We start from the raw sequence: 288,358 nt of genomic DNA on the forward strand, positions 1-288,358 counted from the left end.
CGCACTGACACGTGGTAGGCGTGAGGTTGCCTATGTTTGGTTACTCGTTGCTGATTGCTCGTGTTTTAAACACTTGTAAATATTATTGTTAGCCCAAATTTAATTTTAAAAATAACTTTGTATTCATGACGCATATATACATACAAAAAAAAAAGAGTTAAGCACAGCCTAATATATTCCACACGGTGGCAAATAATCGGCATGCATATCGCAGGAATGTCTTTTAATTCCATTGGTCGGAATTTGGGGTATAATCCCACTGTTGTAAGCCATTTAGTCGAGAAACATGCTCAGACCGGTGATGTACAGGACAGTCCCAGATCCGGAAGTCCTCCTGTGACGAAACATCGCGAAGACAGGAACCTGCTTCGTCTCATACGCAGAGAACCCTTTTAACAAGTACTCAGCTGGGTTGCACAATCGTGGTTTCAGCACCAGAACCGTCAGGAACTGGCTGAATGCAGCAGGACTGAGGGCTAGACGAGTCATGAAGCGTCCCTTGTTGTCACAACAAAGCGGCTCGTTAAGTATGGTGTGTTTGTGCGATAGAACTGGAATATGAGAACTTGGAGACTGATGGACGAACGAGAGATTGGAGGCACCGGAACACGGCCTACACCCCAGGAACATTCACCCGACTGTTGAATACGGCGGGGGCACGGTATTGGTTTGGGGGTTTATCTTTCATGATTGCCGGTCGGGTTTGGTCACCATAAGGGGCAACGTAACAGGGAATCAGTACATCCGGGACGTTTTGAGGCCAGTCGTCGTTCCTCATTTTGACACCCACCCTCTTGCTACTCGACTTCAGTACACGGATGACAATGCCAGGCCTCATCGTTCACATGCAGTCGTGGATTATATGAGGGACAATGCAATAACGACTCTGACCTGGCAAGCAATGAGCCCAGATTTGAACCCCCTTGATCATGTTTGGGATACTCTGGGGCGGCGCATACAGGCACGAGATTTACGCCAATAGGATGCAGCATTGCATCAAGAGTGGTTGTTGTTGACTCATCCACAGATCCAACGTCTGACTGGAGGCATGTGACGTAGGGTGGAATGCGTCATCCGGGCACGTGGCGGTTATACCTGCTACTGAGTGAGTGAGTGAGTTAATGCTTTACGTCACATCGGCAATATTTCAGCCATATCGTGACGAGAAGTTAAACCGTTTAACACATATTTGGAAACTAAATAAAACCTGTCATCGATGGACAGTAAAATTACTAGAATATCACAGATTTGTATTTTAAAACTAGTATACAACCATAAAAAGATATCCTATATAAAAATAGGCTAAAGATCGTCAGCAGTTGAAGGCAGATCACCATGTAAGGGTCCATGGGGACTTACAGTACTTTTGCTACCTGCATGGACCCCAGCCGGATTTACATCATCCCCTCAGCTGTTGGCGATTATTGACAAATTTAGCCTAAGTTAAACGAACATATATACTACGAATAAAAACGTGGCACACATAAATATACTTTGAAAGACGTGGTCTCACATACCCTCTCAGGGGGACAATAATTTTCACTACTTTAACCCCCTTCAGCTACTGAACTGTTTTACGTGTCATGTTTCATGTTCAGTAGAGACTTTAAGGAACATTTTCACATGAAACATCAAACCTAAACTCGTTTACTTAATCCTGCAGCTCCATACGTTTTTGAGGTATTGTCTAAGATCAAAAACAGTACCTGTGTTTCCATGATGTTTTGGTCAGTAAATTTCAATCACAACTCACCAATATCTTTTTTGTTTGTTGTCAAAGTTTTGTTCTATCCGATGCCATTGGTATCATCTAGCTACTGTGGTCAGTCATTCCATGCCATGAATTTTGCCATTTGCCATGATTCAGAATGGGGGTGTGCTGAACATTTTTCTTTGTATATATATATATATATATATATGAACTTGTTCTCGTCGCTTTATGACTGACTTAAGCCGTCCATCTAAGCCAGGAAAGGCCCATTAAACTGGTATTTTAAATAACAACGGAGACTGAAGGAAAGGATAACCTGGGAAAATAATCAGCTGATGATTCATGCTTCCTGTCTGCACCAAGACATCCTCTTAGCTGCTAAAAAGGTAAACATGGGCTTAATTATAATGAGCAATCTTACTCTATTCTTTGTTTTTTGGGGGGACATATCATCCAAGAACATAACGTTGATCAATATTTGGAAGAACAGTTGAGGAAAGTGTCATGTGTAACTTTATGGTAACTTCTTCAATTAAAATACGAATCACGCAATATTAGCAATATTAGAGTTGCGGCACCATTATCAACTAAATCCAGCATAACGAGTATCTATATATTAGGGACGCATCAATCACTACACAACGAAATTATGATATTTACTGTCGACATTGAAATGACGCTGTTGTTGTGCAGTTAATTTCTTTAATTAACGCCAATAAATCTTCTGAATGTACACATGTGCTTCATAAATGGTGAGTGGTGGGGGTTTCCGCATATGAATAACAACTGAACTCATTGAGGCCAGGAACACCAAAGCTGTACCAATTGATTAGCTCCATGTCATGTTTAGGAAATCTATATCGGTAATAATTATATCACACATATACTAATCAAATTCTGTTAAGTACTAGTATCGTACGCCTCCTTTGATATTCTCTATATCATATATCCGAAAAATGACAAATGTTGCGATAGTGTCAATTACGAGCATGAAGATTCTTTTAGAATGTGCTGTGGCTCTCGTACATATAGGGCGATTTTACGACGCAGAATAAACTAAGGGGGTTTGTCGCGTAACACAATAATCATCGATTCAGAAGCTTACGAACGTGCACGTCAGTGTAGCGACTGTTTTGTTGTCTTATGGAAACGGTGTATATCGTGAAAACTTCACATAAATTTAAAAACACGTGTAGTGCTGTTTAAGTGTTATCATGGCACGGTACAAATAATAGACTTTGTCAATTTGTCCAAACATTTCCACACTGATTTTGAGTTATAAAAGTGTTTAACAAGTGGAAAGAAACTCATTTGCGTAAGTAAACCATCGGGAACATGAAGCAAACAAGGATTTGATAAGTTTCATGACAATGCAATTAAATGGTTATGGCGTTCTACTTTTCATGTAGGAAATCTTTCAAACAAACCATTCTGAAACAGAATTGGCTTGAATCCCTTACTGAAAGCAAAATGTTCAGTATGTGACAAGGGTGTTGACAATAACGGGTACGGTGACCTTACTGAGACTAAATATCGTTGGTTGTTTGTGGGAGTATATCACACACTTAGTAACCCACGAACTAATTAAATCTGTATGACAGTTGAGTACTAGTGCTTCACTGACTGTTGATGTATTTCCCCTTCTTTGTTGTTCCATGCTAAAGACAACTTTTGTTCAAAAACAATGTTTTATACATTTGTGATCTCAGCTCAGTCTGAGACAAGCTGTGTGTTTGTGTAAATCAGAACCGCATGTTTTGTTGAAATAGCAATTGACACTAACATTTCATCTAAGGCTGAAAAACCAGATCCTTACAAAATATAAAACCATGAGCTTGAACATATTTTATCCATAAAACAAAACACACTTGAAAGTGGGACTGGTTTTGTTGAAACGTTGATACGTTTTTCACTGAATATGTTGTCTTCAACGCATCACAAACCTAACAATCCCAACTCTACATGCCTCGTGGACAAATGGAAAACACCACTGAACACGAGACTACTCTACGTCCGAGCGAGGAATGAATAGGGCAGGCCAAAGGTTTCAGCACCTCCAGTTCGAAGGCTTCTGGCTCCTGATTAGAATGACAATAATTTATTATTCGAAACTGGGAATTCCTCGTACATGTGAAAGTGATAACAGATTAAACACACACAGCGTTAGAAATAAATAACATAAAACGACAGCCATCAGGGTAAAAAGTATCAACAATCATATAAAAGAGGACCTCTGGTTGGGATAAATCCTGGCAAAAGGGATCGTCGACCAGATTTTTGTTTGCCGGGTGTTAAACACCGAACGCAGTTCTATTCCAGCTATATGACGGCGGTCTGTAAATAATCAAGTCTGAACCAGACAATCCATTGATTGATATCATGAGCATCGATCCATGCAATTGGGATACGATAACATGCATCAACCAAGTCAGCGAGCCTGATTCCCCGATCCCATGAGTCGCCTCTTACGACAGTGCCTTTCGTGTTCACCATAACATGTTTAATATACTGATCTTTTGCTTCCGAAACAGCAAGATAATCTGCTAAATTCATAACTTGAGTGACATGTGCACTTGGTTGTGTAATTGGTAAGCCAAACGAATTCATGCGATATCCATCAATGAGAACAGAATGAGTCTGAATAGGAACAATAATCGAAATTATAATTGAATTTAAAGTCCGACAACCGTGAACAGTGTGTTCCCGATAATAATAACCTTGATTATGGGTAACGTGAAACAACGGTAATTCTGCATAGAGACGCTCTCTTTACTCCCGAAACTAGAAGCAAAGACGGACTCAATCGTTGATTAACTAATTGTTCACTTCCCAAATTCATGTCATCAATTTCTTGTCGAATAGTAGTTATGAATGTGAATGTACAGTATTTTCAAAGCAATAAAAATAAATCTCTCTACGTCTTGTATTTGTTCGATGACTTGTTTAATATCGTCACGGTTTGTTTCACTAGCCGTGAGAGGAGACGAAAGGCGTTCATAAATGACGACATGTGACAAACTTGCACCGAAAAGCACGAGCAGTGTGTGTGGCATGCAACGACAATTTTTTAACATACTGCACCAGTCGTTCTACATCTTCCACTGTAACACGAACCAAAATGCGAACGACTACTTGAACCAATAAATGGAAAAATTGCTCGTTTCGTGAGAGAATTCTGGTGGAAAATGTTAATACGGGGAATTAACATTATGCCTTTATCAACATAAAACTCTCGTTCGGCCTGCTTCATATAATCATATATCGCCGGTATAACAAAGCAATGTGTGGGTTTCACAAGAATCCTTATATTTGGACCTGTTGCCCATTCCAGATAAATCAGGCAATATATATTGAAATATATGAACCAATTTGTTCTGCGAAATGTCAATACGCGACATATGTACAAATATTTACTCCCCATCAAAGTCATAATTCCGTATGCACAGAAGGACCTTGATTCTCGATATTAACAAGCGCCATCAGCAAAAATAGAACAAATACTGGTTGAGGACGACTCCTGGATTCTAGAATTCAAAGAAATACTTTCATAAACATAAATATTAACTTAAAATCAATAGTATTTATCATCAATGTTTCGTAGAAAAGGTGTGCAGGCATTGTGAAACCTAGTAACTGTCGACGTCTTTTCCTGCAAGTAGTAACCGACTGTATCTTTAAAGTATGATAACAATGGTGACAAGTAGGTAATGGTAATCTCACACTAGTAAACGTGCGAGTAAGGTACTTCAAATTATAGTAAAAAGTCTGTATCAACATGTAGCATCACAACATGTAGCATCACAACATTTTCCTTATGAATCATAATGTCTCCGCAACATAATACTGAAACTTTCAGATCTCATCACTGTATTTTGAATACTCCTCATTTTATGGCATTTCACTATATCTGTAAATGTTTCCAATGACCTTGCAACCCTGAGTCATAATATCACGTATCTCGTTATTCGTTTGTTTTCTTATATATACACGCAAAGCGAACATGCATTGTAATAGCCCGCGAAATATTTTCAACGTCCCCGAGGGGCTGTGCAGCCTGTAACTTCCCGTAGAAGTAGTAGTAGAATGAATATACGAAATCTGACACAAACATTAGCAGAGTGTAGTCAGTAACCTATTAATATGAACTGAATTTTTCAATAAAAACCAAAACATGACTTGAAGTAATCTGAGTAACCTGAATATACATATACACATATACATGAAACAAAAAAAAATAACAAAAGGGGACCTTTCAAAATGAACTCACTTCAAATTTGAAGGCAACGTAAGTTTATCCCTTACAAACAGTGTAGTGTTATTTGGAGAATTGACAGTAGTAATTACATTATGCACGAATGAATGTGTATGATTGCAGCGAAGACAAGACATGTAATTATATTGTCTAAGATGTCAATTCTAAGTCACTCATGTTGATCAGGTTATGCGTTTTCTGAGAGCGACTAGATTGTTTGATTGTATCCCTTCTGGTGTGTCCTCGTGGTCTTCTCAATTGAACACTGCCGGTGAAAGATAAGATAAGAAAGTCACGAAATGGCCCGTGTTATAGCTCTGCGGTCTTTTGTCTGATGTTCGTAGAGATGATACCTTTTAGAAAACTGAAGTGTAAGTTTCCGTATGCACCTTGTAAGAGACGACTAAAGTGAACGTAGGGTGATTACAGTGTATTATCTGTGTGATTGTGCGTGATTATTGGTCCATTGTATGGTGCTAAGTTTAGATAAACCTTGAACTGACTTTTGTGAGTTGTCAGTGACTTCACTGCCATTATTCAGTTTAGTCGTCCAGTTCGTGCTTGGTCCTATTCTACCATCATGTTTCTTGAGAGTGAAGCGCTTGGCAGATGTAGCATTTCGATCAGCAGCCTCTCTCCTCCTCAGACATGTCCGCCAGACAACGGGCTCTGTCGCTAGCAATTTCTCTACTGGAGTTGCGTGTTTTGTGGGGTGAGACAGCAACCCTGATATAACTGATCTTGTTGAAAAAAATAATTGGGTGCTGTCTCCACGCACACTCCTCAAGGAGCAAGCCGCCTCGAAGACGTGAAACATTCGTAATATCTACGCATATAGATTGGATTGTCTTGGATATTAAAAAAGGATTATGCGTGAGAAGTTCTCCTATTTTAGACCCGATAACTATACTCCTCACAAAAGTTAAGCAACAAGTATTATTTTCCGTGCAACATTCTCATCAGTGTTGAATGCCATCCAATTCAGGCAGGAGAATTACCTACGAATACTCGACTTAAAGCCTTTTCCATGTAGATTTTCCTGATAACACTGATATCATCGCCTGAACACAACCACCCTCAAAACACACATGCAAAATGCATGACATGCATGTTTTACACACTTCATCCATGCACCCTGATTGCTTAAAAACTGCCAGCAAGGGCAATTTGTCGACATTAACACTTTAGACATGGCTAGGCGTCACTTAACGCCAACTGAGGTTGCTCAGATTGTTGGAATGGTACAGGGGGGTCTCACCCAAACTGCTGTTGCAAATCATTTTAATGTTCACCGCAGTGTCATCTCAAGAGCGATAACTCGATACCATCAAACTGGACTGATGACAGAGAGACCACGCACAGGTCGTTCGTGAGGACCGGTATTTAGCCACCCTAGCCCGGAGAAACAGGTTTACTACGGCCAGATCTCTCCAGAATGACCTTTAGAGAGTTGCAGGAAACAAAGTCTCAACACAGACAGTAAGAAACAGACTTAACGCTCAGGATCTGAGGTCCAGACGACCAGTACGACGTATCCCACTGTCTGCACACCATCGACAACAGAGACTTGCTTGGGCCAATCAACGCCGTAACTGGAGGGTCAATCGCTAGTGTAACGTACTCTTCACAGTCGAGTCAAGATTCTGCCTTGGTTTCAACGAGGGTAGGGCACGTGTGTGGAAACCGTAATGAACGATACGCAAACTGTACAATTCCTGAACACAACCAGTACGGAGGTGAAAGAACTGATCTTGTGGTCATCAGACGTGGTACCATGACTGGAGTACGGTACAGGGACGAGATTGTCACACCTGTGATCATTCCCCTGGCACAACAAGCAGGTCCTAACTTCATCTTTATGGATGATAATGCTCGTCCACATCGAGCAAGAGTTGTCACTGATCTTCTTCAGACCAACAACATCACGCATATAGACTGGCCTGCAAGGTCTCCGGATCTTAATCCCATTGAACATGCATGGGACATTCTTGGAAGGCGTGTGTATGGTCTGCATGTTCGTCCTCAGAATCTGGATCAACTTGAACAGGCCTTAAGGAGAGAATGGCTGAACATTCCACAACAGACACTTGATAGGCTTATCTGGTCAATGCCAAGATGTGTAGAAGCGTGCATTCAAGCCAATGGTGGACATACACGTTACTGAACATTGGATCATTGTTTCAAAAAGACTTAAACTCAAATTTAAAGATTTTCATCTTTCACTGCAGCGCAGTTTGCACGACTGTTTTCATGATACTGTTTTTGATCATTTGTAAACCTGTTAGGCATAAACGCTTTTCAGTTCCCTTTGAGGACAATGAGTGTTTGTGCTCTTTCTTTGTATTGCTTTAGACAGTTTTTAGGTATTGGAATATATGAACATGGACTGACACATAATAGATTTGTTGCTTAACTTTTTGTGAGGAGTATATTAAGCTTGCACAAGCTTTATGCTGCTATGAAACGGAAGCATTTTCAGGCAGTGTCTAAAACTCAACAGAGCAAACTGAGAGCACAAAGAACCAGCATATTTAAAAAAAACCAACAACTGTAGAACCATTGGAAAAAAAAAATGGAGGCCCAAACATTTTAGTTGAAGCAGGGAGACGTACTTTTGCATGATAAATTACAAAACAGAACCAGTCAACCAGAAGCCTTTACCGCTATGACACCGATTTCCCAGAGACTTAGTGGTGTTATATGGGAAAATATCAGCTTGTAAATCATCTTTTCTGCGACATGTCAAACACCATTTGAAAGGTGTATAAGGTTTATGAATATGAAAGTTCTGTTTATCACATTTTATAATTGAAGCATTTATAACTTTATCAAATTCGTTTTTAATAAATAATATTCAAGCTAACCTGCATAACGTCCATAAAGCACCAGGGAAGCGAAGATAATGACGATTTTCGGCAATTTTAAGATTTCATATTTGAGCTATCCAATGTTTTTTTTCTTTTATATATTCATTGTTAAAGTGATAGGAAGATGATGGTATTTTTTTTTCACATTTTCCCCGACAATGATGGCTTTCCGCTCGGTGGCATGAGGAAATAGCTCAGTTTTCGAAGATTTGTTTAAATAACACATGTGAAGATTAGTTTGATGTTTGGTATCGTTAGAAAGCACTGATCATCAATTATATTGCTGTAAACTCGCTTAGAGTATTGTCGTAGTTGTAACGTGCGACTTTATAAGATATAAATTGGATTCTAATGACGTAATCTAATATAAACTTTCGTGACTGGTCAAAATCAAGCACCCGAGGCAGCCAATAAATTACAGCAATGGGTACTGTCCTCGTGTATGGTATATTTCAGATGAAGACAAAAGTCTTTGGTTATTTTGAGCGTTTTGATCGACCTTAAAATATGGAACTTTGTAGACATATCGTACAAGGTTACGACCTGTGACAGATTTCTCATGCATATTCGAGGCGACAAAATTTATAGCCAAGATGTCATTTGACTTACATTACACGATCGCACTAAAAGATGAACATAGTAACTCAGATGTAAGTTTGACAATTTTTAGATATATGTTTCTTGATTATATTCATCACTATATTTAATTTATTTACGTTTTGCTTAAAGCGTCATTATAGTGCTCTCTGATATATTCGATATGGACCCGTTGTGTCCCAGATTATATTTTTTCAATAACATTGAAATAGTTCATAATTTTTAATCTATTGATACAAAATGATAAATTGGTAGGAAATACGTATTTTCCGACTTTGTGAAAAGTGATAGATTTAATGAATGAATGATATGACCTTTAGGTTCATGAAACTATATTATTAATTATTTTGACCTGTGGTGTTGAAAGAGTTAACGAGGGGAGTACTTTGAAGCTTGACCCTGTTCACAACCAATCTCAGTGTTTTGATAAATTCACCACATTTACGGATTAAAATATACTGCAGGACGCAACAGCCTTCTTAAATATATAACTATCACTGAGAGACCAAATTTGTCGGCCTCGGGTCTACGGGCTGATGTCTATTTTGAACACAGTTTTCATGACATGATCGATGATCAGCCTTTGAACGATTTTAGGTCATTTCTAATGGAAACAGAACTTGTAAAGGCCATGATGTAGGTATCTGGATTAAAGGAACCGTGTACGTGGAACCAGTGCTAACAACTACCAGAATCGATTCCTCCACCGACACAAGGAACACAAGGAAGCAACCCACAGCAAACCAGTAATGGGGTCCTCGAGATACATGCAACCCTGGGTACCCATGGGGCTGTAAGATAATGTGAATTCCTGTGTAACATTGTCAGCTGTGTTCGCAGTGGTGTGTTGGGCAAAAGGAACACCGTTCACGCAACCAGTGACCAACCAAAACAAGAATACCTTCCTCCACCGACACAGGGGCGCAACCCACGGCAAACGGGATGCCCAATTTAGGGGCCTTTTACGACCAGCAATGGGGTGCTGGGAACACATTCTACCCCGGGTCCCCACAGGGTTCAGGTATGGAACGTCGCTATATAAGTGCAATATTCTTAGATGAGGCGTTAAACCCCATATCACCTCACCTCTTCACAAACAATTAAGGTAGAATTATGTTCCCAAAATAAACTTTGAAACTTGTACACACACTATGCAAGTTTTAAGTAAAATAGCAAGGGCCATAACTCTGTAACAATATAATTGACAAGATCGGTTGGTCAGACTCGTTGACTTGGTTGATGCATGTCAACGATCCCAAATGCGTTAATCGGTTCTCATGATAGTCACTTACTAGATAGTCTGGTTCAAACTCGATTAATTACAGACCGCCCTCATAAAGCTGAAATATATTTCTAAGTGCGGCGTAAAACAACAAACCAAACCAAAGTCATCTGTTACATTGTCTTCTTGGCATTCATATCTAAATGATTTTCACCAGGTACAAGAAGCATACGGTTCTCAGGAACAGAGTTTATCTTGGCTTTCTGCGAACACAAAAAACACAGTTCAGCATCAGTTCTGACAATCATCAACGACAACGACGATCTGATAACAGTTAACATATCTACACCAAGATCTCCGGATGTCATACCGCTCACAACTAAAGTTGTCAAGGACTTCCTAACTTTTGCTCTTCCAGAGGAAGCTATTCAGCTCTTTACATCTAAACACAGCCTTGGCATACATGTAACCAGTGACCAGGAGATCTATGTGCAAGGATTCAACACAGCCTCTAATTCTATCGGCGCGTTTCTAGCTCTACTGGTGTCGCAGCTTGGTACAGAATACACAGTTGGCACTCTCTGTGAATCAAATGTTTGCCTATTAATGATTGTCGCCACGGAAGATGATACAGATGTAACTGTCAACTTCCAGATTGCACAAGGCAAGGTAAACTTTAACAATGTCAACTACCAGTCAGAAGACACATTACAAATCACCCTTCAAACATATGATATTCTGCAGCTACAATGCTCAGTAGATCTGTTACAGACAGACAGGGCGGACCGCTGACAGGCCAAGAACAGGCAGACCCAGGGTGACCACGCCTCATGATGACCGGTACTTGCGTACTTTGCACCTCCGAAATCGCTTTCTGACAGTGACGTCATCGGCGACAAATGCCTTTGGTCACAGGGTTGACGACAGACAGTGACCAGGAGAATCAGGGCTCATAGGATCACGGCTTTAAGACCATACAGAGGACAGCTATTGAAAGCGCAACATCGTTGTCTGCGATTGAGATGGGCCCGGACTGTACGACGTTAGCAACGACGTGACTGGCAGAGGGTTGTCTTCACTGACGAAAGTCGATTCTGTATGTTTAGGGCTGATGGAAGACAACGTGTTTACCGCCGAAGGGGTGAACGAACGGCAGCGTGTTGCGTGCAGGAGGTCGTACCATATGGTAGAGGGAGTGTCATGTGGGGAGGTATCTGTGGGCAGGAGAGGACACCGCTGGTCATCGTTGACGGAAACTTGACAGCTCAGCGTTACATGGATAACATTCTTCGTCCAGTTGTCCTACCATTTCTCCAACAGCTGTCACGTGGTGTCATTTATCAGCATGACAACGCTAGAGCTCATACTGCCAGAATTGTCACTAACTTCCTCGCAGCCAACAACGTCAACGCCCTGCCGTGGCCTGCACGCTCACCCAACATGTCCCCCATAGAACACCTCTGGGACTTGATGGATCGTCGTGTTCGATAACGACCACACTCTCCAGCCATCCGGCAAGAACTGATCTTGGCCCTCCAAGAGGAATGGCGTCAAATCCCACGTGACCTCATCAGACGACACCCGCCGCGATATTGCTGGAATATTGCTAAAAAGGGGCGTAAAACCATACTCACTCACTCACTCACTCACTCATCAGACGACTGACTTTTTCTGTGCGTCGAAGAGTTTTTGCCTGTATTGAGGCATTTGGTGGTCACACACGCTACGAATGAATTGTTATTGGACGTGAGCGATTGTTTATGTACTCTGCCTATTGTCCATGATTCTGAAAGCTCGAGTTTTGTACCACACCCAACTTTGGGGGGCTCTGACGTCATTTTCGGTCGCGGTATGATTGTCATTTTCAGTGTTGATTATGTTGATATATTGATCTTCTAAATACACTTTACTTCATGCATGTATGTTTTGTTGTTTTTGAGCAAGAGTGGTTTCAAACTCTGGTAAAGTCTCTTTTGGACGTCAGTTTATATTACTCATCATAAGAACTATCTGTGACTTTGTTATATTCGGATATGGATGATAAAGATACCCGGCAAGTATAAAAACGTGATATTGGATGTATATTTCATATTCCATATAAATAATCAACAGATTGATTGTCGAAAGTTGGCACACATCATTGTCATTGACCCAGGTTCCACTTGGCACATATAGAACAGTAGATGTTCAAGGTGAAGGTTCTCAACATCGTGTACAGCCACCATTCGAGTTCAAGAGTGATTGTCATCGTCATCCAATCGAAACATCTCCATCACAGTTGTTGCCACATACTGTGACGTTGACAACATTGACGTCGCAGGTCCGTCAAAATGACACCTCGAACTGGTCGTCTAGGGCCTAAACGGTTCCGAAACGTAGGGCTGATATCCTACGCAATCCTGGAATTGCCAAGGGGTTGTGGGGTAGCCGCGTGGCTAAAGCGTTCGCTCGTCACACTGAAGGTCCGGGTTCGATTCCCTACGTGGGTACAAAGCCCGTTTCTGGAGTCCTCCACCGTGATGTTGCTTGAATATTGCTACAAGCGGCGAAAAACCATAATCACTCACTAACTCATAGGTTTTGCCGAAGTTGTAGAGAAGACCGTTGTTCTTTTAGGAAAATGACGTAGTCGGCTGAAACTGTCCTGTACTCTAGTAGTGATATGTAGTCGACCAGATCTTGGAAGGTCACGTGTTGTCCCGTGTGTCTGATAACGAATCCACTGTCTTGTGATGGTGTTTGGTGCAACGTGGAAAACCCTTGCTACAGCTGAATAGGATTCTCCTGCAGTCAGCCGATGGCGTTGTTGCGTTGGGCTTCAGTCAGTCGTAGCGTATATTCGCTGTGCACGTGCTGTAAAACTGTGATGGCATGCAAATAAAAACGAACGTTTTTATACCAACATGTCATGTTGGTGTGTTTCGGTGTTTCACGTGGTTTTGTTTTCGATTCATTATTGGTATTAGTTTTGTGCGGATGTCGGCAACACTAAGTAAACTTTTTTACGATTTTACTTCTTTTGTGTGTCTTTTTCCAGTATATTACATTTATACACTATTTAGCTTTTTCACTGAAAGTCAAGCGAGCTTTTGTCGTGGTCTGCCCGTCATGCATCTGTCCTTAGCCGCAACCCCTCTGAAATAGTTTCCAGCCTCAGGGTAAACGATGAAATATTTGACTGTCAGTGCTGAGAGGAAATCTTGTTAAGCGGCTGCCTTCATGACATGTAAATCGTGACGGCGTATCCATCAAGTGAGCTGCAGTGCCATAGCACTACTTCTCATGATAAGAAGTGATTTCTTCTACGGATATAATGATGCACCACATCTTATTCACAACACCACTTATGAAAAGCCGACTATGCTTGTCGTAAGAGGAGACCAATGAGATCGGGTGGTCACTTACTTGGTTGATGCATGTCATCGTATCCCAATTGCGTGGATCGATGTTCATGATGTCAATCAAAGGATTGCCTGGTCCCGACTCGAATATTTACAGACCGCCGTCGTATAGCTGGGATATTGCTGAGTGCGGCGTTAAACAACATCCAACCATTTGCTCATCATTGTTAAGTAACTGAATGAATGTTGGATAAAGACCCAGATCATATGTGTTCTGTCCTGGCATCTATTATGGACCGAAAGGGCGATCTAACAAAATATATTTTATGAGTTACTGAAATGTAGTTTCAGGTCTCAACACATGCTTAATTCTACTCGGTTTGCAAGTTTTCTCTCCGAAACGATAAATGAATGAGTGAGTGAGTCAAATTTTAACGTCGCATCGGCATATTTTTTCAGCCACCTTAGCGTTTGGTTTCGTTTGTTGTTTAACGCCGCACTTAGCAATATTCCAGCTATATGACGGCGGTCTGTAAATAATCGAGTCTGGACCAGACAATCCAGTGATTAATATCATGAGCATCAATCCACGCAATTGGGACCGATGACATGTATCAACCAAGTCAGCGAGCCTGACCACTCAGCCACATAGCGACGAAATGATAAATTAATATAGCATGCATCTCATGCGGACTTTGTGCAGGAAGTATAGTAAAATTTTCGAATTGTCCATATGAGACACTCATGCATCATTGCACATTATTGTCTTCCAATAAGTGTATATAACTGTCAACATTATTAGCTAAAGGTCAGTATAATCAACACAAACTACTCTGTTATCGCATGGTAACTTGTTTCCTTGATACTGGTCTATCAAAGTCGGTTTGTTGTTTAACGCCGAACTCAGCATTATTCCAGCTATATGACGGCGGTAGGTAAATAATCGAGTCTGGACCAGACAATCCAGTGATTAATATCATGAGCACCGATCCACGCAATTGGGATCGATGACATGCATCAACCAAGTCAGCGAGCCTGACCATCCGATCCCGATAGTCTCCTTTTACGACAAGCATAGTCACCTTTTACGGCATGCATGGGTTGCTGAAGACCTATTCTAAAGTGGAGCACTGCAATAGTTTAAACGTCCCTTTTTAAAGTGTCTAGACATTTCCCAACATGACAAGGATTGTGAACTGTAAATGAATACTACTGGTAAATGAACTAAAGAAAACCTATTCTGTATTTTCTTAACTGGTATGTTCAAGGATACATAGTGCCACCCCCCTTTGGAATTCTGGGATAACATAGGTCCCAAGACTTGGTTGATTACGTGGCATCGAACCCATCGGCGTGGATCGTTGCTCCTTATATCAATCGCTTGATTGTCTCTTGCATCTCAAGTGTGTTTGAAACAATAAAACAAACATATATTACGCCTCAGTAGTACAGATTGATTCATAAGGATATGGTAAACATAATATAAACATACATGTACGTTTTGATTGTTTAATGTTTAACGCCGCACTCAGACATATTCCAGCAATATGACGGCGGTCTGTACATTAATCGAGTCTTGACTAGACAATCCAGTGATTGACATGAGCATCGGTCTACGGAAATTGGATACGATGACATGCATCAACCAAGTCAGCGACCCCGACCCCGTTAGTCGCCTCGTACGACAAGCAAAGTTTGCTGAATACCAATTCTAACCCGGATCTTCAAAGGTCAAACGAATATGTGGCAATGGTATCGCCTATATGCGTAAAAGATTTAAAATTGTAACCTATACGGAAATGTACGGGTAAAATGTATGTAATATGTGATTTAAAGTGACATAGAGTGAAACCCCATGCATTGTGGTTACCACCCAGAGAGGGAAATCCGTTAAAGGTCATTTTTGCTCAATGTTATTTTTTTATGTATAACATAAACATGCAGTATTCAGTCAGTGGTGTATGATTTCAGAGTCCGTGGGAGAAACATGTGGCTGACGGGGCTGAGGGGTTCACCATCTGCAACAGCACATACTGGAGGTTGTATCTGCTTCAGCGTGGATTCTCAGTCCGTGTACTGTTTGATCGTGTGCATTGGTTCGTCAACCAGTGTTGTGTGCCCATTTTGTTGTGAAGGGACCTTGATTGATGTACTATACCCTGGATCAAAATGGCTTGGAACTGTTCCACTACAGAATATTCTTCCCGTTTGTAGTTTGTATTCGAATATAATAAGCAAAAAATACATAAGGTTCATATATGTCCCAGTTACTATTTTACGACGCTTCAGCAATTTGTCAGCAACATACATAAAGCAATCAGAAATAAACAGGCTGGGAACAGGTCATCAATACGTGGCTCTTATTAAGTCAGTCATGTTTTGTTTGTTTGTTTGTTTGTTTGTTTTGTTAAAGACATCTTGTTTCTATCTTCAATGATCAATAAAGACAAATCTTCAAATAAATCTTCTGTATTTCTTCAACTCATCAATCAAATCTACATTTCACATGTCAGCCATTTTTCCATCCAACACATGTGACTGCTGAGGACCTATTCTACCACGGATCTTCACGGGTCGTCAGCCATGTAAATAGCATTACCTTGTTATGATAAAACATCAAGTGATCAGTTCCATCTCGTAGTTCGTACAAACATTAACCTCATGATAATTCCTGGTCATAATACAAGCATGTCCCGAGCTGCATATGCTTGCCCTACGAGGCGACCTTGACGTATTGGATCAGGTGTTCAGACTACTGAACCTGTTAGATTTGCGTGTCACCAAGCCCAATACGTTTCTCGTTATATCAACCACTGGTTTGTTTGACTCGATTGTTTACAGGAAGCCGTCATTAAGCTGGACGTTGTCATGACATCAGAAATGGTGAAACCCTTCAAGCCCAGGTTGGGAACAGTAACACATTCCCATATGTATACAAATTGGACAACTATTATCTGAGCAAAGCGGTAGTAAAATCCTGGCATGTGTTACTTTACATCAGTGAAGGAAATGATGGTAACAGAAATGAGTGAGTGAGTGAGTTGGGTTTAACGCCGCTTTATTCCAGTTATATCACAGCGTGTCAGCTTAATGAAGGGGGAAAGCCCGAAGTGATGCAGGTCCCAGACGTTTACCATTTCGGTGAAACCAACGAGCACGGGTATGGTGCTGACAAACCTAGAAACATAATTGGGGCGAACCGGGATTCGAACACACAATCATAGGTTTCTGGCGTGCCCAAGGGACGCAACTCTGCACAGCGATTCGCGGCGCCTTAGATTACTGGGCCAGCCGTGCCCCCGTAACAGAAATGAAGCTGATCTGATAATTGGTTTGATACAACAAAAGACATTGCCTCAATGGTTGTAACTTTCATTGGAATTATAAACGAAGATGTACACACTTGACGGGTTCCCTGAATTGACCAGTACAATACATGCTTTCTATTGATTTCAGTGACCCATTCATTTAATGTTCACCCGCTATATATTTTGCATCTGTTTCGGCTAATTATCGTGATTGTTTATTTTCTGTCGTTGACGTTTTATATTATCAAATACCAAAAGCAATGAGAAAAAACCGGGGTTTTAAACAGGTCATCAATACGTTGCTGACAATCATCATTTCCATCAAGGAAATGCGACAGATAACAACCCAATTTGAAGCCCAATATAGGGGCATATTTGACCCCAAAACAAACAAAAGCAGAAATTTAAATAGGAGAAACGGACTCAATGAATTGCAAGGACTGCTACAGCAGTACGCCGATTTTATTGCGGAAATGAAGACACGATTTGAAGCAGTCTTCCTGTGCGATCTAGGACATACCTAACTTTTCAATAATGTTTGTTGTTTGATTTTTAAGGTCGCACTCCAATATGCCAATAGTCGAGTTACAATCTAGTGATTTACATCATGAGCATCGATCCACGCAATTGGAATACGATGATGTGCATCTACCAGGTCGGCGAGCCTGACCACCAGAACCCGTTAGTCACCTCTTACGACAAGCATAGTCGCTTCTTAACGCAAGCATGGGTTGCTAAAGACCTATTTTACCCCGGATCTTTAGGGGTCTCTCTCGTATGTACGTTTAAATTGTTGTAGTCACACTATGCTGAAATACCGCCGAGGTGACTATAAATCTTAACTCACTCACTCTACAACAACTCCTCATTAGCCGAACCACAAAAGGCTGTGACTTGACATTAAAGAATGATCATGACTGTTTTTGAAAGTGAGCTTTCTACATTCAGAAATTATATGCCCTGACTTGCGGCAATATCTACAATTATGCTCTGACGAAAATGCAGAAGAGTCTTTAGAACCAACTGGAGTTGAACTTGACTTTTTGTCAACAAACTCAGAACTTGACTTTATAGAACTAGATCTAGGGGGGGATGAACTATCCTTTCCTCATTTGTAATCCTGCAAACTCTTGCCTGTAAACCCTGATGGCTGAAAACTATCCCTGTGAGTTAAAAAAAATAATTAGCACCTTTGGTAACTGATCCACTTTCTGCTCATCAAGATATGTTACGAATGTCGGTTGACACGCAGGCGACTGAGCTTGTCGTAAGAGGCGACTAACGGAATCGAGTGGTCAGACTCGCTGACTTGGTTGATGCTTGTCATCGATTCCAATTGCGCGGATCGATGTTCATGATATTAATCACTGGATTGTCTGGTCCAGACTCGACTATTTACAGACCGACTACGTAAAACCAGTAAAACCTACTGCCTCAAACATCACAATCACCTTTGACCTCGTGTGAGGTACACCGCCTGTAAAACTAGAGTTTCCTTCACCCTTGCAAACTCAACAAAAGTAGCACAGTCTATTTTTCTGGCATACCTATACTATTGCCTGTAAGTTTCAATTCATAGGCTTTGTCGAAAGAGTCGACTAACGGGATCGCGTGATGTGGCTCGCTGACTTGGTTGATGCATATCAATGTATCCAAATTGCGTGGATCGATGCTCCTGATGTCAATAACTGGATTGTCTAGTCCAGACTGGATTATTTACAGACCGCCGTCATATAGCTGGAATATTGCTGAGTGCGGCGTTACACAACAAACAAACCAAACCAAAACATAACAATCTGGTAATCAGAACTCTTAATAATAGGTAAGGCAGAATAGACTTCCTTAATTTTCCCCCTAAACCGCTTTGCAACAACATGGTCCACTGACGTTGCAGCCATTTTAAACTGTTATTCACCTTTTTTTTAAAATGGAGGCAAAGCTTCTCGACATCACGTTCAGAGAAGGGCTGAACAAGACTAATCTTCTTGGAAAGATCAAACAATTTATCATATAATGGGTAGGTTTCTGGGCAGAATAAAGCCAAAAACGATATCCGTTGGGGTCATAAGCGGATACAGATGCAAATATCAAAGGTATAAGTAGGACTACGTTCACTGTTTATAAACAAACATGGCGTCGCCCTCGTCATTCGGCGATCGAGTCAGAGTTAACCATCGGGAATCTGGATAAACTACAGGGATAATTGCTATCATTATCAAAAGAATAGCCTAATATACTAAAAATCAGTGACTAACGGCTAAGGCATTTTATAAGTTTTGGCAACTTTGGAGATATAAATTTCGAAACAATTTTGCGAGGGCACGAGGCCTAGCCAAGCGTGATCAGTAGCCATATCTGTGCTTGTAGACCTCTGCGGCTTGAAACCTTCTCCACAAATTAAAATAGTTGGATTTGGCCGAAATATGTTTGAATTGTTACCTTGTTTCGTTTTGTCGCTGTGTGTACATCTGACTACACTTCTTAACGTTATGACAGGACAGACCGACTGTCAACAACGTCTGACCGTGGCCGTGACGTCTCATAGACTGGGGTAAGAGTAGCTTCCCTTTGATAAAGGGCAGTAGCTCTAGCGGACAGACTGATGGATTGGCAATCCGCGAAATGAAATTAAAAACAATTGTTTTTTTGCGTATATGTTGCTTCGCCACTGTATAAGAAACAGATTTCAGTTGGAACTATATTGGCTACTGTCACTGTCCGACTGACACATCACTTACCCTGTGACGTAATAAATATAAATGCGCGCATTCCAGGAAAACTCGCAATGTTTCGGTAATGTTTGTGAGAGAGGGAAAGCGATTTTGAAACACAGAATTAAAGAATGACATTATATGATAAAGAGGTTATCACGCTTGTGTGTTTGGGGATGGTAAATATCCTGTATAAGGAATAAACACTATGTATTTAGATCGCCAAGGCTCGTTAAATACAATGTTTATTCCTAATGCAGGATATTTACCATCCCCAAACACATTCGCGTGATAACCTCTGTTCATCACATGTTGATATACGGTGAGAGAGACCATGTTGTAATTTAAGTTATTTTATACTTATTTCTTTATCAGCTTCCAATCTCAATTTTATTTTCAGCTTCAATTCACGAGTTTTGGTCTTATTTCTCAGCTTCAATTTCTTTAAGCCGAAATCCTCTCTTCTTCTTTCACTGCTTCAAGTTCATTAAGCTGAAACTTTAATTTTCTATTTTTTTCGGAGTCAAATATCTTTTTCCATTTTCAATTTTTCTCTTTCAAATTCTAATTTCTTCAAAGCCCGAACATCCGGTTTTTTTTGCAACCAAAGCCACAGCATCATCATCCAAAATTTCTTTCTCAACCAGGTAAGTTATCAAAATCAGCCTTTAGCATATCTGATTTGATGTCAAGTTTGTAATATTTGGCCAATTCGACCAGTTCAGACTTTTTGAGCATACAGACTTGTTTGAAGTTTGGCTGACAAATTCATCTACACTAAACACCATAAGAATTGCTGGCTTCATACACAAGGAGAAAATGAAATATTTATCCAATAGTGTTGAGAAATGATTTGTGATATAATAAATTTCTCTCCCAGACGAGCCCTCAGTTTCTGTTACGTGTCGATTCCCAAATTGAAACAATATGTTAACCCAGAAATCTGCACGTAAAATAACGTAGTATGAAACCAACAAACAACCAATAAATTGCGTACAATTAACAATTGTATGACAAAAGTAACTTGGTTTACAATTCAACACAAATTCCTGCACAGCAATTACAGCGGCAGTATACAATAGAGTGGTAGTAAAATATTCAATGACAGTATAAGATATGGCAGTGGTCAGTATCAATTATAAAAATACAGTTATAGCAAAGGTCATTAAAATAATGTAAATTCACCAAACAGCGACAGTGGTGATGCTTCCGAGATATGCCTAGCCAGGGATTCCTGGGTGATGAGTGATCCACACATGAAAGCTGTCTTGGTGTAATGAAATGAGTGAGAGATGGCACCCTTTTGTCTCCTTACATACAGTCTTGCTAGCTACTGAAACTTTTCACGCAGTGTCCTCGCCAGTCTAACGGCACCTCTTGTCTCCTTAAATATAGTCTTGCTAGCTATGAAACTTTCAACACAGTATCCTCGCTAGTCTAGCGGCAATAGAAGATTACAGGATATTCAACATCACGGTATACCGGAAGTTTACACACCACATTACCATCTAGTCATTGTCACTTCCTCAAAACTACTTACATAAAACAGTACTACATTCCTGACAACTTATCCCTGTCCAAGAACAATGCAATGAGCGTCTATCGAATCTCAACAGAAACAATGTAACACAGTTAAACAATATAATACACTGCCATATAACAATTGTCTTGACTCAATTCTTACAGGCCCCCGGCATACGGCAGGATAATTGCAGGGTTCGGCGTTAGGCAACAAACACACACTTAAATTTTTAATGCCAATTTTGTGATGAGTGGGTGCTACATGTAGAGCAGCACCTGCACATGCACATGTAATTTCCAAATTTAAAGCATAAGTTTCGAATTTATTGTTCCATTATTTAATTCCCAATTTTGACTTTTTAATGTGAACGCTTGAATTGTGTTGCGTGTGTTTGTACTTTTCTTGTAATAAAGGAAATAGGTTTGTCGTTTGTATTAACAGGTTTAAGCACATGTGAAGGTGAGCTCGAGCATTGGCGGTATCATGTATTGTGATCAAAGCATATGTAATGAAACATATCAAACACAACAACAAATACTGTATAGCAACATGCAAAGGAGACCATCCGACATAAAGCTATTTCAAAGGAGGCACTGTCACTTAATCCCTAAACCATACAAACAGTATTGTGTTCTGGGAAAACTGACAGTATTTATTACTTCATGCACGAAAGAATATGCATAATTGCAGCGAAGACAATACGTGTCAAATTTTCTAAGATTATCAGTTCTAAGTCGCTCTTGCTGAACAGGTGATACGCATTCTGGGACGTCTCATGATAACAAGGAATATTGTAGTGCACTACAGATCAGAGAGATTACATGGTATTATTATTTGTCTCTTCAGAATAATAGTGTGCTCACATGCCAAACGACCAGATTGTTTGATAGTAGCCCTTCTTGTGTATCCTGGTGTTATTCTCGATTCAACACTAACGGTGAAAGATACACGTATGAAAGTAACGCTGGGAAATGATCCCTTTTACAAGCCCTGCCATCGTTGTGAAAAATACTTTGATGTAATGTTGAGGGAGATTGTGCATTGGATCAAACTTACGTTTAATGTTTTTGCTTTTCGACCACAAGTTTTATGATAAGGTCAGTAGCACTTGTCAATTCTGCGGAGTCATTTATTAATGTGTGTTTGGGCCGAGGCAATAAAACTGTTCCCACTGTGTTGCAAAACGAACATATTTCATGAACGTGTCTCTTTACTTTCTCTTTACGCTGCACTTGTCCACAGCATATGTTTTTAGTTTTAAGAAATCAGTAAAAAGGTTACGGTGCCACTTTATTGTTTGACTTGTGTGACAATCACTTACTTTTTGTTTGACAATTGTGGGAATTGCGGGTGCTTTCGGTCGGGCGGGTCATGCTAACCCATTTTGCGAAAACCTGGTGTCATCAGTGAATATCAGTATGAATATTCCATTTATATCATTTTCATTTTACGCCAAAAGTGCATCTTATATATTTATTGACGTTGTTGTTTTATATTTAAGCTTTCATATGCACCTTGTAGAGTTAACTGACACGAGTATGGAATGATCACATGGTTCATCGTGTCCTGAAGACTACGAAGGTGATTATTAGTACTAAATTAAGTTGCTATTATCATTGTGTAAACACTGTGTAAAATAGACTTTCAAGAATTGTAATGGGACGTCATAAACTGATCTTGAGTTAGCAGTGACGTCACTGCCATTATTCAGGTCATCCCTTCAGTAAAAGGTGACTAACGGGATCGGGTGGTCAGGCTCACTGACTTGGTTGATGCATGTCATCGATCCCAATTGCGTGGATCGATGCTCATGATATCAGTTCAATGGATTGTCTGGTCCAGAATCGATTATTTACAGACCGACGTCATATATATAGCTTGCATATTGCTGAGTGCGGCGTTAAACAACAAACCAACCATCATGTAACGCATATTTGAGAACATTTTGAACACGGCTAGCGTGTAATACTGATTTGATAGTTTTGTCATCCAAGTTGAATCCAAGTTGAATATTACTCATTCAAGTTTGCAAGTAATGTTAAATTTAATGTCTTTGGAGGCGTGTTCCATATTTCATTTCTGTTATTTTATCATTCCAAACCAAATCATGATGTAAACCTAAAGCAGAGGTATAGTATATATTTTTATTACTTGTGAACAAGTTACCTTAGCTCAAGTACGCAAATGTGTTTTGCAACTGTACATGGATATCCCTCAAGCACCTGTGTACGTGCGTATGTGTATCTGTATTTTAATTTACAGTTTGCAGGTACATGTTACTGTAATTTATTGCCCATTTCTAATATCCTTTACATAAAGGGTTTTACCACGAGTGTTATAATATGGAAAATACTGACACTGTTACTTCAGATGAAAAACCGATCTATTTTTGACTGGAACCAGGCATAGGTTTATAACAAGAAGTTTTCGTCACATTGTTACAAAAAATAGAGCGAAACACAAATGGATGACGCCACTAGAAGCATGGACATTAACAAGATAATGATAATGATTCTGATGCAATGTTTCCTGAAATGATTTTGGATATTTGTATGTGCTGATCAGGGATAACAGTTAGTATTCACTGACTAGAGTGAGTGAGGGAGTTTGGTTTTACGCCGCTCTTAGCAATATTCCAGCAATATCACGGCGGGGGACACCAGAAATGGGCTTCACATATTGTACCCATGTCGGGAATCGAACCCGGGTCTTCGGCGTGACGAGCGAACGCTTTAACCACTAGGCTACCTCACTGACTAGACGTTTCACTACTGGGCAAAACCCATGAACACATGTATGGTAGTGACAAACAAAGAACCATTATCATTGCAAATCAGAGATTCGAAGCCTTATATCTTATGACTCTACAACACCTCAGGGAAGCGACTATCCACAACGAATTGTGGCGCCTCGGCCCGGGCGACTGGCTTACTCGTGCCACAAAAAGTATGTAACAACAATTGTAGGTCTTGAAAAACAAACATACAAGTAGACTTCGTGAACAGTACCGTTTATTTCGGTGGAACAACCAACAAGGATTAACTCAACACGTCATTCGGCTACGGAACACGTTGGTTGAGTAATGTGAGTATCCTACAGATTTGCACGATCGGAACAACAGCATATAAGCCGTAGAGTTATCACAACCGGAACCAAAGATGCCAGGAGTTTGGAAGTGTCAACATTGAGGGCCACTACATGTACAGGAACATGTTTACAAGAACTGTAACGACCAGTGACGTCATCGCAAACGTCACGCGATCCGCAACACTCACACCTGTAACGGAACAACAATAGGTCATGACATAAATATAATACATAATATGAGCCGGTCCTCAGCATCCTTAATTTAATACTGAATATGACTTTGTACGTCATGTAGGCATAAACTTGCTCTAGGAATATCATGTATATTGTGTGTATAAGTCTCATATTTCTACAGAAGTTATATTAGTGATTTGGTTTGTTTCAACACATGAAATGCCGTACGAGCATGATGGCTGAACGAGGATATAATGCGGCAAAGCGTAGGGTTATAGTAGTGATGTTCACACACACTCATTTCAGTGGTCTGAGGGACAACAATACTTACACATGGCGCTGGTTGTTGTGGTGTTAGTGTCAGTCAGAAGAGCTGCCTGGGTTGTGGCAGTACACCCTGGCTCGGTAATGGTGGTGATGGCAGAGAGGCAAGTCTTAAGTGTAGTCAGTACACTGTTGGAAAAGAAATAATATAAGTACGTTGGAAACGATCATATTTTGACAACTCCTCAGGGAAGCTTATTTGTGCCGCCAAAAGTATGTGACAACAATTGTAGGTCTTGAAAAACAAACATACAAGTATTTTCAAAAGTGTGGTGAAAGAGTAACATACCATAGGCTGAGCTTCTCAGATTTGTTATCTTGGTCTCTACGCCAGTAGCCAGAGCTACTACAGTGGTGGAACCATCACAGGCCAATGCTGTCTTCCCCTTCAAGCACGCGAAGTAAGGAGTGGTGGCGTGTGGATATATCGATGCCAACTTGATAACCACTGTGCTTGGCGGAATTATCATTGTTACAATAGACGAAGGTGAACTCACTCATTTCTGTTACCTCCTTTACCACATATATCTTATCACGGATATAGAGATTACTTCACGAGTGTCTGTCAGGCACCATTTATCTTACAACGAGTTGTTTCAAAACGTATCTAACAAGCGATGTATACTTTAAAACGTTTTGAAAGCTTCACTGAGCCCTTGAATGTTGTAACCTTGATAAAAAAAACTTCCGAGCGTTAAAATCCTTCCGAGACACTTAAAATACATATACAATATTTATTTGAACATGCCGTATTTAGACAGGTTTGGATTTCATTAATATGATGTATTCACTATTTAGGAAAACATTTCTTTCGCCTCTGTTCTTGTAGCACATTGTAACAGTTGCTATTGAGATTTTTAATAAATAAGATATCTCTGCAAAAAGCATGGTCGATTGTACGATTCCGATAAAAGTATGATTATGTGTTTATGAATAGTCATCCCACTGTTTAGGAAGTTCTTGTGTACATACAGATAAAATAGCATTTACATTCCGCTCAGACATTACATAAAAACATTCATGCAGTACAACTGTTAAATTAAATCCGCAAATAATCATGCAACGATTACGTCTAAAATCTAACGTTGATACCATTTTGAAGCAAATCACATAGGGTCAGATAAAAACAAATAATTTATACAAATAAATCAAATACACACAATTTAATGTATATTTGAGCAAAGTAGACGAAGAGTTGCCGTGAACTGAACCGTTTATTTCGACGGAACAACTGACATCAGTCAGGAGCTCAACATGTAATCTAGGTAAAGAACACGAGAATTGAAGCGTGCAAGTGTCTTTGACCTAATAAAATATGATATCTGTCGAAAAACGATAGTGTTACAATAAACACCATCTTGGAGCTTTTAAAAATAAGAATGGAATTGTGACTATTGGTACTAATTTCAAGCAGTGATAAGCATTTGTTCTGTAGTCATTTGGACACTTCAATCCTTCATATACCACGCTTGTATATTTCAGAGCTAAGGATTTTCATACAAAGGATTATAATTATGATTACACACGAAGATGTTGTTTTTACAAACATTCTCTTTGATAGTAGAGCAGGAACTCGAAAGTGATTAATAATGTATCAAACGGAGCGAATTGTCTTCATTCTGTTGTCATGAGGGGAAAGTTGTTACTGCATGTAGCGAGAAAGGACTATGGGAATCAGCAGAAGTTGTGCAAGAAAAGTAACACGGTTTCCTCCTGATTCTGCAAAGACAAGAAAAGAAGTTGCAAGTATATTTGACAATACATTGTGAATGTATCCAACAAAATAATGGGCTACAATTACTGCAGCTACTTGCTGTCATAAAACGTATTGATCCCGCAAATCCCTATGCTCGTTAGTTCACAGTAACACATATTATCAGATGTTATACAATCTAAAGCTGCTTTTTAGGGTATCAGAGTCTGAAATGAAACAAAGTCACTTCTTTCACTGGTATGTATCTTGCTTTGACCGATTATTGGCCATGTGTACTGTAGTGAGGTTCACAAACCACCATTTGATAAACCGTTTCTTTCTTTAAACAGCAACGACCGAACGACAGTTATTTCTTCTTTCATTTGTTCTATCTACAATAGGTTTAAGTCTGCATTGTAGATAAAGTATATTTGCATTGGGAATATAAGAAAAGGACATATAATGCATACATTCGTTGTGCACAAAGTGTCCCGGTATAGCCAGGTGTGCAATCACACTTTACAGTGGTGCCATCTGTATTGCAGGTTCCGTGAGTGCCACACTCACTACCCCCGCTAGTACACGGTGCTGAAAAGTAGTAGATGTATGACCTCAAGTGACAATGTGACAATATGAAGACGTGTGATAGTATTCAGAAATAGCTCTAAGTTTATGGCGACTTTACGACATAATTTACAGTTTTCGACAACGGCTTTAAGAATATATTACTAAAAAATCAATTTACAGGATACTTCGCATTCTACTGATATTTAAATTATAGTAATTGGTTTTAGTTTGGTTTGTTGTTTTACGCCGCACTCAGCAATATTCTAGCTATCGGCGGTCTGTAAATAATGGAGTCTGGACCAGACAATCCAGTGATTTACATCATGAACATCGATCCACGCACTTGGGATCGATGACATACATCAACTAAGTCAGAGAGCCTGACCACCCGATCCCGTTAGTCGCCTCTTTCGACATGTATAGTCGCCTTTTACGGCAAGCATGAATTGCTGAAGACTTTATCTACCCCGGATCTTCAAGGGTTCAATATTTATTGAGGTAAGTAACGATATTAGCCAATGTTCTACATTACTCACTAATCAAATGGGTGAAATTGCGGTTGAGGAAATGTACGTCTTTATGTTATAGTAATTACGGAGTGCAGTGTTTCTGTACTATTTTGACCACATTGAATGACACTGCCTTATTCTTTGTTTAGCAATTTACATCTTATCAGTCTTAAGTACACGTATTATACTAAAACATGTTTATATTTGTGATCGTTTAGCAATGTTGTCCCTTTCTTAAACATTCTATAACAAAATGAAGATTTGTAATAAAAACGATATGCTCTAAATTTGATGCTTAAAATAATTTATCGATGGAATACCTCTGAGTATTCTGAAAAACTACGCACAGTATATCGGCTATCTGCCAGTATTTCATCTCAGTGAAGGAGGTATTCAGGATCATGTGTTACAGTGCAAAGTGCCCAGCAAGGCTGGCATTTGTACATATCTATCAAGACAATAACTTCGGAAACAAAGATGACATAAACAAGAGTCTTATTGATTATATCATGATTCCCTCCCATTTGCAGAGTAACGCCAGTGCCGGTGAAGTGCTGTTCACTAGTTACGATATATCTGATCACTTACCATTTGTAGCGAACGATATATCTGATCACTTACCATTTGTAGCGAACGATATATCTGATCACTTACCATTTGTAGCGAACAATCCTACTACTGGAGAAAAATGTGTTCCTAAATGTGTTTCTAAAATTGAGATTTCGTCATAAGATATGTGTCTTCATACACTGTTAAACAATGCATATAGTTGTTCACCAATAGATATGGAGGGTGGTATTGTATCATTTTAATTGTTTTTTTAAATGATGCTAGTAGTCAGTCAATACCAGTTTCAAGGCTTATCTAAAGCCTTACTGAAAACAGGATGGGCTACATGAAGACCATTATGACACGCGAGTTGCAATGCGGAGATGGTTAGGCGAGGATTAGCCAAGAGGACTTCTTTCGATTTGTGTACACAATTCCAGCTAATATTCTGACGTGATGCTTGTTATATCAAGAATTGAAAGAAGAAATATAGTATGTAATAAGAATTGGACCCAGAAATAAAATGTTTAAGAATGTCACTTTTGCAAATGATTTCTGTCACTGTGTCATCTGTGAATGTGGACTTTCATAGTGAGATGTTTTTTCTTATGTTGAAACGAATGTAAACATAGAGATGATACAAGACCAAGTAATGTTAGCATTATTTCTTAATGCAGATAACGATGATACTGATGAAATAACATGGCATTTTACATCAAGGTTGGTTTGTTGTTTAACAACTGAAGTAGATGATGTGTGATATTATAATGATGCTAGATAGTATTCACAAAGACAAAGATCTATAAGTGTAGCGACTTTACGTCATTATATAAAGTTTTCGACTACGGCTCTAACAATATATTACTAAAATATCCATTAACGGGATACTTCGCATAACTGTACAGATATTTATTTTATAGTACATGTGGCTCACTGTTACCGAAACCAGCAATATGAATATCGTATACATTAAATATTAAACAAAATATATCAATCTTTGAAATTGGATTTAAACTGTTCTTAGTTAAGTCTTCGTATTTTGCTTTTGCAAATTTCAATTGATGAAATATGTTCAAAAACGTCGTACCGGTTGTACACGTGGCGCCGGTGTATCCATCAGTGCAGGTGCAGGAATAGATAGTGCCGGTGTCCCGGTATAAACTCTCCCCCGTACAAATTCTCCCCCCGGAGATTTTATACCGGTACAGATTCTCCCCCGGAGAATCTGTTCTGAAATAAAATCTCCCCCGGGCGGATATGTTTCGCGCCCCCCTCAGTATAAAGTCTCCCCCTGATTATTCGGTTTGTTGCAATGTCTTTAAGTACTATATTCTTTAAAGAGTTATCTTTAATGTAAGGAGGGTTACTTTAAAAAATAGATTTTGAAATATGGTCATAATGAATTGATATTTCAGCATATTTTATTTGGTAACTGTACCTTCCATCCTAAAATAATTAAAAGACATAATCATACCAAACAAATTTGAATGAAATGACTTAATGTAACAAATACATGTACGGTTACTGTTGTAACAGAATTCAGAAATCTTATTAATCCTCGCAAACATTCGGTTTTAACACTAACTACGTAAAAACTGTCAATATATCCACGCGCGCCTCCAGCCCAGGCTGTCCGTTAATACTCTGATTTTAGATCTAAAATATATTCCTTAATACAGGCTACGTATACGATATGAAAATGGTATCAGTGTAATATCAGTTGCTAGAATATCATGGTGCAAGCAGGTTTCTGTTAAACATACAACATCATAACTATCTAATTCAGCACTGATAAAATCTACTTTGTCTTTAAGACTGCGTACGTTTAGATATATAATCTTTAAATCTGGACTATGCAAAGGTCCTGGATTCGGATGGATATCATTGCAACAGAAGAGAAAAAGTAAAACTAAGAATGATAATCGGAAATTATATAAGCAAAGTAACCCAAAATATAGAGAAATGTGTATCATCTTCCCGAAATGATTAGCATGTAGAATAGATGCAAAAACACCCACTATCAGCCTGGATTGAACAACATCAACCGGCATCGACAAAGCAAAGTGATCATGTAATTGTTACAATCGGGCTGGCGGTGAATCTGAGAAGGGATTCATACGTTATATACAACTTAAAAAAAATATGATTATGAAAAACGAAAGGAAAAGTGCCCCCCCCCCCCCCCCCCCGCTCCCCCCTCCCACACCCGAAAAGAACCCCCCCCCCCCCCCCCCGCATAATCCATAAAAATAAAAATCAACAAATAAAAACAAACAAACACACACACACACAAGTAACTAAATGTATGTTTAGATTAATATATAACCCAGAAAAAATAAAGGAGAGAAAAAAATAAATAAAAAATACAAAAACAAATAAACATTAAAACCTAGAGGAATATGAAAATGTGTAATGCTAAAGCACGAAGACACGATAAACTGTACCAACATTACAATGTTCCCCGTTATGCATGCTTTACCTGGATTACATACGGGTGATCTAAGTTAGAAATATATGACTGATATAAATTCTTTAAACACAGTAATATCGAATATGCTTGGATTATCTTTTTTTTCAAATGTGCTCCATTCAAGAAAAGTTATATAGAATTATATATTTACTCTCCCCCATGTATTTTGCTCTTTTATGTAAAAGCTTTTCACCTTACACATTTTAATTACAGATTCCTTTGTTTTGATTTTAATGCAAACAAACCAGGCTTTTGAAATGCTATACCAAAACTATGCTTAAAAGTTTACAGAGTTTGTTGTTTCTAATACAGTTTTTGTTGTCTGTATACATTTTTTAATATACCAGTTTGAGTCTAAATGTGAACACAATCGATGGTTGAAATGTAAGTCTAAGAACAAAACATGAACTAATTCTCAAGAACTCTGATGTATAAAGTTACCTTCATCTTTGATTGACTGATGTATTTTCAATTTTTATTCAGCACTGAAGAGGCCACAGGCCTATAGAACGAAGCATTAAGTTTATGAATAATCAGCATTGATTTTGACTCCATAAACTGTCATAAAGTATTCATAAAGTATCAGGGGTCATTTCAACTTGCAAAATGATTGATATACCCCTTTATAGAGCGAGGATTGGGCTGTTTTCCCACCCGATTGACTGGTATTACAACATTCACATGGTTTAGAACGGTACAATGAATGGTAAAGCATGCAAATTACACTAATACACGATATTTCATAAGAAAACATCATATCTCCGTTAAAACATAAAACCAATATTTATGAATCTACATATTGACATAAGACTTTATCACTGTATCCAATCCCAAAATTTTAGATATAAACTTTCGGACAGTTCAGTTCAAAATTCTTCAACCTTTAATACATCACAGGATTTGTAGCTAGACGACGGAAATCTACAGTCTTGACTGTGTGTTTTCTTTGATGAGAATGTTTCTCACCGACCTTAGCGTGTAGGGGTGTGATATCATGGGCAGGAAATGACAGTGTTTTGACATTAATTAACGTGTTGGACATCCCTAATTAACCTTTACTAATTCATGTTAAACCAACACAGGATGTTTTCTGGAAGTGGACAATCGTGAATGCCATAGGGCTGACACGACACGTGTTAATAACTGTCCTAGAACTTCTAAAGTTACTAAACAATCTTTATACCTAACGACTAGCATATAAACTAAACATCGTCTCTATCCGAAGCCAGCTAAACAACCAAACAATCAAATTTCAAAAACAAACCAAATTCTTAGGACTTATTTTCGATGAACATCTCACCTGGGATGCTCACATCCAAAACCTAACAACTAAATGCAGTAAAGACCTAAACACCCTAAGATGCCTAACTGGCTCTAACTTGGGAGTTTGAATACTATTCCTGTTGTTTTTTCTGAGTTAAGGGAGAAGCCCCATCTGTCAGCCCATTGTTGTATTTTATTTAGAGATTTTTGGAGTAAATTTTGGGCCATTTTAATGCTTTTAATGCTTTTAGTGCGGATCATCCGCGACTTTTGATATGTTTAGTTTAGGGGATAGGCCATCGAATAGATCGTTTATCATTATATTGAAGAGGGTGGGGCTGAGGATACTGCCACAAAACGACCGCCACAACACGACCCTCATCCAAGCACCCTACAGCCCACATGGCAACAACACTCCCCTACAAGCAAGCACAACAACAAAACACAAACACTAAGAAATCCACAGCTACACCCATCCCGCAAACACCTACACAACCCTCCACATCACATGCCTCCCCTATGGAAACTCAAACAGCTAAACCTAATCTAACCGATGACGAAGATTTCCTCCACTACTGAGGAAACAATAGACACTACTCCAACTAAAACAAACCAAACTTCCCTCTCAGCTACAAAAAGGAAGAAAAAACTAAACCGCAAAACTCCCCAACCAGCTAACACCGAAAACCTAAATAACCCAACCTTACTTCTAGTATACATGCATAGTCAAAACTCACCAAAAGCTAGCATGAAATCCTTCCACAAAGTAGCTATCAATCTAAAATTAACCCATCTTCCCTTCTTTCTCTTTAACCTCCATCTAAAAGAAGTCACCGAATAAACTAAAAACTAAAAACTAAAAACTAAAAACTAAATCACCAATCACCAATCACCCGAACCCAATAATGGAAGGACTAAATATTTTCACTAAAAACTAAAAACTAAAAACTAAATCACCAATCACCAATCACCCGAACCCAATAATGGAAGGACTAAATATTTTTCAGTGGAACGCCAACGGACTCACCTCCCACGGCCATGAACTAAAAACTAAATTTAAACTAAATAAAGGCCCTCACATTGCTTGTATCCAGGAAACCAAATTCTCAAAAAAATCCAAATTCACACTACCTAACTACAACTCCGTTAGAACTGACAGAGCTAAACCAAAAACAAGAAGAGCCGCAGGAGGACTAATCATATTTATCAGGGAAGATATAAATTACGAAGAAATAAAAATAGACACGCCAAACCTAGAAGCCAAGGGCATTAAAATCACATTATATAACCGAAAAATAAACATCATAAATATATACCACTGGGCGGAACAAAAGTCCAACCTGAGGATCTAAACAAACTACTCAAAATAAGCGATAAATCTACTATATTCCTAGGAAACTTTAACGCTCACCATCCTACATGGAGCATAGATGATAAAATAGATAATCATGGCAAATTAATTTCCGAATGGATAGAAACAAACGACCTAGTACTCCTAAATAACAACCAACCCACGAGGTACGATAAGATAAACCAAAAAATGTCGGCTATCGACCTAACCATATGCACCGCAGATCTAGCTCAAAGTACTCTATGGGAAGTTCACGACGTCCCGCTAGGTAGTGACCACTTCCCCATAAACATAACCATAGGAAATACAAACGTACCAATCCAAACAGAAAACCAAGAACCAAAATTCCATTACAATAAAGCTAACTGGGACCAATTCCAAGATATCTGCAACGAAGCTAACTTAAACGAAATAGAAAATAATGATCCAGAAACCTATTGTAGAAACCTAACAGACTATATAATAAACGCAGCCAAAACCTCCACCCCCTTCAAAACATCTAAGACAGGCTAGGCAAACCCACGGTACCATGGTGGAATGAAGAAATAGAACAGACTAGACGAAAACGTAAATCAGCCTTCAATAAAGCAAAACGCGACTACAAACATCTAAACATAGTCCACGAACTGAACCACCAGGTTAAAAAACTAGTCCAACTAACCAAGGTATAAATAACCGTACAGATGCCAGAACGGTCTGGCGCTAAATCCACGCCATTAGAGGCTTAAAACGACATAAAAAAACCTAACATTAACAACTCAACCAACCCCGCCCAAAAAGCAAATAATCTCGCCAACCACTTTTCGGCCGTTAGCAGTAACACCAACTTCAGCCAAAAATTCCAAGATAAACTTAAAACAAAAAACAAACCCACAAAAGAACCAAACAATAACAATCTAGAAATAAACCAACCCTTCACAATGGAGGAGCTCCTCTATGTAATCCAAAACAGGAAAAAGGGCACAGCCCCAGCATTAGACCTAACTTCTTACCAAATAATTAAAAATCTCCAGCTAAAACTACTCCAGGCACTACTCAAACTATACAATCTCATCTACCTAAACGGACAGGTTCCTACTCCCTGGAAACAGGCCCTAGTCATACCAATCCCTAAACCTAATAAACCAGCTAATCAAGCTAACTCATATAAACTAATATCCCTAACTTCAAACTTATGCAAAGTAATGGAATCAATGGCTAAAAATAGATTACAACATTACCTAACCCAAAATAACATCAACTATTGAACTGCATGGCAAGTATTTATAAAACGACCGGGGGAGGAAATATTCTGGGGGGAGATTTTATTTCGTAGGGTGGGGGAGAGTTTATTTCGAGAGGGGCGGAACTGTACCGGTATAAATTCGCCGAGGGGAGATTTTATTCTGGGGGCGAATATATTTCGTGACACCGGTAGTGTCACAGCTACCGTGGGACCCACATTCATTTCCACTGGCGGTGCAAACAGGTGCTGGAAAAATGGCAACAATTTCAGTTGTCCATTACACACAATTAACCAATGAACGAACCGATAGTTCAACTACCTAATCTAGACTTTTATAGCTTCTTTAATTAGAAAATATATGAATCCAGCTATAAGACGGTGGTCTGTAAATAATCGAGTATAGACCAGACAATCCAGTGATTGATATCATGAATTTCAATCCAAGTAATAATTTACGTCATTATTTTAAGTTTCTGACTACTGCTTTAGCAATATATTACTGAAATATCCATTCACAGGATACTTCGCGTTGTACAGATATTTATATTGTAGTACATCGGGCTCACTGCTATCGTTACCAGCAATAATATACAGCTGACATAGAACATCATATACACGGAACATTACACAAAATATATCGATAATTTTTATTGGATTTAAGCTGTTCTTAGTTAAGTCTTCGTATTTGCTTTTGCAAATTTCAGTTGATGAAATATGTTCAAAAACGTCGTACCGGTTGTACATGTGGCGCCGGTGTATCCACCAGTGCAGGTGCAGGAATAGGTCCTGCCGCTAGTGTCACAGCTACCGTGGGAGCCACATTCATTTCCACTGGCGGTGCAAACAGGTGCTGGAAAAATATGGAAATATATTTATTTTATAGTACATGTGGCTCACTGTTACCGAAACCAGCAATAATATACAGCTAACCAGATATGAATATCATGTACATTGATATTAAACAAAATATATCTATCATTTTAATTGGATTTAAAATGTGATCAACATTAAAAATATATATTCGTATTTGGCTTTTGCAAGTGTTCCCCATAAAAAGCACATTCGCGTTTGGTCGTTAGGCTTTGGTCAAGTTCTGTCAGACTAAAATCATAACACACTCTGATATGTATGTGTCTCGCTAACCAGTGTCCATTTACTAAAGTGATAGACATATATATGTAAGAAACTTCCCTTACTCATCTAGTGTAACCATCTAAGATTTTATACATGAATGTAGATGATTTATTATATTCCTGGAGAGTATTAAAACTCCAGTTAAGATATCATGTGAACTTCCAGTATGAACAGAATCCTCAATTTTTTTCTCTCATGCGCATCAATACATTTTAATATTTATCAGGAATATGCTTCTCTATCCAGTAAATGTACCTTAACGTCAGCACATGTGTGAAACGTTTTAACTTTGTAATAACTTCACACTTTGATAGGTTCATACCACATAACACCATCTTAGCTGCGAGTCGAGAAAGTGACACACATGCTATAACTTGGGTCAACTGACTTGTATTCGGTGAATTACATGCCACATTCAAATCCAGTTTGGATTAGAGAAAATATTAAAAAAGAAGGAACTATATAACATACACAGGTTTTAGACAGACCAGGCGACTGTGGTAGACAGTGGGTAAAATTGTTTGTAGCAATATCAGGCCATTGCACCCACGTGTGTATCATTCTGATATTTACAGAACTAGCTTATACTAGATTTGATTCTCCTGAACATACGTTCAGGTACTAATATATTTATCTGTCTCAATTTTATATGTGAGGCATGTGTGGCCGGTTCAGGTAATGCGCCACAATTAACTGTTCAGAGTTGTGTCAAGGGTTTGAATCCAGGAATTGTCCTGCTTTCATCCGTGTTTCGTCAGCACTATATTGATGGTCTTTTGGACCCACCAAAGTGGTAAACGTATGAGAGATGCATTACCCACAACACGCCTAACACGCCTTAGTTGGGTGAAATACTGTTCAGAATAGGGGGTTAAATTTTTTAAAGCCCCTTGTACAAGTACTTTAGAACATGTTCATTAAACTGATCATATATTTCTGTTTAGTGATTTGAATTATTATCATGAATCTCAAAGTATAAATATAATAAATACAATGTAGGATTCCAATTGAAACATACATACATGAAATCCTGCAATAAATGAAAGCTTTTCATCATAAATGGGAATATGACATGATGGTTCATACTGTAACCTATTTTGTGTGCAAATGTGTAATCTGTTACGTTGTTACCTGTTGTACAGTCATCCCCTGAGTATCCGTCTGTACACACACATGGTGCGGAAGTGTCAGGACAGGTACCGTGGGCGCCACAAGCGGCGTCGTCAACACAGTTGGCAGCTTTGACATCCCTGATCACAGCAAGGATCATCACGACTGAAAGTACAACATATTGCGCCGTCATAATACACTTGTATTTTCAGTAATGATACTATGACAAAACTATTAACACCACATATATCAAGTTCCGTGTTTTGATGCATCTCACAATAGATTTGGTGGATGCTACATTCTAAAGACATACTATCTGAAATAAGATGAGAATTTAGGTAAACTGTTCGAATAGTTATATGAGCCGCTTGTACTGTGAACTATTCCCTCGAATTTATAAACTCGTTTGATTAATCTCCATAGCGTACATCTGTGACCAGGAAATATTTATGGAAATATTGACAAATAAACATAGGAAGAGGGGGTCAGGTGACATTGAATGAAATATGGTAAATGTGTCATTATTCTGCGTGTACTGTTTACCAATACAATGAACTTCAAGAAAAGTGTTTCGGATTTAACATCGTGTGCAAAGAAGGCATTAATTCATGTAATGTCTGTCTCGCCGAAAGAGGGAAATTTTACACCGAATGTATTATTTAAATTTTTGAATGCCTAAATCCAACCAAGCCTGTTATGTGATCAGAAGTATGGGGATTTCAGCGAAACGATTGTCTCGAAAAGCTTTGTTTGTTTGTTGTTTGACGCCGCATTTTGCAATATTACAGCTATATGACGGCGGTCTGTGAAATAATCGAGTCTAGACCAGACAATCCAGTGATTGACATCATGAGTATCGATCCACGCAATTGGGATTGATGACATGTATCAACGAAGTCAGCGAGCCTGACCACCCGATCCCGTAAGTCGCCTTTTACGACAAGCATAGTCGCCTTATACGGCAAGTATGGGTTGCTGAAGACCTATTGTACCCCGGATCTTCACGGGTCTGTAAAACATTCTTACACCCATCAACACCCAATTGTATGGTCCATGGAGGGTGTGGCAGATACCCGTTAAAGAGGCCCTAAATGCATTAAATATCTTTGACTTTGAGTGCAGTTGACTGCAGTTCGATGTTTGGGTAAAAGTTCGTCAGCTTTCACATACAGCCTGTCAAGGGGAGAGGTCCTAAAGGCTCCACGACAGTGACTTCGGCCTTGATGGCGTATGGAGTCTTATATTTGTAAGTTGCTTTTTCAGGCTCCACCATCGATATTGGAAACATAATCCAGCTTATAGAGGTATAAATGACCATTACAAGCGATTGGGAGCGGACCGAGCCAAACCCCACTTGACGGGCCCATTTTTGAAGTTTGAAGTCAACACCTAGTTCGTACCTCTCTTTTTATCGCATGCATATTCTTACTGCAATAAGAAATTTTAGAATCATCTATGAAATGGGACCATGAAAACAAGTGATCCAAGCTTTTGTGAGACTACAAACTGTGATGTATATAAATGGGACAGATAGCATGCTGCCCTGACGGATGCCCCTGCGGATTTAAATTCTCGATTGAAATGATCAGACAGTGTAGAGCCCACCCCTACTTGAAAGTGTCTGGGAGTTCAAGACATAAAGTAAGATAATCTGGCCATCAATCCAACCTCATCTTAATGTTTTGAAAGACCGTGTTCGTATACCTTCTCTCAGTCGAAAACAAAATGACAAAGCATGTTGTCTGCTGGCAATGGATTTTTAAAATGATCTTAAGCGCACCAAAGGGTCAATGGTACTATAAGCCATTCAAAGACTTAGTTCTTATGTCTTTTTCTTGTTACTAAAGAGGTTATCTCCAGTACCAGACTAACCGAGTGGTGACCATGCGTTCCATGGTTTTACGACCACATCTAGTCATAGATAGACGGCGGTAATTGGACGGATCAGTATGCTTTTGTACAGGAATGATAATAGCATGATGCATCAAAGGAGAAACAATTCTAGTTGTCCTTATTTCAAATATATATATCAAATATATTGAGTAGCGTTTCCAAACAAGAATCGTACCAGTGTACCCGGAGCTGAGAGTGAATCTTTCTCGTTTTTTCCACCTTTCTTTAGCTTATCTATGTCAAACCATTATTTGAGGGCTTGCACAGGACTCGAATGATTTCGTATACATGTAATTGACCCGAAAATAGTAGTATGGGTTCAGGAACATTGCTGAGAGGGACAGAGTTTAGTTTTTCAGTACATAATGTACAGTTTGTAATAAAGGCCAAGATTGTACCTTGATGAAGGTGGTTCATCAGCGAGATTGATATCCAGAAGTATTGATATCAGCCATTTACAATTTAAACGCGTTTCAAAGATTTTGATTTATGAGAAAAAGATAAAGGACATAGTATGTTCCAGTGGAAGGATGCATAAAAGTATTATACGCATCATAGAAAATGCAAAAATACCAGTGTTTAAAGGTAAAATTTTCGATAACTATTCCCTTATTATTGGTATCAGTACACCCCCATAGAGGATAATGGTCATTGCAATCGTCCATGATTATAATCGAGTCTGGACCAGACAATCCTGTGATTGACATGAGCAACGATCAACGCAAATGGGATCCGATGATAGCATCAACCAAATCAGCGTTGTTCATGATGTCAATCAATTGATTGTGTGGTATAGACTCGATTTTTTACAGACCGCCGTCATACAGCTGGAATATTGCTGAGTACGGCGTTAAACAACAAACAATCAACCAAACATTCAGGAAATATTCAACAGGTTTTGAGTTCCGGTCCGGAAACGAGCACTTCCCCAATTTGTAGTTTCGGTCTAATCGTCGTGAAAACAACTAAAATTATACAAAAATTTAATAAAAAATTTCAAATCATCAAAAGGCACTCGCTCACCACTACAACTACATGTACAATGTGTCTGTTCATCTTTCCGAAATTTAAATCACAATTTGTGTCATGCTTTGAAGGTATATTATGCTATTTCTAGAATTTTCATTTCATTGTTGAAAATGTTTTAAGAACCCACTGGGCACGTAGCGATGGCAGTATATAAAACAACCGACTTTCCAACACACTAACAGACTATTTGTAGTAAATAATGTACATTTACCTGAAATATATAACGTCTCCAAACATCTATGAATCAGACTTAATTTCTAGTATTCATGATAGTCATAAAATATACTTCGATATCACGCCTCGCAACGACTAAGGTATGAATAAAACAACTGATAAATATTTTTGTTTAACATTGGAACATCGAGTGTACAAAATCGAACACAGTTCGTCATTAAACTGCCTAAAATTGCTGGGAACACTAGAATTTGTCTGATTACTGTCACTTATATTATTCATAACTCCAAATGGATATCATGTTAAGTAAATGACGTAAATGTTAGATACCAAAGCAAATAAACAACTTACCCAGAAGAAGCACCATCATGCCAAATTTAAACATAACTTGTAATGTTTGCCTGAGAACGGTTTCTTCGTCTGGACGGGGAGACACTGCGAAAGAGATCAGTGCGTCCCCCTATTTGTAACGCCCGTCTCCATAGCACCGAAATGTTGTGTCACATGGCCTGAACATAACAGTAACATGATCTCGACAATTTCAGTATTAAGCATTTGGACATGGGATGGCATTTTACTTAGCTCTAACCTTAAAATATTTACTGATATCAATTGATAGGGGAATGAGTTTGTGTTAATGCCGCGTTGGATCGTAAATCTAAATTCAACGACATTAATCATGAAGCGACATGTTCAATAGTGTTTACGAATCATGAATATGAAGAAACAATTGTTTGTGCAGGTCACATGCATGCGTCGATCAGATGACGGCATACCACCGTGGAGAATATGCAATACAACCAAGGGCAACAGTGTCAACTACGAGGGAGACAGATCATAGGGAGATATAAGACTAAGACACTAACTATGTCCACTGATAATAGTACCAGCAATGATTCCCAGCGGATCAGTATCTCTATTAGTCTTTTGAATCATAACACCAAGTCATAGACGAGTGCACATGTGTCTGTCACACCCAGATATGTTACTCGTGACAGGCAGGACTTGGCATGACGCAACTTGCTGGTACATCTACAAAGAAGCCAACAACTCCGCGTAATTGGTGCACCTGCCCTGCTTTGTTTGATGTCTGGTGAATGATTGCAATACTGTCGTGATGTTAGTGATCTTACATATCTAGTGATGTTGCCAAGATATAGCATGTTGTACTCTCCTACGTTTACAATGAAATAATGTAGTTAAATGTGTTATACAGTGTGAAAGAATAATCAAATTTGCATCGCTAATAATATATTCTTCCATCCCAATAAAAGTCCCAAATATACTCTACAGGCATCCGAATTGTGTACTTTACCCTATGATATTAATTTATCACACTTTGACTTTATACTATTTTAAAGAGTATATAGATGATTTTCACTTTCATTTGAGGGTTTGTAAAATTCTCTATACCTCGATTATGCCAAACATAAATTATCACGTTCGACATTTGTAATCTTTTGTTTCGCTTGACGTTAGGAGGTTGATGCAGATGTGAATGCTATGTTGATAGCAGCGGGCGATATGCGCTGTTGGTGTACATCATATTACAGGTCGATATATTTCACGATTGCACCTCTCATTAACCACCTATTCAACTTAAGACGCAAACAGTGAGGGTATCTACTTTAATAAAAGGGTGTCAGTTATTGGTCACTTAGTGTGATGCTAAAACAGAATCAATTAAAATGACAAATACCACGCAAATACAACGACGTTGGTCAAATAAATACCAACACAGTCGCAGATCAGGAAGGTGTTGTCACCCTAAGACCTTGGGCGATTTTCAGAGAACCAAAGGAATGTTGTTTGTTTGTTTAACGCCGCACTCGGCAATACTTCAGCTATGTGACGGCGTTATGTAAATGATCGGTTCTGGACCAGACAATCCAAGTATTGATATCATGATCATCGATCTACGCAATTCGGATTCGATGACATGCATCAACCAAGTCACCGAGTCTGACCACCCAATCCCGTTAGTCGCCTCTTGTGCTGTTACTGTGTAAAATGACACAATTTGGGAGATGTGTGGCCCGAAGTCATCCGTCATGTTAGCTGACGATCTATGCCCTCTACCACCCCTTGTCGGTCTAGAAATTCCAGATGCTGTAACGTTACGACAGTTCGAGTATTCCAACAGAAAATGACATTGACCAATTTGGGATTCACCGCACATAACGCCTGACTATCTACAATGATGAATAATGTGTTAACCTAAGTTCAACATTACAGAACAATTTCAAGATCATCCAACTTGGCAATAAATGCTTGATGAAATCACTGCAACAAAATTTGAGACATTTTCCTTCCGAATACATTTTCATTGCGAGAACAAAATCTTCATGTAACATGGAAGCCTCCTGGCCAATTGATTGTTCACGCGACAAATAAAATCCTTTGTATAAACAAAGATATGAGCGTTGTAATTGTTTTTACATGCATTTTAGGTTTGTTTGAATATTTTGTATTCAAGGTACATGGTACAAGCCACAAAGTACTTAACTTTCAAATGATCTACTGAAGCAACATCAACGTTGTCATTAACAGGAGCAATAGGTATACATAAGTTAAACAATGAATATTACACCATGTACCAAGTGGAAACTATAAGTACAATGAAATATGACCTTTCTCACAAATGCTACCAGCAAGTATAATACTGGTAAAAGAAAACAGAGAAAAAAAATACTAGTAGTTAAATTAATCCATTCCTTTACTTGGCTTAAATAACTTTTATGTCGTATATACTCAACAATTAATTTGGTGCAGTAGTATTTTCAATTATGTTTGTTCCCTCAAGTATAGGTTCATATAAAGCTATATTTAAAACGGAAAATGAATGCGATAACCTTGCATGTACACGTGGTAAGCTTGGCAAAAGGCTTCCTGTGATGGTTTCAAAGAACGTGATGCGACCCTTGTTCAAAGATTGTTTCATCAGGGTTAGAGCATGCACTGCATTACAAAATGGTCATATACGGTGTCATCTGCATGCTGTTACGCATGATGGTACTATATTATTACGTTTACCTGATGGAATCCCATTGTTACCGCAGAGGCTAAGGCTATACCTTTAGCCTTGCAACTTATTGAACTTTCGAAAGAGACCAGTTTTATCATTTTTTCTGGTAGTTAATCCTGCTTACAGGCAATCAACAACCGTAAAACAGATCATTTGAATTTGTCCGTGGCTAACAATGACATAATCTTTTGCTTGCTTCCCACTCATGTAGACATCAAAGGAAAGTCTGAAGCAGATTCTGCAGCTAAAGCTGCTCTTTGATATCGGTATCAAGGTACATTTCGATATTTTGATCTAAAACCTGTAATTTGCCAATATGTCAGAAATATGTGGCAACGATTGTGGAATAAGCAACTATTAAATAAGCTTCATGCCATACAACCCTTGATTGGATATCATGCCCTTACAGGAGTAAGTCGTCAGGATGAAGTTGTGATCCGAAGGTGTCGCATTGAACACAATCATTTTAATCATTCTTTTTCAATTGAAGAGAGAGGATTCCTCTCAATGGTTTCCTTGTCATAAGTCCTTTGACTATCCAACAACTTTTGTTGGAATGTGCGGATTGTGCACTAATTCGTCAACTTTTCTATACTGTTCACATTATTTCTAAACTTTTCAATACCGAAGAAACTTAATTTTAGCATATGTGAGGGAAATAAAACTGTATAAGATGTAGATTATATATTTTGAAAGTCAGTTTTTACCGTTTACTGTGGTAATGGATAATGGATCTTCATTATCATTTTTATATAATGTTTTTATATAAAGGCAACTCGTTTTTTTCTAGCCGCGAATAGAATATTACTGACCAGGGCTCAAAGCAACATTTACTCACTTACTGACTTATCGCTGTTTTGAATAACATTTCATTTAAATCATGGCACGTCACCTTAATATGAGAAATACGTCCGAAACAAGTCAGATCGTTGACGACCGGGAATCATTGCTGTGTTGTAACCAAAGAGCACGGGTATGGTGTTGACAAATCACAATAAGGGCAAATCTGGAATTCAAATGGACGATCTTAAGATTCTGACGCACACTTCTGCACAGCGAATTGCATAGAATAAGAACAACAAATCACAGACTACCAGCTGTACCAAATTGGAGATGGAAGGTAGGTCTTAAATATGGCAGAATTTGTATATTATGCAAGAGGCAATACGCTACATTATCGTTTTCAATGTCACTCATTAATGGCAAAAGGAAAAAAAGTCATCTGCAGCATTCCTCATGCGCCAATCAGCGAATTTGAAAAGATATGATCGTCTTACACATATATAATGTATACATGCGTTATACTGAACCTATATTGTTGTAAGTAGTTTCGTTGCATATTTTATCAGTGTGTATACAGCAATGAGTACTGAGAAAAAATCTCTTTTGTAAATCTTTTTATTTTGAACATATGTATTCACGTGCACTGTAGCAATCGCTTTAGCAGTATTGATCTGACTGACGTGTGTCGGCGATAGCTATACATAAAACGATTATCTTTATAATTATGATGACGATGATCGTGATAGTGATGACACTATCCTATAACGTTAATATGGCGTACATTATTCATGTAAACGCAATACAGCCAGTAACACAGAGTTCTCAACAGATTCATGTCAATAATTTATTCATCATAACTGTAACATACACTACTGCCTAGAAGTTCATTCCCCTTACACGCATGGGCAACGCGTTACGCAACCAGTGTGCATCGGGTTGGTCACGCGTGTGAGACCCGTGTGCAACGCGTTGCACACGGGTGTGCACCCCGTCCGCCACTCGTGTGCAACGCGTGACACACTCATTAGAGGGGGAACAAACTTTTGACCAAAGGAGGACCCGTCTTAAGCTGAACCTGGAGGTGGTAACAAGGAGAGAAAATTTTGTTATCCTGACGAAAAATGATAATACACATGTATTTCCTAATGTCTCCTTTCTTTATGTGATTTTGTGGGAATAACATGAATACTGTTGCGATTAAATAGATCTGTTTTGTTTTATACGACCATTGCTTCTAAATCCGATGGTGTTAAGAGAATACATGGTCCTGGAACATGTTATTGCAATTGAAATGCTTTTATTGTGATTTGACATTAACCGTCTGTAGTACGACTTTCAGTGATAATATGTATGAGGTTTGGCGGCGCATTGTTTTTATTGGACCCTAATTACTTTATGATGATCATGCATGACTTGGACTCTTTATCACAGCTCCATAGCCATGAGGCTGGAAAAGAGCAGCATGTAATTAATGAGGGTGGGTTATATCATTGAGGATACACTTGAGGGAGAGAATACTAATTACCGTACTACAGGAAGAGACCTGTAGACGTAAGCGCGGGGTTGTGTTTTAGCTGGCCGTTTGAGAATGGCCGCCAGGAGAAGTGAGCTTTGCCTGCATCATCTAAAATAAATAATAAGATACAGCAGTGTTATTTTCACGGTCTGTTGAATAAACTCCCAGCGCAACGGTCAATGTATCTTCTACTTGATCCTTGATACATCATTTTGTCTTTCACAATATATAGTATTTCAACGTACAAAGGACACTGATCTAAAGCAATTCCGCGGGAGTAGTTGTTACCTGTGCATTACTGTATTTTCCCAGTGAGTACCCGGATGATATAGCAGAAATCTAGACTTGTTCGCGACCTGTGCTCGCCATTCGTAAGCGCATTTTAATTGAAAGTAGAAGGACGTATGGTCACACTGATCAACAAAAATGAAATACAGTTTTTGAAATGTAGGTGTATTTGTGGGGAGCATCGGTAATGGTGATGCAGTTTTGATAAGTCACTTGCTTGGTAATTGTGCGATCTTCGTGTACACTATTTTGACTTGCAACACAGAGTAAATATTTCACTGAACATTGCTTATTTTACCGTGTGTATATGTTTACATTCAAAATGTAAACAGATTTCACTAAGGAAATGTATTAAAACGCCTAAATATTCAGTTTATTTTACAAATTAACTGAAAAATATGTCCATCTTTATTAATATGATAATGAATTCCAAATATTTGTTTATGTTTAATACCATCACCAAGTACAGTTCTGTATTGTTTGGCTTCTTTTCTTAGCATAATTAATATATTGTGATGTGTTTAAGCTCTCTTGGTCGTCTTTATCATTTTTAGTCAGTCGGTTAAATAAATGAATGGATTATTCAGTCAATTTGTAAAATGAGTGAAATATTTAGATATTTAATAAATTGCCTGAGTGAATCATATTTTACACATTGACTGTAACATATACACGCTTACAAAAGAAAATACTTGTGAAAACACCGTCTATCGCGCATCGAAAAACTTCCCAACCAAACGGAAGGGAACAAGAATGATTCTGTTCAAAGCTGCAGCTAATGAATGAAAACAAAATGCAAATATCATTATAACAACCTACCAAAGTTATAATGTATCCGGGAATATCAACATACAGGAACAATATCCATTGCGTCTGCAGCTGTACAAAAATACTTATTCGATGTAAAATGTCTATGTGAGAATCAAATACTTTAATAATAATTATTTGGAAACAATATTTGGAATATATATGAAATATATTAAAATATTTAAATATATCGTTTTTAAACGTTATTTAAATGTATCGAATAGTATAACCCGTGTTTGTTTCTTAACTGATCACTTATTTTGTTTCAATTGTTTCACATAGGTGCCAAGTTAGCTGAGAAAGCCCACGTGACAACTATTTTTATAATGTCCACGGTTCTTAAAAACATACATTGAGTTAGATAACAATGAACAACCAGTCAGTGTGTTATCGGTTACCCTTTGAACAAAGTACATTCGATGGTCCTTCAGCATCAACATTGTCGAGGTGTAATTTCATTTGTTTCTTATAATAAAGCTTGAAATTCTTTATGATCCTGGCATCTAGTGTTAATTGTTAAAGTTAATCTCTGCAGCCGGTGCGTGTCAAGACACGGGGTTGTGTACTCGGAGTACGCTGACCACTGTGTCGGATTAACGAGACTGATTAATGAGTGATTTCACTAATTCGTTGCAAATTAGGTGTGTCGGAGTCGGAGTGCGAGAATGTCGGATTAACGGTACTAAATAGCGCTGAATCAATCGGTTCCCATCATTTGTGTCGGATAAAGCCGAGTGTCGGATTAACGAGTGTCGGATTAACGAGACTTGACTGTATGTTGTTTTTACATCTGTACTTCACGCCATGATATGAGTATTCCCTAGGTTTAGTAACCCTACCTTCACATGTAAACACTTACTTTTGACATATCCACTGTGCAAGATAACAGTAATTAATCAATCAACGTATTTCCTGTTGATCCTTTGATGTCTGGGAATGATCAGTTGATTTACAAAAAAAGTAAAGCAACTGATCATACATCACTTGCTGGGCTGCGACGTGCATAACTCACATTCCACCTCACTTCAAACCTGGATTTAGATTAAATAATTACCCCAGGTACAAGAAAGACCAAATTTGAACCTTTATCGGGTAATCTGAGTGGTGCTACAACTAAGTATACATGTTATAAATTCATTAACTGAGCAGCAAGTGAATTACGACAAATACAGAAGTGTAGGGTTAAACCAGAAAATGTGGATGACAACAAGGGAGTAGTAATTGTATCATCCACGCAATCCGAAATCCGCAAATGCTTTCACTCAGGGATACTTTTTTATTATCAAACTGTAACAATCAGGGGTATTTCCAAATGACGACATCCGATGAGCTTTCGCCGTTATTTGTCTGTTTGTTTAGGCTGAAGAAATTAATTACCATGCGCCCTTTGTTGAAATCTTCATAGATCACGGGTAACCAATCAGTTTTCAAAAATGCGTAAGTTTATTTAGCTGTCCTTGCAGACTGGTAGCCCAGTCTCTTGTCACGCTCGGTTGCGTTAACGAGCAAATTGACTCACGGCAGCTAGTAAGCCCAAGCGGAAATCCAAAGGTCGTGTTACCTGAAGAATCAACCTTCATTTGCGAAATATCTACTGCTCTCAAAATCAATATTTCTCCCAATACTAAAAGTCAGAACTTTCTAACCAAGGAGTACCAGTTGAAACTGGTCGATGGCTGAACATTCCCAGGGAAGACAACCAGTGTCCACTCTGTGATTCTATCGCCGTGGGAGATGAATTGCATTATATTCCGATGTGAAGCTTTTCACCAACGGCGATATGAACTCTTAAATAAGCAATATCTTAAGTTTCCAAACATTTAAGAAAATTATGACCACTAACAGTGTAAGAAATCTTAAAGGCCTATCTAAATTCCTTAACAATGTATACAATACAATTGGTAAATTGTATTAGTATCCACGTATCCTATTTTTATTAAATTGTACATAATAAAAATTGTAGATAATTGTATGTCATGTTATTCTAAGAATAAATGAGTTTGAGTCCGACACCCGAGAAGAAGCCAGAGATTAGTGCCCCTTTTTGAATAGTTTACAATCATGTGTTTTACGGTTAGCTGTGTTGGCTTAAACGTATTTTTATTTCAAAAGAAATCTGGATCGGTAAACAAGCAAAACATGCTTATGTAATACCTCTCCAGGTAACAACTTAACAACAGCTGGATATATATAAGAGAGTGATGAACATAAACATACAAAATGCACAAATGAAAGCAAGCAAGTGGTGTCTTTGAAATAAGGTAATGCAGTTTTCCTTTACTACATGCATAAAATTAAGCTACTCAAACCTTTTGCTTTTGACAATGATGTCATGAACTGATTTAAGAATAGTCATGTTTGTAGAACTGCTTAACTCCTGCCCTGAATATAATTTTTAGACCATACCCATGTGTGTAGAAATACACAGTGTTTCTGATATTATCGTATTTTTTGACAGGTACATGTATAGAGAAAGTGAATTGCATGTTCAAGGTGATATCCACAAGTGCAGTCTGGTATGTCTGATACATGTCGTCTAAACTTATCAGCGTTTAAGTCACTGCAGCCGAGCCTAAGGCGACAGTGGACAATTTGGCATGATCTATGAAAATATTTGAAGTCAAAATTATTAATAATTGCATCAGAACGATTAATTAAGGATTTGATTTCTTTTAATGAGCGAGCATTAGTTACTTCATCGGATAGAGGGTTCCGCAGGTTGATCATATCCAGAAGAAATGATAATAAGCATAGGACTGTGTTCTACATTTGATTGTTTGTATGTTGAATCTTTTTCTAAGGTTATATTTCCTGTTATCAGAGAATTGAATATACACTTTTCAAATAATTTGGCTAAGCAACTTGTGAGTGCTACAAGTCTATAATTTGAGCATTCATGTTCATCGCTGACACTGACACCGCATCAGCCCGGCAGTGGACTTGACACAATTATTTGCGCACCGATTATATAACTCCTACAGACAGGTGGGGTGGTTGTTCAAAGCGAAACGGACGACCCCGTCTGTTATCTAATAAATGCTGTGCGGCGCCTTTGATCTTGCCTCCAACCATACACCTTATAGTAGTAAACGACGATCAGGATGGCCTGGAAATAAACACAATTCTGTCTGCCCAATGCATCCACAATTAACTAGAATGCTTCATATCTACAAATATATATAGAAAATAGATATTTGCCCACAGCAAATATTCATTTGCTTAATTGCATCAGTGTGGTTTATCAGAACATGTACAATGCTTTCTTACGCTTGGTGAGGCAGACTGAAATTGAACATTAGGATAACGTCAGCAGGGATAAAAGAGGTCATACCAAAGAACTTTATTTACTAGTGGAAAAATCAGACATTCCGATCAACCACTACAGGCCCCGGCCGGATCTCAAGGTTCTTTATTTAATCATTACCCTTTTTTACCCTAATAGTACAAGTGCTTCCCCGTGTGCGAGATAGGCTTAAGTCGGCCATACATAAATATATGTAAGTTACGTACATGGGGAGGCTAGATTATTTACAGCTTACAGCAATATAGTGCAAATATTATGTTCAATAAAAGAAAACGTTGATAGATCTATAACACACTTTTTGTACTATATTAAACCAACTGTGGACTTTTAAGACATTTTCATTATTGTAATAACATCTAGCTAACCAATCATGTCTATCTCTGAAATCCACAAGCATAGTTGCTGTCAAACCTAAAAAACATATTCAGGGAGGTCAGTTTTGACTTGCCAAGCACCTTAAGGTGAGTTTATTTTTAAACTGTCAAAAGCTATTGCTATTGTTTGATCGTCTTTGACACTGAGGTTTATCCCCACTTTGCCAGCAAACTGCAGAAGATTAACAGTGAGTGAGTGAGCATCGTTTCTATGTTTATACAAGAAAAGATGTCATGCCAAAAACGCTCACAGTAGTTAGTAAGTAAACTCACGACCTGTCATGACCTGGTTGAGTGACTTCCTCAAATGAACGTGAAAGGATTACCCACAGAGAAAGAAAGGATTAAAGTCACCCATAAATCTTATCCTAACGTAGTACTCCAACTTCTAAATGCCTCTCAAAGAAGGATTAAAATCCTAAAGATATCCTATCTACGTGGTATAGGTACTCACAACCTCTAATAATAAACTGTTACGTTTGGTATCCCCAGCAATACTCACTACGGTAATTGGGCAAATGTAAAAATCACAAACCCTAACGAGATTCTGTCTACATGGTCACACCTGGTGATTGTGAAGATCTCAAATTTTATCAACTGTCAGACAGCATGGCTGTTCATATTCATTTACAACATCCTCTTATAATTAGTATAAAAGTGTCCCACACAAAACCTTCTTTTATTTATTTTTCAAAATACAACACAGAAAGTTGGGTGTGGGGAAATGGGACATATTCCTACGTGAAATAATGAGACATTAGTAGTGGTGACGGTTATGTCATAATTGAACTGTCTAAAGCATAAATTTGGCGAACGAAAAACGTTATATTTGCAATCAAATGGAATGACTCGTGTGGGCAAATGAATATGTTCGCAATCCACAAACAATTATTTTATTAATGGCGAACATTTACCAACCCGCGACAATCGTGTCAACACGGGGGTTTCTTAGCAATAAACTCGCATCTAAATTCACTACTGTTCTACTGTCGGCTAGCCACAATGGCTAGACTGGACCCTAGTGGAATGGTTCATGCCATAAAAGTCTAGCAACCGAACACTAATTAAGATGGGCCGACCTTGTATTTACGGTCTGGTGAACACAGCTCAATGGCCGCTCATTAACTCAAATTTCACATCTCACTGTTTTGTTTTATTTCACTATTCATTTGATAAATTTGTCAACTTCAACTGGAACCCGGTCCCGTGTTACACGCGTGGCACACGCGTGTGCAACGGGTTGCACACGCGATTCACACTCGTTGGACACGGGTGTGCAACGGGTGTGAATCGCGTGTGCAACCCGTTGAGCACCCGTGTCACATGCGTGTTACACGCGTTCTCAACGCGTGTTAGGGGAATGAACTTTTAGGCAGTAGTGTACTCCTGAAACCTCGAATTTTCAGGGTTTTTCTCGTTCCTTGGATTATTTTCTCGTTCCTACGATTACTCCGCATTACTCCAATGATTACCTCGAAATTTCGACTTTTTGAAAGAAACTTGAAATAACAAGAAAAACACTCCTCCCTCTCTCCGGGGATGATGGGATAACTACTATATCTAAAGGACTAACTGAGTTCACTGTCCTTCTCTTAAAGCTATCAATGCTGCAGGCGAACTCATTCAACAGGCCCATTGCCGAAGCAATATGAAACTCGCAACAACTGTTTAACTGGGTCAACTATGTTTTGATTTGCGTTTATTCTATATGTAACAGACGCAATATTTAAACATTTACTGTAATTGCTTTGTAACAAAATATTATCAGCAAATTACTCCTGTCAGTGACATCACATCCGTTGACGTTTGCACTTACTGAAATATTGCTGTCAGATTTCACGATCTTGACTTTCGTTTCTCTTCTCGTCATATTAAACGGAAAATGACAAATGAAACATTCTTCGATTGAGAAGATCGTTAGTTTCGCCAAGGCATATATATATGACAACTTCCCGAGCCAAGAGAATTCCTTCATATTTAGTTCAATATTTTATTTAACGTTTATCAAAATATCTGTAGCACAGTTGTTATAAGTTTTATGTAATCATTTTGTACCTTTTAACAAAGGAAATATGAAAAGTCAAATCGAAATCATTATCATGTATCATGTATCCCGTCGTGTCTCGAGGCTTTTGTACTTTTGTACGCTGAGCAGAGCTGTAACATAGGCTTTGACATGTCCAATACGATGATGGACAGTCACGACACTACTTGTTTTGCGCACAGATAATAACACTTATGAAATCTAACTCCCGCAACGAATCTCCTAAAATGAGATTTATTATGTGGCTTTAAAAGTTAACTAGTGGAAATAAGCATGGTGATTGTAAAGAGCCTTGTCGTCGTGGTTGAAATAAAATGTTGCCCCTTTTTCAGTTGTGAGAAGGTACAATGGTATGTTGTGTTGGGTGTAGCTAATTTTAACTGTCTCCTTGTGGTAATTTCGACTTTTTTTCCCAGCGCATCGGTACAACAGCACGACATCTTGGGGTGACACATCAACGGTGCATGTTGGAAGGATGTCTGCTGGTACGGCTTTGAGTTGACTGCGCAACTCAAACTCAACTCGTGTATCAGAAGTCCAACAACATATTTGAAATCAATCCAAGGTCAATCCATCGTCATTGAAGGATTGAAGCTGAGTAAAGGTGCATTAGATACTTGTGGGTACCATTTTACATGAGGTCCTTTCTCCTCAACTTAGTACCTCTGTCACAGGCCAAGATGTTATGATTCGTCACATCTTATAATTACACAGTATATTTAACTTTTAACTTTTAATGAACAAATGTCATGATATGGAAAACTTTCATTGAAATATATAATGTGAACCCCAGAGAATATACAGGGTCGGCTATGTTTGTAAACGCTTGTGTTGCAGGGTCCCATTCAATAAAGCGATCGCGGTGTAACGTCAGTCGTATGTCTATGTTATAGTATGTGAAGTATGTTTAAGTCAAATACCACAACCTTTCACTCCTTTCAAAAAGTAGTATTACTCGTTTAGTGTTCTGTTTAAATTAAACTATAACGTCACTGCATCCCAGCGTGAGGCGGTTGCAATGTATGACGCGATGAAATTAATGTCGCTGCACGTAAGCACTTAAGCAAAATACATGAATGTTCACGATTTCATCTAATGGATAAACAAAATTGCTCACACACATTCCGTTATGCACCCTCTTGGATGTGTACGCTAAGTACATTAATGCTCATATTGTCCTTTTCTTGCAAATGGAATAAGGTAATGAAATGTTGAGAAACTTAGGGAGGAATATTTCATAAAAAGTAGCTCACCAGCTCGCTTATAAATGCTAGACTGCCATGACTGCTTTAGCTCGTAACTTACAAAACACTTAACAGAACCCTAAGACCCCAGGGAGTCATAAACACAATATTCGTCATGCTGAAGGCCTTGGTTTGAGTCAAAACAATGTTTACACTATGTTGTCTTTAGGAGTTAGTGTTTTGTTATATCACTATTCGAGGCATATCATGCACGCCAAGTTAATAACTTATATTTAACATATCATACAGTATGTGTAACTTTTGTTGTGACATGACAACACAACTATTTCGAATAGTAGTGTAGGTATTTGACAAGAAATGACAAATGTTCCATTTATTAAAATATTGTCCGGAAGTTATATTGCGGTAGCCCCAATACACTCGGTACCAGCTCGCTTATAAATGCTAGCCTGCCATGACCTCTTTACCTCGTAACTTACATAACACTTACCACAAACCTTAAAACACATGGAGTTATAAACACCATATGGGCGGGTGATAACCCTGTGAACAACCCGTTGATTCGCCATGCTGAAGGCCTGCTGAAGGCCTGAGTCAAAACACTGTTTATACTATCCTGTCTTTATGAGTTAGTGTTTTGTTATGTCAATATTCGAGGCATATCATGCACGCCAAGTAAATAACTTATATGAAACATATCATATAGTATGTGGAACTTTACTTGTATTTATGATATTCGGAGTAGATAGAGGACAGTATGCTCAATGTTTATCTCATCTCGTGACATGACACGAGTATGTGTAACTTTTGTTGTGACATGACAACACAACTATTTCCAATAGTAGTGTAGGTATTTGACAATAAATGACAAATGTTCTATTTATTAAAATAATAATATTGTCCGGAAGTTATACTGCGGTAGCCCCAATACACTCGGTGCATGCTCAAAGCGCTAACATTATTACCCCGGTCACTGGATCAGTGTAAGCTAGTACCTTGGTAGGTGCTAGTAAGTTAACAGTGACATTTTTATCTTATTCTAACCGCATACCTAATTTTAATGCTGGGCGAACAGGGGCACATTTCGAACAAAGTCACTTGCCAAAGGAGACACCACTGTGCTTACATGTACTTCCGTGTAGGGCAGGACCGAAGCCCAAGACACTCTGAGGAGACTCGCTGCCGAAGGCGGTCACCAATCCAACTACTCTCCGAGACCGACGTTTCTTAACTTGATCGGGTTTGTGACCACGTGTCGCCACCGTCATGAATTAATTTTCATTTCAGTGTGAAAGTAGTTCCGGTTTAAAGTGATATTTCTCTCGAGTGATATAGCATCGTATCATTCCCTTAAGTGAAACATTTTCAAATAAATATAGGACTTCATTACTAAATACGCAAGCGTCTGCTAAGTACACATATTATACCCTCTTCAACTCAATAGAATACTTGATTAATCACAAATAAATATCACATATATGGAACGGGAAAACAGATATAATAAAATGTAAATATGACGAAAGCCATTGAGGTTTTTGAGTGAGTGAGTGAGTTGGGTTTAACGCCGCTTTTAACACTATTCCAGTTATATCACGGCGTGTCAGCTTAATGTGGGAGGAAAGCCCGAAGTGATGCAGGTCTCAGGCGTTTACTACTTCGGTGAAACCCACGAGCACGGTTATGGTCCTGACAAACCTAGAAACATAATCGGGGCGAACCGGGATTCGAACCCACAATCATAGGTTTCTCGCGAGCCCAAGGGACGCAACTCTGCAGTGCGAATCGCGGCGCCTTAGACGACTGGGCCTCCCGTGCCCCCTGAGGTGTTTGAACGGTTAAAGTTATGGTTATCACTTCAAGCAATCTGAATATAGCGAGTTCAAATATCATGCTTTTGATAAGTCAATGTCTATCCCTGGATATACTTCAAAGCCGCGGGACATCAAATAAAACAATACTGTCAATTGTACACTATTTATACATTCGTAATATCACTTACCCTTAAGTCAAAGCCAGAAACAGGTATCCAATCACGCAGTATAAATGTTAATACACAGTTAACTGCAAAAAAGATACCGGACACTGATAGTGCCCATCAGGATTTCAGTTTTGTCTTAAAAAGCACTAGCTTAAAATGTATAATTCTCATGCATAATTTTTATATCTGCACTAACCTATCAGATATGAATGCATGCGACAGGATCGTTCAAAAGAAATCATAGATTTTAACTGCACTGTAACATTTATATACACAAGTAATACATTACGTTAAGCGGTTCAATACAAAATCCCTCAACATGTCTAATCGTAGTTAATGTTTTGTACATTTCCGGTTGAAAGTCGCTTGCACTTGAAAAGAAATAAGTCAGTAAAGTAAAAGACGCATTCATGTTTTTCTGTGAAAATATCCATTTTGTCCGGCTACGTACCTTATTTCAATTCATTATGTTGAGTAGGGTTGTCAATGTGTAACAGGCCCAGACAAGTCCTTTGCTCTTTGAATAAAGTCGATGATAAAGAATTACGACACCAGCAGTACTTGTGCGCAGTATAGATATGTTTTCAACCGAGAGCGAACCCCCGCTACGAATCTCCAAAGTTGTCATGTATTGTGATTTGAATTGTGATTTAAGGCACACAGCGATCACTGCTCAGAAGCAAACCATGGACACTTTTAAGTCGCAGCACGAATTGTCGCGATGTCTGCCCTTCTCATGACAGCACAGTTGTTTTTATGACAGTTAAGGGGATACTAGCGTGATATCCCGGAAGGCCAATAGGTCGCGACAGCAAGATTACGACTGATCATGAATCGTACATCATGTTTTTTAACCGGTTGTGGTACTTTCAATTGCCCTCTTTGTCCTGATAACGTAACGTTATGTTGTTGTACTTTCGCGGGTGATTTCCTTTGTAATTTCTTTGTTCCGCAGTGTTAAATGAATGCGACAAGACGAGTTTGTCGACAGCATAAACAACCTTTTGGGATTACTTGTTTTTAAGAGAATTGTAATTGCCTTTTTGCAAATTAAGTGTGAAAGTCAAAACGAAGTGAGCTTCGTTTTCTTACTCAACTTGATATATTATCAACAGCTGACGTAATGGACGTTTACCATGTGGTTCAATATTACTGGCAAAATGCATGTGACATTGAGCTTGTAAACATGTGCCAGGTAAATTTGGTTGGAAAGCGTTGGTTCAAACCACAATGTTAAATGTACTTAAGTGTAAGGTTGTAGGACACATTCACAAAACAATGGATACATTGTAATTTTTTATTGTGGGCCAGTTATTAAAACCATTATGTAGCAACAACGTAGGAAAGATACTGTTTTCCTCAAAGTATGAATACCCTGATAAAGGATGCGTGAGTGATTGCGCGAGCTTGGTTTTTAATGCCGTTATTCCAGTTACACCACGGGGTCGCAGCTTAGTGCGGGAGGAATACTTTTCGGACCTGCTTCTCGTCGGACTTACTGACAACACAATCAAGTGATATACGTTCGAATAACTGAATCAGTGAAAGGTAACCTCACTCAGCCATGCACTGCGTTTCCATGTGCAAGGTTATATCAACTCATCATTAAATATTTATTTTATTCACCCAATGCGGATGACGGATTGCAGATAGGTTGAGCAACAGTCTTGCTATTACTGTCATACAATAGTTATAATCTTTTGCATATTGCAATTAATGTAGTGTCGTAAGTAAGTAACGTAATGTAAGTGTCGTTTTTTAGGCCCGTCACGCCAACTTCTCGTTGCAACCCCGCCCGTTTGACAGTACTGGGTCAACAGTCGAGAACTTACACTTGATTTGCCGAGCATTCGGGCAACTTGGGACATTGCCTTCCACTCGTTGTCGTACTAACATTATGCTATTTTGTCCGTTCATCAAGATGGTGTCTCCGAGACATTTTTAAGCGTGTAACGTCGTCATCAACATGCTTTCGCACACAGTAAACCGTTATTCTTAAAATATATATATTATAATACGAAATAAGAATGGGCATTCACAGTGCATGTTTGGTTTTGACCTCGAATACAGAACAGGTGTATTTTTCGTATCCTAATCTGTTGCTTTAGTTTTATCGAAAATATGCCATACCACATTGCATGTCTTCATAATTTAAAACACCACATTAACATCAGGATATTTTGGATAAACTCCATGATTGATATCAATGATATACCTGTGTGCTTAAACAGATAAAAATAAACATCCCACAATAACGACACCCAATGCATGATTTACTGTCGGCCACAAGAACAGAGCTGTAAAGTCATGATATAGGATTAGGTTGTTGGGTGTTTCAAGACTAAATGTGAGATCACTATGTTAGGTGTACTGATTGTATGACAGGAAAATAATCTGTTCAATGTAAAGTGTATCTTAACGACGAAGGAGTCAGCGAATGTGATGGATTTATTACTGTGTGCATGCTGTGAACTAACAGTTAGGTGTAAATGCATTTGGGTTGGCCTTCCCTACAACATAGCAACTACACTACACTACACTGACTACGCTGTAATGTGGCGAAAATGCGCAAATACGACACTGAAGTGCTCCGTTACTGTATCTGACATTTGAGTAGAACAAAGCGTAGGAAGTCAGAACTCTCAACAAAATCTTATCTTGCGCCTTAAAGTAACACCTCGGATTTGAGAAATTATAATATGTTGAACAAATCGTTAACTTTCCTGGACAGAAATTAATGAAATAGTGAGGTGAACTATTTCTTTATGATAAGCGATAAATCACAAAAATAGGTGGTTCGGTCGCGCCTTTTATCAAAATGCTTTAGGGACGATGGGTTAGCCAATTGGTTCTAGCGTTGGCTCATCATGCCAGGTTCGAATCCCAAAATTGTTACAATGCATGAAGCTCGTTTCTGGCGTCCTCTATCGTGATATGGCGTAAATTACCGCAAAACATGGCGTCACATTCTATTCACTCACTCACTCAAAATGTTTCAACTCGAATCCGTTCATTGTAAAGTGCACTTTAGTTTTCAAATTGTATATGTCAGTCTCATTTCTTTTTTGTTTTCGGCTGTCCAGGCGTTTTTGTTTATATGTCTGTTTAACAAAGGACACCTTTTCAAACCATTTCAAACTTTCTGTGGCATTGATAGGTCTGACACTTATGGTACTCTAAAATTGATAGCGTGTAATGCTAATGATTGTCATTCTAGGTACACGTCAATTAAGTGTGATCATTTGTAAAAATTACGATTGAGAACTGTCACTTTGATGATTGTATACCATACATACACAAATATTATTATCCCATGCAATAACCAATCGTGCGTAGATATAGATAAGACAGAAGTTAAAATGTTATTTATTTCCGTGAAACAACGACACGTTTACATATGATATCTCTACACGTCATCCAGACAAAAACACGTAGGTTAAAACATGTATGCTTCCGACATTAGGGAAAGGTATACCTGTTGCGTATTGCTATTTTGGTGGGATATGTACATATACTGTAATCATCGAACGAATTATACAAAAACTGATTGCAATTCTAACAACGCCTAAAACTCGAGAATAGTTGAGTAATTAATAATCACGGCAATAGCATGTGCATAGCCACAGACCGTTCATCAGTGGACACATACGCTACGTTCCCGACATAGAGTAATCTTACTTTTCACATATTTCATTTATTTTGAATAGGGTAATGCATGTGTGTGCTTCCTTGAGACAACACCATTTTATGTTGATAATCAACGCTTAACAGAGAAATAACTTTAATATATCCATAACATCCATTTACCACATGTATAGTTTGTCAATGCATACCGACAACAGGCTGTGTTCAATTCCACCTGTAAAAATAAATTGCATTGATCTTTAAACATATTTATACATCTTATGTAGTAGATTTGATTTGTATTAGTTTATGTGCGGCACCAATGTTCATGAAAATACGTTAAGTTGAATACTACATCTCAGTGCTATCATCAGGCACTTATGAAGACAGTACTTACATGTATAGCATCACTGCTTATTGTAAAGAATTATATTCACACCATCACACAATTCGTTAGTTTCCATGCTTAATTGTAGTTGATATGGAATTATGACAATCATTACTGCTTACACGTTATGTTGGCTTCAGTGTCATTCACTGCTTGGGTTGTGTTGGTACACCGTTGTGTTGGTGACAAGAGAGAGCCAGGAATTTGGACTGTTCATTACATTGTTGAAAATCGCGAATATAATCTAACAAAATATATGCGATTGCTGATGTAGCGTAAAGCAACAATTCCTCCCGCACTCTCTCATTGTCTATCATCACGCCCTAGCTACCAAATCTGTAAAGCAATTTTTATTTTTAAAAAAACACGTACGACTTCATTATACGATTTGATCCAGCACATAACAGAGAAAAACATTTGCTGAGTTAGTGATTATGGTTCCGAGCCACTTTTAGCATATATTCCACCAATATGACGGCAGGGGACACCATAAATTAAAAGGGCTTCACACATTGTACCCGTGAGGGAAATCGAACCCGGGTCTTCCGTGTGACGAGCGAACTCTCTAACCACGAGGTAACCCAACCGCACCACACACTACATGAACCATGACATGACAGGCACTATGTTGTTTTAATATTGCAACTCACATTATAAACAAACATTACGATAGGACCCCTTAATTGTTTTGGTAATCACACTGATGGGTACCGTGCCGTCATCCTTCAAACCAAGGCGGGTTAACTCACTCACGCAAACCAAGGCGTATATATTTTGCTGCCCTCTTCTGGTTGTGGATCGCTGAAGATGAATAAACAAGGCAAAATATATTTGGATATTTCACAGTCAAGTTGGACTGGACTGGACAGGAGGTGTGTGTGTGTGTGTGTGTGTGTGTGTGTGTGCGTGCGTGCGTGCGTGCGTGTGCGTGCGTGCGTGCGTGCGTGTTTGTCTGCTCGTACAAGATGCAGGATGTGTTCTAAGTATGTTCCTTGGGGAAAACAACACTATTTTAAAACCCGGTTATTCGGACGGTGTAGTGTCAATTGCATAACTAATGCATTATTAAATGAGTGTTTGACGTATAATGCCGAATTCACGGCAGCTGAACATAGTAAACCAGTTGATCATTATAATTAGCAAGCACTCATGTCATAGGCGCGTGATGACACAATTAGCCACGTAACAGAGACTGACCACCAAATTATTATGATAATGTGTATAAATAGTGTTTACCTATATGTATGTGCTACGACGTCTTAGCTGGTACTTACAATCTAAAAGTGTTATCTTTAACTGGAATGTCGCAAGACAGTGCTATATCGTGTTTAACAAAACAACGGAGACTGAGGGAAAGGGAAAGCTGTCAATATTATCAGCTGATGATCTATCGTATCCTATTTATTTACACTTTTTGAGTGAAATTAGAATCAGAATTACTCCCCCCATGAGCTAAAGCAATGTCAATTGAGAATTACGGGAGTATATATTATGGACGCATCATTTACTAAGAGGCCATGATATGATGATTTGTAATGGCGTCGGAACCATATTATCATTCGCCGTGGAAGTAGGAAAAGTGTATGTTCAGTAACAGTGTTATTGTGTTGAACATATATATAATCTCTTGACGAAATCAATGTGTAGTTATTCTTGAATTATCCCTTAAATCTTGGGCTTAAATTAAATCTTCTGAATGTATGCATGTTCAGTGTGCTTCATAAATGGTTGGTGCACCCCTGCAACCTCCTCCTGGATCCGCATATGAACACCAACTGAACCTATGGAGGCATAGAGCTCCAGCACTAGATCAACTGGATTCACGAGCTCCAAGACACGTTGAGGAAATCGATATTGCGAAATATAGTCAAAATCATCTTAAACATCTAGTATTCTAATTCTGTCCGGGAACATGCGTTCTCTATTTCTACTATCTGAAAGAAATGCAAATATCGCTAAGTTCGTGTCAGTTACGAGTGCGAACATGTTTTGAAAATGCCCTTGGTCTGTCTTCCATACTCTGAGATTTTACGACTCATTGTAAACTAAATACATGTAGGTCGTGAAACGGCCTTAAACAGGCTGATGTCGCATGGCAGGAGTACTGGCAATAAATACTTACTTTGGATGCAAATTGTGTGAAAGACGGGCGCTCCCGGTAGGGCAGGTCATTCTCACCCTTGTCACAAGTACCTGGAGTACTAACTTATTGTCAGTGGTCCATTTGTATAATTTCCATAATTATTTGCCCTTTACGCCAAGTGAAATCTGTGTCGGCAAAAAATCTAGGGTGGTTATTCTCTTGCATTGACAATTTTTAAATTCGGTAATGGTGATGTTGTATATCGTTAAGCCTAAACACAAATATATATATATATATATATATATATATATATATATATATATATATATATATATATATATATATATATGTTGTAGTGTTTAAGTGTCTTCTTTTATGATAGAAGTTCAGCAAACAGAGTATGACATGTTAGCCTAAAGGTATCTTACCTCATGTTGCCAGATTTATGCCTGGGCGAGCAGCGTCCAGGGTAATCTGCCACTGTTAATAATATTTTCAAATAAATAATACATACATATCACACATATTTAATTATGTTTCCACCACTTCCACACAACCCTGAAGATCCGGATGAGAAGTGGTCTTCAGGAACCCATGCTTGTCATAAAAGGCGACTATGCTTGTCGTAGAAGGCGCCAAACGGGATCGGGGTTCAGGCTCGCTGACTTGTTTGATGCATGGTATCCCAATGGGGTAGATTAGTTACAGGTCGCAGCCATATAAGAACAAACACGAACGTCCACAAAATGGAATCTAAAATGACCCTTGATCCTCTGGGGTGACTGGTTTTAGATAACATGAAATTTGGACGTGGCACCCGTCACAAAGACATTCAAAGGCAAGAAAATTGTTCACCCGAAAACACAGGAACATTATGGTAAAAGTCAAAATAGGGAATTGCATCTGACATCATTCTTGCCGCTGATGCTTCAAATGTGAAAATGCCCTTCACACGTCCATTACAAAACCTTTTTAAAGCTTTACTGCAACCTTGAATGTTATAAAACAACTTCTGAACAGGAGTCGAATGATTGAACTGTCGACAGACAAAAAAAGACATCAATTCTGATATCCATAAGTTGTATTCATGTTGGAACAAAATTCGACAGGAGATTTTCTGTATCAAGAGGGGACAAAAGGTTTTTTAATTAGATGCTCAGGTCAACATGTGTTGGAGTCCGTTTTTAAATTTCAGATGTCGAGGCATCCATCCTAGTTGGAAACTGTCAAAAATTGCTTTAAAGATTCACAGGACTATTTGGAAAGACCAGAGCAATGCATGTACACTAACAAGAACAATATCCCCTTCTATGATGCGTCGGAGAAGTCCGATGAAAGTCTGATATGAAAGTGCTTGCCTTGCGTGAATTGAATAACCAAGCTGAGAGGGTGATTCACCCTTCCAACCTGAGGATGTTGCTACAGCACATAGGATACGAACAAGTTCTACCAAACGTGCGAGGCCAATTATGATCAAATTCTACCACAGAAATGGTAAATTGGTAGTTGTTCGATGAGCCCTATATAATAATGACAGTGCTTTTAATACTAACTGCACAGTTGCATCAAAAGTAAGAGTACCACCTGTAAATGATCAGTAAACAGGGTACATCTAACAGTTGAGGGTGCGGCCACGGCCACAGTCACAATTTTTGTCAATCAACCTACTCTCAAGTTGAATGTCTATTTGGGAATATTTCTGTTATTGTGAACAAACCCTGCCATCCACAGCCTTCATACATTTTGACATCAGTTTGATTCCCGAGGAGTAAGTGAAACGTGGGTAAAATCCCGTGCTGTTTCTCAATATATGCATGACAATCCAGTATCATTTACAAAGGGAGAAAATTCCTAAGCATAGGCAAAATGTTCAGTATGTGACAAGCGAGGTTAGAATAAACGCTGACCTGACTGACTGAGACTATATCGTGGGTACAATCTGTAGGAGTATATCACTCACTAACACATTCATTTGAAACGTGTTATATACATTTCTGATACGTTATCACTGTTTAGCTTGAGACAAGATGATTTAGAAAAATATGTTTGATATCTTTTACAGGTGTAACAAATGTTACTATACTTTATAATGAATGGGTTATTGGATAAAAACCAAGTTCATCATATATGATAAGCATTAATCAGGGAACTATTTTTCAACATAAATATGTTTGAACAAATGTTGCAACTGAAGCCAATATGTGTTGCTAGACTGTGACTGTGATGTGTTTGCATCATTGTTCAGCAAGATTCACAAGCAACTGTTGTTTGTATCATTTGGAAGACATCATTCTGTGTCAAAGATATTTTTCAAACTTTAGAGAATATTTTAAAACTATTATTGTTTACAGATTAAAATAAAAAAATGCATCAAAGAGGTATTTTTGATATCTTTTACAGGTGTATCAAATGCTACTATACTTTATAATGAATGGGTAATTGGATCAAAACCAAGTTCATCATATATGATTAGCATTAATCAGGGAACTATTTTTCAACATAAATGTTTCAACAAATGTTGCAACTGAAGTGTTGGTAAACCTACTTCATATCGAAAAAGACTGTGTTTGCATCATTGTTCAGAAAGATTCACAAGCAACTGTTGTTTGTATCATTTGGAAAACATCATTCTGTTTCAAAGATATTTTTCAAACTTAAGAGAATATTTTTTATACTATCATTATTAACAGATTAAAATAATAAATGCAGGGAAGAGGGTTTGGGTGATCTTGGCACTGACAGGCTGGTTGGGTTCATCATCAGCTCAGGGCCCTTGCCCCCTCTACACGCAGCCCAGGCAGCGAACTCACCCAGAACTTTCTGGAGAATGTGAAGACTCCCCTACACTGCAACCTTCTGCATTACTCATATTGTCAGAGGGGCTGTATTCTTGGAAGCAAACCCAGGTACTCTTCCAATGTCAGTCAACAATAATGTGAGGTAGCAAACCTAAGGCACCGAGAACAATGGGGAGTCGGACAAACAGGTACTTGGGATGCAAGCGTGATATTTCGAAAGCGAGATCCGCATATTTGCCATGTTTTTCCTGAATCTTGTCAATCACACTCGTGTTAAAAGGGACAGAAAATTCAATAATATAAATGATTTCATTGTATTTATCAAAAAGTACTAGAACAGGTTTGTTGGCCTGGATATGTCTGATACTGTAAACGGGCCTATTCCAAAGAATTTTGTATTGATCATTTTCCATGACGCCCTCTATATATTCAGGGTCATACCATGAATGGACCGCTGTGTCAAAACCACAAGTATGACAAAGACGAGCAAGACGGCGACAGAATTTGAAGCATGCTACAAATCAGTTAAGCCACCCAAACTAAAGATTCGCCTAGTTACAACAGGGTTTTGTTGGACCCTGTTGTAATAAGACGAATGACCGTTTGGAGATGGGATAACTATAACTAATGATTCTGTCTGTATATTTTATTGTATATCAGTGACGTCCGAAAAAGACGGAATGTCACGCGGTTAACTGTTATGGTATAATTTAGTCAGTGACACTTTTAATCCGGCGCCTTTTAACTGGAACAGGAGATAATCGTCATAGTCTTGCCACGAACAGAGCCACAACCATTGTGATGAAACCACCAGAAGTATGGCTAGTGTCACGGCTATGATAGTGTGTCGGATGGAATGTTTCCTGAAATTAATCTGCGTGTTGAACAAGGATGACAGTAAGAAGTCACAAAATACACGTTACACTATTTAGCAAAACCCATGAACCCATCTGTGGTGGTGACAAACCAAGAATGAATATGACAATCATATTCGAACCCTATACAATACGATTCTGGTACATCTTAAAGACGCCCCAAATATGTGATAATAAGCAAGAAATAATAAATAGAACAACAACATACTGGTAGACTTCGTGAACAGTACCGTTTATTTCAGTGGATCAATCAAATATCAAAACTAGAACAAAAGATGCACTTTCAGACAAACTACAGGATCTGTATGACAACATATTATTGTCAATGGATGACCCACGTCATACAAACATTTTTGTTACTTTTATCGAAAAGCCTCATTGTAAATAGATTCCTGTTGATACTCAAATCAGTCAACCCGATTCCAATAGATAATTCAACGAGAACATAGCAAAAGGCGATGGAAAAAACTAAATTCAAGTGACATAAATATTGAAAAAAACATAGTTTCACAATATGTCAAAAAGGACCTGAATATAAAGGGCTTGGAACAAAGAGGAAGTGCCAGCACGGTAGTTACAGGAACATGCTTACAAGAACTGAAACGACCGATGACGTCATCGCAAAGGTCACATGATCCGCAGCACTCCCACCAGCAACGAAAAAAGAAGAGGCCATTTCTAAAATGTAGATCTTTCGTGCACTATGTAACAAGGAATGTGTACGTCATGTTGGTATAAACTAACTCTAATGATATAATCTTTCAAGGTTGACCCGTTACTGATTTCTTCAAAAGTGATATTAGTACTTGTTGCGGTGTCACACTCCTGGCCATGCTTGGCATGCAGAACAGGCATACTAACACATGGTACTGTTATTTTGGTGTCGGTGTGAGCCACGAGGTCTGCCTGAGTGGTACCGGCACACACGTACTCGGTAGGGGTGGAGATGGCAGATGGAGACGTATCCAGGGTAGTCAGTGCACTGCCAGAAACGAAAGATATGTTGGAAACTGTCAGTATTTACTCATCAAACCACTTCAAACGTTTTGGTATGGAAATGAGCAAAACCTAGCCGAGACATCGGCCGAGCCATATGGCACTGAACAGTATGTTCAGCAAAGCGGTAGGATGACAATCATAGCCAGGTAAACAGGAATAGGAACATCTAGTGTACGTTTACTGAAGTGGCCTATTTGTAAAATCACAGTGGAACTTCTTCACTAACAACAAGGCGCAATCAAGGTACTAATATTACAGCAGTTCTACCTCTTTTTCATCACATTTGACCATTGATATCAATGCGTACAATAAGATAAGTTATGTGTTTCATGAACGTTCACTCACGTGCAAAATTTGGCGCTAGCGGAAGCGTCTGCCTTGGCTGCGTGGGTTTCATCAAAATTGTCAATGATTGATTTCATTGATGCGTTGTGGCATTATAAGCTGACACGCCATGAGCCAACTGACATAATAGGATAACAAAGAACCGTTATCGTACTGAAATTATAGCAGATAAGTTGATAACATTCAATCACAGGTATTGTCGGCTCTCCAAAAGAAGAGTTTAACCATTACTGAAAAGCACAAACATTCACTGAATGTGTTTGGGTGTATAAGTTGCTTCCCTTAGCCGTACCAGGATCCGGTGATAACTGATTGAACGATTTCATCAGGAACATAAGTTACTTTTGGATTTCCTTCTGCATTAAACTGCCACGATGTGTAGGTCTGAACCCACGTGCACACTATATACTTGATGCGTGTTCAGATATTGTATGGATTGTCTTACAATGGTCTAACTATAAAATCGCCGTTTTATAGCAAACTCAAATGTTTTTTTTCTGCTTATATACTAATCTGAAAGAGCATTTTCGGTATTTCCGTCATTGCAGTGGTACTTAGATATGTCAACCTAAAAAGTTATTTTCTGATCTGAATGGCCTTCGAGAACTTATATCTTCTAAGTTGACAGTTTTGAACATGATCAATTCATTTACAGTACAACATGGTTATGACGAGCTCCAAGGGGGTGAATTTCTTAATGTAAAGTGGACAATACCTGGACAATACCTGCAGCTTCAGAAGTCGTTGCAATGGCGCTCTTGGTCGTAGTGCCGTGACAACTGGATGACTGCGCAGTTCTCAGGCAACTCAGCTCAGTTTTATGAGCGCTATAATAATTGCGCAGAAGCTATCAGATTCATATCATCAAATGCAAACTGATATTCGTTTAATATTAGGAGTTTCAGATAAATAAATAATGCGTTCCTACATATATCAAAAGTACTGGAAACCTCTTTACTAAAACTGTCGATCAGTAGGTTCAACCCACTTCCGAGAACTTCCAAGTCAGTAGTTGTGAGAATGATCCGTGTTTTCATTATAAATGGAAATATATGCTGGGAGAATCATTTTAATGTTTTGAATTGTTGTTTTTTTGTTTTTGTTTAATGCCGCATTAAGGGCCTGTAAACAATCGAGTCTGGGCTTAAATAGAAACCAGTGGTTGATACTATGGGTAATGAACCATGGCGTCGGGGTAGATGACGTACATTGAATCAACTCAACTGCTCGGACCACACGATCTATTTGGTTGCGTTTTACCACAACTCCAGGTCACTGGGGAGACATGTAACACATAATTTCCTTATGTTGACGAACAATACAGACTAAATACTTCAAATGTATACTCCAGCTGACAAACAGCGCAAGTAACGACGCCGGTGAATGTGGAAGACATAAACTGTATGTACATTATATCATCAAGTGCATAAAATACTGTATTAAACAACTCACTATGAACACCAAAAGATTACCTACATGAACAAACGTATCTAACGATATATAGACTGGATGCAGTTGGTCGCATATTTTGGCTTACTAAAATCACGAGCACTACATTCAAATACGGATTTGGATATGTATTATACACGATGTTGGAAAATCAACCATGTTTCTGTCTTAACTTAACCAACGGGTTTTGGACTGTGACTTTCAAGAATGACACAGCAATATATTTTAAAACTCTAAACTCCCAAGCCTATTCAACTCTTGAACCAGGACTCTACTCAAAGTGCATTGGCTGTAAACCTTAAAGGATATCTCTAACTCGATCCGATATGGTTGTCATAAAATCAGAATTGAGACAGGAAGACATAACGGTGAAGACCCAGGAGAACGAATATGTATATAATGTGTTTTTATTTTGGATTGGATTATGTCGACATTTCTTGTTCGTGTGCCCCAAGTATCCAGAATTAGAAACTCGCTATCTGATGCGCATCATTTCACTAACCCATCTTTACCTTTGTAAGTCTTATGTCTTCAACGTGTTAACGTACGATTAATCATCGAATATATATATATATATATATATATATATATATATATATATCACTATGAAACTTAAAATGTCGCTCCACCTGTAATGTTTAAAAATATATATTTTCATTGATACGCCAAACATCCTGTCTCTGTATGTCTATAGGCATGTGGCCAAAGAGCTTATGAATCAACGCATTATATTACGAACAGTATACATATATTTCCACAATTTAAAACTTACGTGCATTTTTGTGCATCATTTGCATTTGGAGCATCATCGAAAGTTCTCTGGCAGATACATGTGTCATCAAAAGCTGTAAAAACTGGAATCGGGAATTATATCAACATTCATCATTTAACATGAACAGCTATATACAGCTGTATTTCTAAAATTGCTCTCGAAGGTAATATTATAATTTAGTATTTGCATTTGTTTACTTACTGCAAGAAGTTGTAGATGTTACCGACGTAGCGGCAGCTTTCTTCAGATCAGCTATGTCGGTAGTGCTGACACAGGGAGCAGTAGTCAGTTGATGGAGGCATGCGTACTGGGCCTTGTAAGCACTAGGACAAAGGAGGATGAAAACTATTATTGTAAGAGAAGAAAACATAAGACTAAGTCTGGTATCGTTACCCTCTCCTCAGACGGGCATTTGGACAGACAGGGGAGGAGGGTCTGACTCCATCTTGATGTGAAAACATGGAACTATCGGATATCATTGAATTTCCGAGACAGCTACCCCACATAGATGATTAATCTATTTGATACATGTAAGTGCAACTCTGAAAATAGTCTTGTTTTGACAAAATGCCCGGGTCCTTTTCTTATGCCGTGTGTATTCGTGAAGTAGTACCCGAAGTTAGCATGACAAATTAACACATCGTCGCAATGATCCAAATTAACACATCGTCGCCCTGACAATATAATTTTGATTGATGCCATGTTATGTCAGTGAATTCAATGGTACCATTTCAAAATGCTATCAGATACTCTTCAGACAGAACACACCCCTTGGTATTCTGCAGAACGAGGTAAAACAAGAACCATGAAGCAAATATCTCTACACTTCGCTCTTACTTCAAAAGTCATAAAGTAACTCCAAAGAAACAATACAGGTAGGTAGGTTGACACATACATGTACTGTGTCTGAAATAACATTCATGTTCCTGGAAGTACACACTACCGAAATAGATATTTTTTGACAATGTATTAAATTTAGCTAACTCACGTGCACTTGCTGGCATCAGAGGATATGTCTGCTTTAGCGGCATCAATCTCACACTGACAGGCGGTGCTTACAGCTAACATTAACACATAAAATAGTATTGAAAATGTTATGAATGAGTAATGATGATAAAAGCACAGTACGTTTAAAACATTGTTGTGTGATTGCAATGACGTCACCTTTCGTGGCTATTACTGTGGTAGGCATTCGTATTTATTTTGTTTATTTGTTTAAGTGAAAGAGTTAAGCTGGATGATGTTTGTAACATACCACAGTCTCCTAGATTTGTTATCCTAGTCTCTACGCCAGAAGCCAGAGCTAATACAGTGGTGGAACCATCACAGGCCCCTTCAAGTACGCAATGTAAACCGTGGCGCCGCTGTGGATATAACAATGTCAACTTGAAAACCACTGTATTTGATGGAACACTGAGTGTCTTTCACGGGATATATCTAAGTTGCGAGATGTGCTCTTCAACACTCTCACCCATGTCAATGACCAGAATTGTCCCTTTGTTAGAAATGTCGAAAATATGTAGAGATTACGTACAAATGACAGCGGCACCAGCAATTTGGTCGGTCTTCCAGAAGTCTTTCTGACATATGCAGGTGTCCGTAAATCCTGTCTCTATATAACACAACATAACACACATGATTTTCAAATCATATCTGACACCATCAAGCCATCAAACCCCAGTCACTTCCTCCTTTAGTATTAACACATTCTCCATATCTGCAGGTCATTAAATGCTGCCGCTATGCTGCCACAGAAACAACTCTCTACATATCGTATCGTATCGTATCGTATCGTTTCATGGTCACCATCAAGCTCCAGGGCGGTCGGGTAGCCTTGTGGTAAAAGCGTGCGATCATCACGCTGAACACCTGGGTTCGATTCCCGACATGAGTACAATGTGTAAAACCCATTTCTGGTGTCCCCCGCCGTGGTATTGCTTCAATATTGCTACAAGCGGCGTAAAACCATTCTGAATCACTCACTCACCATCAAGCTCTCAATCCTTACCCACCTCCTCCCTTCTTCGCGTTCACCTTTCATGATTGTATTAAATATCTACACATAGGATGACTTGTTTTTACACAAAATTGTCTACACCTAATATGTGCATTTATTTGAATTTCTTGTTTTGGTGTATTTTAACATGTAATTCACATACCTCCACTACAAGTATAGTCGCCATAAACAGTCTCAATGGCTTTGGCATCATCAGCTGCTAGCGGACACCCGGGGTCATCTTTCCCACACGTCTCCATGCAGGTCAGATAATCCGCAAGTGCACTGTGATGATAAAGCTTCAACGATGTCACTCTGTTATAAATATAGGTTCGTACAGGAGTTATTTCCTCAGAATGCCCGGGTAAGCGGGCATTCCAGCTTAAGTATGCCCGGGTAAGCGGGCATTTGGTGAAATTTAACGTTTTATAAACTTGCCTTTTGATATGAACACAATTGTGTTTGATGATTGGTTGAAAGTCAGAAATTTGTTTTAAACATGAAAATTCAATTACGTGAATCGGCTATGCAACCTGACATATCGTGTAAACTGGGGCAGGTGATGTGAATTTGTTCAGGTTATCATATCATGACTCCATCTGGTACAGGGATATTCACCTGGTTTGAAAAGCAGATACTTCTAATTGTTGTCCGATATATTGTTATGCGTCAAAAAATACATTTTGCCACTTTTTGTAGACCGATACAGTTACTGCACGACAATACTTTTTCTAAATAACAACTTTATTGGCCATGTAAGCGAAGAAAATACTGCCGAACAATATCTGAAGAACATATATGACAGCCTGACCACCCGATCCCGTCGGCTTCCTTCTACGACAAGCATGGGTTTAATAAACCCAGGAGATTATCAAAGGTAAATACATTTTGTGGCCTAGATATTAGTACGTTATGATATGATATTGACCTTTGAACCTCTACGCTGTCAGGGAACGCTGTCTCACAAGCAGCCAGGTCACAGACCCTGATCACCGAGTCCATTCAGTCGCCTCTAACACGCAAACTGACATTAAAATATTCCAGATGGTTAATTGCGTTCGCAAACGTATGCTAACCATGACATAATATTAGCTGTAGCAAGATCACGAGGAGTACATGGGGTTTTATGCGTTCCGAATTAGGTTTTATACCACGAGCCGGAATTTATAAAACAAGGGACGCATGAAACCCCATGTACCAATCGTGATCCTGCTGCAACGAATTTATCTTATCAACATGTTTTAATAAGACATTGTTAAAGAATTAAAAACAAAATAAAAATTGATAGAAAACAGCTGTTCGACTTAGCTGAGGTTAACTTGTGCTGTGTGACTGAATGACTTTCATTGACTCTGAAAAAGCATGCGGCTTTTTGCATCGCAGTGGGTTCTAAGGGATTTATTCTACCTCTCAGAAATCCAAAAGCAGCCTTATTTGCTCGTGGCGGGGTATAAGAGATTTATTCATCCGCTGAGGAATCCATTTACCTCCAAGGCGGGATACATAGTATGTTATCAAAATCACGTGAACAAATTAGATCTCATCATCCCACATGGAGGTAAGACAAATGCTTTTGTATATACACTGTACATGTGCATGCAATGTACCTCGTATCGTCCCTATTCCCGATATACTGCAGGGTATGCTGCAGCGACACAACTGTATGTTCCTGCATTAGCAAGGGTCTCCAATGATCTCAAACGATTCTGGTTGCGTACGCCATTCAAATTTAATATAATGAGCTCTGTCAAGATAAAACCTGGACCATTCTGTGATCATGTACAGTACACTATCTTCGTATTGTCTTCTGAACCACTGATGCTGTCTTAACCAGACTAGACGTGCCTGATGGTGACATGGAAGCAGAATTTGGCATATCGCTCAACGTTGGGTCCGGATGTAGTGCCTCTTCAACCTGTTGCGCACGACTCTGCCACTAATTGGTCTCAGTCAAGGAATTGTCCCAGCTGAAAATTTGGCAGTTCAGTAGCGATTCCGTTGAGCCACCAGGCGAATATGATCGTCTTGTTGACGTGACAAACCTGAGGCGTGGACGATCGTCACCATTCAGTGCGTCCCAGGTCAACGACAACAGTACAGGTATTTCCTACGTTTCACAAGAGAGTAAATATTGGGAATAAAATACGGATTGAGCGAACCTTCAATCTTTTTGATACATTTAAGACTATCTTCCATTTCATGTATGAATGGTTTGGTCGTGAACGCGTTACAGTTTGAACACTTGTGAGGAGTAAAATGATGCTAAAAACATTATACAATAACTACAATATTTAACGGTAGGTGTCGAAACGCTGTTTATTTCATTGTGTGACGTGAGGGGATTTGTTTCACTGATATTCTTGACTGTCTCAATTCCAATGACATTATAAAATCTGTTCAAGTCAATATGCATGTACAACATGTAATTACATGTTCTAACTGATTATAAATTTAATTAGTCACTGTAAAAGCTTAGTATTTGAAAGAAGCCATCGTAGAACAAAATTTGTAAACTGTTGTTGAAACTAATGTATTATTATCTTTACGTCTCTTAAAACATAGCAGTAGTTTAAATACAGCTAGAGTCTTGTAGAAAGGTAAAATCGCAATATGGAAATTGTGTCCCTTATCAAACAACCCAACATGAATCAGAGATTTATAATATTCTCATTTCCATAGAGATAAGTTGATGACCAGCTACAATGACTTTGTGTAGCAAGGATCCAATGAACATGCATCCGTGTCAACATTTCTGATAAACAAACATTTCCACTTAAATGCATATCTGTAGTTAATAACTTTCGCTATAATTTCTGCTTATACTACATACACATGTCGCATGTACATCTTAGCAGAATACAATTACTTCAACCTAGGCTTCATGAGATTTTGACTGATAGTAGTGTAGATATATGTTCTGTAAATACAATTAATATATAATCGGTGTGTCATTGCTTGTAACACCCGTGAAGATCCGGGTTAGAATGGGTCTTCAACAACACATCCTTGTCGTAAGAGGCGACTAATTATTTTTACGGGATCGGGTGGTCAGGCTCGCTGACTTGGTTGATGCATGTTATCGTATCCCAAATGCGTGGATCGATGTTCACGTTATCAATCACTGTATTGTCTGGTTAAGACTCGATTATTCACAGACCGTCGTCATATAGTTTGAATAGTCCGCCGTTAAACAACAAACATACTAACAAACAAAAACATTGCTGGTAAAGCTCGAATTATTCTGAAAACTGAAAAGTATATTATTCAGAAATTAAAATATTAATTTCAATTGTCTAACGTAATGTTATCAATTTAAGCAAACATACAACCTACCCAGGAGAAGAACTATCACGCCAAATTTCAACATGACTGGGGATATTTGCGTGAGCACCGTTTCTGCGTCTGTACGCAGACGCTGTGGCGAAGATCAGTGCGTCCCTCAAATGTAACACCCGTCTCCATAGCACCAAAATGTTGAGTCACATGGCCTGAACATAACAATAAGATGCTCGAGATACTCTCCAATATGAATGGTTAAATGTGGGGCCGGGGCTTGACCCTCCTTTATACATAAAACCAATTGTTCCTTGTGAGAGCATGAGAATTCTAAAATCCACTTCTTCAAGTCTTGTCTCGATATTTTCATATAACGGATAACATGACGACACCGAGTGTTTCAAAAACGAACTGTTCGCGCAAGTCAAATACTATTCTGTTTGGAAAAAAATTGAGGGATTTTGTAAATAATGTCATAGAATTTAAATAAGTAAGGGTTTTGTCGCTTTTATTTAAGGGTCTCGAGTTGCAGTCTAACGAGAATGAGAGTTATCACCGAAGTTTAACAAGATCGAGTGTTTGTCTGAGCGTCGGCGAAGATCAGTGAGCCCCTCTAAATGTAAATTCAAAATATCAACGCCAGCGAATAATCAGTCTCGATTAACTACCGATTCAGATTCTATTGGGCGTAAATGCCAAAATAGTGATGAAAATTATATGAATTGATCACTGAAAATGAGTGTTCATTTGTTGCCTATACTCCTGCCATACGACGGCGACCTGTAAACAATCGAACCTGGATCAGATAACTTGGTGATTAGGATAAGAGGCAATGATCCACCTCATCGTTTTTACGAAGCCATGCTGTCAACCAAACCATCAAACATGACCACCCAATCCATTTAAATGCCCGTGAGTGAGGATGTGTAATAACTGCCCGAAGAGGCCATAATATGTCACAGCAGTGTGCATCATGTTGACAAGCAAGTGCCATATTTAGTAAAGTCCTCTGAATGTCTGCCATAAGCATGTTGAAGCTTTGACCGGGCCTTCGATGGTGAAACATTGATTGTAAACCTTAGTTGCAAGCAAAGTAAATGGTACTCCGTAAGTTGCAATTGATGGCATATTGTGAGACACTAAGCGAAAAGCTACGAGTGGAAAATCGAAATCACCCCTCTTATCATACAGCATGCAGCAGAGATGCCATGCACAGATCCAGCTGAGAAGATGTGCTTTCACAGTTATTTCTTTGTTTTCAAATCCCTGTGGTTAGATATTCATCATTGTTACCACTTTGCAAACTGTCCCTAATGACTCGATTGATGTTTTCTCCGTTAGTACGAGTATTTGATTATTCAGTATTGTATTTAAAGACATTTTTGTTTATTATTGAGTGATATATGGAATATTTATATATTTCTACACTGTCAATTATTGTGATGAATTGTATAGATCTTGTTCATAGTGTCTGTGTTCATAGAAACATCTTTAGCAATGTATGGAACTCGTCTGTCATGTACTGTAATCAGAGAATATCTATATGTTAGTGTTAAGAAATGGTTTTCAGATCTGATTGCTCTTTAATGCCACGATAATGTAAAAATAATATTTTGCTGCAATTTTCACTCATTGAAACGCTAATTATACTCATTATACCGAATATACCTTATTTCTACGTGCCAAATTATTGTGGTTTATATTGACTGCATTGAACTTCGAAAAAGGAAGCAGTCACCACATATACCTTCTAAAAACTATAAATGACACACGACCACGAATGTAATTAGTAAAAAATAAATTTTATTCAGGGCAGTTTTCAATACATGTGCATGTTTGCTTGCTCAAAGCACCTGCCACAAACCACTTATGACTTGCTAGAACTCGGTTAACGCTAAATGCAAGCTCTATTTGAAATAATCTTTAACTGAAAAGTTTAGATTTAATTCTTGTCCAACATGGCTCATGGCGAAAGGTGTCACAAAAATAGACAATAATGTCCTACAAAGTTGTCGTTAGGTTACCGAAATTCAGATATAAGCTGCGGGAGAACTGATCACAGATCTTAACCCGCTGGATCACGACTGGGTCATTCTTAAAAAACACGATACGGAAGTGGGGCACATACAGGAGTCGCACCATGCAACAACATTTTAATAAACGTGCCTTACGCCGCACTTACAAACAATCAAGTCTGGACCAAACAAACTAGTGATTGATACTATACACAATGATCCAAGTTATAACGCCACTTAATCAACCAAAGTCACCGATATGGACCACATAGTTCTTTAAAGTAACTGCCAGTGTGAAAGGTGTGAAAACGCCATGTAAGCTCATAGTACAGAATAGCTTCGCGTGACAAGTGACGTGCTATATTTTGTAAATTATTGCCTCTGAATGTCTGCCCTAAATTATCTGGAAAGATTTAACCAGTCCTTTGATGGTGACATCTTGAAATTTTGAAATGCTTGGTTGGGCGCAAAATATCTTCCGATGAAATTTGAATGCAATTTGCATGCTCTAAAGAATCTAATAAGGAACAAGTCGATTGCTCGACACGAAGGGGGAACTTCACGATTGTAAAATCGAAATCATCCTTCTTGACATGCAGCTTGGCGCATGGGTTCGAATCTCGAATTCGCCCCGGTGGCCCAGTTCTATAAGGCGCCTCAATTCGCTGTGCAGAGTTGCGTCCTTTGGACAGGCCAGAAACCCATGATTGTGGGTTCGAATCCTGGTTCGCCCCGATTATGTTTCTAGGTTTGCTAGCACCATACCCGTGAGTGTGGGTTTCACCGAATTGGTAAACGTCTAAGACCTGCATCACTTCGGGCTTTCCTCCCACATTACGCTGACACGCCGTGATATAACTGGAATAGTGTTAAAAGCGGCGTTATAGCCAACTCACTCACTAACAAATATGGCAAACGTCTGGGTCCTTCATTCGGGTTTCCGCTCATGTCAGACTTACACGGCATCTAGTAACTGAAAAACTTAGTGAAACCCAAGAGTTTACGCGAGCCTACACATCGAATCTTGGCGTCTCGGAGACCATTAAGGCAATATTCAACTAAGCAAAACGTGTATACTTTGTAATTCTACCGGAATGCTGATTACAACTATCTATTCTTTCAGAACCACATAAGACCCGTGGAGATCCGAGGTAGAATAGGTCTTCAGCCACCCAGGCTTGCCGTAGGAGGCGACTTTGCTTGTCGTAAGAGGCGACTAAAGGGATCGGGTGGTCAGGCTCGCTGACTTAGTTTGAAATGAGATTTCAATTGCTCGGATCGATGCTCATGATATCAATCACTGGACCATATAGGTGGAATATGGCTGAGTGTGGAGTTAAACAACAAACCAACCAACCAACCAAAACCATATAAAATCGTATCACTGAATTCTTGAAAAAGGAAATGTGACTTCAATGACAAGAAACGGGAACATTGTAAGTAGACAATATTTCTTAGGATGTTTACACTGCAAGACTGCAGGACTTAGGACACAAAATAACAGTATTACCCCTCTGAATAGGTTCACTTTATTAGTGTATGCTTTTGTAAACCTAATATGAACACTCTTTGAAGAATTGTCCGAAGAGGAAATATATGAGACATTAGCATGTTCTCATATACCTACAGTACCGTCACAAGATGATATATTTAACCTTTTAAACCTTACACTGGCTGATCACATGATCATATTTCGCTTCAACTCATCATACTTCGTTCCCCGTCATTATCGATGTGAAGTTTTGTCATTTGAAGAATCCTCACAGTGGTTCATTACTTACAGAAAAAGCGACGATGGTTACGAAGTAAGTGTGGCGTAAAAGAGAGTAAGGCATTGTGATAACAGTTGTAGGTCTTGAAAAACAAACATACAAGTAGATTTCGTGAACAGTACCGTTTATTTCAGCGGAACAATCAACAAGGATTAACTCAACACGTCATTAGGGTACGGAACACGTGGGTTGAGTCATGTGAGTATCCCACATGTTTTTTACGTTTGGAACAACAGCATATAAGCCGTAGAGTTATCAAAACCGGAACCAAAGATGCTCTTTCGGACATATCAGAGTAATAATAAGTATGACCACAAAGTGTTCGTCAGTGGTTACATGAATTATGTATGGCCCACGTCATACATTGCGGTCATACAAGCATTTCGTATTTTTTCGGAAAGCCTCATTGAAAATAGCTTCATGTCGATAATCAAATAAGTCAACCCGTTTTCATTGACAATTTCACCCGAAGATAGAAAAACTAATGTTGGTAATACAAATCAAAAGTTGGTGACGACAAATAGAAAATTCCAATATGACACACATTGCCGTCATTCCACAATGTCACATCTACATGCAGAAAAGCTCAGAATAAACAGGAGTTTCAAAGTGCCAGCATTGAGGGCGGTTACAGGAACATGTTTACAAGAACTGAAACGATCAGTGACGTCGTCGCAAAGGTCACATGATCCGCAGCACTCCCACCTGTAACGAAAAAAAAATAGGACATTTCTATAATATGCATTTTTAGTGTAATATGTTTTATATGGAAGTGTAATGAATTGTTAAACGATGATTGTAACTGTATATTATCGTGTCTGTTGATATTCAGTAAAAGTTTATTTGCCTCGTAGTTTGATAATAATTAGTTCTCAGGAATGTAGAATTACTTAACGAAAGTTGTGATTAGGAGGTTATTATATTTAGATGCTGATGAGATGAGATGCTATGTAGATGCTAGTGAGATGTCTAAACTTTATAAGTGGACCGGGCACGTCCCTCTCATCTCTCACGTTATCATCTTATATTTCATCTGACATTATATCAAGACCAACTTTCGCGTGAAGACAACCTTTCACCCTGATGCTGAGTGTCATTAATGAAGTATGTAATGAGTACTGTGTACGTTATGTGCTTATAAATTAACTCCAAGGACATAAACTTGATTTGTTTCATATTAATACAAAAGTGATACTTGTGATTTTGGTATGCATCACACGAAATATCGCACGAGCAAGATGGCTGAACCCGGACATAATTCGGGTCTAGTGTAGGGTTACAGAAGTGATGTACATACTCCTAATAATGCATGGTTTTAGGAACAACACTTACATGTGGCTGCGGTTATCTTGTCGTTGGTGTCAGTCAGAAGATCTGCCTGGGTTGTTGAAGTACACCCTGCCTCGGTAGTGGTGGTGATAGCAGAGAGGCAGGTTTTCAGTGTAGTCAGGACACTTTAAGACATAAGTGTTGGAAACTATATTATTTCCCTCAATTAAAGTAATAACCACTTCAATCTTTCAGGTATGGAAATGTCAGAGTGAACGAGGAAAACTGAAACGTCGACAGAGTTGTATGGCGGTGGACAGCACGTTCAGCAAAGCAGTAAGATGACAATCACGTGCAGATTGACAGGAATAGGTATATGTTATCCATATTTACTAAAGAGATCTTTTTGTAAGGTCGCATGGTTACTCCTTGACAACGATAAGGGATAAATCCCAAAATTAATGCAGTTTCACTTGTTCATTGATATGCTATGAGATAACGTTATGTAATTGATGATGTTTCACTCACGTGCAATATGTCGCGCTAGTGGAAGCGTCTCCCTTTGCAGCGTTGACCTCACACTGGCACGTGGAAGTTAGGGCTGAAAATATATCAAGAGTATGTAAATGGCTTACTTACTATTCCAGTTTGTTACTTTGGTGTATATAAACAGGGAAACGAGCTGTCTATATTATGATTTAGACGAAACAGATACCTTGGTGCATATAAACAGGGGAACGAGCTATACATATTATGATTTAGACGGAACAGATACCTTGGTGCATGTAAACAGAGAAAGGAGCTATATATAATATGATTTAGACGGAACACATACCTTGGTGCACATAAACAAGGAAACGACACAGATTTAGACGAAACAGATACCTTTTTGCATATTAACAGCGAAACGAGCTGCATATAATATGATTTAGACGAAACAGATCCCTTTTTGCATATTAACAGGGAAACGAGCTATATATATTATGATTTAGACGAAACAGATACCTTTTTGCATATTAACAGGGAAACGAGCTATATACAATATGATTTAGACGGAACAGTTGCTTTGGTGGATACAAACAGGGAAACGAGCTATATATATTGTAATTGTGCCTGTCGGAACAGTTCGCGTTGATTAGTTTTGTTCAGAATAAAACTCTGGGGTTTTAACCGAAGTAGCCTTTGGTCTGTTTCCTGTACACTTTAAACGTACACCGCATTAACTAACTGACATAACAGAATTAAACGCACCGTAATCATCCTGCAATTACAACACAGATACATTGATAACACCTGACCATCGGTACCTCTAGCTCTCTAACAGTAGAGTCTAACCATTAAATTTGTTCTGGTTCGTTACAGTATGACTGTTGCAGTTCTTCTCGCCTCTTTCTTTGAATGACAGGTCAAGTGAACGTGGTTTGATGTTACACTCCGTTGATTGACTACTGACGTTGTGGGCGTGTCGGGTTTTATGCATAAATGAAACAATCACCTGACACATGTCACGCTACAGTTCGTATTGCTGCGGCTAGAATGTTTATCACTCTCGTCATTTCTTCCTACATTGATTTATATAATTGTATTTAATTAAATCATTCTAGATAACAGATGTTTGCGTTGTCGAATTTCATTATTAGGATCGGCTGTGTATTTCTGTCAGTTCCTTGAGGTATTCACACAGTTTGCACATCGGTTTTTTTGGTTCACACCAAGTATAAACCGACAACAATACACAGCCAATCCTTGAATATGACTATCTACAACATGGTTAGAACGAACTCCAAGAGACTCCTCAATATAAAGCAACTACCTGGACAATCGCCTGTTGGCAGTAGGGCTCTTGCTGATTCAGAAGCCGTTGCAATGGCGCTCTTGTTCGTAGTGCCGTCACAGCCGGTTGATTGAGCAGTACTCAGGCAGCTCAACTCAGCTTTGTAAGCGCTATAATAAGTACGTAGAAAAGATCAGATGAATATCATCCCAGGCCAGTACACAGATATGCATTTAGTTCTAGGATTTTCAGAGAAAGAACGATGTGTTCCTACATCAAGGATGTATTGGATGCGCGTATTACTAAAACTGTCTCAACCCGATTTCGTGAACAATAAGTGAGTTGTTTTATGTATTAGTTATATTGGTATATTCATCATACAGGAACAAAGGGGAGAGTTATTTCAATGTTTTAGATTTTTTATTTGGTTGTTTAACTCCGCAGTCAGCGGCCATTAAATACACGGGCCAAAATAAAACCAGTGGTTGAAACTATGAAGAATGTTTCATGACACTCAAACAACCAAGTCAACGGATCTGACCACAGGATTCATTTAGTTTCTCTTTAATTCTCTTGATATACATATAGTTCAACCATTTTCAACGTACGTGCATTTTTGTTCATCAGTCTCTTTTGTTGCAGCATCGAAAGTTCTCTGGCAGACACATGTGTCAAAATCTGGGAACAGCAATTCCAGAGTTATGTTATTTTTACATGAATCATTTCTCATAAACAGATGCATATTTCTAAAAATTATTTTGAATTAAACATTATTAGTAATGTCAATATTTGCAGTTTACTTACTGCAAGATGTTGTAGTTGTTACAGAGTTAGCGACAGCCGTCTTCAGGGCATCTATAGTGGTACCGCCAGCACAGGGATCCGTAGCCAGTGGATAGAGGCATGCATACTGGGCCTTGTAGGCACTAGGACAAAGAAGGAAACTGATATTGAACATACATAATAAAGTGAGACCATTATGAAGCGAATGCTTTATATTTAGTCTGATAGTATTGCACTCGCCTCTTACAGAGATGTGGACAAGACAAAATGGTGTTGCACTTAAACGCCGTCTCTTAACAATGAAAACTTTAGTTTAACTCACGTGCACTTCTTGGCATCAGTGGAGATGTCTGCTTTAGCTGCGTCAATCTCACACTGGCAGGCGGTGGTGACAGCTAAACATAAATAACAAGATGGTATCGAAAACATTATAAATATGTAACGGCAACCAGTCTCGATTATCAGCCGAAACGACTCCACCAAACGTAAAAGGCAAAAGGCAGTTACAATTAAAGAAATGGATCCCTGAAAGTCAGTGATGACACCAGGTGTTCGCGAAAAGAGTATGCATGGCATGCTCAACCGTAAGCACCGCTTCTCACAATGTTCATGAAAGTAAGTGTTTTTTGTGTCCTTACACCGCACAGATATACTTCTATCATTCGTCTGCGGCCTGTAAACAACCGGCACTCACACGTGTCACCAAAAGCTGTGAACACGGGAATCGAAAGCTTTTATTGATTCTACAAGCATCATTTAAAAAAAACCAGATGCATATTTCCAAAACTTCTCTCAAATTAAACATTTTTATAAATTAGTTATGCTAATATTTAAAGTTTACTTACAGCAAGATGTTGTAGATGTTACCGACGTAGCTGCAGCAGACCTCAGAGCGTCTATGGTAGTACCGCTTGCACAGGGTGCAGTGGTCAGTGAGTAGAGGCATGCGAACTGAGCCTTGTAGGCACTATGAAAAAGAAGGATGGAAAGTTTTTTAACTGACAGTGTCCACACAGAATACAGTAAGACCGTTAAGAAACGAAAGTTTTGTTTGACTTATTCTGGTGTTATTGTCCCCCGCTTCTTACAGACAAGGGGACAAACAGGGGAGGACGGTCTAACTACACCTGAGGAGAAAACGGAATTCTCAGACATCAGTTGATATCCCGAACACATACATGTACCCTGCACCAGCTAACAAGTGAGTAATGTATTTGATAAATGGAACTCTGCAATACTATTCTTTCCAATGTCGGCATTTCCGTTATTTTGGGATCATACATTGCACTCGCCTCTTACAGAAATGTGGACAAGAAAAAATGCTGTTGTACTTAAACGCCCTGTCTTAACAATGAAAACTTTAGTTTAACTCACTCGCACTTCTTGGTATCATCAGAGATGTCTGCTTTAGCTGCGTCAATCTCACACTGGCAGGCGGTGGTGATGGCTAACAATAGATAACAAGATGGTATTGAAAAGAAGTGTTCATAAGTAATGATAATGTAATGTCAGAACGTTATAAACAATATTTTTTTGTGTGATTGCAATGAAACCAAATTCCGTGGCTATTAATAATGCAGTAGAATATTCCCTATGTATTGTGTGCTTTTGCCCGTAACTAAGGTTTGCCTCAACAATGCGAGAGACGCGATGAGGCAATACAAAGTATACAGTTAACAGTACTATAATATACAGTTTATGAACGACAGTTTACCACAAGCTGGAGTAGTTAGTGCTTTCATCCTGTTCTCTACACCGGTAGCTAGGGTTATTACACTGGAGCTGTCATCACAGGCCATGGCTGTCTTCCCCTTTAAGCACGTGATGTAGGTCTGGGCGGCACTATGGACAACATAAAACGATGATATCACGAATGACGCTGGAAAAATATATACTACAATGTTACTAGTACGGCATTACATGGAGTTTTTTTTTATTTAGCACTCCAGTGTTTTCATTCATGAGACATGATGTGTGTGGACACAAATAGTGATTGAGTGAGTGAGTGAGTATGGCTTTACGCCGCTTTTAGCAATATTCCAGCAATATGACGCTGGGGGACACCAGAAATGGGCTTCACACATTGGTGGACGCAAATACGTTTCATAATCGAAAGAATGTATACATGATTGCATTTTTGGACCAACAACATATATATGTATATCATGCATATTTCTTCGTGTACTTAATGGCTGCACAATTTGAGATTATTTGCACTTATTTGTTTCACGATAGTACTTAATCGATAATAACATCAAAGAAAATGTTCAAAAAAACTAGTCGGGGGCGGTGCCGTGGCCAAGTGGTTAGCCAAGTTCGTCACGCCGAAGACCCGGGTCCGATTCCCCACATAGGTACGATGTGGAAGCTCATTTCTGGTGCTCCCCGTCGTGACACAGGAGGATTATTGCTAAAAGCGGCAATAAACCATACTCACACACTCACTCACTCTAACGTGTCTTTTCCTTTCACACAGATACAAACCGTACATAATACAACATGATCCTACTCGAAAGTCACCCACCATCTGGTGCTCTGATAAAAGGGATGTGGCTGATTTTGTGTGTTAAAGATAATATATGTTTTCAGACACTGCTTCAAAACAAGCAATTTCTTACAGTTTACTTTCTTTTACAGAATATCTGTTGTCATGCCATCAAGCAGTAAACGCTTTCATATATTCAAAGATATTACAGGTCCCCTAAAAACATTCATATTTCAAATGATCGATTCACTAGCTATATAGTATACTTTGTTTTACCCTTATCAAATGGCATTATGATATATTACCTGCAAACAGCTGCATCACCTGCGATCTGGTCAGTCTTCCAGAATTCTTTCTGACAAACACAGGTGTCCGTAAATGCTGGAAGTACACATGCAAAGAAATTGCAGATAGACATGAACATTAAAAGATGCAAAATGTATGTTGTACCCTTCCATGCATCTCTTGTATAATCTTTTTCTTAGATATCTATTAAATGTAGATTATATTAATGAGAACACCGTAAAGAATATATATGATACATGCATTTTGTAGAACACGTTAGATAACACCCACCAGTCTTATAGGTTATCACCTACCACACGATTTATTGTCAAATTATCTTTCCGCATATACCTTTTCCTATCACCCTATGCAACATAAAATATTCCGTTTATCATCATTTTCACAGCGCAAACTCCACTCACTTTTACATCACATCGTTCATCATGTAACTATTCATTTAGCATGTACACATAACACTCCATTAATCTTCAGTCTAATCATAATACCTCTCATACTTCACACTAGCTTGCACGTATCTAGATCTTTATTCAGCTCACGGAAGACGTTCTCATTTAAGCCTATGGTCAGGCCCTTTAGCATCCTAACATTCCTTCTATGTTACGCTGACCGCTCAACACTTTATCCACGTTGCCACTTTAACCATATCATCATTCGATTCCAAAACCGTCCAATGATTTGTGTACATAAACGTCCATCAACACATCGTCATTGCTCATTCAACCAAATATGTATAACTTATAAACTGCAATGATCACTTCATGGTAAGCAATCAAACTCATCAAACTATAACTCCTCCCGTCTGTCTGCCAGTTCCTTTGCCCAATACCTCAAATACACATCTTTGCTATCTATATGATCCATTTTTATCCGTCTACATTATACATTGTTTGGATGACAAGGCATCAGCAGTTGTCTGTGGTCTCGTCGGGGATCCCTCCTATTCCTCTGACCAATCTGTCATACACTAATTAAATCTACGCAGTTTATGTTCTACAGAAGTATCAACACATACATAATACAACATACATGCACTACAGGTATCTGCGTCATAATCCGTCCCTATGGTCCCGGCGTCAGTACCAGACAGGGGACAACCGGCGTCTCCCTTTGCAGAGGTCTCCAGACAGGTCAGGTACGTCTTCAGTGCACTGCGGAAAAGAAACATTTGATTCGCCTGAACATTGTACTTGAGCAAACCACAGATGCATATATGTATGGTTATTCTTCTCGCTATATGGATGAAATACTGAAAGTGAAATAAACAAAATATTGACTAACTCAAATGTTTCGCAAATACAAGTTCTAGTTGTCTGAAGTAGAAAGCAGTGTGCATACAACCCTTACAAGACCTCATATCACAAACTGATGGTAAAATTTATACATCTATTGGGGTCTGGTTTACTACTTTGTGAAGCTTTCCGGTGTTCAGCAAAGTTTCGTATTTCGAAGATTATCCAAGATCAGGGAGACCTTCAATAGTCGCCACAATGAAAAATTGTGAAAAAATAGATGATATGATCACCGCACGTCACATCGCCTATACAATAAGCATCTCCCAGTGAGAGTTGAAAACATTTTCCCGAACTTGAAGAAATGACTGGAAAGTCAGCTAGCCTGAACACCCGATCCGGTTAGTCGCCTCTCACGACAAACATAGTCGCCTTTTGCGGCAGGCATGGGTTGCTGAAGACCTATTCTACCCCGGACCTTCACGGTACTAGAATTAATCTCACGCTTTTGGAAAATGAAATAAATCATGTTACAAAATTGAAATCAAAGCTAGATTTTTATATAAAGCAATTGATTCTGCATGATCATGACGGGTGTTACTTTTACGAAAGTTCACTTAACGTTACGCCTGACATCCTATGCCGACACCAATACCAACCTTAAAGTAGAGCTATTTTGTCATTGATACAATTAATGTGTACAGTGAATCGTCATCACTGTAATGGTAATACACTGCTCGAAGTCTGTGGTTGAGTATGCAACATACCTTTACAGACTCACAAACTTATTGTTTCTTTTTCAATTACGACAATATAGATATTTCTTAAGTTCATTTCATCTTTTAGTTGGTACTTATGGCTTGTATTCATTGCTATATACTAGTATCACGGAAACGTTATTAAATTCAGTTAGTTGGTTGCTGTATCTGTTATAAATATGGTTGGAGACATATGAACTAAGCATGCACCTGTACATCATATTAGCTTTTCACTCATTTTACAAATGATAAGTAAAGTATGATGTGCAAATAATATGTCTTGTAAAAGGACTTACGCGCATTTCGCACCGGCCGCGGATGTGGCATATGTTGTTTTACAAGCGTCACACGTTTCTGCCGACGTTGGCGGACAGTAAACTGGAATAGAATGTTACATGAGTTTTAGGCTGATAAAATGTGTATCAAATCCCGAAATGCTCAGATCATGATTTTGTTATGAATAATGTGGACACAATTTATGGATAACAACTTCATGTAATAGCGCCGTTTCGGTACAGATCTTTATATCGTTGCTTGATTGTGTCTACATTGTCGCAATCAACTTCTTTGAAATACCCATTGAACAATGTTATAAGTAGGTAGATTGAGATGTTTATTACCGAGGCTCACTGTATTCAGAACTAACATGCTCTTGTGCAGCATCATTAAACGCATATTAAAATGAACATGATCACTGAACCGTTCACGCTTGTAGCCATTGTGGTACAACCTTAGTACTTGATATCAGTCATTGCATTTCTCTTCTTTCTTATTCAATAACCAAACATTATAACACAACAAGGTATACACTGACTTGGTTGATGCATGTCATCGATCCCAATTACGTGGATCGATGCTCATGATGTCAATCACTGGATTGTCTGTTCCAGACTCGATTATTTACAGACTGCCGTCATATATAGTTGGAATATTGCTGAGTGCGGCGTTAAACATCAAACCAATCAACCAATATGCCAAAGGCATATGTCTTGAGTACCATTATTATAAATTGTTTGTTTGTTTGTTGCATTTCAATTTGCACGGAACTCACGTGCATTAGCTTACCATGGCCGTTGCCGTGATGCGTTTTGGCAATCGGTTTTATTGTCATCTGCTTTGTTTTTTATCATCAAATTTCCGGACAAGGTAATGTTAAATTTTAGAAACTTAGATTTTACCCAGATATTTAAATGACAACTTTTCATGCAATGTTACGTAGGGTGACGTTTCTTTTGTGGTTCAATATATATATATATATATATATATATATATATATATATACACACACATATATATATATATATATATATATATATGTATATATATATTTATATATATATATATAAGTTCATCATTTACTTTAATGTGAAATATATAACGCCTCCAATTATTCATGAATCATACTTGAGTTCATGCTGATAATAACATCACATTTAAAACTTCTTCTAATTCAAGTATATTTAAAAGAAAACTGAGAGACATCGTTGTTTAGAATTGAACGGCAAATATACAGAGACGTTTTTTTAGGAAAAATATTGTCTGCAATTGCAAATAAAAAGTAGAAGTTAGAACAACATAACATACATTATTCATAATTCAAGATTCAAGATACATTTTAAGTATCTTACGTAAATGTAAGAAATCAGAGCGAATGAACAACCTACCAAGAAGAAGCATGGTCACGCCAAATTTCAACATAACTGGGGATGTTTACGTCAGCACCGTTTCTGCGTCTGGACGGAGAGACACTGCGACGGTTATTAGTGCGTCCCTCTATATGTAACGCGTGTCTCCATAGCACCGTGATGTTGTGTCACATGGCCTTGAGACAACAGTAACGTGATCAAGTTAATTCCCAATGTTAAGGTTTGATTGTGAAGGCGGGGCTTGACACTCCTTTAATCTTAAAACCAATAGTTCCTTTTGAGGGAGTGACGGAGTTGTTTTGCAACGACAGTTTGAATTAATAATAAATTCTTAAAATCTCGTATTGACAAGGTAATATAAAAAAGCACATGACGAAAGCGAGTGTTTCCAAAACGAATTGTCTGAGCATGTCACTGAGCGTCTATCAGTTGACGACATATCAATTTGGAGAACATGCCATACAACCGAGGGCAACAGTGTCAGCTAAGAGGAAGTCACATAAGAAAACATGAAATGTAGACACACAGGTTTTGCAGTGGTACAGTATCTTCAACGATAATTCCCAGTGGATTTAGTATCTCAGTTTGTTATATGAAATGCACCATCAAGTTATAAACGAGTACACGTCTGTCTATTCGCGCAAACGTCAAAATGTTTTTATCTCTTTACAGGCTTAATATGACACTACATGCAGGTACATGGATAAAGGTAGCACGCGTTCTGTTCTATCATGCAAGTGTTTCTATTATTGTCTCTTTGAAAGATCATTTTGGAGTCTTGCAAAGATGATCATGTAATTGAAATAATTAACATTCTTTTTTATCAATCTTTCAATTCTTTTAAGGTAGGGTCATATTTAAGGGCTACGTGTTTTAGTCTTCGCATTATTACGGCAAAGTTTAACATGATCGGGTATGTTTGTTTGAACACCGACGACGATTAGTGCGCCCCTCTATAAGTACATTTCAAACGTCAACGATTATCTTCCGAAACAGATTATGTTGGGTCTACCTGAATAGCGGTACAATTTAAATGACTGGTTCACTGATAGTCAGTTATGAATATTATGGTGTATACTCTACACGAAAGAAAAGTCACGAATGGAACATCGAAATCATCACTCGTGTCATACAGCTTAGTACATTTTGAATTCCCATGCCCAGATAAGACACTAGATGTGGTTTCACAGTTGTTTCTTTGATTTCCAATTATCTTGGCAAAGTTAGGTAATAGGAATTCCCATGGGTGCTATCTATGCCCTGATTTGACAAAGATACTGTCGAAACCGAAATCAAGGAACGCATTCATTTGGGTGAGCCTGAATACTTCTGAGTAGAGCTACTACCTGCCTTAACAGACGTCCCACATTCATTACAAATTGTACCAACAATTTCAAAACACACTGCTTGGAAACAAAATGATTATTGATGTGAAAATACCCTCACTTTATCAATGTATCATGATGGATAGTTGTGTAAAGATTTTAAATTGTTTTTTATGGTCTCTGATTCAAATATTCTTAGAGCCTTACTGATCAAATGCAGAGTAGACCCATTGTAGAGATAGTGCCATCGTTTACAAACAAGATATGTACTCAATGTCTCCTTCATTTAAATTTTATTTGGAGCAAAAGTGACAAAACCCTCACCTCATCTCTCTCCATTGTATGATTCCGACTACATCATAAGCATGTATTTATGAATTAGGATGAGATAATGATGACAGCAGATTATGTCTCTAGGTTTGTCAGCACCATGCCCGTGCTCATGGGTTTCACCGAGGTGGTGAGACCTGTAACGCTTCGGGCTTTCCACCCACATTAAGCTGACTCGCCATGACATAACTGGAGGCGTCAAACCAAATTCATTCACTCACTCACTCTTGGTCAAATTCCCTAAATGTTTTTGCCAATGAGAACCAATTATCTCGACCAGTGGTGCATGTGGCATTATCGATTTTTCATACCGTTAGCATGTACAATGTGGAATAAAATAATATTGAATATAATTAGAATATTTTGATTTGTGACCCAGCTACGACCAGTGTTTTCCTGCATGGTCGATATCACTTTTGAAACCAAAATGCCTAAGAAGTGAAATATCTGTGCTCTTTGAATTCCGATCCGAATTTAAACAGCCACAATTTTGTCCATTAATTAGCCTTTGCTGCAATAATCATGACATATCGTAATGCAATACGTATGTACATGTACAGTAACACATTTCTGCTATGTTATGTACATCTGCAGTTGCCAATAGTGCCATGATGAGATGTGCCCCATTATTTAGCCCTGCTAGCCAGTTGCATCTATCTGTTGGATTTATCAACAATGAGGAAAAACGCTTTCTACTGCTGTCATTTTTTTGCGTGTTCATCTTCGCCAATAAAGGCCTTTCCGATCAAACATGGTATTGCAGGCAATTTCAGGTTGGCTGATAACAAGAGTAATCGTTCCCGGCATATCATGCATTGCAATTAACCTGCGTTGCAAACGGATTGTTGCTGTACGTATTCAATGTAATCCTAAATAACGTTATAGATAATTACTGACTCTAAGGCGGATCAACCTTCAACTCTGATACTCTAGCACTGTTGACAACTAACCCTTGCACAATTAAACATGAAAATACACATTCATTATGCTGGGGAGGGACCAATTCTAAACCGAAATTCCTATGGGGTAGTTCGTCATGATGATCATGCCACCGACCGTTGCCATTATGGAATCTTTTATTGAACTTTATTGCTGCAGATAGATGAGTGATATATTAATATTTATCTAAAATACGATCATTAATAATTAATCAGAAGATAAACAGCTCCAGAAAATATGTTCGACACTGAGGCACGATTCAGTGTAAATATAAATAGTCTTAGTTTCTGGGTTTTTCATATTATATGACAGCAGTGAAAATTACAGAGGAGAAGTATATATTTTTCATTATATTTTCCAGTTTGTGCAGAGAATGCGTATGAAGAGAAATTCATCAAATGAATTGTCAGGCAACCAACACCCGAGAACCATCGATTGTATTATGTATTACGGGTTTGGCTATGACATCTCATAAATCTCAATGACAACACGAATGCCCCGTAAAACCTCCTCTGAAACATTTGTTTGCTTTTCTATTTTTTTGGAAATGGTAAATACTCTTAATCTCAGTGGATCATAAAAGTTCATGAGACAACACGCGAAAGCGAAAGGAACAGCTTTATTGATATATTGTGAACAGGTGAAGTACATGAAATCAACGTTTATTACATAGGACTACACAGTTAAATCATACATTGTCTTGATCGGGAACGTCAGTTTGTTTGATTCAAAGACATCGCGATTGATTACACACTAAATCAGCGAAAACTTCAAGGCGACGCTCTACTAGCATTTTCAAAGCCAGATTTGTGCCTATGATGTTATGATAAATAAAACGAAATATTTGAAATCTGATGGACTGAATGAACGCAACTATTTACTGTCTACAAATGATATTATGTTGAGATTTCGGATGGTTAAAGTAGGGCTTTCTATATCAACAAGCATGCACGAGTACGTGTCTGCTTGTTCTAGCCTAGACTTACATGTCGTATGCAAGTTTTATAGTGCAAGCCGTTTTAACATGAATACGACACTCAGACAGAGTATACTGGCCCAACCCGTCTTTGTTTTATCCCCTTATCCCCTGTGCGAGGGTAAAACACCAATACTATTAATAATATTTGTTTTGGTTTCACATTCTTTACAAACACCAAACATCAATAATTGTGATACCAATGGCATAACGGAATCCAACCATATGAAGAACATTCACATTACGTATCAGAATATGGCAGTCAGCTATTACAGGGGAAACGGTTTACAATATAGGGATTTCTTGACGCAACAACTGTTACAGCCCAAGAATGCCACAAAACTCAAAACATTTACCACGCCTCTAGCTTATTTTATGAAGGGCACGATGATGTGATGTTGGTAACTGTACACTTTCAGAAACGACCAGGTCCATTGCCACAAACACACCTCATATAAAATTTAATAATCTTCCTGTGAAATGCATCTTCCGAAGCAAGGGATCCGGAGTTAACTTACTATTAAAACTGGACTTTTATACACACATCAAACAAAAACGACGAGAAGCATTTCCTTCATTAAAAGAAATATCCGTTGTATGTTTCTGACTATATCATAAGCAAGTGCTCTTGAATCACTATCAAATAGTTATGATATTAGGTGCTTGCAAATAGGTGAGCGTAACCTGCCCGATCAGTGGCACCCGTCACGAATACATGCAAATGTAAGGCAATTGTTCATCTACAAGAACACGGGAAAGTTCGGTACAAGTCAAAGCAGGCCAATGCATTGGGCGGTATATCTGTCACTGATTCTCTGATACATAAATACTGATACTGCCCATGACCCCAAGTCAACGTCCCACAGGTCAATTCTTCCTGTAGATACAGCCCCCACATCACTCCCACATCACCCCACACCTTCAATATTGCATGTAGGGATTGGCTATTTGAACATAATTGAACATTATAAGCTTATGTTAAACGTCATAGCCAATATTAGCTTTGCTAATCCGATTAATATGTATAAAAGACCACGATCAGCCAGAAGTGGGTGCACAATTTGTGGTCAAGACGGTGCCTGCCTCTTACCTCCGTAATTTTGCGATGACATTTGCTTATAATGTTTGACATATTGTCCTGAACCTCTGGAGACACGGATATACATTTATGGTCACCACGTATGCCCATGAATCAATAAGAGCGATTGTGGTGTACAACGTTAAAACATTACATGTTTTGAAATAATTGAACTTGGTTGTGAATCATATATATATGCATGCATACATACTGGTTATATCTCTATGTTCTGGTGTGGGTTGGTAGCATGTTTGATATCTTTATATTATGATTACAGGACTTTGATACTGTAAGATGATTGACATTATAATATATCTAACTGATAATATAAAAAAGTCTATGAATGGTTGTTTAACTGACAGTATTCCATAAAGTGATAAATTTATTTTTGTCAAAATAAGAAAACAATTACGAAGAAATGATTTGGGTAGCTGGCTGTTTGTAATGGGTTTTTTTATCCGATTTAGTGATATACATATACACATGCACCTCACGTCCCTTTGACAAGTAATTATTAGGTGTCCGGTGACGTTAAATCAGTTTCCATACATAGGCTTCACATGCAGATGGGTTGTTTTAGCCTGATATACATGCAGTGAATTGTTGGGGAAAACCAATCTAACTTAATTAATTAGGATCTGCACAATTCAAATATGCTTCCTGAAATAATTATTAGATATATAAATATTTACTTTTTTATGAGAGAAGCATGGAATAAGATAATGTTCGTTCACACAAGCATAGCATTCAGCTTCCTTTATATTTAGTTCAATTTTTTAAGGGTTTATCAAACTATTTGTAGCACAGTGGTCATAAGTTTTATGTAATAATTTTGTACCTGTTAACAAAGGAAATATGAAACATAAAATCAAAATCATTATCATTATTATGTATCTCGCCGTGTCTCGAGGCTTTTGTCTCTTTTACGTAGCATAACGCTGAGGAGAGTTGTAACATAGGCTTAGCTATAGCCAAGTCTTATACAATGATGGACAATCACGACACTACTTGTTGTGCGCATAGATAAGAACACCACGTGTAAAATCTAAATCCCGCAACGAATCTCGTAAAGTGAGATTTATTATGTGGGGTTGTCTGGTGGAAATAGGTATTGTGAATGTAACGAGCCATTTCGTCGTGGTGTTAATAAAATGTTGCCCCTTTTTCAGTTCAGTTTTTTTCAGTAAAAAGTACGATAGTACGTAATGTTGGGTGTAGTTCATTGTAACTGTCTCATGGTCGTAATTTTGATTTTTTCCCCCATGTGAATCGGGACAACACCACGATATTTTGAGGTGACACTCCAACGGTACGTGTTGGATGGATGTCTGCTGGTATGGCTTTGAGTTCACTACGCAACTCGAACTGTCGTGTGTCAGAAGTCCAACAACATATTTGAAATCAATCCAAGGTCAATCCATCGTTTTTGAAGGAATGAAGCCGAGTCGCGAACGAAAAGGAAAATCGTCAAATATGCGGCGTAATTATATGCTATAGTAAAGGTGCATTAGATATAAACTGACGTCCATCAGAAACTTTACCAGAGTTTGAAATCACTCTTGCTCAAAAACAACAAAACATACATGCATGAAGTAAAGTGTATTGAGAAGATCAATATATCAACATAATCAACACTGAAAATGACAATCATACCGCGACCGAGAATGACATCAGAGCCCCCCAAAGTTGGGTGTGGTACAAAACTCGAGCTTTCAGAATCAGATAGGCAGAGTACATAAACAGTCGCTCACGTTCAATAACAAGTCATTAGTAGCTAGTGTGACCACCAAATGCCTCAATACAAGCAAAAACTCTTCGACGCGCAGAAAAAGTCATCTGATGAGATCACGCGGGATTTGACGCCATTCGTCTTGGAGGGCCAAGATCAACTCTTGCCGGTTGGCTGGAGAGCGGGGTCGTTGTCGAACGATCCATCAAGTCCCAGAGGCTGTCTTTGGGGGACATGTCGGGTGAGCGTGCAGGCCACGGCAGGCCGTTGACGTTGTTGGCTGTGAGGAAGTTAGTGACAATTCTGGATGTATGGGCTCTAGCGTTGTCATGCTGATAAATGACACCACGAGGTTGCTGTTAGAGAAATGGTAGGACAACTGGACGAAGGATGTTATCCATGTAAAGCTGAGCTGTAAAGTTTCCGATGACCAGCGGTGTGCTCTCCTGCCCACAGATCCCCCCACACACCATGACACTCCCTCCACCATATGGTACGACCTCCTGCACGTAACACGCCGCCGTTCGTTCACCCCTTCGGCGGTAAACACGTTGTCTGCCATCAGCCCTAAACATACAGAATCGACTTTCGTCAGTGAAGACAACCCTCTGCCAGTCACGTCGTTGCCAGCGTCGTACAGTCCAGGTCCATCTTAATCGCAGACGACGATGTTGCGCTGTCAAAGGGTGTCCTCTGTATGGTCTAACATCCCTGATTCCATGAGCCCTGGGTCTCCTGGCCACTGTCTGTCGACTAACCCTGTGATCTAAGGCATTTGTCGCCGATGACGTCACTGTCAGAAAGCGATTTCGGAGGAGCAAGGTACGCAAGTACCGGTTATCATGGGGCGTGGTCACCCTGGGTCTGCCTGTTCTTGGCCTGTCAGCGGTCCGCCCTGTCTGTCTGTAACGATGCATCAAGTTGGTAACGGCAACACGGCAACCGAAGGTTCGTGCAATATGGGCGTAGGTGGCTCCCATCTGTACCATACCCACGGCTCGTTCACGTCGTTCGACTGTGAGTCGTGGCATTTCTTTTGTGTTTTTTTTTATCACTGTGGATGTCTGACTTGCCGTTGCAATCGTTTTATACATTTACCCGCACGTGCATTTGCAGTTGTCCGTGGTGCACGTGTTTTTCACTTTTTCGCGTGTTATCTCGCAAACATGTAACAGACGATTAACATTTCCTGCATACGGTATTGTTGTATTTAGGTTATGTGTTTTAGAAAGACTTCATCGAAAAAAATATATACTTTGTCTGAAATTTATATTTTTTCAGTTTGTAAAGTTTCTTTTGGACGTCAGTTTACTTATGTACCATTTTACACCAGGTCCTTTCTCCTACCTTAACCTATTATTAGTACCTCTGTCACAGGCCAAGATGTTATAAATCGTCACACCTTATAATTACACTTCATATAACTTTTTACTTTTAATGAACAATGGAAAACGTTCATTGAAATATATATATAATGTCAACGCCAGAGAATAAAAAGGGTCGACTATCCGCCGAAACAAATGCACCGAGTGTAGTGTGTAGGGAAAACAGAGGTGGAAACTGTAGGAATGGATCACTGAAAATCAGTCATGACACCAGGTTTCTTGTGACAAGGGTGAGCATATTCTGCCCTACCGGCAGCGGCCGCTATTCACACAATTTTACAATTTGTTTTCTGCTTGTTATGGAGATCTTGCGATACGGTCACTTTGATGTGAAATGATGCATTGTCATGCTCCTCAGTGGTACAATTCTAATATAGTATCTGTAAAATTATGCAAAACTATCTGTAACACACTTAAAGCCTTCCATCAGGCCGGTATGCTCTGACTTCAATCATCGCTGCGCAGGTGGGCCATGTCACGTGTTGGTTACGGCAAGAGTCAATGAAAGAAGCGCGGCACAGTTCGCAGGATATGCCTACCCTTTTCTGGAACCACTGGTGTAATCATTGCTTTTACGGAACCATTCAACGTGTTTCACTGCCATTTTGCCTCTTACACTCAAAAGAATCTGTGTCGCAGATACTCGAGCCTGATGCACTTTTATATTACTCGCCCGTAGCAGATACGCCCGTTAAATAACTCCCAGCTGATATTACACCGTGTTTAAAGCAAAGCGCGCGCTTATGAACTGCGGGAACTAGTTTCACTGACACATATTGAAAACTCCCAACACCCCTGGTTTTTTTCGATGACATTGCATGAAGAGATGATAGGTCACTGAGAGGAGCTTATGCACGTTACGTGGCATTGTTTTGCTGGTGTATCTTGCAACAAAATTTCACAAATTTCATAGGGTATTGTGACATGTATTTAAACTTGTGGTGTCCGGTTCCATAAAGCAATCGTGGCGTGACGTCAGTCGAAAGTCCATGTGTAAGTATGTTAAGTATGTTTAAGTCAGATACAACAACCTTTCACTCCTTTCAAAAATAAGTATTACTTGTTTAGTGTTCTGTACAAATTAAACTATGACGTCACTGCATTCTTGCGTGAAGCGGTAGCAATGTATGACGTCATGAATTTAATGTCTCTGCATGTAAGCACTTAAGCAAAATACATTAATGCTTAAATTTCCCTTTCTTGCAAATGGAATAAAGTAATGAAATGTTGGGAAACTTAAGAAGGAATATTTCATGAGAAATATTTGCTCATCACTTGCTCACCAGCTCGCTTATAAATGCTAGACTGCCATGACTGCTTTAGCTCGTAACTTACAAAACACTTAACAGAAACCTAAGACCTCAGGGAGTCATGAACACAATATTCGTCATGCTGAAGGCATCGGTTTAAATCAAAACAATGATATCACTATGCTGTCTTTATGAGTTAGTGTTTTGTTATATCACTATTCGAGGCATATCATGCACGCCAAGTAAATAACTTATATTTAACATATCATACAGAACTTAAGTTGTGACATGAAAACACAAGTATTTCAAATAGTAGCGTAGGTATTTCAAAAGAAAAGACAAATGTTCTGTTAATCAAAATAATAATATTGTCCGGAAGTTATATTGCGGTAGCCCCAATACACTCGGTACCAGCTCGCATATAAATGCTGGCCTGCCATGACCGCTTTACCTCGTTACTTACAAAACAATTACTACAAACCTGAGACCACATGGAGTTATAACCTTGTGAACAAAGCGTTGATTCGTCATGTAGAAGGCCTGAGTCAAAACATTGTTTACACTATGCTGTCTTTATGAGTTAGTGTTTTGTTATGTCAATATTCGAGACATATCATGCACGCCAAGTAAATAACTTATATGAAACAAATCATATCGTATGTGGAATTTTACTTGTATTTATGATATTCGGAGTAGATAGAGGACAGATTTCTCAATGTTTATCTCATCTCGTGACATGACAACACAACTATTTCCAATAGTAGTGTAGGTATTTGACAAGAGATGACATATGTTCTATTTATTAAAATAATAATATTGACCGGAAGTTAAATTGCACTAGCCCCAATACACGCAGTGCATGCTCAAAGCGCTAACATTATTACCCTGGTCACTGGATCAGTGTAAGCTTGTACCTTGGTAGACGCTAGTAAGTTAACAGTGCCTTTTTCATCTCATTCTAACAGGATACCCAATTGTAATGATGGGTGAACAGGGGCACATTTCAAACAAAGTCATTTGCCAAAGGAGACAACACTGTGCTTACATGTACTTCAGTGTAGGGCAGGACCGAAGTCCAAGACACTCTGTGGAGACTCGCTGCCGAAGGCAGTCACCAATTCAACTACTCTCCGACACCGACGTGTCTTAACTTGATCTGGTTTGTGACAATGGGTCGCCACCGTCATGAATTAATTTTCATTTCAGTGTGAAAGTAGTTCCGGTTTAAAGTGTTATTTCTCTCGTGTGATATAGCATCGTATCATTCCCTTAAGTGAAACATTTTCAGATAAATATAGCACTTCATTACTAAATACGCAAGCGTCTGCTAAGTACACATATAATACCTTCTTCAACTCAATAGAATACTTGATTAATCACCTGTTTAATATCACATAAATGGAACGGCAAAACAGATATAATACAATGTAAATATGACGAAAACCATTGAGGTTTTAGAACGGTTGAAGTTTTCGTTGTCACTTCAGTCAATCTGAATATAGCGAGTTCAAATATCATGCTTTTGATAAGTCAATGTCTGTCCCTGGATATACTTCAAAGCCGCGGGAGATCAAATAAAACAATACTGTCAATTGTACACTATTTATACATTCGTAATATCATTTACCCTTAAGTCTAAGCCAGAAAGCACTACCTTAAAATGTATAATTCTCATGCATAATTTTAATATCTGCACTAACCTATCAGATATGAATGCATGCGACAGGATCATTCAAAAGAAATCAAAGATTTTAACTGCACTGTGACATCTATATACACAAGTAATACATTAGGTTAAGGGGTTCAATACAAAATCTCTATCAACATGTCTAATTGTGGTTAATGTTTTGTACATTTCCGGTTGAAAGTGGCTTGCAAGAAATAAGGCAGTAAGGTAAAAGGCGCATTCATGTTTTTCTGTGAAAATATCCATTTAGTCCGGATACATACCTTATTTCAATACATTAAGTTGAGCAGGGTTGTCAATGTGTAACAGGCCCAGACAAGTCCCTTGCTCTGTGAGTAAAGTCGATGATAAAGAATTACGACTCCAGCGGTACTTGTGCGCAGCATAGATATGTTTGAAACCGAGAGCGAACCCGCACTACGAATCTTCAAAATTGTCATGTGTTGTGATTTGAATTGTGATTTAAGGCACACAGCGATCACTGCTCAGAAGCAAACCATGGAAACTTTTAAGCCCCAGCACGAATTGTCGCTATGTCTGCCCTTCTCATGACAGCACATAATTAAGGGGATACTAGCGTGATATCCCGGAACGGCAATAGGTCGCGACAGCAAGATTACGACTGATCATGAATCGTACATCATGTTTTATAAACCGGTTATGGTACTTTCAATTGCCCTCTTTGTCCTGATAACGTACCGTTATGTTGTTGTGCTGTCGCGGGGGGTTTCCTTTGTAATTTCTTTGTTCTGCAGCGTTAAATGAATGCGACAAGACGAGTTTGTTGACAGTATAAACAACCTTTAGGGATTACGTTTTTTTAAGAGAATTGAAATTGCCTTTTTGCAAATTTAGTGTGAAAGTCAAAACGAAGTGAGCTTCGTTTTCTTACTCACCATGTTATATTATCAATAGCTGACGGAATGGAAGTTTACCATGTGTCTCAATATTACTGGCAAAGTACATGTAAAATTGCCCTTGTAAACATGTGCCAGGTCAATTTGTTTGGAAAGCATTGGTTCAAACCACAATGTTAAATGTACTTAAGTGTAAGCCTGTAGGACACATACACAAATCAATGGATAGATTGTAATTTTGTTATTGTGGGTCAGTTATTAAAACCATTATTTAGCAACAACGTAGGAAAAATACTGTTTTCACAAAGTACGAATATCCTGATAAAGGATGCGTGAGTGAGTGAAGATAATCGGTGACGACCAGGCCACGATGTGGTCTGGCATTGTAATCTGACATCTGTGAATCGGAGGTAAAACCTTGATTCCTCTGTAAACATGGTGTAACGCGTACAGCCCGTCCCTGGTGTTGGCTAACCCACCCCTATATTTGCCTCTTATAGTAAGCCGTCACGGTCACACTCTTCACAGGACGCCCTGCTTTAGCCGGGCTGCACAGAGCCTTTTTACGGAAGATGTTGAAATTTGCCTTCCTGTTATTGTATGGAATTTTGTTAACGAGAGCAGATTTGAATCTTTTGCATAATACAATAAATGTAAAAAGACGATATCGTCTAAGTGTCGTTGTTTAGGCCCGTCACGCCAACTTCTTAGTACTGGGTCAACAGTCGAGGAATTACACATGATTTGTCAAGTTCCGGGCAACTTAGGCCATTGACCTCCTCCCGTTATCATACCCAAATTTCGCCATTTTGTCCGTTCATCGAGATGCTATCTCCGAGACACATTTAGGGGTGTGACGTCGCCATCAACATATGCTTTCGGATATAGTCAATCGTTATTCTTAACATATATATCTTATAATACGAAATAAGAATGGGCATTCACAGTACATGTTTGGTTTGACCTCCAATACAGAACAGATGTATTTTTCGTATCGTAATCTGTTTCTTTAGTTTTATCGAGAATATACCATACCACATTGCATGTCTTCATAATTTCAAACACCACATTAACACCAAGATATTTTGGATAAACTCCATGATTGACATCAATGATATACCTGTGTTCTTAAACAGATAAATATAAACTTCTCACAATAACCTCACCCAATGGAAGATTTACTGTCGGCGAGAAGGACACAGCTGTAAAGTCATGATATAAGATTAGGTTGTTGAGTATTTCAAGAGTAAATGTGAGATCACGATGTTAGGTGTACTGATTGTATGACAGGAAAAGGATCTGTTCAGAATATTTACACGCTGTGCACGCAGACAATGTAAAGTGTATCGTAACGACGAAGGAGATAGCTCCATGAGTCAGCGAATGTGATGGATTTATTACTGTGTGCATGCTGTGAACTAACAGGTAGGTGCAAATGCAGTTGAGTTGGCCTTCCCCACAACATAGCAACTACACTACACTACACTTACAACGCTGTAACCTTACGAAACTGCGCAAATACTGAAGTGATCCATTACTGCACTTGACACATTTGAGTAGGTAAAACACAGAGAAGGAAATCACAACTCTCAACAAAATCTTATCTCGCGCCTTAAAGTAACACCTCGGATTTCAGAAATTATTATATGTTGAAAAAACCGTTAACTTTCTTAAACAGGAATTAATGAAATAAGATTCGAGTGTGTTGGTGAACTATTTCTTTAAAATAAGCGATAAATCACAACAATATAGGTAGTTCGGTCGCGCCTTTTATCAAAATTATCTATATAGCATTGGCTCTTCATGTCGGGTTCGAATCCCAAAATTGTTACAATGCATGAAGCCCATTTCTGGCGTCCTCTATAGGCGATAGGTGATAGGCGTAAATTAACGCAAAACATGGCGTCACAATCCATTCACTCACTCACTCAAAATGTTTCAACTCGAATCCGTTCATTGTAAAGTGCACTTTAATTTTCAATTGTATTTGTCAGTCTCATTTCTTTTTTGTTTTCGGCTGTCCAGGCGTTTTTATTCACATGTCTGTTTAACAAATAACACCTTTTCAAACCATTTCAAACCTTCTGTGGCATTAATAGGTCTGAAACTTATGGTACTCCAAAACTGATAGCGTGTAATGCTTATGATTGTCATTCTTGGTACACGTCAATTAAGTGTGATCATTTGTAAAAATTACGATTGAGAACTGTCACTTTTGATGATTGTATACCATACATACACAAGTATTATTATCCCATGCAATAACCAATCATGCGTAAATATAGATAAGACAGAAGTTAAAATGTCATCTATTTCCGTGAAACAACGACACGTTTACATATGATATCTCTGCACGTCATCCAGACAAATACACGTAGGTTAAAACATGAATCCTTCCGACATTAGGGAAAGGTATATCTGTTGCGTATTGTTATTTTGGTGGGATATGTACATATACTGTAATCTTCGAACCAATTATACAATAACTGATTGCAATTCTAACAACGCCTAAAACTCGACAATAGTTGAGTCATTAATAGTCACGGCAATAGCATGTGCATTGTCACAGACCGTTCATCAGTAGAAACATTTGCTATGTTCCCAACATAGAGAGTAATCTTACTTTTCACATATTTCATTTATTTGGAATTGGGTAATGCATGTGTGTGCTTTCTTGAGACAACACCATTTTATGTTGATAATCAATGCTTAACAGAGAAATAACTTTAATATATCCATAATATCCATTTACCACATGTATAGTTTGTCAATGCATACCGACAACAGGCTGTGTTCAATTCCACCTGTAAAAATAAATTGCATTGATCTTAAAACATATTTACATATCTTATTGAGTAGATTGAATTTTATTTTTTGTATTAGTCTATGTGCGACACCAATGTGCATGAAAATCCGTTAAGTTGAATACTACATCTCAGTGCTATCATCAGGCACTTATGAAGACAGTACTTACATGTATAGCATCACTGCTTATTGTAAAGAATTCACACCATCACACAATCTGTTGGTTTCTATGCTTGATTGTAGTTGATATGAAATTATGACAATCATTACTGCTTACACGTTATGTTGGCATCAGTGTCATTCACTGCCTGGGTGGTGTTGGTACACCGATGTGTTGGTGACTAGAGAGAGCCAGGAATTTGGACTGTTCATTACCCTGTTGAAAATCGCGAATGTAATCTAACAAAATATATACACGTGGTTATAATCATGTCAACGTTATAACTATAATACGTGTGTTTCGCATCGAAACGCTCCACGATTGCTGATCTGGTGAAAAGCAATAATTCCTCACGCACTCACCCATTGTCTATCATCACGCCGTAGCTACCAAATCCGTAAAGCAATTTTTAGTTTTTAAAAACCCACGTACATCTTCATTGTTACGATTTGATCCAACACATAACAGAAAAAACATTTTTAAATGCTCTTGATGAGCGTTGTTGTTATGTATTATGTAACTTGAATATTTCTGCGTGCACACACTACATTGCTGAGTTAGTGAGTATGGTTTTGTGACACTTTTAGCAATATTCCACCAATATGAGTGAGTGAGTATTGTTTTACGCCGCATTTAGCAATATTCTATCAATATCACGGCGGGGGACACCAGAAATGGGCTTCACACATTGTACCCATGTCGGGAATCGAACCCGGATCTTCGGCGTGACGAGCAAACGCTTTAACCACTAGGCTACCCGACCGCCCCCCACCAATATGACGGCAGGGGACACCATAATTAAAAGGGGTTCACACATTGTACCTGTGAGGGAAATCGACCCCGGGTCTTCGGTGTGACGAGCGAACTCTTTAACCACTAGGTTACCCAACCGCACCACACACTACATGAACCATGATACGACAAGCACTATGTTGTTTCAACATTGCAACTCACATTATAAACAAACATTACGATAGGACTCCTTTATTGTTTTGGTAATCACACTGATAGGTACCGTGCCGCCATCCTTCAAAACAAGGCGTATATATTCTGCTGTCCTCTTCTGGTCATGGATCGCTGCAAATGAATCAATAAAGCAAAATATATTTTGTTATTTCACAGTCAAGATGGACTGGACAGGAGGTTAGGTGAGGTGAAATGCGTCTTTCATGCACGTGTGTGTGTGTGCGTGTGTGTGTGTGTGTGTGTGTGTGGGGGGGGGGGGGTTCTGTGTGTGTCTGTGTGTGTGTGTGTATGTGTGTGTGTCTGTGTGTGTGTCTGCTTGTACAAGATGCAGGATGTATTCTAAGTATGTTTCTTGTGGAAAAAAACCCACTATTTTAAAACCCGGTAATTCGGACGGTGTAGTGTCATTTGCATAACTAATGCATTATTAACCTAAATGAGTGCTTGACGTATAATGCCGAATTCACGGCAGCTGTACATGTTGGAATATAGATCACGTAAACCAGCTCATCATTATTATTAGCAACCACTCATGTCATAGGCGTATGATGACACAATTAGCCACGTAACACAGACTGACCACACGATCTTCTTAGTCGGCTGCTTGATAATCAAGAGAACCTATTTTGACTATAAATCTCCACAAAGACTATTAAAATAGTTTCGTCCACATTTAGCTGGTCACGACCGTGTACGATAGATGTTGTTGTGAACATAACAAACATAAGCCAAAACCTCTGTCCTCACGATTCTTGTTTTATTATTATGACCACAATTCCATTGCGGTCATAAGTACCAAGCATAACATCAATGCCGAATCCGATATGTAGATGTGATTTTGCTTTATTTCAACTCACTCCCTCAGTGTTGAATGATACGGAGTCCCACCTTTCAGAACTTTAATTTTGTGAGAACATCAGCATTCTTCTTCTTGTGCCTATGACAAAGTAAAGGGCACTAATGAATTTCTTTGTGCAGGTGTATTGGACGATAAACCGTCATCTAGTTTCGGCCAAGGTTTCTGGCCGTCGGAACGTGCGACACAGGGTGAAAAACAATGAGTGTATGTCTCTTTTCATGTATCATATCATAACAGAGTGTGACCATTCATTTAGTATGTGTGACCTCGAATTGTCTATTGTCAATTAACCAACAGCACTATCTCAGAAAATCAACGTTCTTCGAAATGAACGGTATAATAAAAAACTAATGTATGCTCAAAATACCTGCTGCTGACATGTTATAATTTGATTACAACAAATCAGTGTAAAAAATTATCTGGAGTTGGAAACCTCTCCAACTGCTTGGTTCGTCTTGTGATTGTCTACTAAGTGTCTACTTAAGTCCATGTATTACTTGACCCTGTTTATTTCTTAACGCATACATGTATTTCAATCTAATAACACGAACCACTGATGTGTTCCGATTAACTGTCAATCATCATCATTAGGCGATTTTTGAACTGTGAACATATGTAAGCATAAGTTAACAGATGCTTACAGAAAGGTGTTGCTTGCCACGACAGCGTTAATGTGCACGTCTTCGTTTTGTTCAGAAGGATGGGTAAAACTGAATACATTATGTCATGTATATGCAGTCACAAATTTCAGGCAAACATTCAAAGAAGGAATTGATCACAACCAATTATTATGATAATGTGTATTAATAGTGTTTACCTCATTTCACGAATGTATGTATATGCTACGACGTCTTAGCTGGTACTTACGATCTAAAAGTGTCTATCTTAAACTGGAATGTCGCAAGACAGTGCGATATCGTGTTTAACAGAAAAACGGAGACCGAGGGAAAGGGAAAGCTGTCAATATTATCAGCTGATGATCCATCGTATCCTATTTATTTACACGTTTTGAGTGAAATCAGAATGAGAATTACTCCCCCAGGAGCTGAAGCAAAGTCAATTGAGAATTACGAGAGTATATATTATGGACGCATCAGTCACTAAGCGGCCATGTTATGATGATTTGTGACGGCGTCGAAACCATATTATCATTCGCCGTGGAAGTAGGAAAAGTGTATTTTCAGTAACAGTGTTATTGTGTTGAAAATATATATAATCTCTTTGACGTAATCAGTGTGTAGTTATTCTTGAATTATCCCTTGTAAAACGTCTGAATGTATACAAGTTTAGTGTGCTTCATAAAAGGTGGGTGATGGGGGTTTACCCATCCCTGCAACCTCCCCCTGGATCCGCATATGAACACCAACTGAACCTATGGAGGCATGGAGCTCTAACGCTACATACACTGGATTCACGAGCTCCAAGTCACGTTGCGGAAATCAATATTGCGAAATATAGTCATCTTAAACATCTAGTATTCGAATTCTGTCCTGGAACATACGTTCTCTTTGATATTCACGATATTTATAATATCTGAAAGAAATGCAAATATCGCTAAGTTCGTGTCAGTGACGAGTGCGAAGATTTTTTTGAAAATGCCCTTGGTCTGTCTTTCATACACTGAGATTTTACGACTCATTGTAAACTAAATACATGTAGGTCGTGATTGTAAACATGTAAACGTATTGTTTTTGGTTTGCTGCATGGTGTGAGCTCGATGTCGCGGCAATATCAGGCTATCGGGACCAGCGCCCACTACCCTATGTCCGCAAGTGTCGACTTAACACGATTGTGCAGCGATCAGGTACTGTTACTCAACTGGCTGTGAGGGGCGGAGGGGTAGCCTAGTGGTTAGAGCGTTCGCTCGTCACGCCCAAGGCCCGGGTTCGATTCCTCACATGGGTACAATGTGTGGAGCCCATTTCCGGTGTCCCCCACCGTGATAATGCTGGAATATTACTAAACGTGGCGTAAAACCATACTCACTCACTGATTGTGTGCCATCATTCCACGATGGCGTTGGAATGGTGTTGACTGTGCTGTGAAACCATAATCACTTACTCAGTTACGTATATTACAGTGCACGTCAGTTTAGTGACCGTTTCTTTTGGTTTGTTTATAAGCTGATGTCGCATGGCAGGCGTACTGCTGTGCTGCGTCAGGCAATAAATACGTATTTTTGAATGCAAATTGTGTGAATGGCGGCGCTACCGTTAGGGCAGGTTATGCTCACCCTGTTCACGATTACCTGGTGGAATCACTGATTGTCAGTTAACCATTCGTATAATTTCCATAAATATTTGCCCTTTACGCCAAGTAAGGGTGGTTATTCTGTTGCATTGACAATATATAAATTCGGTATTGGAAATGTTGCATATTGTGAAGCCTAAAGACAAAAATATATGAACACGTTGTATTATTTAAGTGTCTTCTTCAAAGAAAGAAGTTCAGCACACAGAGTATGACATGTAAGCTGTAGGAATCTTACCTTCATGGATGCCACATTCATGCCTGGACGAGCAGCGTCCAGGGTAATCTGCCACTTACATGTACTGTTATTAATATTTTCAAATAAATAATACATACATATCACACATATTTAATTATGTTTCCACCACTTCCACACAACCCAGAGGATCCGGATTAGAAGTGGTCTTCAGGAACCCATGCTTCTTGTGAGAGGCGGCAAACTGGATCGGGTGCTCAGGCTCGCTGACTTGGGGGATGCATGTCATTCCAATTGGGTATCCCAATGGGGTAGGCAAGTTACAGACCGCAGCCATATAACAACAAACAAGAACGTCCACACAATTGAGTCGGAAATGACCCTTGACCCTGTGGCATGACTGGTTTTAAATAACATGAAATTCGGGCGCGCAAAACACGGGAACATTATAGTAAAAGTCAAAATAGGGAATTGCATCTGACATCATTCTTGCCGCTGATGCTTCAAATGTAGAAAAGTCCTTCACATGTCTACCACAAAATCTTTTTAAAGCTTTACTGCAACCTTGAATGTTAAAACAACTTCTGAGCAGGTGTCGAACGATTGAACTGTCGACAGACAAAAAAGACATCAATTCTGATATCCATAAGAGACAAAAGGTTTTTAAATTAGATGCTCAGGTGCTAAATGCACGTCATCATGTGTTGGAGTCCGTTTTTACATTTCAGAAGTCCGAGCATCCGTCCCAGTTGGCAACTGTCAAAAATTGTTTTAAAGATTCGCGGGACTATTTGGAAAGACCAGAGCAATACATGTACAGTAACAAAAACAATATCCCCTTTTATGATGCGTCGGAGAAGTCCAATGAAAGTCTGATATGATAGTGCTTGCCTTGCGTGTATTGAATAACCAAGCTTCACCCTTTCCACCTGAGGATGTTGCTACAGAACATACGATACGAACAAGTTCTACCAAACGTTCGAGGCCACTTATGATCAAATTCTACCACAGGAGTGGTAAATTGGTAGTTGTTCAATGAGCCCTTTATAATAATAACAGTGCTTCTAATACTAACTGTACAGTTGCATCAAAAGTAAGAGTACCACCTGTAAATGATCAGTAAACAGGGTACATCTAATTATAACAGTTGAGGGTGCGGCCACGGCCACAGTCACAATTTTTGTCAATCAACCTACTCTCAAGTGGAATGTCTATTTTGGAATATTTCCGTTATTGTGAACAAACGTGCCATCCACAGCCTTCTAACATTTTGACATCAGTTTGATTCCTCAGGAGTTAGTGAAACGTGGGTAAAATCCCGTGCTGTTTCTCAATATGTGCATGACGATCCAGCATCATTTACAAAGGGAGAAAATTCCTTAGCACAGGCAAAATGTTCAGTATATGACAAGTGAGGTTAGAATAAACGCTGACCTGACTGACTGAGACTATATCGTGGGTACAATCTGTAGGGGTATATTACTCACTAACACACTCATTTGAAACATGTTATATACATTTCTGATACATTATCACTGTTCAGCTTGAGACAAGATGATACAAATATTTTTGATATCTTTTACAAGTGTAACACATGTTACTATACTTTATATTGAATGGGTTATTGGATCAAAACCAAGTTCATCATATAGGATTAGCATCAATCAGGGAACTATTTTTCAACATAAAGCCAATATGTGTTGCTAAACCTACTTCATATCGAAAAAGAGTGTGTTTGCATAATTGTTCAGCAAGATTCACAAGCAACTGTTGTTTGTATCATTTGGAAGACATCATTCTGTGTCAGAGATATTTATAACCTAGAGAATATTTTTATACTATTATTATTTACAGATCAAAATGCAGCAAGAGGGTTTGGATGAACCTGGCACTGGTTGGGCTCATTATCAGCCCAGGGACCTTGCCCCATCTACACGCAGCCCAGGCAGCAAACTCAACCAGAACATTTTGGAGAATGTGAAGACTCCCCAACACTGCAACCTTCTGCATTACTCATATTGTCAGAAGGGCTGTATTCTTGGAAACAAGCCCGGGTACTCTCCCAATGTCAGTCAACAATAATGTGAGGTACCAAACCTAAGACACCGAGAACAATGGGGAGTCGGACAAACAAGTACTTGGGATGCAAGCGTGACATTTCGCAAGCGAGATCCGCATATTTGCCATGTTTTTCCTGAATCTTGTCAATCACACTCGTGTCAAAAGGGACAGAAAATTCATTAATATAAATGATTTCATTGGATTTATCAAAAAGGACAAGAACAGACTTGTTGGCCTAGATATGTCTGATGCTGTAAACGGGCCTATTCCAAAGAATTTTGTATTGATCATTTTCCATGACGCCCGCTATGTATTCTGGGTCATACCACGAATGGACCTCTGTGTCAAAACCACAAGCATGGCGAAGACGGCAATAAAATGATCGATCCACACCATCATGTCGCTTAAGATACTGTGATTGTTGGGCATTCACTGACAATGTTTTGGACAGTATCATTCAATTCATTACATAATATACATTTCATATTTACATTTAATCACACATTGACGGTTTCGGGTGGGAAGTGACTTGTCTTGAATAGCGAAGAGAAAGCCTTCTGTTTCACTTTTCATTCCAACCGACCTCATCCAAGTGAAGGACTCTGTTTTTCTTAACTGACTGTATGCAGAATACTCGAAGCAGCGGTCGTTAAGAAAGTCTCATCTTTGTCGATTTGCACTGCAAAAAAAATCCATATATACAAGCTTGTATATCCTTTGGAAAGATGATATTTCCAAAGGATATACAAGATTGGAAAGATGATATATACAAAATATACAAGTTTGTATATATGACATATACAAAATATACAAATTTGTATATATGGTGTATCCAAATTTGTTTTGTTTGTATATATTGGTAAAGGGAGATAATTATTATGTATTTGTGTATAATTATGATATATGTGCAAATTGAAGTGTTTTAAGTTGAGCACTGTGTTTCTTTGTATATGTTGGTAAAGGAGGATAATTGCTATGTATTGCTCTATAAATGTTTTGTATGTGCAAAATAGTATCAGCAAGTTACAAAAAACTGATTTAGTGGCGGGTAACATTACTGGAAGGTTTAATTAGTACTCCACACTGTTAGCGGGAGTACATACTGTCCTTGCAATGATATTGACGGGTGGGCGGTTGAGGCGTCTGGTACTTTTCCTGGCGCGGTGCTTGGTATGTGAGTAGACTTTATCGTCAAATGCACAGAGGGGATTAGCTGTCGGGGGCGATTGCTTTGGCGGTAACTTCTGTATTGAAAGTGTTTGAGCTTGGATTTGTTTTACGGGGAGGCCGCGATGTGTTTTGTAACATGCTCTCGTGCACATATGCCAACAGAGTGGATTGCACAGAGGATGAAAACTATTTTATCACTACTTAAAAGTGTTGAATTTGGTTTGTTCTGAGCTGTCGGTTTCATTGTAGATATACATTGTTATAATGTGAAATCTCGGCGGAAACGCGGAAAATCGCGTTTTTTAAAACGGTGGCCTTGGGGAAAATTGTATTATGAGCAACCGGATGCGTAAATAACGTGTGTAATATATTCCCGTATTATATTTTATAATACTTGTTCTTTAAATATTGTTATCAATGCGAGAACGAAGATTACCTTGAAAAAACACAACAGCATGCATATGTTCTAGCAAAAGGAAACTTGATATATATTCATTTGGCTTAATTTCTACTTTGGAAAACTTAGTTGGCGCTCTAAAAGCTTGATGCTGTATAATTTGGCACGCGCATGGTTGGGTGCAAACCATATGTACATCAATAATAATAGTAAAAATAATAATAATAATAATACATCATGATGGCAGTTTCAATGTAAAGATTAAGTATTTTTAAAGATATGGAAAATAAATCTTGATAACTGCTTTTATCTTTGATCTTTGGGAAAATAATAATGGAATTGGTTGAGTGACTAACGTATTCTACTTTAAAAGTGACAGGAACGTGATTTACATAATTAAAATATAGAATAATATACAAATTATAAGAGAGGGTTTGTGATTTATTTTGGGATGAAGTCAGTATTTAACTTGCGCTTTCCGACATTATGCGTATTTCGCACACGGTTAAGAAAAAAAATGCAATTCATTTATTTATAAAAAGTACGAATGCATCAATCCTACATCACAGGACCATGTACATAATTTGTTGAATGTTATTTCGTGAATACACAAATTGCATAACACATTCCCTGAGGACAAACCCAAATTGCCCGTCCCTTTGTGACAGGTGTTAATTAGAGAATGTATTGCCACCATATTATGTCCCGGCACTTTTATGACATGTAATGAACCTAGTCAATCCCTGGGTCTGTAACAACAACATGGGTCTAATAAAATCAAAGTAACATAAATGTTACGTCATTCGAATTAAAAAAGAGACTGAAAAAATGTAACATGAATATAATTGCCCTTTTGAGGGTAATATAATTTTGGGAAAATATACGTTTTCTTGTATTTATGGACGACTTCACACAAGCTGAAAAATTAAACATATGTTTATATAGCTATATTTACATACATGGCATTAACATGTAATAATAATATTGATCATGTTTGTTAATTTGTACATTTCGTTGTTATTGGTATCCTGAGTATGTTGTAATAATGCATGTGTTCTGATCTTATTTGACGTAGATTACATGAACTAGTAGAGTGACTTTCTTTCATCAGCGTGGAAGGATTACCCACACATATACCCTTAATCCTTTGTCAAACAGAAAGAAGTCATATAGATATCATATCTAACTGGTACTAAAAGTTCACTATCAATCTCCTCTGATAACAAACTTACATTTAATATCCCCAAGCTACAATACCAAGCATGCTCATGGAGTAATTATGAGAAACCCGAATGATATCCTGTCTACGTGGTCACACCCGGTGATTGTTAAGACATTCAGACAATATGGCAGTCTGTATTCATTTCTTATATCCCAAAAGTCCCCACCAAGCTTCCTTTTATTAACATTGGGATGAGGGGAGATATACATATTGTATTAAATAATACATCAATACATCAAAACAGAACAAAAAAGATAGGTCAACAGTGCGGTTGATGGAAAGGGGTTTTCTAAGAAAAGTTATTTAACTCTTTAATACTTAATACGTGTCTCAAAGTATGTATTAAGTCTTACTACTAGATTTCAAAATAGCTAAATTAGGCACTGTTCAAATTGTTTCCAATAAACCACTGATTAGAAACTCACTTAACCTTTAGAATAGAATCGTTTCTAAATATATTGTAGTTGGGGCATGTGTAAAAATTAATGCAGTGTACTATTGTGACAGCCACAAGAGCATGCATGATGTATTATCTGAGATGTGTTTTTTAAGCCGATGGAAGTTTAAAGTGACAAAATCTGGTATCATGGCTTAACTGAATATAACATTGTCTAAGTTTAATAATCCTCTTTTTCCGGTGACTATTCCAATTATTAATGGTATCAGGTAGGAATGACTTGCATTCAGTTCTACAACGTATAGCCTGTGAATTGGTTAGATTTCTTTATATGTAATCACTAACAGCAAAGATGTTTTCCATCTTGTAAAAAAGGTGTAATGGCTACGTTGGTCTCACTCTACATTTTCACGTGGCTTGTACCAATTATTGGCCAACAAATAGTCCGTAATTAGTGAGTGGGCGAGGTAAAAATAAACGTCTCATCGGCATTATTTCAGCGTCCGTAATGAATTAATGTGTAGACATTCTAGGATTAATTCTTTTTCTTTGGTACAATTATCCAAAACATTGGAGCAAAATATTGGCAATATATATATGCTTGTTCATGACTTATGTAAAAGGGGTTATTTATCTGAGTGATTGAGTATGGTTCACGGCGGTGGACACCAGAAAGGTATTTAAGACAATTAATCATAGGGCTTACCTCGTTAACTCGCCAATATCATAATCTGACTGAAATATTAATACCAAAGTCCTTTCATTTTAAGATTAGGTTTTGCACTTGGGCACACTTTGACGTGATATTGAACAGTTTTCTTTTTCCCTGGATTAAGTTTAACTTGCATTCATTCATTTGGTAATTTTCTCCAAATTGGCATTAATATTTTATGCAGTAGTATTTGGAACTGTCCATTTTGGGAATAGGGTTGACCCCACCGCAAGCACAGTAAACAGAAATTCCAAGGTGAATAATATGTACTATAGTTTGTTGGCTCGACATGCAAGACTCCATAATTTTAGCTATAAATTCATAGTAATATTAAATTAAGTTTTTTTATAAAGCATTCATTGATGTATTTGACATGAGACGTAGCGACACTCCTGTATTTTATAATAATGTACAATTTCAATGCCTTAAATCTGTTGCATTAAACAAATTCTTTGATTTGATGTTGTCATATTGTGACTCAATTTGTGTCTAGTCTTCCAAATGTTCTATTGCGAATACATATAGTGTCAGCGCTCATGATCGCCATATCTATGAATGGATGAAAATATCATCATTAATAAACTTACCTGAGCTCAATATGTGTTCTGAAGACAAATCGCTGTAAAGCATCTTGCACGGCTTCGTTCGCGTTCACCCTCAAATGTACGAAAGGAAAATCTGCAACTGTGCGTGTTCAATGTTCGTTTGTATTTTTGTGACAGACGGTCGTTATTTTCATTAAGATTCCACAAATTCCTAAATCACAACTGATGTAGCTGCCTTGGTTAACTGGAGTCAGGATATAACTAATTACAAACTCTGTTCTAATTATGCTAATCGAGGAAGTGCATTATACTGGATGACAAACTTAGTAATCCTTTCACACTAATCCTTGTTTACAATGAACGCATGTCAAATGACTAAATAAACATCCTTTTTTATTTTCTTAAGTAGAAGTATCACAATGGGCGGTGAACACAACTGTTTGTAGAATGATAGTTTCAGAAAGGAATACAAATACAAATATACAGAAAGGGGTTTAAAATGGTTTCTTTCTTTGCATCCACGCATTGTTGTTGTGGATGCGGTTATTTGCTGTCGGAATTGTTTTTGCAATTCAATTAGTTAATTACATGTCACATGACAACTGCATGTCACGGGGGCCTGGACATAAATCACGTGGTGCACTATTAGGCCTATAATAACCCCCAACCTTGATTCTGCATCAATTCAAAAACTCCTGAATCCTCATCGACTCCTGAACACTTAGATTTTGACGTCGTCATCTTGATCATCAGAACCATCAAAGGCGGCAAAATACAGTAAGCAACTTTTCTCCCACTTTTCAATTCAGATGTAGACAAGTACAACACGTTTAGTAATGATTTAAAAAATTGTACGAGTTTCTTAGTGTCAATAATTAGTAGAACAGACGTAAAACAGACATACAAATGGACACGTTATAGACAACAATCCTATATATTTTAGTAACAATGATTAGTTGGAGTGACCAGTATATATTTGCAAAAAATAGATTTATAAAAGTTCAGCTGCATGTGTCAGGGACCCAATCTAGATAGCGCCAACATCTAGAACCGCTGCGCCGGAAGTAGGTAACGTTTCTAGCTCTTACGTCGAGTAAAATCAGAAATGATTCGCGTGGTACATATATGATGTACATATATGTGAACAGCCTCTCGTTATTAATGTCCTTTAATTGTAGTCATCTTACTATTTGATCGTTTGTGCCACACAAAGCTATAAGTTCCGTAATAAAAATACGGAAAAATGAACAGATTAATCTCATGGACATATATTCAAAAATGGTAGCATAACGAATGAAGTAATGTTTTAATTTCCGTTCCCATAATACTGTTTAGATGAAACACCGCTAGCAACTTGAATGGGAATAAACAGTGGTAGCTGTCACTAGCCAAAGGATACTAGACTATACAAGAACAGTTTTAGCATCTCACACCGTCCCGACAGGCGCCAACCTCTCAAATATTGCACAGCATATATTGATGGCGTAGTATGATATTAATATTACATTGTTTCTTGAATACTGTGCGAAGAATATTTTGTACGATGGCAAGATTCAAAACAAGTATCATTATCTTCTTTGCGAGGAATTTGGAGGTTGGAGTATTGAGAGAGGATAAGATCTGTGGATGAACAACATCACTTGCTTGATAATGGTGTTACAACATACACCTAAGCGTCGCTCCTAACTGTAATAAAGACTTTGTTCATCAATATATCCTATCTCTACTCAGTTTTCATCATCGCTAAAATTAGACAAAACTGTAAAAATGGTTTAACATGTGTCACAGCGCACAGGGAAATTGGGCGAGGCTCAATTCGAACGGTATTCCCATGTTATGTTATGTTTTTCTGAAAATGTACATGAAGCGGATTGTTCAAGAAGTTTATATGAAGACCACTCCGGAATACAATGATTCAAAAATGCAAACATGATATTGTAAATATATCTAGATTTTTAGACAGGATAATGCATAGATAATATTCCAACAGTCAGATTAACCAGATTAAACAGATTCCTCTACGCTGGGCAAACACTGGTCTATGTAGAATCATATCGTTATCTGGGACTACGGGTTGACGAGCATCTAGATATGTGAAACTGTGAAAGAGTTGTACAATTCTGCCAGCCATGCTTTGTCTTATTCTGTTGGGTGTATGTCTTATGATGTTTACTATGTAAAAGTTCATGGAGTACTAAAGTTGTTAAAATTTCCTGTAATCTTAATATTTATGATGTTATGAATATTATGACTGCTCCAATGTCCCGAAAGAAGAAAATTGCCCATATTAAAAACGTTCTCGTAAACAAAGATGAACTGAGCTGGAGAACAAAGCTTTGGAACGATAAACATAACGTTAAGGGCAATACATTAAGAACTTTCATGATCGTAACGTTGTTGCTCCTTATGTTTTAAATACAGGGACCACCGTCGCATTTTAGCTAGTTTTAGATCTGGATCGAAACAGGACGATTTACAACCCCCCAAACCTTTTAGAAAATAGAATTTGCCCGCACTGTTTTAAAATTGTTCATTAAAGTTTGTCGAAAATGAATTTCACTTTATTAAATGTTATGTCCTTTATGATCTTAGAAGTATTTTACTTAGATAATGGTCATCTCTTTTGAAACACGTGACGCATTCATAAAATAACTTCTTCTGTAAGGTTCACACCCAATTGTCAGACATCCCATTTGGCAGGTGACCGAATCATCAGACAGACCAGTCAAGTGTGACCAGTGTATTCGCCTGGTCTAAACTACTAATTACTGTGCTGCTCTCGACTGTGGGCAGAGTAAGCGATTCACCACTCGTTAAGTGATACAGATTAACCAGATTCCTCTACGCTGGGCAAACACTGGTCTATGTAGAATCATATCGTTATCTGGGACTACGGGTTGACGAGCATCTAGATATGTGAAACTGTGAAAGAGTTGTACAATTCTGCCAGCCATGCTTTGTCTTATTCTGTTGGGTGTATGTCTTATGATGTTTTTTATGAAACTGTATGAAAGTCTTGTTGAGCCGGTAATGATCTATGGCTCTGGTATATGAGGATAAAACGTTAATCTAATCCACAATAGAGCCGGTAAATTATTTCTTGGTGTTAGTAACGGTACCTCCATGTATAGCCACTAATGGAGACATGGGTCTCTCCTCCCCGTTTGTTACATTACATGCTAATGTTTTTAGACTACCCCAAGATTTAATAACAGTACTTGTAACGCTTTGATGAAGAAAAAGGTTACTATGTAAAAGTTCATGGAGTACTAAAGTTGTTAAAATTTCCTGTAATCTTAATATTTATGATGTTATGAATATTATGACTGCTCCAATGTCCCGAAAGAAGAAAATTGCCCATATTAAAAACGTTCTCGTAAACAAAGATGAACTGAGCTGGAGAACAAAGCTTTGGAACGATAAACATAACGTTAAGGGCAATACATTAAGAACTTTCATGATCGTAACGTTGTTGCTCCTTATGTTCTAAATACAGGGACCACCGTCGCATTTTAGCTAGTTTTAGATCTGGATCGAAACAGGACGATTTACAACCCCCCAAACCTTTGAGAAAATAGAATCTGCCCGCACTGTTTTAAAATTGTTCATAAAAGTTTGTCGAAAATGAATTTCACTTTATTAAATGTTATGTCCTTTATGATCTTAGAAGTATTTTACTTAGATAATGGTCATCTCTTTTGAAACACGTGACGCATTCATAAAATAACTTCCTCTGTAAGGTTCACACCCAATTGTCAGACATCCCATTTGGCAGGTGACCGAATCATCAGACAGACCAGTCAAGTGTGACCAGTGTATTCGCTGGTCTAAACTACTAATTACTGTGCTGCTCTCGACTGTGGGCAGAGTAAGCTATTCAAACTCGTTAAGTGATACAGATTAACCAGATTCCTCTACGCTGGGCAAACACTGGTCTATGTAGAATCATATCGTTATCTGGGACTACGGGTTGACGAGCATCTAGATATGTGAAACTGTGAAAGAGTTGTACAATTCTGCCAGCCATGCTTTGTCTTATTCTGTTGGGTGTATGTCTTATAATGTTTTTTATGAAACTGTATGAAAGTCTTGTTGAGCCGGTAATGTTCTATGGCTCTGGTATATGAGGATAAAACGTTAATCTAATCCACAATAGAGCCTGTAAATTATTTCTTGGTGTTAGTAACGGTACCTCCATGTATAGCCACTAATGGAGACATGGGTCTCTCCTCCCCGTTTGTTACATTACATGCTAATGTTTTTAGACTACCCCAAGATTTAATAACAGTACTTGTAACGCTTTGATGAAGAAAATGGTTACTATGTAAAAGTTCATGGAGTACTAAAGTTGTTAAAATTTCCTGTAATCTTAATATTTATGATGTTATGAATATTATGACTGCTCCAATGTCCCGAAAGAAGAAAATTGCCCATATTAAAAACGTTCTCGTAAACAAAGATGAACTGAGCTGGAGAACAGAGCTTTGGAACGATAAACATCAATGTTTAAAACTACTTTCTACTACTTGTTGCTGGCGTACGCATTTTATATTGATCAAACTGTTATTAAGATCTGTAAAACATAACGAAATACAAATTATTTCATAACATCATATAGTTGTCATAATGAAAATAGTATTAAAGCATTATTGTCACATGCAATAATTATACTGTTCGGTATCATTAGTAAACTTTGCAACCACATATTATGTGAAACATTCTATAAGAGGTGAGGAAATTGAATGAAGCAGTGGTAAAATCTAACCATATATACAAAATTGTATATTTTGGAAATACCAACTATACAAAATTGTATATTTTGGAAATATCAAATATACAAAATTGTATATTTTGTATATATGGGTATTTTTTCTTGTGTTGATTCGATATGGCACTTCACTTGGGTGACCCTTTGGTTCAGCCGCGGTACCTGTCAGTCGTGCTGTAGCCTGCTGGTTACTACACATCCAGGTTGAGACCTCTATATTTCGCTCATGTTAGCAACAGCAACAATGTTGCATATTGGTAGTAATAATATCATCTCCTTACTGTCAGCACCGTATATGTCAATTGACTGCGACAAGGTAAATTCTTCCAATATTGAATATTCAGTCCCATCGCACCACATAATTAAGATAGGATAACAACAGCATTTTTTATTTCCAGTGCATAACCTATTTGCGACAGCGTAATATTGTCCATGTCTTCATAAAACTTAGTCACACGGACTAATCCGACTTGTGTCAGTTGAATACGCATCTAAAGCCACCAGGCCAAAAAGAGATGACGTAGACAGTTTTGTGATGCCACAGATTGGCTCACTCTCGATGCATACGAGCAAGACGGCGACAAAAATCGAACATGGTACAAAACAGTTAAGCCACCCAAACTAAAGATTCGCCTAGTTATAACACGGTTTGGTTGGATCCTGTTGTAACAAGACGAATGGCCGTTTGGAGGCAGGATAACTATAACTAATGATTCTGTCTGTATATTTTATTGTATATCAGTGACGTCCGAAAAAGACACATTCTCACAGACGGAATGTCACGCCGTTAACTGTTATGGTATATTTTAGTCAGTGACACAGGAAAAAATTAAATTCAAGTAACATAAATATTGAAACAACCATAGTTTCACAATATGTCAAAAAGGACCTGGAACAAAGAGGTCGTTAAAGCACGGTCGATAAAGGAACATGCTTACAAGAACTGAAACGACCAATGACGTCATCGCAAAGGTTACATGATCCGCAGCACTCCCACCTGCAACGAAAAAACAAGAGGTCATTTCTAAAATGTCGATATTAAGTGTACTATGTAACAAGGACTGTGTAAGTCATGTTGGTATAAACTAACTAAAGATATAATCTTTCAAGGTTGACCCGTTTATTTCACAAGAAATGTCGTACCAGCGTGATGGCTCAATACGGCTTTAATACAACTTTTCCGGGGTCACACTCCTAGCAATGCTTGGTATGCAGAACAGTCATACTTACACGTGCCTCCTGTTATTTTGGTGTCGGTGTGGTACCGGCACACCCGTCCTCGGTAAGGGTGGACATGCCAGAGAGACAAGTCTTCAGGGTAGTCAGTACACTTTCAGAAACGAAAGATATGTTGAAAACTGTCATTATTTCCTCATCAAAACACTTCAAACGATTAGGTATGGAAATGAGCAAAACCGAAACGTGACATCGGCCCAGTCATATGGCACTGAAAAGTGTGTTCAGGAAAGCAGTAGGATGACAATCATAGCCAGGTAAACAGAAATAGGAACATCTAGTGTACAATTACCAAAGTGGTCTATTTGTAAAGTCACAGTGGAACCTCTTTACTGACAACAAGGCGTAGTCAAGTTACCAACAATACAACAGTTTTACTTGGTTTTCTTCAAAGGTGAATATTGATACATGTTTCTATGCGTACAATAAGATAAAGTTATGTGATTCATGAACATTCACTCACATGCAAAATTTGGCACTAGTGGAAGCGTCTCCCTTTGCAGCGTCGACCTCACACTGACACGTGTCAGTTAGGGCTGTAGACACACCAACAATATGGAATTAGGTACCATTTTATTTTGATCAGTAAACATATTACCCTGATTTACTATAATCAACTCGCCGCTGGCTAAGGTTGATTATGAAAGCTTGTTGCTTCAGAATAATACCTTAGGGTGTCATCAAAGTTGTCAATGATTGATTTCATTGATGCGTTTTGGCATTATAATTTGTTACGCCATGAACAAACTGACATAATAGGATAACAAAGAACCGTTATCGTACTGAAATTATGGCAATTGAATTGATAATATTCGATCACAGGTACTGCCGGCTCTCCAAAAGTAGAGTTTAACCATTACTGAATAGAGTAAACATTCACTAAAGTTGCTTCCCTTAGCCGTGCCAGGATCCGCTGATAACTGATTGGACGATTTCAACAGAAACATAAGTCACTTTTGCATTTCCTTCTGCATTAAACTGCCACGATTTTTAGGCCTGAATCCACATATATACTTGATGCGTGTTCAGATATCGTAAGGATTGTCTTACATTGGTCTAACTATAAAATCTCCGTTTTATAGCAAACTCAAATGTTTTGTCTGCTTATATGCTAATCTCCAAGAGCATTTTCTGCATTCCCGTCGTTGCAGTGGTACTTGGATTTATCATCCCAAACTGGCTCCAACAGGAGATATCGGTTGGATGAGATCAATGAAATTACATCACAATCCTTTGCAGACCATTGTGACGCCACTGGTTACCATGACGTCACAATCAAATGACATCACTAATGGCTCTGCTACTGAAGCTGTTAGCAGTACTTTTTTTACACTGAAGACACTGCTAATTACTGTCAACAAACTGAAAAAGCTGGAAGAATGATGTTGGATGATAAATAAAATCTTGTGTCTTTTGATATCAAGCCTCAGGATTTTTCCACTTTTATCAACTCGTGTTGATATATTTGATATCAAAAGACACTCGGGTGAGATTCTCTATATGTCAACGTAAAAAGTTTTTTCAGGTAAACCTGTAAAGGAGTTATTCCCTCAGAATGCCCGGGTAAGCGGGCATTCCATCTTAAGATGCCCAGGTAAGCAGGCATTCCATAACATTTAACGTTTTATAAACTTGCCTTTTGATGTGAACACACTTGTGTTTGATGATTGGTTGGAAGTAAGTAATTTGTTTTAAACATGATAATTCAATGACGTGAATCGGACCTGCAACCTCACATACCGTGTTAAGTTTTGTAACCCACTGTTTTCCCACTGAGCTACTGGGGCAGGTGATGAGAATTTTTTCAGGTTATCATTTCATGACTCCATCTGGCCCAGGCATATTCACCTGGTTTGAAAAGCAGATACTCCTAACTGTTGATATATTGTCCGATATATTGTTATGCGTCAAAAAATACATTTTGCCACTTTCTTGTAGAACGATACAGTTACTGCGCGACAATTATTTTTTCTAAATAACAGCTTTATCGGCCATGGAAGCGACCAAAATACTGCCTAACAATATCTGAAGAAGATAAATATCTACGACAGGCATGGGTTGCTGAAAACGTATTCTAACCCGGATCTTAACGGGTCTGTTTCGTTTTCAAACAATATTTTACACAAACCCAGGAGATTATCAAAGGTAAATACATTTTTGTGCCCTAGATATTAGTACGATATGATATGACATTGAACATTGAACCTCTCGGCTGTCAGGGAACGATGTCTCACAAGCAACCAGGTCACAGACCCTGATCACCGAATCCATTTAGTCGCCTCTAACACGCAAACTGACATTAAAACAAATTCCAGAAGGTTCATTAGGTTCGCAAACGTATGCTAACCATGATATAATATTAGTTGTAGCAAGATCACGAGGAGTACATGAGGTTTTATGCGTTCCGAATTAGGTTTTATACCATGAGCCGGAATTTATAAAACAAGGGACGCATGAAACCCGATGTACCCATCGTGATCCTGCTGCAACGAATTTATCTTATTGACATGTTTTAATACGACATTGTTAAAGAATTAAAAACAAAATCAAAATTGAAAGAAAACAGCTGTCCGATTTAGCTGAGGCTAAATTGTGCTGTGTCAAATGACTTTCATTGACTCGGAAAAAGCATTCGGCTTTTTGCATCGCAGTGGGTTATAAGGGACTTATTCTGCCTTTCAGAAAGGAGACAGAGCGACACGCCCTAAAAGAGACGTGGCGTAATTAACTATGTCAATAACGGGTGTGACCATCATTTATTACAGGCGAGGGAGCAGCCGTGCATTGAAAACAGCCTGGGTATGTTGTTCCAAATGTCAACAAAAGATTGGTTCAACCTGAGCTGGCGTTACCCGTTGGTTCTGATCCTCCCTTACACGTTCTTCCAACTCATCCCAGACATGTTCTGTGGGGGAGAGGAAATAACTTCCCATGGCAGTATGGTACTGTTGTGCTTATGTTACAAAACACAACTGTATGTTCCCGTATTAGCACAAGGGTCTCTCATGATCTCAAACGAATCTGATTGCGTACGCCATTCAAATTTAATATAATGAGCTCTGTCAAGATAAAACCTGAACCATTCTGTGATCATGTACAGTGCACGATCTTCGTATTGTCTTCTGAACCACCGATGCTGTCTATACCAGGCTAGACGTGCCTGATGATGACATGGAAGCAGAATTTAGCGTATCGCTCGACGTTGGGTCCGGATGTTGTGCCTCTTCAACCGGTTGCGCACGGCTCTGCCACTAATTGGTCTCAGCCCAGGAGTTGTCCCAGCTGAAAATTTGGCATTTCTGTAGCTATTCCTTTGAGCCACCAGCCGAAAATGATCGTCTTGTTGCGTGACGTCACGCGCGGACAACCGTCTCGTGGCAAGTAATAAGTGTTGCCCTGTGTTGATAAGGTCTAAAGGATGAAATCGTGTTTCGATGAACATTAAAATGTCTGGTAACGTCCGTGTGCATCATTCCTAAATAGCAGATAACGGAACAAGTACAAACAAACCTGAGGCGTGGACGATTGTCACCATTCAGTGCGTCCCAGGTCAACAACAGTACAGGTATTTCCTACGTTTCGTAAGAGAGTAAATATTGGGAATAAAATACGGATTGTACGAACCTTTGGCTCTATCGTTTGAAACATTTAAGACTATCTTCTATTTCATATATGAATGGTTTGGTCGTGAACGCGTTACAGTTTGAACACTTAGTGTGAGGAGTAAAATGATGCTAACAACATTATACAATAACTACAAACAATATTTAACGATAGGTGTCAAAACGCTGTTTATATCATTGCCTGACGTGAGGGGATTTGTGTCACTGATATTCTTGAATATCTCACTTCCAATGGCATTATAAAATCTGTTCAAGTCAATATACATGTAAAACATGTATGAACATGTATGCGTGTAATGTTGTCAGTTTTAACTGATGATAAATTTAATAAGTCACTGCAATAGCTTAGTATTTGAAAGAAGCCATCGTAGAACAATATTTGTAAACTGTTGTTGAAACTAATGTATTATAATCTTTACATCTCTTGAAATATAGCAGTAGTTTAAATACAGCTAGAGTCCTATAGATAGGTAGCATCGCAATATGGAAATTGCGTCCCTTATAAAACAACCCAACATGAATCAGAGATTTATAATATTCTTATTTCCATAGTTAAGCTTCAGTGACTTTACATCTATGTGTAGCAAGGATCCAATGAACATGCATCCGTGTCAACATATCTGATAAACAAACATTTCCACTTAAATGCATATCTGCAATTGATAACTTTCGCTATGATTTCTGCTGATACTACACACACATGTCGCATGAACATCTTAGCGGAATCTATTTACTTCAACATGGGCATCAAGAGGTTTTTGACTGATAGTAGTGTAGATATCCGTTCTGTAAACACTATTAATATAAAATATCGTCTGTCATTGCTTGTAACACCCGTGAAGATCCGGGTTAGAATAGGTCTTCAGTAACACATGCTTGTCGTAAGAGGCGACTAATTATTATTACGGGATCGGGCGGCCAGGCTCGCTGACTTGGTTGATCGTATCCAAATTGCGTGGATCGATGTTCACGTTATCAATTACTGTATTCTCTGGTTTAGACTCGATTATTCACAGACCGTCGTCATATAGTTTGAATAGACGGCGTTAAACAACAAACATACTAACAAACAAAAACATTGCTGGTAAAGCTCGAATTAATCTGAAAACTGAAACGTATATTATTCAAAAGTTAAAATCTTAATTTCAATTGTCTGACGTAATGTTATCAATTTAAGCAAACATACAAATTACCCAGGAGAAGAACTATCACGCCAAATTTCAACATGACTGGGGATGTTTGCATGAGCACCGTTTCTGCGTTCGCAGAAAATGCAGCGAACATCAGTGCGTCCCTCAAATGTAGCACCCGTCTCCATAGCACCGAAATGTTGTGTCACATGGCCTGAACATAACAATAAGATGCTCGAGATACTCTTCAATATGAATGGTTAAATGTGGGGGCGGGGCTTGACCCTCCTTTATACTTAAAACCAATTGTTCCTTGTGAGAGCGTGAGAATTCTAAAATCCACTTCTTCAAGTCTTGTCTCGACATTTTCATATAACCAATAACATGACGACACCGAGTGTTTCAAAAACGAACTGTTTGCGCAAGTCAAATGCACGCGCCGATCTGGGGATGTTTGCATGAGCACCGTTTCTGCGTTCGCAGACACTGCAGCGAACATCAGTGCGTCCCTCAAATGTAACACCCGTCTCCATAGCACCGAAATGTTGTGTCACATGGCCTGAACATAACAATAAAATGCTCGAGATACTCTTCAATATGAATGGTTAAATGTGGGGGCAGGGCTTGACCCTCCTTTATACTTAAAACCAATTGTTCCTTGTGAGAGCGTGAGAATTCTAAAATCCACTTCTTCAAGTCTTGTCTCGACATTTTCATATAACCAATAACATGACGACACCGAGTGTTTCAAAAACGAACTGTTTGCGCAAGTCAAATGCACGCGCCGATTATATGGCGGCATACCAGAACATGCCATGTAACCGAGGGAAACAATATCAATTCGGATGGAGTCAGATATTAAAGAGATATGCAATGAAGATACGCTGATGGTCAAGTAATATGACATCAATAACTATGATTTCCAGGGGGTCTGGTATCACGTACATGTATAAGGTAGCCAACAACATGATAACACCTGAACTGTTTTGTTCATGCTATCCTCGTTGAAAAAATATTGAGGGATCTTGTTAATAACGTCATAGAATTTAAATAAGTAAGATTCTAATATATGTGTTGTCATTGGTTGAATTTAGGGGTTTTGTCGCTTTTAGTTAAGGGTCTCGAGTTGCAGTCTACCGAGAATGAGAGTTGTCACCGGAGTTTAACAAGATCGAGTGTTTGTCTGAGCTTCGGCGTAGATCAGTGAGCCCCTCTACATGTAAATTCAAAATGTCTACGCCAGCGAATAATCATTCTGGATTATCTACCGATTCAGATTCCGATGGGCGTAAATGCCAAAATAGTGATGAAAATTATATGAATGAATCACTGAAAATGAGTGATGACACCAGGTGATCGCGAACCGCTCAAGAAAGACGTGCATTACGGGTGGCCCGCAACTCTCTTTTATCAAAAACGTAAGTGTTCATTTGTTGCCTATACTCCTGTCATACGGCGGCGACCTGTAAACAATCGAATCTGGATCAGACAACTTGGTGATTAGGATAAGAGGCAATGATGCACATCAACGTTATACGAAGCCATGCTGTCAACCAAACCATCAAACATGACCACCCAATCCATTTGAATGCCCGTGAATGAGGAGGTGTAATAACTGCCTGAAGAGGTCATAATATGTCACAGCATTGCGCATCATGTTGACAAGCAAGTGCCACATTGTCTGCCATAAGCATGTTGGAAGCTTGGTGGTGAAACCTTGATTGTAAAGCTTAGTACATGTTCAGATGTGTGTCTTTCCGATTAGTGAAAATGGTACTCCGTAAGCTGCTATTGATGGCATATTGTGAGACACTAAGCGAAAAGCGACGAGTGGAAAACCGAAATCACCCCTCTTATCATACAGCATGCAGCAGAGATGCCATGCACAGATCCAGCTGAGAAACAAGATGTGCTTTCACAGTTGTTACTTTGTTTTCCAATCCCTGTGGTCAGATATTCATCATTGTTACCACTTTGCAAACTGTCCCTAATGACTCGATTGATGTTGTTTTTTTCTGTTCGTACGTGTATTTGATTATTTAGCATGGTATATAAAGACATTTTTGTCTATTATTGAGTGATATGTGGAATATTTATATAGTTCTACACTGTCAATTATTGTGATGAATTGTATAGATCTTGTTCATAGTGTCTGTGTTCATAGAAACACCTTTAGCAATGTATGGAACTGGTCTGTCATGTACTGAAATCATGGAATATCTATATGTGTTAAGAAATGGTTTTCAGGTCTGACTGCTCTTTAATGCCATGATGATGTACAAATAATATTTTGTTGCAATTTTCACTCATTGAAACGCTAATTATACTCTTTATACCAAATATACCTTATTTTACGTGCCAAATTATTGTGGTTTATATTGATTGCATTGAACTGCGAAAAAGGAAGCAGTCACCATATATACCTTCTAAAAACTATAAATGACACACCACCGCGAATGTAATTAGTGAAAAATAAATTTTGGTCAGGGCAGTTTTCAATACATGTGCATGTTTGCTTGCTCAAAGCACCTGCCACAAACCACTTACGACTTGCTAGAACTCGGTTAACGCTAAATTCAAGCTCATGGGCGCATGGGTTCGAATCTCGAATTCGCCTCGGTGGCCCAGTCGTCTAAGTCGACGCTCTGCAAAGTAGCGTCCCTTGGACACGCCATAAACCTATGATTGTGGGTTCGAATCCTGGTTCGCCCCGATTATGTTTCTAGGTTTGCAAGCACCATATCCGTGCTCGTGGGTTTCACCGAAGTGGTAAAAGTCTAAGACCTGCATCACTTCGGGCTTTCCTCCAACATTAAGCTGCCACGCCGTGACATAACTGGAATAGTGTTAAAAGCAGCGTTATACCCAACTCACTCACTCACTAATAAAAATGGTAAACGTCTAGGTCCTGCATTCGGGTTTCCGCTCATGTCAAACTGACACGGCATCTATAATCTGAAAAACTGAGTGAAACGCAAGAGTTTACGCGAGCCTAGACGTAGAATGTTAGCGTCTCGGAGTCCCATTAAGGCAATATTCAACTTAGCAAAACGTGTATACTTTGTACTTCTACCGGAATGCTGTTTACAACTATCTATTCTTTCAGAACCACATAAGACCGAGGTAGAATAGGTTTTCAACAACCCAGGCTTGCCGTAGGAGGCGACTACAGGGATCGGGTGGTCAGGCTCGCTGACTTTGTTCTCATGATCTAAATTGCATGGATCGATGCTCATGATATCAATCACTTGATCATATAGGTGGAATATGGCTGAGTGTGGCGTAAAACTACCAACCAGCCAACCAAAACCATATAAAATCGTATAACTTTGAATTCTTGAATAACCAAATGTTACTTCAATGACAAGAAACGTGAACATCGTAAGTAGACATTATTTCATTGTTTATACTGCAAGATCAGTCAGGACTAAGGGCAGAAAATAACAGTATTACCCCTCTGAGTAGGTTCACTTCATTAGTATATGATTTTCTAAACCTAATATGAACGATCTTTGAAGAATTGTCCGAAGAGGAAATGAGCATGTTCTCATATACCTACAGTACCGCCCCAATGCTATTTCTGATAACGTGTTGATCTCACAAGATAATTTATTTAACCTTTCAAACCTTACACTGGCTGATCACATGATCGTAACTCATCATACCGTCATCATCGATGTGAAGTTTGGTCATTCGAAGAATCCTCACAATTACTTAAAGAAAAAGCGATGAAGATTACGAAATAAGTATGTCTTAAAGGAGAGTATGGCATTGTGATAACAACTGTAGGTCTTAAAAAACAAACATACAAGTAGATTTCGTGAACAGTACCATTTATTTTAGCGGAAAAAATCAACTAGGATTAACTCAACACGTCATATGGGTGCGGAACACGTGGGTTGAGTCATGTGAGTATCGTACATTTTTTTACGATCGGAACAACAGCCTATAAGCCGTAGAGTTATCAAAACCGGAACCAAAGATGCCCTTTCGGACATATCAGAGGATTAGTATGACCACATAGTGTTCGTCAGTGGTTACATGAATTGTGTATGGCCCACGTCATACATTGCGGTCATACAAGCATATTTTTTTTCGGAAAACCTAATTGAAAATAGTTTCATGTCGATAATCAAATAAGTCAACTCGTTTTCATTGACAGTTTAAACCGAAGATAGGAAAACTAATGATGGTAATAAAAATCGAAAGTTGGTGACGACAAATAGAAAATTCAAATAAGACACACATTGCCGTCCTTCCACAATATGTCACATCTACATGTAGAAGAGTTCAGAACAAACAGGAGTTTCAAAGTGCCAGCATTGCGGGCTGTTACAGGAACATGTTTACAAGAACTGAAACGATCAGTGACGTCGTCGCAAAGGTCGCGTGATCCGCCCCACCTGCAACGAAAAATACCAAAACGTAATTTCTTGAAAAAAAAACATATAACAACCGATGCTGAGTGTCATTAATGAAGTGTGTTACGAGGACTGTGTACGTTATGTGCTCATAAACTAACTCCAAGGACATTATCTTAATTAGTTTCATATTAATACAAAAGTGATACTTGTGATTTTGGTATGTATCACACGAAATATCCCACGAGCAAGATGGCTGAACCCGGACATAATTCGGGTCTAGTGTAGGGTTACAGAAGTGATGTACACACTCATAGAAATGCATGGGCTTAGGAACAACACTTACACTTGGCTTCGGTTATCTTGGTGTTGGTGTCAGTCAGAAGAGCTGCCTGGGTTTTGGCAGTACACCCTGCCTCGGTAGTGGTGGTGATAGCAGAGAGGCAGGTTTTCAGTGTAGTCAGGACACTTTTAGACATAAGTATTTGAAACTGTATTATTTCCCTCAATTAAGGTAATAACCACTTCAATATTTCAGGTAAGGAAATGTCAGAGTAAACGAGGAAAACTGAAACGTCGACAGTGTTGCACTAGGACAAAGAAGGAAACTGATATTGTACATACATACTAAAGTGAGACCATTATGAAATGAATGCTTTATATTTAGTCTGATAGTATTGCACTCGCCTCTTACAGAGATGTGGACAAAACAAAATGGCGTTGTACTTAAACGCCGTCTCTTAACAATGAAACCTTTAGTTTAACTCACGTGCACTTCTTGGCATTATCAGAGGTGTCTGCTTTAGCGGCGTCAAGCTCACACTGGCAGGCGGTGGTGACAGCTAAACATAAATAACAAGATGGTATTAAAACTATTATAAATGAGTAACGGCAACGCCAGAAAAGAACCAGCCTCGATTATCAGCCGAAACAAATTCCACCAAACGTAAAAGGCAAAAGGCAGTTAAAATTATAGAAATGAATCCCTGAAAGTCAGTGATGACACCAGGTGTTCGCGAAAAGAGTATGCATGGCATCCTCTACCGTAAGCACCGCTACTCACAATGTTCATGCAAGTAAGTGTTTTTTTGTGTCCTTACGCCGCACAGATATACTCCTATCATTCGTCTGCGGCCTGTAAACAATCAGCACTCATGCGAGTCGCCAAAAGCTGTGAAAACGGGAATCGAAAGCTTTTATTGATTCTACAAACATCATTTAAAAAAACCAGATGCATATTTCTAAAACTTCTCTCAAATTGAACATTATTATAAATGAGTTATGCCAATATTTCCAGTTTACTTACTGCAAGATGCTGTAGATGTTACAGAGAGAGCTGCAGCAGACCTTAGAGCGTCTATGGTAGTACCGCTTGCACAGGGTGCAGTGGTCAGTGAGTAGAGACATTCGAACTGAGCCTTGTAGGTACTATGAAAAAGAAGGATGGATATATTTTAACTTATTGTGTACGCACATAATACAATTAGACCGTTAAGGAACGAATGTTGTGTTTGACTTATTCTAGTGTTATTGTCCACCGCCTCTTACAGACAAGGGGAGAGAGGGCAGGCCGGTCTAACTGCACCCTGAGGTATCCCAACACATACCCTGCACCAGTCAACAAATGAGTAATGTATTTGATAAATGGAACTCTGCAAAACTATTCTTTCCAATGTAGGCATTTTCGTTGTTTCGGGGCCCTACAATGCAGTAGAATAGAGATTTCCTTTGATTGTGTAATGTTTTTGTCTCATATAGTTTACTACTCTTCGTGTGTATTTGTCACGTTGTATCCAAAGTGGGCGTACCAAATTGACATTGTGTCTCAATGATAATGGCAATCTGTTTAATCATTTCAGGATAAAATAGTTTATTTCATTGCTTGCCTGGATGATTTATCCACTTAATGACTATTGGTATAGATGGGCATTTATCGTAGCATATGGTCGAAGGGGGACAACTCGAGGTGCATTGCGTGAAAATCGAAAGCGGAGTTGTCCAAGGGAGACAACCCTTGATATGTTTCGTTGTAAAAGAAAAGCTGTGTTTTGCTGGATTATAAGGGAAAGGGGCTTACTCCAGGTTGACTGGAATGTTAAACAGCCTCTTTATTTTCTTCGCAGTTGTGGAAGCAGCATTTATTAACCCCTTTTCCCTCCCTCGATAAGTGATTCATATTTTGTATTGAATAAACTAACTTACTATGGCATATACTATACTGTACTGAGTTTATTTTTCAGGTTGCAAGTTTGGTCGTTGGAACTTGACGTCCTTCCACTTTGTCACAGTTACATCCTACTGTCAAAAACGGTCTGATACCCGACGGGTCGATCTTTCCATTTCAGTCTGTTATTCACGGCGGAATACTTGCAGTCTGGGTATTGCAATTTCGGTGGGCTCACGATGTTGCGTACCCTCGCGGGCCATTATGCATATTGACACCCGGTAGTCCCCTTCGCCTTACCCTTTGGGGGGAATGGTCATTATTGCTTGTATGGTTTGTCTTGAGATGTGTGCATCCTCATGAGTCTAGTACTTCCTGCTCTATTGCCTTTGGGGCGGTAGTTTGTACAAGGCTGTTAGTTATTCCGAAAAATCGTCTTCTCTGTCATTTCCTGAATGGAGTCGTGGCCAGACTAACTTTATTGATGGCATGTTGTGTCTGAGAACTCCCTGTTGTTATTACTGAATAATTGAGTGAGTGAGTTTTGGCTTTACGCCGCTTTTAGTAATATTCCAGCAATATCACGTCGGGGGACACCAGAAATGGGCTTCACACATTGTACCCATGTCGGGAATCGAACCCGGGTCTTCGACGTGACGAGCGAACGCTTTAACCACAAGGCTACCCGACCGCCCCTTTTACTGAAAAAAGAATACGTACCATATGTTTAAAGCATAAAATAACTCCCCCCCCCCCCCTCACCCCCCCTCACCCGTGAACATTCATGCTTGTCGACAGAGGCAACTAACGGGATCGTCTGGTAAGACTCGCTGACTTGGTTGCTGCATGTCATGGTATCCCATTGCGTAGATCGATGCTCATCGATTATGTACAGACTGCCTTCATCACATGCTGTGTCTGAAATTACACCCTAAAACCTCGAAGTAAACACTGCCGCAATAACAAGTTTGATTTTAATATCCGCCATGTTTTGACAATGAATGAACTTTAGCTTAACTCACGTGCACTTAGTGGCATCAGAGATGTCTGCTTTAGCGGCATTAATTTCACACTGGCAGGCGGTGGTGACAGCTGACAATAGATAACAAGATGGTTTGGATAATATCATCAATAAGTAATGACAATATAATCTCAGTACGTTTAAAACGTTGTAGGGTCATTGCAACTACATTTCATGACTATTAATATTACATTCGTATTTGGTTAATTGTAAGCGAACCTTTATGTCATTCTGCTATTGGTCAGTGCGTGTTTACATGACTAACTATTATGACTCAACGCGTAGTGAAAGAGTTAAGCTAGATGATGTTTGTAACATACTACAGTCTGTGCTTCCCAGATTTGTTATCCTAGTCTCTACGCCAGTAGCCAGAGCTGCTACAGTGGTGGAACCATCACAGGCCACATCTGTCTTCCCCTTCAAGCACGTGATGTAAGCCTTCGCGGCGCTGTGGATATAACAATGTCAACTTTACATCAACTGTAGTTGGCGGAAAAATGAACGTTACAAAAGACGAAGGTGAACAAACACCTGTCTCCCCCTTCAAGCACAGTATGTAAGCCTTGGCGGTGCTGTTAGTAAAGCAATTTTAACGTGACACCAACTATATTTGATTAGATTTTAAATGGAACAATACTTTGTCAATGTTTCTTGGTTTGGAATACATTACACTGGTGGACCTATTATTTACATTTCATTTAGTTGCTTCTGTAGATATATCTTAAAGATACTATGAAGAACGGTTATTTTAAAATGTCCCGAATTAATTACCCCAAAACTGTTCATCGAACACGGTTGGGACGCTCACCTATTGGCGAACGCCTTGCATCATCACTATTTGCTATTGATTAGTACACTTATCCGTATAATATAGTCAGAACCGTACAATGGATTCTGCTTTGAGCAGAGAATTCTGACGATCATTGAATGGGTTTTGTCGCTTTTAATTATTGGATATGTGAATTGATTACCTGCAAATAGCTGCAGCATTTGCACTTTGGTCCGTCTTCCAGAATTCTTTCTGACAATTGCAGGTTGCTGTAAATACTGCCTCTGTACAACAAAATACACACAGTAATAAACACAAATCATTATCTTACATTAAATACTGGCTTCTGATTGGTTTAGGAGCAGGCAATTATTTTCCATCTGTGAGCGGGTTCCACACTTCATGTCGGCCGCTGAGACATGACAGCTTGGGTTACATAGGCTCACACAGGGTTTATCACATGCACACCATATACCCCTCAAGATAAGTTGACATCACGTAATATACGCATGCGTTTGTATTCTATCACTGTTTTGCACATACAGAAGTATGTCAACATACCCCCACTACAACTAAAGTCGCCATAACCAGTCTCAATGGCAGCGGCATCAGCAGTTGGTAGCGGACACCCGGTGTCAGTCTTCGCAGATGTCTCAAGGCAGGTCAGATATGTCGCGAGTGCACTGTGAAAGGGAAAACAATCGGATACACACATGCAGGACACCGTCAATGACATAAGAAGCGTTGATAAGTTGTTCGAGGTGATAAACACCATCTGGCATGAAATTGAGTTTGATTTCATTCGAGGACTGCACAAGTCAATTCCACACAGGGTAGGAAAGGTTGTGGTCATGAAGTGGCGTCTACACGTTACGCAAAAGAGATTTTCAATGATATAGGGACTTTTTAAAGCTTATTTTCTAACTAGTTTTGAATCGTACGAATATCACTGGAACGCGCCTGTACCCTGTCAACGGAAAAAGTAGAGCTTAAAAAATTCGTGATGTGTACACAACATTTCACAACGACATGTTGAACACTTTATGAGTTGTGAGCTAAGGCCAGGTTTACACAGTGCCGATTATGGCTCCCGTTTGAGATCAGACAGCGCTACGACACGAAAAGTGAAAAAGTCCGATTACTATCCTCAATGATCTGGTGTGTCCTATCATTGTCTGAACGAAGTAGTATACGTGCGTAACAGAGTCTTACGGATCGGGAAAGGTCCAGAGAGGTCGGGAAACTCGGATTACAATCGTGACTGTGTCGTGACAGATTCTGCTGTATCGGATAAAAATCGTAACAATGTCCCGTGTTGTCTGGACGGTGGTATGTGGATCGGGACGCTATCGTGATGAACGGGCATTAATTGTTCATTGTCGTTTCTTGTCGATTGAGTCCAGATTGCGTCCAGATCTTGCCGAATGCCAATCGTCTCTGTCGCTTCACTGTCCGGTCACTGTCTGATCTGTGTCGGATCGCATTCGGGAGAATCGGGACGCTGTCGGGACAGATTCGGTCGTTTTTTACCACGGGGAAGATACAAATCGTATCAGATTCGGACTGCGAACGGGACAGTCCGGACGAATTCGGCCGGAACCGGCTGAATCGGGACGCTTCCTGAACAATATCTGATTGTGAATTTCCCGCCACGAATCACTGGATCCTGATCAGACATTTGACAAATTGTAATCGGGAATGACACTATCGAGGACGGCAATAATAATCCTGAATGGGTGACTGAGCCCTTAGGAAACGATCAACACTCTCATTTGACCCGGTTTCCAACCTGTTGCCCTTAAGCGGCTAAATGTAACAAAAGCAAATCGTGAATAGCCAAATCAGCCAGTTCAGTGCAACAAAGTTTTGAACGGATTATGAGTTATGCTCCGGTAACGATTCCTGACGGACGGAACGGACCGTTTCAACATCTCCCGCAAAACGCCGTGATACATGGGTCAGCAATACTCAACTTAAAGATGTGATCATTAATAACGTCGTTTAACTACCATAAAATATCTTCCTTTTAAAGATAGAAAATGAAAGTTTGTAAATTATGATGCTGTGTTTAAAAAATAAGTTGCTTATCAAACGTATCCGAGAAACATTAGAGTAATTTATAAGGTACATTGGAGTAAATTACCTACTCACAACCCAGACAACCAAAGGTGATGTAGAGGCACGACAGTTTACGACATCAATTAGATATTGACGACTTACGCGCATTTCTGTGTATCTGTGGCGCCGGAAGTATCTCTTGCAGCCACATACGTATCTTTACATGCAGTGCAGTCGGTTGCAAACGCTTTAGGGCTGTAACCTGAAGGAAACACATCAGATAATTTAATCATGAAAGGATGTCTAACAACTGTTTAAAATATGGTTAATAAACAGTTCCTACGAATGAACTCGAATCGGCATACACAGAACAGCCAACAGGAGCTATACTTTAACAGTTGTTTGCTGAAAATAGTACAATTCTCGATCGATATTTATGAATAGATTTTGTTCATTTAAAAAAAGTCTGTGTCCTTATGTTAAACTCTTCTCCTACATGTACAAGTAATATCTACTACAAACAGTGATCCACGCTTTGGGGATACTTTTTTTACTTTTATTTGTTTTTTCATGACGACATGTAGTGCTCGGTTCTGGAGCGGAACTAAAGAGCTGTTGAATACTTCTAGAATGAAACTTGTTGTACAGATCAGTCTTGGGGTAAACTGGTGCCTTTTGATCATGTTGGATTTGTGTAAATTGTATATTGTTTTTCAGTTTTCATAAAGACAGTTTGGAGTTTACTGAAAATGAGCATGGTAACACGTTGTCAGTGACTCAAACTGTTGCTTTGTGGTGGTTACCAATACAACTACAATGTGTCGGGTCAACTTTCCCTGTTTAAATCACAATTTGTGGCATGCATTGAAGGCATATTATAACAGTTGAGGTACATTTTCTATCAGTGTTCATTGTTGAAAATGTTTAAAGGTGGCAGTATATATAACAACCGACTTTCCAACATACAGACTATTTGTAGTATATAATTTAAATGTTCCTCAAATATATAACGTCTCCAAACATCTATGAATCAGACTGGATTTCTAGTATTCACGATAGAAATAAAGTATACATCAATTTCACGGCTTGCCACGATTTATAATTCAAGTATGAAAAGAAAACAACTGGGAAATAATTTTGTTAAAAATTGAACATCGAATGTACAAGATCGAACACAGCTCGTCATTAAACTGCCTATAATTGCTGGTGACACTAAAATTTGTCTGAATACTGTCACTTATATTATTCATAACTCAAATTGATAACATGTTAAGTAACTGACGTGAATGTTAGATACCAAAGCAAATAAACAACTTACCCAGAAGAAGCACGATCACGCCAAATTTAAACATGACTGTAATGTTTGCCTGAGAACAGTTTCTGCGTCTGGACGGGGATACACTGCGAATAAGATCAGGGCGTCCCCCTATTTGTAACGCCCGTCTCCATAGCACCGAAATGTTGTGTCACATGGCCTGAACATAACAGTAATATGATCTCGACAATTTCAATAAAAAACATTTGGACATGGGATGGAATTTGTGGGAGCTATAACCTCAAAATATTTGCTGATATCAATTGATTAATAGGGTAAATGATTTTGACAATGTGTTAACGCCACAATGAATCTTGAAACCAAATTCAATAACATTAATCATGAAGCAACATATAAAATAGAAGAAACTGGGTGTTTCCAAAATACATTGTTGGAGCAGGTCACATGCGTGATACGTCGATCAGATGACGGCATACCTACTTGGAGAACATGCAATACAACCAAGGGCAACAGTGTCAACTACGAGGGAGACAGATCATATGGAGATATGAGACAAAGACACGCAAGATGTCCACTGATAATAGTACCAGCAATGATTCCCAGCGGATCAGTGTCTCCATTAGTCCTTTGAATCATAACACCAAGTCATAGACGAGTGCACATGTGTCTGTCACACCCAAAAAACACCCAGATATTTGTAACTCGTTACAGGCAGGACTTGGCATGACGCAACTTGCTGGTACATCTACAAAGAAGCCAACAACTCCACGTTATTGGGTGCGCCTGCCCTGCTTTGTCTGGTATCTGGTGAATAATTGAAATATTGTCGTGATGTAAGTGATGTAACAAACCACAAAAATAAAGTATACAGTGTCAAATAAGAAACGCAACATTGCTCACAAGTAACGGGTTTTAGTCTTGAATAGTTTTATAGTTAAAACACCCATTCTGGTTTATAGTTGTGCAGGGTTTTCAATGTTGTTATTCTTCTATTTTCGATAAGATTCGAATGTGGATGGAGAATATCAGATCTTTTTCCAATGAAGTTATGACAACTTGCCTTTATTACCTTGGACTTGATGGTAAAATGCTTTTCATAATTATAAGAACTCTGCTAAAATCAGAGTCCAGTGAAAAGTAACAAAGTAAAACAATCTGAATTTATGCTGTTGATTTTTTCGGGATAATGTTATTGTATAAAGGAACTACATAAGACTGAATCCTGCTGGGGAACCGTGCAGGTAGCAGAAGTATTGTAAGTCCCCGTGGTCCTTAGTATGGTGGCCTAACTTTGGTTGCTGGCGATGTATAGGCATTTTTTTTATATTGTGTTATTAAATCATAGTTTATTCGTTTACACGCGGTCAAACTAGTTCTAAATGATCTAGTTATTTCTACTGTCCTTCGGCGACAGTTTTTATACTGTCAAAATGTATTTGTTGTTAATGGTTTGCTTTACTCTCGTCACGATATGGCTGAAATATTGCCGATGTGACGTTGAGTCTTAACTCACATACTCGCCCATAAGACTGAAATACACATAAAAGCTTTGTTGTTTTGTCTATATAATCGTTTACAGTTGAGTAGCCTTTTCCGGCGTGTGTCTGCATCTGCCTTGTGGGAACACGTTGGCCGACAGGATGGATATGGCACTGCAGTTCCGAACTAACTAGCGAAAGACTGTGGAAAGACTACAATATACTTTCTGTCCTAAACATCTGGCTGGAGACTGACTACAATACCATTTCGTAGTGCATGTACATGCGTAATTTGATGTCTGTTGTCGAAACTAAGCTACATATATTAATTACAGTTTTGCCCTTCATACCAAATCGAAAACATACCATGTGTTAATCTAAATGATACACGCTATGCCTGAAACACGACTTTCTAATATTGGTAGAATAAATTGGATAACTAAGATTGTTAGTGCCTGTACCTCGAAGGGGGTTGAAGTAGTGTAAAAAGGATTGTCCCCCGGAGATGGTACGTAAGTACACGTCATTCACAGTATATTTATTACTACCACGTTTTTAAACGCAGAATATATGTTCTTTTAATTCGGCTAAATTGACAATAATCGCCAACACCTGGCTGGGGGCCTTGCAGGAAGCTCAAGTACTGTAAGTCCCCATGGTCTCTAGTATGGTGATCTACCTTCAGCTGCTGGCTATCTGTAGCTCTATTTTATAAGGTATTGTTCTGTATAGTAATGTATTTTTATGGTTCCACGCTAGTTTTAAATCATAATCTGTGATAAGTCTAGTTATTTTACTGTCCGTTGTTGACAGGTCTTTATAGTTTCCATGTATTTACTACATATACCCTTTGTAAGTCACGATTAGCTGAAATATTGCCGATGTGACTGAATTTTTTTATGTCACTCACTCACTGAAACACGACTTTTTCAAAACTATTACACGTTTTCCTATCTTACGTTTCCAATTAAATAATTAAATAATGTAGTTAAATGTGTTATAAGTTTCAAATGTTTGAAGAGAATAATGGAATACGTATTCCTAATGGTATATTCTTACCTACCAAGAAAGCTCCCAAATATACTCTACAGGCATCCGAATCATGTACATTATCTTACATTATAAATCTGTCACACTTTGACTTAATACTGTTACAGAGAGTATATAGAAGATTTTCACTTACTCATGAGTTTTTATTGTTTTATAAATCTCTAAACTTCGATGATGCGAAACATAAATTGTACACAAGAAGAACAAGGAGACAAATACTTCTTGAATATTCAATAAGGTAGGAATCCCACGCTCATATGTTGGTTGGTTGGTTGGTTTGTTGTTTAACGCCGCACTCGGCGGTCTGTAAATAATCGAGTCTGGACTAGGCAATTCAGTGATTGATATCATGAGCATCGATCTACGCAATTGGGATCGATGACATACATCGACCAAGTCAGCGAGCCTGACCAGTCGATCCCGGTAGTCGCCTTTTACGACAAGCATGGGTTGCTGAAGAGCTATTCTAATCCCGTTATGTAAAACAACAGAACCAACATCAGCAGGAAAATGTTGAAAAATTCTTCATGAGCTTGTATGATACAAATCTAATGATACAGGTTGCTGAAGAATTTGGCTTTGGTGTTAAAGATCAGTTCAATTATAATCTAAATGTTTTGTAGATAATGATCGTGAGGAGTCAAAATAACCATCCGCCTTGTCTCAGTAGACAGGACATCCTTACCCTTTTCGTGAATAGCTGGTGTCATCATTGACTTCCAGTGATCCAGTGATTTAATGTTCGTCTCTATTTTGCCTTTTACGCCATGTGGCATTGCATAATCGAAACCGCCGTCACATAGCTGGAATATTGCTGAGTGCGGCGTCAAACAACAAACCAACAAACCAAGCATAATCGAAACCGTTTTTTTCTCTGGCGTTCACGTTCGATATTTGTAATCATTTGTTTCGCTTGACGTTAGGAAGTTGATGCAGATGTAAATGCTATGTCGATAGAAGTGGACGACACACGCTGTTGGTGTGCATCATATTACAGGTCGATACATTTCACGATTTCACCTCTGATTTACGACCTATTCAACATTTAGACGCAAGCAACGAGGGTATCTGTTGAGATACAGCGTCACTTCTTTATTCAGAGGGTGTCAATTATTGGTCACTTAGTGTGATGCTAAAACAGAATTAGGCATGCAGTAAAATTAAAATTGATATTACAATTAATATACTCTTCAAAACAAGAAACGCAAAACGGATATTTGTGGCCATAAAAGCAAAATTAGCGGACCAAGATGTGCAACATGAAGAGGTTTCATATGTTATAGTGTCAGTGACAAATTTCCCGGGTCAAAATTATCACAAGGACATGTAAGACATTAGCCGGGAAACACCTACGATTCCGAAAAACGCACCCAGTGTATTAACACATTGGCCACGTACTGCACGTGCAGCAGCACTTTGAACGGTAATAAAGAGCAGGGTTTTTGATTGCCTGGCATCTGCGTCAATCGATAAGTGACAGTTCAACAACATGCCAAGATTAACAGGCCGTCATAGGCCGCTTGCAGGCAGGGGAATCCCGATCAGCTGTAGCCAGAGTTTTCAATGTAGCGCCCAGCACCATCACAAGGCTATGGGATCGGTTTCAACAGCAACATTTGACCGGCCAAAGTCGGGACGACCAAGAGAAACCACCCCCGCCCAAGATCACTACATCCGACTGCGCCACCTACGCGAAAGGACGACCACAGCCACCTCAACCGCATCCCAAATACCAAGTGTCGCAGAATCTCAAACCAGACAAAACCGTTTAAGAGCAGCAGGTCTACGAGCAAGACGTTATGCTCGACGCGTCAAATTGAGCCGACAACATCGTCAACAACGACTGCATTGACGTCGTCAACACAGGGTATGGTCTCAGCTGCGATAGAGAGATGTCTGGTTCAGCGACGAATCAAGATTTCTCCTCCGTTGAGGGGATGGAAGAGGACGGGTCTACAGACGTCGGGAAGAACGTTAAGCCGGAAACTGCGTACAGGAAGTGGACAGGTTTCGTGGGGGTGGTTATCTCCCATCAGGGCAGGACAGGTTTGGTCCATATCCAGGGCAATCTTACGGCTCAAAGATACATCAACGAAATTCCACAACCACACGTCCTCCCAATTGCAGCCAACGTGTATTCCAGCAGGACAACGCTCGACCGCATACAGCACGGGTCACAAGAGCCTGTCTACACAACAACAACGTTGATGTTCTCCCCTGGCCCTCCAAATCCCCGGTTTTGAGCCCGACAGAGCACCTTTAGGATGAAATGTTTAGACGGCGTCAACCACAACCAAAGACGTTGCAACAGTTGGCCGCCATCGATTCCAACGGGGGACATACGCGTTATTGATGATACCTGACCTTCACTTTGGACTGTTCCTATATGCCGATAACTGAGATGACTACAATCACCAAGTGTTCTCTCCACAATATTTTGGCTTAACCTTGTACAGTTCCTCGTATGAATGTATTTTCCTACCTCACACTAATCTGGCTTTGCTTTTCTCTTTTTGAAGAGTATATTATCTGAAAATGTCGCTTGGAAAATCACAAACTTAATACCACACTTGTTGTCAATGGCGTTGGTCAAATGAATACCAACACATTCGCAGATTAGGTGTTGTCCCCCTAAGACCTTTTCCCCCTATTGAGAAAAAACAAAATGTTGTTTGTTTGTTTAACGGCGCACTCAGCAATATTTCAGCTATACAACGGCGTCTGGAAATAATCGATTCTGGACCAGACAATCCAAGTATTGATATCATGAGCATCGATCTACGCAACTGAGATGAGATGACATGCATCAACCATGTCACCGAGTCTGATCACCCGATCCTGTTAGTCGCCTTTTGTGCTGTTACTGTGTCAAATGACACCATTCGGGTGATGTCAGGCACGCAGTCGTCCGTCCTGTCAGCTGGCGATCTATGTCCTGGACGATCGCTTGCCTTTCCAGATATCCCGGATGGTGTAACGTTACGACAGTTTCGAGAATTCCAACATACTGATATCTGGGATTCACCGTGCATAACACCTAACTATATACAATACTGAATAATGTGTACACCTAAGTTGTGCCAGGTCAACATTACAGTACAATTTCAAGATCACCCAACTTGGCAATAAATCATTGATGAAATCACAACATTAATATTTGAAGCGTTTTCTTTTAGAATACATTTTCATTGCGATAACAAACCCTTCATATAACGAGGTTGCTTCCAGACCAACGACCAACTGTATATACACGCGACAAATAAAAGCCTTTATAAAACCAAAGGGATGACTGTTGTTAACTGTTTTGCATGCGTTTTTTGTGTGGTTAGGTTTTGATTTTTTTCATTTTAGGTATATAGTAAGAGCCACAAACTTCCTAACCTTCACATGATTTACTGAAGCAACAGTGTATTTGAAAGTTGAAATAGTTAATACATAAGTTGTACAATGAATATTACACCCATGTACCAAGTTGCAATATACGAACAAAAAAAGACCAGATGACATACATCGAACGCCTCTGGCTGACAGAGAACATACGAGCATAAATATAATGATGTTCCAAAATACAATAAAAGCAACCAAAAACATTTATTTTCCATAATCATCAGAAAGCATTCCTAAAAGAAGAGTCCATTGTATAATTCCGACAATAACATGACCAGATAAGTATTCATCAAGGGTGTTCTCAGACAATAGAAAACACATGTAAAAAGCACAATATACTTCTTAATTGACGATAACGTCGGTTCAAAATATCATGCTAACAATTGGGATCATAATTTTGAAACGATTGAAATTGTCTGTCACAGTAATACATTGGTGCAAGCTGTCTTAAAAACAAAATATTTATAGTCACAAGTTTAATGAAAAAAATCTGGTTTTGCAACGGTACCTGAAAAAAAATATCTGGTCTACATACAAAATATGATAATGTAATCCTCTCGGCTGAGGGGGCCTGAGTAGTGTTGGTACATATCGATCCGTTGTTGTTTAACAGTGTTATGATCTTTCGTATGACCTTATGATTGTTTACAAACCACCGTCGTACAGCAGGTCCTCGTGGAGTACTTCTGTGCGGCGTCAGGCACCATACACACTCTAAATGTAATGCAAATTGTGTGAGAGGTTGGTGCAAGCAGTATGGCTGGACATGTTTTATCTTTTTGCAACGTCAGTGTCATCGATTTCAGTAATCCATTCATATAATGACTACCACTATATGCCTTTTACGCTCTCTGACCATAAAGCGGAAGGTCGGGAGTGCGATCTCCGGCCCTGTCATATCTAAAGACGTAACAGGAACGTACTTGTTGTTACCCTGCCTGTCGCTCGGCATTAAGGGGCTAAAACGAGGATTGGTCACAGCTCAGAGTCAGTATACTGTGTCTGTGTCGGGCATTCCTATTAAATAGTAAAAATAGTTTTCAAAGACAGCATACATCATCACTCAAAGGCAAAAGAAACATCATCATGAGAGTATCCACGCATCACGCTCATGTGGGTTAAGCTATAAATAATAATGTAGCTGTCTGCCTTGGCCTGAAGAGTGAGTGAGTGAGTTGGGTTTAACCCCGCTTTTAACAGTATTCCAGTTATATCGCGGCGTGTCAGCTTAATGTGGGAGAAAGCCCGACGTGATGCAGGTCTCAGACGTTTACCACTTCGGTGAAACCCACGAACCGGGATTCGAACATAGGTTTCTGGCGTGCCCAAGGGACGCAGCGCTGCACAGCGAATTTGTAATCAACATGACAACATCATACCTTCAAATGTGACTGTTATTTTTTTTTTAAATTAGATTTGTCACATTATTAATATAATTATGTATATGAACATTTACCTTTTACATTTTGTTCAAGTGCCACACTGCTACTATAGATTGTAGATATTTTGCCGTTGCAATGCTACCAAACGTGACAACCTTTGTCAATGAGTGGACAAAAGTTCTAACACACGAACACATAATTTTTCTTGAACAAGAAGATTGTGCCCTTACATGTATGTAGAAAACGATCTTTAGGCTGTTTAGTGTCGTCGATTGCTGAAACATGTTGACATGGCTCAAGGGGTGAGCAACTTCCCTATATACATCAATGGCAAAGCTTGGAATTGCATCAGTACATGCGACCAGCAAGAATAACACTGGTGAATAACACAGAGAAAGTGATTGAGGTACATTAATCCATTCTTTTACTTTCATTACGTTCAACAATTATTTCAGTGAGGGATTTTCAATTTCGTTTGCACGGTGAAGTATGCGTTAACATAAATATATATTTAAAACGCAAATGAATGCAAAAACTGTACTGTACACGTGGTAAGCTTGGCACATTGCTTTCTACGAAGATTTCAAAGAACGTGATGCGACCCTTTCTCAACCATTGTTTCATCAAGCTTAGAGCATTCACGCCCTTGAATATATTATCAATTATATTATATTCAGATCAAAATAACATTTGAAGCAAAGAAGGTTTGGGTAAGCCTGGCACAGTTAGGCTAGTTGGGCTCACCATCACCTCATCGCAGCCCAGACAGTGAATTGAACTTCTCCCAGGAAGCGCTACCTGATCAAACCCACACAGAACATTTCGGAAAATGTGAAGACTCCCAAAGACAGCAGCCTTCTGCATTACCGCATGTTTTCCTGAATCTTGTCAATCATATTAGTGTCAAATGGGACAGAAAATGTAATGATAAAATGATTTCATTGGATTTATCAAATAGGACAATATCAGGTTTGCTGGCCTGGATACGTCTGAGGCTGTTAACGGACCTATACCAAAGTATGTTGTATTTATCATTTACCATGACGCCCTCTTCATAATCTGGGTTGTACCATGGATGGACCTCTGTGTCGAAGCCACAAGCATTGCGAAGACGGTAATAAAGAGAATCAAGCCACACCTTCATGTCGGTTAAGAGTCGTGTTTGTTCCAAAGTTAGGCATCCACTGACAGTCTCATTAAATAAATTGCATAATCTACTTTTTATATTTTCATGTTGATGCAAAATTACATATTTGCGGTTTCGGGTTGGAAGTTTTGGTTTGGTTGGGTTTGTTTGTTGTTTTACGCCACACTCAGCAATATTCCAGCTATATGACGGCGGTCTGTAAATAATCGAGTCTTGACCAGACAATCCAGTGATTAATATCATGAGCATCGATCCACGCAGTTGGGATCGATGACATGCATCAACCAAGTCAGCGAGCCTGACCAACCGATCCCGTCAGTCGCCTTTTACGACAAGCATAGTCGCCATTTACGGCAAGCATGGGTTGCTGAACACCTATTCTACCCCGGATCTTCACGGGTCTCTGGTTGTAGGTGACGGGTTATGAGCAGCAAACAGAAAGCCTTCTGTTTCACGTTTAAGGCCAGCCTACCTCATCGATATGAAGGACTCTGCAGGGTTGCTGTTCCTCTTATTTGTCTTCTTATTCTAATTATTATTAACATCATTTATCATATCAACTAATATAATGTACCATGTCCTTAAAAGATAAATGCAAGTGAATATTGTCAGCAACACTTACTTATTTTGTTGCTGGTAAACATAACATGAACTCCTACCTCTCTCCTCACAATTAGGTAAATGTGACCGAGAAACATTGATTTCGTTTGTGCGGCCTCATCTAATTTGAACAGTACCTGCAGACATGAGCAGACATTAATCATACCGGGACACGATCACACACGCTAAGATCACGGGCATCGATCCACGCAATTGGAATACGCTGACATGCATCAACCAAGTCAGCGAGTCTGACCACCCGATGCCGTTCGTCGCCTCTTCCGGCAAGTATGGGTTGCTGAAGACCTACCCCGGAGCTGCACGGGTCAGTTGCCGCTTACGATTGGTTTGTTGTTTAACGCCGCACTCAGCAATATTCCAGCTATCTGTAAATAATCGAGTCTGGACCAGACAATCCAGTGATTGATATCATGAGTATCGATCCACGCAATTGGGATCGATGACATGCATCAACCAAGTCAGCGAGCCTGACCACCCAATCCCGTTAGTCGCCTTTTACGACAAGCATAGTCACCTTTTACGGCAAGCATGGGTTGCTGAAGACCTATTCTACCCCGGAATCTTTACGGGTCTTGCCGCTTACGACCAGCAATGGATGCAGGATACGCCATGCTAATCATCAGTAGACAGAATTTCAGTTGTTGTTGGCATACGGTTAAGGTTCATGGATGGATGCCACAGAAACCACATACTTCAAGATTACAGGGTATAACGATTGTAAAATGCATGGATACGGAAAATCAATTGATGCCCATTCATTTACACTGCATGGTCTTAATCTGTTTGACACAGCCATGCACCACACTATTCAAATGTTAGACTTCTATTCTGCACGATCAATGTACAGATTGGCAGCACTCGCATTACACGTAACTGATATGATCTCGGTTACAAAATGACCCAGTCGTAACGAGATAAGTGCATTTTACACGTAATGTTACAATGCCACATTGGAGGCAGGTACTTCATGTGTATGTGTTTCTTTTTATGTCTTCTGTAGGGTATTTTTGTTATATTTTTTTGATGTATGAACAACACTGATAGTTTTCCAATACAGTTGCTTAAGATTTTGTATATAGTCACATTTGAATTCACAAAACAACATCAAGGTAAACTATAGTAAATTGGTGGACATATATGTTTCTCTTATACAATTGATCAAGATGTGAATTAGTTTCTTGAGTGGTGCTGACGGTACGATGTTATTTGCGGGTTATTAAATATATAATGACCCACTGCATTGACATTGATATTATGTATACAATAGTAACACTGTTTCAATATTATTACTGTTAGTACCTTGGTAGATCATACAAGTTTTCAAACAAGAGAAAGTAGGTGAATAAATGAATGCAAATGAAATCTTAGCCCCTTACGTCCAAGTTGGAGTCGATTGTTTTAGACATATTATGTTTGTATATTTCTTGTTTCACGTCGCACTCAACTATTTTTCAGCTATGTGATGGCTGACTTAATAATCGAGTCTGAAAATTGCAGTAAGCATTATAAGCATGGATCTACGCAATTGGGATACAATGACATGTATCAACAAAGTCAGCGAGCCTGACTCCACGATCTCGTTATTCGCCTCCTACAACCAAGGGTTGCTGAAGATCAATTCAAACCCAGATCTTGAAGGAGCGTATACATTTGCTTGCAGCCGATGTGCGGAAAACGTCACCGTCTGTGAGTGCATCAGCGGAATTATGATTGTCCCCTTTCCTTTAACGCGCTGTCTTTCACTATTTGTCCCCCCGCGATGTATTATATGCTTAATACGATAATATTTCCTCAGAAGTATGCATTTTATATAGTTCGTAATGTGACAATGGCCGAGAAAAATATATCTGTTCGTGTCTTTCTGTGTGTAATCGTGGTTACGTGTGGCTATTTAGTAAGAAGATAAAAATCAAAGAATGAAAAAAAATCAATTACTGGCTTAGTCTTGTACACAGTCATCCTAAACGGTACACGACGTTGCCTGTACACTCAGACTCCGGTATATCGATTGCAGGGTATAATTGATCTGTTGCTGCACAACGAATGTAAAGAGTTGGAGGCCAACACGGCACAGCAGCGATATTGATAAAAAGCTAAATTCGGGGGGTTGTGCTTGGAGTTTGTCTGGAGAATGTATATGTTTTAGCAACAGCTGCAAAACCAGATATTTGTTTCATCTTTTCACGATAACCACCTTGCCACCCACCCCTCTCCCCTTGAATATCAGATGGTCAATTCCTTATGGACATTATTCAGTTGACCCGTGAAGATCGGGTTAGAATAGGTCTTCAGCAACCCATGCTTGCCGTAAAAGGCGACTATGCTTGTCGTAAAAGGCAACTATGCTTGTAGTAAGAGGCGACTAACGGGATCGGGTGGTCAGGCTCGCTGACTTGGTTGATGGGCACGTCATCGATCCCAATTGCGCGGAACGATGCTCATGATGTCAATCACTGGATTCTCCGGATTAGAACAAGCAGACATGCAACGAACATGTTTTGTTTTTGTTTGTTGTTCAAGACGTAGACCTATTCTACCCCGGATCTTCACGACACGTGAGCATGCACGTCGATAGATATGTGCAGTATCTTAAACGCAACGTTTATCCCCCTTTTACTACACCGTCACGAGAGGTGCGTGAACATGCATGTCGATAGATATGTGCAGTATTTTAAACGCAACGTTTATCCCCCTTTTACTACACCGTAAACTCTCGTTATAATGACATACTCCTTTGTCAGTCAGTAGCTTTAGTTTTAGTTTTTAGTGTTCAATATTTATATAGAAAATATATATGAACAGCATATGCAGTACCTAATGTTAAGTGGCTGTCTACTTTGGCATTTCTTATTGTTGAATACATATTCAGATGAGCCACAATGCCGTGGTACTATTTATGTTATAATTTACTGGCTTTGGTTTGTTGTTTTACGCCGCACTCAGCAACATTCCAGCTATATGACGGCGGTCTGTAAATAGTCGTGTCGTGGACCAGACAATCCAGCGATTTACATCATGAACATCGATCCACGCAATTGGGATCGATGACATGCATCAACCAAGTCAGCGAGCCTGACCACCCGATCCCGTTAGTCGCCTCTTACGACAAGCATAGTCGCCTTTTACGGCAAGCATGGGTTGCTGAAGACCTATTCTACCCTGGATCTTCACGGGGCTAATTTACTGGCATATATGAGGAGCACTGAGCCGTAAAGTACAGCTTATTTGTGAGCCAACGGCACTCCTATTATACTTTCTCAACATTCTCTTTCAATTTAAAAGACAACTTCAAAACCAAATAAATAATCCATAAACATACTGTACATTTAGGAGTCACACAGTACTTATCATTCTTTCGCAAAGTGAATTCCTAAATGTGACTTGACATTATTGTTGTTGATCCGTTAGTGTTCTTTGAATAATTAAAAGTACTAACTGCGTTGACGCATGTATTTTTACATTATCTGCATACGTTAATTCTAAGATGATAGTCATCGATATAAACAATAATTACATACACAATTTTATTTTTGTTGGCAAATTCGAATGCAACAAATATATTTTGCAAATTCCTGAGGCGTGTGTCATTGTGTCGGTGAAAGAAGTGATATATCAATTTAAAGCACAGTCATATTGGGTTGAGCAAACACAGTACGACCAGTTTATAGTTTTCACAATAGCCTACGGACCCCACTTCGCATTGACGCGGCGCGTAAATTACGCATCAGAAAAAAATGTAAAAAACCACAATGCGTTACATTTCCATTATCATCAAGGAGCGCACGTCTTTGTATTTGCACACACCCAAGATGTTATCTGTAACTTAAGATGTTACTCAAAGCTATTCAGCATTGAATGCATGTCATTTCAGGACCTGCCATGTGTTGGTTCAAGTCATAATTCTCCCCGTCTATAACAAAACATGTTTGTTATTCTGATATTGTTATGGATGTCGATTGTAATTTTAACCAAGAGGCTCTGTATTTATGGAGGCGCCACGTTGTTCAATCGAGTGAGCATTTTCAGAGGCAGAAACAAGCATAGACAATTGTGCACACTTGTGAAGATCGGTAATGAGAGGAGAGGATATGTCTCGAATGACGTGCCAAGGCGAGCACATAATAGTAATTCTTAAAGGGGGTAAGGTCGATGCAGATGACGAGGCTAATGTCATAATCTTAAAAGTCTTGTTTGCAGACCTGGGTGACTCGGACTCGCTTATCATTTCAACCAGATTTATATGGTTATTACGAACAACATGTAGGGAATTTATTAAATTCATATAACATATTTGGCTGTCAATGGTTTACTATTGACACTCATACCTTATCAGTTTAGTACTTAAAACATTTAACAGATGAAATACAATGAAAAAACATTGATGGGGTCTATTGTTTCAAAAACGATGTGCTGTTTGTTTTGTTTTATGGTGCATGACAAATTTCCCCTGTAGGTGTGAGTGAGTGAGAATGGTTTTACGCCGCTTTTAGCAATATCACGGCGGGAGACACCTGAAATGAACTTCACACATTGTACCCATGTCGGGAATCGAACCCGGGTCTTCGGCCTGACGAGCGAACGCTTTACCCACTTGGCTACCCGACCGCCCCTCCCCTGTATGAGTAGCACAACAAAAAACGTTTTACAAGTTGTTCCCAAACAACACACATGTACAGGAACATATTTTCAATCATTCAATTTTTAATCTAGTCTAACATATATTATTATCTCCACCTGACGTTAGATACAGAATCCCCATTAGATACCAAGCACGAAAAACGTAGAGCTAAATGTACCAGCTTGTATGAAGACCAGCACAAAGTTATTGACTCATCAACACACATGTTCGAACCCAATAGGGTATACTGTTTCTCATTGTAGTCTTTGCTGCATGATTTATGTTCACAGTTAGACATGTAAACAATATCCATACGTCTAAATACACCAGTCCTAAAATATTCCTCCCAGTGGGTGAAGGACCCTTTGCATTAATAGCAGACTGAAATCTGACCTGTCGAACACATTTTTTTCGGTTTCAATTACAACCGTCCTCAGTCTGCCTACACAGATAGGATCATTGTCAGGGTATAGCTAAAGTATGTATTATCCCTGACAACATACTTGGTTGTAATCAGTTGGGCTTCGTCGATTTAGACATTACCCAAGCATCGAACGCAGTGCATTTGCCACATGAAACGTTAACTAAATGCTTCCTTTACACACTCAGGCTGTATTTAGTAAATGCTGTCAGATTGTTCATGGTATGGTAACCAACTATCAAACATACCTATTTACTAGACCGCCTAAGTGGTGTAGGGGATACTCTCCGAGCGTCTGCGACATGCATCAACCAAATCAGGGAGCTTGACCACCCGATCCCGTTAGTCGCCTCTTCCGGCAAGCATGGGTTGCTGAAGACCTATTCTAACCCGGTTCTTTACGGTTCCAAATGCAAATAAAAAGTGAGTAAACACGAAGGTGTAAATTGCAAATGGATATAGTTTTGTACACACAAATATGGTGCGGAGATATGGTGTACAAAAGTAAGAAAAAGCATTGCAATTATACACACTAAATATTGTAATTATACTTTGAAAATAGGATAATAATGTTTAAATACTGCTGTATTAGGTGAACCTGGAAGAACGAGAATGTATGAACTTAAGACTGCCTTTTGGTAGCTATCAAAAGCATTGCTCTTTCATGCTATTTAAACATGATGAATTAGGTTATTAAAATTGGGTTTCATTTGTTAGATATATATTGTTTAGTTATGGCTTTGGTAATGTATGGTTGATGTCGGACACTGTGATGCTTTTATTTATACATTTAAGGAAAGAACTAGAGATTTCCTTATGCAGGAATGGAACACATGGAAGTATAAATAGATATAATGGAATGGAACACATGGAAGTTTAAATAGATATATTTAAACAATTAACATGTAGTGGGCTAAGTGAGTAATGGCTCAGGCAAATTGGCAGTCCAAACAAACTTGAATCAAATAGTTAAAGACCCTTTTTGTCATCGAACGTGTTATGACTCCATTTTGCACTACATTCAGTTGAAGGTGTTTTCTTATGCATCATCACCCGTTGTTTCAACTGTTTGGTAATACGAGTCGACTGCAGTGTCCGGCTCTAAAAGTTTGAAGTTGCTGAATTCCGACAATTGGATCCCTATTGTTCTTCTGATCCTATTATTCATGGGTGACCTTAACCTGTGTAAGCTGCACACCCACTGCGCGTGTTATCACATGTCGAAACTGTTTTGATTTTCATACAGGAATTACCTAATCTCTCCTCGAAACGAACCTTAATCTTTGCGACTACGTCAGTTACCAAGCTATCACCCGCTGTGTGTTTAGGGGCATGACATACATTCTTACTTAAATGAAGCAATTATAAATACCTACAGGTCCGGGGTAGAATAGGTCTTCAGCAACCCATGCTTGCCGTAAAAGGCGACTATACTTGGCGTAAGAGGCGACTAACGGGATTCGGTGGTCAGGCTCGCTGACTTTGTTTGAAGCATGTCATCGTATTGCATCAATTGCGTGGATCGATGCTTATATTACTAATCCCTGGATCGTCTGGTCCAGACTCGGTTATTTACATACCGCCGTCGTATAGATGGAATATTGCTGACAAACAAACAAATACCTACAGGTTATGCTACAATACACTTAACAGTAAATTCTGATCGCACATCGATTTGCCTCATGAATAAATACGATACAGACCATAATATTTGTTTGTTTAAAGCCGCACTCAGCAATATTCCAGCAACATGACGGCGGTCTGTAATACATCGAGTCTGGACCAGACAATCCTGTGATTGACATCATGAACATCGATCCACGCAATTAGGATCGATAACTAACATGCATCAACCAAGTCAGCGAGCCTGACCACCCGACCCCGTTAGTCGCCTCTTACGACAAGCATTGTCGCCTTTTACGGCAAGTATGGGTTGCTGAAGAACAATTCTATCCCGGATCTCCACGGGTCCCAGACCACACAATAGCTCCAATTAACGTTAAGTGTATAATTCCAGTGAAAGTATTCAGATTTGCAAGGAAAATTTCTTTCCATCTTCTTCCGAAATTTCTATAGACTTACAATTTGTATGGCTTGACATGTATATGCACATGTTCAGCAGTGTTCAACAAGCCAGTTATTTAGTGTACACATTTTTCAGCCACTTCAAACACGTTAGTTAACACTTCAATATAAGATAGCTTCGCAAGAAATTGCAAAGTACAATGAAGCGTAGGTTTATTTCACAATATAACATTGTTCTATCGTGACGTCAATTCTGGAGATTCGAACAAGCGCTCGAAACTTGATGACGTCGTAAATTAGACGATGTTATTTTTGAGAGGGAAGAGTCGAGTGAGTTGTTCCCCATAGATGTAGCTGGCCAACGTAGATAAACGAAATGGCCGAACGATCGCGTCCAAAAGTGAGAGAGAAAAGGGACAGATAATCGACGTGAGAATTATGAGAATATGCGTGAAAGTTGGTTGGTTGGTTTGTTTTTTAACGCCGCACTCTGCGGTCTGTAAATAATCGAGTCTGGACCTGATAATCCAGAGAATGATATCATGAACATCTATCCACGCAATTGGGATTGATGTGTAAATATTCGAGTCTGAACAAGACAATCCAGTGATTTAACATCACGGGCATCGATCAAGGCAATTGGGATCGGTGACATGTATCAACCAAGTCAGCGAGCCTGACCACCCGATCCTGTCAGTCGCCTCTTACTACAAGCATAGTTGCCTTTTACGGCAAGCATGGGGTGCTGAAGACCTATTCTACGTTGCTGAAAACCAAATATAACAAAGTCATTCATAAAAATGGACTTTTCTGACATTGCCTAGTTCGGATTCTATTCAGGCAGTCATTTAGATATAGTTACTATGTTAAAACGTACATTTTATTAACATCATTGAAGAGGCTGTTCATAATATTGATATCCCACATAAGAAAAATACGACTTGTTGTTTATCGTACATTAAAACACTGCAGAGAGAATAAACAATATATTCCATTTAAACAATGTTTATTCTCTCTGCAGAGTCTGTTTCGTAAGATGAGCAACTACTACTCCCACTCGTCATTTATTTCTTAATGATCCACGCAATTGGGATCGATGACATGCATCAACAACGTCACAAACCTGACCACTCAATCCCTTTAGTCGCCTTTCACGACAAGCATGGGTTGCTGATCATGAAGACCTATTCTACCCGGATCTTCACAGGTCTCCACGCAATTGGTATCGATGACATGTATCAACCAAGTCAGCGAGCTTGACCATCCGATCCCGTCAGTCGCCTTTCACGACAAGCATAGTCAGTGGCCTTTTACGGAAGTATGGGTTGCTGAAAACCTATTCTACCCGATATCTTCATCTCTGTGATAAAGCTTTAATACTGCTGACTGGCATAAAACATTAGTACACGCACACTCAATCAATCGTTCCTTTCATTGACATTTATAGGTCCACTGCAAGCTATGCCAATTTTGGAGTGATTATAGGTCCACTGCAAGCTATGCCTGTCGTAAGAGGACCCGTGAAGATCCGGGGAAGAATGGGTCTTCAGCAACCCATGCTTGCCATAAAAGGCGAGGATGCTTGTCGTAAAAGGCGAAAAACGGCATCGGGTGGTCAGGCTCGCTGACTTGGTTGATGCATGTCATCGATCCCAATTGCGTGGATCGATGCTCATGATGTCAATCACTGGATTGTCTGGTCCAGACTCGATTATTTACAGACCGCCGTCATATAGCTTGAATATTGATGAGTGCGGCGTTAAACAACAAACCAACCAAATCGTAAGAGGCGACTAAATAGATCGGATTGCCAGGCTCGCTGACATGGTTGACTGCATGTCATTGTGTATACAGTCGCGTCGATCGAGGCTCATGATGTCAATCACTGGATTATCTGGTCTAGACTTTCAGGTCAAATTAATGTTATGGTTATTGTACGTCGCTTCAATCAGTTATACACAAATGACGCCCTCAAAAAACTCTGTGCACTGTAAGACGACAGCAATGATCGTAAAATCGTTTCAAGACCTGGGATTCCCTTTTCCATAATAACAAAACACCCGTGAAGATTCGGGTTGGAAGAGGTCTTCAGCAACCCATGCTTGCCGAAACAGGCGACTATGCTTATCGTAAGGGGCGACATGCGGGATCGGGTGGACAGGCTCGCTGACTTGGTTGCTGCATGTCATCGATCCCAATTGCATGGATCGATGCTCATGATATCAATCATTGTAGTGTCTGGTCCAGACTCGATTATTTACAGACCGCCGTCATATTGAATATTGCTGAGTGCGGCGTTAAACAAGAAACACTCAAAATGAGTTGTAAGCGTCACTCATGCGCCATTGCGATCATGAAAATAAGACCAGAATAAGCACCTATTTGATGCTGAACTGGAGCGATGTTAGTGTGTGTAAAACACACATTACTGCACTCTTCCCTCTTATACTCTATTTATCGTATGACTCGTTGTAAGATAAATGATATCCAATAGCCACTCGTGTAATAATCGATGCGTGATGATCCGGAATAGCATAGGTCTTCAGCAACCAATGCGTACCGTAAGAGGCGACTAACGAGATCAGGTGGTCAGGCTCGCTGACTTGGTTGATGCATGTCATCGTATCCCAATTGTGTGGATGGACGCTTATGATGTCGATCACTGGATTATCTGATCCAGACTCGATTATTTACAGACCGACGTTATATAGCTGGTTATATAGCTGGATTATTGCGTGTCGCTACATAAGTGCAATAATCTTGGACGCGACGTTAAACCCCAATTCACCTCATCCATAAATACCTCTGCCACTAACGTTGCTTAGTTTTACTTTTGGATGATGACTAGAATCTTGCCTTCGTGTCTTTATATTTGAAATATAGCAACACGAGTTCAGATAACGTTTCAGAACAGATCCTTTCGCACATATGTAAACAGGCGACTCAATGGTTCGGGTGGTCAGGCTCTGTCATGACCTGGATGATTGCATGCCGCTGTGTACCACCACGTTGCTCTGATTGCAGGCCACCATCAAAAGGCTGGAGTGTTGCGTCCCATTTCTAGCAAAATACTGAATTCTACAGTACTGTCATGGTTATTTTACGTCACTTCAATATGACACACTCTTCGTCACCAAAGAAATTCGCATATTGTATTACAGATCTAGTAGTAGTACTACAGAAGTAGTGCTAAATATTATTTGACATGGCTCCATTCTCTTTGTCCGGTCATTAACTATTGTACCGTCATATAATTTCGCTTGACATATATTTCTGTCCAGCCATGTCGAATAGCGTTGTGCCTAATAATTTACGAGATGTAACGTATCAACGTTTATCAACAAACATGCTCAGAATTAAGTAACAAAGCGTAAACCACCACTCCGAAAAAATCGACCCGTGAAGATCCGGGATAGAATAGGTCTTCAACAACCCAAGCTTACCTTAAAAAGCGTCTATGCTTCTCATAAGAGGCGACTAACGGGATCGGGTGGTCAGGCTCGCTGACTTGGTTATTGCTTGTCATCGTATTCCAATTGCGCAGAACGTTGCTCATGCCGTCAATCACTGGATTGTCTTGCCCAGACTCAATTATTTACAGACCGCACGCCATATAGCTTGAATGTTGCTGAGTGTGGCGTTAAACAACAAACAAACAAACAAACAAAAAACAACCCTCACTGTTACAATGTGAAAGAGTAACATCAACCTCAACGAAGGACCACGTGGTTACATTTAAGGTTCACGAACAATCCAATTCAATGATGGTCGTGTGAGTTATTGGCGACGTCATGAGAAACGCCATCGGCAGGGTGTTTTGGGGTGGGAAGGAATCTCCGCATAAGCCAGTCTTTTGTTCCTACACCGACAACGTCATAGCCTCCTTCGACGTCACCATTTGCTCAAGGTCAAGGTCACAGCGATGATTTTGTGATGATAATAACAATCGATTTCATCTTAAGCTCATCATTCTGGACAACCTGCTGAGGATCCGCATTCAAACCCAGGTGAGTCCCCTTACTTTCGTGCCTTGGGTGTGCTTAGCAGACATGTACACCACCAAGAGAACTTTTGGGACTGGGAATGGTTCTCCAAAATGCATGGCAGTAGATCCGCCAGTTGATTATCGACCGTCTTTTACTGAGTATGCGATGTCCAGGAAAATCACCTTTCCAGAGGCTTGAGGCGCCCCGATTCGATATTGATCACATTTAACTTTAACCCCTGTAGTCGTTTGATAAAATATGACAACATTCCCAACACCTCAAAGCGAGAGAACCTTTTTCTGTCTCGATGATCTGCCGAAACAGATTCCAGGGGGTGTATAAGCAAAATAGTGGTTACAGTCATGAATGGATCACAGAAAATCAGTGATGACACAAAGTGAAACTTAAGGCCCCTTTACACAGGGCTGCGACCTTTCTGCCACCTTTGAGTGATCAAAAACCGGCCAGGACGCTCAATGGTCGCCTAAACCCAGAAAATCATGTTTCTATGTAACTACTCCAGCAGTTGTTCAGCAGTAAGTGCTCGAGTTGTTCAGCGTCTGCAACCACAATGAAACACTGCAGGTACACGCCCTATATTTCTAGGCAGGCTGAGGAGGCACTACAGGTAGCTCAAAGGAGGCAGAAAAGAGGCAGAAGGATTGCCATGGTGTCTCAAGGGTTGCCGTGGTCGCCGAATGAGGCATGGCGGTCGCCAAAGTCATCGTTCAATGCACGCTGTTGATCGCCCAAAGGAGGCAAAAGGGAGGCAGATGCGTCGCCCATGATCGACGGGAAAATATCTCAGCAGAACGCATCTGTTACCTGGCGACCATTGGGCGACCAATGGGCCTTCATTCCGCAAAGGCGGCAGTGCTTGTGCCTGCCTGCTGCCTCCTTTGAGCCACCTTTGAGCAACCAGCCTCCTCGGCGACCTTTGTGCGACTGTTTTTAACATGTTCAAAAATTGACGGCGACCATGGCGTTCAACCTTCTATGTACCACTTTGGAACGACCTAGGCAACCATTCTGCCTCCTTTGAGCCTCCAACGACGACCTGGTTAATTTTATTGTCGCACACGGGAGGCACAAAGGTCGCCATCCTGTGTAAAGGCCCCATTAGCAAGTTTGTTTGTATAAACTCTTACCATTAGGATTTTGTTTCATATTCTCTCACATCAAAGCCCTTGATCCCCACATGCTAACATGGGGTTAATGTGTTAATGTGCATACGCCTTGATAAATGTTGTGATCCATAAATCAAATACATAAGTGATATTGTGTTCTGTTTTGTGTTTCCGCTGGGTACCATTTCATGATATCAATCACTGGATTGTCTTGTCCAGACTCGATTTTTTTACAGACCGCCGTCACACAGCTGGAATATTGCTGAGTGTTAAACATGAAACAAACCAACTAACAAACTTGTTCATTATTATCATCCAGGTGATTCGACGTCTTCATGTACTGAGGATGCGGACTGTCTGAACTCTGGGACATGTGACACAAGCAGCTCTCCCTATACCTGTATTTGCACCGGTGGCTACGGTGGAACAACTCGTGCTGATGGTAGATCAACAGACTCACCGACAGCCATTATCACAGGTACCATATAAATTCGTAACTATTTTCATTTTTGACGTAGGTTTGCACAACCTGGAATATTATCTGTCTGAATTGAAGAAATACATGCCAGAAATAAAACAACCTGTGTTACAAGTTGTTTCGCAAGCCAGTAATGTGCCAGTATTAGAAGCCAGTAATGTGCTGATCAAAACAGGCATCAGGATGCATGTGATCAATGTAATGGCGCGCAATCTGTTTGTGTTAATTTCTGGCATATTCGTGTGCGTTATATTTAACATAATGGTATAAAGCCCATGTATGCTTCTTAAAGCAGTTGTTACCGACGCCATTTGGGTACCCCGGGTACAATGTAAAGTGTTGAGACCAATAGGGTTGCCAGAAACCAAAGTTCGTTGGTTTAAATCCAAGGTTTGCTCTGAATATGTTCCTTGGTTTGTCAGCACCATAATCATGCTAATTGGTTTCAGTTTAGGTGGAAAACGTTAAAACCCATCATGATGTCGAGCTTTATTCCCAAATTAAGCTGACGCATAACTGAAATGTTGTTCAAAGCGGCGTGAAACCAAAGTCCCCTACTCACACCAAGGAAACATAGAAGAATATTACACAAAGAGAGTACAGCTCAGTCAGTCTTTTGATGAAAGATGACACACAAAACATTCTGTGACGTTATGCACTTCTTCAATTTCTTGCGACAATCCGCATGTTTGGGTCGCTTTCAGACAATCAGAACAATACACCTATTACAGTCAACGAGCAAATCATGGCGAAATTTCACCAAATGCAATACATTTACAATATGATATTGCTATATATTTACAGTCCCGATATGTACTACTGACGATGCCTGCAAGAATGGTGGCGTTTGCAACAAGGCAGTCTCGCCATACGCTTGTGCATGTGTTACTGGTTACACCGGCAAGGTTTGTGGTATCTATTCATCTGCATCAGTACAGTTGACACTCTTCGGAATTGAGGTGCTTATTCGTCCACAGTAGAGTCTTATTGTTGGTTCCTTTTGACGGACTTAACTTCAGATGATTATTTGAATAAATTACACATTAACTTGTACCTTTGAATTGACACAATATTAATCAAACGAGGATCAGGTGTCAAGGAAGGAAATCAGCATCATTTCGAATATGGCGTTTTGTATTCTCAATTGCCAAACGAGTGATGAGGATTGGAATTAAGTCATTACATTCACGGATAACAGATATTTGAAAGCTTTGAATAGTGTAACCGTGATCAAACAACATAAGAGCAAGAGTTTTATGACGCGTACGTTCTTTGAAATCTTCGTAGAAAGAGCATACACGATTGTACCTCGTCAGTTGTGAAATGTAGATATCAAAGGCTGGAATATTGCTCAGCATGACTGAATCTCTGAATCTTTATGCATAGATATGGGGCTATTTCACCCATAGATATGGGTCTCTTTTATTTCTGGTTCAGGAGGATAAATAAGTGGAAGGGAATTGGCCATTTGACCATGAATGGACGATATCAGATCACTAATATATGTATGAGATCATTAATATATATATATATATGAATCTTTAGTTAAAAGGCATAATTCACTTATTGTGCGAAATTCCTACTCGTATGCATAAAGAAATAAATAAAAAAAGGATTGAAGTACACATGGTGCTCATGGATGCCTACTTGCCTCAATTTCCTACTCGCAAATTTCACACAGATTTTGTCCCTGAGTAAGTCGTTTTCACCAGTCTTCCTCTATGTGAAAACACTCTCTACAAATTAAAAATATCAATCCTCTATGTACACTCATAACGTATGGTTTGCATTTATGTTCACAGTATGAACACATAGAAATACACATAGCTTGGGACACACACACGCACGCACGCACGCACATGCACTTACGGGTAGGGTCATACACACACAAAGACCCGTGAAGATTGCGGGGTAGAATAGGTCTTCAGCAACCCATGCTTGCCGTAGAAAGCAACTACGCTTGTCGTAAAAAGCGACTAATGGGTTCGGGTGGTTAGGCTCGCTGACTTGGTTGATGCATGTCATCGATCCCAATTACGTGGATCGATGCTCATGATATTAATCACTTGCATGTCTGGTCCAGACTCGATTATTTACAGACCGCCGGGGGGGGGGGGGGGGGGGGGGTGGTATGGGTGGTTGGGAGAGATTTATATATACCCTCTATATGTACATTCCCTGATTCAAATTATTCGAGTTTCTGAAATGTCCAACACATGTTTCTACAGATAAACGGTGTGTGGTCATGATCATGGCGTTAACGTGATTGTTAATGTGTCAACGTTTCTCTAGTTTATCAGGAGCTGTAAAATTTGTAGCCATTCAATAATTCGTTTGATGATTGTAGATTTTGTACAAAACACGTCAAACTAACATCAGGCAACAGTTATCCGATTTCTCCGTTTAAGAGCAGCAGGTCGACGAGCAAGACGTTATGCTCGACGCGTCAAATTGAGCCGACAACATCGTCAACAACGACTGCATTGACGTCGTCAACACAGGGTATGGTCTCAGCTGCGATGGAGAGATGTCTGGTTCAGCGACGAATCAAGATTTCTCCTCCGTTCAGGGGATGGAAGAGGAGGGGTCTACAGACGTCGGGAAGAACGTTAAGCCGGAAACTGCGTACAGGAAGTGGACAGGTTTCGTGGGGGTGGTTATCTCCCAACAGGGCAGGACAGGTTTGGTCCATATCCAGGGCAATCTTACAGCACGGGTCACAAGAGCCTGTCTACACAACAACAACGTTGATGTTCTCCCCTGGCCCTCCAAATCCCCGGTTTTGAGCCCGACAGAGCACCTGAAGGATGAAATGTATAGACGGCCTCAACCACAACCAAAGACGTTGCAACAGTTGGCCACCATCGATTCCAACGGGGGACATACGCGTTATTGAAGATATCTGACCTTTGGACTGTTCCTATATGCCGATAACTGAGATGACTACAATCACCAAGTGTTCTCTCCACAATATTTTGGCTTAACCTTGTACAGTTCCTCGTATAAATGTATTTTCCTACCTCACACTATTCTGGCTTTGCTTTTCTCTTTTTGAAGAGTATATTATCTGAAAATGTCGCTTGGAAAATCACAAACTTAATACCACGCTTGTTGTCAATGGCGTGGGTCAAATGAATACCAACACATTCGCAGATTAGGTGTTGTCCCCCTAAATCCTTTTCCCCCTATTCAGAAAAAAAAGAATGTTGTATGTTTGTTTAACGCCGCACTCAGCAATATTTCAGCTATACAACGGCGGTCTGGAAATAATCGATTCTGGACCAGACAATCCAAGTATTGATATCATGAGCATCGATCTACGCAATTGAGATAAGATGACATGCATCAACCATGTCACCGAGTCTGATCACCCGATCCTGTTAGTCGCCTTTTGTGCTGTTACTGTGTCAAATGACACCATTCGGGTGATGTCAGGCACGCAGTCGTCCGTCCTGTCAGCTGGCGATCTATGTCCTGGACGATCGCTTGCCTTTCCAGATATTCCGGATGGTGTAACGTTACGACAGTTTCGAGAATTCCAACATACTGATATTTGGGATTCACCGCGCATAACACCTGACTATATACAATACTGAACAATGTGTACACCTAAGTTGTGCCAGGTCAACATTACAGTACAATTTCAAGATCACCCAACTTGGCAATAAATCATTGATGAAATCACAACATTATTATTTGAGACATTTTCTTTTAGAATACATTTTCATTGCGATAACAAACCCTTCATATAACGAGGTTGCTTCCAGACCAACGACCAACTGTATATACACGCGACAAATAAAAGCCTTTATAAAACCAAAGGGATGACTGTTGTTAACTGTTTTGCATGCGTTTTTTGTGTGGTTAGGTTTTGATTTTTTCCATTTAAGGTATATAGTAAGAGCCACAAACTTCCTAACCTTCACATAATTAACTGAAGCAACAGTGTAATTGAAAGTTGAAATAGTTAATACATAAGCTGTACAATGAATATTACACCCATGTACCAAGTTGCAAATAAACGAACAAAAAATGACCAGATGACATACATTGAACGACTCTGACTGACAAAGAACATACGAGCACAAATATAATGATATTGCAAAATACAATAAAGTGAGAAATAAACCTTAGTTTATTTTAATTTAAACGGCAATGCCATGGCATCTGATTTACTGTCCATTTATTTAACAGTCAAGGGGAGACAATCCAGACTGTCAGTGGCTGATTATGCTGTAAGCGGTATTTGTTTTTTATTGTTGCAAGGGACACGTCACAGGCGCCAAACGTAACTTGCAAACTACACGTTGTGCAGGTGATTTTTCTCAGTCTGTTTGTTTAAATTCACTCAAAGAAGAATGTCTGTGAATAAAAAAGGCGAAGGAAACGAACAGCCAAGTCAGTTCGACTTTCGACAATGGTGCAGTGACAGCCATCTGAACAGTAAGACCGCACAAATTTTGAATGACGAAGACATTGATAGTCCAGTTGCGTTGTGCTTGATGTCACTAGATGACATTACTGAACTAAGATTGTCCGTAGGTCAGCGGAACATCCTAATTCAAGCAATAAAACAGTTGAAATCGCCGCAACCAGTACAGTCGCTGCCGTCGCCTGTCACAACAAAAACACTTGCGGGTGACAAACAGTTGAGTGACCTTGTAAACAGCTTGTCGGATGTACACCTCAAAGACTTCCTAGACCACACCACGTCGTTAGACATGGGACAACCCGGAAATGCTTCACTACAGGGACGAGGTGAGAAACCACTTCTAATTCCTGACTTTGTATCTAATCCCAGGTCATCAATGACCAGCGAAGAGACGCCTATAGTAGGTGATGGGTCAGCACAGCTGTATCTAAGGTCGTCGAGGGGGAAACCCCTTCCAGAACATGTGCCATTATCACAGTGGGTTTCAGCCAATGTCCGTATTTTGTCAAAATTGATCGACCACAGGAAAGCAGGTATTGATGAAATTAAGGAATATCTGGAATACACAGCTCAAATTGGGGATCTCTGTCAAACATATACTATCCCTTCAGTTATGCTTCTTGACAACGCACACAGATTGAGACAAGCACAGACCCAGTGTGGCTGGAGTGAAATATCGTTCCATGACCTATTCTACTTTTTAGAAAAGAGAACATTCCAACCCCGAAAAGCAAACTCATTTCAGAATGCCCATTCCAGCTCTCAGAGTGACAATCGTCCAACAGATGAGTCAGGCAGATCCATTTGCATTAATTACCAGCACCCCTCGGGTTGTAAGTTCCCAAACTGCAAGTATGCACACACATGTATAGTACCAGGCTGCAAGCAAAGGCATCCCCAGTTTGAACACCAGGATATCCCACCACGGTTTCGTACCTATAAACAATAAAGTCTCCAGCCCAATAGGGAATTGTACTGACGTGTGGGAAAGGGAATTAGAAGAGGACAGTGATTGTGAGTTTTTGATTGATGGGATCAAAAATGGTTTCTGGATTATTGATAAAAATGTAACAATTAGTGATGTTCTTTGTAAAAACTACAAGTCTGCCACAGATGAGTCTGTACGAACAATTGTTGAAGACCAAATTTCAGAGGAAATCAGCCGAGGCAATTATGTTATTGTAGACAGAAAACCAAAGCTTGTTAGTAGCTTGGGAGCAATACCAAAAGGCACTGGGAAGGTACGCTTAATTCATGATTGCTCTAGACCATGTGATCTGAGCCTCAATGATTATGCAACGACACAATCTTTTAAATATCAAACCATTGACGAAGCAATCAAACTTCTGCCGAGGGGTGGATACATGGCAAAACTGGATCTGAAAAATGCTTTCCGTGTGGTGCCGTTACATCCTGACTGCTATGAAGCTACCGGCCTGCTGTGGCAGTTCAAAAACTCAAGACTTCCAGTCTACATGATTGACACAAAGCTCCCATTTGGAGCTTCCAAGAGCCCTGAGATATTTAGCCGTTTGTCGTCATCTGTTCGTAGAATGTTAAGGCGCAGAGGTTTTGTGGTAGTTGTATACCTTGATGATTTTCTATGCATTGCAAAAACAAACTCTGAGTGTTGGAAAGCCTTCAGGACATTGAGAAGATTATTGACCGATCTAGGTTTTGCTATAAATGAAAGCAAAACGGTTGAACCTACTCAGAAACTGACTTTCCTAGGGATAGAGATTGACTCTACTACCTGTACCTTATCCTTACCTGCGGATAAATTGCTTGACTTGAAGCACATATTAGGGAAGTGGGTGACGAAAAAGAAAGCAACAAAGCGTCAACTTCAGGAAATTGTAGGTAAATTGAATTGGGCAGCACAGGTAGTACATGGAGGGCGCACATTTATGCGCAGATTAATTGACTTATGTAATACCCTTAAAAAACCCAATCACCATACCAGGCTGAATGTAAGCGCAAAGGCTGATATCAAGTGGTGGCATGAATTTTGTGAATGTTTTAATGGTACTGTGAAATTTATTGAAAATGAACCGGTGCCCGCAGCAAAGTTCTCCACGGATGCCTGCAGTGATGGTGGCGCAGCATGTTTCGGCCCTGACTGGGTCTATTATAATTGGCATACTGACTTCCCATTTGTTGAACATTTACACATCAATGTGAAAGAGTTGTTCACTGTGTATTTAGCAGTCAAACGCTGGTGTGTAACCTGGACAGACAAACATATCATTGTCTACACAGACGATACTTATACTATGCATACCCTTAACAAAGGTACTAGTCGTGACCGATTAGCCATGCGTTGGCTGCGCAAGATATTCTGGTTTTCTGCTGTGTATAACTTTAAATTTTCAGCCAGATATATCCCAGGCAAAGATAACCTTGCAGCTGACTCTCTGAGCAGGTTGCACAATGTTACATTTCTTTATAAATCAATACAGTTTATTCCGTTCTATTGGTTGTGTTGTGAAACTTGTTACAGGAAGTATATTCTAGTGCCAGCATCCTCACACGTGTCCAAACTAACTTTGTCCTATCTACAGGGCAAGTGGCTCAACAGTGGCGACACCTATATAGCGAGATGCAGCAGTTTCGACGGGCAACATATGCCGAAACTACTAAGCGCACATATTCCTCAATGAAAACTGCATATCTGAGATTCTGTCTGTACTTTAGTAGGACACCAGTTCCAGCCGACCGCATGACAGTACTGCTTTACAGAGTGTTCCTAACAAGATCCCTTTCAGCAACTAGTATTCCAGGATATATGAATATCATTCGCCTGCTTCATCTTGAGGTGGGGTTACCAAACCCCTTGGAGACATGGGAACAAAAGGCCCTGCACAAAGGTATCTTAAGACTAAAAGGTACACCAACGAAACAAAAACTTCCTATAACACCAGATATACTAAGGCGGATGCACAGTCATATGGACATGTCAGAACCATTCCTGGTAGCTTTTTGGGCAGCCTGCATCATTGCGTTTTTCTGTTTCTTGAGGAAATCTACCATGCTCCCTGAAACTAGAGGCAGTGGTTCAAGAAAGCAGACCTACTTGAGTCTGCACGATGCCAAGATTTCCCCTGACAAAGATAGTGCCATGAATACTGTCAGACACACAAAAACTATACAGTTTGGTCAGCGAGTGTTAAAGTTACCGCTGGCTAGGGTACCCGACTCTGTGCTTTGTCCTGTTAAAGCACTTGAACATTTGCTTTCACAATATAGTGAAGAACTTCAACATTCAAATGCACCTTTGTTTTCATATGTGGACAGAAGTGGAGTCCTCAAGAGTTTAACTTACAAAAGTTTTGTTAAAACATTGAAATATTATCTGGACAAATGTGGTTATGATTCTGGTGCATACAGCGGTCACTCTTTCCGCAGAGGCGGATGTTCCTATGCATTTGACATTGGCATTCCACCCTTGCTTATAAAGCTACGTGGTGATTGGCGCTCCAATGCATATGAGCGCTATGTTACAGTGTATGATGCAATGCATGAGAAACTTGCTCAATCTCTCAGTGCAGGGATAGTGAACTAAGTCAAACCACAGAACTTTCACCAGGTTATTCCTCTTGGGGGGTTTGGAGGTTTTATGTTTCGATTAAACATTTGTCATTATTAAATGACCTTTGCCCCCAAGAGGAATCGTTTGTTTTCCTTTTCCAGCCCATATGGCACTAGCGCTGGATTTCTTGTTGTTTGTCGTTTAAGACAATTACTTTGTCCGTGTACTACTAGCATATCAACCAAGGATTGGATGATGGAGTTTAAGTGAGAAATAAACCTTAGTTTATTTTAATTTAAACGGCAATGCCATGGCATCTGATTTACTGTCCATTTATTTAACAGTCAAGGGGAGACAATCCAGACTGTCAGTGGCTGATTATGCTGTAAGCGGTATTTGTTTTTTATTGTTGCAAGGGACACGTCACAGGCGCCAAACGTAACTTGCAAACTACACGTTGTGCAGGTGATTTTTCTCAGTCTGTTTGTTACCCACCCTCCCACCCGGAGGTTTTATGTTTCGATTAAATATTTGTCATTATTAAATGACCTTTGCCCCCAAGAGGAATCGTTTGTTTTCCTTTTCCAGCCGATATGACACTAGCGCTGGATTTCCTGTTGTTTGTCGTTTAAGACAAATACTTTGTCCGTGTACTACTAGCATATCAACCAAGGATTGGATGATGGAGTTTAAAGCAACCAAAAACATTTATTTTCCATAATCATAAGAAATCATTCCTACAAAAAGAGTCCATTGTATAATTCCGACAATAACATGACCAGATAAGTATTCATCAAGGGTGTTCTCAGACAATTGAAAACCCATGTAAAAAGCCTAACATACTTCTTAATTGACGATAACGTCGGCTCAAAATATCATGCTAACAATTGGGATCATAATTTTGAAACGATGGAAATTGTCTGTCACAGTAATACATTGGTGCAAGCTGTCTTAAAAACAAAATATTTATAGTCACAAGTTTAATGAAAAAAATCTGGTTTTGCAACTGTACCTAAAAAAAAAATCTGGTCTACATACAAAATATGATAATGTAATCCTCTCGGCTGAGGGGGCCTGAGTAGTATTGAATGCATATCGATCCGTTGTTGTTTAACAGTGTTATGACCTTTCGTATGACCTTATGATTGTTTAAGAACCACCGTCGTACAGCAGGTCCTCGTGGAGTACTTCTGTGCGGCGTCAGCCACCATACAAACTCTAAATGTAATGCAAATTGTGTGAGAGGTGGGTGCAAGCAGTATGGCTGGACATGTTTTATATCTTTGCAACGTCGGTGTCATCGATTTCAGTAATCCATTCATATAATGACTACCACTATTTGCCTTTTACGCTCTCTGACCGTAGAGCGGAAGGTCGGGAGTTCGATCCCTGGCCCTGTCATACCTAAAGACGTTACAGGAACGTACTTGTTGTTACCCTGCCTGTCGCTCGGCCTTAAGGGCCTAAAACGAGGATTGGTCCCAGCTCAGAGTCAGTATACTGTGTCTGTGTCGGGCATTCATATTAAACAGTAAAAATAGTTTTCAAAGACAGCATACATCATCACTCAAAAGGCAAAAGAAACATCATCATGAGAGTATCCACGCATCACGCTCATGTGGGTTAAGCTATAAATAATAATGTAGCTGTCCGCCTTGGCCTGAAGAGTGAGTGAGTGAGTTTGGTTTAACCCCGCTTTTAACAGTATTCCAGTTATATCGCGGCGTGTCAGCTTAATGTGGGAGGAAAGCCCGAAGTGATGCAGGTCTCAGACGTTTACCATTTCGGTGAAACCCACGAGCACGGGTATGGTGCTGACAAACCTAGAAACATAATCGGGGCGAACCGGGATTCGAACATAGGTTTCTGGCGTGCCCAAGGGACGCAGCTCTGCACGGCGAATCGCGGCGCCTTTGACGACTGGGCCACGCGTGCACCCTGGCCTGAAAATGTTCAGCGATTTAGATATTTTTCTATAACTCAGTTATCTTCGTCAATAAGATGCCGATAAGGAACATGAATCACGCCAATTTGCTGTTCCACTTCTGACACTTGCAAAGCATGACACAATTACAACGCATTTTTTTCACGTGTTTATATTCAGGCTGTTTGTAATCAACATGACAACGTCATACCTTTAAATTTGACTGTTATTTTAATTTTTTTTTTAGATTTGTAACATTTATAATATAATTATGTATATGAACATTTGCATTTTACTTTTTGTTCAAGTGCCACACTGCTACTATAAATTGTAGATATTTTGCCGTTGCAATGCTATCAAACGTGACAATCTTTGTCGATGAGTGGACATGAGTTGTAACACACGAACACATAATTTTTCTTGAACAAGAAGATTGTGCCCTTACATGTATGTAGCAAACTATCTTTAGGCTGTTTAGTGTCGTCGATTGCTAAAAAATGTTGACAAGGCTCAAGGGGTGAGCAACTTCCCTATATACACCAATGGCAAAGCTTGGAATTGCATCGGTGTATAACAAATGCGACTACGTTCAACAATTATTTCAGTGAGGGATTTTCAATTTCGTTTGCACGGTGAAGTATGCGTTAATATAAATGTATATTTAAAATGCAAATGAATGCAAAAACTGTACTGAACACGTGGTAAGTTTGCACATTGCTTTCTACGAATATTTCAAAGAACGTGATGCGACTCTTGCTCAACAGTTGTTTCATCAAGCTAAGAGCATTCACGCCCTTGAATATATGATCAATTCTATTATATTCAGATCAAAATAACATTTGAAGCAAAGAAGGTTTGGGTAAGCCTGGCACAGTCAGGCTAGCTGGGCTCATCATCACCTCATTGCAGCCCAGACAATGAATTGAACTTCTCCCAGGAAGCGCTGCCTGGTCAAACCCACCCAGAACATTACGGAAATGTGAAGACTCCCAAAGACTGCAGCCTTCTGCATTACCGCATGTTTTCCATAATCTTGTCAATCATATTAGTGTCAAATGGGACAGAAAATGCAATGATAAAATGATTTCTTTGGATTTATCAAAAAGGACAATATCAGGTTTGTTGGCCTGGATACGTCTGAGGCTGTTAACTGCCCTATACCAAAGAATGTTGTATTTATCATTTACCATCACGCCCTCTTCATAATCTAGGTTGTACCATGGATGGACCACTGTGTCGAAGCCACAAGCATGTCGAAGACGGTAATCAAAAGAATCAAGCCACACCTTCATGTCGCTTAAGAGTCGTGTTTGTGACAAATTTGGGCATCCACTGACAGTCTCATTAAATAAATTGCATAATCTACTTTTTATTTTTTCATGTTGATGCAAAATCACATATTTGCGGTTTCGGGTTGGAAGTTTTGGTTTGGTTTGTTTGTTGTTTTACGCCGCACTCAGCAATATTCCAGCTATATGACGGCGGTCTGTAAATAATCGAGTCTGGACCAGACAATCCAGTGATTAATATCATGAGCATCGATCCACGCAATTGGGATCAATGACATGCATCAACCAAGTCAGCGAGCCTGACCACCCGATCCCGTCAGTCGCCCTTAACGACAAGCATAGTCGCCTTTTACGGCAAGCTTTGGTTGTTGAACACCAATTCTAACCCGGATCTTCATGGTTCTCAGGTTGGAAGTGACGGGTTATGAGCAGCAAACAGAAAGCCTTCTGTTTCACGTTTAAGGCCAGCCTACCTCATCGAAATGAAGGACTCTGCGGGGTTGCTGTTCCTCTTATTTTTCTTCTTCTTCTAATTATTATTAACATCATTTATCATATCAACTAATATAATGTACCATGTCGTTGAAAGACAAATACAAGTGAATATTGTCAGCAACACTGACTTATTTTGTTGCTGGTAAAACATAACATGAACTCCTACCTCTCTCCTCACAATTAGGTAAATGTGTCTGAGAAACATTATTTTCGTTTGTGCGGCCTCATCTAATTTGAACAGTATCTGCAGACATGAGCAGGCATTAACCATACCGGGACACGATCAGACACGCTAAGATCACAGTCTCCAAACACCGAACAATGTTAGTTGCCGCTTACGTTTGTTTGTTGTTTAACGCCGCACTAACCAATAAAGCTATATGGCGAGGGTCTGTAAATAATCGAGTCTGGACCAGACAATCCAGTGATTAACATCACGGGCATCTATCCACGCAATTGGGATACGATGACATGCATCAACCAAGTCAGCAAGTCTGACCACCCCATGCCGTTCGACGCCTCTTCCGGCAAGTATGGGTTGCTGAAGACCTATTCTACCCCGGAGCTGCACGGGTCAGTTGCCGCTTACAATTGGTTTGTTGTTTAACGCCGCACTCAGCAATATTCAAGCTATATGACGGCGGTCTGTAAATAATTGAGTCTGGACAAGACAATCCAGTCATTGATATAATGAGCATCGATCCACGCAATTTGGATCGATGTCATGCATCAACCAAGTCAGCGAGCCTGACCACCCGATCCCGTTAGTCGCCTTTTACGACAAGCATAGTCACTTTTTACGGGAAGCATGGGTTGCTGAAGGGATCTATTCTACCACGGGTCTTCACGAGTCTACTATGTAGTGATTTGTGTTTATTCTGTATGTAGTAGCATGTAATTATGTATATATCATCAAGTGTATTTTAAGGTCTTAGCCCTAGTTCAACCACCCAATCCATCCTCCTTCATAATTCCAATAGCACCGTCATCCTTGCGCTTGCCTTTCTATTGTTTCTCTGGTCCTTATTGTCTAGCCCCAGCCCCTTACTTTTAGTGACAGGCGCATTATCGGACTGGTCAGTTTGAATTTACACTTGTATTTGACTCTGCATGGAAGCAAGTTCTCAGTTCATCACTGAAATAATTCAGCCATTGTCACAGGTGTGTCCCTTGAAATCAAATGATGTATGATGTTTTGACATCATAGGGCACAGTGCCAGACACTTGGTGAGGATAATTATATTTTATATGTATTAATGTTGACATGTACTTAAATTGTATCTGATTGGTTCATAGGAGGGGCATAGAAGGGCCACAAATCGTAATAACAACATGTGGCGCTACGATCGAGGTCAGGAATTCCAGCCTAGTTCGGCAAGGGTGGAAATTGGGCTTTTAAAGTCAGTTAACTCTCTTGCTGGGGAAGATGCTGTATGTGAAGGCAATATAAACTTTGTTCATATTAAAATAGCACTAAGTTATGCTGAGGTCGGGCGAAGCGCGCCATGTTTGATTTTCGTACGTCAGCGAGCATCACACGACAAGGGGTTATTATTTTTGGATATCGTAAATACTCAACAAACACTTGAATTTAGGATAGGTGAATATTTATAAGTCATTAATTGTTTCCTGTAGATTCCATAGAGTGACACGTTAGATTGACCAGAACGTTCTTATATCTGCAACTGACATGATGACCTCTAAATGTTTATTCTGTTTATTGTTTGGATAATAAATTTACTGAAATGGTTCGTTCTGTTTTTTACCGATAGAAAAATCGAATTTATACTCATTTAGAATTAAGATATCAGAGATATGATAACTGGCACAAATTTAACGATTTAAACAGGTTCCTAAAATATAAAATGTGGAATTGATACACACCAAAAGGCTCTCTGGACAAAATAAAAGTATCTTCAGTAGTTTCTAAGAAAACGTCCCTATTACACACAGTATGTATCAAGTAGAATACCATGGAGCAAGGACCGCAACTCTTTAAAAAATAATTACGTCACCGAGTATTTCTTAGGTTTCTTTCATTCATATAATTTCAGTAGTTTCTGAGAAAACGTCTAACCACTGCAGACACTACGCATTAAGTAAAATAACATGGATCAACTCTGTACAAAATAATTTTCGTGACCTTTTTACGAACGCAGTCTTGACAAGTATCTCGCATAAAGGCATGGAAACTTTCATTTATGTAACTTCAGAAATTTCTGAAAACACTTGTCCCCATTTCATGCAGTATCCACAAATCTGAAAAGTACGGAACATGGGCCAAAATTAAGTCTGTCACAAATGAATATAGGACAACAATTCTCGAACTCATTTTAGATCATGACCAAGAACATCAGTGTGTAAAATTTCATTTCTCATACTTAAATAGTTTTTGAGGAAACTTGTACCCTTTGAGAAGCGGGTGGACAGACGGACGTACGTACGGGCGGACCTACGGACGGACGAACTACATCCCGATATCCCCCTACTCCTCTTCGAGGTGGGGGATAAGAAGAACTGAACTTTAACACGACCTCCAAAATGCGGTATCTGACTGGATGAATCAAATAGTAAAAAACCCGCCTATGACCGTATTTTCAGATGCGAAGCAGTCAACATGCTGTAACAAAAATGGATGGACCGGTCGATTCTGTAAATCAGTTTGAGCTAAGACATTTAACATATCCTTTGTTTCTCACGTGTATTCAAAATAATATTCCCTTGAGTTGTGTGCATTTCAAATGTACATGTATATGTAGTGGAGAGTATAAATTATCAAGAACCTAAATACATTTTTTTCAGAATTTAAAGGTATTGATAAAGTAATATTAAACGATCTGGAAAAAGCTGAAAACTCACAGTTGCTTGAGATACTCATTTTCAGAACCCATAGTCATTTATACTCTGTATAGTCCAACGAATCTCCGTTTGGTGTGTATACAAGTCTTCCTGTATATCTTCATGTTTTAACTTTCTTGACGACATTGACTGTCTATTTTGGACACTTGTACATTTATGTGAAACTCACGCATTTTGTCTTTACATGTTTTACGTTCAGAAAGTGTCACTTACACGATTTCATTTCGACTTGAGAGTTTCTTTGCTTGTGCAGAGGTGAGTTGCGTGTGGCCGTTAACATGTGCAGACAATTGTAAGGTGCACCGAGGCCTGACCCTGTTGATCTACCGAAGATAATAAACGTATAGATTACATGTTTCTGTAACCATACAGGTGTAACGCACAGTCGAGACCGTTGCAAATACAGTGGAGGGCCCGACATATCTTTAAAGAACTCTGGACATAATATTTCTCGTTCTACACATGACAAACGACGGGGAAGAATAGGTCTTCAGCAACCCATGCTTGCCTTAAAAGGTGACCATACCTGTCGTAAGAAGCGACTAATGGGATCGGGTGGTCAGGCTCGCTGACTTGGTTGATCGTATCCCAATTGCGTGGATCGATGCTCATGATGACGATCACTGGATGGTCATTCCAGACTTTATTACAGTCCCCTGTCATATAGCTGGAATATTGTGCGGAGTTAAACAACAAACTAAATAAGAAAGCGTGACGAACGATGCAAAGTAGATAATATACAACTACAATCATGTATAGTACTATTATCGATACCTCATGTGAGGCATATCGGTGACAATTCCAATATGTGATGTGAGTTATATTGATTTGTTTGATAATTAGGATTTTTGAATTCAACATAGGATGGTTATTGAACACCTTCAAAATATACATAGTAACACTCAATGTTCAAGAACAAGGTATTTTACAATAAATAATCCAGAGACATTAAAGTCTTGGGAATGATTGTTTAAAAAGGGCTTGTGTTGTGTCAGTCTCATATTTCTCTTTTGAATGTACAGATCTTGATTAAATGCAGCTAAATACACCCTTGGGGAAAACGTGAACAGCAGGTATGAAGGTGAGATATTATCTTCAGCTATCAATAAATGTAATAGGGTTATTCTGGTTCACTACCTCCTGCAGGTAGCGTCGCTGATAAACCAGGAGACAGGGCATGTAGCGTGCCACAAACTTAAACTTGATGCATTTGTGGTCGGAGATGGTAACAGTTGTTGAAATGCGATCTAGGGAAGTCTGTGCACCGAAAGAGACACGCAACAGATTGCGATCTTTGTGTTAAGTTGAGCAAATTGCTAACGCGAACCGCTTGATGTCTTTTTATGTCTGACAAGATAGTCTAAATACAATCGTTTGCGAGACATTAAGTTGCTAGTGTAAACAAATATGACGCCGATTTTTATTATGGCAACGATAATGGTAAATGACTTGGTCAAAGTAGATGGAAACATAACTGGCAATGTAAAGTACATTTTACAAACTTTAAATAATCAGAAATGTTAGGTTGTGAAAACAAGCTTTGGAGAAATACAAGTACCTCGATGCATAATGAGGATTGTCTCGGGCCTCATAAGCCCCACCTACGTCAAAGTGTGTACTTGATGATTTAGACCTGGTTGAAGAATCGCAAAGATTCGTACGCGAAGATCTTGGAGACATTGATAGTTTTCGACCAGAAAATGGAAATGAAAACACCCTAAAGAAAACTGAAAACAATTTAATAACAGTGAAAATCTACCTGGCTGTCGCATTCAACGTATACAGGCAAACTGAAGACATTCACTCAAATAACGTTTTGTGGAAATTTGTGATAGGTGTAGTAAAGGTCGATGGGTCGGAAAATGAGGCGAATTCCATCATGGATTTTGACCAAGCATTGTCAGATCGCTCGAATAAGCTAACCGTGTATACAGAATTGGATTCTTCTCAATTTACCAAACTCCGCGAAATTATTAAATAAAAAACTCAAATCCCTGAAGAAGTGATATGGCTCGGAAAATGCTCAATTTGGCGTGAACTGCTATTTGCTCATTCACTCAAAACAGTTTAACTCGTATCAGTTGATGAAAAGTGCACTTTAGTTTTCAAAATGTATGTTTCAGTTTCAGCAATTCCTTTTAGGTTTCGACTGTCAAGGTTATTGTTTGTCTGTTGAACAAATCACTCCCATTCCTACCCTCTTCAATCTTTCTTTTACTTTGAGTGAGTGAGTATGGTTTTACGCCGCTTTTAGCAATTTTCCAGCAATATCACGGCGGGGAACACCAGAAATGGGCTTCACGCATTGTACCCATGTCGGGAATCGAACCCGGGTCTTCGGTGTGACGAGTGAATCTGTTACTTTGAAGGTCTGATACTTGCGGTGCTCGATTAAAGAACTGATAGCTGGTAAACCTAATGATCTGCATACTAGATACACGTCAATTAAGTACGATCATTTGTATATGTTGTATACCATTAAGAAGATATTTTATTCCAAGCAAAAAGCTCTCGTACGTAGACAGAAGCAACGAAACTTTTCAGTTCGTGAAATTGGCGTTTATTTCTGTGGAAAAACCAGACATGTACATATGATAACTGTACCCGTCATCAAGGCACAAGCACGTAGATTGAAACATGCATCATTCTTACATTCAGGAAATGAAGTAAGAACTGGTCCATGCATATACTATCATCATCGAACGAATTATTGTGTATGCGTGTACAACATTTACAACGCATTAAACAATCACAATAGCAACAATATATACCATTTGCATGACCACATACCGCAGTATGTTCCCCCGTCATGGACAGTGATCTTATACGTAAACTGGTTGAATAGTTTGAATCAGGGAACGTATTTGTGTGTGTCTGTGTGTGCTGTCCTTTGTATTAGTAATAAACGCCTAGCAAAGATTTAATTAGAATTAGTGTGTGTGTGTGTGTGTGTGTGTGTGTGTGTGTGTGTGTGTGTGTGTGTGTGTGTGTGTGTGTGCTGTCTTGGGTATTAGAAATCAACGCTTAACATAGAAGTACTTAGAATAACGTAGAAACGTAAAATAACTTTGCAAGCCGTGCCTATAAACAGAGGAGTGTCTCGCTAAAGGAACCTGTTGGCTAAAACTGAAACAGCCAGTGATGTCAAAGCAATAGTCGCTAACATGAAACCGTACTATACATCTTATGTAGTACAATAAGATCATACTTTAAAGCTAATGTGCGGAACCTGTGTTCATGAAAGTTACGAAAGTTGAATACTACATCATTAACTGGTCTGAGAACGAGTACTTATATCATCACTGCTTATTGTAAGGATTACATTTACACCACTAAATACTGTTTCTTAGATGGAACTGTCTCATACATAATGGACGCTGTTGTTTGATGTATATAATCAAATATAGTTAAGCAGCTTATGGTCATGTGTAAAACCCTCAGTGGATTGGCGTCAGCGCTGGCGTCTCTCTTCGTCAATCTTGCACTGACGCGTGGTAGGCGTGAGGTTGCCTATGTTTGGTTACTCGTTGCTGATTGCTCGTGTTTTAAACACTTGTAAATATTATTGTTAGCCCAAATTTAATTTTAAAAATAACTTTGTATTCATGACGCATATATACATACAAAGAAAAAAAGTTAAGCACAGCCTAATATATTCCACACGGTGGGAAAATAATCGGCATGCATATCGCAGGAATGTCATTTAATTCCATTGGTCGGAATTTGGGGTATAATCACACTGTTGTAAGCCATTTAGTCGAGAAACATGCTCAGACCGGTGATGTACAGGGCAGTCCCAGATCCGGAAGTCCTCCTGTGACGAAACATCGCGAAGACAGGAACCTGCTTCGTCTTATACGCCGAGAACCCTTTTTAACAAGTACTCAGCTGGGTTGCACAATCGTGGTTTCAGCACCAGAACCGTCAGGAACCGGCTGAAAGCAGCAGGACTGAGGGCTAGACGAGTTATGAAGCGTCCCTTGTTGTCACAACAAAGCGGCTCGTTAAGTATGGTGTGTTTGTGCGATAGAACTGGAATATGAGAACTTGAAGACTGATGGAAGAACGAGAGATTGGAGGCACCGGAACACGGCCTACACCCCAGGAACATTCAACCGACTGTTGAATACGGCGGGGGCACGGTAATGGTTTAGGGGTTTTTCTTTCATGATTGCCGGTCGGGTTTGGTCACCATAAGGGGCAACGTAACAGGGGATCAGTACATCCGGGACGTTTTGAGGCCAGTCGTCGTTCCACATTTTGACACCCACCCTCTTGCTACTCGACTTCAGTACACGGATGACAATGCCAGGCCTCATCGTACGCATGCAGTCGTCGATTACATGAGGGCCAATGCAATAACGACTCTACCCTGGCCAGCAATGAGCCCAGATTTGAACCCACTTGAACATGCTTGGGATACTCTGGGGCGGCGCATACAGGCACGAGATTTACGCCAATTGGATGCAGCATTGCATCAAGAGTGGTTATTGTTGACTCATCCACAGATCCAACGTCTGACTGGAGGCATGTGACGTAGGGTGGAATGCGTCATCAGGGCACGTGGCGGTTATACCTGCTACTGAGTGAGTGAGTGAGCTAATGCTTTACGTCACATCGGCAATATTTCAGCCATATCGTGACGAGAAGTTAAACAGTTTAACACATATATTGAAACTAAATAAAACCTGTCATCGATGGACAGTAAAATTACTAGAATATCACAGATTTGTATTTTAAAACTAGTATTCAACCATAAAAAGATATCCTATATAAAAATAGGCTATAGATCGTCAGCAGTTGAAGGCAGATCACCATGTAAGGGTCCATAGGGACTTACAGTACTTTTGCTACCTGCATGGACCCCAGCCGGATTTACATCATCCCCTCAGCTGTTGGCGATTATTGACAAATTTAGGCTAAGTTAAACGAACATATATACTATGAATAAAAACGTGGCACACATAAATATACTTTGAAAGACGTGGTCTCATGATCACATACCCTCTCAGGGGGACAATAATTTTACACTACTTAAACCCCCTTCAGCTACTGAACTGTTTCACGTGTCATGTTTCATATTAAGTAGAGACTTTAAGGAACATTTTCACATGAAACATCAAACCTAAACTCGTTTACTTAATCCTGCAGCTCCATACTTTTTTGAGGTATTGTCTAAGATCAAAAACAGTACCTGTGTTTCCATGATGTTTTGGTCAGTAAATTTCAATCACAACTCACCAATATCTGTTTTATTTGTTGTCAAAGTTATGTTCTATCCGATGACATTGGTATCGTCTAACTCCTGTGGTCAGTCATTCCATGCCATAATTTTTGCCATTTGTCATGGTTCAGAAATAGGGGTGTGCTGAACATTTTTCTTTGTAAATAAATATATGAACTTGTTCTCGTCGCTTTATGACTGACTTAAGCCGCCCATCTAAGCCAGGAAAGGCCCATTAAGCTGGTATTTTAAATAACGACGGAGACTGAAGGAAAGGGGAACCTGGGAATATCATCAGCTGATGATTCATGCTTCCTGTCTGCACCAAGGCTTCCTCTTAGCTGATAAAAAGGTAAATATGGGCTTAATTATAATGAGCAATCTTACTCTATTCTTTGTTTTTTGGGGGCATATCATCCAAGAACATAACGTTGATCAATATTTGGAAGAACAGTTGAGGAAAGTGTCATGTGTAACTTTATGGTAACTTCTTCAATTAAAATACGAATCACGCAATATTAGCAATATTAGAGTTGCGGCACCATTATCAACTAAATCCAGCATTACGAGTATCTATATATTATGGACGCATCAATCACTACACAACGAAATTATGATATTTACTGTCGACATTGAAATGACGCTGTTGTTGTGCAGTTAATTTCTTTAATTAACGCCAATAAATCTTCTGAATGTACACATGTGCTTCATAAATGGTGAGTGGTGGGGGTTTCCGCATATGAATAACAACTCAACTCATTAAGGCCAGGAACACCAAAGCTGTACCAATTGATTAGCTCCATGACATGTTTAGGAAATCTATATCGGTCATAATCATATCACACATCTACTATTCAAATTCTGTCAAGTACTAGTATCGTACGCCCCCTTTGATATTCTCTATATCATATATCCGAAAAATGACAAATGTGTCGATAGTGTCAATTACGAGCATGAAGATTCTTTTAGAATGTGCTGTGGCTCTCGTACATATAGGGCGATTTTACGACACAGAATAAACAAAGGGGGTTTGTGAAACGCCCTTAAATGCTCAGTTGTGGGTTGCTGCGTGGTGCCAGGGCGTGCGAGGTCGTGGAGCGAATGGGCTTCCAGGAACCGGCATTCACTACCCTATGCGAGAAGGACTCAATTAAACACGACAGGGCGGTGTTCAGGCGTTGTGACTTTACTGATTGTGTGTCATAATGCCGTGTCATAATGGTTCGTGGATTATTCGCATAATCTCTATTTATAGCTTGAATGGTGCTGACTGTGGCGTAACACAATAATCATCCACTCAGAAGCTTACGAACGTGCACGTCAGTGTAGCGACTGTTTTCTTGTCTTATGGAAACGGTGTATATCGTGAAAACTTCACATAAATTTAAAAACACGTGTTGTGCTGTTTAAGTGTTATCATGGCACGGCACAAATAATAGACTTTGTCATTTTGGCCAAAACTTTCCACACTGATTTTGAGTTATAAAAGTGTTTTACAAGCGGAAAGAAACTCATTTGCGTACGTAAACCATCGGGAACATTAAGCAAACAAGGATTTGATAAGTTTCATGACAATGCAATTAAATGGTTATGGCGTTCTACTTTTCATGTAGGGAATCTTTCAAACAAACCATTATGAAACAGCATTGGCTTGAATCCCTTGAAAGATGCAAAAGATTTGTACTGAAAGCAAAATGTTCAGTATGTGACAGGGGGGTTGACAATAACGATGACCTGACTGAGACTAAATATCGTTGGTTTTTTGTGGGAGTATATCACACACTTAGTAACCAATGAACTAATCAAAACTGTATGACAGTTTAGTAGCTTCATTGACTGTTGATGTATTTCCCCTTCTTTAATGTTCCATGCTGAAGACAAATTTTGTTCAAAAATAATGTTTTATACATTTCTGATCTTAACTCAGTTTGAGACAAGCTGTGTGTTTGTGTAAATCAGAAGCGCCTGTTATGTTGAAATAGCAAGTGACACTAACATTTCATCTAAGGCTGAAAAACCAGATCTTTACAAAATATAAAACCATGAGCTTGAACATTTTTTTATCCATATAAAAAACTTGAAAGTGGTACTGGTTTTGTTGAAACGTTGAAGTTGATACGTTTTTCACTGAATATATATTGTCTTCAATGCATCACAAACCTAACAACCCTAACTCTACATGCCTGGTGGACAAATGGAAAACACCACTGAACACGAGACTACGCTAGAATTTAAATCTGAGCGAGGAATGAATAGGACAGGCCAAAGGTTTCAGCAGCCACAGTTCGAAGGCGTCTGGCTCCTGATGAGAATAAGAATACTTTAGTACCCGAAACGGGGAATTCCTCGTACATGTGAAAGTGATAACAGATTAAACACACACAGTGCTAGACATAAACAACATAAAACAAAAGCCATCATGGTACAAAGTATCAACACTCTTATCAAAGACGAATTCTGGTTGGGATAAATCGTGGCAAAAGGGATCGTCGACCAGATTTTTTTTTGCCTGGTGTTAAACGCCGAACGCTGTTCTATTCAAGCTGTATGGCCGCGGTCTGAATAATTTCATAAACATAAATATTAACTTAAAATCAATATTATATATCATCAATGTTTAGTAGAAAAGGTATGCATGCATTGTGAAACCTAGTAACTGTCGACTGCATTCATATAGTTCTTTTCCTGCAAGTAGTAACCGACTGTATCTTTAAAATATGATAACAATGGTCACAAGTAGGTAATGGTAATCTCACGCTAGTAACCGTGCGAGTAAGGAACTTCAAATTATAGTAAAGCGTCTATATCAACATGTAGCATCACAACATGTAGCATCACAACATTTTCCTTATGAATCATAATGTCTCCGTAACATAATGAAGGTCTCATCACTGTATTTTGAATGCTCCTCATTATATGGCAATTAACTATATCTGTAAATGTATCCAATAACCTTGCAACCCTGAGTCGTAATATTTCGTATCTTGTTATTCGTTGTTTTCTTATATGTGCAAAGGAAACATGCTTTGTAATGACCCGTGAAATATTTTCAACGTACCCGAGGGGCTGTGCGGCCTGTAACTTCCCGTAAAAGTAGTAGTAGAATGAATATACGAAATCTGACACAAACATTAGCAGAATGAAGTCAGTAACCTGTGAAAATGAATTGAATTTTTCAATAGAAAACAACACATGACTTAATCTGAGTAACCTGAATATACATATACACATATAAATGAAACATAAAAAAAAATAACAAAAGGGGACCTTTCAAAATGAAATCCTTTCAAATTTGAAGGCAACGTAAGTTTATCCCTTACAAACAGTGTAGTGTTATTTGGAGAATTGACAGTAGTAATTACATTATGCGCGAATGAATGTGTATGATTGCAGCGAAGACAAGACATGTAATTATATTGTCTAAGATGTCAATTCTAAGTCACTCATGTTGATCAGGTTATACGTTTTCTGAGAGCGACTAGATTGTTTGATTGTATCCCTTCTGGTGTGTCCTCGTGTTCTTCTCAATTGAACACTGCCGGTGAAAGATAAGATAAGAAAGTCACGAAAGTGTAAGTTTCTGTATGCACCTTGTAAGAGACGACTAAAGTGAACCTAGGGTGATAACAGTGTATTATCTGTGTGATTGTGCGTGATTATTGGTCCATTGTATGGTCCTACGTTTAGATAAACCTTGAACTGACTTTTGTGAGTTGTCAGTGACTTCACTGCCATTATTCAGTTCATTCGTCCAGTTCGTGCTTGGTTCTATTCTACCATCATGTTTCTTGAGAGTGAAGCGCTTGGCAGATGTAACATTTCGATCAGCAGCCTCTCTCCTCCTCAGACATGTTCGCCAGACAACGAGCTCTGTCGCTAACAATATCTCTACTGGAGTTGCGTGTTTTGTTGGGTGAGACAGTAATCCTGTTATATTCAATCCGATGTTGTTAAAAAAAATAATTGGATGCTGTCTCCGCGCACACTATTCAAGGAGCAAACCGCCTCGAAGACGTGAAACGTTCGTAACATCTACGCATACAGATTGGATTGTCTTGGATATTAAAAAAGGATTATGCTTGAGAAGTTCTCCAATTTTAGACCCGATGACTATTAAACTTGCACAAGCTTCTTGCTGCTTGGAAACTAAAGCATTTTCAGGCAGCGTCTAAAACTCAGCAGAGCAAACTGAGAGCACTGAGAACCAGCACATTTAAAAAACAACAACTGTAGAGCCATTAGACTGTAGGCCCAAACATTTTAGTTGAAGCAGGGAGACGTACTTTTGCATGATAAATTACAAAACAGAACCAGTCAACCAGAAGCTTTTACCGCTATATCACACCAAGCCCCCAGAGACTTTGTGGTGATATATGAAACCTATATTTATCTTGGAAAATATCAGCTTGTAAAACATCTTTTCTGCGACATGTCAAACACCATTTGAAAGGTGTATAAGGTTTATTAATATGAAATATCTGTTTATCAGATTATTTAATCAAAGCATTTATAACTTATTCAAGTTCGTTTTTAATACAAAATATTCAAGCTAACATGCATAACGTCCAGATTAAGCACCAAGGAAGCGAAGATAATGACGATTTTGGGCAATTTTAAGATTTCATAGTTGAGCTATCCACTATCTTGTTATCCCCCGCCCAACAAAGTTGGCGGGGGATATAGAAACGGGCTCCGTCCGTCCCTACGTCACGTTTCGTTTCCGGGACATAACTCAGAAACCGTTCAATATTTGTTCATGAAACTTTGCAGGTCTGTCAAGCACATGCTGAACTGGTGCCTTTTGCTATTTATAAATTTTAGAAAAAGTTTATTGTTAACGTTTCGATGGCAGCAAGATGGATTTAGGTTCCAAACTCTTCTTTTTTTACAATTTCCATGACAAGTTCCACCTCGGTTAAAAAAGGTTAGGGTTTGTTTAGATTTAATTATGTCATAAATTCTGGAACAGGGGCGGGGGATAAAGCCACGTTAGTGGCAAACTCTTGTTTCTTTTTTTATATTCATTGTTAAAGTAATAGGAAGATGATGGTAAAAAGAATTTTAAGTATTTTTTATCATCACATTTTCCCCGACAATGGTGGCTTTCCGCTCGGTGGCATGAGGAAATAGCTCAGTTTTTGAAGATTTGTATAAATAACACATGCGAAGATTCGTTCGATGTTTGGTATCGTTAGAAAGCTCTGATCATCAATGATATTGCTGTTACCTCGCTCAGAGTATTGTCGTAGTTGTAAAGTGCGACTTTATAAGATATAAATTGGATTCTAATGACATAATCAAATATAAATTTCGTGATTGGTCAAAAGCAAGCATCGAGGCAGCCAATGAATTACAGCAATGGGTACCATCCTCATTTATGATATATTTCGGATGAAGACAAAAGTCTTTGGTCAAATCGTGTTATTTTGAGCGTTTTGAGCGACCTAAAAATATGGAACTTTGTAGACATTTCGTACAAGGTTACGACCTGTGACAAAGATTTCTCATGCATATTCGAGGCGACAAAATTTAATGCCAAGATTTCATTTGCACATTACACGATCGCACAAAAAGATGAACAAAGTAACTCAGATGTAAGTTTGACAATTTGATATATGTTTGTTGATTATATTTATTACTTTATTTAATTTATTTACGATTTGCTTAAAACGTCATGATATTGCTCTTTGACATATTCGATATGGACCCGTTGTCAAAGCATGTGTCCCAGATTTCCTTTTTTAATAACATTGAAATAGTTCATAATTTTAAATCTATTGATACAAAATGATAAATTGGTAGGAAATACGTATTTTCCGACTTTGTGAAAAGTGATAGATTTAATGAATGAATGATATGACCTTTAGGTTCATGAAACTATATTATTATTTATTTTGACCTGTGGTGTTGAAAGAGTTAACGAGGGGAGTACTTTGAAGCTTCACCCTGTTCAAAACCAATCTCAGTGTTTTGATACATTCACCACGCATACAGCTTAAAATATACTGCAGGACGCAACAGCCTTCTTAAATATATAACTATCACTGAGAGACCAAATTTGTCGGCCTTGGGTCTACGGGCCGAGGTCTATTTTAAACACAGTTTTTATGACATGATCGATGATCAGCCTTTGAACGATTTTTAGGTCATTTCTAATGGAAAAAGAATTTGTAAAGGCCATGATGTAAGTATTTGGATTAAAGGAACCGTGTACGTGGAACCAGTGCTAACAACTACCAGAATCGATTCCTCCACCGACACAAGGAACACAAGGGCGCAACCCACGGCAAACCAGTAATGGGGTCCTCGAGACACATGCAACCCTGGGTACCCATAGGGCTCCAAGATTATGTGAAGTCCTGTGTAACATTGTCAGCTGTGTTCGCAGTGGTGTGTTGGGCAAAAGGAACACCGTTCACGCATCCAGTGCCCTACAAAAAACAAGAATACCTTCCTCCACCGACACAGGGGCGCAACCCACGGCAAACGGGTTGCCCAATTTAGGCGCCCTTTACGACCAGAAATGGGGTGCTGGGAACACATTCTACCCCGGGTCCCCATGGGGTTCAGGTATGGACCGTCGCTACAAAAAAAAAAATAAGTGCAATATTCTTAGCTGCGGCGTTAAACCCCATATCACCTCACCTCTTCACAAACAATTAAGGTAGAATTATGTTCCCAAAATAAAGTTTGAAACTTGCACACACACACTATGCAAGTTTCAAGTAAAATAGCTAGGGCCATAACTCTGTAACAATATAATTGACGGGATCGGTTGGTCAGACTCGCTGACTTGGTTGATGCATGTCATCGATCACAAATGCGTGGATCGATGCTCATGATGTAACTCACTGGATAGTCTGGTTCAAACTCAATTAATCACAGACCCCCGTAATAAAGCTGGAATATTTCTAAGTGCGGCGTAACACAACAAACCAAACCAAAGTCATCTGTTACGTTGTCTTCTTGGCATTCATATCTAAATGATTTTCACCAGGTACAAGAAGCATACGGTTCTCAGGAACAGAGTTTATCTTGGCTTTCTGCGAACACAAAAACCACAGTTCAGCATCAGTTCTGACAATCATCAACGACAACGACGATCTGATAACAGTTAACATATCTACACCAAGATCTCCGGATGTCATACCGCTCAGAACTAAAGTTGTCAAGGACTTCCTAACTTTTGCTCTTCCAGAGGGGGCTATTCAGCTCTTTACATCTAATCACAGCATTGGCATACATGTAACCAGTGACCAGGAGATCTATGTGCAAGGATTCAACACAGCCTCTAATTCTTTCGGTGCGTTTCTAGCTCTACCGGTGTCGCAGCTTGGTACAGAATACACAGTTGTCACTCTCTGTGAATCAAATGTTTGCCTATTCATGATTGTGGCCACGGAAGATGATACGGATGTAACTGTCAACTTCCAGATTGCACAAGGCAAGGTAAACTTTAACAATGTCAACTACCAGTCAGAAGGCACCTTAGAAATCACCCTTCAAACATATGATACTCTGCAGCTACAATGCTCAGTAGATCTGTTACAGACAGACAGGGCGGACCGCTGACAGGCCAAGAACAGGCAGACCCAGGGTGACCACGCCTCATGATGACCGGTACTTGCGTACTTTGCACCTCCGAAATCGCTTTCTGACAGTGACGTCATCGGCGACAAATGCCTTAGGTCACAGGGTTGACGACAGACAGTGACCAGGAGAATCAGGGCTCATAGCATCACGGCTTTTAGACCATGCAGAGGACAGCTATTGACAGCGCAACATCGTTGTCTGCGATTGAGATGGGCCCGGACTGTACGACGTTGGCAACGACGTGACTGGCAGAGGGTTGTCTTCACTGACGAAAGTCGATTCTGTATGTTTAGGGCTGATGGAAGACAACGTGTTTACCGCCGAAGGGGTGAACGAACGGCGGCGTGTTGCGTGCAAGGAGGTCGTACCATATGGTAGAGGGAGTGTCATGTGGGTAGGGATCTGTGGGCAGGAGAGGACACCGCTGGTCATCGTTGACGGAAACTTGACAGCTCAGCGTTACATGGATAACATTCTTCGTCCCGTTGTCCTACCATTTCTCCAACAGCTGTCACGTGGTGTCATTTATCACCATGACAACGCTATAGCTCATACAGCCAGAACTGTCACTAACTTCCTCGCAGCCAACAACGTCAACGCCCTGCCGTGGCCTGCACGCTCACCCGACATGTCCCCCATAGAACACCTCTGGGACTTGATGGATCGTCGTGTTCGATAACGACCACTACACTCTCCAGCCATCTGGCAAGAACTGATCTTGGCCCTCCAAGAGAAATGGCGTCAAATCCCACGTGACCTCATCAGACGACTGACTTTTTCTGTGCGTCGAAGAGTTTTTGCCTGTATTGAGGCATTTGGTGGTCACACTCGCTACGAATGACTTGTTATTGGACGTGAGCGATTGTTTATGTACTCTGCCTATTGTCCATGATTCTGAAAGCTCGAATTTTGTACCACACCAAACTTTGGGGGGCTCTGACGTCATTCTCGGTCGCGGTTTTATTGTCATTTTCAGTGTTGATTATGTTGATATATTGATCTTCTCAATACACTTTACTTCATGTATGTATGTTTTGTTGTTTTTGAGCAAGAGTGATTTAAAACTCTGGTAAAGTTTATTTTGGACGTCAGTTTATATTACTCGACATAAGAACTATCTGTGACTTTGTTATATTCGGATATGGATGATAAATATACCCGGCAAGCATAAAAACGTGATATTGGATGTATATTTCATATTCCATATGAATAATCAACAGATTGATTGTCCAAAGTTGGAGACTATCGGGATCGGATGGTCAGGCTCGCTGACTTGGTTGATGCATGTGATCGATCCCAATTGCGTGGATCGGTGCTCATGATATTAATCACTGGATTGTCTGGTCCTGACTCGATTATTTACAGACCGCCGTCATATAGCTGGAATATTGCTGAGTGCGGCGTTAAACAACAAACCAACCAAACCAAAACATAGCGATGCATGACCTGCGTCACATACTATTAATGACATACTGACCTGTGACAATACGCTAGAAATTGACATAACGACAATACGATCTTGGCAAAGTTTGGCTCTTCGACGTCATGAAATAAGCTCAGCAGTTCGCCGTTTTGTTACCCTGACGAGGGGCGGTCGGGTAGCCTAGTGGTTAAAGCGTTAACTCGTCACGCCGAAGACCCGGGTTCGATTCCCGACATGGGTACAATGTGTGAAGCCCATTTCTGGTGTCCCCCGCCGTGATATTGTTGGAATATTGCTAAAAGCGGCGTAAAGCCTCACTCACTCACTCACTGTTACCCTGACGAAAGATGTCACGACAAAATAAACCGTGCCAGCACCACAGAAATATACCCCAACATTAATCTTAGAACGATTCTGTTTCGTCATATGATGGTTTCAGGGTGTGTGATTGTGACGTCGTGATGGTGCACATTATTGACTGCTTGTCGTGAATGAATGTCCACAGACAGATACGTTGAATTCTCCAGACAGGTCAAATGTGTCCCTATCACACTGACACATAATATTTATATTTGAACAATAAATTAGTCCTATTGAACAGTATAAATAGACATGTATTTATAACATAAACATGAAAATGTGGTTTCATTACTTTATATACGTTCTCACCAATGATGTTTTTAGTACTCTCCAAATACTTTGAAATGTTAATATTTGTTATGTTACCGTTTATGTTGTAGAAATAATGCTGGGGATCATCAGGCAGAGCGATTCTGTGCATGAAACATTAATATCACCACAGGACAAGTTGATAACACAAGATCTAGACACGTCACAATATGATATTATGACATCACTACATCGCGCTGAATAACACGCGTCACTTAATATTTATGTCCTAATGACCAGCGAAGATACGAATAAAAATGTCCCTCAGAGACTCGGCAGTAGGGTACATCCCCATTATGGCACTACGAAGAAAAGCCATCACAACAAAAGGAACCGTGCCAGCACCACACCAATACATTACAACACTATTCGGACCACACTAATACATCACAGCAATATTTGGACCACACCAATACATCACAACAATATTTGGACCACACCAATACATCACAACAATATTTGGACCTCACCAATACATCACAACAATATTTAGAGAATTGTACATCATTCTATTCCGTCGTGGTATTGGTTTCATGACGGCTCCTACCAGTGGTCTCTTTTTGTAGTCCCAATGAACAGAGATCGATACTAAGAGTGAGTGAGTGAGTGAGTGAGTGAGTGAGTGAGTGAGTGAGTGAGTGAGTGAGTGAGAGGTTTAACATCGCGTTTAACAGTAATACAGTTATACGTGTCAGCTTAATGTGGGAGGAAAGCCCGAAGTGATGCAGGTCCCAGACGTTTACCGTTTCGGTGTAACCTACGAACACGGGTAATGTGCTGATAAACCTAGAAACATAATCGGGGCGAACCGGGATTCGAACCTACAATCATAAGTTTCTGCCGGACCAAGGGACACAACTCTGCACAGCGAATCGCGGCGCCTGCCCCCTCGATACTTAGACAAAAATAGTTGGCACTAAGAAGTTGATAAATATGCATTTTGTTCGAAGGGGCTGTTTTTTTCGTAAATATCATATCTGGTATAACTTTGACAGTGATTGTGACAATAGTAATTAAAAACGAAAAGTATGTTGCATCGACATGTACTTTTTTATATATGATTTCATTGTTGTAAAGAGAATTAGGTTTTGGTCTTATCATGTTGTTTTACCTTGGATGTGACCATGCTCTCCTCCGACATTAAAATATTGCAAAACGACGTAGTTTGACGTACTTATCGGTCGGTGACCTAACTGACAAATACAACTTATTATCTTGTTCTTTGAACTAATGTCATCTGTGAAATGGTTCGCTTGCTCTAAAATATGAGTGCCTCCTATATCACTCACATGACCTTTGTCCCCAAAACATGCTCTTTCAATACCATGACTCTACCTCCACACTTTACGATCCTACATTCTGATTAGCCCAAAAATGGTATCGAAGCTACGTCCGAGCTGATGGCTCCGCCACGGTGATGTAATGCGGGCAAAATAATGGAAAGCGAACGTATGAGAAACAATCGGCATTGATCACTGTATTCAACAATTTCATGTTTATTGCAAATATTAGATTCACGCGATACCACATCCCTCATCACGTTCACTAATATGAAAGAATTCGTGTTTTTCTCAAACTTTAGCTAGGTAAAATGGAAAGAGATTTACGTACGAAATATATCGATTGAAAATGTAACAGATTCATCGCCAAAATAAACCTTACGTGACATATAAACATGAAATGTTATGCAGTAGCCTCATTTAGTTAAAGTTGACTTACGCGCATTAAGCTGCATTGTCTGCAGCATCACCCTTGGCTGTATCGTACGCACTTTTACAAGTGATACATGTGTCCGCCATAGTTTTGGTGAGGCAGACTGAAAACACCCAAAAAAAGCAATTGAATGCATTAAGTCATGACTATGTTATGGTGTGTTTGGTGACAATAATACAAATCCCAGACAGTTTATTGCGTACGCAAAAGTATGCTACCCTTGACACACATCAATGTATACGAATGCATACACGGTACTAGCGCATACATAGAGGTTATCACGCGAGTGTGTTTGGGGATGGTAAATATCCTGCATTAGGAATAAACATTATATTTAGCGAGCCGAACATAGTGTTTATTCCTAATACAGGTTATTTACCATCCCCAACACACAAGCGTGATAACCTCTTTAGCATTTAATGTCTTTCTTTAATTCTGTGCTTCACAATCGCTTTCCCTCTCTCACAAACATTAGCGAAACATTGCGAGTTTTCCAGGAATGCGCGCATTAATATTTATTCCGTCAGAGGGTAAGTGATGTGTCAGACGGACAGTGACAGTAGCCAATAAAGTTCCAACTGGAATCTGTTTCTTATGCAGTGGCAAAGTAACATATACGCAAAACAACAATTGTTTTTAACTGCCTTTCGCGGCAATCCATCAGTCTGTCCGCTAGAGTAACTGCCCTTTGTCAAAGGGAAGCTACTCTAACCCTAGACTCTGAGACGTCACGGCCACGGTCAGTCGTTGTTGACAGTCGGCCTGTTTTGTCATTACGTTAGAAGTGCAGCCAAATGTACCCACAGCGACAAAACGAACAAGATAACAATTCGACCATATTTCGGCCAAACCCAACTGTTTAAATTTGTGGCAAAAGGTTCCAAGCCGCAGAGGTCTACATGAACAGATATGCAAAGTGATCCCGCTTGGCTAGTGCCCTCGCTAAATTGTTTCGCAAATTATATCTCCAAAGTTGCCAAAACTTGTAAAATGCCTTAGCTACTTCACAGTTAGACACTGATTTTCAGTACATTAGACTATTCTTTTCATAATGATAACAGTAATCGCTGTAGTTTCTCCACATTCCCGATGGTTAATTCTGACTCGATCGCCGAATGACGAGGACGACGCCATGTTTATTTATTAACAGTGAAAGTAGTCCCTAATTGACCTTTGATATTTGCATTTCTATCCGCATATGACCCCAACGGATATCGTTTTAATCCGTTGGCTTTATCCTGCCGAGGAACCTACCCATTATATGATAAAATGTAATCTCATCTAATTTGAAAAATCACAGGCGATTTAGAACGGTTTAGTTTTATGTTGTCTTTCTGCTGAATTATCATTGTTGAAGAATCCAGCTCAAAGTTCTGTTTGTAATAATATAACCACTTATGTATAGGGATATATTGAAGGACATCTTTATGGACTTTGATCTGTTACGATGAACATGTGTTAATGTTATTCATGATCATGCTATTCATTAAACAATTCTTAATCGATGTGTTGATTAAAATACATATTTTTCTACGCGATCGCATCTATCTGTTAATTAGCATTTATCTACCAGAGAACAAAAAAATAGGGGATATACCGTGCAAAGTCATGTGAAGACACGAAATAAAAATGTACTAGATATTAGAATGTAATGTTAAATCTTGGGAATTTATTACGTTGCATTTTGTATGCTTTCAAAACTTATTTCGTTATAATAAACAATAAATGTAAACGTGTAAAGATCATGTACAAGCATGATCACGGTGAATCACCAGCGAATGTGAATACAAAACTTACTCAGACCTGGACTTATCACAATTAAATGGTAAATAGATAGAGGTTATCACGTGAGTGTGTTTGGAGATGGTAAATATCCGCATATGACCCCAACGGATATCGTTTTTATCCGTTGGCTTTATTCTGCCGAGAAACCTACTCATATCTGATAAAGACTTTTATCCGAGCATGCATCTGTATCGTAAATGTCATACATTTGGGGAAAAGAATGGTCCCTGCGAGCCTTTGTCTCTTTCCTTTGATAGATTAAGGACTATGTAGATATCTCCTGTATGCATCCTGATAGAAGTGGGTTGGTCGTAAAAGGGTTACGGTTCGAACACTTACTTTAAGATCACTATATAATAAATGGCACATTTAACGACGGTTGTCGAGTACACTGTTTATCTCATCTCTTGACGTGAGGGGATTCACGTCGCTCACTGCCAGTAGTATTATAAAGTCTGTTCATGTCATAAGAGCTGAAGCAAGGCATTATTTATAGGCTTGTCCTGTTCTGATAAGCTGCAGGCTTGATGTCCACTTCACACAAGACGTGTGCATATATTCGTTTAATGGTGACGTGCAAATACATATGCCACTTTAATAGCTTAGTACTTGAAATAATCCACCCCAGATCAAAGTTTGGACTAATTTTGAAGATATTAAATTGTTATAACATTTCCATATCTTGAAATCTAGCAAGAGTATAAAGACATCTAGTGAGTGAGTGAGTGAGTGAGAGAGTGAGTGAGTGAGTTGGGTTTAACGCCGCTTTCAACAGTATTCCAGTACTGGCGTGTCAGCTTAATGTGGGAGGAAATCTCGAAGTGATGCAGGCCTCAGACGTTTACCACTTCGGTGAAACCCACGAGCACGGGTATGGTGCTGACAAACCTAGAAACATAATCGGGGTGAACCGGGATTCGAACCCACAATCATAGGTTTCTGGCAAGCCCAAGGGATGCAACTCTGCACAGCGAATCGCGGCGCCTTAGGCGACTGGGACACCCGTGCCTCCAAAGACAGCAAGAGTCAAATAATACGGTAATGTGGCAGTGAGGATAAGTTGATGACCAGCTTCAATAACTACAAAGCGAATTGTTTAAAAATTATTTGTTTGTTTGTTGTTTAACGCCGCACTCAGCAATCTTCCAGCTCTATGACGGTGGTCTGTAAATAATCGAGTCTGGACCAGACAATCCAGTGATTGACATCATGAGCATCCATCTACGCAATTGGGATCGATGGCATGCATCAATCAAGTCAGCGAGCCTGATCACCCGATCCGTTAGTCGCCTCTTACGAACAATTGTGCCAATGTATCTAAAGAACGAAAAATTCGACTAAAATACATATCTTCAGTTTGTAATGTACAAGAAAGAAATAACGTTTCCCAGTATGTATTCATCTGAGTTCCAGTACATATGATGACAACAATATACGTGGAACCGGCGATTCAGCAGCCTACCCGTTCTGTTTAAACCATATGTCATCTTTACTTCAACATCGGCATCAAATGTTTCTTTAATGATTACAGTGTAGATATCCACCCCTTGAATAATATGTTAATAAGAAAATACATCTGCTGAATTGTAATAACCATGACCAAAAAAAGTAAGATCGTAAATTTCCAGGTAATATATATATACCGTCTGCCGTTGCTATTAAGACTTGAATTAGTCTGAATAGGGTTACTTTTAATATTCACAAATCAAAACATTAATTTCAATTGTCTAGCATAATTATTATCAATTTGAGCGAATAAACGACCTACCTAGAAGAAAAGCTATCACACCAAATTTAAACATGACTGGCGATGTTTGCCTGAGAACCGTTTCTCCGTCTGGACGGAGATACTCTGCGAATGAGATCAGTGCGTCCCCCTATTTGTAACGCCCGTCTCCATAGCACCGAAATGTTGTGTCACATGGCCCGAACATAACAGTAACGTGATCTCGACAATTTCAATATTAAACTTTTGGACAAACCGAATTGTTGGAGCAGGTCACATGCATACGTCGATCAGATGACGGCATACCAACGCGGAGAACATGCCATACAACGGAGGACAACAGTCTACGAGGGAGTCACATCATAAGGAGATAGGATACAAAGACACGTAAGATGTCCGCTGAAAATAGTCCCAGAAATTATTCCAAGCGGATCAATATCTCCATTAGTCCTTTGAATCATAACACCAAGTCATAGACGAGTGCACATGTGTCTGTCACACCCAAAAGGACACACAGATATGTAACTCGTTACAGGCAGGACTTGGCATGACGCAACTTGCTGGTACATCTACAAAGAAGCCAACAGCTCCACGTTATTGGGTGCGCCTGCCCTGCTTTGTTTGGTATCTGGTGAATAATTGAAATATTGTCGTGATGTTAGTGATGTAACAAACCACAAAAATGCAGTATACAGTGTCAAATAAGAAACGCAACATTGCTCAAAAGTAACGGGTTTTGGTCTTGAATAGTTTCATAATTCAATGCACATTCTGGTTTATAGTTGTGCGGGTTTTTTAATGTTGTTATTCTTGTATTTTTAATAAAATTCGAATATGGGAGGAAAATAGATCCGGAACTGGAAAGCTTCATGTATAACACATTTTACCCTCTCACGTTTCCAAAAAATGTACCTGAATGTGTTATAAGTTTAAACAGTTTTATGAGAATAATCGAATATGCATCCATGATGATATATTCTTACCTACAAAGAAAGCTCCCAAATAAACTCTACAAGCATCCGAAACCTGCACATTATGTTATAAAATATATCTGTCACACTTTGACTTTATACTGTTGCAGAAAGTATATAGAAGGGTTTTTTTTACTTTCACTTGAGGGTTATTAAAATTCTCTATACCTCGATGATCTAAATGTACCACATATAAACTATATTCATCTTGGAATTCCCATATATCCGAAACATAGATTTTAACAAGGTAGGAATCCCACTTTCGTTTGTACAACACAAGAGCCAACATCAGGAAGACAATGTTAAACAATTGAGTTTGGCTTTGGTATAAAAGATCCGTTCAACTTTAACCTTGATGTTTTGTAGATAATAATCGCGATGAGTCACAAAAACTATCCGCCTTGTCTTAGTAGACAGGACATCCTTACCCTTTTCGTGATACCTGATGTCATCAGTGACTTCCAGTGATCCATTGATGTAATGTTCATCTCTATTTTGCCTTTTACGCCCAGTGGGGTGAGTGAGTTAAAATGTAACGTTGCATGGGCATTATTCTACCACATGGTGAAGAGACCAAGTTGGTATTTTCACAAGTGAGTCATCAGTGGAAAGTTTTATTTAAAAACAAATTTCATCAAACGCATTTGAGCATAGCAATATATTTTATACAGTTTGAAACACGGGCTACGGCCACTAGTAACCATAGCAGGGCCATCTCGCTAGGAACCAGGGGTACTTACTGTGACTCTGCTTCCTTCCCCAGCAGGATTTACGTCATAACTTTAGGTACTGGTGGTTGTAATCAATACTACCCAACATATAAAATATAATCAGCAATGAGTTGGCTTAAAACGCTGGTTGATGACACGAACATCGATTATGACACTAATTACGTGTCACACAAGGCGACAATCATTTTAATGTACTTTAAACACCTAGACAGAGCCTCAAAAAATGTCAGTTGGTAAAATCCTCACACCAAATATAACAACAAGCAATCAATTATTCACATATACATATCTAAAATTTATTATACAGACCAATTTCTTTCAAGTGTCTGAGAGATTCCAAAGTACAATAAAAATGACAAAAAACATCCATTTTCCAAAATCATAAGAAATCGTTCCTAACAGAATAGTCCATTGTATGGCTCCGACTATATCATGAACACATCAATCTTCAAGGGTGTTCTCAGACAACATGAATCGCTTGTTAGTAATATAAACACAGAAGACCTCGTAATTTTTCACAATAACAAACCTCATTAGCTAATTAAATGCGTCTAAAATGTCATGCTAACAATTGGGATCACAATTTTAAAAACATTGAAATTGTCTGCCACAAAAATACATTGTTGCGAGCTGTTTTAAAAACAAAACAAAAGTCGGGCATACATGTTTAACTGAGGCGTAGTATCTCAGTGGGCTGGCACTACAAGCTGGCAACTAGTACAAACAGCAACACACGCACGCACGCATGCGCGCGTGCATGCACGTTGCTGTATAAGTCCAGTAATCTTGTACGTGACGTTAAACCCAATTTCACCTCACCTCACCTATTTTCCCCAATATAATCGAGACTGATTATTTTCTAGGGGTTGACGTTTTATATCTCATAAATGAACAACATTAATAAACCAAATAAATATTGAAACAGATTTTGCACACAGAAGTAACCATATGTGTGAAGTCCCTATCAGTTTGTTTAAGTTCGATATAATACGAGGTGAAAAAAAATTGCAGTTTTCAAAGACATCAAACATCACCAATCAGTATTAATGTTACTATCTATAAAAGCATAGCACGGCCGCTGTCTGACTAAAACATAAATCATTCAATAAGCTGCATATGTTGCTCTGCAGTGTAATTGGAAAGACATTCCAAAACTTTAATTGAACGCTTAGGGGCGTTCAATACGTTTTGCAACTTCAATATAAGACCAAGCCGGAGAATATCTTTTACACTTTTATTTTTCAATATAATCTCCAGTCACCTCAATACACTTAATCCATTTGTCCTTCAAGCTTTTAATACCACTTTTATGGAAATCCGCAGATTGGCCCTCTAACAGCGCCTCTTTGGCAGCCTTCATGTCCTCGTCATCCTGGAAGCGTCTTCAACGTAGGGCACATTTCATTTGCCGGAACAGGAAATAGTCACTGGGGGATAAGTCTTGGCTGTAGGGTGGGTGATTTGGCTGTTCGAAACCACATTCACATATGGCGGCCTGTGCAATTCTCGACATGTGAACCGGAGCGTTGTCATACAAAAGTGTTTTCGCAATTCTTTCATTACATTAGCATAACTGTTCATTGATTGTAGTTTTTGGTGGCATGTAATCAATCAGTACTATGCCTCTTGCATCCCAAATTATGGCAGCCATTACCTTGCCAGCCGATGGTTGAGTGCGAAACTTCCTCAGAGGTGGAGAATTGGGGTGCTTTCATTGCATGAATTCCAATTTAGTTTCTGGGTCTCAGTGGTGGATCCATGTTTCATCACCTGTCACTAGACGAGAAATAAATCCGGCTTCATCAGCAGTATAGAGATCCAGGAGGTCTCAACAATTTTCAGTTCTCTGATGGCGATCTTGAGCTCTGAGGTTTCTAGGTACCCATCTTGCAGATACCTTGGACACACCAAGATGCTCATGAATAATGGTTACAACAGTTTCAACTGATATTTGTAATTTCCTAGAAAGTTCAGATACTTTCACTCCTCGGTCAGAAAATTCTTTTCTCTATAGCAGCAATGGTTTCCAGTTGGGTGGCATCTGAAGGACTACCTGACCTTTGGTCATCGTCTATGGACTCCCTACCCCTTTTAAACTGTTGAGACCAACGGCAAACTGTGGAATAGTCAGGGGCATCCTTACCCATCACTTTACACATGCAATCATGGATTTCTTTTGCTTTGCATCCCTCCTTGGTAAGGAACTTTATTACAGCGCGTTGTTCATGTTTGAGAGAATCCATGATTGTGACCACCCTTAGGTGAATGAAGCCATAACATCTAACGTATTGTTGTGTCTGGAACTTGTTATGACACGTGTCAACCTGATGTTATGACTAGTGTCACACCCACCACAAGTTGACATTGTATGTGTAAACACAAATGCCCAAGTTGCAAAACTTATTGAACGCCCCTCGTAATAATATATGTGAACAGTAAGTTAAGGAAAATACTCACATCGTCAGTGCGTGAATCCATGAATATAAAAACTCAGTCAATGAAGAAATCACATAACACGCACTCATTTAATAGGAGGTTGCTTCTTGTACCGGTGTTCATCGCGGGCAACAGAAAACATCACTATGAGCGTATGCACGCAACACGCGCATGTGGGTTTAGCAATACATAATTATGTGGCCTGAAAATATTCAGCGACATAGATTTTGTTCTGATGATAACTCACGGTTCTCTGCGTCACAAGATGAGGATTAGGAACGAGAATGCTATGAATGCGACTTTGCTTGTCGAAAGAGGGTACTAACGGGATCGGGTGGTCAGGGTCGCTGACTTGGTTGATACATGTCATCGTACGTATGTCAATTGCGTAGATCGATGCTCATGGTGTCAACCACTAGATTGTCTGGTCGAGACTCGATTATTTACAGACCGCCGTCATATAGCTTGAATATTGCTGAATGGGGCGTTAAACAACAGACATCATGATGATCATGACGCCTCGAACATACTTTAATCTGCGATAAACCATAAGCATCAGCTCGTAATGCTAACAATTTGAAGAAAAATTAGGTCAATATTGAAAAACCAGCTTATTGACATATCATGCACCATATAAAATCACTTAATTATTAGTAAGGAAATGTTAATCGTCACATTAATTTGATTAAATTGATCTTAAAATGATAAACCCAATGGATATGACATTGTTGAATGAATTACATACAGGTTATGTCTCTATGTACTGCTGTGGGTTGGTAACAGGATTGATATATTTTTTATAATAACAGTGGTTACAGCATTTGGATACAGAATTTGTTTTTTATATGTGTAAATGATAATGTGAGGAAGTATAAATGGTATCATCTGATTTAGTGATATACATATTCACATGCACCACAAGTGCACTGACAAGTAATAGGTGTCCGGTGACGGTATCAGTATCCATACATAGACTTTGTATATGATGCACGCAGCACATGTGGATGCCAGACACTGAACCTTCACACGCAGATTGGTTGGTTTAGCCTAATCTACATTCAGTGGATTGTCAGTGAAAACCGATCTTACCGATCTGCACAATTTAAAAGTGTTACTAAAACACTAACTAGATATATAAACATATTTTTTCATAGAGAAGCATGGAATAAGGAAATGTTTCGTTCACACAAGCACAGATTTCAGCTTCCTTCATATTTAGTTCAATATTTTATTTAACATTTATCAAAATATTTGTAGCACAGTGATTATAAGTTTTATGTAATCATTTTGTACCTGTTAACAAAGTAAAATCAAAATCATTATCATGTATCCCGTCGTGTCTCGAGGCTCTTGTCCTTTTGTACGTAGTACAACGCTGAGCAAAGCTGTAACATAGGCTTTGACATGTCCAATACGATGATGGACAGTCACGACACTACTTGTTTTGCGTCCAGATAAGAACACGTATGAAATCTAACTCCCGCAACGAATCTCCTAAAGTGAGATTTATTATGTGGCTTTAAAAGTTAACTGGTCGAAATAAGCATGGTGATTGTAAAGAGCCATGTCATCGTGGTTGAAATAAAATGTTGCCCCTTTTGTCAGTTGTGAGAAGTACAATAATATGTTGTGTTGGGTGTAGCTAATTTTAATTGTTTCCTTGTTGTAATTTCGACTTTTTTCCCAGCGCATCGGTACAACAGCACGACATATTGGGGTGACACACCAACGCTGCGTGTTGGAAGGATGTCAGCTGGTATGCTTTGAGTTCACAGCGCAACTCGATCTGTCGTGTATCAGAAGTCCAACAACATACTCGAAATTAATCCAAGGTCAATCCATCGTCATTGAAGGATTGAAGCTGAGTAAAGGTGCATTAGATACTTGCATGTACCATTTTACATCAGGTCCTTTCTCCTCAACTTAGTACCTCTCTCACAGGCAAAGATGTTAATATTCGTCACATCTTATGATTACACAGTTCATTTAACTTTTAACTTTCAATGAACAAATGTCATGATACGGAAAACTTTCATTGAAATACATAATGTGAACGCGAGAGAATATACAGGGTCGACTATGTTTGTAAACGCTTGTGTTGCAGGGTCCCGTTCCATAAAGCGATCGTGGCGTAACGTGTGGCGTAACGTAAGTCGTAAGTCTATGTTATAGTATGTTAAGTATGTTTAAGTCAAATATCACAACCCTTCACTCCTTTCAAAACTTAGTATTACTCGTTTAGTGTTCTGTATGAATTAAACTATGACGTCATTGCATTCTTGCGTGAAGTGGTAGCATTGTATGACGTCATGAAATCAATGTCGCTACACGTTAGCACTTGAATGCTCACGTTTTTATCAAGTGGATAACACAAATTGCACACACACATTCCGTTATGCACCCTCATGCATGTGTACGCTAAATACGAAAACTTAAGGAGGAATACTTTATGAGAAATATTTGCTTATCGCTTGCTCACCAGCTCGCCTATAAATGCTAGATTGCCATGACTGCTTTAGCTCGTAACTTACAAAACACTTAACAGAAACCTAAGACCTCATGGAGTCATAAACACAGTATTCGTCATGCTGAATGCCTTGGTTTGAGTCAAAACAATGTTTACACTATGCTGTCGTTATGCGTTAGTGTTTTGTTATATCAGTATTCGAGGCATATCATGCACGCCAAGTAAATAACTTATATTTAACATATCATATAGTATATGTATTTGTGATATTCGGAGTAGATAGAGGACAGTTTGCTCATCCAAAAGTCGTGTAGGTATTTGACAAGAAATGACAAATGTTCTTTTTGTTAAAATGATAATATAGTCGGGAAGTTATATTGCAGTAGCCCCAATATACTTGGTACATGCCCAACATTATTACCCCGGTCACTGGATTGTACCTGGGTAGGTGCTAGAAAGTTAACAGTCACATTTTCATCTTTTCCTAATCTGGTACTCAATTTTAATGCTGGGTGAACAGGGGCACATTTCGAACAAAGTCACTTGCCAAAAGAGACAACACTGTGCTTACATGTGCTTCAGTGTAGGGCAGGACCGAAGCCCAAGAGGAGACCCGCTGCCGAAGGCGGTCACCAATCCAACTACTCTCCGAGACCGACGTGTCTTAATTTGATCTGGTTTGTGACCACGTGCGGCACCGTCATGAATTATTTTTCATTTCAATGTGAAAGTAGTTCCGGTTTAAAGTGTTATTTCTCTCGAGGGATATAGCATCGTATCATTCCCTTAAGTGAAACATTTTCAGATAAACATAGTACTTCATTAGTAAATACGCAAGCGTCTGCTTAGTACACATACTATACCCTCTTCAACTCAATAGAATACGTGATTAATCACCTGTTAAATATCACATATATGGCACGGCAAAACAGATATAATACAATGTAAATATGACGAAAGCCATTGAGGTTTTAGAACGGTTGACATTTTGGTTATCACTTTAGTCAATCTGAATATAGCGAGTTCAAATATCATGCTTTAGATAAGTCAATGACTGTCCCTGGATATACTTCAAAGCCGTGGGGAAATCAAATAAAACAATACTGTCAATTGTACAGAAATATGTATGACTATTTATACATTCGTAATATCACTTACCCTTAAGTCTATGACAGAAACAGGTATCCAATCACGCAATATTATCACGCAATATAAATGTTCATACACAGTTAACTGCAAAATAGATACCGGACACTGTACGTGCCCTTGCAATGAATTTAAGTTTTGTCTGAAAAAACCACTGCCTGAAAATGTTAAGAAAATTTTCATGCATAATTTTAATATCTGCACTAACCTATCAGATAGGAATGCATACGGCAGGACGTTTAAAAGAATTCAGTGATTTTGACCGCACTGTAACATTTAAATACACAAGGAATACATTACGTTAAGTGGTTCAATACAAAATCGTTATCAACATGTCTAATCGTAGTTAAAGTTTTGTACATTTCCGGTTGAAAGTGGTTTGCACTTTAAAAGAAATAAGGCAGTAAAGTAAAAGACGCATTCATGTTTTTCTGTGAAAATATCCATTTTGTCTGGCTACGTACCTTATTTCAATACATTATGTTGAGCAGGGTTGTCAATGTATAACAGGCCCAAACAAGTCCTTTGCTCTTTGAATAAAGTCGATGATGAATTACGACACCAGTAGTGCGCAGCATAGATATGCTTGAAACCGAGAGCGAACCCGCGCTACCAATCTTCAAAATTGTCATGTATTGTGATTTGAATTGTGATCTAAGGCACACAGCGATCACTGCTCAGAAGCAAACCATGGACACCTTTAAGTCCCAGCACGAATTGTCGTGGTGTCTGCCCTTCTCATGACAGCACATAATTAAGGGGATACTAGCGTGATATCCCGGAACGGCAATAGGTCGCGACAGCAAGATTACGACTGATCATGAATCGTACATCATGTTTTTTAACCGGTTGTGGTACTTTCAATTGCCCTCTTTGTCCTGATAACGTAACTTTATGTTGTTGTACTGTCGCGGGTGATTTCCTTTGTAATTTATTTGTTCCGCATAGTTAAATGAATGCGACAAGACGAGTTTGTCGACAGCTTAAACAACATTTAGTGATTACGTTTTTTTAAGAGAATTGAACTTGCCTTTTTGCAAATTTAGTGTGAAAGTCAAAACGAAGTGAGCTTCGTGTTTTTACTCAACATGATATATTATCAATAGCTGACGGAATGGAAGTTTACCATGTGGCGCAATATTACTGGCAAAGTGCATGTGACATTGCCCTTGTAAACATGTGCCAGGTCAATTTGGTTGGAAAGCGTTGGTTCAAACCACAATGTTTAATGTACTTAATTGTAAGGTTGTAGGACACATACACAAAACAATGGATACATTGTAATTTTGTTATTGTGGGTCAGTTATTAAAACCATTATGTAGCAACAACATAGGAAAGATACTGTTTTCGCAAAGTATGAATATCCTGATAAAGGATGCGTGAGTGAGTGAGCGAGCTTGGTTTTTAATTCTGTTATTCCAGTTATACCACGGGGTATCAGCTTAGTGCGGGAGGTATACTTCTCGGACCTGCTTCTCGTCGGACTAACTGACAACATGATCAAATGATATACGTTCGAATAACTGAATCAGTGAAAGGTAACCTCACTCAGTCATGCACTGGGTTTCCATGTGGAAGGTTATATCAACTCATCATTAAATATTTATTTTATTCACCCAATGCGGATGACGGATTGCAGATAGGTTGAGCAAAAGTCTTGCTATTACTGTCATACAATAGTTATAATATACTACCGACAAAAATAAGGGAACTGCTGATATGATAGTGAAGGTGTAATGACGACATATCACTGTTAAATAATTTCGAGTGTGTAGATCAATATCTGGGTTGTCCACTTCGCTCGGCGATAAGTGCTCGACACCTTGACGGTATGCTGTTGATTAACTTGCGTGTGGTCGCCCTTTGGATTGGCCCCCATTAAATATTCCGCCTGAAGAGCAACCCCAAGCTGAACCACGTTGAAGGGTGCTGGGTCTCTGGCATACACCCTCCGCCCGAGGACGTCCCACAGATGCCCTATTGGGGACATGCCAGGGGTCAGTCCAATGCCCTCATGCCTTCTCGGTGACGACCTGGGCACGATGTGGTCTGGCATTGTAATCTGACATCTGTGAATCGGAGGTAAAACCTCGATTCCTCTGTAAACATGGTGTAACGCGTACAGCCCGTCCCTGGTGTTGGCTAACCCAGACCCTTTATTTGCCTCCTATGGTAAGCAGTTATGGTCACACTATTCACGGGACGTCCTGCTTTAGTCGGGCTAGTGTTGGAATTTTCCTTCCTGTTATTGTACGGAATTTTCTTTTGTTAACAGGAGCAGATTTGAATCTTTTGCATATTGCAATTAATGTAAAACAATGATATCGTCTAAGTGTCGTTTTTTAGGCCCGTCACGCCAACTTCTCGTTGCAACTCCGCCCGTTTGACAGTACTGGGTCAACACTCGAGAACTTACACTTGATTTGCCAAACATTCGGGCAACTTGGGACATTGCCCTCCTCACGTTGTCGTACTAACATTATGCTATTTTGTCCGTTCATCAAGATGGTGTCTCCGAGACATTTTTAAGCGTGTAACGTCGTCATCAACATGCTTTCGCACACAGTAAACCGTTATTCTTAAAATATATTTATTATAATACGAAATAAGAATGGGCATTCACAGTGCATGTTTGGTTTTGACCTCGAATACAGAACAAGTGTATTTTTCGTATCGTAATCTAGATCTGTTGCTTTAGTTTTATCGATAATGTGCCATACCACATTGCATGTCTTCAAAATTTAAAACACCACATTAACATCACGATATTTTGGATAAACTCCATGATTGATACCAATGATATACCTGTGTGCTTAAACAGATAAATATAAACTTCCCACAATGACCTTATCCAATGCATGATTTACTGTCGGCCACAAGGACAGAGCTGTAAAGTCATGATATAAGATTAGGTTGTTGAGTACTAGTGTTTCAAGACTACATGTGAGATCACTATGTTAGGTGTACTGATTGTATGACAGGAAAAGGATCTGTTCAGAATATTTACACACTGTGCACGAAGACAATGTAAAGTGTATCTTAACGACGAAGGAGATAGCCCAATGAGTCAGGGAATGTGACGGATTTATTACTGTGTGCATGCTGTGAACTAACAGTTAGGTGTTAATGCAGTTGGGTTGGCCTTCCCCACAACATAGCAACAACACTACACTACACTGAATACGCTGTAACTTGACGAAACTGCGCAAATACAGACACTGAAGTGCTCCATTACTGTACCTGAGACATTTGAGTAGGTAAAACACAGAGTAGGAAATCAGAACTCTCAACAAAATCTTATCTTGCGCCTTAAAGTAACACCTCGGATTTGAGAAATTATTATATGTTGACAAAATCGTTAACTTTCTTGGACAGGAATTAATGAAATAAGATTCGAGTGTGTTGGTGAACTATTTCTTTACAATAAGCGATAAATCACAAAACTATTGGTAGTTCGGTCGCGCCTTTTATTAAAATTCTCTCAGGAAGATGGGTAAGCCAATTGCTTATAGCGTTGGCTCTTCATGCTGGATTCGAATTCCAAAATGGTTACAATGCAATTGCAATTCTAACAATTGCATTGATCGTTAAACACATTTATACATCTTATGTAGTAGATTTGATTTGTATTAGTCTATGTGCGGCACCAATGTGCATGAAAATTCGTTAAATTGAATACTACATCTCAGTGCTATCACCGGGCACTTATGAAGACAGGTACTTATACCATCACTGCTTATTGCAAAGAATTACATTCACACCATCACACAAGTCTGTTAGTGTCCATGCTTGATGGGGCGGTCGGGTAGCCTAGTGGTTAAAGCTCCCGACATGGGTACAATGTGTGAAGCCCATTTCTGGTGTCCCCCGCCGTGATATTGCTGGAATATTGCTAAAAGCGGCGTAAAACCAAACTCACTCACTCACACTCCATGCTTGATTGTAGTTGATATGGAATTATGACAATCATTACTGCTTATACGTTCTGTTGGCATCAGTGTCATTCACTGCCTGTGTAGTGTTGGTACACCGTTGTGTTGGTGACTAGAGAGAGCCAGGAACTTGGACTGTTCATTACATTGTTGAAAATCGCGAATTTAATCTAGCAAAATAATAGTGGTTATAATCATGAACACGTTATAGCTATAATACTTGTGTTTCGCCTCGAAACGCTCCTCGATTGCTGATGTGGCATGAAGCAACAATTCCTCCCGCACACTCTCATTGTCTATCATCACGCCGTAGCTACCAAATCGGTAAAGCAATTTTTATTTTGAAAGAAACCACGTACAACTTCATTGTTACGATTTGATGCAGCATATAACGGAAAAAAACATTTGCTGAGTTAGTGAGTATGGTTTTGAGCCACTTTTAGCAATATTCTACGAATATAACAGCAGGGGACACCATAAATGAAAAGGGCTTCACACATTGTACCCATGAGGGAAATCGAACCCGGGTCTTCAGTGTGACGAGCGAACTCTTTAACCACTAGGTTACCAAACCGCACCACACACTACATGAACCATGACAGGACAGGCACTATGTTGTTTTAACATTGCAACTCACATTATAAACAAACTTTACGACAGGACCCCTTAATTGTTTTGGTAATCACACTGTGTGGGTGCGTGCGTGCGTGCGTGCGTGCGTGTGTGTGTGTGTGTGTGTGTGTCAGCTTGTACAAGATGTAGGATGTGTTTTAAGTATGTTCCTTGGGGAAAACAACACTATTTTAAAACCCAGTTATTCTGACGGTGTAGTGTCAATTGCATAACTAATGCATTATTAAATGAGTGCTTGACGTATAATGCCGAATTTACGGCGGCTTAACATAAAGTAAACCGGTTTATCATTATAATTAGCAAGCACTCATGTCATAGGCTTGTGATGACACAATTAGGCACGTAACAGAGACTGACCACCCAATTATTATGATAATGTGTATTAATAGTGTTTACCTAATTTCATAAATGTAAATGTATGCTACGACGTCTTGGCTGGCACTTACGCTCTAAAGGTGTCTATTTTAAACTGGAATGTCGCAAGACAGTGCTATATCGTGTTTAACAGAACAACGTAGACTGAGGGAAAGGGAAAGCTGTCAATATTATCAGCAGATGATCAATCGTATCCTATTTATTTACACTTTTTGAGTGAAATTAGAATCAGAATTACTCCCCCCATGAGCTAAAGCAATGTCAATTGAGAATTACGGGTGTATATATTATGGACGCATCATTCACTAAGAGGCCATGTTATGATGATTTGTGACGGCGTCGGAACCATATTATCATTCGCAGTGGAAGTAGGAAAAGTGTATTTTCAGTAGCAGTGTTATTGTGTTGAAAATATATATAATCTCTTGACGTAATCAATGTGTAGTTACTTCTGAATGTATACATGTTGAGTGTGCTTCATAAATGGTGGGTGATGAGGGTTTACGTACCCCTGCAACCTCCTCCTGGATCCACATATGAATACCAACTGAACCTATGGAGGCATGGAGCTCCAACGCTAGATCACCTGGATTCACGAGCTATCAAGACACGTTCAGGAAATTGATATTGCGAAATATAGTCAAAATCATCTTAAACATCCAGTATTCTAATTCTGTCCTGGAACATACGTTCTCTTTGATATTCCCGATATTTATAATATCTGAAACAAATGCAAATATCGCTAAGTTCGTGTCAGTTACGAGTGAGAAGATTTTTTGAAAATGCCCTTGGTCTGTCTTTCATACACTGAGATTTTACGACTCATTGTAAACTAAATACATGTAGGTCGTGAAACCGTTCTAAACGTATTGTTTGTGGTTTGCTGCATGTTGGGAGCTCGATGTCGCCGCACTATCAAGCTATCGGGACCAGCACCCACTACCCTATGTTTGCAAGTGTCGACTTAACACGATTGTGCAGCGATTAGGTACTGTGACTCAACTGGGTGTGGGGGGCGGAGGAGTAGTCCTGTATTAAAGTCACGCCCAAGGCCCGGGTTCGATTCCTCACATGGGTACAATGTGTGTAGCCCATTTCCGCCGTGATAATGCTGGAATATTGCTAAAAGTGGCGTAAAACCATACTCACTTCTTTACTCACTGATTGTGTGCCATCATGCAATGACGGAGTGGTTCGTTGAATATTTACAGTGTGCCGTTGCATAGTTGGAATGTTGCTGACTACGCCGTGAAACAATAATCACTCACTCAGTTACGGGCACGAGTGTGCATGTTGTATTGTTTAAGTGTCTTCTTTTATGATAGAAGTTCAGCATACAGAGTATGACATGTTAGCCTAAAGGAATCTTACCTTCATGTTGTAATATTTATGCCTTGACGAGCAGCGTCCAGGGTAATCTGCCACTTACATGTACTGTTAACAATATTTTCAAATCAATAATACATACATATCACAGATATTTAATTATGTTTCCACCACTTCTACACAACCCCGAAAATCCGGATAAGAAGTGGTCTTCAGGAACCCATGCTTGTCGCAAGAGGCGGCAAACGGGATCGGGTGCTCAGGCTCTCTGACTTGTTTGATGCATGTCTTTCCAATTGGGTATCCCAATGGGGTAGGTAAGCTACAGACCGCAGCCATATAACAAACATGAACGTCCACACAATGGAGTCGAAAATGACCCTTGACCCTGTGGCATGACTGGTTTTGAATAACATGAATTTCGGACAAACACAAACAGATGCAAAGGCAGGAAAATTGTTCATCTGAAAACACGGGAACATTATGGTAAAAGTCAAAATAGGGAATTACATCTGACATCATTCATGCCACTGATGCTTCAAATGTGGAAATGTCCTTCATATGTTCACCACAAAACCTTTTTAAAGCTTTACTGCAACCTTGAATGTTGTAAAACAACTTCTGAGCAGGTGTCGAATGATTGAACTGTCGACAGACATAAAGGACGTCAATTCTGATATCCATAAGTAGTATTCATGTTTGAACAAAATTCGAAAGGAGATTCTGTATCAAGAGGGGACAAAAGATTTTTAAATTATATGCTCAAGTGCTAAATCCACGTCAACATGTGTCCGAGAATCCGTCCCAGTTGGAAACCGTCAAAAATTGTTTTACAGAATCGCAGGACTATTTGGAAAGACATGAGCAATACATGTACAGTTACAAGAACAATAGCCCCTTCTATGATGCGTCGGAGAAGTCCGATGAAAGTCTGATTTGAAAGTGCTAGCCTTGTGTGTATTGAATAACCAAGCTGAAATGATAATTCACCCTTCCAGCCTGGGGATGTTGCTACAGCACATAGGATACGAACAAGTTCTACCAAACGTGCGAGGCCACTTATGATCAAATTCTACCACAGGAATGGTAAAATAGTAGTTGGTCAATGAGCCCAATATAATAGTAACAGTGCTTCTAATACTAAATGTACAGTTGCATCAAAAGTAAGAGTACCACCTGTAAATTATCAGTAAACAGGGTACATCTAACGGTTGAGGGTGCGGCCACGGCCACATTTTTTTGTCATTCAATCTACTCTCAAGTGGAATGTCTATTTGGGAATATTTCTGTTATTGTGAACAAACAGTTTGATTTCTCAGGAGTAAGTGAAACGTGAGTAAAATACCGTGCTGTTTCGCAATATATGTATGACAATCTAGTATCATTTACAAAGGGAGAAAATTTCTTAGCATAGGCAAAATGTTCAGAATGTGACAAGTGAGGTTTGAATAACGCTGACCTGACTGACTGAGACTATATCGTGGGTACAATCTGTAGGGGTATATCACTCACTAACACACTCAATTGAAACATCATATTTATATATTTCTGATACCTTCTTTCAGTTGCTGTGATGAAGAAACTCAAGTTCTATGGATGAACAACTTCTTTATTACAATAAATAAAGGTATTGTAAGAAGTTGTTCATCCATAGAACTTGTCTTTCTTCTATTTCTGATACGTTATCACTGTTTAGCTTGAGACAAGATGATTAAGAAAACTATATCTGCTATCTTTTACAGGTGTAAAAAATGGTACTACACTAAAAAATGGGTTATTGGACGAAGGACCAATATGTATGATAAAACCTACTTCACATCATTCTTTTGAAATATGGACAAAGAACGGTTGTGTTTGCATCATTGCTCGGCAAGATTCACTAGCAACTCATGTTTTTATTATTCGGAAGACATCATTATGTTTCAAATATATTTTTTTCTAAGTTTAGAGAATACTTATTATTATTTGTTACAGATTAAAGAGGGTTTGGGTATCCTTGCACAGTCAGACTGGTTTAGGCTTATCATCAGCGCCGTGCCCTTGTGAATAATCCCCAGCACTGCAGCCTTCTGCATTGTCAGAAGGGCTGTATTCCTGGCTGCATACCCGGGTACACTATTCTCAATGTCAGTAAACAGATTGGGAGGTCTAAGGCCCCGAGAACAATGGGGAGTCGGACAATTTGGTACTTAGGGTGCAAGCGTGACATTTCGAAAAAGCGGTCCGCATATTTGCCATGCTTTTCTTGTCAATCACATTTGTGTCAAAAGGGACATAAAATTCAACAATATAATTAACTAAATTGCATTTATCAAAAAGGACAAGATCAAGTTTGTTGATCTGGATAGGTCTGAGATTGTCTACTGGCCTATTCCAAAGAACTCATAATTTTCCATGACGCCCTCTACATATTCCGCGTCATGCCATGGATGGACCTCTGTATCAAAACCACAAGCATGGCGAAGAAGGTAATAATGATCGAGATACTTCATCAAGTCGCTTAAGATACTATGTTTATGCAGTGGTCGTTCAGCTGCAGTGGTCGTTACCACATGACCTGTCCAGGCCAACCCACCTGATCACCCGATCCACCTAAATCATTTATATTATTGAATTGCATCCCAGGTACCATTTCATAACGAAGAGAAAACATACAAAGAGACTGAGTGACTCGTACCGTTTATTTCTGTGGAACAACCAACTGTTACCGATGGTAACTCAACACACAACTAACGGACGTATGGCAAGGGTTGAAACATGTGACCAAACTTCATAACTTTGTGCAATACATATATTTAATGAATTTGGAACTTCAATTTCATAATTATACTTTAAATCAACTCTAAATCAACTCTAAAATGTATCTGCATGATCACATCATGTTTGTCAGTAGAAGCATACGTCATACAGTGCGATCACACAAGGAGTGAATGTTTTGATAATTCCTTGAGAACTGTCCTGAAGATGGTCTCATGGGTCAACCTTGGTGTCAATACAAAAGTAAATGGGATATAGATACACCAACAGTAGAGTTGAAAAGTAGATTTGGTAACTTCAAAATAATCACATACAGTAGAGAGACATTCGTGATCTTGAGAAAGATAATATTATATTTGCAAACTGAAGACTCAATACAAAAATAATATCTTGCTACAGGAACATGCCCGCAACGACTGATACGATCAGTGATGTCACTGCAAAAGTCACGTGTTCACCTCCACCTGTGACGAAAGAAATGACATAATGTTGATATATATTGATGTTGCATCCGATGTTTGTTTGTTGTTTAACGCCGCACTCAGCAATTTTCAATTTATGTATATATGATGGCGGTCTGTAAATAGTCGAGTCTGAACCAGACAATCCATTGATTGACATCATGAGCATCGATCAACGCAATTGAGATACGATGACATGTATTAACACGATGCCATATCAGCGAGCCTGACCACCTGATCCCGTTAGTCGCCTTTTACAAGCATGGGTTGCTGAAGACCTATTCTACCCCGGATCTTCTAGGGTCTGTTGCATCTGTGTGGGTTACGTATCATGTTAATATGCTTATAATAGTTTTATATAATTTATATATGTAGTGCTTAATTCAAGCAAAAGCAAAAACCCTTTGCGTAATGACGGGGCTTGGGAAGAGCGATGCCCATACTCGGGCATTACTCCAGTGAGTACACCACACGTTCAAGTGATTGATGAACCAGAACATCCATAGTGCATTTACTAGTTTTGTTGAAACTAATAAAACTGATAAAAAATAAGTATATCGTTCCCACTACAACTTACACGTGGCTGCAGTTATCTTGGTATTTGTGTCAGTCAGAAGATCGGCTTGGGTGGTGCCACTACACCCTTCCTGGGTAGTGGTGGTGATGGCAGAGAGGCAAATCTTCAGAGCAGTCAGGGCACTGTTGGAAATAATGGATAACAGTATACAGCAACAAATATAACAGCGTCAACATCCCTTCCTTACTCAAAAGCAATCTCTGCTAAAAGCAGAACCCTATTGTTCGATTCAGACTATATCAAAAAACGTGTGTTAGACCCGTGAAGATTCCGGGGTAGAATAGGTCTTCAGCAACCCATGCTTGTCGTAAAAGGCGACTAACGGGATCGGGTGGTCAGACTCTCTGACTTGGTTGATGCATGTCATCGATCCCAATTGCGTGGATCGATGCTCATGATATTAATCACTGGATTGTCTGGTCGACGTCATATAGCTGGAATATTGCTGAGTGCGGCGTTAAACAACCAACCAACAAATCAACCAACTCTTGCATCGGGAAGATGGATGCACTTCCATGGTATTATTTTGATAGCTCAATAGTTTCTTTTGTATACGGACAAACAGATCAGATAGAAATTTTCATAAAGTTAAATCTTCACGGGTCAAATCTTATGCAATGACATATATTGAATATGTGCAGCTTTGAACAATACGTGATGGTTGCGAGGGTGGCGTCTGTCTGGACTTGCAGGTGTGATCAATGAAGACATAAGTGAGTATAACTCCTGACCCCAGCGGTGACAATTCACAGGATGTAATTAGTGTTTGAATGACATTGTCTATATGCTTGTTTTAAGTGCTGCTCAATAAACAGTGATGTGGAATACATAGACATACGCTCAAAACAAACAACTAAGTTGGTATTTCTGCATTCAGAAATGTCTTATTGTTAATATAAATGCGATGTGTAATAATGCGAGCAAAGACCACTGGCATGTTTCGCATTTAATTAACGCTCGCGTATACAGTGGACAACGTTATCTCTTTGAAAATCGGACGTGTATAAGTAGGACTCAAAGCATTCTTTTAACGGTCGCAGGGTGCGACATCAACAGAGTAGTCTTAAAGTGAATTCTAACAATACTCTACCATCATATTTGAGTATTGCAAGATTTCGTGGGGCTTAAATAATAACTCACGTGCACTTCTTGGCATCAGTGGAGATGTCTGCTTTAGCATAGTCAATCTCACACTGGCAGGTGTCGGTGATAGCTACAACACAGGTCAGTGATTAAACCAGTATGTAATGTCATTATAGCAAATGTAAAACATAACCACATGAAACACAGCTATTTTAGAATTGAAGGTTCAGTGGCAAGTCATCTGCAGAATATTTCTTTTATATTTTTTGCTTTTGCCCGTAACTACGGTTTGCCTCAACAATGCAAGAGACGCGATGAGGCAATACAAAGTGAACAGTTAACAATACTATAATATACAGTTTATAAACGACAGTTTACCACAAGCTGGAGTAGTTAGTGCGTTCATCCTTGACTCTACACCGGTAGCTAGGGTTATTACAGTGGAGGTGCCATCACAGGGCAGGGCTGTCTTCCCCTTTAAGCACGCGATGTAGGTCTGGGAGGCACTGTGGACAACAAATAAGGATGACGTCACAAATGACGCTGGAATAATATATACTACAATGTTACTAGTACGGCGTCACATGTAGTTTTTTGTATTTAGCACTCCAGTGTTTTCGTTCATGAGACATGATGTGTGTGGACGCAAATAGTGAAAGAGCGAGTGAGTTTGGTTTTACGCCGCTTTTAGCAATATTCCAGCAATATCACGGCGGGGGACACAAGAAATGGGCTTCACACATTGGTGACGCAAATACATTTCATAATCGAAAAAATGTAAATAAATGATAGCATTTTTGGACTAACAACATCGAAAATTACATCAAAGAAAATGTTCAAAAAAACTTGTCGGGGGCGGTGCCGTGGCCAAGTGGTTTTCAGACACTGCTTCAAAAGAAGCAATTTCTTACAGTTAACTTTCTTTTACAGAATATCTGTTGTCATGCCATCAAGCAGTAAACGCTTTCATATATTCAAAGATATTAAAGGTCCCCTATATATTCATATTTCAAATGATCGATTGACTAGCTATATAGTATACTTTGTTTTACCCTCATCAAATGGCATTATGATATATTACCTGCAAACAGCTGCATCACCTGTGCTTTGGTCAGTCTTCCAGAATTCTTTCTGACAAACACAGGTGTCCGTAAATGCTGGAAGTACACATGTAAAGAAATTGCAGATAGACATGAACATTAAAAGATGCAAAATGTATGTTGTACCCTTCCATGCATCTCTTGTATAATCTTTTTCTTAGATATCTATTATATGTAGATTATATTAATGAGAGCACCGTAAAGTATATATCTGATACATGCATTTTGTAGAACACGTTAGATAACACCCACCAGTCTTATCGGTTATCACCTACCACACGATTTATTGTCAAATTATCTTTCCGCATATACCTTTTCCTATCACCCTATGCAACATAAAATATTCCGTTTATCATCATTTTCACAGCGCAAACTCCACTCACATTTACATCACATCGTTCATCATGTAACTATTCATTTCAGCATGTACACATAACACTCAATTAATCTTCTGTCTATTCATAACACCGCTCATACTTCACACTAGCTTACTCGTATCTAGATCTTTATTCAGCTAACGAAAGACGTTCTCATTTAAGCCTGTGGTCAGGCCCTTAAGCATCCTAAGTGCATTCCTTCTATGTTACGCTGACCGCTCAACACTTTATCCACGTTGCCACTTTAACCATATCATCATTTAATTCCAAAACCGTCCAATGATTTGTGTACATAAACGTCCATCAACACATCGTCATTGCTCATTCAACCAAGTATGTATAACTTATAAACTGCAATGATCACTTCATGGTAAGCAATCAAACTCATCAAACTATAACTCCTCCCGTCTGTCTGCCAGTTCCTTTGCCCAATACCTCAAATACACATCTTTGCTATCAATATGATCCATTTTTATCCGTCTACATTATACATTGTTTGGATGACAAGGCATCAGCAGTTGTCTGCAGTCTCGTCGGGGATCCCCCCTTTTCCTCTGACCAATCTGTCATAGACTTATTATATCTATGCAGTTTATATTCTATTGAAGTGTCGACACATACATATATCAACATACATGTACTACAAGTATCTGCGGTATAATCCGTCTCTATTGTCCCGGCGTCAGCAGCAGGTAGAGGACAACCGGCGTCTCCCTTTGCAGAGGTCTCCAAACAGGTCAGGTACGTCTTCAGTGCACTGCGAAAAAAATTGATTCGCCTGAACATTGTACTTGAGCAACCCGTAGATGCATATATGTATGGTTATTCTTCTCGCTATATGGATGAAATACTGAATGTGAAATAAACAAAATATTGACTAACTCACATGTTTCGCAAATGCAAGTTCCAGTTGTCTGTAGTAGAAAGCAGTGTGCATACAACCCTTACACGACCTCATATCACAAACTGGTGGCAAATTTTATACATATATTGGGGTCTGGTTTACTACTTTGTGAAGCTTTCCGTTGTTTAGCAAAGTTTCGTATTTCGAAGATTATCCAAGATCAGGGAGACCTTCAATAGTCACCACAAAGGAAAATTGTGAAAAAATACATGATATGATCACCGCACGTCACATCGCCTATACAATAAGCATCTCCCAGTGAGAGTTGAAAATATTTTCCCGAACTTGAAGAAATGACTGGAAAGTCAGCTAGCCTGAACACCCGATCCGGTTAGTCGCCTCTCCCGACAAACATGGTCGCCTTTTGCGGCAGGCATGGGTTGCTGAAGACCTATTCTACCCCGGATCTTCACGGTACTAGAATTAATCTCACGCTTTTGGAAAATGAAATAAATCATGTTACGAAATTGAAATCAAAGCTAGATTTTTATATAAAGCAATTGGTTCTGCATGATCATGACGGGTGTTACTTTTACGAAAGTTCACTTAACGTTACGCCTGACATCCTATGCCGACACCAATACCAACCTTAAAGTATTAATGTGTACAGTGAATCGACATCACTGTAATGGTAATACACTGCGTGAAGTCTGCGGTTGAGTATGCAACATACTTTTACAGACTCACAAACTTATTGTTTCTTTTTCAATTACGACAATATAGATATTTCTTAAGTTCATTTCATCTTTTAGTTTTTTTACTTCTGGCTTGTATTCATTGCTATATACTAGTAACACGGAAACGTTATTAAATTCAGTTAGTTGGTTGCTGTATCTGTTATAAATATTGTTGTAGAAATATGAACTAAGCATGCACCTGTACATCATATTAGCTTTTCACTCATTTTACAAATGATAACTAAAGTATGATGTGCAAATAATATGTCTTGTAAAAGGACTTACGCGCATTTCGCACCGGCCGCGGGTGTGCCATATGCAGTTTTACAAGAGTCACACGTGTCTGCCGAGGTTGGCGGACAGTAAACTGGAATAAAATGTTACATGAGTTTTAGGCTGATAAAATGTGTATCAAATCACGAAATGCTCAGATCATGATTTTGTCAAAATGTTATGAATAATGTGGACACTATTTATGGATAACAACTTCATGTAATAGCTCCGTTTCGGTACAGATCTTTATACCGTTGCTTGATTGTGTCAACATTGTCGCAATCAACTTCTTTGAAATACCCATTGAACAATGTTATAAGTAGGTAGATTGAGATGTTTATAACCAAGTCTCACTGTATTCAGAACTAACATGCTCATGTGCAGCATCATTAAACACACATTAAAATGAACATGATCACTGAACCGTCACGCTTGTAGCCTTTGTGGTACAACCTCAGTACCTGATATCACTGATTGCATTTCTCTTCTTTCTTATTCAATAACCAAACATTATAACACATCAAGGTATACACTGACTTGGTTGATGTATGTCATCGATTCCAATTACGTGGATCATGATGTCAATCACTGGATTGTCTGGTCCAGACTCGATTATTTACAGACCGCCGTCATACAGCTGTAATATTGCCGAGTGCGGCGTTAAGCAACAAACCAACCAACAACCAAATCATAACTCCAAATGGATTACATGTTAAGTAACTAACGTAAATGTTAGATACAAAAGCAAATAAACAACTTACCCAGAAGAGCCACCATCAAGCCAAATTTAAACATGACTGGAAATGTTTGCCTGAGAACCGTTTCTTCGTCTGGACGGGGATAGTCTGCGAATGAGATCAGTGCGTCCCCCTATTTGTAACGCCCGTCTCCATAGCACCGAAATGTTGTGTCACATGGCCTGAACATAACAGTAACATTATCTCGACTATTTCAGTATTAAACATTTGGACATGGGAAGGAATTTGACTTAGCTCTAACCTTAAAATATTTACTGATATCAATTGAGAAAGGAATGAGTTTGTGTTAATGCCGCTTTGGATCGTAAAACTAAATTCAACAACATTAATCATGAAGCAACATATACAATAGTGTTTACGAATCATGAATAAGAAGAAAATGGGCGTTTCCAAAACAAATTGTTTGTGCAGGTCACATGCCTAGCTACGTCGATCAGATGACGGCACACCAACGTGGAGAACATGCAATACAACCAAGGGCAACAGTGTCAACAACGAAGGAGACAGATCACAGGGAGATATGAGACTAAGACACGCAAGATGTCCACCAATAATAGTACCAGCAAAGATTCCCAGCGGATCAGTGTCTCCATTGAATCATGACACCAAGTCATAGACGAGTGCACATGTGTCTGTCACACCCCCAAAAAACACTCAGATATGTAACTCGTTACAGGCAGGACTTGGCATGACGCAACTTGCTGGTACATCTGCAAAGAAGCCAACATCTCCGCGTAATTAGGTGCACCTGCCCTGCAGTGTATGGTATCTGGTGACTAATTGAAATATTGTCGTGATTTTAGTGATGTAACAAACCACACAAATACAATATACGGTGTTAAATAAGAAACGCAACATTGCTCACAAGTAACGGGTTTAGAGTTTAAAAAAAACATTCTGGTGTATAGTTAATAGTTCCTTCTTTGTGTAGATAATTCCATTTAGAAATCTGTATTGAAAATCTAAAAGTTTTACATCTTTCAGTTTATATCTATAAACAGTAAATATCGTTTTCCAATTAAAATCACAGTGAAAAATTGATTGCCATTGATCACAAACTTTAAGATTATTTTCATTTGATTTTATCATAAAAGATCACTTAAGCAATTGTTTATATACAAATTCTCTAAAATTATTTTTCTAGTTTTCTTGATTGTTGTTTTCCATGATTCAGATATGTTGAAGATTACATGATTCTGATATATTGAAGATTACATATCTACAGTCTAGTGTTGTACCTTTTATCGGATATTTTAGTTTTAGTTTTTCAAATGACATCAGTCCGTTTTCATTGCATATATCTTTAATTGAGTAAATTCCACTATTAGCCCATTGATTTATGTAGTATGTTGCTTGTTTGAAGTTGTGGTTAAACTATAATGTTTGGGACAAAATTTCTTCTGTATTATCAACGTTAATAATATTCTTTGTACAAAGGTTGTTTCAAGCTTTCAATACATCTTTCCAGTATGGGTTTTTAACGAAAGATTTCTTGTCAACATTAGCACCCAAAGATAGTATATCTTTAATTGGGATATTACGAGGGTTACTAAATGTTGTTTTTTATAATATAATCTGAGTGAAGAGAGTTTCAGTGCGTCAATAAAGGCTCTAATGTTAATCATGCGTAATCCACCTTCCTCATATTTTCTTGTCAAAGTGCTCCTTTTGATTTTGTCTTTTTTATTATTCCAGATAAAATTGTAAAATATTGTATCAAGTGACAAGACAAAGTCCTCAGGAGAGTTAGGTAGTGTTAAAGATATTTGAACTAGTTTTGACAATGCTAAAGTTTTTATGACTGTAATTTTTCCTATTATCGTTAGATTTCTTTTTCTCATATTTGCAAGCAATCTATTTCAATATCTTTCCTTCGTTACGGTATTGGGATAGTAACTTTGCGTTGCAGAGCGTCGAAAAATAACCTTTGTAAAACAGCAGGTTTGATAAAAATCGGTTAAAAGGGTTAGGGGTCATAAACCCTTTTATGGAGCCTGAATATAACAACCAGGTGGTCGTTGTAGAGAGGGGTTCTAAAAATGATTAGTCATTTGCACATCTAGACAAAGTAACGATCAATTAAATCTGCGAAGTTTCATGAAAGTTCGATAAGTATTATTTCATAGTGATAACCTTTAATGTAAAAGAAATATTATCTATCACTTCAACCCTTAATGTAAAAATGTTAATTTTTACATTAAGGGTTGTAACATAGCATGAGTACTGTTGAGGATTCTACATGATGTTTTGCAATGGTGTTAAAAGAATACATGATCCTGGTAAATGTTATTGCTATTCAAATGTTGTTGTTGTTTGTAATATGACATCAAACGTCTGTAGAAAGACTTTCAGTGATCATGTTTGTGAGGTTTGGCGGAGCAGTGGTTTTATTGGACCCCAATTACTTTGTGATGGTTGGGTCTCTCTTTGTCTTAGCTCCAAAGCCGTGACGCTTGGCAAGGGCAGCATTTGATTAATGAGAGTAGGTTATATCATGGAGGATACACTTGAGGGAGAGGGTTCTACTAATTACCATACCACAGGAAGAGACCTGTAGGCGTGCCGCAAGGAGGGGTAAACATTGAGCTAAAGCAGTGGATGTTTTCACGGGCTTGTTGAATAAATTCCTAGCGCTACTGTCAATATCTTCTACTTGATCTTTGATACATCATATTGGCAATTACAATATATATTTTGTCAATGCACATTAATAGTTTATTTATCAAATGTTTTAGAGTATTTGTCAATTGTGTTTACGAAACGATACTGTGGCTATCTCCACGAACTATTAAAAAATGGGCATAAGGTCACGGAGACGAAGACTATAGATACTATACCATATTCGAGTTTTTAGATGATAAAGTACATTATTTGGTATAATAAATTCAGTTATTGATATCTAGAGATTGATTTGCGATATCAGTAAGCATTTCATGATATAATAAAATCAAATTTGTGATATAAATTCTTTCTTTGGTATCCATAAATGAATTATTGATATCAAGTAAGGAATAAATAGTAAAAACTCGCCCTATATATTGTTCTTTGTGGATTGTATTGAGTAACGCGATTGCATCACGGTTATAGTGTTAAATGAGAGGTTTTTTTGCACCATAATTTCTTTCATCATGAAAAAGTGTTTAAAATCAACTTATGATTAACCAAGGAAATAATACTAACCCGACCTGTGTTTATCTATCTCTCTGTCATTATTATCGTTAACATGTGTTTACTTTTAAGTATTGATTAAGGAATGACACATCATCGTAACATATATGTATCGTATACATGTAGCACGCCGGTACTTTGATTCTTTTGCATCCGTTACCCCGAGTTACTGTCTAATGTTTCACCCCTCGTTTTCAGACGTGCCATTCAGACACATAAGTCAGGTGTGACAGATATTACAATCTCACTGGTTATAAAGATTTGATACATGCTGACTGACACTCTAGGGGGGCCAGTGATTAAGATAACAGATCAATACGCCTGCTTTAAACCTATTCAGTATGTACGTGGGATAACATGGCTGTATGTGTGCATTGTATGTATGGCTGTATGTACCATTACATGGATGTATGAATGTAAATTATGGGTGTGTATTTATGTATGCATGCGTGTGTGTGTAAATTATGTAAATGTATGTAAGCCTAGATTACAAAATAATGCCTCGGTCGTTTGAAGCCAGAAGGCAGGGGTATTCCCGGGAAGGAAGCCTACTCTCACAATGCAAGGGTTAATAATTCAGGTAATAAAATAATAGAGATATGTAAAAATCTTAACTTATTCATCTGTAATGGTAGACTGGGACAGGATAAAAATGTAGGTAAAACAACATGTAATGATGTTAGTGTAGTTGACTATGTTACAGCCTCCCCCTTGTGCTTACCTCTGTTTACTGACTTAGACATTTTAGACTTATCACCCCTGTATTCAGATGTGCACTGCCCAGTGTCTTTTTCTTTAGCCACCACTGTACTCCAAGAACAAACTGTAGGTATCCAGTCCGAAGTAAATACAGTACACAATACTCATCCGAGACCAAAACGTTATAATATAGATAGAACTAACAGGTTTCTACAACATTTAAATGCTGAAAAGGTAAACATTCTCACTCGGAAAGCACATGTGGCTAGACAAGGCCAAGCTCACCCACATCTGATCAATGACATAATTGAAAAGGCCGGGCACGTGCTGATAGACGCTGCACGCACTGCCTTCGGGACCCGGAGGCAGGGTGTCGGTAAGAAATATAAAATGAACAAACCATGGTTTGGAAAGGAATGTATAAATGCTAGAAAAAGATTTTACAAAGCAAAACACCGCTTGAAAAGATTTAATTCTATTTATAACAAACGCCTGTTAAAATATGAATCTAAGGCATATAAGAAATGTATGGATAAGCATATAAAACAATATAAAGATAACTTAGGTAAAATGTGAAGAGAAAAACACAAACACTCTCCAAAAGAGTTTTGGCAAATGTTAAAAGGAGATAAAAAAGATGACAATATTTGTCCTGAAATTGAAGAATTTTACCAGTTTTTTAAGTCACTCAATGAGACAACTCTAGAAGACCCGGAAATGAAACAATGTACTATGGATACTCAATATGACTGTGAAACTTTAAATGGAGATATCACACCTGATGACGTTATGATAGCAGTAAGAGAACTAAAGAGAAATAAAGCATCCGGTATTGATTTTATAGAAAATGATTATTTTATTGATAGTATTGATTTATTAACCCCTTTGTTAGTTGAACTATTTAACCTGATATTTGAAAAAGGTATACTTCCAGAATCTTGGTTAGTGGGTATAATTAAACCGATTTACAAGAAAAAAGGTGACCCACTTGACCCTTACTCGTATAGGCCAATAACTATCCTTAGTTGCTTTGGAAAACTATTCACCAGAATTTTAAACAACTGCTTAACTAAATTCCTAGATAAAAATAATATTCTCACACCTGCTCAAGCAGGATTCAGGAAATATTTCTCAACTGCTGACAATATATTTGTAATTTATATGCTTATGCAAATTTTAAGAAATAATAAACAAAAATTATACTGCGCTTTCATAGACTTTACTAAAGCTTTTGACACTGTTTGGCGAGTGGGATTGTGGAGGAAAATGCAGACTATTGGCATCAAAGGTAGATTTCTTACGTTAGTTCAAAATATGTATAAAAATATTAAATTGTTGATACAGTGTGATGATAAAATGTCAGGTTACTTCCCTTTTAATATAGGTGTCAGACAGGGAGAAAACCTATCCCCTCTATTATTCTCAATTTTCATAAATGACGTGGAAACCATTTTGCTTTCGTCTGGGTCTGGAGGAGTTAATCTCAACTATGATGAAGATAAAGACTTAATTGAATGGATCCAATTCATAATTCTATTGTATGCAGATGATGATGTATTATTTGATGAACCACCAGAAGGTTTACAGAAAGCCTTGGACACTTTTAATGAAAATTGTGATTTTCGGTGGTGGGCCATCGAAAAATTCGAAACATAAATTTCACTATTCTGATAAAACTCTAGATATTGTCGACACTTATACGTATTTAGGAATTGTACTTCACGGGGATAGAAAACTAGTATCAAGTCTTAAGTCCATCAGTGATAATGCTTTGAAAGCAATGTTTTGCCTGATAAAAAAATCAAGAAATCTAAATTTACCTTTGGACTGTGTATTATCAGCTTTTGATACGATGGTATTACCAATATTAATTTATGGTTCAGAAATCTGGGGCTTTGAAAATTTAGAAATTATAGAAAGAATACACCTCAAATTCCTCAGACTTATCACAGGATTAAGAACTTCAACTCCTCGTTATATGATATATGGCGAATTAGGTAGGCTACCATTAAGAATAATAATTTGTAAACGAATGATATTTTTCTGGCATAAATTAACATATCAAACTGGTGTGTATAAACTTTCACAACTGTTATATCAATATCTGTCAATTAATGGGAACAAGACTATTGTATCAACAAATCCCTGGGTTAGATGTGTTATGGATATATTAGACAGTATTGGATTACCTAATGTATTTAACAACCCGTCAATTTGCACAACAAAGTGGCTAGTGTCAGAAGTAGAGCAAATACTTAAAGATCACTTTTTCCAGAAATGGAGAAGTGACGTTAATTCTAGTCCTAAAGGCTTATACTATAAACATTTAAAGGACACTCCGGTTCTCGATAAATATCTTCTATTGCCAAAACGAATAGCAATTCCAATCCTACGATTTCGAACCTGTAATCATAATTTACCTAATGAGACTGGCCGATGGGAAAATATTCCAAAGGAAAATAGAACTTGTAAATTATGTAATTCCCCATCTATTGCTGATGAATTTCACTACTTATTCAGATGTAATTATTTTAAAAGAGAGAGGCGAAAATTTCTCTCATCATATTATACTGAATGGCCAAATATTATAAAATTTGTCACACTCTTATCAACAACAAACACACAGGATCTAAAAAAATTATCGAGATTTATTGTAAAAATTTCCATTAGTATTAAAACTGCTAGGTATTCACATGTTGTTATTAATTGCCATCTTGTCTGCTTTTTGTACATATGCATAATTATTTATTGTAATATGCTCTTGTACCACCTTTTGTAGTTTCTGAGAATAAACTGATTCTGATTCTGATTCACAGTAGGTCACTAGAGGTGAAACTTCTCACGCGGAATAAGGCGAGTATGGCAGAGTAAGCTGGGGGATTATCGGCTGTTGTGTGAAAACAACGCTTCAGAGACATCGACGTCCTGTCCCTGTGTAATAAACTATTGTCTGTCTGTCTGTCTGTGTAACACCGTTTGTGTTTTTTTTAGAAAAATAAACTGAAACTGTGAACAAACCTACAGATTACGGATTGAACGTCAAAAGTGTCTGTCAGATTTCTTAATACTTCATTACTTTTGCTCGAGAATATGTTTCTTGTACAAGCGCTATGTTAAGGCTAGGCTTCACTTTATTTAGTAGGTCCCTCATGCTAAAAAGCAATCGAACTGTTTACATTACTATATCCTGCTATGCTTTACATCTAACAAAGCTATACATTACTATTATATTAAGCCTAATCTTTATTTGAAACTTTCTCCCTCTGTTACACAAGCCATAGGTTCTAGTATTATATTTAATCTAACCGTATTTACATATATACATAAATCTTAAATAATTTATAGTCAAAATATAAACCTATAAAACATAACATAACATAACATAATATCTGTGACAACTTCCAATTGGTGACAAGTGGTAATGAATTTTGATATTCATATTATTATAATCTGTCAAATTGTACATAACTGTGTGTGTTAAATCATAAATATTCAAAGGGACCGTTCCCTACACCCATCAATATCTTAATGAATGAACATTTGATTATTGTATGAATTATATAAAGATCTCACTAAGTATATGTTTTACATTGTGCGTGCATGAAAGATGGGATTGGGGGTACTACATTGGAAAATGAGAGAAGAATTTAATATAAAAAACTCTCTGTTCGGTAAACAACAGTTGTTATTTTAGTACTTTAGAAAGGAGTCCTAAACCTTCTCTTTCTCAGTTATGATATATTATGACAAAGTGAAAACAACAGACATTAACGTGCAACAATGCATTTTCCATGGACTTGTTAATTTGCTTCCTGTTGTTATACATGTGTTCAGATTAATTAAAAATATACCATATCAACTATAATTTGCTTCCGTGTGTGAATGCGTGTAATACTTGCGCTTATTGGCTCACCAGTTCTCATAATGCTTTATATGACCGAATGGTTAGTGTGACACAATCAGTGTCCCAACTCTCGTGTATCTACTTTAATGTTTCGCCCTCGTGATCTAACGTTCTAGCATAGACATCCCCTTATACACAAATGCAACATATGCGTTCTGGACATATTATCTTTCGGTTCCATAGCCTGTACAGCCTTAACATTGACTTTATTAATCTTCGAATGTTGTGTCTAGTGCACACAAACAGGACCGTTTAGCCTAAATAAGGAATGTAGCACAGTCAGTGGATCTTCCAGTTAGCTGACTTACTGTTGGTAATATCCGTTTTCTTTCTTGTTGCATATCAAGGCACCAAGTCAACAGACATGGGGTTTTGTTATATTCTTTTGGCAAATAAGAGGATAGTTAGTAACAAAACATATACGGTATACAACGTATTTTTGTCACTACTATCACAAAATAATTCGACACTGACACCGCTTTAAACCCCGTGGTAGACTGGACACAATTATTTGCGCACCGATAAGATAACTCCTAACTGAGAAGTTACCCTCCTACCGACAGGGTGGGGTGGTGGTTCAAAGCGAAACGGACAGCCCTGTCTAATTAATGCTGGGCGGCGACTTTGATCTTACCTCCAACCATGCATGTAGTAGAAGTAAGCGGTGATTAGGATAACCTGGAAGTAAATGAGATTATTTCTTGTTGCATTTCACCGAACCAATTCATCTGTCATGGGGTTTTGTTATCTACATGTATGTGTAGTCCAGTGTATCCACAATTAACTAGAATGCTTCATGTTGACAAAATATATACAAGCTAGATATGTGCCCACACCAAATATATACAGGATTTGCTTAATTGTTTCAGTATGGTTTATCAACAGAATTATAATGCTTATTCACGCTTGGTGTGGCCGAAATTGAACATTATGATAGCCTCAGCAGGGATACTAGAGGTCATAAAACATTACTTTATTTGCTTTTCTGGCTACAGACGGTGTCATATGAAGATCATACATAGATATGTTTAAGTTACATGGGCAGCAGGCTAGATTATTTGCAGTAATACAGTGCAAATATTGTGTTCAATAAAAGAAAACGTTGATAGATTTTTAACAAACTTATTTTGGTACTATTGAACAAACTGTGGACTTTTAAGACATTTTCGCTTATAGTAATAATGTGTAGGTAACAAATCAAATACCTCTCTGAAATCCACCTGCATTTTTGCTGTCAAACTCAAACGTGCCAAGTGCCACAAAGTGAGTTTATTCTAAAACATGTCAAAATCGATAGATGCAATACAGCTGGAAGCTGTCTCTCGGACTGTTATGGGTATTGATGTATTTTATAATATTACTGGCAAATGTTCAAGTTAGTTACTGTCATTTACTCCTACGTTCTAAATGTCCATCGTCTCAACAGGGCGTCCCATCACTTTGGTTATATATCACCTCCCTGTCTCTATGTCTTAAGTTGTTAGTCGGTAAATGCGGTCCAAATTTATCAACTTATTCATCTATTGTTACAAATTTGACTGATTTGTTTACACAATAAAAAATCTAATTGATCAAGAACTACAGAGGCAGCCAAGCACCTGTATCAGAAATGTTAAAAGCAGCAATGTTACATGTAGTCCCAAAAGCTGGTAACTATTTCGTCTTAATATAACTAAAAAGATGCTGGTGTGACGTGACATGTCAACTTACTCACAGAAAATATACTTTTCGCGAGAGTGTAGCACAATTTTATTTAAGCTTTATTTACAATTAAATAAAATTAATAAAAATATGAATATTAAAATTCATCATCGCTTGTCAAGTTTACTAAATTATCACCAGTTGGAAGATATCACAGATAAACAAGGATTCTAACTAAGTTTGATCGTCTTTGACACAGAGGTTTATCCCCACTTTGACAGCACACAGCAGAGGATTAACAGTTTATGTGAGTGAGTATGGTTTTACGCCGCTTTTAGAAGTTTCTAAATTTATACAAGCACAGAAGTCATGCCAAAAAACGCTCACACTAGTTAGTGAGTGAACTCAACCGAGGTTTTTACAAGTATCCATCACAACCTATGAAAGATAACATGTGAACAAGCATGAAATACTCGTATCCCCCGCCAATATGACATGTCCGGTTGTATGAATGCATTAGCTCTTGTTAACTATGTTCACTGGGCCCTTATGTAAATGGCCTATTTGCAGCACTAAAAAAAGTTATTACTGGTGTTGTTTTGTCATCTACAGTTTATGATAGAATATGCAACTGAAATTGTAATGAGTAAGGATGAGACATATGGACGAACTACTTCTTTATTACAATTAGGATCGATGGTTTCGGTGTAGGTTCTGAACACTGTTATCAAGCAAGTGAAGTACAGAGTGTGGTTGACAAGAATATAGAAGAAAAAGAAGAAGAAGAAGGAGAAGAAGATATTTTATTAAAGTGTCACACACATATAAATGTGTCCGGCCAGATTTGGCCTATGAGACACTAAATGTCAATCAATGTCTGTTAAAATATAGTTTAAGATCTTGGTTTAAAATATATAAAGGTAACAATGACAGTTATCTATCATGTATGCTGAAAGGATGTGAAATTGTTAATAAATAAGTTAGTAATGTAAATAATTATATTTTCTTTGTTTTGGTTCATTTCGGTTGTTAGGTTTGCTTTATTTCAATTTGGTTTGTTTCGCTTCGCTTCGCTTCGTTTCACTTCGATTTTCGTTCGTTTCAATTTGGTTAATGCGATACGGTTCGGTTTCATTCGGTTCGCTATACGGTTTGATTCGCTTCGGTACGGTTTCTGTTCGATTCGCAGTATGGTTTGCTTCGCTTCTGTACGGTCCACTCAGAGATATCCTTCCAGCTATCATCAAGGTAGCGCTGTATGAGGTGGGGAGGAACACTTTCAAAATAGCGTGTTTGGTAATAATTATCATCTTTTAATGAGACCTTGACATAGCAGTCTCCTTGAATAATTTCAATGCTCATAACTCTCTTTATTCAATGATCTACTTCTCGTACACTACTGCCTAGAAGTTCATTCCCCTAACACGCGTTGAGAACGCGTGTAACACGCATGTGGCATGGGTGCTCAACGGGTTGCACACGGGTTGAGCACCCGTTGGACACGGGTGTGCAACGGGTGTGCAGCGCGTGTGCAACCCGTTGCGCACGCGTGGGTCACTCGTTGCACACGCGTGTGCCACGCGTGTAACACGGGACCGGGTTCCAGTTGAAGATGACAAATTTATCAAATGAATAGTGAGATAAAACAAAACAGTGAGATGTGAATTTTGAGTTAATAAGCGGCCATTGAGCTGTGTTCACCAGACCATAAATACAAGGTCGGCCGTCTTAATAATTATTAGTGTTCGGTTGCTAGACTTTTATGGCTTGAACCATTCCACGAGGGTCCAGTCTAGCCATTGTGGCTAGCCGACAGTCGAACAGTAGTGAATTTAGATGCGAGTTTATTGCTGGGGGAACCCCCGTGTTGACAAGATTGTCGCGGGTTGGTAAATGTTCGTCATTAATAAAATGATTGTTTGTGGATTGCGAACATATTCATTTTGCCCACATGAGTCATTCCACTTGATTGCAAATATAACGTTTTTCGTTCGCCAAATTTATGCTTTAGACAGTACAATTATGATACCACTACTAATGTCTTATTATTTCACGTAGGAATATGTCCCATTTCCCCACACCCCACTTTCTGTTTTGTATTTTGAAAGAAAAAGAGAAAAGAAAGTTTTGTGTGGGACACTTTTACACTAATTCTAAGAGGATGTTGGAAATGAATATAAACAGGGATGTTGGCTGACTGTTGAAAGAATTTGAGATCTTCACAATTACCGGGTGTGTCCATGTAGACAGAATCTCGTTAGGGTTTGTGATTTTTAAATTTGCCCAATGACCAAACGTAACAGTTTATTATCAGAGGTTGTGAGTATCTATATGATGTAGATAGGATGTCTTTAGGATTTTAATCCTTCTTTGAGAGTCATTTAGAAGTTGGAGTACTACGTTAGGATAAGATTTATGGGTAACTTTAACCCTTTCTTTCTCTGTGGGTAATCCTTTCACGTTGATTGGAGGAAGTCACTCAACCAGGTCATGACAGGTCGTGAGTTTACTCACTAACTACTGTGAGCGTTTTTGGCATGACATCTTTTCTTGTATAAACATAGAAACGATGTTCACTCACTCACTGTTAATCTTCTGCAGTTTGCTTGCAAAGTGGGGATAAACCTCAGTGTCAAAGGCGATCAAACTTTGTTCGAATCCTTGTTTATATGTGACATCTCCCAAATGGGGACATTTTCATAAACTTGGCAAGTGATGATGAATTTTAATATTAATATTAGTATAGTTTATGAAATTGTTAATAAAAATTGTGCTTCACTCTCACGAAAAATATATTGTCTGTGAGTAAATTTATGTCACGTTACATTGTATATATATTGTATATATATTGTATATTGTATATATATCTCACTCATTACTCGTTAACTCGTCACTGTAAGTTCCTTTATTATTTAAATTTCAATGAACTGAGTTTATACACATGTTAGCTTTCATAGGTAGTGATGGATACTTGTAAAATCCTCCGTTGAGTTTACTCACTAACTACCGTGAGAGTTTTTGGCATGACATCTTTTCTTGTATAAACATAGTGACGATGCTCACTCACTCACTGTTAATCCTCTGCAGTTTGCTGGCAAAGTGGGGATAAACCTCTGTGTCAAAGACGATCAAACTTAGTTCGAATCCTTGTTTATCTGTGACATCTCCCAACTGGTGACATTTTCATAAACTTGGCAAGTGATGATGAATTTTAATATTAATATAATATAGTTTATGAAATTGTTAATAAAACTTTAATAAAATTGTGCTTCACTCTCACGAAAAATATATTGTCTGTGAGTAAGTATATGTCACGTTACATCAGCATTTTTCAGTGATAAAGCGAAGAAATAATTACCAGATTTTGGGACTACATGAAACATGGCTGGTTTTACATTTCTGATACAGGTGCTTGACTGACTGAATAGTTCATGATCAATTAGATATATTTAAATCAGTCAAGTTTGCAACAATAGAGGAATAAGTTGATACATTTGGACCGCAGTTACGTATACCGATTAACAACTTAAGACATAGAGACAGGGAGGAGATATATAACCAAACCTATGGTCCTGTTGAGACAGTTGACAGTTAGAACGTCCGATTCAATGACAGTAACTGATTTGAACATTCCCCAGTAATATCATAAAATACATCATAACTCATAACAGTCCGAGAGACAGCTTCCAGCTATATACTGGTATTGAAGGGTTAAACGCTTTTGACAGTTTAAGAATAAACTCACTTTAAGGTACTTGGCAAGTCAAAACTGACCGACCCGTATATGTTTTTTAGGTTTGACAGCAACTATGCTTGTGGATTTCAGAGATAGACATGATTTGTTACCTAGATGTTATTACAATAAGCGAAAATGTCTTGAAAGTCCACAGTTTGTTTAATAGTACAAAACGTGTGTTATAGATCTGTCAACGTTTTCTTTTATTGAACATAATATTTGCACAATATTGATGAAAGCTGTAAATAATCCAGCCTGCTCCCCATGTAACTTACATATAGTTCTTTCGTATGACCTCTTTTATCCCTGCTGACGTTATCCTAATGTTCAATTTCTGTCTGCCCCTCCAAGCGTAAGAAATATAAAGCATTGTACATGTGTTGATAAACCACACTGATGCAGTTAAGCAAATGAATATTTGCTGTGGGCAAATTTCTATTTTGTATATATATTTGTAGATATGAAGCATTCTAGTTAATTGTGGATACACTGGGCACAAATACATAACACAAATGCATGACAGGTGATTTGGTGCCTTGTCAGCAAAACAGAATTCTGTTTATTTCCAGGCCATCCTGATCATCGTTTACTGATATTTGGTGTATGGTTGGAGGCAAGATCAAAGGCGCCGCACAGCATTTATTAGACAACAGACGGGTTTGTCCGTTTCGCTTTGAACAACCACCCCACCCTGTCCACTACGGGGTTTGCTGCGGTGTCAGTGTCGAACGACTTTGTGATAGTTATGAAGACATTCGTTGTATATCGTATATCTATTGTTACTAACTATCCTCCTATTTGCTTAAAGAAATCGGATTTTACCAATAATAAGTCAGCTGACTGGAAGATCCACTGACTGCTACATTCCTTATATAGGCAAAGATTGTTTGTGTGTGTACTGGACGTACCATTCGAAGACTAATAAAGTGACGGTTAAGCCAGCACAGGCTATGGAACTGAAAGACAATATGTCCAGTGCGCATCTGTTGTGTGTAAGAGGATGGCTATGTCCTAAAATGTTGAAACGTTAGATCATGAGGGCGAAACAAAAAAGCAGAAACACAAGGGTTGTGGACACTGGATGTGTAACACCAACCATGCGGGTTAAAATTAGGTTAATTAGATTATAAATAATCTGAATACATGTATATCAACAATAAGTAAATATAACAAGTCCCACTTTGACATAACATATGTCATAACAGTAGGAGAAGGTTTGGGATTGATTCATCTTGACTAGTACTAAAATAAACTGTTGTACTGAACTGTTATGAAAATATTTCCCTTAATCCCATCTTTCATGCACGCGAAATGTAACACATATACTTAGTGAAATCTATGTGTAATTCATACAATAAATTAATCTCCATTCATTAAGATATTGATGGGTGTAGGGAGTAGTCCCTTTGAATATTTATGATTTAAAACACAATTTTATGTACAATTTGACAGATTATAATAATATGAATATTAAAATTCATGGCCACTTGCCAAGGTCACTAAAATGTCACCAGTTGGAAGTTGTCACAGATAAATACGGATTCTAACCAAGTCTTATCTTCGTTTACATAGACTACATGAACTGGTTGAGTGACTTCTTTTATTCACAATTACCCACATAGAAAGAAAGAGCTAATAAGCCAGGAGGTCCTATATACTTGGCATTAATTTTTCACAACTAATTTCCTCCAATAATATAATATTACCTTTCAGATCACCTATCACCAATACTCAGAAGGATCCTTTGGGCAATTGTGAAAATCACAAACCCCTAATGAGAACCTCTCCACATGGTCACACCCAGTGATTGTTTACATAACAAATCCTATCTGCAGTCAGACAACATGACAGTCTATGTTCATTTCTAATATCCTCCAACAAATAGTGGGTAGTGTCAGAATAACTACCCTCTGAAAAGATGCCCCGAGTTCCTCACCAAACTTCCTCTTATTATCTTTTACAAAAACAAAAACATCTTTCATCGTAACTTCGAATACTGCTGTCACATTTGGGACAATTACAAACGAACAATCATTGTTACTCGAAATATTACATTTGGACACATTTAGAACTGTTTGTTAGGCAGTCCGTGGAACCAGTCATGGTAAAATTTATAACGAAACAACTTTTTAATCTTTAGAAGAACGAATACACGGATTCAAAATGATCTACATTTTACAAATTGAAAATGTATATCTCAACGATCGCACTCCAAGTCTCGTCTCTTGACAATAGCATTACAACCTTAGAAATAGATCTAATATACAAACAATAAATGTAGAACCCAGACCTATGCCAAATCCTTGATTCCAGATACGATCAACCTGTGGAACACTCTACCTGATAAAGTAACTAGTGCTCACTCATTAAAAGAATTTAAATCCTTAACTAGTCTTTCTAATATAATTATTGATAACTTCGACTTATAATATCGTCATATATCATGCCAACATAGTGTCCACTGTAACCTCACGTTCGGCTGCAATGACGTTAACGCTGATATGTTTTTTTCGACATGTATCAGACATACCAGACTGCAATTGTGGATATCATTTTCCAGAAGCAAATCACTTGTTTTACACCTGTCAAACATACAATCTTCGAAAATCTATGCATTTCTACAAACATAGGTATGGTTTAGAAACAATATTATATGGCAATAGTTCAGTTAGCAGTTCCACAAACATGGAAATTCTTCAGTCAGTTCACGACATCATTGTCAAAAGCAAAGATTTAATTTTATGCATATAGTAATGGAAAACTGCATTATCTTGTTTCACAGACACCACTTGCTTTAATGTATTGGCCTCATGTATTTCATTTGTGCATTTAGTATGTTTATGTTTAGCACTATCTTATATATAACCAGCTGTTGTTAAGTTGTTAGCTGGAGAGGTATTTACATAAGCAAGTTTTGCTTGTTTACCGATCCAGATTTCTTTTTAAATAAAAATATGTTTAAACCAACACAGTTAACAAATACCCTAAAACACATGATTGTAAACTATTCAAAAAGGGGCACTAATCTCTGGCTTCTTCTCGGCTGTCGGACTCAAACTCATTTATTCTTAGAAAACATGACATACAATTATCTACAATGTTTATTATGTACAAAATGACAACATTTAACAAAAATAATAAAAATAGGATATGTGGATACCAATACAATTTACCAATTGTATTGTGCACATTGTTAAGGAATTTAGATAGCCCTTTTAGATTTCTTACACTGTTAGTGGTCATAATTTTCTTAAATGTTTGGAAACTTAAGATATTGCTTATTTTAGAGTCCTTATCGCGGTTGGTGAAAAGCTTCACATCGGAATAAATAATGCAATTCATCTCCCACAGCGATAGAATCACAGAGTGGACGCTGGCTGTTTTCCCTGGGTATGTTCAGCTATCGACAAGTTTCAACGGGTAATTTCCCTTGGCGAATGTGGTAGATATGGCTTATTTATTGATTATCACAAGAGATGTATTAAATATTGGTTGAAATTGTTATCTTTACCAAGTTATAGATACCCTAAGCAATGTTATTTAATGCTGAAATCTTTAGATGAAGTTAATCGCACTACATGGGTAACTTGTGTCAAAAGACTATTATTCAGTTATGGATTTGGCCACGTGTGGATTTCGCAGGAAGTTGGTAATGAGAACCTCTTTATTAATGCATTTATTCAAAGGTTAAAAGACTGTAACCAACAGGACTGGTATTGTAAAGTTTGTGAAATACGTAGATTATCAATGTATAAGGAATATAAGTCATTGCTAACAGTTGAAAAGTATCTCTGTGAAATCACAAGCCGTCATTATAGACGTATGTTTTGTTTGTTAAGAATTGGCGAGTTGCCATTGATGGTAAATTTAGGTAGAAGATGCGGTATAGAGTACTGTAATAGGCAGTGCAAATATTGTAATTTACAGGAAATTGAAGATGAGTTTCATTTTATGCTTGTCTGCCCATGTTACAGATATTTAAGAAATAAGTATTTACCTATTTATTACACTTCCAATCCTACCTTATTTAAATATAATACTCTATTATCTTGTAACCGCACTAGTATTGTAACTAATTGTGTTAAGTATATACTGGAAGCACTTGCAATCCGAAATACTGTCACTTAATACCCTCTGTCATCTGCCTCATACTGTATTTTTCAATGAGTATTTGTACGTGGGCCTATGGCCTTTATACTGAAATAAAGAATTGAACGGGTAATCTCTGGTTAGAAGTTCTGATTTTTAAAATTGGGAGATTTTGAGAGCAGTAGATATTTCTCAAATGAAGGTTGATTCTTCAGGTAATACGACCTTTGGATTTCCGCTTGGGCTCACCAGCTGCCGTGAGTCGATTTGCTCGCTAACGCAACCGAGCGTGACAAAAGACTGGGCTACCAGTCTGCAAGGACAGCTTAATAAACTTACGCATTTTTGAAAACTGATTGGTTACCCGTGATCTGTGAAGATTTCGACAAAGGGCGCATAGAAATTAATTTCTTCAGCTTAAACAAACAGACAAAAAACGGCCAAAGCTCATCAGATGTCGTTATTTGGAAACACCCCTGATGGTTACAGTTTTGTTAATAGAAAAGTATCCCTGCAGTGAAAGCATTTTCGGATTTCGGATTGAGTGGAAGATACAATTACTACTCCCTTGTTGTCATCCACGTTTTCTGGTATAACCATACACTTGTGTATTTGTTGTAATTCACTTGCTCCTCAGTTAATGAATTTATAACATGTATACTTAGTTGTAGCACCACTCAGATTGCCCGATTAAGGTTCCCATTTGGTATTTCTTGTACCTGGGGTAATTATTCAATCAAGGTTTAAAGTGAGGTGGAATGTATGTTATGTAATATGCACGTGGCAGCCCAGCAAGAGATGTATGATCAGTTGCTTTACTTTTTTGTGTAAATCAACGGATCATTCCCAGCCATCAAAGGATCAACAGGAAATACGTTGATTGATTAATTACTGTTATCTTGCACAGTGGATATGTCAAAAGTGAGTGTTTACATGTGAAGATTGGTTTACTAAACCTAGGGAATACACTCATATCATGGCGTGAAGTGCAGATGGAAAAACAATATACTTTGTTCAAAGGGTAACTGGTAATACACTGACTGATTGTTCATTGTTATCTAACTCGATGGATTTTTTCAGAACCGTGGACATTATGAAAATAGTTGTCACGTGGGCTTTCTCAGCTGACTTGGCACCTATGTGAAACTACTGAAACAAAGTGATTAGTTGGTAACCTGGGGGTGGTAACAAGGAGAGAAAATTTTGTTATCCTGACGAAAAATGATAATACACATGTATTTGCTAATGTCTCCTTTCTTTATGTGATTTTGTGGGAATAACATGAATACTGTTGTGATTAAATAGATCTGTCTTGTTTTATACGACCATTGCTTCTAAATCCGATGGTGTTAAAAGAATACATGGTCCTTGAACATGTTATTGCAATTGAAATGCTTTTATTGTGATTTGACATTAACCGTCTGTAGTACGACTTTCAGTGATAATATGTATGAGGTTTGGCGCCGCATTGTTTTTATTGGACCCTAATTACTTTATGATAACTTGGATTCTTTATCTCAGCTCCATAGCCGTGAGGCTGGAAAAGAGCAGCATGTAATTAATGAGGGTGGGTTATATCATTGAGGATACACTTGAGGGAGCGAATGCTAATTATCGTACTACAGGAAGAGACCTGTAGACGTAAGCGCGGGGTTGTGTTTTAGCTGGCCGTTCGATAATGGCCGCCAGGAGAAGTGAGCTTTGACTGCGTCATCTAAAATAAATAATAAGATACAGCAGTGTTATTTTCACGGGTCTGTTGAATAAACTCCCAGCGCTACGGTCAATGTATCTTCTACTTGATCCTTGATACATCATTTTGGCATTCACAATATGTAGTATTTCAACGTACAAAGAAGCACTGATCTAAAGGAATTCCGCGGGAGTAGTTGTTGCCTGTGCATTACTGTATTTTCCAAGTGAGTACCCGGATGATATAGCAGAAATCTAGACTTGTTCGCGACCTGTGCTCGCCATTCGTAAGCGCATTTTTATTGATAGTAGAAGGACGTATGGTCACATTGATCAACAAAAATGAAATACAGTTTTGGAAATGTAGGTATATTTTTTGAGAGCATCGGTAATGGTGATGCAGTTTTCATAAGTCACTTGCTTGGTAATTGTGCGATCTTCGTGTACACTATTTTGACTTGCAACACAAAGTAAATATTTCATCTGAACATTGCTTATTTTACCGTGTGTATATGTTTACATTCAAAATGTAAACAGATTTCACTAATGATATTTATTAAACGCCTAAATATTCAGTTTATTTTACAAATTAACTGAAAAATATGTCCATCTTTATTAATTTGATAACGAATTCCAAATATTTGTTTATGTTTAATATCATCACAAAGTACAGTTCTGTATTGTTTGGCCCTTTTCTTAGCATAATTAATATATTGTGATGTGTTTAAGCTCTTTTGATCTTCTTTATCATTTTCAGTCAGTCGGTTAAATAAATCAATGGATTGTTCAGTCAATTTGTAAAATGACTGAAATATTTAGATATTTAATAAATTGCCTGAGTGAATCATATTTTACACATTGACTGTAACATATACACGCTTACAAAAGAAAATACTTGTGAAAACAACGTCTATCGCGCATCGAAAAACTTCACAACCAAACGGAAAGGAACAAGAATGATTCTGTTCAAAGCTGCAGCGAATGAATGAAAACATAATGCAAATATCATTATTACAACCTACCAAAGTTATAATGTATCCGTGAATATCAACATAAAGGAACAATATCCATTGCGTCTGCAGCTGCAAAAATACTTATTCGATGTCAAATGTCTATGTGAAAATCAAATACTTTAATAATAATTATTTGGAAACAATATTTGGAATATATATGAAATATATTAAAATATTTAAATATATCGTTTTTAAACGTTATTTAAATGTATCGAATATTATAACCCGTGTTTGTTTCTTAACTGATCACTTAGTTTGTTTCAATTCTTTCACATAGGTGCCAAGTTAGCTGAGAAAGCCCACGTGACCACTATTTTTATAATGTCCACGGTTCTTAAAAACATACATTGAGTTAGATAACAATGAACAACCAGTCAGTGTATTATCGTTTACCCTTTGAACAAAGTATGTTGTTTTTACATCTGTACTTCACGCCATGATATGAGTGTATTCCCTAGGTTTAGTAAACCTACCTTCACATGTAAACACTTACTTTTGACATATCCACTGTGCAAGATAACAGTAACTAATCAATCAACGTATTTCCTGTTGATCCTTTGATGCCTGGGAATGATCAGTTGATTTACAAAAAAAGTAAAGCAACTGATCATACATCTCTTGCTGGGCTGCCACGTGCATATCACATAACTCACATTCCACCTCACTTCAAACCTGGATTTAGATTGAATAATTACCCCAGGTACAAGAAAGACCAAACTTGAACCTTTATCGGGTAATCTGAGTGGTGCTACAACTAAGTATACATGTTATGAATTCATTAACTGAGCAGCAAGTGAATTACGACAAATACACAAGTGTATGGTTATACCAGAAAACGTGGATGACAACAAGGGAGTAGTAATTGTATCATCCACGCAATCCGAAATCCGCAAATGCTTTCACTCAGGGATACTTTTTTATTATTAAACTGTAACCATCAGGGGTATTTCCAAATAACGACATCCGATGAGCTTTCGCCGTTATTTGTCTGTTTGTTTAGGCTGAAGAAATTAATTACCATGCGCCCTTTGTCGAAATCTTCATAGATCACGGGTAACCAATCAGTTTTCAAAAATGCGTAAGTTTATTTAGCTGTCCTTGCAGACTGGTAGCCCAGTCTCTTGTCACGCTCGGTTGCGTTAACGAGCAAATTGACTCACGTCAGCTAGTAAGCCCAAGCGGAAATCCAAAGGTCGTATTACCTGAAGAATCAACCTTCATTTGAGAAATATCTACTGCTCTCAAAATCAATATTTCTCCCAATACTAAAAGTCAGAACTTTCTAACCAAGGATTACCAGTTGAAACTGGTCGATGGCTGAACATTCCTAGGGAAGACAGCCAGTGTCCACTCTGTGATTCTATCGCTGTGGGAGATGAATTGCATTATTTATTCCGATGTGAAGCTTTTCACCAACCGCGATATGAACTCTTAAATAAGCAATATCTTAAGTTTCCAAACATTTAAGAAAATTATGACCACTTACAGTGTAAGAAATCTAAAAGACCTATCTAAATTCCTTAACAATGTGTACAATATAATTGGTAAATTGTATTAGTATCCACGCATCATATGTTTATTATTTTTGTTAAATTGTACATAATAAAAATTGTAGATAATTGTATGTCATGTTATTCTAAGAATAAATGAGTTTGAGTTTGAGTCCGACACCCGAGAAGAAGCCAGAGATTAGTGCCCCTTTTTGAATAGTTTACAATCATGTGTTTTAGGGTTACCTGTGTTGGCTTAAATGTATTTTCATTTCAAAAGAAATCTGGATCGGTAAAGAAGCAAAACTTGCTTATGTAATACCTCTCCAGGTAACAACTTAACAACAGCTGGATATATATAAGAGAGTGCTGAACATAAACATACAAAATGCACGAATGAAATACACAAAGCCAATACACTGAAGCAAGTGGTGTCTGTGAAATAAGGTAATGCAGTTTTCCTTTACTACATGCATAAAATTAAGCTACTCTAACCTTTTGCTTTTGACAATGATGTCGTGAACTGATTTAAGAAGAGTCATGTTTGTAGAACTGCTTACCTACTGCCATATAATATCATTTTTATACCATACCCATGTGTGTAGAAATACACAGTGTTTCTGATATTATCGTATTTTTTGACAGTTATAGAAAAAGTGAATTGCATCTTCAAGGTGATATCCACAAGTGCAGTCTGGTATGTCTGATACATGTCGTCTAAACTTATCAGCGTTTAAGTCACTGCAGCCGAGCCTAAGGCAACAGTGGACAATTTGGCATGATCTATGAAAATATTTGAAGTCAAAATTATTAATAATTGCATCAGAATGATTAATTAAGGATTTGATTTCTTTTAATGAGCGAGCATTAGTTACTTCATCGGATAGAGAGTTCCGCAGGTTGATCATATCCAGAAGAAATGATTAAGCGTAGGTCTGTGTTCTACATTTGATTGTTTGTATGTTGAATCTATTTCTAAGGTTATATTTGCTGTTATCAGAGAATTGAATATACACTTTTCAAATATTTTGGCTAAGCAACTTGTGAGTGCTACAGGTCTATAATTTGAGCATTCATGTTCATCGCTGACACTGACACCGCATCAGTCCGGCAGTGGACTTGACACAGTTATTTCCGCACCGATTATATAACTCCTACAGACAGGATGGGGTGGTTGTATAAAGCGAAACGGACGACCCCGTCTGTTATCTAATAAATGCTGTGCGGCGCCTTTGATCTTGCCTCCAACCATACACCTTATAGTAGTAAACGACGATCAGGATGGCCTGGAAATAAACACAATTCTGTCTGCCAAGTGTATACACAATTAACTAGAATGCTTCATATCCACAAATATACATAAAAAATAGATATTTGCCCACAGCAAATATTCATTTGCTTAATTGCATCAGTGTGGTTTATCAGAACATGTACAATGCTTTCTTACGCTTGGTGAGGTAGACTGAAATTGAACATTAGGATAACGTCAGCAGGGATAAAAGAGGTCATACCAAAGAACTTTATTTACCAGTGGAAAAGTCAGACATTCCGATCAACCACTACAAGGCCCGGCCGAATCTCAAGGTTGACCAGATCAACACCCCAAAGGAACATCTCTACGCCAAGCAAGGAGTCCCTTTAGTCATGGTGCACAAGAAGGGGGGATTACATCGTTTGGCTTCTAATCCTACATAATAATCTGTTGTGATGTTTTAGGCCCTATTGATCGTCGTAATCAATTTTAGTCAATCTGGACAGATTTTTCAGTCAAAATGTTTACACATTTTATAAATTGCCTGAGAGAATCACATTTTACAAATTGACGGTAATATATACACGCTTACAAAGGAAAAGACTTGTGAAAACAACGTTTATCGCGCATTGAAGAATTTCCCAACCAAGACGTAGAGGAACAAGAACGAATCGGTTCAATGCTAAATGAAGGAAAACAAAATGCAAATACCATAATTACAACCAACCAAATTTATGTGTATAAATTTTAGGCAGCTTCCTTGTTCGAGGAATGTATCCGTGAATATCCACACAAAGGAACAATATCCCACTTGTCTGCAGCTGTACAAAGAAACTTATTCGATGTCACGTGTCTCTGTAACAATCAAATATTTTAAAAGATATATATCGTTTCGGGATATTATAACCCGTGTTCGTTTCTCAACTGATCACTTAGATTGTTTCAGTTGTTTCACATAGGTGTCAAGTCTCAAGGGTCGGCTGAGAAAGCCCACGTGACAACTATTTTCATAACGTCCACGGTTCCTAAAAAATCCATTGAGTGATAAATAACAAAGAGCAATCAATCAACATGTTATCAGTTAACCATTTGAACAAAGTATGTTGTTTTTACATCAACACTTCACACCATGATATGAGTGTATTCCCTTTGTTTTAGAAAACCTTGACATGTAAACACTCACTTTTGACATATCCACTGTGCAAGATAACAGTGATAAATCAATCAACGTATTTTCTATTAATCCTTTGATGACTAGGAACGATCCGTTGATTTACAAAAAAGTAAATCAACTGATCATTCACCTCTTGCTGGGCTGCCACGTGCATATTACATAACACACATTTATTTAGAAAAATAAACTGAAACTGTGAACAAACCTACAGATTACGGATTGAACGTCAAAAGTGTCTGTCAGATTTCTTAATACTTCATTACTTTTGCTCGAGAATATGTTTCTTGTACAAGCGCTATGTTAAGGCTAGGCTTCACTTTATTTAGTAGGTCCCTCATGCTAAAAAGCAATCGAACTGTTTACATTACTATATCCTGCTATGCTTTACATCTAACAAAGCTATACATTACTATTATATTAAGCCTAATCTTTATTTGAAACTTTCTCCCTCTGTTACACAAGCCATAGGTTCTAGTATTATATTTAATCTAACCGTATTTACATATATACATAAATCTTATATAATTTATAGTCAAAATATAAACCTATAAAACATAACATAACATAATATCTGTGACAACTTCCAATTGGTGACAAGTGGTAATGAATTTTGATATTCATATTATTATAATCTGTCAAATTGTACATAACTGTGTGTGTTAAATCATAAATATTCAAAGGGACCGTTCCCTACACCCATCAATATCTTAATGAATGAACATTTGATTATTGTATGAATTATATAAAGATCTCACTAAGTATATGTTTTACATTGTGCGTGCATGAAAGATGGGATTGGGGGTACTACATTGGAAAATGAGAGAAGAATTTAATATAAAAAACTCTCTGTTCGGTAAACAACAGTTGTTATTTTAGTACTTTAGAAAGGAGTCCTAAACCTTCTCTTTCTCAGTTATGATATATTATGACAAAGTGAAAACAACAGACATTAACGTGCAACAATGCATTTTCCATGGACTTGTTAATTTGCTTCCTGTTGTTATACATGTGTTCAGATTAATTAAAAATATACCATATCAACTATAATTTGCTTCCGTGTGTGAATGCGTGTAATACTTGCGCTTATTGGCTCACCAGTTCTCATAATGCTTTATATGACCGAATGGTTAGTGTGACACAATCAGTGTCCCAACTCTCGTGTATCTACTTTAATGTTTCGCCCTCGTGATCTAACGTTCTAGCATAGACATCCCCTTATACACAAATGCAACATATGCGTTCTGGACATATTATCTTTCAGTTCCATAGCCTGTACAGCCTTAACATTGACTTTATTAATCTTCGAATGTTGTGTCTAGTGCACACAAACAGGACCGTTTAGCCTAAATAAGGAATGTAGCACAGTCAGTGGGTCTTCCAGTTAGCTGACTTACTGTTGGTAATATCCGTTTTCTTTCTTGTTGCATATCAAGGCACCAAGTCAACAGACATGGGGTTTTGTAATATTCTTTTGGCAAATAAGAGGATAGTTAGTAACAAAACATATACGGTATACAACGTATTTTTGTCACTACTATCACAAAATAATTCGACACTGACACCGCTTTAAACCCCGTGGTAGACTGGACACAATTATTTGCGCACCGATAAGATAACTCCTAACTGAGAAGTTACCCTCCTACCGACAGGGTGGGGTGGTGGTTCAAAGCGAAACGGACAGCCCTGTCTAATTAATGCTGGGCGGCGACTTTGATCTTACCTCCAACCATGCATGTAGTAGAAGTAAGCGGTGATTAGGATAACCTGGAAGTAAATGAGATTATTTCTTGTTGCATTTCAAGGAACCAATTCATCTGTCATGGGGTTTTGTTATGTACATGTATGTGTAGCCCAGTGTATCCACAATTAACTAGAATGCTTCATGTTGACAAAATATATACAAGCTAGATATGTGCCCACACCAAATATATACAGGATTTGCTTAATTGTTTCAGTATGGTTTATCAACAGAATTATAATGCTTATTCACGCTTGGTGTGGCCGAAATTGAACATTATGATAGCCTCAGCAGGGATACTAGAGGTCATAAAACATTACTTTATTTGCTTTTCTGGCTACAGACGGTGTCATATGAAGATCATACATAGATATGTTTAAGTTACATGGGCAGCAGGCTAGATTATTTGCAGTAATACAGTGAAAATATTGTGTTCAATAAAAGAAAACGTTGATAGATTTTTAACAAACTTATTTTGGTACTATTGAACAAACTGTGGACTTTTAAGACATTTTCGCTTATAGTAATAATGTGTAGGTAACAAATCAAATACCTCTCTGAAATCCACCTGCATTTTTGCTGTCAAACTCAAACGTGCCAAGTGCCACAAAGTGAGTTTATTCTAAAACATGTCAAAATCGATAGATGCAATACAGCTGGAAGCTGTCTCTCGGACTGCTATGGGTATTGATGTATTTTATAATATTACTGGCAAATGTTCAAGTTAGTTACTGTCATTTACTCCTACGTTCTAAATGTCCATCGTCTCAACAGGGCGTCCCATCACTTTGGTTATATATCACCTCCCTGTCTCTATGTCTTAAGTTGTTAGTCGGTAAATGCGGTCCAAATTTATCAACTTATTCATCTATTGTTACAAATTTGACTGATTTGTTTACACAATAAAAAATCTAATTGATCAAGAACTACAGAGGCAGCCAAGCACCTGTATCAGAAATGTTAAAAGCAGCAATGTTACATGTAGTCCCAAAAGCTGGTAACTATTTCGTCTTAATATAACTAAAAAGATGCTGGTGTGACGTGACATGTCAACTTACTCACAGAAAATATACTTTTCGCGAGAGTGTAGCACAATTTTATTTAAGCTTTATTTACAATTAAATAAAATTAATAAAAATATGAATATTAAAATTCATCATCGCTTGTCAAGTTTACTAAATTATCACCAGTTGGAAGATATCACAGATAAACAAGGATTCTAACTAAGTTTGATCGTCTTTGACACAGAGGTTTATCCCCACTTTGCCAGCACACAGCAGAGGATTAACAGTTTATGTGAGTGAGTATGGTTTTACGCCGCTTTTAGAAGTTTCTAAATTTATACAAGCACAGAAGTCATGCCAAAAAACGCTCACACTAGTTAGTGAGTGAACTCAACCGAGGTTTTTACAAGTATCCATCACAACCTATGAAAGATAACATGTGAACAAGCATGAAATACTCGTATCCCCCGCCAATATGACATGTCCGGTTGTATGAATGCATTAGCTCTTGTTAACTATGTTCACTGGGCCCTTATGTAAATGGCCTAATTGCAGCACTAAAAAAAGTTATTACTGGTGTTGTTTTGTCATCTACAGTTTATGATAGAATATGCAACTGAAATTGTAATGAGTAAGGATGAGACATATGGACGAACTACTTCTTTATTACAATTAGGATCGATGGTTTCGGTGTAGGTTCTGAACACTGTTATCAAGCAAGTGAAGTACAGAGTGTGGTTGACAAGAATATAGAAGAAGAAGAAGAAGAAGAAGAAGGAGAAGAAGATATTTTATTACAGTGTCACACACATATAAATGTGTCCGGCCAGATTTGGCCTATGAGACACTAAATGTCAATAAATGTCTGTTAAAATATAGTTTAAGATCTTGGTTTAAAATATATAAAGGTAACAATGACAGTTATCTATCATGTATGCTGAAAGGATGTGAAATTGTTAATAAATAAGTTAGTAATGTAAATAATTATATTTTCTTTGTTTTGGTTCATTTCGGTTGTTAGGTTTGCTTTATTTCAATTTGGTTTGTTTCGCTTCGCTTCGTTTCACTTCGATTTTCGTTCGTTTCAATTTGGTTAATGCGATACGGTTCGGTTTCATTCGGTTCGCTATACGGTTTGATTCGCTTCGGTACGGTTTCTGTTCGATTCGCAGTATAGTTTGCTTCGCTTCTGTACGGTCCACTCAGAGATATCCTTCCAGCTATCATCAAGGTAGCGCTGTATGAGGTGGGGAGGAACACTTTCAAAATAGCGTGTTTGGTAATAATTATCATCTTTTAATGAGACCTTGACATAGCAGTCTCCTTGAATAATTTCAATGCTCATAACTCTCTTTATTCAATGATCTACTTCTCGTACACTACTGCCTAGAAGTTCATTCCCCTAACACGCGTTGAGAACGCGTGTAACACGCATGTGGCATGGGTGCTCAACGGGTTGCACACGGGTTGAGCACCCGTTGGACACGGGTGTGCAACGGGTGTGCAGCGCGTGTGCAACCCGTTGCGCACGCGTGGGTCACTCGTTGCACACGCGTGTGCCACGCGTGTAACACGGGACCGGGTTCCAGTTGAAGATGACAAATTTATCAAATGAATAGTGAGATAAAACAAAACAGTGAAATGTGAATTTTGAGTTAATAAGCGGCCATTGAGCTGTGTTCACCAGACCATAAATACAAGGTCGGCCGTCTTAATAATTATTAGTGTTCGGTTGCTAGACTTTTATGGCTTGAACCATTCCACGAGGGTCCAGTCTAGCCATTGTGGCTAGCCGACAGTCGAACAGTAGTGAATTTAGATGCGAGTTTATTGCTGGGGGAACCCCCGTGTTGACAAGATTGTCGCGGGTTGGTAAATGTTCGTCATTAATAAAATGATTGTTTGTGGATTGCGAACATATTCATTTTGCCCACATGAGTCATTCCACTTGATTGCAAATATAACGTTTTTCGTTCGCCAAATTTATGCTTTAGACAGTACAATTATGATACCACTACTAATGTCTTATTATTTCACGTAGGAATATGTCCCATTTCCCCACACCCCACTTTCTGTTTTGTATTTTGAAAGAAAAAAAGAAAAGAAAGTTTTGTGTGGGACACTTTTACACTAATTCTAAGAGGATGTTGGAAATGAATATAAACAGGGATGTTGGCTGACTGTTGAAAGAATTTGAGATCTTCACAATTACCGGGTGTGTCCATGTAGACAGAATCTCGTTAGGGTTTGTGATTTTTAAATTTGCCCAATGACCAAACGTAACAGTTTATTATCAGAGGTTGTGAGTATCTATATGATGTAGATAGGATGTCTTTAGGATTTTAATCCTTCTTTGAGAGTCATTTAGAAGTTGGAGTACTACGTTAGGATAAGATTTATGGGTAACTTTAACCCTTTCTTTCTCTGTGGGTAATCCTTTCACGTTGATTGGAGGAAGTCACTCAACCAGGTCATGACAGGTCGTGAGTTTACTCACTAACTACTGTGAGCGTTTTTGGCATGACATCTTTTCTTGTATAAACATAGAAACGATGTTCACTCACTCACTGTTAATCTTCTGCAGTTTGCTTGCAAAGTGGGGATAAACCTCAGTGTCAAAGGCGATCAAACTTTGTTCGAATCCTTGTTTATATGTGACATCTCCCAAATGGGGACATTTTCATAAACTTGGCAAGTGATGATGAATTTTAATATTAATATTAGTATAGTTTATGAAATTGTTAATAAAAATTGTGCTTCACTCTCACGAAAAATATATTGTCTGTGAGTAAATTTATGTCACGTTACATTGTATATATACTGTATATATATTGTATATTGTATATATATCTCACTCATTACTCGTTAACTCGTCACTGTAAGTTCCTTTATTATTTAAATTTCAATGAACTGAGTTTATACACATGTTAGCTTTCATAGGTAGTGATGGATACTTGTAAAATCCCCCGTTGAGTTTACTCACTAACTACCGTGAGAGTTTTTGGCATGACATCTTTTCTTGTATAAACATAGTGACGATGCTCACTCACTCACTGTTAATCCTCTGCAGTTTGCTGGCAAAGTGGGGATAAACCTCTGTGTCAAAGACGATCAAACTTAGTTCGAATCCTTGTTTATCTGTGACATCTCCCAACTGGTGACATTTTCATAAACTTGGCAAGTGATGATGAATTTTAATATTAATATAATATAGTTTATGAAATTGTTAATAAAACTTTAATAAAATTGTGCTTCACTCTCACGAAAAATATATTGTCTGTGAGTAAGTTTATATGTCACGTTACATCAGCATTTTTCAGTGATAAAGCGAAGAAATAATTACCAGATTTTGGGACTACATGAAACATGGCTGGTTTTACATTTCTGATACAGGTGCTTGACTGACTGAATAGTTCATGATCAATTAGATATATTTAAATCAGTCAAGTTTGCAACAATAGAGGAATAAGTTGATACATTTGGACCGCAGTTACGTATACCGATTAACAACTTAAGACATAGAGACAGGGAGGAGATATATAACCAAACCTATGGTCCTGTTGAGACAGTTGACAGTTAGAACGTCCGATTCAATGACAGTAACTGATTTGAACATTCCCCAGACATTAACGTGCAACAATGCATTTTCCATGGACTTGTTAATTTGCTTCCTGTTGTTATACATGTGTTCAGATTAATTAAAAATATACCATATCAACTATAATTTGCTTCCGTGTGTGAATGCGTGTAATACTTGCGCTTATTGGCTCACCAGTTCTCATAATGCTTTATATGACCGAATGGTTAGTGTGACACAATCAGTGTCCCAACTCTCGTGTATCTACTTTAATGTTTCGCCCTCGTGATCTAACGTTCTAGCATAGACATCCCCTTATACACAAATGCAACATATGCGTTCTGGACATATTATCTTTCAGTTCCATAGCCTGTACAGCCTTAACATTGACTTTATTAATCTTCGAATGTTGTGTCTAGTGCACACAAACAGGACCGTTTAGCCTAAATAAGGAATGTAGCACAGTCAGTGGGTCTTCCAGTTAGCTGACTTACTGTTGGTAATATCCGTTTTCTTTCTTGTTGCATATCAAGGCACCAAGTCAACAGACATGGGGTTTTGTAATATTCTTTTGGCAAATAAGAGGATAGTTAGTAACAAAACATATACGGTATACAACGTATTTTTGTCACTACTATCACAAAATAATTCGACACTGACACCGCTTTAAACCCCGTGGTAGACTGGACACAATTATTTGCGCACCGATAAGATAACTCCTAACTGAGAAGTTACCCTCCTACCGACAGGGTGGGGTGGTGGTTCAAAGCGAAACGGACAGCCCTGTCTAATTAATGCTGGGCGGCGACTTTGATCTTACCTCCAACCATGCATGTAGTAGAAGTAAGCGGTGATTAGGATAACCTGGAAGTAAATGAGATTATTTCTTGTTGCATTTCAAGGAACCAATTCATCTGTCATGGGGTTTTGTTATGTACATGTATGTGTAGCCCAGTGTATCCACAATTAACTAGAATGCTTCATGTTGACAAAATATATACAAGCTAGATATGTGCCCACACCAAATATATACAGGATTTGCTTAATTGTTTCAGTATGGTTTATCAACAGAATTATAATGCTTATTCACGCTTGGTGTGGCCGAAATTGAACATTATGATAGCCTCAGCAGGGATACTAGAGGTCATAAAACATTACTTTATTTGCTTTTCTGGCTACAGACGGTGTCATATGAAGATCATACATAGATATGTTTAAGTTACATGGGCAGCAGGCTAGATTATTTGCAGTAATACAGTGAAAATATTGTGTTCAATAAAAGAAAACGTTGATAGATTTTTAACAAACTTATTTTGGTACTATTGAACAAACTGTGGACTTTTAAGACATTTTCGCTTATAGTAATAATGTGTAGGTAACAAATCAAATACCTCTCTGAAATCCACCTGCATTTTTGCTGTCAAACTCAAACGTGCCAAGTGCCACAAAGTGAGTTTATTCTAAAACATGTCAAAATCGATAGATGCAATACAGCTGGAAGCTGTCTCTCGGACTGCTATGGGTATTGATGTATTTTATAATATTACTGGCAAATGTTCAAGTTAGTTACTGTCATTTACTCCTACGTTCTAAATGTCCATCGTCTCAACAGGGCGTCCCATCACTTTGGTTATATATCACCTCCCTGTCTCTATGTCTTAAGTTGTTAGTCGGTAAATGCGGTCCAAATTTATCAACTTATTCATCTATTGTTACAAATTTGACTGATTTGTTTACACAATAAAAAATCTAATTGATCAAGAACTACAGAGGCAGCCAAGCACCTGTATCAGAAATGTTAAAAGCAGCAATGTTACATGTAGTCCCAAAAGCTGGTAACTATTTCGTCTTAATATAACTAAAAAGATGCTGGTGTGACGTGACATGTCAACTTACTCACAGAAAATATACTTTTCGCGAGAGTGTAGCACAATTTTATTTAAGCTTTATTTACAATTAAATAAAATTAATAAAAATATGAATATTAAAATTCATCATCGCTTGTCAAGTTTACTAAATTATCACCAGTTGGAAGATATCACAGATAAACAAGGATTCTAACTAAGTTTGATCGTCTTTGACACAGAGGTTTATCCCCACTTTGCCAGCACACAGCAGAGGATTAACAGTTTATGTGAGTGAGTATGGTTTTACGCCGCTTTTAGAAGTTTCTAAATTTATACAAGCACAGAAGTCATGCCAAAAAACGCTCACACTAGTTAGTGAGTGAACTCAACCGAGGTTTTTACAAGTATCCATCACAACCTATGAAAGATAACATGTGAACAAGCATGAAATACTCGTATCCCCCGCCAATATGACATGTCCGGTTGTATGAATGCATTAGCTCTTGTTAACTATGTTCACTGGGCCCTTATGTAAATGGCCTAATTGCAGCACTAAAAAAAGTTATTACTGGTGTTGTTTTGTCATCTACAGTTTATGATAGAATATGCAACTGAAATTGTAATGAGTAAGGATGAGACATATGGACGAACTACTTCTTTATTACAATTAGGATCGATGGTTTCGGTGTAGGTTCTGAACACTGTTATCAAGCAAGTGAAGTACAGAGTGTGGTTGACAAGAATATAGAAGAAGAAGAAGAAGAAGAAGAAGGAGAAGAAGATATTTTATTACAGTGTCACACACATATAAATGTGTCCGGCCAGATTTGGCCTATGAGACACTAAATGTCAATAAATGTCTGTTAAAATATAGTTTAAGATCTTGGTTTAAAATATATAAAGGTAACAATGACAGTTATCTATCATGTATGCTGAAAGGATGTGAAATTGTTAATAAATAAGTTAGTAATGTAAATAATTATATTTTCTTTGTTTTGGTTCATTTCGGTTGTTAGGTTTGCTTTATTTCAATTTGGTTTGTTTCGCTTCGCTTCGTTTCACTTCGATTTTCGTTCGTTTCAATTTGGTTAATGCGATACGGTTCGGTTTCATTCGGTTCGCTATACGGTTTGATTCGCTTCGGTACGGTTTCTGTTCGATTCGCAGTATAGTTTGCTTCGCTTCTGTACGGTCCACTCAGAGATATCCTTCCAGCTATCATCAAGGTAGCGCTGTATGAGGTGGGGAGGAACACTTTCAAAATAGCGTGTTTGGTAATAATTATCATCTTTTAATGAGACCTTGACATAGCAGTCTCCTTGAATAATTTCAATGCTCATAACTCTCTTTATTCAATGATCTACTTCTCGTACACTACTGCCTAGAAGTTCATTCCCCTAACACGCGTTGAGAACGCGTGTAACACGCATGTGGCATGGGTGCTCAACGGGTTGCACACGGGTTGAGCACCCGTTGGACACGGGTGTGCAACGGGTGTGCAGCGCGTGTGCAACCCGTTGCGCACGCGTGGGTCACTCGTTGCACACGCGTGTGCCACGCGTGTAACACGGGACCGGGTTCCAGTTGAAGATGACAAATTTATCAAATGAATAGTGAGATAAAACAAAACAGTGAAATGTGAATTTTGAGTTAATAAGCGGCCATTGAGCTGTGTTCACCAGACCATAAATACAAGGTCGGCCGTCTTAATAATTATTAGTGTTCGGTTGCTAGACTTTTATGGCTTGAACCATTCCACGAGGGTCCAGTCTAGCCATTGTGGCTAGCCGACAGTCGAACAGTAGTGAATTTAGATGCGAGTTTATTGCTGGGGGAACCCCCGTGTTGACAAGATTGTCGCGGGTTGGTAAATGTTCGTCATTAATAAAATGATTGTTTGTGGATTGCGAACATATTCATTTTGCCCACATGAGTCATTCCACTTGATTGCAAATATAACGTTTTTCGTTCGCCAAATTTATGCTTTAGACAGTACAATTATGATACCACTACTAATGTCTTATTATTTCACGTAGGAATATGTCCCATTTCCCCACACCCCACTTTCTGTTTTGTATTTTGAAAGAAAAAAAGAAAAGAAAGTTTTGTGTGGGACACTTTTACACTAATTCTAAGAGGATGTTGGAAATGAATATAAACAGGGATGTTGGCTGACTGTTGAAAGAATTTGAGATCTTCACAATTACCGGGTGTGTCCATGTAGACAGAATCTCGTTAGGGTTTGTGATTTTTAAATTTGCCCAATGACCAAACGTAACAGTTTATTATCAGAGGTTGTGAGTATCTATATGATGTAGATAGGATGTCTTTAGGATTTTAATCCTTCTTTGAGAGTCATTTAGAAGTTGGAGTACTACGTTAGGATAAGATTTATGGGTAACTTTAACCCTTTCTTTCTCTGTGGGTAATCCTTTCACGTTGATTGGAGGAAGTCACTCAACCAGGTCATGACAGGTCGTGAGTTTACTCACTAACTACTGTGAGCGTTTTTGGCATGACATCTTTTCTTGTATAAACATAGAAACGATGTTCACTCACTCACTGTTAATCTTCTGCAGTTTGCTTGCAAAGTGGGGATAAACCTCAGTGTCAAAGGCGATCAAACTTTGTTCGAATCCTTGTTTATATGTGACATCTCCCAAATGGGGACATTTTCATAAACTTGGCAAGTGATGATGAATTTTAATATTAATATTAGTATAGTTTATGAAATTGTTAATAAAAATTGTGCTTCACTCTCACGAAAAATATATTGTCTGTGAGTAAATTTATGTCACGTTACATTGTATATATACTGTATATATATTGTATATTGTATATATATCTCACTCATTACTCGTTAACTCGTCACTGTAAGTTCCTTTATTATTTAAATTTCAATGAACGAGGTTTATACACATGTTAGCTTTCATAGGTAGTGATGGATACTTGTAAAATCCCCCGTTGAGTTTACTCACTAACTACAGTGAGAGTTTTTGGCATGACATCTTTTCTTGTATAAACATAGTGACGATGCTCACTCACTCACTGTTAATCCTCTGCAGTTTGCTGGCAAAGTGGGGATAAACCTCTGTGTCAAAGACGATCAAACTTAGTTCGAATCCTTGTTTATCTGTGACATCTCCCAACTGGTGACATTTTCATAAACTTGGCAAGTGATGATGAATTTTAATATTAATATAATATAGTTTATGAAATTGTTAATAAAACTTTAATAAAATTGTGCTTCACTCTCACGAAAAATATATTGTCTGTGAGTAAGTTTATATGTCACGTTACATCAGCATTTTTCAGTGATAAAGCGAAGAAATAATTACCAGATTTTGGGACTACATGAAACATGGCTGGTTTTACATTTCTGATACAGGTGCTTGACTGACTGAATAGTTCATGATCAATTAGATATATTTAAATCAGTCAAGTTTGCAACAATAGAGGAATAAGTTGATACATTTGGACCGCAGTTACGTATACCGATTAACAACTTAAGACATAGAGACAGGGAGGAGATATATAACCAAACCTATGGTCCTGTTGAGACAGTTGACAGTTAGAACGTCCGATTCAATGACAGTAACTGATTTGAACATTCCCCAGTAATATCATAAAATACATCATAACTCATAACAGTCCGAGAGACAGCTTCCAGCTATATACTGGTATTGAAGGGTTAAACGCTTTTGACAGTTTAAGAATAAACTCACTTTAAGGTACTTGGCAAGTCAAAACTGACCGACCCGTATATGTTTTTTAGGTTTGACAGCAACTATGCTTGTGGATTTCAGAGATAGACATGATTTGTTACCTAGATGTTATTACAATAAGCGAAAATGTCTTGAAAGTCCACAGTTTGTTTAATAGTACAAAACGTGTGTTATAGATCTGTCAACGTTTTCTTTTATTGAACATAATATTTGCACAATATTGATGAAAGCTGTAAATAATCCAGCCTGCTCCCCATGTAACTTACATATAGTTCTTTCGTATGACCTCTTTTATCCCTGCTGACGTTATCCTAATGTTCAATTTCTGTCTGCCCCTCCAAGCGTAAGAAATATAAAGCATTGTACATGTGTTGATAAACCACACTGATGCAGTTAAGCAAATGAATATTTGCTGTGGGCAAATTTCTATTTTGTATATATATTTGTAGATATGAAGCATTCTAGTTAATTGTGGATACACTGGGCACACATACATAACACAAATGCATGACAGGTGATTTGGTGCCTTGTCAGCAAAACAGAATTCTGTTTATTTCCAGGCCATCCTGATCATCGTTTACTGATATTTGGTGTATGGTTGGAGGCAAGATCAAAGGCGCCGCACAGCATTTATTAGACAACAGACGGGTTTGTCCGTTTCGCTTTGAACAACCACCCCACCCTGTCCACTACGGGGTTTGCTGCGGTGTCAGTGTCGAACGACTTTGTGATAGTTATGAAGACATTCGTTGTATATCGTATATCTATTGTTACTAACTATCCTCCTATTTGCTTAAAGAAATCGGATTTTACCAATAATAAGTCAGCTGACTGGAAGATCCACTGACTGCTACATTCCTTATATAGGCAAAGATTGTTTGTGTGTGTACTGGACGTACCATTCGAAGACTAATAAAGTGACGGTTAAGCCAGCACAGGCTATGGAACTGAAAGACAATATGTCCAGTGCGCATCTGTTGTGTGTAAGAGGATGGCTATGTCCTAAAATGTTGAAACGTTAGATCATGAGGGCGAAACATAAAAGCAGAAACACAAGGGTTGTGGACACTGGATGTGTAACACCAACCATGCGGGTTAAAATTAGGTTAATTAGATTATAAATAATCTGAATACATGTATATCAACAATAAGTAAATATAACAAGTCCCACTTTGACATAACATATGTCATAACAGTAGGAGAAGGTTTGGGATTGATTCATCTTGACTAGTACTAAAATAAACTGTTGTACTGAACTGTTATGAAAATATTTCCCTTAATCCCATCTTTCATGCACGCGAAATGTAACACATATACTTAGTGAAATCTATGTGTAATTCATACAATAAATTAATCTCCATTCATTAAGATATTGATGGGTGTAGGGAGTAGTCCCTTTGAATATTTATGATTTAAAACACAATTTTATGTACAATTTGACAGATTATAATAATATGAATATTAAAATTCATGGCCACTTGCCAAGGTCACTAAAATGTCACCAGTTGGAAGTTGTCACAGATAAATACGGATTCTAACCAAGTCTTATCTTCGTTTACATAGACTACATGAACTGGTTGAGTGACTTCTTTTATTCACAATTACCCACATAGAAAGAAAGAGCTAATAAGCCAGGAGGTCCTATATACTTGGCATTAATTTTTCACAACTAATTTCCTCCAATAATATAATATTACCTTTCAGATCACCTATCACCAATACTCAGAAGGATCCTTTGGGCAATTGTGAAAATCACAAACCCCTAATGAGAACCTCTCCACATGGTCACACCCAGTGATTGTTTACATAACAAATCCTATCTGCAGTCAGACAACATGACAGTCTATGTTCATTTCTAATATCCTCCAACAAATAGTGGGTAGTGTCAGAATAACTACCCTCTGAAAAGATGCCCCGAGTTCCTCACCAAACTTCCTCTTATTATCTTTTACAAAAACAAAAACATCTTTCATCGTAACTTCGAATACTGCTGTCACATTTGGGACAATTACAAACGAACAATCATTGTTACTCGAAATATTACATTTGGACACATTTAGAACTGTTTGTTAGGCAGTCCGTGGAACCAGTCATGGTAAAATTTATAACGAAACAACTTTTTAATCTTTAGAAGAACGAATACACGGATTCAAAATGATCTACATTTTACAAATTGAAAATGTATATCTCAACGATCGCACTCCAAGTCTCGTCTCTTGACAATAGCATTACAACCTTAGAAAAAGATCTAATATACAAACAATAAATGTAGAACCCAGACCTATGCCAAATCCTTGATTCCAGCGCTACGGTCAATGTATCTTCTACTTGATCCTTGATACATCATTTTGGCATTCACAATATGTAGTATTTCAACGTACAAAGAAGCACTGATCTAAAGGAATTCCGCGGGAGTAGTTGTTGCCTGTGCATTACTGTATTTTCCCAGTGAGTACCCGGATGATATAGCAGAAATCTAGACTTGTTCGCGACCTGTGCTCGCCATTCGTAAGCGCATTTTTATTGATAGTAGAAGGACGTATGGTCACATTGATCAACAAAAATGAAATACAGTTTTGGAAATGTAGGTATATTTTTTGAGAGCATCGGTAATGGTGATGCAGTTTTCATAAGTCACTTGCTTGGTAATTGTGCGATCTTCGTGTACACTATTTTGACTTGCAACACAAAGTAAATATTTCATCTGAACATTGCTTATTTTACCGTGTGTATATGTTTACATTCAAAATGTAAACAGATTTCACTAATGATATTTATTAAACGCCTAAATATTCAGTTTATTTTACAAATTAACTGAAAAATATGTCCATCTTTATTAATTTGATAACGAATTCCAAATATTTGTTTATGTTTAATATCATCACAAAGTACAGTTCTGTATTGTTTGGCCCTTTTCTTAGCATAATTAATATATTGTGATGTGTTTAAGCTCTTTTGATCTTCTTTATCATTTTCAGTCAGTCGGTTAAATAAATCAATGGATTGTTCAGTCAATTTGTAAAATGACTGAAATATTTAGATATTTAATAAATTGCCTGAGTGAATCATATTTTACACATTGACTGTAACATATACACGCTTACAAAAGAAAATACTTGTGAAAACAACGTCTATCGCGCATCGAAAAACTTCACAACCAAACGGAAAGGAACAAGAATGATTCTGTTCAAAGCTGCAGCGAATGAATGAAAACATAATGCAAATATCATTATTACAACCTACCAAAGTTATAATGTATCCGTGAATATCAACATAAAGGAACAATATCCATTGCGTCTGCAGCTGCAAAAATACTTATTCGATGTCAAATGTCTATGTGAAAATCAAATACTTTAATAATAATTATTTGGAAACAATATTTGGAATATATATGAAATATATTAAAATATTTCAATATATCGTTTTTAAACGTTATTTAAATGTATCGAATATTATAACCCGTGTTTGTTTCTTAACTGATCACTTAGTTTGTTTCAATTCTTTCACATAGGTGCCAAGTTAGCTGAGAAAGCCCACGTGACCACTATTTTTATAATGTCCACGGTTCTTAAAAACATACATTGAGTTAGATAACAATGAACAACCAGTCAGTGTATTATCGTTTACCCTTTGAACAAAGTATGTTGTTTTTACATCTGTACTTCACGCCATGATATGAGTGTATTCCCTAGGTTTAGTAAACCTACCTTCACATGTAAACACTTACTTTTGACATATCCACTGTGCAAGATAACAGTAACTAATCAATCAACGTATTTCCTGTTGATCCTTTGATGCCTGGGAATGATCAGTTGATTTACAAAAAAAGTAAAGCAACTGATCATACATCTCTTGCTGGGCTGCCACGTGCATATCACATAACTCACATTCCACCTCACTTCAAACCTGGATTTAGATTGAATAATTACCCCAGGTACAAGAAAGACCAAACTTGAACCTTTATCGGGTAATCTGAGTGGTGCTACAACTAAGTATACATGTTATGAATTCATTAACTGAGCAGCAAGTGAATTACGACAAATACACAAGTGTATGGTTATACCAGAAAACGTGGATGACAACAAGGGAGTAGTAATTGTATCATCCACGCAATCCGAAATCCGCAAATGCTTTCACTCAGGGATACTTTTTTATTATTAAACTGTAACCATCAGGGGTATTTCCAAATAACGACATCCGATGAGCTTTCGCCGTTATTTGTCTGTTTGTTTAGGCTGAAGAAATTAATTACCATGCGCCCTTTGTCGAAATCTTCATAGATCACGGGTAACCAATCAGTTTTCAAAAATGCGTAAGTTTACTTAGCTGTCCTTGCAGACTGGTAGCCCAGTCTCTTGTCACGCTCGGTTGCGTTAACGAGCAAATTGACTCACGTCAGCTGGTAAGCCCAAGCGGAAATCCAAAGGTCGTATTACCTGAAGAATCAACCTTCATTTGAGAAATATCTACTGCTCTCAAAATCAATATTTCTCCCAATACTAAAAGTCAGAACTTTCTAACCAAGGATTACCAGTTGAAACTGGTCGATGGCTGAACATTCCTAGGGAAGACAGCCAGTGTCCACTCTGTGATTCTATCGCTGTGGGAGATGAATTGCATTATTTATTCCGATGTGAAGCTTTTCACCAACCGCGATATGAACTCTTAAATAAGCAATATCTTAAGTTTCCAAACATTTAAGAAAATTATGACCACTTACAGTGTAAGAAATCTAAAAGACCTATCTAAATTCCTTAACAATGTGTACAATATAATTGGTAAATTGTATTAGTATCCACGCATCATATGTTTATTATTTTTGTTAAATTGTACATAATAAAAATTGTAGATAATTGTATGTCATGTTATTCTAAGAATAAATGAGTTTGAGTTTGAGTCCGACACCCGAGAAGAAGCCAGAGATTAGTGCCCCTTTTTGAATAGTTTACAATCATGTGTTTTAGGGTTACCTGTGTTGGCTTAAATGTATTTTCATTTCAAAAGAAATCTGGATCGGTAAAGAAGCAAAACTTGCTTATGTAATACCTCTCCAGGTAACAACTTAACAACAGCTGGATATATATAAGAGAGTGCTGAACATAAACATACAAAATGCACGAATGAAATACACAAAGCCAATACACTGAAGCAAGTGGTGTCTGTGAAATAAGGTAATGCAGTTTTCCTTTACTACATGCATAAAATTAAGCTACTCTAACCTTTTGCTTTTGACAATGATGTCGTGAACTGATTTAAGAAGAGTCATGTTTGTAGAACTGCTTACCTACTGCCATATAATATCATTTTTATACCATACCCATGTGTGTAGAAATACACAGTGTTTCTGATATTATCGTATTTTTTGACAGTTATAGAAAAAGTGAATTGCATCTTCAAGGTGATATCCACAAGTGCAGTCTGGTATGTCTGATACATGTCGTCTAAACTTATCAGCGTTTAAGTCACTGCAGCCGAGCCTAAGGCAACAGTGGACAATTTGGCATGATCTATGAAAATATTTGAAGTCAAAATTATTAATAATTGCATCAGAATGATTAATTAAGGATTTGATTTCTTTTAATGAGCGAGCATTAGTTACTTCATCGGATAGAGAGTTCCGCAGGTTGATCATATCCAGAAGAAATGATTAAGCGTAGGTCTGTGTTCTACATTTGATTGTTTGTATGTTGAATCTATTTCTAAGGTTATATTTGCTGTTATCAGAGAATTGAATATACACTTTTCAAATATTTTGGCTAAGCAACTTGTGAGTGCTACAGGTCTATAATTTGAGCATTCATGTTCATCGCTGACACTGACACCGCATCAGTCCGGCAGTGGACTTGACACAGTTATTTCCGCACCGATTATATAACTCCTACAGACAGGATGGGGTGGTTGTATAAAGCGAAACGGACGACCCCGTCTGTTATCTAATAAATGCTGTGCGGCGCCTTTGATCTTGCCTCCAACCATACACCTTATAGTAGTAAACGACGATCAGGATGGCCTGGAAATAAACACAATTCTGTCTGCCAAGTGTATACACAATTAACTAGAATGCTTCATATCCACAAATATACATAAAAAATAGATATTTGCCCACAGCAAATATTCATTTGCTTAATTGCATCAGTGTGGTTTATCAGAACATGTACAATGCTTTCTTACGCTTGGTGAGGTAGACTGAAATTGAACATTAGGATAACGTCAGCAGGGATAAAAGAGGTCATACCAAAGAACTTTATTTACCAGTGGAAAAGTCAGACATTCCGATCAACCACTACAAGGCCCGGCCGAATCTCAAGGTTGACCAGATCAACACCCCAAAGGAACATCTCTACGCCAAGCAAGGAGTCCCTTTAGTCATGGTGCACAAGAAGGGGGGATTACATCGTTTGGCTTCTAATCCTACATAATAATCTGTTGTGATGTTTTAGGCCCTATTGATCGTCGTAATCAATTTTAGTCAATCTGGACAGATTTTTCAGTCAAAATGTTTACACATTTTATAAATTGCCTGAGAGAATCACATTTTACAAATTGACGGTAATATATACACGCTTACAAAGGAAAAGACTTGTGAAAACAACGTTTATCGCGCATTGAAGAATTTCCCAACCAAGACGTAGAGGAACAAGAACGAATCGGTTCAATGCTAAATGAAGGAAAACAAAATGCAAATACCATAATTACAACCAACCAAATTTATGTGTATAAATTTTAGGCAGCTTCCTTGTTCGAGGAATGTATCCGTGAATATCCACACAAAGGAACAATATCCCACTTGTCTGCAGCTGTACAAAGAAACTTATTCGATGTCACGTGTCTCTGTAACAATCAAATATTTTAAAAGATATATATCGTTTCGGGATATTATAACCCGTGTTCGTTTCTCAACTGATCACTTAGATTGTTTCAGTTGTTTCACATAGGTGTCAAGTCTCAAGGGTCGGCTGAGAAAGCCCACGTGACAACTATTTTCATAACGTCCACGGTTCCTAAAAAATCCATTGAGTGATAAATAACAAAGAGCAATCAATCAACATGTTATCAGTTAACCATTTGAACAAAGTATGTTGTTTTTACATCAACACTTCACACCATGATATGAGTGTATTCCCTTTGTTTTAGTAAACCTTGACATGTAAACACTCACTTTTGACATATCCACTGTGCAAGATAACAGTGATAAATCAATCAACGTATTTTCTATTAATCCTTTGATGACTAGGAACGATCCGTTGATTTACAAAAAAGTAAATCAACTGATCATTCACCTCTTGCTGGGCTGCCACGTGCATATTACATAACACACATTTATTTAGAAAAATAAACTGAAACTGTGAACAAACCTACAGATTACGGATTGAACGTCAAAAGTGTCTGTCAGATTTCTTAATACTTCATTACTTTTGCTCGAGAATATGTTTCTTGTACAAGCGCTATGTTAAGGCTAGGCTTCACTTTATTTAGTAGGTCCCTCATGCTAAAAAGCAATCGAACTGTTTACATTACTATATCCTGCTATGCTTTACATCTAACAAAGCTATACATTACTATTATATTAAGCCTAATCTTTATTTGAAACTTTCTCCCTCTGTTACACAAGCCATAGGTTCTAGTATTATATTTAATCTAACCGTATTTACATATATACATAAATCTTATATAATTTATAGTCAAAATATAAACCTATAAAACATAACATAACATAATATCTGTGACAACTTCCAATTGGTGACAAGTGGTAATGAATTTTGATATTCATATTATTATAATCTGTCAAATTGTACATAACTGTGTGTGTTAAATCATAAATATTCAAAGGGACCGTTCCCTACACCCATCAATATCTTAATGAATGAACATTTGATTATTGTATGAATTATATAAAGATCTCACTAAGTATATGTTTTACATTGTGCGTGCATGAAAGATGGGATTGGGGGTACTACATTGGAAAATGAGAGAAGAATTTAATATAAAAAACTCTCTGTTCGGTAAACAACAGTTGTTATTTTAGTACTTTAGAAAGGAGTCCTAAACCTTCTCTTTCTCAGTTATGATATATTATGACAAAGTGAAAACAACAGACATTAACGTGCAACAATGCATTTTCCATGGACTTGTTAATTTGCTTCCTGTTGTTATACATGTGTTCAGATTAATTAAAAATATACCATATCAACTATAATTTGCTTCCGTGTGTGAATGCGTGTAATACTTGCGCTTATTGGCTCACCAGTTCTCATAATGCTTTATATGACCGAATGGTTAGTGTGACACAATCAGTGTCCCAACTCTCGTGTATCTACTTTAATGTTTCGCCCTCGTGATCTAACGTTCTAGCATAGACATCCCCTTATACACAAATGCAACATATGCGTTCTGGACATATTATCTTTCGGTTCCATAGCCTGTACAGCCTTAACATTGACTTTATTAATCTTCGAATGTTGTGTCTAGTGCACACAAACAGGACCGTTTAGCCTAAATAAGGAATGTAGCACAGTCAGTGGGTCTTCCAGTTAGCTGACTTACTGTTGGTAATATCCGTTTTCTTTCTTGTTGCATATCAAGGCACCAAGTCAACAGACATGGGGTTTTGTAATATTCTTTTGGCAAATAAGAGGATAGTTAGTAACAAAACATATACGGTATACAACGTATTTTTGTCACTACTATCACAAAATAATTCGACACTGACACCGCTTTAAACCCCGTGGTAGACTGGACACAATTATTTGCGCACCGATAAGATAACTCCTAACTGAGAAGTTACCCTCCTACCGACAGGGTGGGGTGGTGGTTCAAAGCGAAACGGACAGCCCTGTCTAATTAATGCTGGGCGGCGACTTTGATCTTACCTCCAACCATGCATGTAGTAGAAGTAAGCGGTGATTAGGATAACCTGGAAGTAAATGAGATTATTTCTTGTTGCATTTCAAGGAACCAATTCATCTGTCATGGGGTTTTGTTATGTACATGTATGTGTAGCCCAGTGTATCCACAATTAACTAGAATGCTTCATGTTGACAAAATATATACAAGCTAGATATGTGCCCACACCAAATATATACAGGATTTGCTTAATTGTTTCAGTATGGTTTATCAACAGAATTATAATGCTTATTCACGCTTGGTGTGGCCGAAATTGAACATTATGATAGCCTCAGCAGGGATACTAGAGGTCATAAAACATTACTTTATTTGCTTTTCTGGCTACAGACGGTGTCATATGAAGATCATACATAGATATGTTTAAGTTACATGGGCAGCAGGCTAGATTATTTGCAGTAATACAGTGAAAATATTGTGTTCAATAAAAGAAAACGTTGATAGATTTTTAACAAACTTATTTTGGTACTATTGAACAAACTGTGGACTTTTAAGACATTTTCGCTTATAGTAATAATGTGTAGGTAACAAATCAAATACCTCTCTGAAATCCACCTGCATTTTTGCTGTCAAACTCAAACGTGCCAAGTGCCACAAAGTGAGTTTATTCTAAAACATGTCAAAATCGATAGATGCAATACAGCTGGAAGCTGTCTCTCGGACTGCTATGGGTATTGATGTATTTTATAATATTACTGGCAAATGTTCAAGTTAGTTACTGTCATTTACTCCTACGTTCTAAATGTCCATCGTCTCAACAGGGCGTCCCATCACTTTGGTTATATATCACCTCCCTGTCTCTATGTCTTAAGTTGTTAGTCGGTAAATGCGGTCCAAATTTATCAACTTATTCATCTATTGTTACAAATTTGACTGATTTGTTTACACAATAAAAAATCTAATTGATCAAGAACTACAGAGGCAGCCAAGCACCTGTATCAGAAATGTTAAAAGCAGCAATGTTACATGTAGTCCCAAAAGCTGGTAACTATTTCGTCTTAATATAACTAAAAAGATGCTGGTGTGACGTGACATGTCAACTTACTCACAGAAAATATACTTTTCGCGAGAGTGTAGCACAATTTTATTTAAGCTTTATTTACAATTAAATAAAATTAATAAAAATATGAATATTAAAATTCATCATCGCTTGTCAAGTTTACTAAATTATCACCAGTTGGAAGATATCACAGATAAACAAGGATTCTAACTAAGTTTGATCGTCTTTGACACAGAGGTTTATCCCCACTTTGCCAGCACACAGCAGAGGATTAACAGTTTATGTGAGTGAGTATGGTTTTACGCCGCTTTTAGAAGTTTCTAAATTTATACAAGCACAGAAGTCATGCCAAAAAACGCTCACACTAGTTAGTGAGTGAACTCAACCGAGGTTTTTACAAGTATCCATCACAACCTATGAAAGATAACATGTGAACAAGCATGAAATACTCGTATCCCCCGCCAATATGACATGTCCGGTTGTATGAATGCATTAGCTCTTGTTAACTATGTTCACTGGGCCCTTATGTAAATGGCCTAATTGCAGCACTAAAAAAAGTTATTACTGGTGTTGTTTTGTCATCTACAGTTTATGATAGAATATGCAACTGAAATTGTAATGAGTAAGGATGAGACATATGGACGAACTACTTCTTTATTACAATTAGGATCGATGGTTTCGGTGTAGGTTCTGAACACTGTTATCAAGCAAGTGAAGTACAGAGTGTGGTTGACAAGAATATAGAAGAAGAAGAAGAAGAAGAAGAAGAAGGAGAAGAAGATATTTTATTACAGTGTCACACACATATAAATGTGTCCGGCCAGATTTGGCCTATGAGACACTAAATGTCAATAAATGTCTGTTAAAATATAGTTTAAGATCTTGGTTTAAAATATATAAAGGTAACAATGACAGTTATCTATCATGTATGCTGAAAGGATGTGAAATTGTTAATAAATAAGTTAGTAATGTAAATAATTATATTTTCTTTGTTTTGGTTCATTTCGGTTGTTAGGTTTGCTTTATTTCAATTTGGTTTGTTTCGCTTCGCTTCGTTTCACTTCGATTTTCGTTCGTTTCAATTTGGTTAATGCGATACGGTTCGGTTTCATTCGGTTCGCTATACGGTTTGATTCGCTTCGGTACGGTTTCTGTTCGATTCGCAGTATAGTTTGCTTCGCTTCTGTACGGTCCACTCAGAGATATCCTTCCAGCTATCATCAAGGTAGCGCTGTATGAGGTGGGGAGGAACACTTTCAAAATAGCGTGTTTGGTAATAATTATCATCTTTTAATGAGACCTTGACATAGCAGTCTCCTTGAATAATTTCAATGCTCATAACTCTCTTTATTCAATGATCTACTTCTCGTACACTACTGCCTAGAAGTTCATTCCCCTAACACGCGTTGAGAACGCGTGTAACACGCATGTGGCATGGGTGCTCAACGGGTTGCACACGGGTTGAGCACCCGTTGGACACGGGTGTGCAACGGGTGTGCAGCGCGTGTGCAACCCGTTGCGCACGCGTGGGTCACTCGTTGCACACGCGTGTGCCATGCGTGTAACACGGGACCGGGTTCCAGTTGAAGATGACAAATTTATCAAATGAATAGTGAGATAAAACAAAACAGTGAAATGTGAATTTTGAGTTAATAAGCGGCCATTGAGCTGTGTTCACCAGACCATAAATACAAGGTCGGCCGTCTTAATAATTATTAGTGTTCGGTTGCTAGACTTTCATGGCTTGAACCATTCCACGAGGGTCCAGTCTAGCCATTGTGGCTAGCCGACAGTCGAACAGTAGTGAATTTAGATGCGAGTTTATTGCTGGGGGAACCCCCGTGTTGACAAGATTGTCGCGGGTTGGTAAATGTTCGTCATTAATAAAATGATTGTTTGTGGATTGCGAACATATTCATTTTGCCCACATGAGTCATTCCACTTGATTGCAAATATAACGTTTTTCGTTCGCCAAATTTATGCTTTAGACAGTACAATTATGATACCACTACTAATGTCTTATTATTTCACGTAGGAATATGTCCCATTTCCCCACACCCCACTTTCTGTTTTGTATTTTGAAAGAAAAAAAGAAAAGAAAGTTTTGTGTGGGACACTTTTACACTAATTCTAAGAGGATGTTGGAAATGAATATAAACAGGGATGTTGGCTGACTGTTGAAAGAATTTGAGATCTTCACAATTACCGGGTGTGTCCATGTAGACAGAATCTCGTTAGGGTTTGTGATTTTTAAATTTGCCCAATGACCAAACGTAACAGTTTATTATCAGAGGTTGTGAGTATCTATATGATGTAGATAGGATGTCTTTAGGATTTTAATCCTTCTTTGAGAGTCATTTAGAAGTTGGAGTACTACGTTAGGATAAGATTTATGGGTAACTTTAACCCTTTCTTTCTCTGTGGGTAATCCTTTCACGTTGATTGGAGGAAGTCACTCAACCAGGTCATGACAGGTCGTGAGTTTACTCACTAACTACTGTGAGCGTTTTTGGCATGACATCTTTTCTTGTATAAACATAGAAACGATGTTCACTCACTCACTGTTAATCTTCTGCAGTTTGCTTGCAAAGTGGGGATAAACCTCAGTGTCAAAGGCGATCAAACTTTGTTCGAATCCTTGTTTATATGTGACATCTCCCAAATGGGGACATTTTCATAAACTTGGCAAGTGATGATGAATTTTAATATTAATATTAGTATAGTTTATGAAATTGTTAATAAAAATTGTGCTTCACTCTCACGAAAAATATATTGTCTGTGAGTAAATTTATGTCACGTTACATTGTATATATACTGTATATATATTGTATATTGTATATATATCTCACTCATTACTCGTTAACTCGTCACTGTAAGTTCCTTTATTATTTAAATTTCAATGAACTGAGTTTATACACATGTTAGCTTTCATAGGTAGTGATGGATACTTGTAAAATCCCCCGTTGAGTTTACTCACTAACTACCGTGAGAGTTTTTGGCATGACATCTTTTCTTGTATAAACATAGTGACGATGCTCACTCACTCACTGTTAATCCTCTGCAGTTTGCTGGCAAAGTGGGGATAAACCTCTGTGTCAAAGACGATCAAACTTAGTTCGAATCCTTGTTTATCTGTGACATCTCCCAACTGGTGACATTTTCATAAACTTGGCAAGTGATGATGAATTTTAATATTAATATAATATAGTTTATGAAATTGTTAATAAAACTTTAATAAAATTGTGCTTCACTCTCACGAAAAATATATTGTCTGTGAGTAAGTTTATATGTCACGTTACATCAGCATTTTTCAGTGATAAAGCGAAGAAATAATTACCAGATTTTGGGACTACATGAAACATGGCTGGTTTTACATTTCTGATACAGGTGCTTGACTGACTGAATAGTTCATGATCAATTAGATATATTTAAATCAGTCAAGTTTGCAACAATAGAGGAATAAGTTGATACATTTGGACCGCAGTTACGTATACCGATTAACAACTTAAGACATAGAGACAGGGAGGAGATATATAACCAAACCTATGGTCCTGTTGAGACAGTTGACAGTTAGAACGTCCGATTCAATGACAGTAACTGATTTGAACATTCCCCAGTAATATCATAAAATACATCATAACTCATAACAGTCCGAGAGACAGCTTCCAGCTATATACTGGTATTGAAGGGTTAAACGCTTTTGACAGTTTAAGAATAAACTCACTTTAAGGTACTTGGCAAGTCAAAACTGACCGACCCGTATATGTTTTTTAGGTTTGACAGCAACTATGCTTGTGGATTTCAGAGATAGACATGATTTGTTACCTAGATGTTATTACAATAAGCGAAAATGTCTTGAAAGTCCACAGTTTGTTTAATAGTACAAAACGTGTGTTATAGATCTGTCAACGCTTTCTTTTATTGAACATAATATTTGCACAATATTGATGAAAGCTGTAAATAATCCAGCCTGCTCCCCATGTAACTTACATATATTTATGTATGACCACAACAGCAAATAAAGTTCTTTCGTATGACCTCTTTTATCCCTGCTGACGTTATCCTAATGTTCAATTTCTGTCTGCCCCTCCAAGCGTAAGAAATATAAAGCATTGTACATGTGTTGATAAACCACACTGATGCAGTTAAGCAAATGAATATTTGCTGTGGGCAAATTTCTATTTTGTATATATATTTGTAGATATGAAGCATTCTAGTTAATTGTGGATACACTGGGCACACATACATAACACAAATGCATGACAGGTGATTTGGTGCCTTGTCAGCAAAACAGAATTCTGTTTATTTCCAGGCCATCCTGATCATCGTTTACTGATATTTGGTGTATGGTTGGAGGCAAGATCAAAGGCGCCGCACAGCATTTATTAGACAACAGACGGGTTTGTCCGTTTCGCTTTGAACAACCACCCCACCCTGTCCACTACGGGGTTTGCTGCGGTGTCAGTGTCGAACGACTTTGTGATAGTTATGAAGACATTCGTTGTATATCGTATATCTTTTGTTACTAACTATCCTCCTATTTGCTTAAAGAAATCGGATTTTACCAATAATAAGTCAGCTGACTGGAAGATCCACTGACTGCTACATTCCTTATATAGGCAAAGATTGTTTGTGTGTGTACTGGACGTACCATTCGAAGACTAATAAAGTGACGGTTAAGCCAGCACAGGCTATGGAACTGAAAGACAATATGTCCAGTGCGCATCTGTTGTGTGTAAGAGGATGGCTATGTCCTAAAATGTTGAAACGTTAGATCATGAGGGCGAAACATAAAAGCAGAAACACAAGGGTTGTGGACACTGGATGTGTAACACCAACCATGCGGGTTAAAATTAGGTTAATTAGATTATAAATAATCTGAATACATGTATATCAACAATAAGTAAATATAACAAGTCCCACTTTGACATAACATATGTCATAACAGTAGGAGAAGGTTTGGGATTGATTCATCTTGACTAGTACTAAAATAAACTGTTGTACTGAACTGTTATGAAAATATTTCCCTTAATCCCATCTTTCATGCACGCGAAATGTAACACATATACTTAGTGAAATCTATGTGTAATTCATACAATAAATTAATCTCCATTCATTAAGATATTGATGGGTGTAGGGAGTAGTCCCTTTGAATATTTATGATTTAAAACACAATTTTATGTACAATTTGACAGATTATAATAATATGAATATTAAAATTCATGGCCACTTGCCAAGGTCACTAAAATGTCACCAGTTGGAAGTTGTCACAGATAAATACGGATTCTAACCAAGTCTTATCTTCGTTTACATAGACTACATGAACTGGTTGAGTGACTTCTTTTATTCACAATTACCCACATAGAAAGAAAGAGCTAATAAGCCAGGAGGTCCTATATACTTGGCATTAATTTTTCACAACTAATTTCCTCCAATAATATAATATTACCTTTCAGATCACCTATCACCAATACTCAGAAGGATCCTTTGGGCAATTGTGAAAATCACAAACCCCTAATGAGAACCTCTCCACATGGTCACACCCAGTGATTGTTTACATAACAAATCCTATCTGCAGTCAGACAACATGACAGTCTATGTTCATTTCTAATATCCTCCAACAAATAGTGGGTAGTGTCAGAATAACTACCCTCTGAAAAGATGCCCCGAGTTCCTCACCAAACTTCCTCTTATTATCTTTTACAAAAACAAAAACATCTTTCATCGTAACTTCGAATACTGCTGTCACATTTGGGACAATTACAAACGAACAATCATTGTTACTCGAAATATTACATTTGGACACATTTAGAACTGTTTGTTAGGCAGTCCGTGGAACCAGTCATGGTAAAATTTATAACGAAACAACTTTTTAATCTTTAGAAGAACGAATACACGGATTCAAAATGATCTACATTTTACAAATTGAAAATGTATATCTCAACGATCGCACTCCAAGTCTCGTCTCTTGACAATAGCATTACAACCTTAGAAATAGATCTAATATACAAACAATAAATGTAGAACCCAGACCTATGCCAAATCCTTGATTCCAGATACGATCAACCTGTGGAACACTCTACCTGATAAAGTAACTAGTGCTCACTCATTAAAAGAATTTAAATCCTTAACTAGTCTTTCTAATATAATTATTGATAACTTCGACTTATAATATCGTCATATATCATGCCAACATAGTGTCCACTGTAACCTCACGTTCGGCTGCAATGACGTTAACGCTGATATGTTTTTTTCGACATGTATCAGACATACCAGACTGCAATTGTGGATATCATTTTCCAGAAGCAAATCACTTGTTTTACACCTGTCAAACATACAATCTTCGAAAATCTATGCATTTCTACAAACATAGGTATGGTTTAGAAACAATATTATATGGCAATAGTTCAGTTAGCAGTTCCACAAACATGGAAATTCTTCAGTCAGTTCACGACATCATTGTCAAAAGCAAAGATTTAATTTTATGCATATAGTAATGGAAAACTGCATTATCTTGTTTCACAGACACCACTTGCTTTAATGTATTGGCCTCATGTATTTCATTTGTGCATTTAGTATGTTTATGTTTAGCACTATCTTATATATAACCAGCTGTTTTTAAGTTGTTAGCTGGAGAGGTATTTACATAAGCAAGTTTTGCTTGTTTACCGATCCAGATTTCTTTTTAAATAAAAATATGTTTAAACCAACACAGTTAACAAATACCCTAAAACACATGATTGTAAACTATTCAAAAAGGGGCACTAATCTCTGGCTTCTTCTCGGATGTCGGACTCAAACTCATTTATTCTTAGAAAACATGACATACAATTATCTACAATGTTTATTATGTACAAAATGACAACATTTAACAAAAATAATAAAAATAGGATATGTGGATACCAATACAATTTACCAATTGTATTGTACACATTGTTAAGGAATTTAGATAGCCCTTTTAGATTTCTTACACTGTTAGTGGTCATAATTTTCTTAAATGTTTGGAAACCTAAGATATTGCTTATTTTAGAGTCCTTATCGCGGTTGGTGAAAAGCTTCACATCGGAATAAATAATGCAATTCATCTCCCACAGCGACAGAATCACAGAGTGGACGCTGGCTGTTTTCCCTAGGTATGTTCAGCTATCGACAAGTTTCAACGGGTAATCTCTGGTTAGAAGTTCTGATTTTTAATATTGGGAGATTTTGAGAGCAGTAGATATTTCTCAAATGAAGGTTGATTCTTCAGGTAATACGACCTTTGGATTTCCGCTTGGGCTGCCGTGAGTCGATTTGCTCGCTAACGCAACCGAGCGTGACAAAAGACTGGGCTACCAGTCTGCAAGGACAGCTTAATAAACTTACGCATTTTTGAAAACTGATTGGTTACCCGTGATCTGTGAAGATTTCGACAAAGGGCGCATAGAAATTAATTTCTTCAGCTTAAACAAACAGACAAAAAACGGCCAAAGCTCATCAGATGTCGTTATTTGGAAACACCCCTGATGGTTACAGTTTTGTTAATAAAAAAGTATCCCTGCAGTGAAAGCATTTTCGGATTTCGGATTGAGTGGAAGATACAATTACTACTCCCTTGTTGTCATCCACGTTTTCTGGTATAACCATACACTTGTGTATTTGTTGTAATTCACTTGCTCTTCAGTTAATGAATTTATAACATGTATACTTAGTTGTAGCACCACTCAGATTGCCCGATAAAGGTTCCCATTTGGTATTTCTTGTACCTGGGGTAATTATTCAATCAAGGTTTGAAGTGAGGTGGAATGTGTGTTATGTAATATCCACGTGGCAGCCCAGCAAGAGATGAATGATCAGTTGCTTTACTTTTTTGTGTAAATCAACGGATCATTCCCAGCCATCAAAGGATCAACAGGAAATACGTTGATTGATTAATTACTGTTATCTTGCACAGTGGATATGTCAAAAGTGAGTGTTTACATGTGAAGATTGGTTTACTAAACCTAGGGAATACACTCATATCATGGCGTGAAGTGCAGATGGAAAAACAATATACTTTGTTCAAAGGGTAACTGGTAATACACTGACTGATTGTTCATTGTTATCTAACTCGATGGATTTTTTAAGAACCGTGGACATTATGAAAATAGTTGTCACGTGGGCTTTCTCAGCTGACTTGGCACCTATGTGAAACTACTGAAACAAAGTGATTAGTTGAGAAACGAACACGGGTTATAATATCCCGGAACGAAATATATATATATATATACACTACTGCCTAGAAGTTCATTCCCCTTACACGCATGGGCAACGCGTTACGCAACCAGTGTGCATCGGGTTGGTCACGCGTGTGATACCTGTGTGCAACGCGTTGCACACGGGTGTGCACCCCGTCCGCCACTCGTGTGCAACGCGTGACACACTCATTAGAGGGGGAACAAACTTTTGACCAAAGGAGGACCCGTGTTAAGCTGAACCCGGGGGTGGTAACAAGGAGAGAAAATTTTGTTATCCTGACGAAAAATGATAATACACATGTATTTGCTAATGTCTCCTTTCTTTATGTGATTTTGTGGGAATAACATGAATACTGTTGTGATTAAATAGATCTGTCTTGTTTTATACGACCATTGCTTCTAAATCCGATGGTGTTTAGAGAATACATGGTCCTTGAACATGTTATTGCAATTGAAATGCTTTTATTGTGATTTGACATTAACCGTCTGTAGTACGACTTTCAGTGATAATATGTATGAGGTTTGGCGGCGCATTGTTTTTATTGGACCCTAATTACTTTATGATAACTTGGATTCTTTATCTCAGCTCCATAGCCGTGAGGCTGGAAAAGAGCAGCATGTAATTAATGAGGGTGGGTTATATCATTGAGGATACACTTGAGGGAGCGAATGCTAATTATCGTACTACAGGAAGAGACCTGTAGACGTAAGCGCGGGGTTGTGTTTTAGCTGGCCGTTCCATAATGGCCGCCAGGAGAAGTGAGCTTTGACTGCGTCATCTAAAATAAATATTAAGATACAGCAGTGTTATTTTCACGGGTCTGTTGAATAAACTCCCAGCGCTACGGTCAATGTATCTTCTACTTGATCCTTGATACATCATTTTGGCATTCACAATATGTAGTATTTCAACGTACAAAGAAGCACTGATCTAAAGGAATTCCGCGGGAGTAGTTGTTGCCTGTGCATTACTGTATTTTCCAAGTGAGTACCCGGATGATATAGCAGAAATCTAGACTTGTTCGCGACCTGTGCTCGCCATTCGTAAGCGCATTTTTATTGATAGTAGAAGGACGTATGGTCACATTGATCAACAAAAATGAAATACAGTTTTGGAAATGTAGGTATATTTTTTGAGAGCATCGGTAATGGTGATGCAGTTTTCATAAGTCACTTGCTTGGTAATTGTGCGATCTTCGTGTACACTATTTTGACTTGCAACACAAAGTAAATATTTCATCTGAACATTGCTTATTTTACCGTGTGTATATGTTTACATTCAAAATGTAAACAGATTTCACTAATGATATTTATTAAACGCCTAAATATTCAGTTTATTTTACAAATTAACTGAAAAATATGTCCATCTTTATTAATTTGATAACGAATTCCAAATATTTGTTTATGTTTAATATCATCACAAAGTACAGTTCTGTATTGTTTGGCCCTTTTCTTAGCATAATTAATATATTGTGATGTGTTTAAGCTCTTTTGATCTTCTTTATCATTTTCAGTCAGTCGGTTAAATAAATCAATGGATTGTTCAGTCAATTTGTAAAATGACTGAAATATTTAGATATTTAATAAATTGCCTGAGTGAATCATATTTTACACATTGACTGTAACATATACACGCTTACAAAAGAAAATACTTGTGAAAACAACGTCTATCGCGCATCGAAAAACTTCACAACCAAACGGAAAGGAACAAGAATGATTCTGTTCAAAGCTGCAGCGAATGAATGAAAACATAATGCAAATATCATTATTACAACCTACCAAAGTTATAATGTATCCGTGAATATCAACATAAAGGAACAATATCCATTGCGTCTGCAGCTGCAAAAATACTTATTCGATGTCAAATGTCTATGTGAGAATCAAATACTTTAATAATAATTATTTGGAAACAATATTTGGAATATATATGAAATATATTAAAATATTTCAATATATCGTTTTTAAACGTTATTTAAATGTATCGAATATTATAACCCGTGTTTGTTTCTTAACTGATCACTTAGTTTGTTTCAATTCTTTCACATAGGTGCCAAGTTAGCTGAGAAAGCCCACGTGACCACTATTTTTATAATGTCCACGGTTCTTAAAAACATACATTGAGTTAGATAACAATGAACAACCAGTCAGTGTATTATCGTTTACCCTTTTAACAAAGTATGTTGTTTTTACATCTGTACTTCACGCCATGATATGAGTGTATTCCCTAGGTTTAGTAAACCTACCTTCACATGTAAACACTTACTTTTGACATATCCACTGTGCAAGATAACAGTAACTAATCAGTCAACGTATTTCCTGTTGATCCTTTGATGTCTGGGAATGATCAGTTGATTTACAAAAAAAGTAAAGCAACTGATCATACATCTCTTGCTGGGCTGCCACGTGCATATCACATAACTCACATTCCACCTCACTTCAAACCTGGATTTAGATTGAATAATTACCCCAGGTACAAGAAAGACCAAACTTGAACCTTTATCGGGTAATCTGAGTGGTGCTACAACTAAGTATACATGTTATGAATTCATTAACTGAGCAGCAAGTGAATTACGACAAATACACAAGTGTATGGTTATACCAGAAAACGTGGATGACAAAAAGGGAGTAGTAATTGTATCATCCACGCAATCCGAAATCCGCAAATGCTTTCACTCAGGGATACTTTTTTATTATTAAACTGTAACCATCAGGGGTATTTCCAAATAACGACATCCGATGAGCTTTCGCCGTTATTTGTCTGTTTGTTTAGGCTGAAGAAATTAATTACCATGCGCCCTTTGTCGAAATCTTCATAGATCACGGGTAACCAATCAGTTTTCAAAAATGCGTAAGTTTATTTAGCTGTCCTTGCAGACTGGTAGCCCAGTCTCTTGTCACGCTCGGTTGCGTTAACGAGCAAATTGACTCACGTCAGCTAGTAAGCCCAAGCGGAAATCCAAAGGTCGTATTACCTGAAGAATCAACCTTCATTTGAGAAATATCTACTGCTCTCAAAATCAATATTTCTCCCAATACTAAAAGTCAGAACTTTCTAACCAAGGATTACCAGTTGAAACTGGTCGATGGCTGAACATTCCTAGGGAAGACAGCCAGTGTCCACTCTGTGATTCTATCGCTGTGGGAGATGAATTGCATTATTTATTCCGATGTGAAGCTTTTCACCAACCGCGATATGAACTCTTAAATAAGCAATATCTTAAGTTTCCAAACATTTAAGAAAATTATGACCACTAACAGTGTAAGAAATCTAAAAGGCCTATCTAAATTCCTTAACAATGTGTACAATACAATTGGTAAATTGTATTAGTATCCACGTATCATATGTTTATTATTTTTGTTAAATTGTACATAATAAAAATTGTAGATAATTGTATGTCATGTTATTCTAATAATAAATGAGTTTGAGTTTGAGTCCGACACCCGAGAAGAAGCCAGAGATTAGTGCCCCTTTTTGAATAGTTTACAATCATGTGTTTTAGGGTTACCTGTGTTGGCTTAAATGTATTTTCATTTCAAAAGAAATCTGGATCGGTAAAGAAGCAAAACTTGCTTATGTAATACCTCTCCAGGTAACAACTTAACAACAGCTGGATATATATAAGAGAGTGCTGAACATAAACATACAAAATGCACGAATGAAATACACAAAGCCAATACACTGAAGCAAGTGGTGTCTGTGAAATAAGGTAATGCAGTTTTCCTTTACTACATGCATAAAATTAAGCTACTCTAACCTTTTGCTTTTGACAATGATGTCGTGAACTGATTTAAGAAGAGTCATGTTTGTAGAACTGCTTACCTACTGCCATATAATATCATTTTTATACCATACCCATGTGTGTAGAAATATACAGTGTTTCTGATATTATCGTATTTTTTGACAGTTATAGAAAAAGTGAATTGCATCTTCAAGGTGATATCCACAAGTGCAGTCTGGTATGTCTGATACATGTCGTCTAAACTTATCAGCGTTTAAGTCACTGCAGCCGAGCCTAAGGCAACAGTGGACAATTTGGCATGATATATGAAAATATTTGAAGTCAAAATTATTAATAATTGCATCAGAATGATTAATTCAGGATTTGATTTCTTTTAATGAGCGAGCATTAGTTACTTCATCGGATAGAGAGTTCCGCAGGTTGATCATATCCAGAAGAAATGATTAAGCGTAGGTCTGTGTTCTACATTTGATTGTTTGTATGTTGAATCTATTTCTAAGGTTATATTTGCTGTTATCAGAGAATTGAATATACACTTTTCAAATATTTTGGCTAAGCAACTTGTGAGTGCTACAGGTCTATAATTTGAGCATTCATGTTCATCGCTGACACTGACACCGCATCAGTCCGGCAGTGGACTTGACACAGTTATTTCCGCACCGATTATATAACTCCTACAGACAGGATGGGGTGGTTGTATAAAGCGAAACGGACGACCCCGTCTGTTATCTAATAAATGCTGTGCGGCGCCTTTGATCTTGCCTCCAACCATACACCTTATAGTAGTAAACGACGATCAGGATGGCCTGGAAATAAACACAATTCTGTCTGCCCAGTGTATACACAATTAACTAGAATGCTTCATATCCACAAATATATATAAAAAATAGATATTTGCCCACAGCAAATATTCATTTGCTTAATTGCATCAGTGTGGTTTATCAGAACATGTACAATGCTTTCTTACGCTTGGTGAGGTAGACTGAAATTGAACATTAGGATAACGTCAGCAGGGATAAAAGAGGTCATACCAAAGAACTTTATTTACCAGTGGAAAAGTCAGACATTCCGATCAACCACTACAAGGCCCGGCCGAATCTCAAGGTTGACCAGATCAACACCCCAAAGGAACATCTCTACGCCAAGCAAGGAGTCCCTTTAGTCATGGTGCACAAGAAGGGGGGATTACATCGTTTGGCTTCTAATCCTACATAATAATCTGTTGTGATGTTTTTAGGCCCTATTGATCGTCGTAATCAATTTTAGTCAATCTGGACAGATTTTTCAGTCAAAATGTTTACACATTTTATAAATTGCCTGAGAGAATCACATTTTACAAATTGACGGTAATATATACACGCTTACAAAGGAAAAGACTTGTGAAAACAACGTTTATCGCGCATTGAAGAATTTCCCAACCAAGACGTAGAGGAACAAGAACGAATCGGTTCAATGCTAAATGAAGGAAAACAAAATGCAAATACCATAATTACAACCTACCAAATTTATGTGTATAAATTTTAGGCAGCTTCCTTGTTCGAGGAATGTATCCGTGAATATCCACACAAAGGAACAATATCCCACTTGTCTGCAGCTGTACAAAGAAACTTATTCGATGTCACGTGTCTCTGTAACAATCAAATATTTTAAAAGATATATATCGTTTCGGGATATTATAACCCGTGTTCGTTTCTCAACTGATCACTTAGATTGTTTCAGTTGTTTCACATAGGTGTCAAGTCTCAAGGGTCGGCTGAGAAAGCCCACGTGACAACTATTTTCATAACGTCCACGGTTCCTAAAAAATCCATTGAGTGATAAATAACAAAGAGCAATCAATCAACATGTTATCAGTTAACCATTTGAACAAAGTATGTTGTTTTTACATCAACACTTCACACCATGATATGAGTGTATTCCCTTTGTTTTAGTAAACCTTGACATGTAAACACTCACTTTTGACATATCCACTGTGCAAGATAACAGTGATAAATCAATCAACGTATTTTCTATTAATCCTTTGATGACTAGGAACGATCCGTTGATTTACAAAAAAAGTAAATCAACTGATCATTCACCTCTTGCTGGGCTGCCACGTGCATATTACATAACACACATTTAACCTCACTTCAAACCTGGATTTAGATTGAATAATTACCCCAGACACAATAAATGCCAAATGGGAACCTTTGTCAGGTAATCTAAGTGGTGCTACCACTAATTGTACCTGTAATAAATTCATTAACTGAGCATCAAGTGAATGACGACAAATACACAAGTATAGGGTTATACCAGAAAACGTGGATGACAACAAGTGAGTAGTAATCGTATTATCGACGCAATCCGAAATCCGAAAATGCTTTCACTGCATGGATACTTTTTTTTTATCATTAAACTTTCACCATCTGGGGTATTTCCAAATGACGACATCCGATGAGCTCCGCCGTTCTTTTTGTCTGTTTGTTTAGGCTGAAGAAATTAATTAACACGCGCTCTTTGTCGAAATCTTTATAGATCACAGTTAACCAACCAGTGTTCAAAAATGCGTGAAACAAATATTGCCTCCAGCCTCTAAGTTTATTTAGCTGTCCTTGCAGACGGTAGCCCAGTCTCTGGTCACGCTCAGTTGCGTTGCGTATCATCCGGGTACTCCCGGGGAAAAAAAACAATAACAAAGGCAACAACCAGTCCGGGGAATGGCGTTAGATCAGTGCCCCTTTAATCATTACGCTTTTCTACCCTAATAGTATAAGTGCTTCTCCGTGTGCGAGATAGGCTAAGTCGGAAAGCGCACGTTAAATCTCCGAGGTACCTATCTACCAGAACTTTATTTGCTGTTTTGGTCATACATAAATATATGTAAGTTACGTACATGGGGAGGCTAGATTATTTACAGCTTACAGCAATATAGTGCAAATATTATGTTCAATAAAAGAAAACGTAATAGATCTTTAACACACTTTTTGTACTATTAAACAAACTGTGGACTTTTAAGACATTTTCGCTTATTGTAATAATATCTAGCTAACAAATCATGTCTATCTCTGCAATCCACAAGCATAGTTGCTGTCAAACCTAAAAAACATATTCAAGGAGGTCAGTTTTGACTTGCCAAGCACCTTAAGGTGAGTTTATTTTTAAACTGTCAAAAGCGATTGTCCCTTCAATACTAGTATATGGCTGGAAGCTGTCTCTCGGACTGTTATGAGTTATGATGTATTTTATAATATTACTGGGGAATGTTCAAATTAGCTACTGTCATTTAATCCAACGTTCTAAATGTCAACTGTCTCAACAGGACCATAGGTTTGGTTATATATCTCCTCCCTGTCTCTATGTCTTAAGTTGTTAATCGGTAACTGCGGTCCAAATGTATCAACTTATTCCTCTATTGTTACAAACTTGACTGATTTAAACATATCTAATTGATCATGAACTACTCAGTCAGTCAAGCACCTGTATCAGAAATGTAAAACCAGCCATGTTTCATGTAGTCCCAATATCACTGAAAAATGCCGATGTAACGTGACATATAAATTTACTCACAGACAATATATTTTTCGTGAGAGTGAAGCACAATTTTTATTAACAATTTCATAAACTATACTAATATTAATATTAAAATTAATCATCACTTGCCAAGTTTATGAAAATGTCCCCATTTGGGAGATGTCACATATAAACAAGGATTCGAACAAAGTTTGATCGCCTTTGACACTGAGGTTTATCCCCACTTTGCAAGCAAACTGCAGAAGATTAACAGTGAGTGAGTGAACATCGTTTCTATGTTTATACAAGAAAAGATGTCATGCCAAAAACGCTCACAGTAGTTAGTGAGTAAACTCACGACCTGTCATGACCTGGTTGAGTGACTTCCTCCAATCAACGTGAAAGGATTACCCACAGAGAAAGAAAGGGTTAAAGTCACCCATAAATCTTATCCTAACGTAGTACTCCAACTTCTAAATGACTCTCAAAGAAGGATTAAAATCCTAAAGATATCCTATCTACGTGGTATAGGTACTCACAAGCTTTAATAATAAACTGTTACGTTTGGTATCCCCAGCAATACTCACTATGGTCATTGGGCAAATGTAAAAATCACAAACCCTAACGAGATTCTGTCTACATGGTTGTGAAGATCTCAAATTCTATCAACAGTCAGACAGCATGGCTGTTCATATTCATTTACAACATCCTCTTATAATTAGTATAAAAGTGTGCCACACAAAATCTTCTTTTATTTATTCTTTCAAAATACAAAACAGAAAGTGGGGTGTGGGGAAAAGGGACATATTCCTACGTGAAATAATGAGACATTAGTAGTGGTGACGGCTATATCATAATTGTACTGTCTAAAGCATAAATTTGGCGAACGAAAAACGTTATATTTGCAATCAAGTGGAATGACTTGTGTGGGCAAATGAATATGTTCGCAATCCACAAACAATCATTTTATTAATGGCGAACATTTACCAACCCGCGACAATCGTGTCAACACGGGGGTTCCCCTAGCAATAAACTCGCTTAAATTCACTACTGTTCTACTGTCGGCTAGCCACAATGGCTAGACTGGACCCTCGTGGAATGGTTCATGCCACAAAAGTCTAGCAACCGAACACTAATTAAGACGGGCCGACCTTGTATTTACGGTCTGGTGAACACAGCTCAATGGCCGCTCATTAACTCAAATTTCACATCTCACTGTTTTGTTTTATCTCACTATTCATTTGATAAATTTGTCAACTTCAACTGGAACCCGGTCCCGTGTTACACGCGTGGCACACGCGCTGCACACCCGTTGCACACCAGTGTCCAACGGGTGCTCACCCCGTGTGCAACCCGTTGAGCACCCGTGTCACATGCGTGTTAGGGGAATGAACTTTTAGGCAGTAGTGTATATATATATATATATATATATATATATATATATATAATCCACTATTTTAATACATTTTATATATATTCCAAATATTGTTTCCAAATAATTATTATTAAAGTATTTGATTCTTACAGAGACATTTGACATCGAATAAGTTTCTGTGTACAGCTGCAGACGCGATGGATATTGTCCCTTTATGTTGATATTCACGGATACATTATAACTTTGGTAGGTTGTAATAATTATATTTGCCTTTTGTTTCATTCATTCGCTGCAGCTTTGAACAGAATCATTCTTGTTCCTTTCCGTGTTGGTTGGGAAGTTCTTAGATGCGCGATAGACGTTGTTTTCACAAGTATTTTCTTTTCAATGTGTAAAATATGATTCAATCAGGCAATTTATAAAATATCTAAATATTTCAGTCATTTTACAAATTGACTGAACAATCTGTCTATTTATTTAACAGACTGACTAAAAACGATTAAGACGACCAAAAGGGCTTAAACACATCACAATATATTAATAATGCTAAGAAAAGGGCCAAACAATACAGAACTGTACTTGGTGATGATATTAAACATAAACCAATATTTGGAATCCATTATCATATTAATACAGATGGACATATTTTTTAGTCAATTTGTAAAAAAACTGAATATTTAGGCGTTTAATAAATTTCCTTAGTGAAATATGTTTACATTTTGAGTTTTAACATACACACACTGTTAAAAAAGCAATGCTCAGATGAAATATTTACTTTGCGTTGCAAATCAAAATAGTGTACACGAAGATCGCAAAATTACCAAGCAAGTAACCTATCAAAACGTCATCACCATTACCGATGCTCCCCACAAATATACCTACATTTCCAAAACTGCATTTCATTTTTGTTGATCAATGTGACCATACGTCCTACTTCTATCATTAAGAATGCACTTACGAGTGGCGAGCACAGGTCGCGAACAAGTTTCTGCTATATCATTCGGGTACTCACTGGGAAAATACAGTAATGTAAAGGCAACAACCACTCCTGTGGAATTGCTTTAGATCAGTGCTCCTTTGTACGTTGAAATACTATATATTGTGAATGCCAAAATGATGTATCAAGGATCAAGTAGAAGATACATTGACAGTAGCGCTGGGAGTTTATTCAACAGACCCTTGAAAATAACACTGCTGTATCTTATTATTTATTTTAGATGACGCAGTCAAAGCTCACTGTTTACTTCTCCTGGCGGCCATTATGGAACGGCCAGCTAAAACACAACCCCGCGCTTACGTCTACAGGTCTCTTCCTGTAGTACGGTAATTAGTATTCTCTCCCTCAAGTGTATCCTCAATGATATAACCCACTCTCAGTAATTAAATGCTGCTCTTTTCCAGCTTCACTGCTATGGACCTGAGACAAAGAGACCCAGCCATCATCAAGTAGTTAGGGTCCAATATAAACAATGCTCCGCCAAACCTCATCACTGAAAGTCGCAAAATGTCAAATCACAATAAAAGCATTTCAATGGCAATAACATTTCCCAAGACCATGTATTCTATTAACACCATCGCATTTAGAAGCAATGGTCGTATAAAACAAGACAGATCTATTTAATCACAACAGTCCTCATATTATTCCCATATCTAAAAAGGAGACATTAGCAAATGCATGTGCATTATCATTTTTCGTCAGGATAACAGAAATTTCTCTCCTTGTTACCACCTCCAGGTTCAGCTTAACATGGGTCCTCCTTTGGTCAAATGTTTGTCCCCCCTCTAATAAGTGTGTCACGCGTTGCACACGAGTGACGAACGGGGTATACACCCGTGTGCAACGCATTGCACACGGGTATCACACGCGTGGCGGACGGGTTCCAGACGAGTGACCAACGGGGTGAACACGGGTTGCGTAACGCGGTGCCCATGCGTGTAAGGGGAATGAACTTCTAGGCAGTAGTGTAGGTGTTTTGGAATAAATGGATATGGTTTGACATCTAATTCTATGCATGGTTTGGTCTTGTCTTGCTCGATATTCCCTGACAGAACATTGACTGATGTATTGTCTTGTGCTGAATCCTTTTGGTCGAAAAACTTATGATGCTTTAGTGGACGCTTACGTCGTTTACCGCAGAAATTCTCTTCGAATGGAGTCTGGAATGCTGCTGCCATACTCCCACGTGTTTCCTCTTTCTGGATCCTTCCATTTCACTCTGTAGTAAATTTTGCCATTTGCTCTCTTAGAACTTACAATTGAGTGGATGTCCTCTGGATTGAAAATAGGACGGATATCCTTGGTTTGATTACCTGATGTTGGACTTGGAGGTTGTACCTGGCTGACGTCAAGTTGTTTTCTGGATTTTGGCTGGTGATATTTACTATTCACTCCTCTTTTTCCTTTTTTTACTTTTTCATTTACCTCTGTTGTAGCACTAGGACCTGATGTGGCATGCTTTGCCTTGGTAATTGTCGTGCTGGAACCTGCAGGGTTTGCTGTTGTATTTGGATCAGGTTTTTTCTTCTTTGTTAGGGTCTTTTGCTTCGAATTCTTGTTGCTGGAAGTGCCTGCCTTTGTTTTGGAATTGACCTTCTGTTGTGGAGGTGATCGACCAGTGGCCTGGTAAGTTGAACTTGTTGATGGGGAATTGTTGCTGTCGAGCTGCGTATCATTGACTGGTTCCTCATTGTCATCCATGACTCCTGAATCTATGTTACTGGTGTCATTGAGGTATGGTTCTGGAGGATACTGTGGACGATCAGCAGGATCAAAATATGGCTTCAGACGGTTGGCATGGACCGGTGGTTTGTGTATCTTGTCGTCAGAACTTCGGCGTAGTTTGTAGGTATAATTTGGACCTGTATGGATGATATAATAGCTACCATACCACTTTTTGGTTAATTTGTTGGAAAGGCCTTTTTGAACTTTTTGACAGTAAAGCCAAACTCTTTGACCTGGGGCGAATTCTGGTTCTTTAGCCTTTCGATTATATTGTTCTGAATATACCTCCTTAGCCCGAGCAGTGTTTTCAGCTGCAATTGTTCTAGTGATTTCAAGCTCCTCAAGCAAATCCGAAAGGTAACTTTTGTTATTGTGGCCTATATTTTCTTTTGGTATTAATGCTACATCTTGTGGAGCTCTCATTTCTCGGCCAAAAAGCATAATGTATGGGGATTTTTGTGTTGATGAATTTGGGGCCATCCGATAGGCCATCATGATGCCAGGAATAAAACGGGGCCAATCATTTTGAGACTTGTTACACTAGGCTCTTAGTGATTGATTGATATAAGAATTGAGCCTTCTACACAGCTGTTTGTTTGAGGATGGTATGGGCTGGTATGGGTAAATTTAATTGCCAAAAGTTCACAAATTGCTTTGATAAGTTTGGACATGAAGTTCTGACCTCTGTCTGAAATTAAGGTCCTTGGAGCGCCATACCGACAAAATATTTCTCTGACGAGAACATCTGCTACTTCTTTGGCTTCTTGGGTCCGAAGTGGAAAGGCTTCACACTATCTGGATGATGCATCTGTGATGACGAAAATGTACTTGTACTTGTCTGGTGTTGTTGGCAGGGGACCGAGAATGTCAATGTGCCATCGGGTGAAGACCTCTTCTACAGGTAGTTGACGAAGTGGTGCCTTCTTGCCATGGTAGTGCCTCTTGGTCTGTTGACATACCTCACATGTCTGGACATAAGTAGCAATATCACTGTACATTTTGGGCCAGTAGTACTTATGTCTCATGGTGTTGTGCATCCTTTCTTTCCCGTGGTGGCAACCGCCAAACTCTGAGTCATGGTAGGTATGCAGGACTTGATTCCTGAGGGTTCTTGGGACTTCCAGCTCTTTTATGAATTTGTCCACATGGCCTTTCTGTCTTTGTGGAACAAATCTGTATAGGATGCCTTCATCAATTTCAAAAGAATTAGCTTCGATAAGAATCTTTTGACGAAATTTTTCATCTTGTGGAAGGACATCATCTTCTTTGTAGTCAAAGATTTGGATGAAATCTGGACAGATCCTTTGTAGGTGACGTAAATTTGGATGTTCTTTTATACTTACTTCAACCATTGTGTCTTGTGTAACATCAGCATTTGTAGCATGTAATGCTGCAACAACATTAACTGGTACTGACTGATAATCCTCTTCATATTCAAAGGTGACTGACCAATGTGTTGTCTGTGTGTCTGATTCTAAGTGATTAACAATAGGTGTGCTAATACCCTCAGTCTGAGTTCGACCTGTGTGGATGAATGTTTGTTTGGCAAGATTGGGGTTCTGCTAGTTGATTTGCTTTGCGGAGTTGAAGTTACTGAGAAGACTGTTTTCTCAGCATCTTCTTCTGTCTGATCATTACAGTTAATATTTTCCTCATATTCCCTACGTGAGAGCGCGTCGGCATTCCCATTGGCTTTGCCGCTGCAGTGAATAATGTAGGTAGAAAGTTCCAAAGACCATCGTCCTAACCTACCTGTGGCATCCTTGATGGATTTCAGCCATTTCAATGCTATATGATCAGTGTAGACTGTGAATTTGGAATATGCAAGGTATGGACGAAATGATCTAATTGCTTGAACTAGAGCTAAGCCTTCCTTTTCTGTAATGCTCCAGTTCTTTTCGCTGCCATGAAGAGCTCTACCACCAAAAGCTATTGGATGTTCATTATTTTTCTCATCTTTTTGACTCAAAACAAAACCTATGCTCATATCACTGGCATCAGTTGCGAGAAGAAATTCTTTGTCAAAATTTGGATAAGCCAGAACAGGTGTATTACTCATAGCATGTTTGAGTGTGTTGAAGGCCTGATCACACTCAAGTGACCATTGGAACTTTGGTTTCTTTCCTACTTCTGCCTCCGAATGCTTCTTTAGAAAGGCATTTAGTGGAAGTGCTATGTGAGCGTAATTTTTCACATCCCAGCTAACAATTTCACGTTGTGACAACGTTGTGATAACGTTGTGTTTACGTTGTAGTAACGTTGCGGATGTTACGTCCATATAACGTTATTCTGTGGACTCCAACGTCATGGCCTAACGTTGTGTTACGTAATATTCACGTCGTGACAACGTTGTGATGACGTTGTATTTTACGTTGTGGGAACGTTGTATTTTTACATTGAGGGAACGTTGTATTTGACGTTGTGGTAATGTTGTGTTTTACGTTGTGACAATGTTATGATAATGCGTCCATACAACGTTATTCTGTGTACTACCATGGACGTTGTCACAACCACGTAAAATAACTGTGATACAAGGATGAAATACGTTGTGAACATTCCCCACTAAAATGTTGTAAAAACAACCCAAAAACATGTTCCGGAAATGTTTTAGAATATGCTTGAGTCAGGTGAATGTGTATGATTCGAGATACCTTTTACCAATGTTTTAAAACCAGGGCGTCGAATTGCCCAGTTAACAGTTAGATATTGTTTTGCTGACAATGTTCAAAATGTAAAAACACCACTGAGCTGTTAACTAGATACATATGACTATAACAAAGGCAGATACCATTACCCTTTAGGCAAGTACTGCAGGAAACAAAATAAGAATGGCAGACATTGTAAGGGGTTGACCATATGATATTTTCTGGGGAGGGTCGGGTCCTTGAATTTTATCGAAAATGTATATTGTCACCGAAATTTCTTGACAAAAATAATTACGGTTCAGACTGGTGGAAAAAAGTGCCTGCCACAAAAAAATGACATAGATCTAGTTGCAAGGTGCTTATCTTCAGGCTCATAAAGTTAAATAAAATCATATACAGTAAACTACGGTTACAACGAACACACTTATAACGAACTGATGGATAAAACGAACTTACTTTTTTGGTCCCGACTGTTTGCTGTAGTTATGCTGTATATATGCTTACAACGAACTACGGTTATAACGAACTAAAATTAGTAGTCCCTTTGAGTTCGTTATAACCGTACTTTACTGTAACTGCTTTTGTAGATGTGACCGAAAACATATGTAATCTCCATAGAAAAGTTCCAGGTCCCCACCTCCTTGAATATTAAATGGTCGGTCTCTAATCAAGTCCATATAGTATACTTCAACTTTCAGTCATGCGACGTCACCATTCAACAAAGAACTCCAAGACACATTTGTGTTGACATTTTAATATTTTTAGATAATCGAAAATTTATACACTTTTCGAAATTATTGAATGCCAGAATCTTCTTTCTTTGGTGTTCACTTCCACTTCCCTGAAATACAAACAGCTTAATAAAATATCGAGCAGCTATTTGAAAGATACTATATGACGAGAAACATTCATTTGGAGATAAGGCTTTATCAATATTCAAACAATAATGTATAGTGCAAGTGTCTGATGGAAACGAATTTTAACATTCATTCAGCGACATCAAGAATCAGGTTGAATACAAAACGTGGTACGAGCATAGATTTATATAAATAGATCTACATCCTTAGCATTAATTTAAAGCAAAAAAACCCAAACCAATTAACATGGATATAGACAATGGAATGTAACTGTAAACTATTGTTACTTACGTTAACATAATTCACAGCCCAGGGTTTATTTGGTGTGTTCCTCAATGATTCAACATTCTTGATTTTATCTCCTGGAATGGTCGTGTAACACTTTCCCCCTTGCTGCAACGAAAACATATAAAAAGTCAAAACTAGAACCACATGCAATAAGCATACATTTAGATCTATAGTCTGTCCAAAAAGATAACATACATTGTATAATTGCCTAACAGTTAGGACAAACTGTAAATCTAAAGTCCCCATGTATAACGTCCGATCGGAAATATCTCAGGCTACAGATATAAGTAACACAATTATGAGTACCATCTTAAAAAAAACGCCTCATGTAATTTGGTTTCCACATACACCGGTCTGACAAACCGGTCAGGCAAACCAGTGATTGTTACAGTGAGCCACCTCTCACAACCTCTGTCAGAGTACAATGACACACAATCATGCTAGTACAAACATGGTTTGTTGGGGACCTTTTCTAAACCGGAATCCAAACGGGAACAGATATATTAGACAAGCATTGTAGCTTATTACGACTCACATATTTATCCCAGCGCTGTTTATATAGCTACAGTACGATTTCGTAGCGAGCACTGGATCTTACTCGTTCAGTTTTCGATCACCATTTTATGTCAAAAAGTTTCAGAGAACCAGGTATCATATGAAATTTATTTGTTACTACGTTTATTAACATAATACAGTTCAATATCGTTAAATATAATTCTGTAGTATGGTAGTCTACGTGGCAACGTATGGAGATCGAAAACCGTTACCGAACGAATATGGTTGCTATCAATTCCATTGTATTTTTCATTGGTGCACATTGGCTACACCTATCTCACCTTAATAATCAACAAACGATGACCAACTCACTGACAATATATGGTGATATTTAACTTTTGACTATCGACTAGCTTATCATCATCAGCGAGGACAATACCGCAAACACCCCGTTATAGCGCGCGACGAGAGACTCGTTTTACTTTTGCTCGTTTTCATTACAAGGGAGTCGGACATAGATATAGTTATCGGAAAATGATGAATTAATTCTTTTTTGGAAATATTAAAAATACACATGATAAGCGCCTTGCTAAAATGAACTTTATAGACAGCACCAACAACCAGATGATCCACATTTAGGCTACTTCAGTCAGTGCTAATTAGGCCTTTTCAGAAACAAGTATATTTCTGTCTCTTCCCGAAAATACAATTTTTCATAACATCATTGAGCGCTTTAGACTTTAACTAGCAGCCTCCAGAGAGTCAATCTAAAAATACTTCCATTGTTTTGATTCCCTCTCTTCGCTGTATTAGAGAAATCTATTCAACCTTTCCCATGGCCTGAATGGGCCACATTGTTTCAAAAAAATCAAAGTCACAAGATTAGTACATGTAAACTTTAAATAGTAATGATTTCCGAAATAACAAGGAAGAGATGGCGATAACTGTCAGTGGTCAATAGGCGATGCATAAGTTAGGCCTATTTACAGACCTATACGCTTACGATCGAAACCCGAACATAATATGACGGCCACAAAACCTTGGTATCCATAAAATAATAATAAGGAAAAAATTCTTGGGCCCCCTTCACCTCTTAGTCTATATATATCATGTTCTGTGTATCAAATATTAATATCAACACTGACGCTCAGTGAAAGTGACCGGCAAACTGCATTCTAAACCCCGCCACTTCTGAATAATACGATACATTTAAATCATTTGACTATCTGCATGTACAGAAACATATCAACAAGCGGAGACTGCTTTTGAAAAATTAACTTTCCTCATCCGATTTCACAAATCATCTGTCCAGTTCCAGTTGCTGCACAATCACTTAGTTGTAATATGTCCTGAGTGAGCTTGAACAAAGATGGTTGGTGACAACGAATCTTCCGCGACAATGTGACGTCATTCTGACGTCACTTCACGAGGCAACAGGCTAAACTTTACACCAGTCGCTTTCACGCCGCAAAAAATGCGCGCCAATTGTTTATAACTCTAATATTGCTTGTGACAACATTTAGTACACAGATAACTTCGTTAATAGATATATATGTTTAAATAAAACTAAGAGATGGTAGATCTATAAGTGGTTTCCTAAACATCATTTACAAAAAGTGTTGTAATGTCCAAAGCACAACGTTATCACAATGTTAATTTGCAACGTTGTTGTTACGTTGTGGAATAACGTTACAATGTAACGTAATACTAACGTTGTCGTAGAGATACGAAATTACGTTCTGGAAATTTTAGTATTAAGAGATGAAAATTCTAATGCCGAATATACAGAAAGGTAATGCTTTACTGCCTTGGTATTTTGATAAATTCATGTTGATTTTGATAAAGCAGTTCTATTCCTTTATGACTATCGAGAAGCAAACTCTATAACGTTTCACCGACGTTTTAGAAACGTAGTTACAAAACGTTGTGTGATGTCCAATGCACAACGTTTTCACGACGTGATTGTGCAACGTTGTTATAACGTTGTGAAATAACGTTGCACGTTGACGTTATAATAAACCAATCCACAACCTTTCCACAACATTGTGACAACGTCGTGTGTTAGCTGGGATACTACCTGTAGAAGTTTGTGAGACCTAAGAAGGAGCGAATCTGCTTTTGTGATTTGGGCACTGGAAAGTTTCTAATTGCTTCAATCTTTTTGTCATCAACTTGAACACCTTCACATGATAAATCTGAACCCAGAAAATAAACTTTGTCCGTTGCAAAATTGCATTTGGATGACTTTAGTGTTAATTTTGCCTGTTTCAGATAGGAAAATACTTGCTCCAAATGTTGGAGATGTTTTTGCTGTAGTTTTTGCTGTAAATTATCAAATCATCAATGTAAATCAGCGCAACCTTAAAAAGAAATTTTCTTAGCACTTTGCTCATAAGCTGTTGAAAACAAAGTGGAGAATGTGTCAAACCTTTTGAAAGGTTTGAATTGATAAAGGCCTTGATGGGTGACGAAAGCAGTTTTAAGCTTTGAATCTTCATGTAATGGCAATTGGAAGAAGTCATTAGCAAGGTCTAAATTTAAAAAGATCTTAGCCTGCAATTGTGCATTGACGATGTGGTCAACAACATCATCAAAAACAGGAAGAGGCCATGACATTGGTAAAGTGACAGAATTCAACTTTCTGTAGTCACAAACAACTCTATATGAGCCATCACGTTTCTTGACTAGGATAATTGGAGCTGAATACATAGAAGTAGACACCTCGATCAAATGATACTTCAGAAAATCATCTATAAGTTCTTCGGTGACTTTTTGGAGATGAGGAGATTGGCGATATGGTCTACACTTAACGGGTGGGTGGTTGCCAGTGTCAATGATATGTTGGTGCATGTCAGTCTTTCCTAAAAGTAGTCTGTGTCGTTGGTCTGGAGTCAGTTGTGTATTGGTCAAATTGAATCCTAATTCTTGTGCAATATTAACATAGTCCCTGGAGTCATTGTCTCTCTTCTCATTGTGAGTGTTAATGGTATTTATTGATGGTTGGTCAAAGTCGATTTCAAAAACAGAGTCTTTGTCAATGTAAATAAATTTGCCTACAACTGTACCCTTGTCTATAACCTTTTCTTCTTGGGAAGGATTCATAAGTCTAAATGCAGCAGTTTTGCTTTTTGATTTAGAAAGAGTTCTACCACCTGCTACTTCAGAATGAGCAGTGAGGGAAGCAATGGGTTCAATGAGGATGAGGGAATCCTCTTTGGCCTCTGATAGTCTAACCTTGAAATGAATTTCACTCTGAGGGGGAATGTAAATTTGATCTATTGTTTTTGCAAATCCACAAATCTCTTGCACTGAATTGGCTATGAAATTGATATGTTGCCTATCTGAGGTGCTGTTGTTAAATATCAAGGAATGACAGCTATAATCTAAGACTGCATCATTGTCATCAAGGAAGTTGTTCACCTAGTATCACTGCCTCTGGTAGTGTAGGCAGAACATGGAATCTTTGAGAAAATTCCTGATCCTCAATGACAAAATCTAACACAACTGAACCTAACACTTTATGCAATTCGCCGCCAACACCTTTAACCTGTGGAAAGGGTGAGTTTCCAAGAGTAAGGTTTTCAAAAGCTGTTACTTTCCATTCCAGACTCCATATTTGCCATGACACTTATTAGTATGTACCGTACTAAATTAAAGAAAGACAAGTAATCAACAATGTAATGCTGTACTTACAATATTTGAAGATTTATTCTTCCTTTGTTGGTGTGTTTGGAGGAGTTGCTTTTCTTTAATCCAGTGTTGAG

General features: G+C 38.4%; 3 protein-coding genes across 9 annotated transcripts; all 3 read right to left on the reverse strand.

The window, feature by feature from the left end:
- Window positions 1-26,311: 26,311 nt before the first annotated feature.
- Window positions 26,312-172,102, reverse strand: LOC124126172 (adhesive plaque matrix protein 2-like). Of its 3 annotated transcripts, none has more exons than XM_048386050.1 (7): window positions 172,000-172,102; window positions 37,009-37,152; window positions 35,477-35,593; window positions 34,934-34,989; window positions 29,522-29,582; window positions 27,284-27,397; window positions 26,312-26,835 (listed from the first exon to the last, which is right to left on the reverse strand). In XM_048386050.1, the coding sequence occupies exons 1-7, from the start codon at window positions 172,016-172,018 to the stop codon at window positions 26,759-26,761; spliced, it is 588 nt and encodes a 195-aa protein (XP_048242007.1). In that variant the 5' UTR covers window positions 172,019-172,102; the 3' UTR covers window positions 26,312-26,758. The 3 variants fall into 3 exon arrangements, with proteins under 3 accessions (XP_048242007.1, XP_048242006.1, XP_048242008.1); XM_048386049.1 differs by lacking the exon at window positions 172,000-172,102 and adding an exon at window positions 40,435-40,531; XM_048386051.1 differs by lacking the exons at window positions 29,522-29,582; window positions 34,934-34,989; window positions 172,000-172,102 and adding an exon at window positions 40,435-40,531.
- Window positions 77,907-135,941, reverse strand: LOC124128670. 5 transcript variants are annotated; one of them, XM_048386038.1, is made up of 16 exons: window positions 135,794-135,940; window positions 134,638-134,737; window positions 132,979-133,100; window positions 132,620-132,701; window positions 131,969-132,096; window positions 131,650-131,719; window positions 129,770-129,891; window positions 129,233-129,305; window positions 82,471-82,592; window positions 81,948-82,020; window positions 81,647-81,768; window positions 81,451-81,520; window positions 80,882-81,012; window positions 79,597-79,669; window positions 79,132-79,253; window positions 77,907-78,504 (listed from the first exon to the last, which is right to left on the reverse strand). In XM_048386038.1, exons 1-16 carry the CDS (start codon window positions 135,825-135,827, stop codon window positions 78,428-78,430), a joined length of 1,521 nt encoding a protein of 506 aa, XP_048241995.1. In that variant the 5' UTR covers window positions 135,828-135,940; the 3' UTR covers window positions 77,907-78,427. The 5 variants fall into 5 exon arrangements, with proteins under 5 accessions (XP_048241995.1, XP_048241996.1, XP_048241997.1 ...); XM_048386039.1 differs by lacking the exon at window positions 129,770-129,891 and having other exon boundaries at window positions 129,233-129,248; window positions 131,663-131,719; XM_048386040.1 differs by lacking the exons at window positions 82,471-82,592; window positions 129,233-129,305 and having other exon boundaries at window positions 135,794-135,941.
- Window positions 172,103-208,813: 36,711 nt separating the features above from the next.
- Window positions 208,814-215,136, reverse strand: LOC124125806. Its single transcript, XM_048386476.1, has 8 exons — window positions 215,121-215,136; window positions 214,372-214,453; window positions 213,141-213,262; window positions 212,110-212,185; window positions 211,407-211,534; window positions 211,086-211,158; window positions 209,946-210,067; window positions 208,814-209,371 (listed from the first exon to the last, which is right to left on the reverse strand). The coding sequence occupies exons 1-8, from the start codon at window positions 215,134-215,136 to the stop codon at window positions 209,301-209,303; spliced, it is 690 nt and encodes a 229-aa protein (XP_048242433.1). The 3' UTR covers window positions 208,814-209,300.
- Window positions 215,137-288,358: the final 73,222 nt, after the last annotated feature.

The sequence above is a fragment of the Haliotis rufescens genome, unplaced genomic scaffold, assembly GCF_023055435.1.
Source record: "Haliotis rufescens isolate VD_foot unplaced genomic scaffold, xgHalRufe1.0.p SCAF_6, whole genome shotgun sequence".
Taxonomy (NCBI): Eukaryota; Metazoa; Mollusca; class Gastropoda; order Lepetellida; family Haliotidae; genus Haliotis; species Haliotis rufescens.

Excerpts from the sequence above, each read along its gene's own strand:
- LOC124126172 (XM_048386049.1), bottom strand. The coding sequence starts at position 40,468 with ATGTTTAAATTTGGCATGATGGTGCTTCTTCTGG. Across the intron at positions 34,990-35,476 it reads CGGCGCCACATGTACAACCG|CACCTGTTTGCACCGCCAGT; the intron begins GTACGACGTTTT and ends CCATTTTTCCAG. Across the intron at positions 27,398-29,521 it reads CGGCGCCACGTGTACAACCG|CACCGTGTACTAGCGGGGGT; the intron begins GTACGACGTTTT and ends ACTACTTTTCAG.
- LOC124128670 (XM_048386038.1), bottom strand. The coding sequence starts at position 135,827 with ATGTTTAAATTTGGCGTGATCGTGCTTCTTCTGG. Across the intron at positions 132,702-132,978 it reads CGACTTTAGTTGTAGTGGGG|AGGCAGTATTTACAGCAACC; the intron begins GTATGTTGACAT and ends TTTGTTGTACAG. Across the intron at positions 129,892-131,649 it reads TCTGATGCCACTAAGTGCAC|TACCTACAAGGCTCAGTTCG; the intron begins GTGAGTTAAGCT and ends TCTTTTTCATAG.
- LOC124125806 (XM_048386476.1), bottom strand. Across the intron at positions 212,186-213,140 it reads CGCAGATACTTGTAGTACAT|CATTTACGGACACCTGTGTT; the intron begins GTATGTTGATAT and ends GTGTACTTCCAG. Across the intron at positions 209,372-209,945 it reads CAAGATAACTGCAGCCACGT|GTGGAGGTGAACACGTGACT; the intron begins GTAAGTTGTAGT and ends CTTTCGTCACAG.